Below are 288,358 nucleotides of genomic sequence, written 5' to 3' on the forward strand. Positions count from 1 at the left end.
CATAAGTTGAGCAATTTATGATCGCATCCTGAACATTTTGGTCATGTTATATAATTTTAAATCTTGTTTAAATCCTATGGAGCATGTTGATTTTTAAAACTGTTTTAGGGGCGCCTGGGTGGCTCAGTTGGTTAAGCGACTGCCTTCAGCTCAGGTCATGATCTCAGGGTCCTGGGATCGAGCCCCGCATCGGGCTCCCTGCTCAGCGGGAAGCCTGCTTCTCCCTCTGACCCTCCCCCTGCTTGTGTTCCCTCTCTCGCTGTCTCTCTCCGTCAATTAAATAAATAAATAAAATCTTTAAAAAAAAAAAAACTGTTTTAGCAGGCAATTAAAATGGTTAAGTTCAGGGACGCCTGGGTGGCTCAGTTGTTAAGCGTCTGCCTTCGGCTCAGGTCATGATCTCAAGGTCCTGGGATCGAGCCCCACATCGAGCTCCCTGCTCTGCCGGAAGCCTGCTTCTCCCTCTCCCACTCCCCCTGCTTGTGTTCCCTCTCTCACTGTGTCTCTGTCAAATAAATAAAATCTTAAAAAAAAAAAAAAGGGTTAAGTTCAGTCTTCAAGTTTCTATCCAGCTTCTCTGGGTTATGTTATGGTTTCAGTTTAGTTATGAAAGCCCTTGCCATGGTATTCAAATTTGTCCTGCCTTCATGTCACCCAGTGGCCAGACTGGAACTGGGCGGTGATCTATCAGTTTTCAAAGCCTTTGATATACCGTTTATGATCAGATCTATACAGGAGCAGCTCAGTGGTATTTATATAAACCTTTATGGGATCACTTTCTTCACCTCTCTCCTTCCCATAATCTTGCTGACAACTTCTGGTTTGGGGGGGCCCAATTCTTGGGTTCTCTGGCTAAAAAGCCAAGGCTTTAGTTTGTCCACCTGCAGCAGGCTGCCTGTGACTATCTGTCCCTCTGTGGCCAAATGGGTAGACGACAAAAAGGGAAAAGAGCAATAGGAATAGCCACAATGCTCTTCACTCTTGGGACCACATTCCTCAGGTCAAAAAGGGGGTCTCCCTCCTGCACCTACTAGAGTGTTAGGCATCTCTCCGGCCACCACAACTGTTACAGGACTGCCTAGGGCAGCCACCACAACTGTTAAAGGACTGCCTAGGGCAGAACACACACAAAAAGCAAAGCAATACAAAAACAGAACAGGGATTTTCCCTACTCTCTCTGACTCAAAGAAGCCGGCTCCCTTTCCTTCTCCGCAGCCCAGAAAAAGACCTCTCTTGAAGTCTTTTTGTCTGCACTTAGTGTGCAGTTACCAGCTTCTGGCAGCTTTTCAGACCACCCCAAGGGATAACCAAAGGAAAACAACAACAACAACAAAAAAACGGAATCACAGTTGTTTCAGTGGTATTTTGAGTTATGGTTCCCTTCTTCAATTCACCTGCTAACATTTATTTTTCAAAGTCCTCAGCTGTTCCATGCATTCTGCCCAAGGTTTAGTAAACACAAGAGACAGCAGAGTGTGCTTGTTCTATCTTGAGAGAAACCAAAATGCTCTTGCACTCATTCACCATTAGTTAATAAATTTTGCAACCAAACTTCCTCCCCTAAAAGAAACCCTCTAGTATTTTTTCAAAGTCATAGTATGAAAGAATGCAGTTATTTAATACACCAGCTAAATGATGGGGCGCCTGGGTAGCTCAGTCATTAAGCGTCTGCCTTCGGCTCAGTGTCCTGGGATCGAGCCCCGCATCGGGCTCCCTGCTCAGCGGCAAGCCTGCTTCTCCCTCTCCCACTCCCTCTGCTTGTGTTCCCTCTTTTGCTGTCTGTCAAATAAATGAAAATAAAATCTTAAAAAAAAAAAACCAAACAAACCCACATAGCTAAATGATCAACCAAAAAGACCACCTTAGGAGAGCCAACAGGCTCAGAAAAATAATAAATCAAGGGGCAAGATGTGAGAGAAAACTAAAAAAGCCAATACAATGCTATATATGTATATAAAGAGAAAGGTGAAAAATTAACACCAGAAACAGCTGAGAATTTCAGCAAGTTATTTTATCACATTTCTTCCAGGAAAATAAGCCTCCTTTTGTAAATAAAGCTTTATTGGATCTTAGTCACACACAGATCATGGTTAGTATCCCCCCAAAATAGGATGCTCTTTACTAGTAATAGTACATGGATTAAGTATTAGGTCACCATGCCAGAAAGCAAAACATTAATGGTATATTATATTTGAAGTTTTTTTTTCTTAAGAATCTGTGGTTTAATAAAAACAGAACAAGTTGGAGCATCTACAAGGGAAAAGACACAAGTAAAATGACAGACTTCTAGGTCATCTGATTCAACAAAACCCAAAATGGACAATGGACTACATTTTTTAAATGTTGTATGTAAAAAGAAATGCCATAGGTCAAATGACCTTCAACAAAAGTGCCAAGACTACAAAATTGGGGGAGGGAGCCATCAAACAGTGCTGGGAAAACTGGGTGTCCACACAAAAGAATGAAGTTGGATCCTCACTTTACACCATCTACAAAAATTCATTAATAATAGGTTAAAGACCAAAATTAAGACCTAAACTACAAAAGTTCTAGAGAACATAGGGGTAAGCTTCAGGACACTGGGTCTGGCAATGCTTTTGTGATATGACACAAAAAGCACAGCCAACAAAGGTAAAAGACAGATGGAGCTACATCAAATCTTAACTTTTGCACATCATAGGAAAGTACTCAACAGGAGAAAATACTTGCAAAATCATATAGGTGATAAAAGGTAAATATCCAGATTATGTAAGGAACTTCCCCAAGGGCAAAACCAAATAACCCAACGGGGCACCTGGCTGGCTCAGTCAGTGGAGTGTGGGACTCTTCAAATGGGGTTGTGAGTTCGAGTCCCACATTGGGTACAGAGAACACTTAAAAAAAAAAAAAAGTAACTAAATAAATTAGCCCAATTAAAAAACTGACAAAAGGATTTGAATAGACAGTTCTCCAAAAAGATAAACTGCCAACAAGCATATGCAAAGATGCTCAACATCACTAGTAAGAGAAATGCCAATCAAAACCATGAAATAACACCTCCCATCCATTAGCATGTCTACTCTAAGTTAAAAAAAAAAAAAAGGAGAACAAGTTTTGGCAAAGATGTGGCGAAATTTTAACATTTGTGCATCATTGCTGTAATGGTATAGCCATTACAGAGAACAGTATGGAAGTTCCTCAAAACCTTAAAGACAGAATTACCATATGACCAATCCAGCAATCCCACTTCTGGGTATATATCCAAAAGAATTCAAAACAAGGTCTGGAGGAGGTATTTGCACACCCATGTTTGTTGTTGTTCACAACTGTCAGGAGATGGAAGCAACTTAAATGTCCATCAAAGGATTACTAAATAAAATGTGATATATACATACAACATGGATGAATCTTGAGGACCTTATGCTATGTGAAATAAGCCAGTTATGGAAGAACAAATACTGTATGATTCCATTTATGAGGTACTATGAAGTTTCTAAAGTAGCCAAAATCCTAAAGGAAGATGTTTGCCAAGGACTCAGGAAGAGGAAAGGGGAAATGAACGGGTATAGTTTCAGTTTTGAAGAAAAAGTTCTAGACATCAACAGTGTGACTATACTTACAACACTACCCACTTAAATTAAGTCACAATTTTACAAATAAATGTCTGAGGGAACAGAATGCTGCTGGCAGGTGGAGGAAACCTGCCAGAGCAGAGTATCACTCTCATCACCCGATGAGTTGGATCCTAACCTCAGATCCATTAGGTCAGACATGCAGCAAATGGCGCCTAGAAATTTGCATTTGAAAGTCCTCCATGCGAATAAAAACTGGGTTCAGGGTTACCTAGTAATTTACCCAAAAGTCACACTAATCTGTTTTAGAGACTTTCCCCTTACCATACTACATTCAGGCCTCTACACCTTACCCAAGTGTATTAGTCTTTGGGTCAACACCATCCTAAGATAGGAGATCACTTTTTTTTTTTTAAAGATTTTATTTATTTATTTGGCAGAGAAAGACACAGCGAGAGAGGGAACACAAGCAGGGGGAGTGGGAGAAGCAGGCTTCCCGCCAAGCAGGGAGCCGGATTGCGGGGCTCGATCCCAGGACCCTGGGATCATGACCTGAGCCGAAGGCAGACGCTTAACGACTGAACCACCCAGGCGCCCCAGGAGATCACTTTTTAAAAAAAATATTTTATTTATTTGACAGAGACATAGCGAGAGCAGGAACACAAGCAGGGGGAGCGGGAGAGGGAGAAGCAGGTTTCCTGAGCCCCATGTGGGGCTCGATCCCAGAACCCTGGGATCATGACCCGAGCCGAAGGCAGACGCTTAACGACTGAGCCACCCAGGAGATCATTCTTTAGCGAAGCCTAGACTGACCAGAAATTCTGGGTATCTTCCCTGAATTAGGGCAGTTAGTTCAAATAACCAGAAAAATAAAAGGCTTCTTCCCCTTTTGTTCAAAGAAATCAACTGAAAATACACTAATTTTAATCACAATGAGTATAATTACTGCTACATTCAGTTATTACTTTCAATGCATACTTCTTTATAAAGAGTGCTTCAGGGATAGCAGTTCAAACTTTTCTGAAACTTCTGTGAAGAATGTAACGAGAAGCTTAATTCAATATGAAGCTTTTCTACTACAAACATTTACACTAAAAGGTTTTGGCAATGGGTTGTAAACCTCTTCAATGTAAAATCACTGATACTGCAATACTGTGCAATGATGTGGTTAAGACAGACAGGAGTTCTGGGAAAGTTAATGTTGAGATGTGATTTACAATCTTTGCAACTGCCCCCAATCCTTTACTAAAAATTAAATTTTATCTTACAAAATTGGAAGGAGAAAAATAGAACATCCCACTAGTCCTAAATGCCTTCAACATGAACACTGTAGATCCTAGTTTTTATGGTTTCACATTAACCGTGCAAAAATAATACACCTCTAACCTTCCCATAGTTAATATTTTATTCTCTTCATGTCCACTACAATTTCCCATCTGAACCCACCTCATTACTAGGAAAAATAGCTCAGGGTTATAAACTCAAAAGCAAAAATCTTTCTTCTCAGCAAAATTTCTTATTTTCTAACAGACTTCCTCCCCATAGCTGCCATTTCCTTAACATAAAAGGCTTTTGTTTGGTCCAGCAACCCTAAGACCTTTTAATATATGATCACTGATTTCTGTTCAGATCCTTTCGAGATCTGAAAAACTAGTGGAGAAACTGCAGGTTAAACCTAATATACCACCCCTTTTACATTTCAAATTCAAGTAATGTGTGAATTAGGTCTGTTTTAGAACATATCATCTATTCCTTTTTTCTAATGTACACACTGGACTGCAACTTTTCTTCAACATATTGTTAACCAGTATTCTTCAATCTGAGCCACACAAAGATATTCCATTTTTAAAATTTATTTTTATTTTTTAGTGCCCGATGTGGGCTCGATCTCACAACCCAAGAACAAAAAGGGGTGTCTGGGTGGCTTGGTCAGTTAAGCGACTGACTCCCAGTCTAACTGACTCCCAGTCGATTTCAGCTCAGGTCATGATCTCAGGGTTGTGAGATCTGGCCTGCCTGCTTAATACTCTCTCCCCCCCCAGGGCGCCTGGGTGGTTCAGTGAGTTAAAGTGTCTGACTTCTGCTCCCGTTGCGGTCTCGGAGTCCTGGGGAATCAAACCCTGAGTTGGGCTCCGCACTTGGTGGGGAGTTGGCTTGTCCCTCACCCTCTTACCCAAATAAATAAAATCTTAAAAACAAAAACTCTCCCTCTGTCCCTCCTGCCCCCTCTCGTACTCTCTCAAAACAACAAAAACTATATAATGTACCCTTTGTCTCCCTCAAGTAAAAAGATTCTGTGTTCTGTAATTTGTTCAGACTACAGGTGAGGTAAATTCTTCTAACTGGCCTACAGGAGAGTGGGGAAATGCTTAACAGCGAAGTTCCAGATTGACTTGGAGTTAAAGCTTGGAAAGATGAGCCAATTTTGCTTCAAGTGCACTGTATTCCCTCATACTGTATTAAAAATAAAATTCCAGATGGAATGCAGATCTAAATATGAAAAGCAAAATGAAATTTGGGAGGAAAAAAAGAACATCTTCATTAATCTAAAATGAGCAAAGATATCTTAAATTGGATGCAAAGCTGCTAACCAGAGGCAGCTGGCTGGCTCAGTTGGTAGAGCATCATGAGACTCTTGATCAAGTTCAAGCCCCATGTTGCCTGTATAGGTTACTTAAACAAAAACAAAAAACAAAACAAAAAAACAACCTGCTAACCATTAAAGGGAAAATATTGGTAAGCTGGACTACATTAAAACTATGCACTTCTGGGGCGCCTGGGTGGCTCAATTCGTTAAGCCTCTGCCTTCAGCTCTCAGGTCATGATCCCTGGGTCCTAGGATCGAGCCCCATGTTAGGCTCTCTGCTCAGCGGTGAGTCTGCTCCATCTCTGCAGTGTCCCCCCTACCCCCCATGCTCTCTTCTCTCTCTCAAATAAGTAAAATCTTTCTCTTTTTAAAGATTTTATTTATTTGACAGAGAGAGAGAGATCACAAGCAGGCAGGCAGAGGGAGAGGGAGAGGGAGAGGGAGAAGCAGGCTCCCTGCTGAGCACGGAGCTCGATCCCAGGATGCTGGGATCATGACCTGAGGCGCAGGCAGACGCTTAACCGACTGAGCCACCCAGGCGCCCCTCAAATAAATAAAATCTTAAAAAACAAAAAAACAAAAACACCCCAAAACACAAAACTTACGCACTTCTGCTTCTAAAGCTATTACTAATAGAACGAAAGGGGAAGCCACTGAGGGTGCACGGTATCTGTAATACACATATTAGAATTCATCCACAATATATAAAGAACTCCTACAAACTGAAAAGGCATTCCAAAATAGGCATTTCACAAAAGATACCCAAAAGGTGAATTAAGACATGAAAGGATGCTCAACTCCATTAGTCCGAAGGGAAGTACATACTTTTATACACCCACAATAGCTAAAATTAAAAAGATAATACCAAGTGTTGGATGAAGATATGGAGCAACTAACACCCTCATGCTGGACATATGCACACCTTATGATTTAACAATTCTACTCCTAGATGTTTATTAACAGAAAAGCATACTGTTCACTAAATGACATATTAGTGTTCATAGCAATATATTTGTAATAGCAAACTGTAATCTACTCAAATACCCATTAACAATAGAATGAAAAATTGTGTACACTGACACAAAACGTCAAACATAAGGCTGACCAAAAGAGGCCTTATGTAATGATTCACACTAAATGATTCCATGTTATTTAAAGCTCAAAAACAGGGAAAACTAATCTAGAGTGGTCAGAAGTTGGGAGGAGAGGGTAGGATAGTAACTGGAAAAAAGTACAAGGGGGCATTTTCCCTTAACAACTTTTTTAATGTCTAGCATCTATAGCAAGGCCCTCTTAGGACATTTGTGCCTTCTCACAGTTAATCCTTTCCATGACCTTAGGTTATTATCTGTTTTTTAAACAGTGTAATTTATTTACTTGTTTATTTTAATCCAGTCTGTTAATGTCCTCTATGACTTTAGTTGCATTTTAATAGAATTACTGAGTGGGGGTGTGGAGGCAAGGACTTTCTGGCTTTTATATTTTTATCATTAAATATTCATAAATTATTTAATGATAAAAATATAATGATGCTATCTAAAACTCTCTACTCAAATAAAAATACATCGAATTGCTAGGACACCCTTTAACATGTAGTCTTTTACACTACAATCTTGACAATTTCTTCCCCAGGCTTGTTTGCTTAAAAAAAGGAGAAAAGGAGGGGCGCCTGGGTGTCCCAGCAGGTTAAACGTCTGCCTTCAGCTTAGATCATGATCTTGGGTCCTGGGATTGAACCCCACGTCCCGCTCCTTGCTCAGCCCAGAGTCCACTTCTCCCTCTGCCCTCCCTGCTCAAGCTCTCTCTGGCTTGCTCTCTCTCAAGTAAATAAAATCTGAAAAAAGGGGGTGTGGTCTTTAAAGACAAACAAAACAACTCCCCCCAGAAGATGATATAATAGAGTGGTTACTGTGTGTCAGTTTCTTAAATACTGTACATATATTAACCCACTTAATCCTCACAATGACCCTATGAAGGTATGTACACTATTGTCTTCATTTTAGAGATGAGGAAATATCAAACAGCTAGCTACTGAATGCTGTCTGAATTCAAATTTAGATATTCCAAGGCAATGTACTTACTTAACCATTTCATGATGGATTACTCTTCTAGATTATAATCCTCCTCTGGAGCCCCTAACACCCAACTCCTCAAAAGACCAGAAGCCAATGATCCTTCTGGCCAGGCCACTGATTTTAGATGATTTACCTAGCATCTACTATTTTTCACGTATTTTTACCTCCTAGTTAATAACCTAACCTGTGCATCCTTGCTTGACAGGTCACAGAGAAAAGTTCCTACCAAGGTTGCCAATGGACTTCAGCTAAATGGAAGATTTTTCAGTTCTTCCTTGCTCTACCTCCAACAGCTGAAATGTGATATAAACTCTCAAAATAGTGCTTTAACTAATGTTTAATGTCTATAAAACGCTGTGGCACTACTAACGAACAAAATTGAATATTCTGTCCTTGAAGGTTTAACTTTTGCCATCATTTTAAGAGCCACACCAAGGGAGCAAAACAATTTCAGCAGCCGAAAATACAAAGGAAAAGTAGTGCTCAGACATTTAAAGCAAGCAAGCTACCCTTTATGAGCCTTTCTCCCCCTCTTTGACTCAGGAAACTCAACGAGGAAAGCCCAAGCTTAAATTCTGGTATTTTTGCCTAAGAACTTGGAGGGAGGAAAAACCCTCTTTCCTTTATTAAGAATGTGTGCTTACAAATAAAGCTTCCAAACATTTAAAGAGCAAGAACAGAACAATTTGTTATCCACCTTATACGACTCACCCACTAGTTCCTCACTGACAGGATTTTTCTAACATTATCTAATCACAATGGTTTCATCAGACGCATACCACCACCACCACCACCACCACCACCACGGAGTTTTCCCCTTTGTGAAATGGAGGAAATACTAAGCTTCCCCGTATTTGTAAGTAACTGCTTCCTATAGTATAAAATGTTTAAAGCTCAGCCTGGCACGTAGTAAAAGGCTACCTTAGACATCTTAAGTGTCGCACAAAGCTTTAAAAATGAGACCTGTCACATTTTAGCTAACACGACGCTTTCCAGCAGAAGAATCCTTCAAGATAGATATACTGCCTTAAAAGTCCCGGCAGCACGTGTCCGCCTGGATTCCCTTCTCCAGTTGCTTTTTGTCAGGGACGGCAGCGAGCGCAGCCTACATTCCTGAAACGCCCATTGGCCCACACCCTGGGGCCAGGCTCTCTGTCGGGCCCCGGAGCTCATTGGTCGTCGCCTCAATGAGGCAGCCGCGCCGGTTCCTCCGCCGCACCGCCACACTCGCCGCACTTGTGCGCCGAAAAGCAAGGGGCGGCTAGCGGTGTGAGCGCCGCGGAGAAAGGCCCAGCACCTTCGCAACCGCCTGCGCTTTTGCGCTTAGTTTTCCCCAAACCACAAGACCTCTCCTTTTCTGCCCGATCAGCCCAGCCCTCTCGCGTGACTGCCCGGGGTGGGAAGCTGGGGCCCCAGATTCCTTTGCAGGCTTAGGCACTAAAGGTATTATGTCCTGGCTCGGACGGGCCTCTAGCCCGTAAATGCAGTCAAACCTTCCAGCACCCCGCACCTCGCCCGGAACCCGCCGACGCGGTAACAGGTTTCACTCCCAAGGTCAAAAGTCTCGGGGGGCAAGCCAAGGTGGGCTCCGCGGCCGTCTCCCGGGGCCGCCCCGAAAAGGATTTGGTGCAGAGCACGTTAAGGCGGCGGTGGGGCCCAGCCACTGCGACACTGCTCCCGCCCAATCCCCGCCGCCCGGGCGCCACATGCTGCCAGCGCGGACCGCGGGCGGGAGGCCTGCGCGCCAGACCCTCCGTCCGAGACCGGGAGAGCCCCCTCCTCTCGCAGCACGCGGAGAGGAGCCCGGCTTCAGACTCGCTCCCTCCCTCCCCGCTCTCCGAGACGGGCACGCCCAAATTAGCGCCTGACTAAGCCTGTCGAGCCACACCTGCCGGGAGGCAGCCCGCGCGGCCCCAAAACGTCCCCACCCGGGGCCCCGGACCGCCAACTCCGGAGGGGAAAGTCGGACGGCGCGGGCCCACAAACCACCCCCAGTGGCGCCGCCCGCCGCCCCGCACGCCGCGCGGGAGACGTTACCTGAGCACGCGGCGCGCCGGCCTCCTCCCCTCCCCCCGGGCAGCGCCCGGCCCAGCAACGGCGGCGGGAGGAGCCGGCTCGCGCCCCGCGTGGACGCGGCCGCTTCCCCCCCTCCCCCAGCACCGGGGCCCCCTCCACGGCCACCGAAACGAGCCCAGCCCGGAGACCTGCCCCCACCTGAAGGCTGCGAGAACCCGGCCCCCGCCCGTGGCTGATGCCTTCGAAGCGGCGACAGCCCCCAGCACCCACCTGGGGATGGTGCGAAGATCTCCAGATCCTTGGTTTGCGTCGGGCTGCTGCCTGGAGAACCAAACCTCCAGCAGCTTCTCGGTCCCTTCGAAAAAATGTGCAGCTTCCATCACCGTGAGACTAGCGAACAACCAACAACCACAGAAAATCAACTAAATTAAATCTCTTCTCCCGCCGCTGCCGCCGCCGCTGCGGATTGTTCCAGCTGTGTTACTAAAGTTCAGGTTCCTTTTTTTGCTATAATTTTATATTAACTTTTTTTTTAAAAAAAAGGATTAATAAAATTTTCCCGGCTTTTTTTTTTTGTGAGCGAAAGTTGAACGTGAGTCTGTTGGAAATAGAGGCAGATACAGTTCAGTCTCTTGTAGTCCGCTGTTTCCCCGTTAAAGAGAGTAGAGCGAGCGCTAGCTAATGTCGCCGGCCATACTGTGGAAGCGAGGGCGCTGCGTGAGCACCGCATTTATATACCCCATCTACCCCGAAAGGCCAGGAAGTGACGCAGCATCCCGCCCCTGAGGCTCATTGCTGCGGCCGCCTGTCAATCAGCAGCCGCCGAGTTGCGGATGGCTGGCGGCCCGCCTGCCGGGAGCGCGGGGAGCTGCCCGCCGTGCTGCGGTTCGGCTTCGAGCTGTTCCCTGGGCGGGAGACGGCGCTGTGTGGTCCGGCTGGGGATTAGGGACCTGGGGTCGAATGCGGAATGGGTGGGGAGAACGGGAAAGGAGTGAGGAAAGGCTGTGCCGCGCTGCGTTAAACAACTGATTAGCAGAGAACATGGGTGGATCCTTAGGAAGGGTTGGCGGGGTTCGGCGGGGGCGGTGGCCACTGCTGGGATGGCGTGGTGGTTTTGATCCTGTGCAGTTCACCGCGATTGCTGAGGTACTTGGCCGTTCTCTGAAGTGCGTTTCCCCAAGGCGAAAGAAGCCACGCATTAAAACTCAACACTTGTCCGTGACGCACATGTTGCTAAAGGTCGGATTAGAAGGCGCTTTAATTCGGCTCGTGCCTTAGCTGATGTGCGAGTAAACGCAGTTCTCGACCCGTTTACACAATAGCCAGAAGCGTTGTCTCCCTATTTAAAAGAGAAAAGCAACGTGGCGCCCAGCCTTGGAGGGCTCCGTCTCTACCTACCTCCCACCATGTGGCTCGCCAAGCCTTGGAGTTGGCCGAGTGCAGCAGCGGCCGTGAAAACACTGGCAATTCCGTCCTCGATTAGGTCAACTGGTGGGAATTTATTTTGCAAAACTATTTGTAGACACTGGTTTATTAAATATAATCTGAAATTGTTTGATAATTTTTTTCTTTGAATGTTCTCAAACTAATGAACTAGTTGAAAGCCCCCCCCCAATTTACAGTGATATCATCTCACGTGCTTCAGAAGAATTTGGAAATTCATATAACAGGCATTCTGACATATCACTAGTGGTGATTTAAAGAACCATGAATTTAAAAAAAATAACCATAAATTTAATACCTAAGTGATCAATGTGAACTGTAAAATAGTTGGCAAGTCGCAGTTTTCAAACAGTGGCAAAATTGTGGTAACAAAGTTACGACTTTTACTCGGGAATATGGGAGGAAAAAAACCCAGCCTGACATAAAAATTACCATTGTCACGGGTGCCTGGGTGGCTCAGTTGGTTAAGCGACTGCCTTCAGCTCAGGTCATGATCCTGGAGTCCCGGGATCGAGTCCCGCATCGGGCTCCCTGCTCAGCAGGTAGTCTGCTTCTCCCTCTGACCCTCTTCCCTCTCGTGCTCTCTATCTCTCATTCTCTCCTTCTCTCGAATGAATAAATAAAATCTTTAAAAAAAAAATTACCATTGTCACAACACAAGACTTTTTTCCCTGTCATCCATAGAGAAAGACTTCCCTCAACCGAAAGTGAAATGAGATAATGTTTTAAGCGTGAAAAACCTAGTGAAAAAGACGTGGTTTGAATTTGCACTCTAGATTCCCTCCAGGGTAGTATTTGTCTTACAAGAACGTGAATTTGTTCACATTTCTCCATGAAACCTGTTGAAAGAAGGTATGTTGTGTGGTAGGTACATAGACTACTCTTGCCATTTTTTAAAAAGCATCCAACTCAAACTGGGAATTGGGACAAAAGATAAATGTTGCTTATTTTATGATAACAATTCAAAGAGAATGTGGCGGTTATACTTGGAATAAAGATAAAAGAAGTATTTACGTGTTTTACAAGCTATTCAATTATTTGATGGCTGCTTATTGAAATGAAGAATCTGTCTACTAAACCACCTCAAACGCTAATTGTGGTGTAAACATAATTTGGCTTATAATTGCTTATAATTAGTTGCTTTTCAATTACTATTATGCTTTTTCTCAATGCAATTTAAGTTAATATAAAAGTGCCAAGAATCTTGGCAAGGTAAGTCCTTGTTAATTTGATAGAGGATAATTTAAACAGTGTCTACCAATTGGATTGGTCCTTTGTAAAATATATTATTTTTCTTACGCATCATTACCCCCTTGAGGCTCAAAGACCCTTGTACTAATTACTAAGTTGGTCAGTTAATCTCATTTGAATATTTTGCTAAACTTAATATGTCCAAAACATATCTTTGGCTCCCTCAGATGATTTACCACAGAGCAAACCTGAGTGAATTTTTTATTTTATTTATTTTTAAAGATTTTATTTATTTGACACAGAGAGAGACAGCGTGAGAGGGAACACAAGCAGGGGGAGTGGGAGAGGGAGAAGGAAGCTTCCCATGGAGCAGGGAGCCCGATGCGGGGCTCAGCCCCAGGACTCTGGGATCATGACCTGAGCTGAAGGCAGACGGTTAACGACTGAGCCGCCCAGGAGCCCTGCCTGAGTGATTTTTTTAAACATAAATCCAATTATGACACTTCCCTTAATATTTAAAAATCCTCCACTGGTTTCACCTTACACTTAAAAGCAAAATTCTTTACCTTAGCCTTCAAACCTTTACATGATGTGGTCCTCAACTAATTTTTCTCTAAGCCCATCTCCATTGTTCACTCCCTATGCCCTAGGCATACTGACTTTTCTCTTTTTAGGTCCTTTTCATTTGTCTCAAATGCTCTTTCTCCACTTTGTATAGCTTTTTCATTCTTTTCACTTAGCTCTTAGCCTAAATGTCACTGCCTCTGAGAGGTCACCTGTAGTAGTAAGGCATAGGCTAAACTAAGATAACAAGGAGACCCCCAAATACAGTAACTCAAGGAAAAGGTTGAAGTTTATTTCTCTTTCACATAACATCCAGAGGCAAGGAGGTGGTAAAGGGTGAGTGGGCAGCTCTGCTTTGGGAGATCATACAGGGACCCTGGTTCCTTCTCGCCTGTTCTTACCACAGGATACAATCTTCATTCACATGATTAAAGCTCATCCACATCTGTCTATATTCCAGCCTGGAAAAAAAGAAAAAAGAGAAAATGCAGAAAAAACAATTTTCTTATGAAAATAAGACCTGGAAATTGCAATATCAGTTCTGCTCACTTAGTCACATGTTTACACCTAGCTGCAAGGGAGGCTGGAAAATATGGTTCCTACTTGGGTAGTTAGTTGCCTGGTCAAAACTTGGCCGATTCTATTACTTAAGAGGAAACAGGGAGAGAGTGGATGTGGGGGCCATTCTCCAGGCCTACCACACCTTTCCTTACTTTCTAATCTGCAGTAGCCAAGTAGATACTCCCTAACACACCATTCTGCTTTAATTCTCTGCATAATTCTTACTGTTCTCTTGTATTTACTTATTTGTTGATTGTCAGGTCTCTGTTGGATTTTAAGCTATGTAAAAGCTTGTTTGTCTTTGCTTAAAACTGTATAGCATTGCCCCAAAAAAGTATTTGGCACAATGTATTCAATCAGTATTAGCTGAAACATGAATTTTTTTTTTTTTAAAGATTTTATTTATTTATTTGAGAGAGAGAGAGAGCACATGAGAGGGGGGAGGGTCAGAGGGAGAAGCAGACTCCCCGCCAAGCAGGGAGCCCGATGCGGGACTCGATCCAGGGACCCCAGGATCATGACCTGAGCCGAAGGCAGTCGCTTAACTGACTGAGCCACCCAGGCGCCCTGAAACATGAATTTTTAAGTGCCCTCCTGATAGATCCTGCTCTTTCAAACTAATCTTATCTCCCAGCATGCCCTCAAAGCCCCTCCCCCAATTCTTCACACTATAAAAATCTTATTCAATTTCCAATACTAGCCATAATTCCACATAACATTCTCTAGGACAATACTCTAGCACACACTGACTATATTATCTCTTGGTACATGGTAAATTACACAAACTTAGTTGCTTAAAACAGTACACATTTATTATCTCACTATTTGTGTGGGTCAGGAGTTTGCACATGGCTTAGCTGAGTCCTCTGTATCAGGGTCTCTCTCAAGACCACAATCAAGATACTGGCCTGTGCTGCAGTCCCATCTGAAGGTTTGACTAGGAAAGGAGCTGTTTCCTCATTCCCATGGTTGTTGGCAGAATTCAGTTCCTTACAAGCTACTAGACTGAGGGCCTTAGTTCCTTGCCATAGGTCCTTTGCCATATCTTGCTTCATCAAACCCAGAAACAGAGTATGCTAGTAAGCCAGAAGTTACAATCTAATATAACATAATTACGGAGTGGCATCCCATCAGCTTTGCACCATTATCATATTCTATTGGTTAAGAAAATTGGAATAACGTCACAAGTTCTACCCACACTGAAGGGGGTGGATTCCATTAGGGTGTGAATACTGGGAGTCAGGGATCATTGAGGGCCAGTTTAGAACCTACCTATCATCACGTTCAGAAGCATTTATTAATTTTTTAAAAAGATTTACTTATTTTTTTGAGGGGGGAAGGGGTGGAGGGAAAGGGAGAGAGAAACCTAAGCCAATTCCACACTGAGCGCGGAGCCCAACATGGGGCTCAGTCTCACGACCCTGAGATCATGACCTGAGCAGAAACTGAGAGTTGGAGGCCCAACTGACTGTGCCACCCAGCTGCCCCTCCAGGAGCATTTATAATTAAGACCACACAATTTACCATTTAATAGCTTCATTGTTGGTTTAATATGCCAACTAAACTGGCATATCCATATCTTCTATTTTGATATCCCAATCTCAAAACCAGGCACATATGTAAGTTTTCATAAACTTTTGGAACAAATTTAATGTGATTGGGGGGTGTGCTAGAGCTGGCTTCTTCTTGTTTGCAAGAGCCACTTGTTAAGTTTTCAGAACTTTTAGGAGCCAATTGACACAGGTGGGTTGAATTGGCCACAGTGGGAGCATTTACTTCAAGGAAATTGGTAAACTCTACAATTAGGGTTCTCCATACCTTCTAAGATTCAGTTGTAAAACATTGACCAGTATACCACTGGTGGTCCCAAATCTGTCACATTCATGGTGTTGAAAACATCATTTTCTCTAACATAAATGTGAGTTCCACCACCCAAGGCTATTGTGGGATTATAAGTGATAAAAGTGGCTTGGAAACTGCAGAACCTTATACAAGCTAAGACATGGCATTATCATTGCAAAGTACAGCAACAAAAGTACTGAGGAATACCTGATGTGTTCTACATTAAATTGTGAAACAAAAGTGCCCAGATATAATCTGTCCCCAAAACTGTTGACTTCATCGGTATGACTAATGTGAAAAAGAGAAGATATGCCAAAAGTGAAAATGCAGTTTTCTTTGGAATGATCCCCCTTACTGTTTTGTGTTGTATTTCAATTTATCAGACATAGGGGAAGGACAAGTAACATAAGAAAGTGAAACTAGTAAGAGAGAATAAGAATCTCAGAATATAGCAAATTTAGTGACGGTATTTCCTAGGCTGAATTAAATATTTAGCCACAGATATAAACTTAAAAATAAGAACAGATTGACAATGACCTTAATGGAAATGGGCAAAGCCATTTATAAACAATATAATGTCCATTGTCCTGGCAAAATATGCTAACAATTTTCTTGTTTTCATCAATAATTAAATATTCAGTAAGCAAAGAATTTGTAATGTGCTGTTAGCAAATTTCATGTGGTTCATAAACACTTTGTTTTAGTTTTTAAATATTTAAGCAGATAGCCTCTTCAAAGGTTTTTTAATTTTTTCTTTGCGACTTTTTTTTTACTGTTTTTGAGCTCTACTTTTGTATTTTCTTTTTTTTTTTTAAAGATGTTTTTTATTTATTCGACAGAGAGAGACACAGCGAGAGAGGGAACACAAGCAGAGGGAGTGGGAGAGGGAGAAGCAGGCTTCCCGCTGAGCAGGGAGCCCGATGCAGGGGCTCGATCCCAGGACCCCGGGATCATGACCTGAGCCGAAGGCAGACGCTCAACGACTGAGCCACCCAGGCGCCCCATGTATTTTCTTTTTCTGTTATGACCTCAACTTGTACTCATTCTGTCATCTAAAGGATTAAATATTTTCAGATACTTCAAAAAGCTATTTTTCAAAATGTATAATTATGTTAAAATTAAAGACAATACAGGGGCGCCTGGGTGGCTCAGTTGTTAAGCGTCTGCCTTCAGCTCAGGTCATGATCCCAGGGACCTGGGATCGGGCCCACATCGGGCTCCCTGCTCCGCAGGAAGCCTGCTTCTCCCTCTCCCACTCCCCCTGCTTGTGTTCCCTCTCTCACTGTCAAATAAGTAAATAAAATCTTAAAAAAAAAGACAATACATTTTTGAATTATAATTAACAATTTACAATTATAAAGTAAATTTATTATTATTTTTTATTTTTTAAAGATTTTATTTATTTATTTGACAGAGAGAGAGTAGAAGCAGGTGGAGCGGCAGGCAGAGGAAGAGTTGGAGAAGCAGGCTCCCTGATCCTAGGACCCTGAGATCATCACCGGAGCCAAAGGCAAACACTTAACCAACCGAGGCACCCAGGTGCCCCTAAGGGTAAGTTTTTAAATTTAATTTTTACAAATTTATGAAACATTAAATATTTTTATTAAAATTAAACTATTTGCCATTCTTGTATAACATGTCCATTTTGCTACTAATGTAAAGAGTCTGTATCACATTTCACGTATATTATGCCCATACCTACCTACACATAAATTATTTTTTTTAAAGTAGGCTCCACACCCAACACAGGGCTTGAACTCAAAACCCTGAGATCCAGACCTGAGATCCAGAGTTGGATGCTCTATTGACTGAGCCACCCAGGTGCCCCTACATAAATTTAAGAACAATATAAAAGTGTTCAGTATTGAAAATTTTCCTTAGCCATCATGTTCAACTGTTTGAATTTTCACCCTAATTTGCGAGTATCTCTGGTGTCCTGAGAGAAGCAAGAAAATGGATACTTCGTACCAGGAAAAGATACTTCATGAGGCCCAAAGCTATTGCATTCACAAAAAGGAAGAATTTGACAGTTATTTTGTCTCTTATCAGTTTCTGCTATTCAAATTCTCCCCACATTCCAAAGGTCTTACTTCTATGTCAACAGCACCATAAACCATAAAACTTCATGGCATTTGTATTCAGTTGCCTTTTGCATAGTGAACATAGGGCGAGAGATATGGAAAAGTATTTCCCTGGGGTCTAATTGGTGTTATTTCCAGAAGTGGAAATGTTTAAGTTTAAACACCTTAAGCTTAAGATGTTTAAGTTTATGAGTCACACTATGCCAACGATGTGCCTTGAATTTCAAGTGACAGGGGTACTCATATGTTATTTAATAAGTGCTTTTTGGGTGTATATCTGTGACATGCAAAGGCAGGGTCCTTCTTGCTGGGTCTAAGGTACTGGTTTCAGAGTTCACTGTAGCCTCTAACAGCTTTTTATACCTGTGGCTTAAAGCCCCAACTCCCCACCTCTTTCCTAGTCCTTCTATGCCACTGGTAGATTAAGTTTTCTTAGAAGTTTTTAATCTCTTGGGTCCCACCAGCCATTCTTTTTGTTGTTGTTGTTAAAGATTTTATTTATTTATTTGACAGAGAAAGACAGTGAGAGAGGGAACACAAGCAGGGGGAGTGGGAGAGGGAGAAGCAGGCTTTCTGCTGAGCAGGGAGCCTGATGTGGGGCTTGGTCCCAGGAATCTGGGATCATGACCTGAGCCCAAGGCAGACGCTTAATGACTGAGCCACCCAGGCGCCCCCCACCAGCCATTCTATCTCAAAAAATCTGTCAGATTGAAATAAAAAAGCCCTGGGTGCCTGGGTGACTCAGATGGTAGAACATGCAACTCTTGATCTCCGGTTGTAAATTTGAGCCCCATATTGGTGTAGAGATTATTGAAATAAAAAAGCCCGCATTCACTGAGGGAAAATATTTCAGAAATTCAGTTATTGTATCTATTGCTTACAGTAAATTTTTAAGTCAAGTTCTTTTGAATTTTCAATTTTAAGTTCTAAGGGAAGATTAGCCCCATTCTCTCCCTCTCAGGTCAAACATCTACTTTCAGAAAGCAACTCAAAACTTCTCAGAGTTTGGAGATTCATACTCTGTAGAAGCTGAATACCTCTAAGTCAAAGAACTCTATCTGTATACTCACATTTCAGGCTCACTTCAAGAGGAGAAAAACCTCAAGGTGCCTGGGTGCCTCTGTTGGTTGAGTATCCAACTCTTGATTTTGGCTCAGGTCTCAGGGTACTGGGATCCAGTGCTAGGCAAGGAGGCTGCTTAAGATTCTCTCTCTTTGCCCTGCCCTCCCACCTGGTGCATGGTGCTCTCTCTAAAAAAAAACAAAAACCCCGAAAAACACACCCTCAACTTGGTCTTTCTATGGTGAAGCCCACAAGTTCAGAAGCCAAGAGTTTACAATCTCTTTTGTAGTGCTTAAATAGTTACAGCCAAGTATCAGATATTCAAAGAAAACCTTCAACATTTAGAGAGAAATCAAAGTAAATAGGAAAGAGAGGAAACCAGAGGAAACAGAAATAATGTAGGCAGTAGAAGTAAACTTCTAAGAAAAAAGACCATAATTATACACCATGGGGATAGGAGAAATTATTCTATCCATAAAAACAAAATTATTCTATCCAAAAACATTGTGGATGTGAGTATTCATACTACATAAATTTATGTATGTAGTATGAATACTACATAAATAAGAAATGTTCAAAGAACAAAAGAGAGTGCTTGAAAATTAAAAATAGGATAGCTGACAAAAAAAAAAAAAAGGAGGAGATAAATTTGAGGAAATCTCTGGGGCACCTGCGTGGCTCAGTGGATTAAGTGTCTGACTCTTGATCTCAGCCAGGTCTTGATCTCAAAGTTGTGAGTTCAAGCCTCACACTGGGCTCCACGCCTAGTGTGGAACCTACTTAAAAAATAAAAATAGGGTACCTGGGTGGCTCAGTTGGTTAAGCGACTGCCTTCGGCTCAGGTCATGATCCTGGAGTCCTGGGATCGAGTCCCGCATCGGGCTCCCTGCTCATCAGGGAGTCTGCTTCTCCCTCTGACCCTCCTCCCTCTCGTGCTCTCTCTCTCATTCTCTCTCTCTCAAATAAATAAATAAAAATAAAAATAAAAAAATAATAGTTAAGAAATCTCTGAGAGCGGCACCTGGGTGGCTCAGTCGGTTAAGCATCGGCCTTTGGCTCCGGTCATGATCCCAGGGTCCTGGGATCAAGCCCCGCAACACACTCCCTGCTCAGCGGGGAGCCTGCTTCTCCCTCTCCCTCTGCCCGCTCATGCTCTCTCTCACTCACTCTCTCTCTCAAATAAGTAAAATCTTTTTAAAAAATAAAAAGAAGTGTTTAAGTTTTTTTCATGGCTTATTCTCTTGTACTCTCCTTATTTGGGAAAGATAATAACTGGAAGAATTGGAGCAATAATCTTTCACTATAAATGTTATCTCTCTTAGGATATCTTCATTTGGAGCTGAAGAATAAAAGCTTTTCTGGCACCTGGAAACAGGGTTTAGTTGGTCATTCAAAGCTTCCACTCACTCTGGAAGCTAGAGAGGTAGGTAGGAACCAAGAACCTTTCATACACCCCATTTTTTAAAAGATTTTATTTTTAAGTAATCTCCACACCCAACATGGGGCTCAAACTCACAACCCAGAGATCAAGAGCCACATGATCCACTAACTGAACCAGCCAGGTGCTCTCCCTTCCCATTTTTAATAGAACAAACTATATCTGCCACAAACCGAAAGCCTACCTTGTTTTGTAATAAGAATATGCTGATAGGATTTGACATTTCTACCATCCATAGCCTGAACTCCCAAGCTGAAAGAAACTTAAAAACGGCCAACAAAGTCCAACTTCAACCTATACGGTATCTGGTAACTTGAGATACTATTTGTTTCCCTCTCACCCCAATCCCCTTCTCAGAGAATCTGCCCAACCCACAGTCCCTGGAAGGGGCAGCCCTACTTCCATTAGACCCTGTCTCCTGAACTGTGGCTGATTGGACGAGGGGAGAACACCTAACCCAGTCAGGTTCTTTTGCTTGATTATTTGAACCCAGAGACCTAGACATTGAGTCAGTAACTCTGTGGAGGAAACTAGAGCTATAAGATCAGGTAGGCTAAAGAGTGGCAGTCATTTTTTTGCTGTATACATGCAAATAAACTGAGAAATCTGGTCCTCAGAGATATGCCATAACCTGGATGTGCCAAAGGAAGCGGAAATCCTACAGCTCTAGAGAAAGATAGAGAAAGGAATGGTCTGACAAGTTGGACTATTTCTATATTTGTGTTGGGAACCATGAGATTTCTCCTCTGGGACTTCTCTCTCTTTTTTAAAAGATTTATCTATTTACTCTAGAGAGAGAGAGAGAGAACATGCGCACGTGCAGAGGGAGAAGGATAGAATCTCAAGCCGACTCTGCACCGAGTGTGGAGCCCAATGCTTGACTCAATCCCATGACCCTGAGATCATGACCAGAGCTGAAACCAAGAATCAGAAGCTCAACCCACTGAGCCACCCAGGAGCCCCTCCTCTCTGGAACTTCTAATTACCTCCTTTTTACTTGAGTTAATTTGGATAGCTTTCTTTTACTTGTAACCAAAGAATCCCTGACTGAATAGTTTTTAAAAGTTCATTTTTGGCACCCATGACTCTATCTTTTCATACCTCTCTAAACATCTGGATTCTACAGGTCCTCTGTAATTTGTTTTAAGTTATTTGGGAACACAGAAATATCCAAGGAAAGACATTCCCCCCCCCCTTTTTTTAAGATTTTATTTATTTGAGAGAAAGAGAGAGCATGAGCAGCAAGGAGGGGCAGAGGGAGAGGGACAAGCAGACTCCCTGCTGAGCAGGGAGTCCAATGTGGGGCTCGATTCCAGGACCCTGGGATCATGACCTGAGCAGAAAGTAGACACTTAACCGACTGAGCCACCCAGGTGCCCCAAGAAAAGACATTTCCTTGCAATGTCCTACAGAAGGGATGCCTGGGTCTTTTAGTTACAGGAATTCAGAGGTGCTTAAAGGATCATCCCTTTAAGACTCAGCCTGCTCTTCAGCAGTTCTGATAGATGTTGGAAGAAACCAGAGGATGAACCTGATGAATAATCTACATAATTTGATGCCATTTATTAACTTAGAATTATATCAAACTATAATTTGTGAGTCAAAGTTACAAGATTTGTTATGGTTTATTGTTGTTTCAGTACTCTTTTGTAAAATAAAGCTATTACATCTTGGTTGCAAGATTCCTAACCATCAGTTTTTCTATAGATTTATTTTTTTATTTTTTTAAAGAGTGGGAACAGAGGAGGAAGGAGAAAGAGAATTCCAAGCAAACTGTGTGCTGAGTGAGGAGCCCAACTCAGGGCTCAATTTCACGACCCTAAGATCATGACATGAGTTGAAATCAAGAGTTGGATGCTCAACCAACTGAGCCACCCAGGCACCCCCATTTTTTTTTTACAGATTTAATACATACAGTTACAATACTTTAAGTGTACATGGACATTTTTAGAAATTTTTCCTTTATTTCCTTAAATCTCAGGATTCTTAAAAATCTGAAAAAAGAGGAATTTTGCAAAAAACATGAATTTGATTGAAGTACCAACCTAGATAGACTTTATCTGCTAGAGAGCCAAGATTCTAAAGTAATGGAGAATTTGAAATGAAGAAAGTTATTGTTTAAAAGCATAACTTTAAGGGGTGCCTGCGTGGCTCAGGTGGTTGGGTGTCTGACTCTTGATTTCAGCTTAGGTCATGATCTCAGGGTCGCAAAACTGAGCCCTGCCTCAGGCTCCACGCTCAGCACAGAGTCTGCTTGGAATTCTCTCTTGCTCCCCCTCCTTGTGAGCACAGGCGCATTTGCTCTCTCTGTCGCTCTAAAATAAATAAATAAATAAATAAATAAATAAATAAATAAATAAATAAAATCTTTTTTTAAAAAAGATTTTATTTATTTATCTTACAGAGACACAGCGAGAGAGGGAACACAAGCAGGGGGAGTGGGAGAGGGAGAAACAGGCTTCCTGCAGAGCAGGGAGCCCGATGTGGGGCTTGATCCCAGAACCCCGGGATCATGACCCGAGCCGAAGGCAGATGCCTAACAACTGAGCCATCCAGGAGCCCCTAAATAGATATCTTTTAAAAATAAAATAAAAGTGTACCTTTAATACATTCAGTAAATTAAAGTCTATAAACAAGATAAAACTCTCCTTTGTACACTGACATAATTAATGGCCTGATAATGCTTTGCTGGACAATAATACTTTCAGGTCCTCACCATCAGATGTTGAAAACACTGTCCCACATGACAGTCAAATTCATGCTCTTGCTCTCTCTCTCTCTCTCTCATTCTCAAATAAATAAAATCTTCAAAAAATGTAAAGTTACATTTTTTGTGGAGTTTTTTCTTGGTCCCTTGTTGAAACTTTATTTTAACAAATACAGTATTGAGATCTCTATTTGAGAAAGTCTCTGCTGAGTAATTGTCAAAATAGAGAATTTTTAGCTATGTACTCAGAGAATGTGGAGAGAACCTCCCCAGGTAAATATTTGTAAACATACCTAATCTTCACATTATTAACAGAGCCAGTTTAGTATTATTCAAAATCCACAATTGTAGGGGTACCTGGGTAGCTCAGTCAGTTAAGCATCCAGCTCTTGGTTTCAGCTTAGGTTGTGATCTCAAGGTCCTGGGACTGAGCCCCGTGTCAGACTCTGCGCTGAGTGCAGAGTCTGCTTGAGATTCTCTCTCCCCCTGCCCCTCCTACTTGTGCGCGAGCTCTCTCTCTCAAATAAATAAATAAATCTTTAAAAAGAAGAAAACCAAAATCCACAATTGTAGTTTTCAACTTAGCAAAATTTTGTTGTCTGCTATGTACTTAGCACTATGTGAAAGCATAAGATGAGGACCCTTCAAAGGACCATACATAAAATACATGAAACTAGGAATTTATACATCTCAGTGTAAATTCAACTAATGAATTTCAGTCCATAGAATGAAAGAATTACAAAAATTTGAAGTAGGAGAAATCATACTGTTAAGAAGAGTAGGTAACTTTTTGTATAGCCAAACATCAGATAATTATGGGTACTCTGGTATCTGGTCATATCACAAAGTACGCATTTTTTTTCTTTTTTACAAAGTATGCACTTTTATTTATTTATTTTTATTTTTATTTTATTTTTTAAAGATTTTATTTATTTGTCAGAGAGAGAGCACAAGCAGGGGGAGTGGCAGGCAGAGGGAGAAGCAGGCTCCCTGCTTAGTGGGACTTATGTGGGACTCAATCCCAGGACCCTGGGATCATGACCTGAGCTGAAGGCAGATGCTTAACCAACTGAGCCACCCAGGAGTCCCCAAAGTATGCAGTTTTAAAGTAGAGTCCTCTTTAAATGACTTTCAAATTCTCAGATACTAAAAACCATACATTTATTTATAAGTCAGTCACAGTGTTTATAATCATTAAATCCTTATGAAAGTAAGGTGGACCAAAAATGAAAATCATCATTACCGTGGATGAAAGAAAATAAATTGTTTCTACCCTTGGGTAATTAAAAATTAAAATATCTTATGAGTTTAACTATGTATGACAAGTTAATTTTTATCTACTTTGAATAGTGAAGTCACAGTACTGTTTGTTTCATATCTAAATGAAATGTGAAAGTTTTCCATTCATTTTGATATTTCTATAACCTATTTCATACCTAGTATTACTTGCACTAAGCCTTAAAAAGAAAATAACCTTTTTGTTGCTTATAAGCTTAGTTTTCCTTAAGACTATTCCTAAGAAAAACAATATTTAAAGAATTAATCATTTCACTTTATTACTTTTATTAATTTTCCATTGCGTATTTTAAAGCTTAATTTTTTTAAAGAAAGCAATTATGTGAACAAAGTATTACAGTACTTATAGCTTAGTTTTGTGCAAATAGGCTGGTTTGATGTGTACACTTCAGCCACTTAGAATTATAATTACATTGAAGGAGAATTTACTTTGTGCACTCACATTATACTTCCGCCCAAGGAATTACATAGAAAGAAGTGATTCCTTTCTCCTTTGTACTCATTTATTTTCCTTTTCGTGCACCTTGCTGACCTACATAAAAGTTAGTTGCAGCTTGTTTAAATTCAGTCTCTGGTGTGAAGTTGTGTATTGCTTAACTGTAACCCAAAGTGTGAGAATGGGAGTGTCGGTGTTTCTCAACAGCAGTGTCTTTAGCAATTAAGGTGTGGCATCACTAGAACTGCTGAACCCCATTCCAGTCAAACGCGCTTCTGTTCTGCATCTTCCATTGTGGAGTAAACTTTCTAATATATAGATTCTAATTTTTAAATAAAGAAAAAAAAGAGCTAGAAAAAAAAAAGAACAAATATCACCATCCAAAACCAAGACTCATCCATAGTGTCTGAAAATTCCTGGACATAAAGAATTGGTCACTGGATTTTCTTTCATCCCTGCCAAGTTCTGCCTCCTCTGAGTAGGTTCCCCAACAGGAGATGAGAGAGGGTGGCAGGGAAATGTTGCTAAGTAACAAATGGCGTACAGTTGTGCAGTGGGCCTATCAGATGGCACAACCTTGAGCTTTGTGCTGGCTTACAACCATTCTGCAATATAATAAAAGAGCTGCAATATTATGTAGATACGGAGGCAAAATAGAGAGTTCCTAACCTCAGTTGTTAGTCCAGAAAGTCAGGTAGTTGAAAAATGACATGGTTACTTATACCTATGAATTTTTCTTGTTAGTCTTATTTTTTTCCCAGAACACTTTTATGTTTAGTCATCATTTTTATGTATTCATGAATTAATTAACTAATTAATCCAATCATTCATTCATTCAACAACTATTCACTGAGTACCTATTATGACATTTTGCTAGGTCTTAGCTATTGAAATTGAGACTCTTATAATAATATTGTGTTTCCATAAGCAGTTTGTTATAAAAATGAACAAGAATAGAGATCAAAATCAGCAATTCCTTCAATCAGTTATTATTGTTGCATTTTATTTTTGAGGTAATGTTAGAATTCGAGCCTTTATTTGATAGGCCTATGAGTTAGAAAACAGTTATTTCCCAACTGTTAAAGGAGGTGAGGAGAAAGTCTAAACATGAATAGCTACATAATACACATTAGAAAATCCATTAGGTTATAGAAGAATTTACCAGGGTTCCCTTTTAAAGAGCAGCTTTCAGTTGACTTTAATCAATTTATATATATTTTAAAGTTTTATTTATTTAAGTAATCTCTACACCCCGTGTGGGGCTCAAAGTCACGACCCCAAAATCAACAGATGCATGCTCTTTCGACTGGGCCAGCCAGGTGTCCCAATTTAGACACATTTTAAAGGGGTGCCTGGGTGGCTCCATTGGTTCAGCCTCCGACTCTTGGTTTTGGCTCAGGTTGTGAGATCATGCCCCCTGTTGAGCTCTACACTCAGTGGGGAGTCTGATGGAGATTCTTTCTCTTCCTCTGCCCACCTTCCACCCCTCTCTCTCTAAAATAAATAAATAAATCTTAAAAAAAAAAAAAAAGCCGGGGCACCTGGGTGGCTTGGTTGGTTAAGTGTCTGCCTTCAGCTCAGGTCATGATCTTGGGGTCCTAGGATTGAGCCCTGCATCAGGCTCCCTGCTCAGCGGGGGGTCTGCTTCTCTCTCTCCCTCTGCCCCTCCCTCCTGTTCATGCGTTCATGCACACTCTCTCTAATAAATAAGTAAAATCTTAAAAAAAAAAAAAGCAGCACATTGGATTGCCTGGCTCACTCATTTGGAAGAGCACATGACTCTTGATCTGAGGGTCCTGAGTTTGAGTCAAACTTGTGTGTAGAGATTATTTTTAAAAAGGGTGTAGGGGCACCTGGGTGGCAAAGTCCACTGAGCGTCCAACTCTTGGTTTCAGCTCAGGTTATGATCTCAAGGTTGTGGGATCAAGCCCCTCATCAGGCTCTGGGCTGAGTGTGGAGTCTGTGTGGGATTCTCTCTTTCTCCCTCTGCCCCTCCCACTTGTGCTCTCTCTCACTCTAAAATAAATAAATAATTTTTTTAAAAAAAAGGAGTGTAGAGTATAGAGCTCACATGCACACAAAAGCACATTACTGTCTAAAGTGAGCTGTACCTGCTACTCATTTTTGCATATTCAGCCCCTATTCTTTGTCTAGTGTAACTTTCCTTTTTTTTTTTCCCCTGGCAGACTTAATATGCCTAAAATATATGAATAATGCTAACATTTATTGACTGCTTAATTTATACAACCTGGAGTCATGTTAAATACTACATGCTTTGTCTCACTTAGGTTTTAGGAAGTAGATACTGTTTTTTTTTTTTTAGAGATTTTATTTATTTATTTGACAGAGAGAGACAGTGAGAGCAGGAACACAAGCAGAGGGAGTGGGAGAGGGAGAAACAGGCTTTCCACTGAGCAGGGAGCCCGATGTGGGACTTGATCCCAGGACCCTGGGATCATGACCTGAGCCGAAGGCAGACGCTTAACGGCTGAGCCACCCAGGCGCCCCGTAGATACTGTTATCTCCACTTTACAAATAGTAAAACTAAGGTTAGTTATGTTCATTGCAGCATTATTTACAATAGCTAAGATATGGAAGCAACCTAAGTGTCCATCAATAGATGAATGGATAAAGAAGATATGGTATCTACACACAATGGAATATTACTCAGCTTTAAAAAAGAATGAAATATGGAGATTTGCAACAACGTGAATGGATCTTGGGTATAATGCTAAGTGAAATAGAGAAAGACAAATACCATACAATTTCACTTATATGTGGAACTTAAGAAAGAAGACAAATATACAAGGAAAAAAAGAGACAGACCAAAAAGAAAAAAGAAAAACCAGACTCTTCACTATAAAGAACAAACTGGTGGTTGCCAAAGGGGAGGCCAGTGGGGGGATGGATGAAATAGGTGATGGGAATTAAGAGTACACTTACTATGATGAGCTCTGAGTAATGTATAGAATTCGTGAATCACTATATTGTATTGTATTGTAATATAGCACTGTATGTTAATTATGCTGGAGTTAAAATTTTAAAAAATTTCTACCAAATACAAAAAAAAAAAAAGAATGAAATTTTGCCATTTGTGACAACATGAATGGACCTAGAGGGTATTATGCTAAGTGAAATAAGTCAGACAGAGAAAGACAAATATCATATGATTTCACTTGTATATGGAATCTAAAAAAACAGAACAGAAGCAGATTCATAAATACAGAGAACAGACTCATGGTTGTCAAAGGGGCAAGGGGTGGAGCGGATGGGTGAAATAGGTGAAGGGATTAAGAAGTACAAACTTTCAGTTATGAAATAAGTTGCAGGGATATAAAGTACAGCATAGGGAATATAGTGGATAATATTGTAAGAATTACATATGGTGACAGTAAGAAGACTTATTGTGGTGGTCATTTTGTAATGTATATAAATGTTGACTCAATATGTTGTACACCTAAAACTAATACAATATTGCATATCAACTGTACTTCACTGAAAAAAGGGAGAGGATATGTGGACAGAGACACACAAGGAGAACACCATGTGAAGATTAAAGCAGAAATTGGGGTGGTGCTTCTACAAGCCAAAGAATGCAAAAGATTGCCAGCAAATTATCAAAAGTTAGGAAAGAGGCATGGAACAGATTCTTCCTCACAGCCCTAAGAAGGAACAGACCCTACTGATGTTTCGATTCCAGACTTATAGCCTCCAGGACTGAGACAATAAATTTCTGTTGTTTATAAAGAAGTCATTAAATAAATAAACAAAATAAAACTAAGGTTAATTAAAAAAAAAAAAGGACAGGGGGCGCCTGTCTGGCTCAGTCAGTAGAGCATGCCAGGTTTTATCTTGGGGTTGTGAGTTCAAGCCCCACATAGGGCATAGAGCTAAAAAAAAAAAAAAGGTTCAGTAAGTTGGCCAAAGTCATACAGACATTGAACTACAGAACCAAATCTGGACACTCTGTCTCCAGAACCCTCCTCATTAATTGCTATGCTCTACAACTTCCCATGAGCTTCAGTTGTATTCATCTGATAAAAATTTCATATGATACAACAAAATGCCTCTAACACTTAAAAATGTTGAACTAGAGAACTACAGTTTATTAAATGTAGTTTGGCTTTTCTCATTTATTGGGAATAAAATCCACCAATATACACAACACAATAATCACAGAAAAGTGCTTAAAAATCTCAAAACCTTTTATAGCATTTAGAAACAAAACACCTAAAATTATAAAAATAAAGTACATTACTTTTTAAGGGAAAAATTCATGAATTCGTGTTATCAGGACTTAAAAGCAAGTTTGTTTTTATTTACTTGTGATGCCATAATGAAGTTTAATTTCAGTCCATATTTTATATACTTTGTCCTAAAAACAGAAACATGTTAAAGATTTTTTTAAATCAACAAACTATGCTTTTTTTTTTTAAGATTTTATTTATTTGAGAGAGAGAGAGAGAGAGAGAGAAACAGCATGAGAGGGGAGAGGGTCAGAGGGAGAAGCAGGCTCCCCACTGAGCCGGGAGCCCGATGCAGGGTTTGATCCCAAGACCCTGGGAACAGGACCTGAGCTGAAGGCAGATGCTTAACCGACTGAGCCACCCAGGCACCCTTAACATAATGAATTTAAAGTAAATGAGGGCGCCTGGGTGGCTCAGTTGGTTGAGCGACTGCCTTCGGCTCAGGTCATGATCTTGGAGTCCCGGGATCGAGTACCGCATTGGGCTCCCTGCTCAGCGGGGAGTCTGCCTTTCCCTCTGACCCTCTTCCCTCTCGTGCTCTCTCTCATTCTCTCTCTCAAGTAAATAAATAAAATCTTTAAAAAAAAATAAAGTAAATGAAACAGCATATGTCTCTTGTGAAATGGGAAATGTTTCCTTTTCTGTGAAGAAGATTTCACTAGGCTAACAATCTCTTTCACTCTCCCCTATGCCTCCCAGCGAAGGCAAATGATTTGCTGAATTGGAGGGAAGAAACTGGGTTTCTGTATCTCACTCACTTCTTCATTCTCCTGATAGCTGGCAGCCTCCATGAGCATCCAAGTATTGTCATATGGGAGAAGGGGCCAGTCTCTTCAAGTGAAGCCTCTGGTTTTGCAGCATTACCTGTTGACCAGATAGACAAATCTGCCTACTTTTGGAGTTCAGTATTAGGAAGCTCACATGCCCACAAATGTAAGCCATATTCTCTGATATATGCTTTTAGTATTAATAAAGAATATCCTGGGGTGCCTGGGTGGCTCAATCAGTTAAGCGTCTGACTCTTGATTTTGACTCAGGTCATGATCTCAGGGTCCTCGAGCCCCATGTCGGGCTCACACTGGGCATGAAGCCTGCTTAAGATTCTCTCTCTCCCCTCCTGGTGCTGCTTGTGTGTTCATTGGGTGCGGACCTGGTACCTCTTTTGTGAAGCAGCAGCTGAGGAGACTCCGGTGCTCACCGTGGCCAATGAAAAGCCCAAGGAAGGAGTCAATACAGAGAACAATGATCATAATAATTTGAAGGTGGCGGGGCAGGATGGTTCTGTGGTGCAGTTTAAGATTAAGAGGCATACACCACTTAGTAAACTAATGAAAGCCTATTGTGAACCACAGGGTTTGTCAATGAGGCAGATCAGATTCCGATTTGATGGGCAGCCAATCAATGAAACAGACACACCTGCACAGTTGGAAATGGAGGATGAAGATACAATTGATATATTCCAGCAGCAGACAGGAGATGTCTACTAAAAAGGGAACCTGCTACTTTACTTCAGAACTCTGTTCCTCCAGACCAAGAAGACATTCTGAATTAGAAACCTGCAATTTGGTTCCACCACATCCTGACACTACAGTATAGTTCTCTCTATTCTTTCATTTTCCCCTTCCCCATTCCTTTATTGTACATGAAGTAACTGTGTATGTGCACAAGCATATTGCATTTTTTTAAACTAAATGGCCAATGGTATGTTTTGATCGACATCAAATGGAGATGGGATGGGGGAAAATACTGCTTCTGTGAAAATACACCCTCTCTCCATTAGTGGCATGCTCAATCAGCTCTTATCTTTATATTCCAGTAAGATATTTTGCTCTCACTGTTTAACAAAAAAAAGAACATAAAAATCCTTGCTACCTTGTTTGATTGGATAATTGTAATGTTTTTCATTTATCATTGTTAAAACCAAGGACAATTTTATAACTTTTTTGTACATAGCTGTTACATGTAGGGCAATCTGTCTTTAAGTAGGGATAAATTACTCTAAAAGAAAAGAATCCTAGATAGTTTTCCCTTCAAGTCAAGCGTCTTGTTGTTTAAATAAACTTCTTATTTATTTTATTTTTTTAAAGATTTTATTTATTTATTTGACAGAGAGAGAGACAGCGAGAGATGGAACACAAGCATGGGGAGTGGGAGAGGGAGAAGCAGGCTTACCGCGGAGCAGGGAGCCCGATGCGGGGCTTGATTCCAGGATCCTGGGATCACGACCTGAGCCGAAGGCAGACACTTAACAACTGAGCCACCCATGCGCCCCCCTCATATACCTACTCTTATCTCTTAATTAGTTCAGAACTCAGGGGGAAGAGGAAAAAAAACAAACATGTTGTTCGTTTCCCTTAAACATGAACATGTGTGTGATTGATATTAAACAGTACTTTAAAATGAACCAACTTTTTTTAAACTAACTTTTTTTAAAAGATTTAAAAAAAAGATTTTTTAAAAAAAGAGATAACAGAGAGAGAGAACGCACACGCACAAGCAGGCGGAGCAGCAAGCAGAGGGAGAGGAAGAAGCAGGCTCGCTGCTGAGCAAAGAGCCCGACTCGGGGCTTCATCCCAGGACCCAGGGATCATGACCTGAGCCGAAAGCAGATGCTTAACCGACTGAGCTACCCAGGCGCCCCTGAACTAACATTATTTTTAATAATAGCTCTAAAGATATATATATGTATTTTATTTTTATATGTTTATATATAAATTTTATATATGTATATTTTATATATAAATTTATATATTATATTATGTATATTTTTTACATATATTTTTCAAGTAATCTCTACACTGAACATGGGGCTCGAATTCACAACCGCAAGACCATGAGTTCCATGTTCTAGACTGAACCAACCAGGAGCCCCTAAAAATATTTTGTATTTAAAATCAGCTCTTCTGCTGTGAATTGTAAGACTAATGAATCACAGAGCTGTACCCCTGAAACAAGTAATACATTATATGTTAATAAAATAAATAAATAAAATAGGGGCGCCTGGGTGGCTCAGTTGGTTATGCGGCTGCCTTAGGCTCGGGTCATGATCCCAGAGTCCCGGGATCGAGCCCCCTGTCGGGTGCCCTGCTCAGCAGAGAGCCTGCTTCTTCCTCTGCTCCTCACCTCACTAGCTTTCTTGCTTGCTCTCTTGCACTCTATCAAATAAAGAAATAAAATCGTAAATAAATAAATAAATAAAATAAAATCAGCTCTTCATCACAGACCATATTAAATTGTGAAGTAACTGGACAAAGTTCCAAGGAGTGTTAAGATTACATATTTCTGAGAAAGGGACCATCAAAAAAGTTGAACATAAATCTTAAACAAAGCTAAGGGCCAGTAAGATCCAGAAGTCCCTTTTCTCTATACAAGGCTTTCCCAAACATCCCTAGCACCTGGGCCATTTGTCAAATCTGCAGATTATCTATCAGGTCTCTCCCCTGGACATCTTGATTCATTGAGCCTTGATTGGGGCCCAGGAATCTCTGCTGCTAACTTTCTCCTAGGTAAGTTTTCCCATTAGGGAAACTGGGAAAAACATTGCCTTTTACCAGAAATAATGATGCTAACATATTTTGATTTATAGCTGTGCATAAAAATATAGAATGATTTATTCCTAATCTTGGTCCCTATAATTCTGCCTTAGAAATGTGCTCAAGGGACCCCTGGGTGGCTCAGCCGTTAAGCGTCTGCCTTCGGCTCCGGTCATGATTCCGGGGTCCTGGGATCAAGCCCCGTGTTGGGCTCCCTGCTCAGCAGGGGAGCCTGCTTCTCCCTCTCCCACTCCCCCTGCTTGTGTTCCCTCTCTCCTTGTATCTCTGTCAAATAAATAAATAAAATCTTAAGAAAAAAAAAAGAAATGTGCTCAAAAAGTATGTATTTACATTTGAATATACATTAAAAAATTTTGGAAAATATACACCAAATGGTTAACAGTGGCTACTTCTGGGGAATGAGATTGGGGGTATCCAATCTGGATTTTGATTTTTTGAAATATTATACAACTTTTTATTAGTTGAATTGTATTATAATATGTTACTTATGTATTTCAAAACTACTTAGGGAAAAAACTACTTAGGAATATTTAAAAAATTAATCACAAATAGAACTAAAATCAGGATGTCTTCTTTCCAAATAATAACAACTGCTCAGTCTAGGTTTCAGTCAACTAATCAAGCCAACTGATAGAGCCATCTCAGCTACTCCAGTTTGAACACTAAATTCAGGATCTCAAGTCAGTTATATTGATAACTTGTGCCCAATTTGGTATTATATTCTTCTTTGCTCTAACACTCTTAGAGTCCATTCCCACAAGCTTCCCAGCTTCCTATTAATACAGACTTGCATGGTTTTGCAATGATTTTGGTATGTAAAGCTGTATCTTCTTGGAACAGAAATGCAGCTTTCCCCTGGGGGTACCCTGGAAAGTCAACTGGTTTCTGGAGGCAGGAAGGTGAATCTTCAGGAAAGTAGGCATCCTCTACTAAGGTCACAGCCTTAGGCAAGGTTTTATAGAGTCTTTTAACAAGGGAAATTGGTTTCCTCAGGTAGAGAAGGAGGTTCTGTTTTTACTTGCAAGAGAGGTTCAGGGGAATTTGTGTACAAGATTCTCAGCTTTGCCTTAGTCCATCCAAATATCTCCAACTCAGGTCTTGTTTCCCTCTTTCCCAACTAATATCCTACTCTTAACATAAGACTTGGTGAGGGGGTACCTGGTTGGCTCAATTGGAAGAGCATGTGAGGGGCGCCTGGGTGGCTCAGTTGGTTAAGCGACTGCATTCGGCTCAGGTCATGATCCTGGAGTCCCAGGATCGAGTCCCAGGATCGAGTCCCAGGATCGAGTCCCAGGATCGAGTCCCACATCGAGTCCCGCATTGGCCTCCCTGCTCAGCAGTGAGTCTGCTTCTCCCTCAGACCCTCCCCCCTCTCATGCTCTCTCTATCTCATTCTCTCTCTCAAATAAATAAATAAAATCTTTAAAAAAAAAAAAAGGAAGAGCATGTGACTCCTGATCTCTTGATCTTGGGGTCATGAGTTTGAGCCCCACATTGGGTGTAGAGATTACTTCAATAAATAAAACTTAAAAAAAAAAAAGTCTTGGTGAAGTTGTGTGTTCTGCTGTAATTCTGTCAGCTGCAAAATTAAATTGGGGCCTTGTCTACCAGGCACTTGCAAGAGATCATTTATTTTTATTTTATTTTTATTTTTTTAAAAGATTTTATTTATTCATTTGACAGAGAGAGACACAGCGAGAGAGGGAACACAGCAGAGGGAGGGGGAGAGGGAGAAGCAGGCTTCCCGTGGAGCAGGGAGCCCGAAGCGGGGCTCGATCCCAGGACCCCGGGGTCATGACCTGAGCCGAAGGCAGACTCTTAACGACTGAGCCACCCAGGCGCCCCGAGATCATGTTTTTTTAAGGTTATAGAATTTCTGTGGTTCTCTACCTATTTCTTGAGCTCAGAACCAATGTCCTGATATTTTCTTATTTTTACTGAATATTCTTTTACTCACTAGTATAACTAGAAGGAATCTCACCTCTCAGTTCTTGTGGCCATCTTTATCATCATACTAGACTAGCCAGTACTTGAATTCTCAGAGCCTTGCCCTATTCAGACCCTCCATCTCAAACAGATCACATTTTAAGAAATTACGTCATCCCATGGTGTAATGGTTAGTTTCATGTGTTAACTAAGCTAGGCTATAGTAGCTAGCAATTCAATCAAACACTAATCCAGGGATTTTGTAGGTGGGATGGAGATTAAATTCACAGTTGTTGACATTAAGTAAAGGAGATTACCCTCCATTATTATTATTGACTGGATAATTATTCTCATCCAATCAGTTGAATGCCTTTAAGAGCAAAGTACGGGGCACTTGGGTGGCTCATTCAGTTAAGCGGTTAAGCATCTGCCTTAGGCTCAGGTCATGATCCCAGGGTCTGGGGATTGAGCCCCATGTTGTCCTCAGGCTCCCTGCTCAGCGGGGGTCTGCTTCTGTCTCTCCCTCTGCCCCTCCCTGCCACTCGTGCTAGGTCTCTCACTTTCTCTCTCTCAAATAAATAAATAAATAATCTTAAAGAAAACAAAAACAAAGTACGTGAGGAAGAAATTCCACTGAATGGACGTCAGCTTCAGTTTCTGCCTGAATTTCTACCCAGAGGGCCTGCCTGTGCTATAGATTTCAGACTTGATTAGTCAGTCCCCACAACTGCTTAAGGTAACAATTCCTTGAAATATACATATTTGTATATGTACTAGATATATATATATATACATTAGATTCTGTTTCTCTGATACTTGAGAACCCTGATACACATGCCATTTCAAAGCTAGCTACATAATTTGTTCAGCCCACTGCAAAATAAAAATGTAGAGACCCTTATTCAAAAAGCAGGAAACAGGGGCGCCTGGGTGGCTTAGTTGGTTAAGCGTCTGCCTTCGGCTCAGGTCACAATCCTAGGGTCCTGGGATTGAGCCCCACATCAGGCTCCCTGCTTGGCGGGGAGCTTGCTTCTCCCTCTCCCACTCCCCCCGTTCGTGTTCCCTCTCTTGCTATGTCTCTGTCAAATAAATAAATAAAATCTTAAAAAAAAAAAGGCAGGAAACAGGGGCACCTGGGTGGCTCAGTTGGTTAAGCATCTGACTCTGATTTAGGTTCAGGTCATGATCTCAGGGTTGTGAGATCGAGCCCTGCGGCGGGCCTGTCCTGGGAGTCTCTTAATAGTCTCTCTCTCCCTCTGCCTCTACCTACTCCCCCTCCTCAAAATAAAAAATAAAATACAATAAAAAATGTGGAACGGGGATTCTTTAAAAAAAGTAATGAAAAGCAGGAAACAAACAAAAAAGCAGGAAACAAGTACCATACTAAAACATAAAACTTTTTCCTTTAAAAATATTTTATTATTTATAAAACACATGGAGGCAATGATACATGAGTTAACAAAACAAACTTACTAATTACAAAAATGTATTTTTGTTGTCATATTGTAAATAAATAATACCTTAATATGATATCTTGATTGATCATAAGATTTTTCTGGCTTGCTTGCCTGCAAATTCATTTGTTAGGTCATCAAAATTTATACTTTTAGCAACTTCATTTTTAATCAGTATAATTGAAAGTAACATCAGTTGGTTTTGGCAAATGCCAGATTGCAAATAATTTTTGATAATTTTAAATTTCAAGAAGGATCTTTCTGCTGATGCAACTGTTACTGGAGCTATTAAGAGTATTTCATATATTTGAGTATTTGACAACATTGGGGTAATTTTCTGATAACTTAAATTGAAAATATAACATATAACTTATGTTATAAATATTTTATATATATATTTATTTACATATATATTTAGGCTCTATGCCCAGTGAGGGGCTTGAACAACTCCAAGATCAAGAGCCGCATGCTCCACCGACAGAGTCAGCCAGGCACCCATGAAAGGTATATTTTAATTCACCTAAAGCTAATGATTTACACGAAATAATTTTTCTTTTTTTTTAAGATTTTATTTTTATTTACTTGACAGAGAGAGACACAGCGAGAGAGGGAACACAGGCAGGGCGAGTGGGAGAGGGAGAAGGGAGAAGCAGGCTCTCCGCCGAGCAGAGAGCCCGAGGCGGGGCTCGATCCCGGGACCCTGGGATCATGACCTGAGCTGAAGGCAGACGCTTAACGACTGAGCCACCCAGGCGCCCCACAGATAATTTTTCTAAAGAGATTTAAGGGGCACCTGGTTGGCTCTGTCAGAAGAGCACGTGACTCTTGATCTTGAGGTTGAGACTTTGCGCCCCACATTAGGTGTAGTGATTTTTTTCAGTTTTTTATTTATATTTTTAGGTAATCTCTATACCCAACATGGGGCTTGAACTCACAACCCCGAGATTTAGAGTTGCAGGCTCTTCTGACTGAACCAGCCGGGTGGCCAGGTGTAGTGATTATTAAAAAAAATAAATAAACTTAAAAAAAAGATTTAATTCTACATATATGTCAGCTTCTTGTAAGCCTGAATTTAATTGTAAATGTAAATTTATGCAATGGCATTTTAATGTTTCTTCTGACATTTCCAGTAATTTGTAACGGTCATACAAGAAATTTAAAGTGAATTTGTGATTTGTATATAATTCAAGATGGCTGTTTATGCATTCTGTTATGGCGTATTCAATTAAAAGGAAAAAATTAATTTTCAAATTCTCTTCCTTCTCAATTTGCTCACCTACAGTTTCATAAGAAAATAGCGTTCTTTTCCATTACATGTGACAATCTTTAAATTATTTGTAAAAACCATGAATACTTGCTTTGCAATACTGTCATTTTCAAACTTCTGGAATTTAAACTCAAGAATTTTGACAACTCTCTGAAATGATTTATTACAATATCCACATGCACACTTTCATTTTATAATAATTTGTTGACAGTGTCCTTTGCCAGAGTGCTGGCAGTTCCTGTCTGGGGACTCAGGCCAGAGAATTAGTGTTTGTGCCGATGCCGCCACCTCTACTGCTTGTGTTGCCACTGCCATCATCACCAACACCAGGCTGGACCCAGACCCTGGTCCAGGCAAAGACGGGTGCAGCTCTGGGCTGCCAGGTCAACTGTTCAATACCCAGGCTATCTCCTGTGCCCATGGGTCTGAACCCTTGTCTGTATGGGCTGCCTCCTTCCCTCCCAGTGTATTTCGGTTGCTCACAAGAATGCTTCATTGCCCTGTTGAGGTTCACTTACAAAACACAAGTTCAGGGGCGCCTGGGTGGCTCAGATGGTTGAGCGTCTGCCTTCGGCTCAGGTCATGATCTCCAGGTCCTGGGATCGAGCCCCGCATCATGCTCCCTGCTCAGCGGAGAGCCTGCTTCTCCCTCTCCCTCTCCCACTCCCCCTGCCTCTGCGCTCTCTCCCTCTCTCAAAGGAATAAAGCCTCTCCCCCTGCTTGTGCTCTCTCTCTAAGGAATAAATAAAATCTTTAAAAAACAACAACAAAACAAAACACAAGTTCAAAGATAAAATTAAGTATGATGCCTTTCTTATGTGAGGCCCATGAACCCATGAAGCAGTTCTGCATGGATTATCAGTATCCTAATTTCACTTCATTTATGCTGTACTAGGTGAGCAACCCAATCCCCAAATTACCTTCTTGAGAGTCTGTTTACTATGTAAGGAAAATATGGTCAGTGCCTGTGAAGACCGGGTCTTCCAGGGAGTAGCTGTCAAGAAGGAATTAGGAATGTGATAGATTTATTGGGGGGCAATGTTTGTGAAAGATAAATGGAGGGGGATCAGTGGTAGAGAGGGAAAACCTTCACATTCAGTGATTCTGTGAGAACTCGGGTAGCTTTAATATAGATATTATAAAAATGTTAAACTAAATTTTAAAAAACCTTGCTTAGAGAAAATCAAAATTAGATTTTCAAACTTTTTAATTTCAGAAAAACTTCAGGCATAAACAGTCATGTTTCAAAGTAAATTTATAAAATCCAATTTCAGAACTCATAAAACTTTAAAAAAACATCTGAGGTTCAAATCTAGAAACAGATGAATAACTTAGGAATTTAAAAAATGCCTCTTTGTATTTTGTAGAGCTATTTTCAAAAGGCCATGATAACAAAACTTACCTTGTTATTCACAGGCTGAATGAATTGAAAGGTTTAATAGGTAAGTATAATTCATTTTAGATATGTTCACTTTATTTATTTTATTATTATTTTTTAAAGATTTTATTTATTTATTTGACAGAGAGAGTTAGTGAGAGCAGAAACAAGCAGGGGGAGTGCGAGAGGGAGAAGCAGCCTTCCCGTGGAGCAGGGAGCCCGACTTGACTAAAAGCTCATGGTTCCTTCATACATTATCTATGAGAACTGTCTGAGGTCTCAGTTCTTCCAGGAAGGATTTTCTCTTGCTTATACAGATGGTTCCCTGATTTTTTTTTTTAAGATTTTATTTATTTATTTGACAGAGAGAGACACACACAGAGAGAGGGAACACAAGCAGGGGGAGTGGGAGAGGGAGAAGCAGTCCTCCTGTGGAGCAGGGAGCCTGATGCGGGGCTTGATCCCAGGACCCTGGGATCATGACCTGAACCCAAGACAGACGCTTAACGACTGAGCCACCCAGGTGCCCCCAGGTGGTCCCTGACTTAATGATGGTTCAACTTAGGATTTTTTTTTTACTTTTCACTGTCAGTTTATTAAAAGCAATATGCATTCAGCAGAAACTGTACTTTGAATTTTGGTCTTTTCCCTGGCTAGCCCTATGTGGTGCATACTCTCTCGTGATGCTGGACAGTGGCACTGAGCTGCAGCTCCCACTCAGCTACCCAATCACACAGGTAAGCAACCAATACACGTAAAACCGTTCTGGGGGCGACTGGCTGGCTCAGTTGGTTGAGCATGACACTCTTGATCTCAGGGTCACAAGTTTGAGCACCACGTTGGAGGGGAGTAGATTGTACTTTAAATAAAAACATAAAAATTAAAAAAATTAAAACCAGGTATGCCTGGGTAGCTCAGTCAGTTAAGTGTCTGCCTTCAGCTCAGGTCCTGATCTCAGGGTCCTGGGATCAAGTCCTGCATCGGGCTCCTTGCTCAGTGGGGAGCCTGCTTCTCCCTCTGCCTGCCACTCCCCCTGCTTGTGCTCGCTGTCTCTGACAAATAAATAAAATATTTAAACAACAACAAAAACCTAAAACCATTCTGTACCCATATAACCACGGTTTTTCACTTTCAGTATTCAATAAATTACATGAGATATTCAACATTCATTATAAAATGGGCTTTGTATTAGTTATTTTGCCCAACTATTGGGTAATTAAAGAGCCTGAGCATGTTTAGAGTTGGCTGGTTAGGTAGGTGTATTAAATGCATTTTCAACTTACAATATTTTCAATTTGCAGTGGGTATATTGGGACATAATCCATCATAAATTGAGACCTGTACTAGCTTTCTAGGGGTATGACCAACTTAGGACCAATTTAAAATATATTTTCAGCATAAGGTTTTTTCCTTTCCTCTTTCTTTCCCTCCTCCCCTCCTCCCCTCCTTCCTTCCTTCCTTCCTTCCTTTTTAATGAGCTCTACATCTAATGTGGGGCTTAAACTCATGACCCCAAGATCAAGAGTCACGTGCTCTACCAAGAGTCAGCCAGGCACCCCTAAGCATAAGGTGTTTGGTGGAACCACCTACACCTGAAGAACTGTGAAAGATTTGAGATTTTACTCTGCCATAGTTAGCCTGCCATAATTGCATGGCTTTTTTATTTTTAATTGCATGGATTTTGGCAGAAGACAGTGTACACTACTCTTGGGTCAGAGACCAAAGACTGGTTATTACTCAAGCAATAGCAATAGCCAGAGTGTTAGTATTTGTGTTGGCTCCCCAAGGCCCAATTCCCATAGGCAACAAAAGCAGGCCAGGTGACATCTGTATATGCAGTGGGTTGCATTATAGGAAAGGAACCCTGAACTTACAGAACATGCATTATTTTATTTTATTATTTTATTTTTTATTTTTTTAAAGATTAAAAAATTTTTATTTATTTGACAGAGAGAGACAGCGAGAGAGGGAACACAAGCAGGGGGAGTGGGAGTGGGACAGGGAGAAGCAGGCTTCCCGTGGAGCAGGGAGCCCGATGCGGAGCTCGATCCCAGGACTCTGGGATCATGACCTGAGCCAAAGGCAGACGCTTAACGACTGAGCCACCCAGGCGCCCCTTTTATTTTTTTAAAAGATTTTATTTATTTGCCAGAGAGTGAGCGAGCAAGCGAGAGAGCGAGAGAGAGAGCGGGAGTATAAGCAGAGGGGGCAGCAGGCAGAGGGAGAAGCAGTCTCCCTGATGAGCAAGGAGCCCTTCTTGGGACTCAATCCCAGGACTCCGGGATCATGACCCAAGCCGAAGGCAGACGCTTAACTGACTGAGCCACCCAGGCATCCCAGAACATGCATATTCTATAATGGGCAGTAAGCATGCCTACCTTTTTCTCCAGAGGTGGACTTCCTGGCTATCTTTTAAGGCTGTACACAAAGCTGCCTCTGGGCTAGAGGGAGACACCATCAGTATCTTCCAAGATTGCTCACTACATAAACCGTTGAAAAGATAGTCTGGAACAAAGACAATCAGTGCCTCTGCTCACAAGATGTGCAGAAACTTGAGCAACTCATGAAGAATTGTCTTCTAACAATAGATAATTTGAATTGGGCCATGAACCCATGCTTGTGTTTGGCAAATTATTAGGGTAGCTTTATCCCTCCAACTATTTAGAGCCCAGGTAAGTTTCTTGCTGTCCTCTGGTGTAGGTTTGATGAAAGTGTAGACCTTTGTTCTAGTTTATGTATGAGTATATGTGTGTGGGTTAAGGATCTCCTATTAGACTCCCTACCTTGGCTGGAATCTTGGTTTTGTGTCTTGTCCCTACACCCTTCATAGTCATTACAACTCTAGTCCAAGCTCACTAGAGTTCAGAAAACACCCCCTAGCCCCCTAAAATCTTCCTTTTGTGCTCGTATCTCTCCAGATTCCTGCTTTCTTTTGATTTTTGGCCTCCGGTTATTCCTTAAATTTTTAGTATCTCAGAAATGTATTTCAAAAGATTTTTTTGTTTTGTTTTGTTGAGAAGTATTATTATTTTTATACGAGAGGGCTATTCTGTGTCTCTAATCTCCTATACTGCCATGGTGGCTGAAATGCAGAGGTAATCATAATTGGAGCTTAGGGTCGTGAGTCACCTGAATGAAAGCGGAATTCATCCAGAAGGGTGGCAGGTTTGAAAGAATATCCTTGTTTGAAAATACCAAGATGCATGTGTTAGGAAGAATGAATGATAAAAATACTGATTTTCTTAGAAAGCTCTTTGAAATAAAAACATATCTTAATAAAAAAAAGAATATACTTAACCCATATGATTAGGAAATGGAGTGTTTTAGTTAACTGGGTTTTCCCCCAGTTATCTAAAGAAACACCTGCTTGGGGGGTTATACCCACGTAAGGCTGCCATATACAGGAAGCAAAGCCTCAGGATTCTCTAAGTTGTATATAGTCACAGCACAGTTGTACTGATTATTTTGTTGGCAACTTTAGAAATATTGTAGGTATTCAATTTCATAGCTTTGATATAGTAACTACTTGGATCACTCCAGAGTTAATAGACACTGAAAACTTGCTACTCAAAGTGTAGCCCATGATCAACATCAGCATTAGCACCACCTGGGTGCAGTTAGAAATGAAGATTCCTAGGCCCCTCTCCAGCCCTACTGACTCAGAATCTGCATTTTAACAAAGTTCCCAGGTGGTTCCTTTGTGCATTAATGCTTTGTATTCTTTAAAGGTTTATTTGTTTATTTGAGAGAGAGAGAGATTGGGAGAGAGAGAAAGAGAGAGAGAGAGAGAACACTTGCAGAGGGGCAGAGGGAGAGAAGCGGACTCACCGTTGAGTGCAGAGCCTGATGCAGGGCTGGGTCCCACAGCCCTGACATCATGACCCAAGCCAAAATCAAGAGTTGGATGCTTAACCAACTGAGGAACCCAGGTGCCCCTGTGCATTAATGTTTGAGAAGCACTACCTTAGAAAAATGTTTTGAAGAAGGTACAGTTGTTGCTGATGACTCCAGCAGTCATAAAATTTGGAGGCAGTGTAATACAATGTAGAAAGCATGGTTTTAAGAATCAGAACCTGAGGTCCGCTCCTGAATAACAGTATGAACCTCAACAAATCACTTAACATTTCTAAATATAGGATCTGGAGTGCATGGGTGGCTCAGTAATTAAAATTACATATTTAAAATGATCTGACTTTTGTAAATTGTTTTTCTAAAGGCAAATGTGTGTGTTTGTGTACACACCACAAATGTATGAAGATGTCAGAAAGGAAATGCACTGGGGCACCTGGGTGGCTCAGTCATTAGGCATCTGCCTCCAGCTCAGGTCATGAACCCAGGGTCCTGGGATCGAGCCTCCATCGGGCTCCCTGCTTCGTGGGAAGTCTGCTTCTTCCTCTCCCACTCCCTCTGCTTGTGTTCCCTCTCTCACTGTGTCTCTCTCTGTCAAATAAATAAATAAAATCTTTAAAAAAATGTAGGATCTTATTTCACAAGATTGTTAAAGGAATAAAAAGAGATAATGTAAAGAGTGCCTATGATAGCACCTGTCACATAGTAGGTATGCAGTAATAGTTTATTTTCTTTCCTTTTTCATGTCTTGCCTAGAAAGAATAACTTTTCCCTCTATCATTCAAGTGTGTAGAAAATAGTTTTTATAAATCATAAGAAATGTCAGTTATTAAAACAATTACATTCATGAATAGGTAAGATATAAATGATAAAAGTTTCCATAAATCATGAAATACGGTTTATAAGAGATACATACAAAAATATTTAAATTAAAACAAAGTGAAAAAAAAAAACAAATGAAAATCATTGGACGTTGAATAGGAAAAATACCTACCACACAGCCTATCAGTTACTCCAGGCAAGTTTGAAATGTAACGCTGAGCTTCCTAATCACCATAGGAAAGAGGAAAACTCAGTAGATTACATAAGGAAATTATTCCAGAGACAATTTCCTTGGCATTAAGGTCCAATAATGCATGAGTCCTTGTCCAAGGAGCGTCAAACAATTTAACGGGATATATTTTAATGGTACAACTGGAAAGTAGCTGTTAAGATAATGAAAACATGACTTTTAAGGGGTCTCTGGTTCTTTATACTTGAAGACTAAAGATAGAATCTAAACAGAATTTTTTCTTCTTCTTTAATTACTAAAAACCAGCAGAGGCTGGAAGAAAATTTCTTAATAAGCTCTCTAGAAATGGATTATCTATAATTCTTGGAAAACTTAATTTACACAATCAGAGGAATATTTTATATATCAGTTATAGGTATGGTAAAACATCACGCAGAATTTTCTAACCTGTATAGGAGGCATATAGACAGATGGAAGAAAGTATTCTTTTTTCCCTACCAATAGGGACCAACTCTTTTTTAGCCTATAAATATTAACTTGCTCTTTCCACTAGATTAAGTCCCAGTAAAATAAATGAAGGTATATATATTAAAACAAAACAAAACTTAAGCCAGTTGATGTCTTGTGTTTTATAATGATTTTTTTTAAAGTAAGCTCTATGCTCAGTGTGGGGTTTGAACTCATGACTCTGAGATCAAGAGTCACATGCTCTACTGACCAAGCCAGGCAGGTGCCCCTATAATGATTTTAAAATAAAAATAGCATAGAACTCCTATTAATTTCTTAATAGTTTGAAACAAAAAAAAATGCATGATCAGAAATATTTGGGAGATGTCCTAAATGAAGAATATTTTGGCAAGTTTTTTATAATCTATTGTGTTGTTTTTAATATTTTTAAAATTTCTGGGTTTTTTTACTCTGTGATATAAATGGGCATCCCTTCCTATTAATACAAACTATATCTATACCATTCTTTTAAATGGCTGCAGCAAAATTCACTGAAGGGATATACTATTACTTATTTAACCAATGTTTAAACTATTTTTATTTTTTTATCATAAAAACCATAGTCATATTCATCTTTGTATATATCTCTTTACACACTTGCTTGGGATTACTTTTGTCCCCCCTTTCCTGGATTACTTTCTTAAGAGTTCTCAAAAGTGGAATTGTTAGGTTAAAGGCGATATATATTTAAATTTTTAAATTCATATTGCCAAACTGCATTCAAAAAAGATGACATCAGGGCGCCTGGGTGGCTCAGTCGTTAAGCATCTGCCTTCAGCTCAGGTCATGATCCCTGGTTCCTGGGATCGAGTCCCACATCGGGCTCCCTGCTCAGCGGGGAGCTTGCTTCTCCCTCTCCCATTCCCCCTGCTTGTGTTTCTGCTCTCGCTATCTCTCTCTGTCAAATAAATAAATAAAATCTTAAAAAAAAAAAAGATTACATCAGTTTACCTTCCCACTGAGAATGTATAACATTGTCCAATTTCCCCATCTTTAGTGAAAAGCAGCAATCATTATATATTGGCAAATCAGAGAGGTGAAAAGTGATTCAGGAATTATTTTAGATTATGCTCTCAAAAGAAAGGGAGTTAGGGAATTAGTATGGAGTAGAGGGAAAAGTTAAGTCAGGTTATCACCTCAGTTGGAGACTAGCTTCATTCAGCCTTATCCCAAAGGGACCTCTGGTATATATGATGTGCGCCACAAAGGTACTGCCCTGAGGCAAGAAGACCAACCGTGAGCTGCCTCTGGGAGGGGGTAACCACCTTCTTAGGTGAAACAGTTCCCTTTGTGAAGGGCAGTTCTCTAGACTAGAGAATGGACAGCTGTGAACTTTTAGGTGCCAACACTCATAGCAGTTCTGGGATGGGTGTACCTTCCTGCAGGGAATATTGATGGGTATCGTAGTCAAGTAATCGAGTAGTGTCCTCGTTAATTCATGTCCACCCAGAACCTCAGAATGTGACCTTATTTGAAAATAGGTTCTTTGTAGATGTAATTAGCTAAGGTGAGGTTGATAGGAGTCAGGACACAGTACCCCAAAATATGGCCCTTGGCATACTGAATATTTTAAGCTGAAGGAGTTTGAGAAAACAGCAGAAGCAGTAAAGTCATGCCGACCACCTCTTCTCATTCCCTGAAAGAGATCATAAAACACTCATGTGAGAGGTGGCCTCCCTACATCCCAGGGGAAAGGAGCATCCTTATATCTGAAGGAAAACAAAGGGACCCTAAGAAGAATATGAACAAGACAGGCCTTGCTAAGTTTCCCCAGGTTTACTATATTTATTCTCTTTAACTTATCATATTCCTCCACAACTGTCTACTCTTCATCAGATCTAGCATAAAAATCTTAGGTCTGTTTCTATGAGTCTTCATTTCCTTATGAAATTCTCCCATGTCACGTAAAAGTTATTTTCAGACCCAGCTAGGGACCCTAAGAGGGTCCAGGAAAACTTTTTCCTCCCCTACAAATTCATGCTAGATTACAGTGGGCCCTAAATCCAATGGCTTGTGTCCTTATAAAAAGAGGAGAGCACATAGAGACACCCCAGAGAAGGCCACGTGCAGGTGGGAGCAGAGATTGGAGTTATGCTGCCATAAGCCAAGGAATGCCTGGGGCCACCAGAAGGTGGAAGAAACCTCTGTGGGAACAAGGCCCTACTGATATCCTGATTTTAGACTTTTAGCCTCCAGATCTGTGAGAGAATAAATTTCTGTTGCTTTAAGCCAACCAGTATGTGATATTTTGTTATAGCAGCCCTTGGGAACTTATGAAGTAGGGCACTAGCTATTTACCAAGCAGTTCTTAAAGTATGGTCCATGGACTCCTGGGCATCCCTAATGCCCTTTCTAGGAGTCTACAAGGTGAAAACTATTTTCATAGTAATATTAAGACTTTATTTGCCTTTGTTTTTTAACTGTGTTGATGTTTCAATAATGGTGCAAGAGCAATCAATGGTGGGTAATATTGCTGGTGTCTCAACATATATGAGATAATGGTACCAAACTGCACTAGCAGTTGTCGTATTCTTCACTGTCATACTCACAATAAAGAAAATGCCAGTCTGTATAGGAATGTCCTTGATGAAGCATAAAAATTATTAGCTTTATTAAATCTTGACCCTAGAGTACATATCTGTTTAATATTTTGTGTGACAAGTGCTTTGTCTGACAAAGCACTTCTGCTGCATATTGAAGTACAATGGTTGTCTTGAGGAAAACACTTGTGTAATCACTGGAACTGTAAGCTAAAGTAGCCACCTTTTCCCACAGACTATCATTTCTAAAAAACTATGATTATTGGGCGCCTGGGTGGCTCAGTTGGTTAAGCAACTGCCTCCGGCTCAGGTCGTGATCCTGGAGTCCTGGGATTGAGTCCCACATCGGGCTCCCTGCTCAGCAGGTAGTCTGCTTCTCCCTCTGACCCTCTTCCCTCTCATGCTCTCTGTCTCTCGTTCTCTCTCTCAAATAAATAAAATCTTAAAAAAAATAAAATAAAAAATAAATTCTTAAAAAAAAACTATGATTATTCAGATTTGGGTATTTGGCATTTTCTTAGAGATGAATGTAGCAGGGGTGCCTGGCTAGTTCAGTCAGTAGAACATGTGACTCTTGATCTCAGAGTTGTAGGTTTGAGTTCCACATTGGGTATAGAGATTACTTAAAAATTAAAAAAAATATTTAAAGAAAAAAAGGAAATGAATGAAGTGACACTGTTACTTCAAGGAAAAGAGTTGATGGTATTTGTTACCAATGATAACAGTTGAGTTTTCAAGCAAAAATTAGTATTTTGAAAAACTTATCTGACACTGTGAGAGTTTCCTGATGAGATCCATGGTGATATTAGCAAATATGATTTTTATGATCACGGAATGTGTCAACATTTGTCAGATCTGCATAACTCTGGAAAACATTTTCCAAATGACGAATGTGTGATGTTACAAATTAATGTGTGAGAAAAAGATACATTCAAGTTCAAGATAGACCAATGTTGACTTTTTAGATAATAGAATATGAAAACCTCATTGCTATTGGTTTCAGATTTTACACTGTAATCATCTTTAATAAACTGCCACTTGTTGGGGTACCTGGGTGGCTTAGTCGGTTAAGCATCTATCTGCCTTTGGCTCAGGTCATGATCCCAGGGTCCTGGGATCGAGCCCCACATCGGGCTCCCTGCTCTGTGGGAAGCCTGCCTCTCCCTCTGCCCCTCCCCCCTGCTTGTACATGCACTCTCTCTCAAATAAATAAAATCTTAAAAAAAAATCACTTAAGTTTTGATATAGTATGAGTATAATACCCACATAATTATCTGAAAAGTCTGTTAAGATACCCCTTTTTTATTTTTATTTTTTTAAGGGGGGGAGGGGCAGAGTGAGAGAGAGAATCTCAAGCAGGCTCCATGATCAGTGCAGAGCCTGTTGTGGAGCTCGATACCACAACCCCGAGATCATGACTTGAGCCTAAATCAAGAATCGGATGCTTAACCAACTGATTCATCCAGGCACCCCACATCTCTCCTTTTTTTAAAAAAATATCTGTGTGATGCTAGATTTTCTTCATAGCAAAACATAATAAAACATAACCAAGGGGCGCCTGAGTGGCTCAGTCGTTAAATGTCTGCCTTTGGCTCAGGTCATGATCCCAGGGTCCTGGGATCGAGCCCCACATCGGGCTCCCTGCTCAGCGGGAAGCCTGCTTCTCCCTCTCCCACTCCCCCTGCTTGTGTTCCCTCTCTCGCTGTCTCTCTCTCTGTCAAATAAATAAATAAAATCTTAAAAAAACCTCCAACCTATTGTAATAGAATGAATGCAAAAGCAGAGATGGAAATCTACCTGTATTCTGTAATCCAAATATAGAGGTTTACAATGACATTCTTTTCACTAATTTTATTTTTGTTTTGGGAAAGTTATTTTTCATATAAATGTGCTAGTATATTTATTATTGTTATGTTTAAATAAAAACTACTTAAAAATTATTAGTGTCTATTTCTAATACACTATTTATAAAAATAACCCACATATATAAAAGTTTTTGGGGTCCTCAATTTTTAAGAGGGTTAAAGAGTACAGAGTCCAAAGAGTTTAAGAGTAGTTAGTGTACTATGAGTTTTGTTTTAAAAATCAACTTTAGGGACAACTGGGTGGCTCAGTCAGTTAAGCAGCTGCCTTCGGCTCAGGTCATGATCCTAGGGTCCTGGGATTGAGTCCCACATTGGGTTCCTTGCTCAGTGTGGAGCCTGCTTCTCCCTCTGCCTGCCACCCCCCTGTTTGTGCTCTCTCTCTCTCTGACAAATAAATAAAATCTTTAAAAAAAAAAATCAACTTTAATGAAAATTTTACAAAAAGTATATAGTTATATAGACTAAACACTACTTATCAAACAATAATAATAAAGTCAATGAGAAGATATTAAACTCAACTATTTCTGAGAATATTTAATCAGGTACATTCTTTCTCATGATCTACTTCACTGACAGTGGTTCCTACCTTCAATTTCAGTTTAGTTCTTTTATTTTTTTTTTTTGAGAGAGAGCATGTGTGCAAGCACAAGTGGCAGGGGGGAGGTGGGGGACAGGGGGAGAGGGAGGGAGAGGGAGAGAGAGAGAATCCCAGGCAGACTTCACACCCAGCGTGGAACCTGAAGCTGGGCTCGATCTCACAACCCCGAGATCATGACCCAAGCCGAAATCAAGAGTCAGATGCTCAACCAACTGAGCCACCCAGGTGCCCCCTCAGTTTAATTTATTCTTAAAATTAGGCCACTCAGGGCGTCTGGGTGGCTCAGTCAGTTGAGTGCCAGATTTTTGGTTTTGGCTCAGGTTGTGATCTCATGGGTCATGGGATCGAGTCTCATGTCCAGCTCCATGTTCAATGGGGAGTCTGCTTGGAGATTCTCTCCCTCTGTCCCTCCCCTCCTAAAATAAATAAATAAATCTTAAAAAAAATAAAATTAGGCTATCTGAAGCACTCTTTTTTTCCTCATGGATGAAATCATCTTTAATTTCTCTAGATGTATTTGAATCCTTAAAACTAGTTCTATATCCCTTGATAATGGAGAAGGCTACACATTTGTGGGGACAGAAAATACATGGTAAATCTCTGTTCCTTCCTTTCAATTTTGCTATAAATCTAGAACCGCTCTAAAAAATAAAGTCTATTAAAAACATAAAAACAAAACAAAGAAACAAAAAGCTGACTGCTACATCCCCAATTCTGTTGCATGTTCACTTGGTTACTGTAGATGGTTAAGTCATATAAAAGAAGGATAAACTCTTTGGATACCTGAAGCATTCTTTTATTTAACAAATTACTAAGTGTGTATGGAATACTATAAACTGCTAGGCATTGGTTATTTATTGGTAAGCAAAATAGACATAGCCTTTGCCCTTGTACCATGATTCTTGCTTCTGGTTAAAGGTGGGGGTGGTGAACATGTTTACTTCCTGTCTTTTTTTTTCCTTCCTGTCCCTCTTATGACATCACTGAAATAGAGATTCGGAAGCACAAAGAGGAATAAAGTAGTAGTGACGAGACCAGAGAACGAGCTTTTAAAACATTTCTTTCTTTCTTTTTTTTAAGATTTCTTTGTAAGTGATCTCTATATCCAAGGTGGGGCTTGAACTTACAACCGTGAGATCAAGAGTTGCATACTCCACTGCCTGAGCCAGCCAGGCGCCCCTAAAACTTTTTTTTTTTGAAGATTTTATTTATTTATTTGACACAGAGAGAGATAGCGAGAGCAGAAACACAAGCAGAGGGAGTGGGAGAGGGAGAAGCAGGCCTTCTGCCGAGCAGGGAGCGAGACGTGGGGCTCGATCCCAGGACCCTGGGATCATGACCTGAGCTGAAGGCAGACGCCCAACGACTGAGCCACCCAGGAGCCCCCCCAAAACATTTTTTTTTTTAGATTTTATTTATTTATTTGAGAGAGAGAGAATGAGAGATAGAGAGCACTGGAGGGAAGAGGGTCAGAGGGAGAAGCAGACTCCCCGCCGAGCAGGGAGCCTGATGTGGGACTCGATCCCAGGACTGCAGGATCATGACCTGAGCTGAAGGCAGTCACTTAACCAACTGAGCCACCCAGGCGCGCCCCCCCCAAAACATTTCTATGAGACTATCCTGACACATGGAATGAGGAAGCTACAGGCCTCATCTACGAGGCTGGAGAGATGCAGGTGGTCTGCCACAAACCTCTAAGTGTTGGGGCTGCTGGAGTTGGCATACAAGGAAATACAGCAATAGACGTTAGAGTTCGGATGTTAATTGAAGAATTGCATATAGAACAGTTGACATTCCTTTATCTGCTCCATTCTTCATAAGGGCAAAGTACTGTCAAAACAAAGGCATCAGACATTTAGCACCAAGCCAAAAACAGGAGTGCTGTTCTCTGAGAGAAGGGAAATGCCAAGGCCCCTAATATACGTATTAGCTCCTCAGAGGATAGAGAAAGAAAGAACTGATTAAAAGGCATTAAGAATCAATGTAAGATGAGCACCTGGCTGGCTCAATCAGAAGAGCCTGCAACTCTTGATCTCAGGGTTGTGAGTTTGAGCCCCACATTGGGCCTACAGATTAATTTAAACAATTAATCTAAGAGGCCCAACATGAGAGTTAATGAGAGTCCTCAAAAGGGTGCAAAAGGAGTGGTGATGTGACGATAGTGAAGAGGGGAAAGGAAAATCAAAGAGAAAATAAAAGAGCAAAATGAATTCAAAATACCCATACCCAGACACATCCTGAAAGATTCTATCTTCATGATTAAAGAATAGATCCTGGGGGCACCTGGCTGGCTCAGTCAGTCGAGCATGCGACTGTTGATCTCAGGGTTGTAAGTTCGAGCCGCACATTGGTTGTAGAGATTATTTAGAAATAAAATCTTTTTTGGGGTGTGGCGCCTGGGTTCAGTTAGTTGGGTGTCCCTTGATTTCAGCTCAGGCCATGATCTCAGGGTCATGGGATCAGCAGTGTAAGGCTCCATGCCCAGCAGGCTGTCTGCTTGAAGATTCTCTTCCTCTCCCTCTCACTCAGCTCTTGCCTGCTCACGTGCTCTCTCTCAAATATATAAATCTTAAAAAAAATTTTTTTTTTTTAAGTAGGAAGGTAAAACAGATTTCTCTTTTTTTAGAGTTTGTTTGTTTGTTTGTTTGTTTATCAGAGAGAGAGAGAGCACAGGAAAGGGGAGCGGCAGGCAGAGGGAGAAGCAGGCTCCCTGCCAAGCAAGGAGCTCGATGCAGGACTCAATCCCAGGACCCTGGGATCATGAACACAGCCGAGGGCAGATGCCCAACTGACTGAGCCACCCAGGCATCCCAAAACAGATTTTTAATACAATTGAACAACTGATTGTTAGAAAATAGTGGGGGTATGCCTTTAGAGTTCTGAGGGAATTTCATTTTTAACTTGGAATTGTACATTCAGCCAAAAAATAATCAAACAGTTTATAGTTTGGAAAGCAACCAATCTAATCTTTGCTCACTGAGGAGCTCACAGCCTGTCTGGGAAGAAAGTCAGGTAAACATGATATGCTTGAGATAAGAAAGTATAAAGAGGTCTCACAGGTGTTACCAACATGGAGAGGGGCACCCAACCTAGTTTGGGGAGGCCAGAGAAGACTTCTTGAAGATGATCCTGAGTTGAGCCTTGAACCATGAGAAAACAACTTTGTAAATTTCTTCAATAAATTTCCCTGACCTAGAGTAGACTGTGGTAAGATAAACTTTATCTCCATATTCAAACTTGACTTCTACATAGCTTATAACTGGTCATGACTAAGGGTATAAGCATTAACAAATCATCATGATTTGCTCACTCCTTCTATCACATATGCACTGAACCTGATTTGCAAGATGTGCAGCTCAGTTCTCCTCATGACTAATCCATTGGAAGTGAGGCACACTTACCTTTCCTTCTGACTTGAACAAATGGTTGAAACCATCACTTTTTTCTTTCACTGTGGTTCTCTACCTGTGTCAAATGCACTCAGTTTTTTAATGTTTAGGCCAAACATTTCAAATTCCTTATTGGCATGTGATTTAGGCCTTATTAATTTCTGTGTGATTATCATTTATTTGTTTTTTGCTTAGATCCCAGGGCAGACTATATTCAGATGTCAGAGAATGATTTGTGCTGTACTGGGGCTAAGAAGTTTAAAGAATGAAAAGATAGCCATCAAAGTCATATTTGTGACTTCCTATTTCTTTTTCTCTCTGTTTTCCTGAAAACATAGTAAGCCAAAAAGACAAATAAGGTACGTATGAAGTCTTGCTCCTACTTGGGATTTTTTTCTTTTTTGAATGAAAAAAAAAATGTCCCAGCTCTCTTTGAGATAAGCATCAGCTGAATAGACCTACTTCATTGTTATTTTGTAGAACACTGTAGTTACTATATGTTTGAAAAATCCTATATTTTCCCATACTTGAGCTACTAAAAAATGATAAGAAGAACAAGAAGATCTTGTAATGTTTACAAGGCTACTTTTTTTTTTTTTTTAAAGTAGGCTCCATGCCCAACATGGGGCTTGAACTCACCCTGAGATCCTGAGATCAAGAGTTGCATGCTCTATCGACTGAGCTAGCTAGGCACTCCTACAAGGCCAATTTTTAAAGATCAGATTCATTCACTGTGACATGTTTTTGTTATCAGAGCAGAGAAACACGGCGAAAAGATGGAGAGGGAGTGTTTTAATAACATTCTTGTAGTTAGACTCTCCTTTATTTTTTATTTTTGTTTATTTATATTTTAAAGATTTTATTTGAGAGAGAGAGAGAGCATTTGAGAGAGAGAAAGAGAGCACGGGCTTACACAAGCAAGGAGAGGGGCAGAGGGAGAAGCAGGCTCCCTGACATGGGGCTATATTCCAGGACCTTGGGATCATGACCTCAGCCTAAATCAGGAGCCAGACGCTTAACCGACTGAGCTACCCAGGTGCCCCTAGACTCTCCTTAATGAAAAGAAAAATGTAAGTAAGAAAGCCCACTTTGGGGATGCCAAAAATTCCCTCTTATTCCTACTGAATGTTGTATGGGATGAGGGAAAAGATCTTTTTTTTCAGGATGGCCCCTCCTTCAGTGACAGTCAAAACTGAGCACAGTTCCTGGTTGAATAGTGTTTCCCCCAAATTCATGCCTACCTAGAACTTGAGAGTATGATGTTACTTAGAAATAAAATTTTGTAGATGGTATGAAAGTTACAATGAGGTTCTAACTTGTAAAATGAGGATTAGGGTGGGGCCTAAATCCAATATGACTGATGTCCTTTTAAGAGGGGAATTTGGACACAGACACAAAAGGAAGATGGTCATGTGAAGACAGAGGCAGAGACTAGAGTTATGTTGCCACAAGCCAAGGAAAGCCAAGGACGGCCAAGGACTACTGACAACCACCAAACAAGGAGGGAGGCATGCAGCAGATTCTCCCAGAATGAACCAACCTTGCTATACCTTGATTCCAGAATTCCAGAATTGCACCCCAGACCATCCTTATTATATGAAGCTTTGTTATCAGACTTTTAATCAATTTTAAATAGTCTGAATATGCCTCCCAGAAGAGTTACAGGTATTTACATGGCAATTAATACTCTGAAATCTGATTGGCCAGAAAACTGTTGCTGTTTGAGTGGAAAAGCAAAGGCAAGAAGGCCTCTTTAACATACTAGGACAATGAACATCACGGGGCGCCTGGGTGGCTCATTCATCAAGCGTCTGCCTTCGGCTCAGGTCATGATCCCGGGGTCCTGGGATTGAGCCCCACAATGGGCTCCCTGCCAGGCGGGAAGCCTGCTTCTCCCTCTCCCACTCCCAGTGCTTGTGTTCCATCTCTCTCTGTGTCTCTCTCTGTCAAATAAATAAAATCTTAAAAAAAAAAAACAACATACTAGGACAATGAACATCTCAATGGCTGTGGCAATGCTACAATCTCTGTATTTCATAAGCCCTATGATTCTTCCATGCACTGAAAAAGCAGAAAGAGATGACTGATATCAACCAAATATGAAGAAAAATAAAGTAGAGGTAGTAATTTTAACATACACAAAGTAGAGTTTAAGACACAGACGATGGAATGTCTCAGAATCATTTGATCTTGATAAACAGCCCTGTTAATACTTGACAGTATCATCCTCTAGTGTCATAGAAACCTGGGGTTAAATCCTATCACTAACTGTAACTAACATTCCATAATTTATCTTCCTAGAGCCTCTGGTTTTTTTATTTGCAAAATGGAGATAATACATATCTTCCTCATAGAATGGTCGTAAGCTAATTTATGTAAAATGCCTAGGATTCAATAAATGTTAGCTTTCATTCTCACTCTGCTTACTTGTCAAAAAAAAATATGCCAAAACCATCATTCCTTCTTCAAGCCCCCTGCTCAAGCCCCATTGCTTTTTTTCCTCTGCATTTGATCGCGCTTCCCATGTTATATAGAAGTTAGTACTTTTATTATAAGGAGGCTAGGAATCTCTCAGTTCTTCAATTCCCTTTCCTTCATGGAGGCCTAGTCTTACCCTCCCCACTCACCTTCTGAAGATTTCTCCCTTTTCGTGTGAAGCTACCTCTGTTTGGATTTTGTCCCCTAGAAGCTCCATATTTTACCCCCAATATTTCCTATGTTTTCACTTTTCTTTCTCCACCAGTTCTTTCCTTTCAGTATATGAAAAGCTTCTTCCTCCTATTAAAAACAAACTAATAACAAAACCAAACTCTGAACTTCTCTTGACTATGTAGGTTCAACTCTTATCTTTCTCCATTCTTAGCCAAGCTCCTACTGTTTTTTTCAAGATTTATGTATTTGAGAGAGAGAGTATGTGCGCATGCACACACACACACACACACACACAGAGGCACAAACGGCGGGAGGGGCAGAGGGAGAGAGAATCTCAAGCAGACTTCTCACCAAGCAGGGAATCCGACGTGGGGCTCCAGATGGGGCTCAATCTCACAACACAGAGCATGACCTGAGCCAAAATCAAGAGTCAGCCACTTAACTGACTGAGCCCTCCAGGTGCCCATACTTTTTTTTTCATTTAAATTATTTAATATTCACCTTTTGAAAAGGCAACATTTTATGAATCAAAATTCAAAAAGGCATACAGTACAAATTCTCCCTCCTATCCCTGATTCTCAAGCCATTTACCTTCCCTGAGCAAATGGTTTCCTGTGGTCTTTCTATGCATATACAAGCAAATACGTATTTTTCCTTTTGTATGAAAATTTTAGCATATGGCAGACACTCTTCTGATTCTTGCTTTTTTTCAGTTAAAAATATATCTTGGAGGTCTTTTCATATCAGTGCCTAAACAATTTCCTCATTGTTAAAGTGTTCTCAAAAGCAGATGCCAAGATGGGATTAGACATGCAAGAGACTTACTGGAGGAAATGCCTGTGAGGGAGAAAAAGGAGAGAGCTCGAGACAATCAGATAGTGATGCTGATCTGAGCCCCATGAAGGAGGGGTGGGGGGAATTAGGAGGGTTGGGGTGGTTCGTGACTCAGACTGCAACATAGTTCTAAGAAAGTTTCAGACAGGCTTAAACCTGGGGATTCCTTAAAACAAAGTCACACATCAGAGAAATCCTGCATCCTGCAGGAATGGACCTGCCTGAACATCCTGCTATGCTCAGTCATCTGCTGGGAGCAGTCCATGGGGAGTGTGGCCTCATTGCAAATGCAGTGGTAGATTCAGGGCTTAGCAGATGGAGCCTCCCTGCAAGGGAAGAGATCTGAGAGGAATAGTTCATAGCCTTCATATTATTTTTAGGGCTGCATAATAATCCACTGATGGATGTGCCATACTTTATTTATCCATTCTGGGAGGTCCATCACAGCATCTACCACAAGGAGTGGTACTACTATGTATTTTTGTGTGTGTGTGTGTGAACTACTATGTAATTTTGATAGATGCTGCCAAGATCAAAATCTAATGTATATATTTTGTGAATGTGTAATTCCACTAGCAATGTAGAAGACTATTTCCTCATATCCTCAGTAACACAGGGTGTGCTAAAACTTTATTTTTTTAGTTAACCTTTTCATAATCTATATTTGGTTTTTTACTTACACATTTTCCCACTTTTCATTTACTCCCAAGTACATACTCATTAAGCCCTGGCTCTGTAATTTACTAGCTGTCTCAGTTTGTTCATTGTAAAATAAGAATAATAAATCAACAAACCTAATAGGGATATTTTGAGGATAAAATGAATGCAAAACTCCATAGTTAAAAACAGCAACCAACCAAAAAATATTCTCCACGCTCTACACTGATGATTTTCAAATCTATACATTTAGGCCAGACTTCTCGTTGGCAGGTAAAAATATTCATCTGTTTACTTGTTCTTTCTTTCTTTCTTTCTTTCTTTATTTAAGATTTTATTTATTTGACAGAGACAGAGAGAGACACCGAGAGAGGGAACACAAGCAGGGGAGTGGGAGAGGAAGAAACAGGCCTTTTGTTGAGCAGGGAGCCTGACGTAGGGCTCAATCCCAGGACCCTGGGACCATGACCCGAGCCGAAGGCAGAGGCTCAACCGACTGAGCCACGCAGGCGCCCTGTTCTTTTGTTTCTTAAAATTTTAATTTAAATTCAACTTACTTGTTATTTTTTTATTTTTAAAGATTTTATTTATTTTGACAGAGGGAGAGAGAGACAGCAAGAGAGGGAACACAAGCAGGGGGAGTGGGAGAGGGAGAAGCAGGCCTCCCTCTAAGCAGGGAGCCCGATGCAGGGCTTGATCCCAGGACCTTGGGATCATGACCTGAGCCAAAGGCAGAGCTTAACGACTGAGCCACCCAGGCGCCCCTTACTTGTTATTTCTATCTTGATGCCCCCACAAGCACTTGAGATTGAACGTGCTCTAGCCCCCCCCACAAGCACTTCAGATTCAACGTGCTCTAGCCAAACTTATCATTTTTCTCTTAAAAACTGCTCTTATTCCATTATTTACCTTATTGTTAAAGTCAAAACCCTGGAAGACATTTTGGATTATTCTCTCTCCCTTAAACCCACATTTAATTAATCACTAGGTTCTGTTGAATTTGATTCATAAATAATTCTGGTATCTGTCTTTTTCTCATGATCAGCACTGTCACTCTTATGGTTCAGATGCCTGTATTTTTTTTAATTTTTTAAAAGATTTTATTTATTTATTAGAGAGAGAGAGAAAGTACAAGCAGCGGGAGCGGTAGGCAGAGGGAGAAGCAGGCTCCCTGCTGAGCAAGGAGCTTGATGTGGGACTCAATCCCAGGACCCTGGGATCATGATTTTTTTTTAAAGATTTATTTTTATTTATTTGACAGAGAGAGACACAGCGAGAGAGGGAACACAAGCATGGGGAGTGGGAGAAGGAGAAGCAGGCTTACCGCGGAGCAGGGAGCCTGATGCGGGGCCCGATCCCAGGACCCTGGGATCATGACCTGAGCTGAAGGCAGACGCTAACCGACTGAGCCACCCGGGAGCCCCTAGATCCCTGTATTTTATAAGTATTAAGGCAATAGCTGCTGCTGCTGCTGCTTCTTTTTTTAAATAGGCTTCACCATGGGGCTTGAACTCAAGACCCTAAAATCAAGAGTCACATGCTCTACCAACTTGGGGAGCCAGCCAGGTGCCCTAAGGCAATAGCTTTTTTACTGTTCCCACCTTCTTCCAATCTATCCTGAACACTGCTGTCAGGAGTTTTTGAATACACAGCACTGATTATAATACTTCTTAGCTCAAGAGTCTTTAATAAGCTGGACCATTTCCTTACACCACACACAGAATTTAGACTCAAAATGGTTGAAAGACCTAAATGTGAGACAGGAGTCCATCAACATCCTAAAGGAGAACACAGGCAGCAACCTCTTCAACCTCAGCGGCAGCAACTTCTTCCTAGAAACTTTGCCAAAGGCAAGGGAAGCAAGGGCAAAAAAGAACTATTGGGACCTCATCAAGATAAAAAGCTTTTGCACAGCAAAAGAAACAGTCAACAAAACCAAAAGACAACCGACAGAATGGGAAAAGATATTTGCAAATGACATCAGATAAAGGGCTAGTATCCAAAATCTATAAAGAACTTCTTAAACTCAACACCCAAAGAACAAATGATCCAATCAAGAAATGGGCAGAAGACATGAACAGACATTTTTCCAAAGAAGACATCCAAATGGCCAACAGACACATGAAAAAGTGCTCAACATCGCTCGGCATCAGGGAAATCCAAATCAAAACCTCAATGAGATATCACTTCACACCAGTCAGAATGGCTAAAATTAACAAGTCAGGAAACGACAGATGGTGGCAGGGATGTGGAGAAAGGAGAACCCTCCTACACTGTTGGTGGGAATGCAAGCTGGAGCAGCCACTCTGGAAAACAGTATGGGGGTTCTTCAAAAAGTTGAAAATAGAGCTGCCCTATGACCCGGAAATTGCACTACTGGTATTTACCCCAGAGATACAAATGTAGCGATCCAAAGGGGTATGTGCACCCCGATGTTTATAGCAGCAATGTCCACGATAGCCAAACTATGGAAAGAGCCAAGATGTCCATCGACAGATGAATGGATAAAGAAAATGTGGTATATATATATATATATATATATATATACATATATACAATGGAATATTATGCAGCCATCAAAAAAGAATGAAATCTTGCCATTTGCAACGACGTGGATGGAATTGGAGGGTATTATGCTGAGCAAAGTAAGTCAATCAGAGAAAGACATGTATCATATGACCTCACTGATATGAGGAATTCTTAATCTCAGGAAACAAACTGAGGGTTGCTGGAGTGGTGGGGGGTGGGAGGGATGGGGTGGCTGGGTGATAGACATTGGGGAGGGTATGTGCTATGATAAGCACTGTGAATTGTGCAAGACTGTTGAATCACAGATCTGTACCTTTGAAACAAATAATACAATATATGTTAAAAAAAAAGAAAAAGAAGATAGCAGGAGGGGAAGAATGAAGGGTGGGAAATCGGAGTGGGAGACGAATCATGAGAGACAATGGACTCTGAAAAACAAACTGAAGGTTCTAGAGGGGAGGGTGGTGGGGGGATGGGTTAGCCTGGTGATGGGTATAAAGAGGGCATGTTCTGCGTGGAGCACTGGGTACACAAACAATGAATCATGGAACACTACATCAAAAACTAATGATGTAATGTATGGTGATTAACATAACATAATAAAAAAATTTTTATCTAAAGTCTTTAATGGCTTCTGATTGCCAATAAAATGATGAAATTTAAAACTTTTACCTGACATATATATAGTGCTCTTCATAATCTGACCTCTGCTTATCTAACCTCTTTTTAGATATCCCCTTTCCCTGCTTTAATCTGTAACATTCAAACTAGTTGCATTTCTCAGATTATATCATGTTCTCTCATGATATATGTATTTGCCATCCTGCCTTAAATAATTTCCTGCTACTTGTCTACTTGCCCTTCACATAAGGTTCTCTAAATTTTGGCTCAAACTGACCTCCCTTGTGAAGCCTAGCCTGACTCCTCTAAAAGTCTTACTATTCTACCATTGCTCTTTGTTCCCACACAGTTTATTTTTAATTTGCCTGCATGTTTATTTCTTCAATAGGTTTTAGTTCCCCCGATGGAAAAAGACCAATTTTCATCTGGTATCTTCAGCACTTATCACGGCTCCTGGAAATAAGAGAAACTCAGATACTTTTTGATTGATTTCAAGATCTGAGAAAGTTTCCCAAGAAATTTACTCTTGTAGTAAATAAATGATCTTCACCCCTCCCCCCCCCCAAGTTTTCCGGGTTTCTTCCAAAACCTAGCAGGCAGCTCACTACCAACTTTCCTTGCCACTTTATTTTTTTAAAGCAAGACTTTTTTTTTTTTTTAAGATTTTATTTATTTATTTGTCAGAGAGAGAGGCAGGCAGAGGGAGAAGCAGGCTCCCTGCCGAGCAAGGAGCCCCATGCGGGACTCAATCCCAGGCCCCTGGGATCATGACCTGAGTTGAAGGCAGATGCTTAACGACTGAGCCACCCAGGCACCCTCCTTACCACTTTAGATACGACTGACCATTTCTTCCTTTGTGCTCCCACTAAATGTAGTATATTAGTCCTATCCTAACAGCAATCATGTTTAAGATTGTATCCCAATTATCTGACACATTAAACACACAATAATTAAATGAATCAGTGTTCACCTTGATTCAGGAGACTTTCTTCAACATTCTAGGAGAATGTCACCATTATGCATAGACTGTAACAAATCTTTTACAGTTCAAACCTGATGATTGTTTTTAAAATGATGCATCCCGGGGCGCCTGGGTGGCTCAGTTGGTTAGGCGACTGCCTTCGGCTCAGGTCATGATCCTGGAGTCCCGGATTGAGTCCCACATTGGGCTCCCCGCTCAGCGGGGAGTCTGCTTCTCCCTCTGACCCTCTTCCCTCTCGTGCTGTCTCTCTCTCTCTTCTCAAATAAATAAAATCTTAAAAAAAAAATAAAATGATGCATCCCCCTGGCACTTTAACTGTCCTTAGACAGATGGCCAAAGCTTGGCTGTGGGAACCGCATATGGTAGGAGGAGACCATGACTAGAGCGCGAGGAAAAGGAAGATTGGCAGCTAGGGCTCAGAAGTTCTCCTCAGACCTAAGCTAGGACTAGGAAACTGCTGATGGTTCAGCTTTTGAAATACGGTTTTCGCATCCTAAAGAAAAAAGATTAACCTATCAGAAACAACCGAGCACACCCAATTATCAATCAAGAGCGGGAAAGGAGCCAAAGCCTGGGGATACCCACGCACCAACGAGGACGTCATTCTCTAGTCTCAGCCAATGGACGGTTGGACGGGGGAGAGGGCGGGGTAACAGGCGGACCAATTGCCACAAAAAACAAACAATCTGCAGTACAACTGCCCTAACCACAGCGCTCGCCTCTCAAAACGCTGGAACAAACTCCTGAGCAAACCACTTGTCAAATACTTTCCACTCTCCTTCTCTCCCGGGAGCAGTTATAGTGGAGTACCTTCCTCACACCAGAACAAGGGCCTTCTTTCCACCAGCTCCCACAGACTCGCAGAAAGAATACGGCAACTTTGAGCTTTCTACCTTCACAGGAACTGGCAGTCCGGCGCTACCTGAGGGGGAGGGGCGGCCCCAGTGCGCAGGCGTGCACGCCTTGTGGGGGCGGGCCTGTGGCGGCCCAAAGCATCCTGGGTGCTGTATTTCTTTTGCTGGCAAAACTCAGCCACTCCTGTAGCCTTCGGAACTACATTTCCCAGGAGCCTCCGCGACTCCGGGGTGGGCGGGATGGTTCGTTAATGAGCTCGAGGAAGCCGCGGAGCTGCCCACCAGGTTCCAAAACAAGGAAATGAAGGGGGGAGGCGGGACTGGGGCTGCCTGCGGGAGTCGCCGCCGCCGCCGCCGCGGAGGAGGAGGAGGTGGTGGAGGAGGTGGCTGCCGCGGCCGCCGAGGAGTCCCTTGCTGAAGGCGGACCGCGGGGCGGCGGGTGGCGCGCGCGCGCCCGAGAGGCGGCTGTTGGAGAAGTGGAGCGGCGGTCGCGGGGGGAGGAGGAGGAGGGACTGAGCGGCGGCGGCCCCCGCGTCCCGGTGCCTCTATGGGGAAAGCAGACAATGGATTATGATTTCAAGGCGAAGCTGGCGGCGGAGCGGGAGCGGGTGGAGGATTTGTTTGAGTACGAAGGGTGCAAAGTGGGACGCGGCACCTACGGGCACGTCTACAAGGCGAGGCGGAAAGATGGGTAAGAGCAGGGGCGGGGGGAGTAGGCTCGCTTGGGTCCTCGCCCAGCCCGCGACCGCGCGGGATGGGTGGGTCGGAGCCGGGTCGGGCCGTTCCCGAGTGGCGAGGCGGAGGTGGTCGCGGGGCCGTGTCCCAGCACGGACTGAGGGACGCGGGTGCTGCCCGCCGCCTGCGCGGCCCCGTCGCGCCCCTCGAACTCCCGCGGCGCAGCCCAGTCGGGGGGCGTCGGTCCCGTCCCAGAGGGCGCCTTCCGCGTGCATGGAGCTGGCGGCGGGACTCGAGTTGGGACCTCGGTTGGAGGTGGAGTTTGTGGGGTCTGGCCTCTTGGGGAGACGCGGAGGGATGAGAGAGCTTTGCCGAGGAGTTGCCGCTCCGGCCCTGGGCTGGTGACGGTCGTTGTGGAACTTCCAATCGGCTGAGCGCCTCCCGGGGGCGGCGGTTTGAAACCTAGCCGAGGAGCCGGTCGCGCGGCCGAGTGCTGGGGTCCTAGCCAGCCTCACGGGTCTGACCCGCCGGGCACCTCTGCCCTTGGCGCCAGCCAGCCCATTCGCTCCTCAGCGCAGTCCCCCGTCCCAGTCTATACCTGGTGATTTCTGGATTCCTCCTCATTCGCCCCCGATTGCGCTTTTTCACATTCTGAATTCCGCACCTTACCTCGAATGTAGGACCTCCTGGGAAACTAACCGCGTTTTACCCGCAGAACTTCAGAGTTCGTCTAGTTCTCTGGTAACTCATTTCCCCCCACCTTGGATATTCTGATGTTCTGCACTCCGTCCCCTGGCTAAATGACTGCGTGCTGGGCTTTATCGAGCACCTAGATTATCCAGAACGGAATGTGAAGTGACAGAGATCTGGGCCTGAATCTTTGTTTTCCTGGGAGTTGAGGGAGAGCCGTAGTAACCTCTTAGGATGCCTTTATTGATTGTTCTCTTAGGAGAAGGCGAGCTGGATAAAGTATTGAGAACGCCTGTGCTTCGTCCTGTAGGGTAGACGATCTCGTACCGTAGGACAGGTGGAACCAGCTCCCTGCCTGTGAGGGGTAGGTTTAAACCAATCGCTTCTTCACCGCCCATCCTGGCAGAAATTCTCCTCCCCCAGAGTTAGGAGCCCAGGAACGTCTATCTACCTGTCCCGCTTAGATTTCAAAGACTTAGATTTCAAAAACTATATGAAAGAGAGTCTTTAGGGTCGTAACGGAACATTTTTGAATAAAGTGAGTATCAGCCAAAATGACATTAGTAAGATTTGAAGTGTTGCCTATCGTTCTGCGCACTCTGTTGTAATTGATATAATTGATTTATGAACTCTAGGACGAAAGTAGTTGGAGTGTGTGTGCTTATTTAGTACAGAGAACGAGAAAGCACAGCTTTACAAATTGTTTTATCGTAAAGTATCATGGAAATCACCAGGTACTATACACGTGTAAAGGATTGTTACTGAAAGTAATTTTTGTCTTATAACTGAACAGGCCCCATGGTATTCAGTTGTAAACTTTTCTCATAATTCTTTCAGTTAATTGCCAGGTGTCCTTGAATTAATATCTTGGAATGTGAGGTACTATAATTAACTTGTATTTTGTTTTTGGAATATTAACTTTCCTTGTTTTACTGGTGTCCCTGTAGTAATCTTATCAGATATACTTGGGGAGAGGATATCTAGTTTTCCTATTTGGACATTGGCATTACAAAACAAATTACATGTGGTGTTTTTCATACTCCTCATGCTAACTTTATAATATACTTGATCTGGAATTTCTAAAATGTATTTTTATTTTTGTTAAAATAGCTTCCTTTCAGTAGGCAACTTTTGAGAAAAATTGGAAATTCTGCTTTTGAATTGTATTTCATTAGCACGGGCTATAACAAAAAACAGATAATTTAATTCCTGCTTCTAATTGTTCTTTTTGAATATTTTCCCTTCTAATAAAGTTCTTGATTCGACTACACTTTCTTCTTGAGTGAAATTTGTTTGATTAGAATTAATAAAGTTTCTTTAATAGAATAAGATCAGTTTGTGTATTTTCAAAATATACTTTTTAAACTTGTAGGATCTGAAAGCATTAGTTGTTATCACTGAATTGTAAGAAAAATCATTATAAAGGTAGGTTTTCTTGGACGAAGGGTTTGGTTGAGATTTGAGGCTTTACAGTAAACACATCTCTTGTGGGTTGGTAGGATTAGTTTTATGTTCATTGATACCAGCGATTTGAAAGAATAGAAGGTTTTTAGTGATGGTTCTAAACTCTGATGCAGATTTGCATAGTAAAGGATTTTACACTCTGATCATGGTCAATTACAGTTTAGCTCTTTACAGAATTTATTTTGGTTAATTCAGAAAAAATGTATAATGCTATTTTAGGGAGCAAGAAAAAAGTCACATGGGTTCGTTAAAGAGAAATTATTCTGATGTATATAACATAGTATATAACCAAAAAATCATTTAGGTCTTTTGGAGAAACACTGGAAGAAGTAATGTAACACAAAACATCACTAGAAAAGCCTCTGCTTGTAGTTTAATACTACAGTTTAAAAAACCTTAGAATATTTTCATTGAAATAGGACTTTAACTTAGACTATGTTAATTACACTACATAAATTTGTAACGGTAGAAGTGAAAGATTACCTTTGGGTTTTTCACTTTTAATAAAAATGTTACTTTTTCTTTTTGTTTTGAAGGAAGAGAATCTTTTGACCCAACCATCCTTTTTAAATAAACTCAGGCTTAAAAGTTATTCTTGAGAAACAAGTTCAGAATATTTCTAGATTTTTTAGTATGAGCAAGAATTTGTAATAGTTTTTCTCTTAACAGTAACAAGTCACATATAACGGTTTATGGTTACAAATTTCAAGACCATATTTCTTAAATTTGAAAAACTTTGTTTTGATTGATAAAGGAATATTGTTAAAAATTTCTTTTGTCAATAAGAGGTTCAAACAAACTTGATTCCATAGGATAGTGTTATGTCTGAAAACTGTTGTACCCAACAATAGTACTATTCAACTTTGCAGACATTCATTTAGTCTTTGAAACACTCTAATCAAAGAATGCTCCTTTTTGGAGATGTCTGAAAGATACTCGTTAATTGAAAGTGAAATGGCTGACTGACAACAGTTTCAGTTTTGCCTTAGGGTTTCAGATGAGTAGTTGGTGACTATATATCTTAATGTATAAAGTTACAGATGAGCAATTGGTGTCTGCATGTCTGCTAATGTAGGTCACGAAATCCTTCACAAATGTAGTTAGGTACATGTGGATACATATAGGTAAATAATAGGCATGGTCATAACAGCCTGGTTTTGATAGATTTTTCATATTTGGTTTGTAGTTAAAATATATATTTGCAATTTTTTTGAGATCTACGAAGATTAAAGATGATGTATCAGTAGGATCATAGCATTTTAGAAAGCTATCAAGAGTTTTAAGATCATTTAGTCTCATTTCTTTACAAATGAGAAAACCAGAGCTGTTAGAGGTTGTCATGACCATAGTCTCACAGCAAAGACAAGCCTCACAGCAAATTGCAAGACAGTAATCCAGCTCTCGTGACTGAGTTACTGCATTTTCTAATGTGTTTTCCTTCTTTAATACCATATGAGGCAAAACAAAAAAGGTCATGTTGCCTCCAGTTTATTGTATAAACTTTTTCCATGTAAAGGATACATCTATACCAACAAATACAGAAAAGGGAAAATATCACATGGACATTTAAAAGAAGTAGAAGTGCAGGCCTGTAGTTCTCTTTATCTGGTTTCTCTGCATTCTCACTGTCTTACTTTTGTCCACCATCTTTGATTTGTACAGTAGCTTAATTGGTTTCTGCTGTTAGGTTAGTCTTTCCTCATGATAGTCCAAGATCCAAGTTGCCTGGGGTCATTTTTCTACAAAATAAAATCACTCATGTCACATCTTGGAAAACTGTGCAGTCTCTCTGGCTCATACAATCACATCCAATCTTAATTCCTTACTTTGGCATGTAAAGCCATTTGCATTCGGATCCTAAAGTCTTTCGTCTTTACAGCCTTTGTGCTTGCCACCAACTCCCTCCTTTTTTCCAGGGTGTTCAAGCCATGCTTCTGTAGCACTGAACTCATATTTTCTAGGACTTGGTAAGTCCTTTTCATTTCTATTTTTTTTCTATAGTCGAAGTAGAATGGTGTTGCTCTGCTACTCCCTGCCTTTTCTCCTCACTCCCAAAAACTTGGCAAACTCCTGCTCATCCTTAATACCTAATTCAAATAGCTTTGCTTCTAGAAGCCTTCTCTTATTCACCAAGTATGTTCATTAGCTGTGATTCTGTCCTTCTTTGTTCTTAGGCGTGTAATATCACTATAGGTAGTAACCCGCAGGGCTTGATCTCACGACTTTGAGATCATGACCTGAGCCGAAATCTCAAGAGTTGGAAGCTTAACTAATTGAACCACCCCAGGTGCCCATTCTGTGCTTTTACTAGCAATTTTATAGAGGCGCTTAGAAAATGTTAGCATTCAAGCATACTTTAGGAAGTTTATTGATATTACGGGTTTATGTTAATAATTTAGTATCTTTAGCACTTAGTAAATCAAATGGTCATTGGTTTATGTTTAATTGGTTCTTCATTTATGCAGTGCAAGCTTTCAGAACTTTATTTTTGAAGGTCAAGGGAAATAAATGCTCTTTTCAATGAAATTTGATTGTTTAGAGCAATAGCCGACAAACTTTTTCCACAAAAGAGACAGGTACTAAATATTTTGGGCTTTGTGAGCCATACCATATATGTTATAATTACTTGAATCTGCTGTTGTAGTGCAAAAGTATCCACAAATAATATATAAATGAATATAAATTAGAATGGCCGTGTTCCAATAGAACTTTATGTACAAAAACAGGTGGTGAACTGGCTTTGGTCTGTAGGCTGTAGTTTGCCCTGCTTAGTTTACCAACCCTTAGTCTAGAGCAGTGATGCCCAATAGAACTTCATGCAATGATGAAAATGCATCTGTGCTTTACAGTATAGTAGCCACTAGCCAGATGTGGCTCAAGGAATGTGACGACTGTGACTGAGAAACTGGCTAGTTGCTGTGATACTGGACTGGGAAGGTTTAGTTTTTGGAATTAGTGGCTTAGCAACACATAATTTTCAAATCCATGAAGTGACTTTTTTTTTTTTAAACTCTACACCCAACATGGGGCTCAAATTCACTACCCCAAGATCAAGAGTTGCATGCTCCACCGACTGAGCCAGCCAGGTGCCCCTGAGGTGACCATTTAATAAAAATGTGTATATGAGGGTGTGGACAAATGAAATAGGAAAGCTCATGTCTTTCAAGTTGTAGGAGGGATTTTGAGGCTGAAACATTTTGATGATGCAAACTGATGCTTAAACTGAAAAACTGTCAATTTGTGAATGCAGTCAAGATCACCTTTTCAAAAAAGTATTTTATTAAAAAAAAGCATGTGTTCAGTAAGTAGTAAGTGCTTGTGCATAAAAAGATGTACAATGTAATATATAAGCCTTCCCTTTCCCCACCCCTTTCCCTTTCTACAGGCACCCATTCTTGGTTTTCCATTTTAGAGAGATTTTCTTGGGGTGTGTGTGTTTAATATAGTTTACATTTCTCTATTTTTAAACAAATATAATTTGAAGATCATTACATAACTGATATGCAGAGATGCCTAGTTCTTCTAAATAGTTTTACTGTATTCCATTGTATTGACTTACATAATTTACTTAACCATCCCTCTTGATGGATATTTAGGCTGTTTCCAGTCTTTTGCTAGTACTAATACTACAGTGAATAAATATCCTAGTAGGTACAGTTTTTGTGCATATTACTGTAGCTAATTAAAATTTCTGTAAGCTATTTACTTTTGGAAGTACTGGCTTGAAATGATTTGCTAACATGGTGATATATGAGATATAAATCTCTGAGGACTGGAGACAAGGAGGCTGACGATAAGGAAAATAAATGTTTAAGGCTTTAAGAATATGTAATATATAAAGATGAGTTTTAAGTCACTAGTTTGCTAAAGGAAATACAGGTTACTATTTTAGCAGCATGGGAAAGGCATGTCTCCGATTTTTATGTAGGAAAAAAGCAGGCCTCTGGAAAGGTTTTTTTTTGATGTAATGGATCTCAATATTGATGAATCAAGGATTTTTACTTTTGTGTATTATATGTTTGGACTGAATATGCTGGATAAAAATATGTGATATTAAACTGTGTGCTTGTTTTGCAAAATGCTCACGTAGCATAGTGAAATTTAGACATCAGTGTAGAAGACTTGAAGGCAATATATTACAATTTTAAATCTTCTTGGTGGTAAATGATGAGAGTAAGGCTATTTGGTTAATTTTTTTTTTTAAAGATAAGCCTGTTCATTATCTTGTGATGTTGGTATTGTATAATGTTGGTGCTGCCTTTGGATCCCAAAACAAAGGGACAAGATTTTTTTTCCCCAGAGAGCATTTTAATGTTTTGAATTATTAACATGACTGTTTCTTTAAAAACAGGTAGTTTTTAAGGTCTAGAACCATGAAGAAGTAGCCAACAAAGCTATTTGAAGATTTTGTCCATTTATAAATAGCTGAGAGTTGAACACTTCCTGTAATAGGCCTTTTGAGCTCACATTGTGCAGGATAAAAGAGAGTCTCAAGAGAGGAGACAGGATGTAATTCAGGATACAAGTGTGCAGCAGTAGTTTTTTATTGAGGGTTTGAATTCTTATCCAAAAGTAAGTGATGGATCAAAGAGAAGTAAAAACCTGTAAAGTCCTCAAATAATTGGTATCCTTATAAAATATCTTTAATTTCTAATATAATGAGTCTTTCTAAAGGAGAAACACACCCTCCTTATAGAGAGGCTTTAAACCTGTTGTGTGTTTTCTTTTCTTTTTTTAAGATTTTTTATTCATTTATATGAGAGGCAGAGAGAGGGAACACGAGCAGGGCAGAGGGAGAGGGATAAGCAGACTCCTGGCTGAGCAGAGAGCCCGACTCGGGGCTCAGTCCCACGACTCTGGGATCATGACCTGAGCTGAAGGCAGACGCTTAACTGACTGAGCCATCCAAGTGCCCCTGCTGTGTGTTTTCTATCGAAAAATATTATTTCAGTGAGATTTTGTGGTTGATGATCTCAGTTACCAAGGAAAACGTGATTAGGAAATGGATTTAATTTTGTTTTGTACTGTGACCACAGACCAAAACCATGTCGTGGCAAACTGTTTTGTAGATACTTATATTTGGACAGAAAGGTGAATCCAAGGCTGCTGGAAAAATAAGGTAAAACTTTTGCCTTACAGGTGGTTAGTTTGCCTTACAGGTTAGTTGCATCTTTCTGTAGGGAAGTTATAATTTTCTTTATGATTGTTAAATAAGCTCACCTATGAAAGTACCAAGTGGTCTGAGGCACAAAGTATGTTGCTTTTTACAAAAGTTAGTTTCCTTTTTCTCTTTCCCTTTTTGCAGTGTAATTATTATAATTGCATTTTAAGAGTGACTTAAAACACTGAGTGAATCCTATTGCTTTGTTAGGTGCAAATTTAAAAAAAAAAGTGACCTTCCTTTTTTCTGAAAAATTATATGTAATTTGAACTTGTGTAACTTAGAAAACCAGAGTTCTGTTAACTAATTTCTCAGCAGTTTTTGATCTTTATAATATATTCGTGTCAAAGTGGAAATATTTTTATTTTTATGCTATTAAAATTTATTAAATAATAGTTGTACCTGATTCAAACAAACTCCAACAGTACAACTTATATAAAATGAAAAGTAAAAGCCTTCCTTCTTATTGTCCACTCTTAAGCTTCCTCATTTCTCAGAGGTAACCAATGTTAATTATTTCTGTTTTAAGTTTTGCTGGTGCTTACCACTATGACTTTAATAAGCATGTAATTCTGTTTCTGTTTCTGTTTCTTTTTATTTTATTTACTTATTTATTTTTTCTGTTTCTTTTTAAAAAATATTTGTTTGAGAGAGAGAGAGTGCGAGTGCACATGAGTGGAGCAGGGGGAGGGACAAAGGGAGAGGAAGAGGGAGAGGGACAAGCAGACTTCTGGCTGAGCTTGATCCCAGGACCCTGAGATCATGACTTGAGCTGAAGGTCGGGTGCTTAACCAACTGATCCACCCAGGCACCACTATAATAATAATAATTCTGCAAATGCAAATAATTCTGTTTCTTGATTTATGAACTTTAGATGTTTTTTGTTTTTCCATGAGAAAAGCTTTTTTCAATTTTGTGAAATCTCATTACTTCCTGTTTTCCCCTTTCCCATCTCAACGTTCAAATTTATTGCCTTTGTTACTTTAAATTTTTTATGGTGAATACTTTTATGACTTTAGATCATAAATTTCTTTTTCTTGATTTGTTAGTTTAGATATTATTTGTGGTCTTCCTGATATGAATATTAAGGAAAGTAATATATTTGTCTTACTTTTTCTCCATCTGCCAATAAAGTATAATTTTTATAGCATCCTGCTTTTTGTCTATGAGTTGATTTTAAAAAGGGAACACTGAAAACCATGTAACAGCCTTAAAATATTGTGATTATGAAATTATTTATTGTGGGATGAATTAGTATATTAAGACCCATGGAGAAGGAAAACTAGTCTTGTGCATTAAGTAATTGCTGCTTAAAACAGTCTTCCAGGTATTAAGGCCTAATGGGTTTTTTTAGGTTATTTTGCCCTTTCTTCAAATATTCTGCATCTTACTTAGCTAATAGCGTTTCTTTATATCTTATGTGTGATTTTTCTTGGATTCCTCATTTTGGTTCAGTTGAGGACATCTTTTTGAGTAGCTTTTTCATATAGGATGTGTACATATTCCGAGTTCTTGTGTGTCTGTTAATGTGTTTTATATTCATACTTGATTAATAGTTTGGCTGAATATATAATTCTATAGTAAGAATAATTTTTGTCTCAGAACCCAAAACTGTTACTTTATTTCTTCTGGGATTTCTTGTTGCTCATGGGAGTTTCTTTGTTGGAAACTTGCTTTATCCTCTCTGGAATCTCAGGATTTTTCACTTTATCTAGGCATTCTAAAATTTCACCAAAGCCTGTGTAGAAAATGTAGGTCTTTTTTTTTTTTTTAAATTTATGTGGTTTTGTTTCCATGTCTTTTAACAAAGTATTTTTTTAATAGATAACCTATGCATATAATTTGAACTTTAAAGGTAAAACGTGATATTTAGTCTAGTTGCATTCCTTCTGCCTCGTTCCCTACACCTTCACTCCCCTTTTCCAGTCTTGCCAGTTTCATATGAATATTATAGTAGCCTTTTTCTTTTGTCTTTGGTTTAGGGCAATTTTTATTTCTTGTTATTTATTTGATTAATTTTTCTTCTCCCTCTGTTGCCTTTCTTGTTCTCTTCTTCAGATATGCATATTAACAAATGTTGACCTTTTAGGCTCTATCTTTCATGTTTCTTAAACTCATTTTCAAAAATTACAACTCTTTTTTCTTTCTACATTCTGAAAGATTTCCTTTATTTAATCTTCTAGATTACCAATTTGGTCTTTCGTGGGGGTCGCTATTTTATTACAGCATGAGTCGGACTGCCTGAGTTTAAGAGGACATTGGTTTAATAAAGTAAATAAATTCCCTATTAATATTTAGATTGTTTCTAGTGTTTCTTAAGTAATTTTTTTGTATGTACCATGTGCTGTTTTTAGCTTTTCCTTCTTAATATTTTTCTTATAATCTGAGTGCTAGACCAAGATAATGGAAACATTTCTGTTTTAAAGATTTTATTTATTTATTTGACAGAGACACAGTGAGAGAGGGAACACAAGCAGGGGAAGTGGGAGAGGGAGAAGCAGGCTTCCTGCGGAGCAGGGAGCCCGATGCGGGGCTCCATCCCAGGACCCTGGGATCATGACCTGAGCCGAAGGCAGACTCTTAACTGACTGAGCCACCCAGGAGCCCCTTCTCTGTTTTTTTTTAATGCTTTTTTTTTTTTTAAAGATTTTATTTATATTTGAAATAAAGTGAGAGAGAGAGCATGAGCAGGGGGACAGTGGGAGAGGGAGAAGCAGGCTCCCCACTGAGCAGGGAGCCCGATGTGGGGTCGATCCCAGGACCCTGGGACCACAACCTGAACTGAAGGCAGATGCTTAACCGTCAGCCACCCAGGCCCCCCTAAATGCTTATTTATTTATTTATTTATTTGCTAGAGAGAGAGAGAGAGCACACAAGCAGGGGGAGTGGCAGGCTAAGAGGAAGAGGGAGAAGCAGGCTCCCCATGAGCAGGGAGCCCTATGTGGGGCTCCATCCCAGGACCCTGGGATCATGACCTGAGCCAAAGGCAACCACTTAACCAACTGAGCCACCCACGTGCCCTTCTGTTTTCACATATATAGAAATTATATTGGTTTTCCTGCCACTTTACTATAATAGTAAATACTAATATAATAGTAAATTCTCAACAACATCCATTTATTCACATATTCATTCATCAACCTGTCTCTATCCAAATTTCCATCATTCATCCTCCATCTGCCTATCTTCTATCTGTCTATTATCTCTTTTCATTGTCTTCATTTTCCTGGTATCCATTCACTTATCCCTTGTTTACTATTTATCATTTGATTCCTTTCCTTGAGCCAAGAATTGTGCCATAGGTACTGAGTATACAAGGATAGTCCCAGACTGCAAAAACTGAGACTGGAGGTAAAACAACAAATTGCTATTGTGATTGTCTACAGGAAGAAAAATAGGGTTGAGAGGAAGACTTTTTGAAAAAAGTGTATGTATACTCTTGCATTATTTGAAAAATATCTACATATTTATTTTGCTGTATTTATATTACCTATTTAAAAATGATAAAACATTAAACTGTAGAGTATATATAACTTAAGGGAAAAAGACAAAATGCCTTTATTTTTAATTTTTTAAAAATTTATTTATTCTTTTTAAGTATGCTCCATGCCCAATGTGGGGTTTGAACTCATGACCCTGAGATCAAGAATTGCTTGTTCCACTGACTGAGCCAGCCAGGTGCCCTTATTTTTTATTAAAAACGTTTATTTATTTATTTTTAAAGTAAACTCTATACCCCATGAGGGCTCGAACTCATGACCCCAAGGTCAAGAGTTGCATGCTCTACCGACTGTGCCAGCCAGGCATAAAAAAAGGCAGAAATCTTTAAAAAAATAAAATAGCTTTTATTATCTTATAAAAATCAATGTGTTAACAAAAAGACCAATATGTATTTATTAAAGAAAAGTTAAGAATTATAGAAACATAAAAAAACATAAATCACTTATAATAAGACCACTCAGAGATAAGCATTGATAATATTTTCATATATTCTACTGGTGTTTTTTTTTCCCCCAGTTCTACTGACACAGTATTTACATACAGTACTGAATAAGTTTGAGGTGTATCTCATAGGGGCAACTGGCTGCCTCAGTTGGAAGAGAGGGCAAATTTCTTTTTCTTTTTATTAACATATAATGTATTATTTGTTTCAGGGGTACAGGTCTGTGATTCATCAGTCTTACACAATTCACAGCGCTCACCAAAGCACATACCCTGCCCATTGTCCATCACCCAGCCACCCCATCCCTCCCACCCCCCTCCACTCCAGCAACCCTCAGTTTGTTTCCTCAGATTAAGAGTCTCTTATGGTTTGTCTCCCTCTCTGGTTTCGTCTTGTTTCATTTTTTCCCTCCCTTCCCCTATGATCCTCTGCCTTGTTTCTCAAATTGCACATATCAGTGAGATCATATGATAATTGTCTTTCTCTGATTGACTTACTTTGCTTAGCATAATACCCTCTAGTTCCATGGAGAGGGTAACTTTTGATCTTGGGGTCATGAGTTTGAGCCCCCCATTGAGTATAGAGATTACTTAAATAAATAAAACATTAAAAAAATAAGGTGTATAGCATAATGGTTTGATTTATATTTTTTGTGAAATGATTTACCACAATAGGCTTAGTTGATACTCTCATAAAGATAGAATAAAAATCGTGATTGGTAAACATAAAGTTCATCATTTAAAAATTATAAAATTCAGTGATTTTTTTTTTAAAGATTTTATTTATTTATTTGACACATAGAGATAGTGAGAGAGGGCACAAGCGGGGGAGCTGCAGGGAGAGGGAGAGAGAGAAGCAGGCTCCGCTGAGCAAGGAGCCCGATGCGGGGCTTGATCCCAGCACCCTGGGATCATGACCTGTGCTGAAGGCAGAAGCTTAACTGACGGAGCCACCCAGGCACCCCAAATTCAGTGAGTTTTAGGACATTTGTAGCATTGTGCAACCACTACCATTACTTAGTTCCTTACTAAAGAACTTAAGATAGTTCTAGAACATTTTTGTTATAGCAAAAGGAAATCCATACCTGTTAAGCAATCACTCTGATTTCCCCTCCGCTGGATCCTGGCAACCACTAACTGCTTTCTGCTATGGATTTTACCTATTGTGGATATTTCATGTAAATGGAATCATATACTATGTGCCTTTTTGTGGCCTGCTTCTTTCACTTAGCATAATGTTGTTTTTGTTTTTAAGATTTACTTATTTATTATTAGAGAGTGAGAAAGAGAGTGTGCACACTCGGGGAGGGGCAGAGGGAGAGAATCTCCAGCAGACTCCCTGCTGAGCGGATTCAGTCACAGGACACAGGGCTCGAGCCCACAACCCTGAGATCATGACTGAGCTGAAATCAAGAGTTGGACGCTTAAGTGACTGAGCCACCCAAGTACCCCTAGCATATTTTCAAGGTCCGTCCATATGTAATGAATATCAGTACTTCAGTACTTTTTATGGCTGAATAATATTCTATTGTATGGATGTACCACATTTTGTTTATCTATTCATTCACTCAGAAATTTAGGTTGTTTCCACTTTTTGGCTATCGTGAGTAATGCTCTTAAGAAAATTTGTGGACAAGTTTTGTTTTAACATGTTTTCAGTTCTCTTGGAGTGTAATTGCTGGGTCATATGATAATTCTATATTTAACTTTTTGAGGAATTGCCAAATGTTTTCTGAAGTAGCTGTCCCATTTTATATTCCCATCTACAGTATATAAGAGTTCTGATTTCTTTACATCTTCACTGACACTTGCTATTTTCTGTTTTTGTTTGTTTGTTTTAATATAGCCATTCTAGCGGGTGTAAAGTGGTTTTCTCATTCTGGGTTTCTCTCTCCCCACTCCCAGTTTTATTGAGATATAATTGACATATAACATTGTATTAATTTAAGTTGTACAGCATAATGATTTGATATATGTATATGTTGTGAAATGATAATCATAATAAGTTTAGTTAATATCCACTACTTCATAGTTACAAATTTTTTTCATGTGATGAGAACTTTTAAGATTCACTCTTTTAGCAGCTGTCAAATATATAGTACAGTATTAACTATAGTCATCATGCTGTACGTGACATCCCTACAACTTATTTATCTTATAATTGAAAATTTATACCTTTTGACTACTTTTAACTCTCCTCTCTTCCTTGCCACTCCCATAACCACCAATATGTTCTCTGTTTCTATTTTAGTTTTTAAAGACTCCACATATAAGTGAGATGATAAAGTATTTGCCTTTCTCTGACTTATTTTACTTGGTATGATACCCTCAAGGTCCATTCGTATTGTCACAAATGGGAGGAGTCTTTCCTTTTTTATGGTTGAATAAAATTCCATTGTACTTATATACCACATTTTCTTTAACCATTTATCTACCAATGGACACTTAACGTTGTTTCCATGTCTTAGCTATGTAAATAATGCTGCAATATTTAGTAATTCATTTTTGAGATAGTGATTCATTTCCTTTGGCTATATACCAATAAGTGGAATTGCTGGATCATATGGTTCTATTTTTACCTTTTTGAGGAACCTCCATACCAGAATTGTTAGGTATCTATTTTGACCTAGAGGTGTCATGAACAAGGTAGTAAGATACCAAGATTGTTTTAAGTTTGGGATCCTCTTAAGATGTGAAGAATGGGGCGCCTGGGTGGCTCAGTTGTTAAGTGTCTGCCTTTGGCTCAGGTCATGATCCCAGGGTCCTGAGAATGAGCCCTGCATTGGGCTCCTTGCTCAGCAGGAAGCCTGCTTCTCCCTCTCCTGCTCCCCCTGCTTGTGTTCCTGCTCTCACTATCTCTCTCTCTCTCACTCTCTCAAATAAATAAATAAAATATTAAAAAAAAAGATGTGAAGAATGTTTATCCATATTATGAAATTTCTTTTGAAAACTTGATTTATAATGGATGTCTATATTTTCCTATCATGTGGATTTGTAATGCTTTAGTTAACCCTTTCTAATTATTGAACATTTAAGTTCTTTCCAGTATTTTGATAATACAAATAACATTAGTAGATGTTTTTGTATGTAAATTTTGGTCCATATATTTGATTCTTTCTTACAATAGTCTTATAAAGAAATTTACTGTGTCAAAGTATATTAATTGTTTTAAGGCTCTTAATGTATATTTCCTAATTGCTTTTCATATGTAGTTTCATTCACCACCACAGACAGTATATATGTGCCCGTCTTATCGCATCTTCAGTAGCTTTAAATATTCTTTTTTTTTAATCATTTTATTTTTTTCATCATGATAAGTGTACTCTTTAATCTCCATCCTCTATTTCCCCTGTCCTCCCACCTACCTCCCCTCTGGTAACCATCCGTTGTTCCCTGCAGTTAAGAATCTATTTCAGTAAGTGATGGGAATTAAGAAGGTGATGAGCACTGGAATTGTTGAATCACTACATTGTACACCTGAAACTAATATAACACTGTATGTTAACTAACTGGAATGTAAATAAAAACTTAAAAAAAGTCTGTTTCTTGGTTTGTCTCTCTTTTTTCTTTGCTTGTTGTTTTGTTTCTTAAATTCCACATATGAGTAAGTTCATATGGTATTCATCTTTCTCTGACCAAATTATTTTGTGTAACGTTGTACTCTAGCTCTATCCATGTTGCTGCAAATGGCAAGAGTTCATTCTTTTTTATGGCTGAATAATATTACATTGTGTGTGTTTGTGTGTGTGTGTGTGTGTGTGTGTGTGTGTGTGTGTATGCCACATCTTTATCCATTTATCTTTTTTTTTTTTGAGATTTATTTATTTATTTGACAGACACAGCGAGAGAGGGAACACAAGCAGGGGGAGTGGGAGAGGGAGAAGCAGGCTTCCCGCGGAGCAGGGAGCCCGATGTGGGGCTCGATCCCAGGACCCTGGGGTCGTGACCTGAGCCGAAGGCAGGTGCTTAACTGACTGAGCCACCCAGGCGCCCCTATCCATTTATCTATTGATGGACATGAGTTGTTTCCATTGTTTGGCTATTGTAAATAATGCTGCAATAAACATAGGGTTGCATGTATCCCTTTGAATTAGTGTTTTTATATTTTTTGGGGTAAATACACAGTAGTGTGATCACTGGATTGTAGGGTGATTCTATTTTTAATTTTTTGAGGAATCTCCATATTGTTTTACATAGTAGCTGCACCAGTTTGCATTCCCCCCAACAGTGCATGAAGGTTCCTTTTTCTCCACATCCTTACCAACACTTGTTGTTACTTGTGTTTTTGTTCTTAGTCATTCTGCCAGATGTGAGGTGTTATCTCATTGTAGTTTTGATTTGCATTTCCCTGATGATAAGTGATATTGAAAATCTTTTTGTGTGTCTGTTGCCCATCTCTATGTCTTTGTAGAAATGTCTATTCATGTCTCTGCCCATTTCTTAATTGGATTATTTGTTTTTTGGGTATTGAGTATGTCAGTTCTTGATATACTTTGGATACTAACCCTATTTTGGATATGTCACTTGCAGATATCTTCTCCCATTCAGTGGGTTGTCTTTTAGTTTTGTTGATTGGTTCCTTTGCTGTGTAGGAAATTTTTATTTTGATATAGTCCCAATAGTTTATTTTTGCTTTTATTTTTCTTACCTTAGGAGACAGACCTAGAAGAATGTTGCTATGGCTAATGTCAGATAAATTACTACCTGTGTTCTCTTCAAGGATTTTTATGGTTTCATGTCTCACATTCATTCTTTTGCATGTTGCTGTCCAGTTTTCCCAACACCATTTGTTGAAGAGACTATCTTTTTCCATTATACAGTTCCTCCTTTGTTGAAGATTAATTGATTATTCTTATTTTTGTAGCTCCTTCAAGTGAAGGTTATGTTGTTTCTTTGATTTTTCTTGCTTTTTGAAGTAGGTATGTGTTGCTGTAAACTACCCTCTTAGAACCACTTGTTGTATCCCAAAGATTTTAGACTGTTGTGTTTTCATTTTTATTTGTTTCCCTATCATTTTTTATTTCTTCTTTGATTTCTTGGTTGACCCATTCATTGTTTAGTAGCATGTTATTTAACTTCCATGTTATTTGTGTTTTTTTCCAGATTTTTTTCTTGTGGTTGATCTCTAGTTTCATAGCATTGTGGTCAGGAGAGATGCATGGTATGACTTTGATTTTTAAAAATTTGTTGAGACTTGTTTTGCGGCCTAATACGTGATCTATTCTGGAGAATGTTGCATGTGCACTTAAAAAGAATGTGTATTCTGCTGTTTTAGGATGGAATGTTCTGAATATGTCTGTTAAATCTATCTGATGCAGTGTGTCATTCAAAACCACTGTTTCCTTGTGCTTGCTTTGGCAGCATAAGTACAAAGCCATTGTTTCCTTGTTGATTTTCTGTTTTGGATGATCTTTTCATTGCTGTAAGTGGGGTGTTAATGTCACCTGCTATTATTGTATTATTATGGATTATTTCATTTATGTTTGTTATTAACTGTTTTAAGTATTTGGTTGCTCCCATGTTGGGGGCATAAATATTTACAATTGTTATATCCCTCTTGTTGTATTGTCCCCTTTAGTATTATATAGTGTCCTTTGTTTCTTGTTACAGTCTTCATTTTAAAGTCTATTTTGTCCAGTATTAATGTTGCTACCCTGGCCTTCTTTTGAAATCTACTTGCATAATAAATGTTTCTCCATCCCCTCACTTTCAATCTGCAGGTGTCTTTCAGTGTGAAATGAGTCTCTTGTAGGCAGCATATAGCTAGGTCTTGCTTTTTTATCCATTCCCTCACCCTATGTCTTTTGATTGGAGTGTTTAGTCCATTTACAGAGTAATTATTGATAGAAATGTGTTGCCATTTTGTTACTGTTTTGTGGTTGTTTCTATAGATTTTCTCTGGTTCTTCTCTTGCTCTCTTTCGTAGTTTATTGGCTTTCCTTGGTGATAGACTTGAATTCCTCTCTCTTTATTCTTTGCATGTCTATTACTGGTTTTTGATTTGTGGTTACCATTAGGTTTGTATATAACATCTTCTGCATTTAGCAGTCTATATTAAGCTGATGTTTGCTTAAATTTAAACCCATTCTTTACTCCTTCCCCCATCATGTTTTAGGTATATGGTGCTGTATCTTATATACTTTTTTTTGTTGTTGTTGTTTTAAGTAAACTCTGTGCCCAGCATGGGGCTTGAACAAATGATCCCAAGATCAAGAGTCATATGCTCTACTAACTGAGCCAACCAGGTGCCCCTTATGTCCTTTTATTTTATGAATCCCTCCACTAATTTTACAGAAATATTTATTTTTACTGCTTTTGTGTTTTTTACTTTTCATACTCTCACTTGTGGGCATTCCTTTCCACTCAAAGAGTCCCCTTTAATGTGTCTTGTAGGGATGGTTTAGTGGTCATAAACTCCTTTAGTTTTTGTTTATCTGAGAAGCTCTTTATCTTTCCTTCTGTTCTGAATGATAGCCTTGGTGGATAGAGTATGTTTGGCTGCAGATTTTCCCCTTTCAGCACTTTGAATATATCATGCCATTCTCTTCTGGCCTGCAAAGTTTCTGCTGAAAAATCTGCTAGTTGCTTTATGTGGTTTCCCTTTTATGTAACTGTCTTCTCTTGCTGGTTTTTAAAAAAATATTTGTTTGTTTGTTTATTTATTTATTTATTTATGAGAGAAAGCGAGAGAGCAGGGGGTTGGGGAGAGGCAGAGAGAGTCCCAGGCAGATGAACACAGAGCCTGATGCTGGCCTCGATCTCATGATCCAAGACCACAACTGGAGCCAAAAGCAAGAGTCAGATGCTCAGGCGACTGTGCCACCCAGGCACCCCTTTCTCTTGCTGCTTTAAAAAATTTTGTCTATTGCTACTTTTTGCCATTTTAAGTACTATATGTCTTGGTGTGGACTTCCTTGGGTTGAATTTTTGGGTGATCTCTGTGCCTCCTGAATCTGGATATCTGTTTCCTTCCCCCGATTAGGGAAGTTTTGAGCTATTATTTCTTCAAATAAATTTTCTGCCCCCTTTTCTGTCTCTTCTTCTGAGATCCCAGTAATGTAAATGTTTATGCTTGATGGAGTACTCAGTTCCTTATGACTACTCTCGATTTGCATAATTTTCTCTCCTGTCCTTTGTCCAGCTTGGTTACATTCCATTACTCTGTTCATCTAGCCTGCTATTCCATCGAGTGTATTTATATTTTTATTTTTTATTTTTATTTTTCAAGATTTTATTTATTTTTTTGACAGAGAGAGAGCAGGGGAAGTGGCAGGCAGAAGGAGAGGGAGAAGCAGGCTTCCTGCTGAGCAGGGAGCCGGATGTGGGGCTCGATCCCAGGACCCCAGGATCGTGACCTGAGCCAAAGGCAGTCGCTTAACCAACTGAGCTACCCAGGCGCCCCTCAAGTGTATTTTTAATTTCATATATTGTGTTCTTTATCTGTGGTTTGTTCTGTTCTTATCTCTGTAAAAGGATCTCACCGATGTCCTCCACTCCACACACACAGGTATCTTTGTGATTGTTACTTTAAATTCTCTATCAGGCATATTACTTCTGTCTGTTTCACTCTGGTCTCTTGTTGTGGTTTGGTTCTGTCGTTTCATTTGGGAAATATTTTTCTGTCTTCTCATTTTGTCTGACTTTCTGTGTCTGTTTCTGTGTGTTAGGAAAGTTAGCTACTTTTCTTGCTTTAAATGATAATAGCCTTATGAGGAAGAGGTCCTATAGTGCCCTTCAATGCAGTGTCCCCTGTTCCCCAGGGCCTGGTGCTTCAGGGAGGGTCTCCTATATGTGTTGCATGTGCTTTGCTGTTGAGTCTTGGACTCTTTTCCCTTCAGTTCAGTTGTCTGCAGAGGCTCTCTTTGCCTACTGTGGGCAGTGTTTGGTCCCCAGCATGAGTGGGGTATATTTTAACAAGGTGTGTGGTAGTGTGCTGGTGAAAGGATACCTGCCCCCACCAGAACTGAGGTCCTACAACAGGTGGTGGTCAGGAGAGGTGGTGTTGGCAGAATTGGTGGTTTTCTGGGGGTGGGGCCTGCAGCACCTTTTGTAAGGGGCACATGCCTGGGAAGGGTGGATCCGCTAAAGTGCAGGGGGCCAGGGCTTGGTGTAAGCAAGTTAAGTAGTGAGTGTCTGCACTGTGCCGGTTCCACAGGTGGCTGTTTATGCTGTGGGGTGGGGGAGGGAAATGGCACCTGCCAGCTCCTTTTTTCCTGGAGGAGACTCCCTGTGATCCCTATCTCTCTAGGCATGCTCTTGAGATGAGCAAATCACTGTCCCTCCTGTCTGCCCCTGGCAGTTTTCAAATTGCTGGTTTTATACTGTATCTGCATGGGTTGTTTGTCTGCTGTCTCTTTACGGGTGGGGACCCTGCTTCCTAATATCATCCAGGCTCTGTGAGAGTGGAGTCCACAGGTTTTAAAATTCCAGTCTTTAAGTTCTACTGTTGTAAGAACTAATGAAATTCAGCCCCTCTCACTTTCAAAGGCAAATATGGAGATTTGTCCTCCTCATTAGTGTGAAAGTCTGTTTCCCCTCCTCCATGTCACCAGCTCCCTCCTTCCAAGGATGACCAACGTCTATTTTGCTCCCGGACTGTGTCTTCGCTCTTCCTATGTTCTTTGATGTGTCCTCTTCCCTAACTTTAGTTGTGGAGTTTGTTCTGCCAGTTTTTCAGTTGTTTTCAGTGTTATCTAGTTGTATCTGTGGGACCAGGGGAGCTTAGGGTCCTCCTACTCTACCATCTTCCCACCCAACTCAAATACTTTTCATGCTTTGAATTTTCATTATCACAATTTGATAGGTGCAATCATTTCTGTCTTAGCCTGATAGGAATTAGAGCTATTTTCTCTATACTTCTCCTGAAGCTCAGATAAAGGTCTGGCCAGCTTTACAATTTACATCTCTCTTTAGCTTCTTAGGTATTGTAGTTCATGTTCTGTGTCACCAGTGTTTACCCAATTTATAGTTAATATTTTTGGCTTATGAAAAAGAATTTTTTTACCTTGGAAAACTATGTATTTATGTAATCTTAGCATCCACATTTTTCCTACTTGTGTGTTGAAGAAAATTACATGTTGTGTTTTACATATAGAAATTCTCAAAAGCATTTAAAAAAAATTTCAAACTGCTGGTAAGTGGAACAGATCTAGCTGTCCTTTAAATTCTGGAAAGAACACATGCTAAGGTATGTTTTTGTGTCAGTTGTAGCTTCATGTGACAGAAAAACCCATTGATAATGGACTTAAGTAAGGGGTTTATTTTCCTCTTGTATCAAAAAGTCCAGAGTTGGAGAGTGCTGTGCTGGTGCAGCTAGCCAAAAATATTACCAGAGATCCACCTTCTTCCCTCTGTTTTGTGGTTTTTGTACATATGGTCAAATGATTTTTGTACCTCCAAGTATTGATTCCAGGTTCTAGGCAGAAAGCAGGGGAAGAGGCAAAGGCTGAAAGACAAAAGAGGCTGTGCCAACCAAGTGGTAAGCAAGTGCCTTCTCTGGTGTAATGAGGAAGGCAGAGGAAAAGCAGTCTGTGAATGGCTTTTGGGGAAACTAGTTAATAATAATCTGTGACACATTGTGGAACAAAGTTCACTTTGAGGTGGTGAAGGAGGAAGGAACCTTTGAATTAATTTTAAACTGTTAAAAAACAAAATTCAACCAAATAAATTTTAAAGATCTTATTGGCTCTATTTAACAACTCATGAATCGGGCTGCATCCAGTCCAGCAGGTAGAAAGGAGCTCTGAGGAGCTGTACAAAAATGAAAGACTTCTATAGGCCAAATGGAGAGGGAACAAGAAAGTTCTAGTAGACAAAAAAGCAGATTGGTTTTGGCAAGGTTACTTTCCTTTAGAGCATGGCAGGAGTCTGTCAGGTAGATTATCTCTAACTAATGCTGATTAGGAGATTCTTGATTTGTTCAAGTTTCCATTTCTGGGAGAGCCTAAACTAATTAAATAGAGCTAGGTTGGGTGATATGAGGCTTAGCATAAGTGATTCCATTTTGGGCCTGTTGTCTTGTTTAGCTATCATCCAAGTGCTTAGTGATAAATTCAATTTGTGAACTGTTACTGTTTTCCACACTGTATAAAGATTTTCCATAATTAACCACAACAAATTTTGTAGACCCTCAAGTCCATATAAAGGTTTAAAATTTAGATGGATAAAGATGGGCTTTTAAGTAGAGCCATATGATATGGGAACTTTTTATACATACGGTAGGTACACACGAGAGAATTTTGGGACTTGAGAACAGAATTTAGTCAAGTTAAATTTTACATGTGATCTTTGCTCTAGGCCAACTAACTAAGCTTCTTTGTTTAGTTAATTGGGGTTGTAAATTCAGTACTTTTATCAGAAAAACATTTTCCATTACAAAGGCATTTGAATAAACAAAATACTTTTGGGTCCACATGATTTAAATAAAGCTTATTCCTTCTTAAAGAACTATTTGAATGTCATTTCTCCCTGAGGGCTTTTTGCTTCTGATTCTCAATAAATATACATATAAATGAAAAGCACAACTGTGGTATCAGGAAACCTTGGAACTGGAACCCCTCAAATCTGAGCTAGTACTCTCCAGCTTCGGAATTTTGGTAATAACTCTGAACCTTAATTTCCCCACCTGTTAAAATTTGTATGACGATAAATTACTGTCTCATGTGGTTGCTGTGAGGAGTAATTAAACCATAATGTAGGGGCGCCTGGGTGGCTCAGTCGTTAAGCTTCTGCCTTCGGCTCAGGTCATGATCCCAGGGTCCTGGGATCGAGCCCCGCATCGGGCTCCCAGCTCCGCGGGAAGCCTGCTTCTCCCTCTCCCACTCCCCCTGCTTGTGTTCCCTCTCTCGCTGTGTCTCTCTCTGTCAAATAAATTTAAAAATCTTAAAAAAAAAAAAATGTATAAAAGTCCCCAGCAAAGTATTGGTTTATTTATTCTCCAAATATATTAAGGGGGTTTCCATGGTAAATTTCCCTAAAGATTAAATTAGCAAATAAAAAAGTGTAGGTACTGAGTAAAAATTATAGTCACCTTAGTTTTGAGAGTAAGGATTAATCTTCTTAGGGTCAGTAGGAAGCTAGAATTTTTTGCCCATTTACATGAATTGTTATAAAATGAATGTTACAGGAATTGTTATAAAAAACTTTATTGTATTAGGAAAGAAAAATCTGTAACAGGCTATTTTACTTTAAGCCTTCAAAATAAAACAGATGAAAGAGGAGACCCTTATATTTTATTAAATTAAAAATTTTTATTTTTTTAAAAGATTTAATTTATTTGAGAGAGAGCGAGCACTAGCAGGAGGAGCAGAGGGAGAGGGACAAGCAGACTCCATGCTGAGCGTGGACCCCGATGCAAAGCTCGATCCCATGACCCTGAGATCATGACCTGAACCGAAATCAAGAGTTTGACACTCAACTGACTGAGCCACCCAGGTGCCCCAGATTAAAAATTTTTATTATAAATAGAATATGTTTAAGAAAAGTTAGAAAGTAAAGATAAGCACACACACATACAAATTATAACTATGAGATTATGGATGTGTTGACTAACTTTACCATGGCAATCATTTCCCAATACATACATGAATCATCACATTGTGTACTTGAAACTTATACAGTGTTATATGTCAGTTATATCTAAAAGCTGGAAACAAATTAAGATAAGCAAAGAAAAGTAAAATAATTCATAGATGAACACTATGAATGGTATGGTGTACATTTTTCTATATGTTTTCAAGAATCATTGTATTCTACATGATTTTTGATAACCTGAATTTTCCATTAAAAATATTTAATGGATATTTTTTCCACTTCATTTAATGTTCTTTTCCAGCAGTGGTTTTCTTTTTTTTTTTTGCCTGGGTGGCTCAGTTGGTTAGGCGACTGCCTTTGGCTCAAGTCATGATCCTGGAGTCCCGGGATCAAGTCCCGCATCGGGCTTCCTGCTTGGCAGGGAGTCTGCTTCTCCCTCTGACCCTCTTCCCTCTCGTGCTTTCTATCTCTCATTCTCTCTCATTCAAATAAATAAATAAAATCTTTTATTGAATGAGAGAGGGAGAGAGAGCGAGAACAAGCAGGGGGAGCAGCAGAAGGAGAGGGAGAAGCAGACTCCCTGCTCAGCAGGGCTCAATCCCAGGACCGTGGGACCATGACCTGAGCTGAAGGCAGATGCATAATGACTGAGCCACCCAGGCACCCCAGCGATGGTTTTCTTTTAAAGAAAATCTGTACCATTTACATGTACAACTCTTCCATCAATAATATCGTTAATTAAATGCAGTTATTCTTGAGGGTATGGGTAAAAAGTCTGCTTTCTGATCTTCCTTCCCCAGAAAATCACTGTCTTTATTTTTAGGGACCATAGTCCACTGTATGGAGGTACCATTATTTGTTTACCGAGTTACTCGATTGATTGATGGTTATGTTGTTTGTAACTTTTTATTGTTATAAAAAGCACTGTGATCAACAGATATTTAGTTAAAATTTTGGTTTTCTGAGGGGGGAATTTTCTAAAGTGAAAAATAAAAGTGAAAAGGAGAGAATACATAAATCAAAATGTGCTAAACTATTTGACTTTAAAATGGAGACCACCATTAGGAAACATCAAAGTGAACTGGTGTTTCCTAGTATTACTATATTGATCTGAATAAAGTAGGGGTTTTAAGGATTTATATAATTTAATTAAAAACTTAAAATATTTCTTCCTGGTGTGCCTGGGTAGCTCAGTTGGTAGAGCGACTGACTCTTGGTTTTGGTTTGGGTCATGATTTCTGGGTTTGGGGGATCAAGTTCTGCATTGGTTCTACAGTCAGCATGGAGTTTGCTTGGGATTCTTTCTCTCCTTCTCCCTCAACCCCTCTACCTGCTCACTCATGCTCTCTCTCTCTAAATAAATAAAATCTTAAAAAAAAAATTTTCTGATGTACTTATAGGTAGAAATAAAAACACAACATAAGTGTTTATAGAACTTCGTGGAATCCTATATCTTGTTCAAATCACTTGCCTTAGAACAAGTCCAGAAATATTAATGCCTCCCTTAAGATCACATGGTATATTTCAGTATCTGGTATATTTCTGTCATTTTCTGATTCCTACCCAACATTCTTACCTGTAAGAAGTATAATATAAAGGTAATGAGAACGGTTTGGAGCTATGGATCATCCATAATCTTTAATGAAGAGACTGGATGAAGGCAAATTAATTATCATTTGTTGGGATGCACTTTTCTCTAAACTTTCTAAGATACTGATTGATAAGTACTGCCATTTTCATCAGTGAAATATTTATTCATGTCCACCTTGGCAGAGGCTTTTTTTTTTTTGACAATTTAGTGGTTTTAGTATGTTCAGAGTTGTGTAATCATTACCCCTATCTAATTTTAGAACATTTCATCATTCCAAAAGAAACCCTGTACCCATTAGCAGTCAGTCTCTATTTCCCCATTCTCCTAGCTCCTGGCAACACTATTTTACTTTCTGTCTGTATGGATTTGTCTATTCTGGACATTTCATAAAAATGAAATCCTACTATATGTGGTTTGTGTCTGGCTCTTGCACTTAGCATAGTATTTTCAAAGTTCACCCATGTTGTACAATGTGTGAATATAGTTGACCCTTGAACAATGCTGGGGTTAGGTACACCAACCCTCATGTAGTTGAAAATCCACATATAACTTTTGATTCCTTCAAGACTTAACCACTAATAGCCTACTGTTGACCAGTAGCTGTACTGATAATATAAACAGTCGGTTAGCACATATTTTATATGTTTTATATACAGTACTCTTTTTTTTTTAAAGATTTTATTTATTTGTCAGAGAAGTGAGCACATGCAGGAGGAGTGGCAGGCAGAGGGAGAGGAAGAAGCAGGCTCCCCATGGAGCAGGGAGCCCGATGCGGAGCTTGATCCCAGGACCCCGAGATTATGACCTGAGCCAAAGGCAGACACTTACCCAACTGAGCCACCCAGGTGTCCCTGTATACAATATTCATATAATAAGGTAGAGAAAAGAAAATGTTATTAAGAAAACCATAAAGAGAATACATTTTCAGTACTATATGTATATTCACTGAAAAAAAATTGCATATAAACAGACCCATGTAGTTCAAACCTGTGTTCAAGGTCAACTGCATATCCTTCTTTTATTTTTTTATTTTAAATTTTTATTTTTATTTAAAAAAAGACATTTATTTTAGAGAGGGGGGAGGGGCAGAGGGAAAGGGAGAGAGAGTCTAAAGCAGACTCCCCAACTGAGTGCAGAGTTTGACTTGGGGCTCGGTCTCACAACCCTGAGATCGTGAGCTGAGCTGAAATCAAGAGTTGGATGCTTAACCAGCTGAGCCACCCAGGTGCTGCTTGTCTGTTTTTTTTATTTTAGCCATCTTAGTTGGTGTGAACTGGCATTTCATTGTGGTTTTGATTTGTATTTTCCTAATAACTAATGATGTTGAATATCCTCTCGTGCTTTTTGGCCATTTGTGTATATTCTTTGGAGAGATGTCTATTCAAGTCCTTTGCCCATATTTTCATTGGGTTTTCTTTTTATTCTTTTTGTTGTTCGTTGTAAGAGTTCTTTATATGTTCTGGATATTAGGATCTTATGTGACTTATGATTTGCAAATATTTTCTCTTCATTTTGTGGATTGCTTTTTCACTTTCTCCATGGTGTCCTTTGAAGCATAAAAGTTTTTAATTTTGATAATGTCCAGTTTATGTCCTTTGGTGTTGCTTACAGTGGGAAACTGTTGATTGATCTAAGCTTGCAAATATTTACTCCTTTGTTCTAAGGGTTTTGTGGTTTCAGTTCTTACCTTTAGGTCTGGCAGTGTTTTCTTTTTTTCAGTGATGGGGACATGTGACAGGGTTCCAGCCTTTTAGGACTTAGAGTGTATTTGGCTAAATTAGACATATATGGCGTAACTAGCAACACCATTCACTCATTTATTTGGCACTGACTGAATAACCCTATGTAGGAATTAGTAGTATAAGAATAAAAACCATAGTTCCTTTCCTTACCATCTAGAGAAAAAATAAAATAGATTACAGTACAGGGCTATGAATCGTTTTATATAGGTATGCACAGAATACTGTGTGGGTAACTAGGAGGGACACTGAACTGACCCATGAGTGTGTGGGTGCTTGGGAAACCTTTCCAGTATAGGGAAATCCCATGATAATTGAATTTTGAAGGCCAAATAGTGAGCCAGAGAGAGAAGTGGTTTTTAGTTTAGTAAGATGAGTGGTAAATACATAGTATAGAGGTGAAAGAAGTAATAAACTCAGAGATCTGGAGGAGGTTTCAGTTCTTGTTTGAGCCTGATAAATTCTAAATGTGTATAAAAAGTTTTTTATGCCTTGGGAGGAACTGGAAAGGATTAGAAAAAATCTGTAAATGGGGATGGTGTCTTTTACTTATGAGTTGTGAGGATTAAAGAAGATGATGCTTTTATACTATAAGAAATATATGTGTTAATCCTGTTACCATTAATTTTTTAACATGAAATTTTGATAATCATTGGTTTTTTTAGTATCTTTTTATTTCTGGGGTGTCATGAAGTCCTTAAGAACAAATTGTTCTGAATTTTTTTTTCTTCTGAATTTCTTAAATATACACTGCATATTATAAACAAGGAAATGGTTATGCATGTTATTAATAAGGAAATGGTGATTATTGAGCTGTAAAGAGCAAATATTTTGAATTGACTATGGTTTTTAAAATAGTTATAAAAGCTATACAATCTGCAAAAATAATTAGTAAGGAAAGTATAAGGGAGAAAGTAAGAAATATTCAAAATCCCACCATTACATGATAATTAATATTTTGGTGCATTTCCTTCCTTTTTTTTTTTAAGATTTTATTTATTTATTTGACAGAGATAGCGAGAGTAGGAACACAAGCAGGGGGAGTGGGAGAGGGAGAAGCAGGCTTCCCGCGGAGCAGGGAGCCCAATGCGGGGCTCCATCCCAGGACCCTGAGATCATGACCTGAGCTGAAGGCAGACGCTTAACAACTGAGCCACCCAGGTGCCCCAGTGCGTTTCCTTTCTGACATCTTTTCATCCATTTGTGGTGTGTACACAAACACACACATATCCCGTTAGGAAAACAATTTACAAAAGTCAGATCATTTTAAATATGTAATTTTCATCTTTTTTTAAAAGATTTTATTTTATTCTTTTAGATTTTTTATTTTTTATTTTTATTTATTTGACAGAGAGACAGCGAGAGAGGGAACACAAGCAGGGGGAGTGTGAGAGGGAGAGTGCATTTCCTTCCTTTTTTTTTTAAGATTTTATTTATTTATTTGACAGAGAGAGATAGTGAGAGTAGGAACACAAGCAGGGGGAGTGGGAGAGGGAGAAGCAGGCTTCCCGCGGAGTAGGGAGCCCAATGTGGGGCTCCATCCCGGGACCCTGGGATCATGACCTGAGCTGAAGGCAGACGCTTAAAGACTGAGCCACCCAGATGCCCCAAAGATTTTATTTTTAAGTAATCTCTACATCCAGCGTTGGGCTTGAACTCAGAACCCCAAGATCAAGAGTCATATGCTCTACTGACTGAGCCAGCCAGGTGCCCCAATTTTATTTTTTAATCTAAATGCTTTATGAGGTTAAATGTGTTAGCAAATATAGATCTATATAATCATCTTGTTTTATTGTATTCCATTGTCTGGCAATATTTTAATATGATTAATTCTCTATTGATGAATATTTAAGTGGCTTGTAGTTTTTTTACTAAATAATGCATAGTATATTTGCCCACTTGTCTGATTATCCCTTTAGAATAAATAATTAGAAGCAGAATTGTTGGATCACAGCGTATGCCTGTTTCAAATTTAGGAACATATCGCCATACTCTTTTTCCAAGTAGGTTGAGCCAATTCTTGTATTCATCTTTTGGGTATTTCACATTCATTTCCTTTGTGCTTTTTTCAATGGGCAATGTGTATGGCAATTAATATTGGGCTTTGAAGTTGTATTATCTGGATTCATAATCCCATCTCTACCACTTTGTAGTTGTTTGACTTGGGCAAATTAACTGCATCTTAGATTTCTCATCTGTAAAGTGGGGATAATGGCAGCAGTTACCTCGTAGGGTTGTTGTGAGGACCGCATGACATGTGAAGTGCTTGCAACAGGGTCTAGCAGATAACAAGCACTGCTATCACTAGTGGTCTTCTCACACTTGCATATTTCTATAGGATAAATCCCTACTAGGGTAGCTGTGTTTGAAAATAGAGATCACCGAATTACTGGTTTAAAAAGTTGTTCCTTTTGCACTAAAACCTGCATAATAATTCTTTGCAGTATCATATCAGTATTATGATTGTGTCACGCTCTCTGTCTCAATGATCTGTTTCTGTATTCATCTGTTTTCTTGAGAAATCAAAAAACTCATGCATAAAATTGTATGTATTTCCAACTTTTGATTATAAAAAATCTCAAACATACAGGGTATTTTAAAGACTTGGTTCTATTATGATCACCTGTATATCCACTGTCTAGACCAGGAGTTAGCAATTTTTTTTTTCTGTAAAGGGCCAAGTGTTTTCTGTATTTCTGTACAGGGCGAGTAAATATTTTAGATTTTGGAGGCCATATAGTCTCTGTCACAACTTCTCAATTCTGTAGTTGTAGTGAGTAAGCAGCCATAGACAGCTGGTGAATGAATGGACATGCAGTGTTCAACAGAACTTTATTTACAAGAACAGGCACAGCTGGATTTGGCCTGGGCTGTAGTTTGCCATCCCCAGATCCAGATTAAATAGTTAACAGATTGCTATGTTTGCTTTCTCTGTAAATGTGTTTATGTATTTCTGAACCACTTCAAAGTTAAGTTGAAATCATCATGGCATGATCATTGTGTGCCTGGCTTCAGAACTTGGCCTTTAACCTGATGGAGACATAGAGTAATGGATTCCAAATGAAATAGATTCTAATATTTCGCCAAATGGAAATAGCAATTTTTTTTTTCCTGATAGTAAAAGGAACACATACTTGTTGTAAAATGCAGACAATTAATATAAAATGTAGGCATTCAGGAGAGCTCTCCACTGCCAACAGTTAGGTGTGTAGCCTCACAGTGGGGAATTTCATGATGAGTTTTGTACTGGTGTGGATGGTGGAGAAGGACCAGAGGTGTGAGAGTGGAAGTATGAGGCTCGTAGGTCCAGGTGAGAAATGATGAGGACCTGTTTCTTAGTAGCAGCTATGAGAGTAGACAAAGGGCAAGACTGGGGTAACAGTTCAAGGGCTATTTAGGAGATAGATGGGATTCTGACTAGTTGGATGAATGGGCTGAAGGATCCCCCAGTGAAGTGGCCAGGATGGTAGTTGAATGGATTTTCCAGAACTTGGGACCAAATTGTGGGGTCATTTGAAGGGGGCATAAAAGGAAAAATAGTTTTGCCAATGGCAGAATTCGAGTGGAAAGTGTGTCCTTTGTTCTTATTTTTATCCTGTGTTTCCAGGCTTATTTAGAAGGGGAGGGTAAAAATAAGAATTCAATTCTATTTTGACAGATAAGAGCTATTATATATTATATCATGCCCTTTTCTCTTACTAATTGTTCCGCTCTTGAATTAGTTAAGGTTAGCAGCTTCTGTTTTGGTGTGTAACTGTAGCCTAACTTTTACATTTCACAAAGTTCTTGTTGCAGTCTTTACATTTTTATTCTGAGGAACTGGGATTGGAGTGGGGTAAAGGGGGCACTTGGGCAAGTTATTGGCAGAGGTTCTTTGACTCTGAATTAAGGGCTGTTTAGGTGTCTGACTCTGAGTAGGATCTTGCTTTCACCAGATTCTGCTATGTTTCTCATCACTGGAAACAAGGCTGTAGAATTTATGGTGTGAAACTTTGGCTCATTGTCATCTTCACAGTAATGCAGTGTTAGCATAGACTCGGAGTTCTGGGACACAGTGAAGGATCTTCAGTATCCAGTTAATTAAAAGATGATTGGTTGGTTAATGGCGGGTGGGGGGGTTTATGGAGCTAAGGCATTCATTCCCGGGTGAGAAAGACTTAGGTCACTAATGCTAACTTCTCTTGCTTTTTCAGGTAGGATTAAACATGGCACTCTATACCCTTTAATATTTTAACATGCATCTCCTAAAAATAAGCACATTTTCCTGCATAACCATAATACCATTATTACAGCTAAGAACATTATAATTTTGTTCTTTTTAATAGAACTGTATAATGTAGCACAAAAAGTATGAAAATCCTTAGATTTGCTCTTCAACTTTGTAACCTATTGAACTGTCTTTATCCCTGTTACTCTTTACCTGTCTTTTTCTTTAAAAAATTTTTTTTTTTTTTTAAGATTTTATTTGTTCATGAAAGACAGAGAGAGAGAAAGAGGCAGAGGAAGAAGGAGGCTCCCCGCGGAGCAGGGAGCTTGATGTGGGGCTTGATCCCAGGACTCTGGGATCACAACCTGAGCCAAAGGCATCAAAAACTAATGATGGTGGGTGGATGGGTTAGCCTGGTGATAGGTATTAAAGAGGGCACGTATTGAATGGAGCACTGGGTGTTATACGCAAACAATGAATCATGGAACACTACATCAAAAACTAATGATGTCATGTATGGTGGGTGATTAACATAACAAAATAAAATTAAAAAAACCCAAAAAACTAATGATGTACTGTATGGGGACTAACATACATAATAAAATAAAATAAAATAAAATTATTTTCTCGCTTTAAAAAAAAAAACACAACAAAAACCAAAGGCAGACACTTAACCAAAAGAGCCACCTAGGTGCCCCCGTATCTTTTTCTTTAGGTGGAAATCTCTATTGGGTAGCGCTGTTTGCTGCTTTCATTTGACCCAATTACACAATCAAATGAAAGGAATATTTTGATTTTTTTTTCCATGTGTTTGGTTTGTATTTTTAAAAACTGGGTTTTGTTTCTGTGTTTTATATGATTTGAAAGAGAATTACATGTAACTTATAATCCAAAGAAGAGTTTACATGGTCTCTAATTTCCATTTGATTGTTGGTACTTGTTATGTGGTAGAAGAAACTGAAGGAATGCAAAGCCAATTATGTGCTTTTAAAAAAGTGGCCAACTTTGGAATTTTCATACTAAAAGGAGGAGGGAAAGTAATATGGATATTCCCATTGTTTTCAAGTTTCACTTTATTATGCTTTTATTTGATAAGAAAATTTATAATGCTTCAGATAAAGGTCTTGTACTCTGAAAAATTATGCTGCAAATTTATCCAGGGTCCTTGCTTTATTTTTCTGTACTCCTCCATTCCCCTCCCAGATTTAGTACTCTGCATTGTCTTCCTCCCATATCATCTCCTAGGCCATGGATACAAAGCATCATCTTATTTTATCCTTTTAAAAACATCAGTTTCCTTGATTAGAAGGAAGGAATTTAGTGTCTTGGTCTAGCTGTGGGACTGTAGGCTACAGTTAGGAATAGTGTGTGCAAAATGAGGTAAATGAGAGTTTATTCTTCTTAGATTACAGACCTAATCATAACTACCAGTATGAGGCAGTTTGACTAGTAGGAACAGACTCAAAATTATTGTTACATCTCTATTCTACACAGAAGAAGCAAAATGTATAAAATTATGATAAAAAGAAACACAATAGCAAGTAATTCAGGACAGCTAGTGTAAGCACTTGGGATGGAGGTTGGAAATATGTTTGGTTCTATCAGTTGTACTATTTATTTATTTATTTATTTATTTTTTAATTAAGTAGGCTCCATGCCTGGCATGGGGCTTGAACTCACAACCCTGAGATCAGGAGTTGTGTGCTCTACTGACTGAGCCAGCCAGGTGCTCTTTAAAGTCAGTTTTTTTCCTCATTATTTCCTTGCACCCAACCAAAATGTTGTAAAGAGTGATGAAGCATATTAAAGCTTAGTTAACTGGTGAATTATTTATTGATAACTTTCTCTTGGTTCCTATATTTTATGTTTATATCCAAGAATTTAAGAGCTAGTATGTAATGGACAACAGTTGTTAGAGATAGACATTTCTGAGTTCAGATCCTAGCTGTTTAACTTTCACAGATCATGTACTACTTAGCCTTTAAAATGAGGCGAAGAACTATCTCACAGAACTTTTATGAAGCTTAGTTGAAATTATGTATGTTTGGAACCTGGTACAGTGCTGCATAGTAGGCACTAAAAGACACTGGCTCCTTCTGTCGTACCTAAAAACAAACTTCAGTTTATAAAAAAATGGAAAATTAAAGTCTCTCTTCTAAAAATAAAAAAAAAACAACTCTAAAGGCCATCTCCTTTAAGCCTTGTCATTGTGTGGAGATGAGGATAGAGGCACTCATAGTTTCTTGGGGCTTTTTCTCTTTCAAAGAACTCATTATTCTGTTTTGTAACTGCCTAGTATAATGCTTGGCACATAAATATTTCTCAATATGTTAGAGGGATGTCTTGCAAAGAGAGAAAATGTTCTCTATTGCTTTTTTCTCTTGAACACCTCACAAGTTGTTTACTTATATAGATTTACTTATCCACTCAAGATACTTGGCTTGTTTTGGAAGAGAAATGATATTTTATATTTAGGAAATTAAGTACAATGTTACTGACTGGCTAAAAATCCTGATGTCTTCTGATATATTCCATGATATCAGAATTTTTGTGATTTGAAATGAAGGCAACAGTGTGCTTTTAAATGTTTGAGGATAGGCAACCCTCTTGGATCCCCTCCCTCTTCAGGAGCTTTGTATTATTGCTCAATAAACTTTACTGTCACTCAATAAACTTTGCTTTGCTGCACCAAAAAAAAAAAAAAAGTTTGAGGATATGAAATTTTTGAAGGGCTTAAGAATGACTGTTTCTCTGAACTTCATTCATTTACCCCACATTTACTTAATACTTCTGTGTTCTCTAGACCCTGTGTTAAAGACTATGGAAAGCCAAAGAATTACTGATGGTTTCTGCCCTCAGGGACTTTTACTTAAGTGACAAAGGCAGATAAGAAAACCAACGTTACATTATAATTGAAAAATACTATAGGACCTGCACAGAAAAGGTGAACATAGAAGAGGAAGACTGTCTATTCATATTTGGTGCGTGAAAGTGTTGTCTGTGCCTGTGTCAATGGCAGGTGCAGCAGGCAAACTCTTTGGAAGAGCTGAGATTTGAAGGACAGGTGGAGAAAGGTTCTGGAAAAGGACATTGCAAGCAGCTCGTGCAAAGGCAGGGTGGTATGAGAAGCCTATAAGTTGTTCTTTGTATGATGAAGCTGGGATCATCAGGGACTGGGTTCCTTCTGTTTGCTTCACTGTCCTTTGGCATTGCTTCTATTACCTTGCAGTCCAAAATCACTACTATAGTGCTCTCCATCATGTCCCAGTAAACGGACACCCTCCCAGCTAAGTGAGTTCCCTTGAAGTAGCTTTTCTGGAAGTCACATTCATGACTTCCACTTCCAGCTCATTGACTAATCATAGCAGCTGGGAAGGCTGGAAAGGGTGCACTTTTACCTGGGGGAATGCCATCCAGAATAAAGCCAGGGTCTGTTACTGAGGAGAAAAGAGAGAATGGGTATGTAGACAGCCAGCGGTGTCTGCCACAAAGAGGATTGAGAATGGAGGTGGGGAGACCAATTTAGTACAACAGTTAAGTAGTAACACTTGCAGTGTCTTAAAGAAGAGATTTCATCGATAATCTTGAAATGCAAGAATGTGTTTGGTTACTAAGTAGAGAAGCTATTCTGCTGGGAAAACTACAGGATTGAAGCCATTATTTTGATAACATTCTGTTCAAGTTTCTGGGAGCAAAAATTATGCTTTAATTATTTTAACCCTTGAGTTAAATTCTTTCCAACTAAGCTTTTCATAAAATTAAATATTTTGTTGCTAAAGAGGATTAACGCTGATAAGGATGGCATGAATAGGAATTACATTAAAAAAACTATATAGCATGACTTTTTCAACTGGGTAATAATACACATTGAAAGGGGATTTACAATGTATTTTTTCTGGGAGAGGAAATAATGAATGATTTTATTTTTCTTCTTTTTACTTCTCTTTAAACTTTATACACTTAGCACATATTACTTTTTAAAAAATGGGGTAGGGGTGCCTGGGTTGCGCAGTTGGTTAAGTGACTCTTGGTTTCAGCTTAGGTCGTGATCTCAGGGTCATGATTTGAGCCCCTTGTGGGGCTCTGCACTCAGTGGGGAGTCTGCTTGAGATTCTCCTCCTCAGGTGGAGGGGCAGGGCGAGAGGGAGAGAGAATCTTAAGCACATTCTGTGCTGAGTATGGAGCCCAGTGTGGAGCTCAATCTCATGACCCTGAGGTCACGACCTGAGCTGAAATTAAGAGTCTGATGCTTAACTGACTCCACCACTCAGGTGCCCCCATCTTAATCATTTTTATTTTTTATTTTAATTTTTTAAAAGATTTTATTTATTTATTTGACAGAGAGAGACAGAGAAAGAGAGGGAACACAAGCAGGGGGAGTGGGAGAGGGAGAAGCAGGCTTCCCGCAGAGCAGGGAGCCCAACGTTCAGGATGCTGGGATCATGACCTGAGCTGAAGGCAGACACTTAACGACTGAGCCACCCCGGCACCCCCATCTTAATCATTTTTAAGTGTATGGTAGCATTAAGTACATTCATATTTTTGTGTGCCATCACCACCATCCATCCACAAAACTCTTTCATCTTGCAAAACTGAAACCCTGTACCTTTAAAGAATAACTCATTTCTCCCCTTCCCCCAGCCTCTGGCAACCACCATCCTACTTTCTATGTTTATGGATTTGCCTACTACTACAGGTTCCTCAGTAGAAGTAGGATAACACAGTATTTGTCCTTTTGTGACTTACTTATTTCATCTAGCATATTCTTAAGGTTGATCTATGTTTTTAGTATGTGTCAGAAAAAAAATTGAAGATCTAATTGGCTTTATTAAATGATTCATGAATCAGGCAGCATCCCATCTAGCAAGTAGAGAGTTACTCTAAGGAGTAGAACAAAATGGAAGGTTTTTATAGGAAAGAGTGTGGGGCAAGAAAGTTATAAGCAAAAGAGAAGAAAGAAAAAAAAAGAAGAAAGGACAGTTTCAGGCAAGATCACGTGCTCTGAAGGGAATGGGCTGAGGGTCTTATTATACAGATTACCTCATCTTCCTTTGGGGGATAGAGAAAGCCCATGGCACATATTACCTCATTGGTGATGATTAGAAAATTTTTAATTGACCAGTTAAGACACTGGAGATTGAGGGGCGCCTGGGTGGTCCAGTTGGTTAAGCATCCGACTTTAACTCAGGTCATGATCTCAGGGTCCTGGGATCGAGCCCCTTGTTGGGCTCTGTGCTCAGCGTGGAGTCGGCCTGTCCCGCTCCCTCTGCCCTCCTCTTGCTCTCCTCTCTCTCTCTCCCAAATAAATAAATAAAATCTTAAAAAAAAAAAAAAAAAGACATTGGAGGTCGAGACTACAGTTAGATCTGGTATTAAGCCCTGGTTTACTGACTTGGGGCCTTAAACTAAGTGATGCCATTTGGGGCCTGTGATTTTCTTTTTCTTTCCTTTTTTTTTTTTTAAGATTTGTTTATTTATTTTAGAGAGAGCGCTAGAGAGTGAGAGGGTGTATGCACATGTGTGAGGAAGGGGAAAGGGACAGAGGGAGAAAAATCCTCAAGCAAACTCCCTGCTAAGCACAGAACCTGACACAGGGCTCAATCTCACGACTCAGATCATGACCTGAGCCAAAATCAAGAGTCAGCTGCTTACCTAACTGAGCCACCCAGGTGCCCCCCTGTGATTTTTTAACAATTACCCCCTGGCGATCAGGCACTTGGTTTAACTGAGAGATGTGCTCAAAATTTAAGGCATTAGCACCACTCTCAGCTACTGCCCTGGAAAGTTCCCACAGTTGTTACCATTTCTTTGTGCGGCATCCATAGGTCATGATGTTTTTTTCTAATCTCTGATATTCACAAGTAACAAGTTAAGGTTTGCAATTTTTAAGTCAGTCATTCTCTTTGTTTGCTTGGTGGTTAGTGGCTGCAAACAGTCATTTAATTTAAAGCTTTTGTGACAATACAGTTTGCCAGGGAGATTATTATGATTACTGTAAACAGGATAATTTCCAATGTTTGGAGTGCGTTTTGGAGCCATGGTCCCCAAGACTCAAACAAGTCAAAATCATATAGGTCAAAGAAAGACCCACTGAAGGAGTCACCTTTTATAGACAAGTGGCCTGCTCAGTGATCTTAGTGGTTAAGTTTCAACTTCCCCAGAAATGTTAATCCTGCTGTAACTGGTGGTGTTGGCTGTAACACAAACACCTCCTTGCTTGGCTAAAAGATAATCAAGAGCTATCCTATTATCAAGAACAACTTTGGCTAGAAAGTCTAAGGATCTTTTTTGGGGCAGCTATTGCTTTAGCAGCAGTTTTTGCAATAATTTTAAGAATTAGGGAGAAGTTCTTGATAATAACTTCATTACATTTATCCCTAACCAGGGAAATAGGGACCTGTCAAAGCAGTGGATCCTGAATCATGAGTATCTCCTGCTAGGTCCTTTTTAAATCAACAGTGTAAGTTGAGGGGACCCTACCAGTGAGATGTCTCATTTTGCTTGTAAAAAAATGAGGGGCACAGTTAGATTTTCTCCTAGCCTGATATAAAAGATTGCTCTACTTTCCAGAAGTTACTCCCCTAGCAATGGCCTGGGAGATAAAGATGAGGGCGTTATCTTTCCAGGCCAATGCCAGAGGAAAGGAAAGGAAAAGGAGAAAGTTTCATGTTTAGTTAACTAAAGTATGAAGTCTTGATTCATTGTCTTGGCTGGAAACAGTCTAACTTGATGTCAACTACTGCTCTTCCTCGTCAAATTGATTTGGGGGTCTCCAGTGTCTGTACAGTAGCAGGTGTCTAGTGGAGCCTTCTGTGAGATGTGTATCCAAGGTTCAATGCCTTTTAATTTTGCAGCAGTGTCAGTGGTCAGGAGCATTTGGTAAGATCCTTTGCAATGAGGTTTGAGGGCTGCCATCCCCTGAGGATGTTTCTGGAATACCCAATCACCAGGCTCTAGACTGTGACCAACAGGATCCTTTGAATTGGGATCTGGGATGGCTTCTTAACCTGTTGATAATAGGCTTGAGCGTGAGACATTAGAGACTTATAGTAGTTGGTCATATACCTGAAGTAACAAGGGATTAGCAGAAGGTGGTATGCCAGTAGACATTGATCTGTTGGTGATTTTCTTGTGTGGAATAAATTCGTTTCCCAAAGGGGATACTGGGAACAGTCAGTAAGGTCAAAAGCAATAGCTTAGCCAGGGAAGTCCAGTAGTTGTAGCAAGTTTAGAAGTTTTAAGTTTGAGGGTCCCATTAGTTCTTTCAGCCTTGCCTGATGATTGAGGGTGATAAGGGCAATGATAATTCCAAGAAGTTTGCAAGTGCTTCATTAAGGCTTGTGTGATTTGCCCAGTGAAGTGGGTGCGTCCATCACTGGAGATTACAGGAGCTATGCCCCAAGTATACCACAATTTGTTTATCCATTCATCTGTCAGTGGAGACTTGGGTGGCTTCCACTTTTTGGCTGTTATGAATAATGCTGCTATGAACATGGGCATATAAATGTCTTTTTGAGAATCCCTGCTTTGAATCCTTTTGGCTATATACCCCGAAGTGGAATTGCTGGATAATATGGTAATTCTATTAATTTTTTGAGGAACTGCCATACTGTTTACTATTGCAGCTGCACCATTTTACATTCTCACCAACAGTACACAGGGGTTCCAATTTCTTTACATCCTCACCAACACTTATTTCCGTCCTTTAAAAAAAATTGATAGTAACCATCTTAATGGGCATGTGGTAGTATCTCATTGTGTTGAATTTTTTTAAGCTTATAAAATGTTTATAAGAGTGAGTTATATAATCACATGGCAGCAATTTAATTAATTAATCAATTTATTTTTAAAGATTTATTTATTTATTTTAGAGAGAGAGAGAGCAGGGGGAGGGACAGAGGGAGAGGGAGATAAGCAGACTCCCAGCTGAGCGGGGAGCCTGACGTGGGGCTCGATCCACAGACCCTGAGATCATGAACTGAGCCGAATCAAGGGTCAGATGCTTAACCAACTGAGCCACCCAGGTGTCCCTATTTATTTATTTTTAAGTAGGCTCCACACCCAACATGGGGCTTGAACTCACAACCCTGAGATCGAGAGTTGCATGCTCCACTGACTGAGCCAGCCAGGCGCCCCACATGGCAGCAATTTAAAAACAATGGAACAAAAATCACTCCCCAACTCAGTCTTGCTACTCTAACACCAATATTATTTTAATGTTATTTGGCTATGTATGACCATATATATATTTTACTCATGACTGGGCTCATAAGCATTTCCCATTTTTTAACATATTTTGTACAACAATCATTTGAATTTTAATTTTCCAGGAAAATGTTGCAAATGCTGAAGGATCCATATAGCATGATTGACTACATTGAATTCATTTGAACATCTATGAATAAATTGAATATTATTGTGTGGTTTCTTACATAGAGATAAGTGCCTGGTTTGTATGATTTTAATTCCATAGACTGGATGATACAGTGATGAAGAGTGTGGCTCTCGAAGTCATGTGTTTGAATTGTACATCTGCTGCTTCTGGCTGTGTGTGTTTAAGCAAGTTTCTTAAGGTCTTGTGTCTCAGTTTTTTTATTTGTGAAATGAGGGTAATATCTCAGAGTTATGAAGACCGAATGACCTCATACCTGTGGAGCTCTTAGAGTTGTACCTGGCACATCATACATTCCATAGGAGACTTTGCTGCCATTATTGTTTTATCGGGTGGAATTTTATCTGTTTGGTTTTTAGAAATATATGCAACATGCAGGTAGTTCCTGTGTCTCACATCCTGTCAGTTAGTTTAGACTGTCCCAAGTGGCACTTTAGAGGAGGGTGCAGTCTATAAGATTGCTTTGGGATTTAGGGGAAGATAAATCTGAGGCAGATAGTGCTGGGCAAAATGCTAAATTAGTAATATGATACAACCCCCTCCTGGGGATGGTGACCTTTCTGGCTGCAATTTAGCCCTGACAGCTACTCTAGGCTCTTCTGGCCAGCTCAGTCTTTTTTGCTTTGGGCTTCCTTCCTCATCCATTTCCCCAAATTCCTTGGATTGGCACTCTGCATTCCCTCTATATGACCACTTTTTTTTTTTTTTAAAGATTTTATTTATTTGAGAGAGAGAGCAAGAGCAAGCACAGGCAGGGGGAGCAGCAGAGAGAGAGGGAGAAGCAGGTTCTCCACTGAGCAGGGAGCCCGATGTGGGGCTCGATCCCAGGACCCTGGGATCATGACCTGAGCCGAAGGCAGATGCTTAACCGACTGAGCCACCCAGGTGGCCCTATATGACCACTTTTATTGTTAATTTAAGTCAAATGCACTGATTTAAATTCTTACAAAATATAGCATTCTGTGATTTTTAAAATCTTACTTCTTTTGATATTCAGTGTAAATCTGTGAGATGGTGAAGGAGGCCTCATTGAACAACTCTGGTTGCACTAAGAAATTAACTGAGCTGCCTTATGTTGCAAAGCAACAGAATGATTTATCTGGAACTTGAACTCAAGCCACCTGACTTTAGGGCCTATGTTTTGTAATACTATGTTTCTTTCTTGACATACCATGTTTTAAGACAGTGCTTTGTTTCTTCTTTCCTAATTATTTGATGACATTTTTAAGGTTTTCTAAATATTACATAAAGATAACATACGCCCCTCTTTTAAATTTAATAGCTTGTAAAATTTATCTGATTCCTGTTCCCATACCCGAGCTGCATTTTGCAGTCTTTTATCCCTGTTGTTTGAAAAGAATGAGATGAAATCTGAGTTCTAAATATTTTACCTGATTACATACTTAATTTTTTACATGGATGTTTTCTGAAAAGCTTTTCATGTTTCGTGCTTATATTTATTTTATAATATTGGAACAAGGAAGATTTGCCCCTTACTGCCTAGCATATGTAGTACCTTGCTCATTTCAAAATTACTGTCAGACTTGGCATTAGAATATCTTTTCGGTTCTACTTTTCCCTTTTTCCTCTACCTTGTCCTCTTCCAGGTCTGTTTCTAATTGTTTTTCTTGTATATCCCCAACAATCTCATGTCCTAAGAAGGAATTTACCTTGAGCTATAGGGTCTATCACACTCCATTTTGTGAAGAATATTTTTCTACTTAATTTCTTTTATATTCCTTATGTGTGTATTGGCTCTTTACATAATTTTATTATTTATTTATTTTTAAGTAAGTTCTGTGCCCAACATGGGCTTGAACTCATCACCCTGAGATCAAGAGTCACATGCTCTACTGACTGAGCCAGCCAGGTGCCCCATCTCTCACATAATTTTAAAAATTAAATTGTTACTTTGACTACATATGAATTCATACTTTGTTTCTCTTTTAGTATTTCAGAGAGTATAAATCACTTTTGGTGAGAGTATATATTAATTAAGGCTCCACTTCTGCTTTTTTTCACGTAATTAGCTACATAATATATAATGAACTCTGAATATTATCAATATATTGTTGATGTGATCACTGTCAAATCTAAAATCCGATTTCCTTGACAGATATTTAGACTTGTCATAGGCATTTGGCATTTTATGTTTTGGGCAGTGTAACTTTAAATCTACATAAACTTCTCTGCCTTTTGCCTCTGCTGTGTTCATAGATACCAGGAGGGCTTCGTGTATGGACCTCAAGCGTTGGAGGTAGCAGACTTTTCAGCAGAAGGTAAAGCAGAGTGTTGCCTTCTGGTGTCATTGTGTGTGTGTGCTGGGGTGGGTATGTGACCGGTGAGAACTCTTCACAAATGTCATCAGAAATAATTTATAATGATACATTAAATAATTCACAGAATTTAAGGCCAACTTGTATAATTTTATTCAGTATTATTAAAATCCATACCAAATAGAAAACTTTAGATAGAACTAAAGACTAAATGTGACCCTCTGCTGTTAACAGAACAGTAGGGGTGATTAAGAAAAGAGAGCATTAGCATAATGTGTAGTATCTACTGTCTAGCTTTCTCAGACCTAGCTTCATGATGATTTCTTCCTGGGAAGTTGTCCAAGTCATTATTCATCTGTTGTATTCTTCCCTGCTGCTCCTTTACTGAAAGATTGCTTCACAATAGAGGCAGCCTAGTCCATGACTCATGACTAGAGGATAGACATTCTTGCTGTAGGTCCCATGTGCCAAAAATGTTAGTTTCCAGTATGTTAATTACCTCTCTTTTCAGAATGTGTTAATATGCTCTTCTCTCAAGTTAGTTCTTGTTTCAGTAGAGAAACAAACACATCCCACATATTTGTAAAATATGTTTTTATAGAGACCTTCTTAATGAGTTACTTTTTAAGAAAATAATGTGACACACCTTTCCTGGGTAATGCTTCTTTGATTTTTTTTTTAAATAGAAACATTTTGCCTTATATGTGCCAGATATTATAGCTACCACTTTCCGTGACCTTGTAAAACCATTTATGAACTTTCTTCAGATGATACTTGTAGAGAGGTTTTTTTGTTGTTGTTTGTTTGTTTTGTTTAAAGATCTATAGCCGCTAACAAAATGTATTCTTAGACATAAAGTTCATAATGTGGCTAGTTTTTAGAGAGAAATCTGAATGGGAATTAGAGGAATGGTTTCCTTATGTCTTCTGGAAATTTTATTTGTAGTGGCTGCACATTATACCTTATACGCGGGTTGTATACCTTATGCAAAGTCAACATAGTATATATATATTAGGGTGATATATATTTATTGAATTTCTGTTCTGTGCCCAACACAGACTCCATCTTAAAATCAACCGAGTTTAACTGTTTCTTTCACTTCCTCCTCTTCAGAGAAGTTTCTTTTATTAACTGGGAGATAGTTAATGAGAAGATAGATGACTTTCAGACTGTTTATTGTGGTTAGCTGCAATGTTACCTCTTAGGTCCTTTCTCCTTTCTTTTACTCTTTTCAGTGGCCAGTTGGAGGGTATTATCTATTTACCAGTATATTGGAAGTAATTTCTTGAAGGCCTGCTCATGCTTCATTTTCAGGCTACTTGGCTCTACAGCCTTATATTTGCTTAACTATTCTGAGTGTGGTATATTTTGTTACCAATTGAGAATCTCAATAGATTATTCTAAGCACTAGTATAAAAGATATAAAGTTCTGCTTCTATCAAAGCAGAGAAAGACTCCTCCCCAGGTCCTCATCCCCCAGTTTCTGTGAGAAAGATGTGATGAAACGGATGGCTCTTAATGTATTTTTTCAAAAATAATTGACTATTTTTTAGAGCAGTTTTAGGTTTACAGAAAAACTGAGTGGAAAGTACGGAGAGTAAGTCCCCTTACTGCCTCCCCTTCCTATAATTAATATCTTGCTTTAGTGTGGTACATTTGCTGTAATTGATGAGCCAGTATTGTTATATCATTATTAATTAAAATCCACACTTTACCTTAAAGTTCACTCTTTTCGTTGTAGATACTCTATGGGTTTGACAAATGTACAATCACATGTATTCACCAATATGATATCATACAGAATAATTTTCTTGCCCTGAACATATCCTGTGCTCCACCCATTTATCCCTGGCTCCTTTCCTTTGAGCCCCTGACAACCACTGATCTTTTCCTGTCTCTATAATTTTACCTTTTCCAGAATGGCATAGTTGTAATCACACACCATGTAGCCTGAGATTAGCTTCTTTCATTTAGTAATAAGCATTTTAGCTTCCTTCATGCCTTTCCATGGCTTGATAGTTCATTTCTTTTTAGTGCTGAATAACATATTGTCTGGATATACCATAGTCTATTTATCCATTCACCTACTGAAGGATATCTTGATTGCTTCCAAGTTTTGGCAATTATGAATAAAGCTGCTATAAACATTCATGTGCCGATTTCTGTGTGGATATAATTTTCAGTTCATGTGGGTAAATACCAAGGAGTGTAATTGTTGGATCATATGATAAGAGAGTGTTTGGTTTTGTAAGAAACTGCCAAACTCTTCCAAAGTGGCTATATCATTTTGCACTTCGGCCAACAATAAATGAGCTTTACTGTCGCTTCGTATCCTTGTCAGCATTTGATCTTCTGGATTTTAGCCATTCTAATAGGTGTATAGTGGTATCTCATTCTGTGTTTTTTTTTTTTTTAAGATTTTATTTATTTATTTGACAGACACAGTGAGAGAGGGAACACAAGCAGGGGGAGGGGGTAAGGGAGAAGCAGGCTTCCTGACGAGCAGGGAGCCCGATGTGGGGCTCGATCCTAGGACCCTGGGATCATGACCTGAGGAGAAGGCAGACGCTTAACGACTGAGCCACCCAGGCGCCCTTCATTTTGTGTTTTAATCTGCAACCGTCTAATGACATGTGATGTTGACCAGCTTTTCATATGCTTATTTGTCATCTGCATATCTTCTTTGCTGAGATGTCTTTTGCCCATTTTAAAATGGGGTTATTTGTTCTCTTATTGTTGAGGGTTTTTTTGGTTTGTTTGTTTTTGTTTTTTAAGTAGGCTCCATGCCCAATGCAGAGCTTGAACTCAGGACCCTGAGATCAAGACCTGAGCTGAGATCAAGAGTCAGACACTTAACCAACTGAGCCACCCAGGTGCCCCTCATTGTTGTTAATAATATTAAATTGTATATTTTAAATACCAGTCCTTTAACAGACACATATTTTGCAAATATTTTCTCCCAATCTGTGGCCTGTCTTCTTAGTCTCTTAAGTGTCTTTTGCAGAGCAGAAGTTTTAATTTTTAGTCAAAAGTCATCTCCAAACTCAAGGTCGTCTAGATTTTCTCTTCCATTATCTTATAGGAGTTTTATTGGTTTGTATTTTACATTTAGATCTATGTTCCATTTTGAATTAATTAATTAATTTTTTGAAGGGTGCAAGGTCTGTGTCTAGATTAATTTTTTTGCATGTGGATGTCCATTAGTTCAAGCACCATTTGTTGAAAGACTTTTTTTTTCTCTAATGTTATCCTTTGTTGCTTTGTCAAAGATTATTTGACTGTACTTATGTGGGTCTATTTTTGGGTTCTCTATTCCATTCTATTAATCTATTGGCCTATTCTTTTGTGAATGTTACCCTATCTTGATTACTATAGCTTTAGAGTAAATCTATATAGTAAATCGGTAATGTCAGTCTTCTGCTATCTTCTTCTTCTTCAATATTGTGTTGGATATTCTGGGTCCTTTGCTTTTCCATGTCAACTTGAGAGACATTTTGTCAATACCCACAAAATAACTGGCTGAGATTTTGATTGGGATTTTGTTGAATCCATAGATCACATTGGGAAACACAGACACCTTGTCAGTATTGGGTCTTCTTAGGCACATGCAAGGAATATCTCTTCCTTTATTTAGATCTTTTTTGATTTCTCTCCTCAGTTTTCCTTGTATAGATCTTGTACATGTTTTGTTAGATTTATACCTAAGTATTTCATTTTTTTGGGTGCTAATGTAAATGTTATTGTGTTTTTAATTTAAATTCCAACTTTTCATTGCTGGTATATAAGAAAGTAATTGACTTTTGTTTATTAACCTTGTATCCTGCAACCTTGCTATAATCATTTATTTGTCCCAGGAGTTTTTTTTTTTTAATTTTTTTTTAAGATTTTATTTATTTATTTATTTGAGAGAGAGAGAGCATGAAGGGGGGAGGGTCAGAGCGAGAAGCAGACTCCCTGCCGAGCAGGGAGCCGGATGTGGGACTCGATCTCGGGACTCCAGGATCATGACCTGAGCTGAAGGCAGTCGCTTAACCAACTGAGCCACCCAGGCGCCCAGTCCCAGGAGTTTTTTGTTGATTCTTTAGGATTTTCTCCCAAGGCAATGATATCATCTGTGAACAAAGAGTTTTATTTCTTTCTTCTCAATCTGTATACTTTTTATTTCCTTATCTTACTGTATTAGCTAGGACTTCCAGTGTGATATTGAATAGGAGTGCCTTGTTCCTAATCTTAGCAGGAAAACCATCTAGTTTCTCTTCATGAAGTATGAGAATCTCGAAAGATTATCCCAGTCAGTAGTATAAGAGATGTAATGTACTATTCATATTAGGTCATAGGAGACCTCCTTCCCCTCATTGAAATTTCTATAAGAAAGTTAGGATTAGGGGTGCTCAGATGATTAAATGTCTACCCAGGGTCCTGGGATTGAGGCCCGCAGTGGGGGTCCCTGCTCAGCAGGGAGTCTGCTTTTCCCTCTGCCTCTTCCCCATTGCTAATGCTCTCTCTCTCCTTCTCTCTCAAGTGAATAAATAAAATCTTAAGAAAAAAAAAGAAAGATAGGATTAAATTGATGGTTATAAAAGTATTTTAAATCATGGGATTCAGGTAGTTTTTCATATAATGCCTTATATTTAGAAACCGCGCATATTACTCAGTTCCTCCATTCTCTTGTCAACTTCCAAAGAACAAAGATTTTACCTCAATATATTATTATAACACTTGTAGGGTTCAATAGGCACTACAATAGGCAAAACAGTTTGTTGAATGAAAAACTTAATTCTAGACTCTTATGTAAACCTCCATTAGAAAGGAGATAGAAAAGGGAGATAACCAATAACATCAGTCCTCTAATCAATTAATCCATGAAATATTTGATTGTTAGTTGCTAGGTATTGTGATGGCTACAAAGATACACATGATAATGACACCTTGTTTCAGAAAACTTATTATCCATATAGGAAATGTTAATTTCAAATGTTATGTTCCATTTTTGCTGATATTTGCCAAAAACTCATATTCCTGTGTCACTTCCTATGCACTCTTTTTTGGGGGTGAGGGGGAGAAGGAGAGAGATAATCCTTTTTTTTTTCTTTCAAGATTTATTTATTTTAGAGAGGTATCAGGGAAGGGCCAGAGAGAGTCTCAGGCAGACTCTGCTCTGAGTGCAGAGCCTGACCTGGGACTTGATTTCACAACCCTGAGATCATGGCTCTGAGATCACGACCCGAGCGGAAACCAAGATTCAGACGCTTAACCAACTGCACCACCCAGGTGCGCCCAGAAACAATCTTAAGCAGGCTCCACACCCAGGATCTCACAACCCTGAGATCATGACCTGAACCAAAATCAAGAATTGGATACTTAACAGACTGAGCCACCCAGGTGCCCCCCTTCCCAAGCATTCTAATTGAAATGTCTATTCATGGACAGCTTAAGTATTATTCTAAGAAAAGTTTACAATTTTGATGCAAGAACTGACAATTATTGAGCTTATAGCTGGACACAGTGCTAGGCACCTTACATATGTGATATCAATTATCTTCAAAACAGTTGTGCAATGTTGTTACTATTCTCAATTTACAGATGCAAAAACTGGTAACCTGAGGGTATAAGCAACTTATTAACTGTGTGACTTAGTGTAACAGGTGTATAATTCCGTATCCCATGCTTTCTAAGTCATACATTATGGAAAAGTACCATACAAAGTGGTATGTGATGAATGTCATATGTATAATACAGAATTGTGCTTGGTGAATGCAGAGAAGAGAGCTTTGACCTTAGACTAAAGAGTTACAAAATTTCTGGAAAGCTTGGTCTAATGGATAGGAATAATAAGGGGAGAGAGAGATCAGGGAGATTCATCACCATGGTAAAGACAGAGGGTAAAAAATAGGAAGTATTTTGTGATTTGACAATATAATATAAAAATATAAGAAAAATTCCTGCTGTAGTAGTAAAATGCAATAGAACAAATTTTGTCTTCTATTTTTTTTAAAGGTTAGATTGATTGATTGATTGATTGATTGATTTAGAGCACGCTGAATGCAGAGCCTGGTGGTGGTTTGATCCGATGACCTGAACTGAAATCAAGACATTTAACCGTCTGAACCACAGGCACCCCTGTCTTTTATTTTAAATGAGAACTCCTATCCTCTATTTTTCTCTTAAAATCATTTCAACTGGATTTGCTTATTAGGTTTTGAGTATGAGAGAGTAGATCACAGAACATAACTCCCATGTCATCAGTCCCTAACCTTATCTTAGAGCAATCACTGTAGCAAGTGCAGAGAGAGCAAAAGCCAGGGAGAAATGGAAGATCAAAGGAATCTTAAATTTTAAATCTCTCTCTCAAATAAATCTTAAAAACAAAAAAAAGGTCCAGTTCCTTTAATGTGGCTTACTTCTTCTACTTGATCTGGCCCCGCCTCCTTCTTCAGCTTCATCTTGCTTTCCTCTATTCTCAATCAGCCTTACTGAACTTCAAATTCCATAGTACTCTTTTGCATGTGGTACATGCTGTTCCCTTTTTTCAGAAGGAGAATAAAAAGAGATGAAGCTGTAGTGATTAAAAGCATAGACTCTGAAGACAGACTTCCTAAATCCAGGCAAATCCTGATCTGCCACTTACCTAGCTGTGTGATCTAGAGTGAGTTACTTAACCTCTTTGCTTTCAGTGTCTTCATCTATATGATGGAATGGCAATAGTATCTGCTTCACAGTATAATGTGAGGATTAAACAAGTTAGTATCAGTGAGGCTTTTAAAGTGGTGCCTGCCTCATCCTAAGGACTATATAAATGTAGCTATTATTATAATTCTTATTATAAATATGCTGTGCTATTGAATGGTATTAAATTTTGTTTTAAAGATGATTCAAGGATAACAGGAAAAATATGTTGTTTCCCCATAAATTAGGAGTTAATTGGCTGGTTCTTATAATTGGTATTTATCTTTTTTCTTGGGTGAGCAGCAGCTTTATATTCCTAACTTCTTCTTCTTCTTTTTTTTTTTTTAAAGATTTTATATGTCTGTTTGAAAGCAAGAGAGCACAAGGGGGGGGGCAGCAGAGGCAGAGGGAGAAGCAGACTCCCCGCTGAGCAGGGAGCCCGATGTGGGACTCGATCCCAGGGCCCCGGGATCATGTCCCGAGCCGAAGGCAGACGCTTAACCGACTGAGCCACCCAGGCATGCATATTCCTAACTTCTTGTTTTTTAGCTTTTTAGTGACTAAAATTTGGCCTTAAGTTGACATTCTCATGAAATGGATCAGTTGACAACATTGTTTACCTGAATTTTTATACAAACTAATTCAGGTAAACCTCCATGGAAACTTTTATTTTATTTTATTTTAATTTTAAAAAGATTTTATTTATTTATTTTATTAGAGAGTACATGAGTGGGAGGAGGGGCAGAGGGGGAGAGAGAGAGAGAGAATCCCAAGCCGACTTCCCACTGAGCGCAGAGCCCGATGCAGGGCTCAATCTCACGACCCTGGCATGACAGCTGAAACCAGGAGTCAGATGCTAAGCCAACTGAGCTACCCAGGCACCCCCTCCATGGCAACCTTTAAAAGAAAATTAATTCTTAATAACTAATACCTGACTTTTTACTTTATGATTTATGTGCCGTGTTAATTAAAGTTTCAAGTAAAGTCCTTCAAAGGATTTCACTTTTTTCTTTCAAGTGTATTTCAGAGATTGTGGATTATAATGGTTCAAATGGTTTGGGATCTAGCAAGGATACTTACTATATTATTAAATAGACTCTCCTAAAGGAAAAACTCTTGTTTCTCTCTATTCACAATTCTACTTACTTAAACCCAACACTTCCCAGAATGCTTCTGATACCAGATGTGTGACTATTTTCTCTACTGACAAATTCTTCAACACCAACGGAGTATTCTACAATTTAATCAGTTATGACACCAACTGCTTGAAGTTGGTGCAGACTCCACAGACTAAGGGCTCAGTCTCAGAAGACTGCCCTCAGCTTCAGACCCCCATAGAAAGTGGTGGGTTCCCAAGTCACCTACAACTTCTGTCCAACTCAACTACAAATTGGAGGTTCCTGTGACACCCTCTGCAAGTTCAATCATTTGCTAGAATGGCTCACAGAACTCAGGAAAACAGTTTAATTATTAGATTACTGGTTTATTACAAAGGATATATTATAGAATACAGATGAACAACCAGGTGAAGAATATATAGGGCTAGATCTGTGTCTGGAAGGTCTGGAGCACAGGAGCTTTTGTCCTCATGGAGTTTTGGGGTATGCCACCCTCCTGGCAAGTATATGTATTTTTGTTCATCCATCTAGAGCTCTTAGAACTCTGTATTTCAGAGCGGAGGCTTCATTATGCAGGCATGATTGTTTAAATTGTTAACAATTGATTTTCAACCTCCAGCCCCCTTCTTAGGGATCTGGGTGAGGTTGAGGGGTGGGGTGAAAGTTCTCATTACCTAGTTTTCCCCCTATCGCCCAGCCCCCATCCAGTGGTTACCTAGAGGTTTTCTAAACATCACCTCATTAACATAAACTCGGGTCTGGTTGAAAGGGACTTGTTATGAATAACAAAAGAGTTTCTTTCACTTTTATCCTTCTGGAGATATTCCAGGAACAAAAACCAAATATTATAATAATAGATGCTTCTGTGCTCTAAACACTTAGGAAATTACAAGGGTTTTAGGAGATGTGAGCCAGGAACCTTGGAAGAAGACCAAAATATATATTTCTTATTCTATCACAATATCACATTTTCTATTATCACAGTAGTTAAGGTCAGCCAGGAAAACATGGAATACCTAAATTTTATCAAAAGAAGATTCCTCAGTGATCTAGGTTTGACAGAAATTTAAGTCATATGGGTGAAAAACTGATATATATATATATATATATATTTTTTTTTTTTTTTTTAAAGATTTTATTTATCTGACAGAGAGACACAGCAAGAGAGGGAACACAAGCAGGGGGAGTGGCAGAGGGAGAAGTAGGCTTCTCGCTGATCAGGGAGGCCAATGTGGGGCTCAATCCCAGGACCCAGGGACCATGACCTGAGCCGAAGGCAGACGCTTAATGACTGAGCCACCCAGGCGCCCCAAGAAAAAATACTTTTTAAAGAAGATTTTCTATGTGCTGAAAATATTTTTTAAGTTTATCAAGACTAATAAATATGTTTATTTCAACGCAACAAATGTTTAATTTCTACTATTTGCAAGGCACTTTGTTAGCTCCTAAAGAATATAGAGAAATGAGTACGATAGTCTCCTTCCTCATTTGGGAATTGGGAAATAAGACATGAGTCAATTCTAAGTAATTCTAATAACAAAGTAGAGTATGTTACAGACCTTGAGAGAGTTTGAGCAAAGTGCATGTTCTACTGGTCCACGCTCTTGCAAAACATCAGTAGCTGCCAAATATGACCAGCTTTCCTCTATTCCCTCCTGTTTGACTTTGCTTCTATGCTTTTGCCCAGCTATGTTTTAATACTTGTCTTTTGGCTTCCATATACAACTTCGTTATTTTTCTTTTAACTTTCTAATTGCACCTATTATTTTCCTCCTCAGTTTTGTTTTATTAAGAAAAGTTTTGTAAAAGCAAAGAAGTTTAGGGATTCCTGTTGGTTAAGCGTCTGCCTTTGGCCCAGGTCATGATCCCAGGGTCCTGGGATTGAGTCCCACATCGGGCTCCCTGCTCAGTGGGGAGTCTGCTTCTCCCTCTCCCTCTGCTTGCCACTCCCCTGCTTGTGCTCGCTTGCTCTCTCCCTCTGACAAATAAATAAAAAATAAAAAAAAAAACCCAAAAGTTTAAACTGTATAACAAGGAACATCCACATACCCTCCACCTAGATTTCAGTTTTGTTACCATTTTTCTGTATTGCTTTATCTCTCACTTTGTATGTTTGTGTGTGTGTGTGTGTGTGTGTGTGTGTGTGTCTTTTGTTGCTGTTGAACCATTTGAAATAAATTGCCAGTGTCATGACACGAGACCCCCAAATACTTGAACCTGTATCTCCTGAGAATGAGGATATTCTGCATAGCCATCATAAATTATCCTCTACTTAAGAAAATTAATAAAATAAAAATTAAAAAATAAAATTAACATGATAAATTGTCAGTTTATAAATTAAATTTTCACTGGTGTCCCACAAATAAACCTTGTTAGCTTTTTTTTTTTTTAAAGTAGGCTCTGTGTCCAGTATGGAGCCCAACGCAGGGCTTGAACTCACAACCCTGAGATCAAGACCTGAGCTGAGATCAAGAGTCAGATGCTTAACTGGCTGAGCCACCCAGATGCCCTGACTTTTTAGTTGTTTTTATTTGAACAACAGTCTAGTCAGGATTTTCATGCACACTGTTAGTTGTTACATGTCTTGAATAGACTCCCACCCCCCAGGTCTACCTTTTTTTTTTTTTCTTTTTAGGAGCCAGGCCAATTTTCTTGTAGAGTGTCTCACATCTAGATTTGCCTGTCAAGGTCTTTTGAAAGTTTCTCTTCCTGTAGCCTGTTGGAGGGTGGCATTAATTAGAGGAGGGCTTACCAGCCCCAGTGGCGTGGATGCTGTGAATGGGTTATGGGTCCTTTTTTTTTTTTATAATTTTTTTAGAGTACATCATTATATGGGTCCTATTTTTAATCCTCTAACTTTTCTTTTTTTTTTTTTTAAGATTTATTTATTTATTTGAGAGAGAGAGTATTAGTGGGAGGGTTAGAGGGAAAGAGAATCTCAAGTAGACTCTGCCCTGAGCGTGGAGTCCTACACGGAGCTTGATTCCATGATCATGAGGTCATGACCTGAGCTGAAACCAAGAGTTGGACGCTTAACCGACTGCACCATGCAGGCACCCCTAATCCTCTAAGTTCTTTGGCCATCAGTGGATTTTGGGGCCCTGGAAGCCTATGAGTCCCTTCACCTCTGCTGTGAGCATGGTTAGTTTCCCTGGTAGGTTGGTGCCATGATATGAAAGAGCAGTGGCTACCATCTTCAGCTCTTTTTTCTTCCGAGCACTTTCTCTTGTGATCCCATTTACTTCTGTGGTTTTAACAGTTGCTGGGATAGTGATGTTTTCTTTTCCAAATTCTGTTTCTGTTAATACCTTTTTTTCATCTTCTTCTGGCTATCTAGTAGCCACTTCAAAATCACCATGTCCAAAATGAATTTATTCTCTACTTGTGAACTGGCTCATTGTCAGTATTATTTGTGGGGAAGGGGAGGGTGTAGAAGGTACAGTGTAAATGGGCTTTACTTTCACTGAGACAACACTCTGGCTAGAAACCTCTGTCATCTTTAGCTCCCTCTCTGGCTGCTCAGCTCTCTCTCATATACATAGATGTGCATACACATTTATGCATCAAGTATTTCTTTAATGCCTTCAGTGTGCCTATATATATTTGGCTATGGTAGATGGGTCTATCTCTGGAATGCCTCTTGCATACATTCTTTCCATTCTTAACTATATTTACTCTGATTTTGTCCTTATCAACCCTTTCCAGAACTTTTACACTATTTGCCCAACCTCTGGTTTTAAATCCTCTGATCCATCCTGCACACTGTCTGCTTGTTGGGAGTATCTGTTTGCTCATATGTTTCTCTTGCTTAAAAACTTCTGATGGGGGCGCCTGGGTGGCTCAGTTGGTTAAGCGACTGCCTTTGGCTCAGGTCATGATCCTGGAGTCCCGGGATCAAGTCCCACATCAGGCTCCCTGCTCGGCGGGGAGCCTGCTTCTCCCTCTGACCCTCCCCCCTCTCATGCTCTCTCTCTCTCATTCTCTCTCTCAAATAAATAAATAAAATCTTTAAAAAGAAAAAACTTCTGATGGTTTCTCATTCATTATACAGGAAAAAGGCCAACTTATTAGCATACCATAAAGACTATGCTAATTCTACTTTGCTCTTTTTGTGCTATTTCATCTCATGTTCCAGTTATATAAGTCTTCTGCTAATATCTTGAATATAGCATAGATTTTAATCTTTAGACTTTGTCCATACATTTCTGGTGTCCATAAGGCCCTGCCCTTCTTTTTTGCTTAATGGAATCCTATTCACCTCTGAAGGTCCACTCAGATGTTCCCTTTGAAACTTACCTGATAGCCTTCTGTCTATCCCTTTCACCAGAACCAAAGCCTTTGCATTCTTTATCTGATGTACTTTTCATATACATCTGCTGTCATGCTTATCAGATTGTGTCCCTTGCTGGTGTGCCTCTCAGTGTGAAGGTTCACAAGGGAAAGGATCATCTTGTTCTTCCTGCTGTTCCTGGAGCCCAACACAAGGCCTGACACACAGCACATGCTTAGTAAAATATTACCAAAAGGACAGTGTGGCATTCTTGCTATATTACCCTCTGTAGCAAGCAAATCTGATTTGAGATTCAAGAATGCTCCTAGGAAGATAATATTTTATATTAACAATTTGGTTTATATAAAATATTTGCTAATGATTGCTTTCTGTGTAATACAGTCCTGAATTATTTGTTTTAAACTTAAAACTTTGATGCCTTATGTCTTGAAGTATTACTGCAGATATATTTGTTTTAATTTTTTTTTTTAAAGATTTTATTTATTTGACAGAGAGAGACACAGCGAGAGAGGGAACACAAGCAGGGGGAGTGGGAGAGGGAGAAGCAGGCTTCCCACAGAGCAGGGAGCCCGACGCGGGGCTCGATCCCAGGACCCTGGGGTCATGACCTGAGCCAAAGGCAGATGCTTAATGACTAAGCCACCCAGGCGCCCATATGTTTGTTTTGATTAAAGTAACTTCTGAGCAGTACAAATTTGCCATGATAGGAGTTTCTGAAATTTTATCATTTTAGAGCCTTTGAATTAGTAAATGTTTATTTGAATTGGAATTCTGAATGAAGGACATAGTATAACATGAAAGATTATTTTCCAGAGAAAGAGGTACATTGATCAGTTTTTAAGAAAACCTGAATAAAGGCACTCTTTCTAAAGAATGAAGACAAAACGATAAACTCTTGTCAAATTTCCATCTTGCAAGGGAATCCTGAACTTCAGTAAGGAGACCATTACTGTATTTTGGTGATGTTTAGAGAATGAGTAGATGAAATGTTTGATAGATGAAGACATAAAGAGGGTGCTAGTACTATTTGGAATTTTTTTATTAATAAGGGGAATACAAGATAGAGTAACTTGTATTACAGGTTTTTAATATTTCAGAATTATTTTAAAAGTCTGTTATCATTTAAACAAAAAAAATTCCTGATAATTAAAAATATTATGGTGTTGAACTGTTTATGAGTGAAATGGTGTGGTTTCTGGGTTTTGTTTCAAAATAATCAAGAGGGGGGTAGGCAGTGGAAATAAGACTGGCCATGTGTTGATGATTGTTGAAGCTGTGTGACAGATATGTAGAATATCACTGTATTTTTTTGTTCAGTTTTGGAAAATTTCATGATAAAAAATTTAAAAATATTATGGTATTATATAATAAAGGAAAGAGTTCCCAAATAAAGAATTGTTACTATTAGGCTGGCTGAACACTGCGTTCATGATACTGAATAACTCAGAATGATACCAGCGTGAAACTAAGTGATGTTTTTTGGTTTTTGTTTTTACAAATTTTTTATTCCATAGGAGGAAGTCTCTTAATCTGTTAAGCCCAATCATCACATTAAAAGAAAGGGATAGGATACTGATTTATGTACACATTCTTGAAGAAAAGTTTGTTGGTAAGAACTCAGGTGTCATATTGTTTGAAGAATGTCTTACTGATAACACTTAACTATAAAAACTTGTAATATTGTACCATCTTGGATACTATATGTCTGATGATTTCATTACTTGAATTCTACTCTTAAGGTTTGGAAAAGGAAATTTGACAAATTTATAGAATAGTTTGTCTTCTTAAGGGATGTGAGAGAGAATTGTTCAGAAATTTTTCTGCCTTTTGTCTTTTCTTCCTTCTCTGTCTCTCCCCCTACCCCCCTCAGCTCTCTTTTGAACTTCTCAGATATTTTCATTTTTGGTTGGAGGTTTTCTTTCTATTGAAAAGAATCATTTACGAGCTGAAGGGCCTCCTGCGATCTGCCCAGGTCTTGTTCTTTGTGGTTTCATCCTTCCCATCAGCAAGCTCAGAACCTCAGACTTCTCCTTGATTCAGCCTTCTTGATCTTCACTATTTGTTAACTTGGTCCTGCCAATTCCCTTTTTAGAATGACTGTCATAAGTGTTCCTTCTTTTCTCCAGTCTTACTGTTACCACTCTGTTACGGAGAATGTTGGACTTGGAACTGGAAGATCTTGTCTCAGCTCTGCTTCCGGCTGCTTGCCTAGCTTCTTCATCTTTAAAATTAGGAGGGCTTAACAGGGTCATCTTATACCCGTTTTGGAGCTAACATTCTATTATACGAATCCAGGTCCTTACCTGCTCACACTTACATTGCAGTTACCTCCTCATTGTTTTTCATACCTCTAATTCAGTCCTTCCTAATGAGATTAATCTTCATACGTAACTTTCATTGCCTGTAGAGTAAAATCTTATATTTCCTGGTCTCCATTTATTCACGCCATCATCTCTCTGGTTGGTGGTGTTCTCATTTACACAATTGGACAAAGTGGAGACTCCATCCATCTTCAGAGTCTTCCTTTCTTTCACCTACAGAATCAAATTGTTTACTAAATTCTGTCAGTTCTGACTCAGAAATGTCTTTTGAATCCATATTTGTTCTCTTCTGCCACTGTTCTAATCTAGTTCTTCATCTTCTCTTATCTGGACTTTTGACGCAAACTACCAAATATTTGCTCTGCCACCAGTTTCTAGTTACCACAGTTATCTTTCTGAGCTAAGATCTGTTAACTACCTTTTCTGTTCTAAAAACCTTTTGCTCCACACTGTTGACATATGAAACACAAGCTTTTTTGCAGGACTCGCAGGGTCCCTTCCCTTTACTTTTCTAACCTTGTCTCTTGCTCCTTGTCATCCTGCCCCAGCTTCAAGCCATACTGAACAGTAGCACTTTCCAGAATATGCCTCTGTTATTTTTCTCATGCTGTACTTCTGCCTGCAATTCTCTGACCCCTTCATCCCTTCTCTGCTTGAACTCCTCCCTTTATTAAAGGCATCACTCATGGAGTTATCTTCCCTGAAGCTCTGAAAGAAACATTAGTCTCCTCCTCTCTGTGTCTGTTATGCATACATCCTGGGTTTAGTGGGAATCATATCAGAGTTATTTGTTTATATTACCCACTCATCCAGCATCTCTTTCCAGGTGGATTGTGAACTCCATGATATCTAGGGTAGTCAGTCTCTAATTTTGTTCATCCTCAGAGTTTGGCACAGTGCTGGGACATACAATATTTACTCAGTAGTTTTTTTTGGTTGATGTAAAATAAAATAGTAAGCCTCTTCTGTTTTCCTTATAAACAATAAGAAAAGGATTTTTACCCTACTAGTTTGAAGACTAAAATTTTTTTAAAGATTTATTTATTTATCTTAGAGAAAGAGTGAATGAGCAGGGGAAGGGGCATAGGGAGAGGAAGAGAAAAAGAAGCTTCAGGCAGACTTCCCAGCGTGGAGAGCCCCACGCAGGGCTTGATCCCAGGACGCTCAGATCATAACCTGAGCCAGAATCAAGAGTCAGACACTCATTGGACTGAGCCACCCAGGTGCCCCATGAAGATTAAAATTTTTATCTCAGCCTTGCTTGAGCTTGAATTTCCTCATCTTATCTTGAAAGATGCTTCTAATTTTTTTGTCTGTCATAGATCCTTAGGACCAAAGATGGCCCAGGGCTGATCTGGACACTTGGTAGTAGTATTGATAGGAGTCAAAAAAGCCATGGGCCTAATTATGATGATAACAGATGGGGTTTTGGCCTATAGTTGTACATACAGGCTACCGAATGGTGCTTCACCTTGCTAAAAGTGACTAGAGGCTGGTCACCAAGTTTGGACATTATTGAAAGGCATAAGACTATCTTTTTCATTAAACCAGTTCCTAATATTTTATTCAAGAGATGTTCCTGAACTTGCTTCTTTAAGCTTGAGAAATTCTTTCCTGAATTACATTTAGATTCTAACACTGATACTGGTTTTCTGCCTGGGATCAAGCTTTCATTTTAAGGCAGCAATTTCTACAATTTGTACAAATATGTGTTCTTATATTTTCTACTATCTATAGGATTGCTTGCATCACGAGTTTTCCAGAACATAGTGTCTCAGATGGAAAATTTAATAGAATTGCAGTCTCTTCCAAATTTATTTTTCTATTTTGTTATTACATAATGTTCTTGTTGAATAATTTTTTTTCTTTGTCACTGCTGAGAGTGAAGCCCACATGGTTTTGATATACATTACAGCCGTATTCATGTGAAATATCTTTGAGTTAAAAAAATTACATATTAAATATATCCATGTTTATGCTACAAATTTATGTATTTTTGATTCTCCTGGATTTATTTAGTAACCTCCTTTGATTATTATCAATATGCAGTTGCTCTAACCATAGTATCTAATAATGCACTAAAATTTAGAAAGCAGTTTCTCTGAAGGCTTTGGAATTGCTTTGTCTGTCTTTATTACAGTAAATAATAAAGTATTTTTATTTAGAAGTTAAAGTAATTTAGAAATAAGATTATTTTAAGAAAGAACAAGCTGCCTCTAAAAGCCAGACTATCATAGCAGTGTAGGTAGGGCAGGTTTACCTGCTTTTCAGCTTTGTCATGTAAAAGAACAAATTATTCCTTTATGATACTTAATGTTATGTGTGCCTGAGACACCTAAGCTGTGGGGTATGAATTGTCACTACCACTTAGAGAAAGTTCCCAAGAGGGGCAGCACTGCCATAGGTTGAGAGCAACAAAGCCTCTCTGCCCCACCTGCTAATCATTGAAATATTTGTGGGCATTGTGGGAAAGGACATATCTGTAGTTTCCATAACTAAGGTGTTGGCATCTGACCAAAGACTGGCACTAAGATAGTGCAGTGGTGAAAGTGAGTCCCATGTGCCCTCTGGGATCTGCCACTTCTTCATATGGTGAACCTCAGAGGTGCCACATTATCACTCATCGTCTGACAGTTAATATACAAGAGACATGGTCATGAGATATCCACTTTCTTTCATTTTCAATTTCAAAGCTGCAGATAAACCTTAAGTTTGCAGATCTTTGAGTATTTTGCTAATTTAGCAGATGGAAGTTATATTTAAACTTATTAAGTGAAATAATTACTGGGTTTGTTCCTAGATCCCATCCATATAATTCAGAGTAAAGGCCTATGCATCAGTTTATTCTGCTTTCAAATTCTTTTGACAGCCTGGATGTGAAATTCAAAAGTCATTAATGTGATGTGTTAATTTTGCACTTTTTGACTTACTGCAAAAAAAAAAAAAATCTTATAGTTTCCATAGCAACAATAACCTATCCAGATTGTGTAATATTCTTTACAGTATTAAAAATAAAACCATGCAATTACATGAGCTTCTGGAGCACTTCATTTAGGGGAACTGGGGATTGAAATATTTCTGTTTTAAAAAATTATGATTTCATTGAAAAATTTCCAGAAAGCTTATATAATTTTGTTTTAATAAATTTAACAAATTTCTTAAAAATTTAGCAATAGTACTTGGTAGTTAAATTAATCATTAAATGTGAAATTTGCATCGTGAGCATTGTGTTAAACATCTCAGGCCTAAGTGCTCTCACACACATGTTCACACATACATTTAAGGTGGGGGGGGGGACATTTGGCTTTCATTACATTCAGTCACCTGCTGTTTGTACCTCTTAATGGCTTCTGGGTGTTCTGAAAAAAGTCTAGCTTTATGTTTAGAGGAAACAAGATAGAGAAAAGGGAAAAAGTGATCACTTAAGCTTTCCCTAGTTTTGACTTTGCTTTTTGAAACATGTCTAAGATAATACTTTGAAGATACTAAGGATTATTTTAGTAGGTGACTATTTTCAGGGTGTCAAATTATTTTGGCTTTTCTCTTTTTCCCTCTAATTCTAATTTAAAAGACAATATAATATAATATCAGCACTAAAGTTAATTAACATAAGTTCCTACGTCTTAACACTAATTTTCATTTTTTTATCATCTTCAGCATATGTCTGGATGTATGTATATTTTTATATGGTGTAATTTGTGTATTCTCTCACTAATATATAGTAAATATTTTCCATTTTCTGATGATGGTCATGAATATCATTTTAATAATTGCATAACAGTCTATATCCTTTTGATACATCTGGTGTGTTTTCTTTTTGTCAAAATGCTGCTTAATTATTTCCTGAATGCCATATATTGGAAGAAAAATGGATATAATTTTCAAACTGATTGTGGGAGAAAAGTAACTATAATTCACTTATTTGCCCAAACCATAGATGATCGTGAAAATCTTCAAAAGGCATGTAAAACGTTTTAAAATAACAAATAACCTCTTAAACTGCTTTATTTGCGGGTCACCTGGGTGGCTCATTCAGTTAGGTGTCAAACTCTTGATTTCAGCTCAGGTCTTGATCTCAGGATCTCAGGGTCTCGAGTTCAAGCCCAGTGTTGGGCTCCATGCTATGTGTGGAGCCTACTTACAAAACTGCTTTATCTGCTAGTAAACACAGAATGGGGAAGATGAGGAATAGGTAAGTAGGACAGATGTGGCACCATTTAGGTGCTGTCATTTGAGAAAACCATCATGACATGATGCAAGTTTGCTGAGGTTCCAATATAATCAAAAGACAAAACTCATAGGGTGTGGATGATACTCCTCTTATCAGAACAACCCATAATATGAACCACATTTCTGACATTTTGCTATGTCCGGTTCTGGTGTCAGTACCCTGAGGATACTGTGTTGTGATACTATTTTTTTTTTAAGATTTTATTTATTTATTAGAGAGAGAGAGAGAGCGCATAAGTTGGGGAGAGAGGCAGGGGCAGAGGGAGAGGGAGAAGCGGGCTCTCCGCTAAGCAGGGAGCCCAATGCGGGGTTTAATCCCAGGACCCTGGTGGGATCATGACCTGAGCTGAAGGCAGACACTTAATGACTGAGCCACCCAGACGCCCCTTGTGTGATACTATTTTTTAATGGACTGTATCACCATTATTGAACTGATGTCTTCCCTTGGTTGAGCACCCTGGTAATTACTGGGATTTCCCAGAATTCCTAACCCTGCCTACATTATTTGGAAAATTCACTGTACCTACTAGGTTTTTCCTAGAGTTCTTGAGAATGAGATGAGTTGGTGGCTAGAGTTTTAAAGACTTTCCAAGGCTTTTGGTTGAGGTCTTGAGGCTTTTGAATGTCCCCTATCCTAGGTCAGAAGTAGGGTATCCCAATGGGTTGACATATTTCTAGAGCCCATCCCTCCTATTAAGTGGTTCTTTTATACTATGAAATTACTTTAAACAAATATAGAAGTTTACATCTGTCATTTATTTTTGTAGTTAATGTTTATAACAAAGTGCTTTCATAGATTACAGATAATTAAGACAGGAGTAGAATTATCTTGCAATATGCTTGAGTTTATATTTATGCTTGTTTACTTTTTGAAAGTAGTGCTGTGTTTAGTATCCTGTTTCAATTTTGAATTTTGTGTTTTGGCTCTGTCTACTGTTTTCATTGTAACATGAATTTTTTTTGGTATTTCATATTTCTGTAGTTGTAATATTATCAGAAGCAGTAAGCAATGCATGCATAGTGAGTGTTTATATATCACTGAGAGACTAGTGTATTTTTATTGTTTTTGTAGTTATGATTTTGAATCTGAAAATAATGTTTAGAAAAAATAATATTTTTTTGTTTGTATACAGAAAAGATGAAAAGGAATATGCATTGAAGCAAATTGAAGGCACAGGAATATCCATGTCGGCTTGTAGAGAGATTGCAGTAAGTGGATATCAATATGTTACTTATTTTGTTATTGATATTGGATGATGAGTGATATTAAAATGAAATAGTTTCATATGTATTCCATGCATAATTATTTCAAAGAGGTCGATTGGTTTAATATTTTATATAAGATGAGAAAAGCTGCATAAACTTTTTAATTACTTGAAAGTCATCTTTAAATATTCTCAGTGATATTTAGGATTTATAATCTTAGGAATACTGAACTACATGATGATTTAATTAAATTATGAATTAATATAATTCATTATTAATATAAATCAGTATAACTAATCAAGAATTATATTGATAGTTAATCAGTATAATTGATTGATATATTGATAATTAATATAATTCATTATTAATACAATTCATTGTTAAAGTAATAATTTGATTAATGTTTATTTTTCTTGTAATCTTAGGACTGATATATGTCTACAGAGAAAGGGGTGATACTAGATATTAGATATTATGCATATTAAATATTTTTTCTGAAATACATGTTTTAGTACTAGGTTTTACTAGTTGCTAGAAAAATAGGGCTATCATTATAATAATAGGATAAATCCTTAAAGAAAGATCATTTCTTTTTTTTTTTGTCTTTATATGACATACTTGTGCATTTAAGAAATGATCGTCTATAAGAATACCTAACATTTACTGAATGTTTACTAGGTACCAGGCTTACTAAGTGCTTTCAAGAATTAATTAATTTACTTTTCACAACAATCATATGAAATAAGTATTTTTAATATCCCCACTTAACATATCAGTAAACAGAGGCAAAGCCATAATTATGGCTTAGAAGGCTTACCATTATATTACCTTTAGTTCAGTTTCTTATTTTAGTTCTTTAGTTTCTTCTTGGGGCTTTATCATGATATCACATCAGTTAGGGATTTCTGTCTCTAAATTGTTAAATATATATATTGTCTATATCCATTAGGTATTTCCATTTCTAACTTGGTAACTGTACACATATTGCACACAGTTCCATGTTTCTGCCTCACCCACATGGAAGTACTCCATCACCGCTCAAAGAAAATGTGTGGTTCAAAGAACACAGGAGCAGGAAATCTGTAGACCTGAGTGTCTGTTGGCCTGAGTGGCTAATTAGCCATGAGTACCATTTTCTTTATTTGTGAAATAAGGGAACTATAAGGTCTCTTCTAGTCACAAGTTCTTTGCTTTCAGAATGGGAACTTCTCCCTAGACTGTGCACACTTTAAGGGGCAGAAACTTTGTCTTTTTATCCCCAGTTCCTAGCATAGTGCCTGGAACATAGCAGGTGGTCCATAAATGTTTGTTGAATTAATAAATGAATAAACAGAACAAAAAAATTCTACTAGCAGTCCATGATCCTAAGTTTACTTTAGAATATAAATATATTGTTTAAAAACTCCAGTTTGGCAGTTTTCTATTAATTATAAAGTGGTATTTGTAATGCCTTGCCAGAATAAGAATTTTGGTAAGTGATTTTAATTCCCTAAAATTCTTAAACATATTATCTCAACCAATATGAATATGGTGTACAATTTTGCTATTATAGAGTACCATCGTTTAGTATAGCATTAATTCACTTTCTATGAGTTAATTGGGAAAAAACTTGATATTTAAGTTATTAATTATTAGGAAAGGAAAACCCAGTTGTAGATGTTGTTTTTGAAATAGAGACTTCTCTATGATGAGGAATCCATGTGTTCCCTTTTCTCTACATCCTCACTAGCATTTGTTATCTCTTGTCTTTTTGATGATAGTCATTACAGGTATGAAGTGATATCTCATTGTGGTTTTGATTTGCGTTTCCTTGATGATTAGTGATGTTGAGCTCCTTTTATGTACCTGTTGACCATTTGTTTGTTGTCTTTGGAAAAATGTCTATTCAGTTCCTCTGCCTATTTTTTAATTGGATTTTTTTTTTTTACTATTGAGTTGTATGAATTTCTGATATATTTTGGCTATTCTTGTTTTTTCTTTTAAAATATTTTATTTATTTGAGAGAGAGAGAGCAAGCATGAGTGGGGGAGTGGGAGGGGTAGAGGGAGCAGCAGACTCCCCGCTGAGCAGGGAGCCCAATGAGGGACTTGATCCCAGGACCCTGGGATCATTACCCGAGCAGAAGGCAGATGATTAACTGACTGAGCCACCCAGGTGCCCCTATATTTTGGATATTAACCTTTTATCAAATATATGGCTTGCAAATATTTTCTCCCATTCTGTAAGTTGCCTTTTCATTTTGCTGATTGTTTATTTTGCTGTGCAGAAGCTGGAAAAACATGACCCATCCACAGTCTTCATCTTTTTATTGAAAATTTGCTTAATAGACCTTTAGGAAGTATGCAGTTTCTGGATTGAATAGTATTTTATCACTACCTGAATGACCTAACCCCAGTGTGATAGTGATTTTGACATAAGTTGAACATGGACGTTATTATGTAGTGGCTAAGTGCATATATACTTCTTTGTACCTTATAAGCCTGCTAACACAATTTTGTAATTATTGCTTTATGTAGTTGTCTTTCAGATCATATACAAGGAAAATAAGTTACAAACAAAAATACATTTATGCTCTTTTTTTTTAACCCATGTTTTTACCTTTACCAGTGCCCTTTATTTTTTGTGTAGATGAATTACTGTCTATAGTCCTTTCATTTTAACTGAAGGTCTCCCTTTAGTATATTTTTATTATTTATTTATTTATTTATTTTAAAATTAAGATTTTATTTATTTATTTGACAGAGAGAGACACAGTGAGAGAGGGAACACAAGCAGGGGGAGTGGGAGAGGGAGAAGCAGGCTTCCCACTGAGCAGGGAGCCCGATGCGGGGCTCGATCCCAGGACCCTGGGATCATGACCTGAGCCGAAGGCAGACGCTTAACCGACTGAGCCACCTAGGCGCCCTAGTATATTTTTATAAAACAGATCTGTTAGTGATGAATTATCTCAGTTTTTGTATTTGAGAATGTCTTACTTGCTTCTTTGTTTTTCTTTCCTCACCTGGTTCTCCTTTGATTTCATAGGATAGTTTTGCTGGATATGGAATTATTTACAGTGTTTTTTTTTCATCACTTTGACTTTGTTAATCCACTGCCTTCTGGCCTCCCTGGTTTCTGATGAGAAGTCAGTTGTTAAATTTATGAGAATCTCATGTATACAAGGAGTTTTTTTCCTACGACTTTCAATATTCTCTTTTTGTCTTTCTCTTTTGACAGTTTGACTATATGTGTGTAAGTGTGGATCCTATTTGGAATTTGTTGAGTTCTTGGATGTATAGGTTAATGTTTTTCATCAAATTTGGAAAATATTCAGCCATCATTTCTTCAAATATTGCTTCAGCCCCTTTCTTTCTCTCCTTTCTCCTGAGACTCACATCATGCACATGTTTATAGGCTTGCTGGTGTCCCATAGGTCTCAGAGGCTCTTCTTATTTTTCCTAATTATTTTTTTTCCTATTTGTTGCAGACAGGATACTTTAAATTGCCTACCTTCAAGGTTGCTGATTCTTTGTTCTGCCAACTTGGGATATGCTGCTGAAATTTTCATTTTAGTTGTACTTTTCAATTCCAAAATTACTATATGTTTCTTTTAATAGACCTTATTTTTTAGAGCAGTTTTAAGTTTACAGCAAAATTGAGTAGAAAGTCTAGAGATTTGCCATATATTCCCTACTCCACACATGCATAGCCTACTTCATTATCAACATCCCCCACCAGAGTGGTACAATTGTTACAATTGATGAACCTATGTTGATACCCCAAATCCATAGTTTACATTAGGTTTCACTATTGGTATTGTATATTCTGTGGGTTTGGATAAATGTTTAATGACATGTATCTACCATTATTGTACCATACAAAATATTTCCACTGCCTTAAAAATCCTTTATGCTCTGGCTATTTATCCTATATACCCTCCCACCCTGCCTTGGTCCCTGACAACCATTGATCCTTTTACTGTTTCCATAGTTTTGTCTTTTCCAGAATGGCCTATAGTTGGAATCATACAGCATGTGGCCTTTTCAGATTGGCTTCTTTCACTTAGTAATGGACATTTCAGATTCCTCTATGTCTTTTATGGCTTGATAGCCCATTTCTTTTTAGCACTAAATAGTATTCCATTGTCTGGGTGTACTATAGTGTGTTTATCTATTCATCTACTGAAGTACATCTTTGTTGCTTTCAAGTTTTGGCAAGTATGAATAAAGCTGCTGTAAACTGTGTGCAGGCTTTTTGTGGACATAACTTTTAGCTCTTTGGGGTAAACACCAAGGAGTATAATTGCTGGATTGTATGGTCAAAGTATGTGTACTTTGGAAGAAACCATCAAACTGTCTTCCAAAGTGGCTATACCATTTTGTATTCCCACCAGCAATGAATGAAAAGTTCCTGTTGTTCTACATCCTTGCTAGCATCTATTGTCAGTATTCTGGATATTAGCTGTTCTAAGTATCTTATTGCTGTTTAATTTGGGACTCTGGTTTAGCCTTCATAGCCTGCTTAAGAAATTAGAGCCTTTTTTATCTATTTCCTGGACATGTCCACAGTTTTGCACATGGGCATAGTTACAGTCTTTTTTTTTTTTTTTCTTTTTCCTAGTTACACTCTTTCCTACCTGGTTCCATTTATAGAAAATTCTGGAATATGCAAACTAATCTATGGTAGTAGGTAGTAGATCAGTGACTGTTTGAGGATGGCAATGGAAATGGAAATATTGCATAGGAGTATGAGGAGTCTTTGGAGATGATGTAAGTCTTCATCATATTGATTGTCATGATGGTTTCATGGGTGTGTAGCTATATCAAAACTCATAAATGGTATGCTTTAAATTTGTGCAGTTTATTGCACATCAATTATATCTCAGTAAATTTGGAAGAAAATAAAGCTGTATGGGTTTATTAGTGGACAAAAGGTCTGTAAATGAAGAATTTCTAAAAAATCAGTGGATCATAGCAAAGCTGGAGGGGTAGACCTTTAATAGGAAATGGAAAAGCTAGTTTATCCTCTGAAACTGCAGTGAGAGAATAAATGTTGCTGTCAACATATGTCCATTTGCTAGGGGGATGATGAGGTAGTTACATTCTTGTGTGCCTCTTTTTTGTGGGTGTGGTGTTAAGTGATGAGCATTTGAGGTAACTGATGAAGGATATGTGAAAATTTGCTGATCAAAGATAAGATTATAGAAGCATTGTAGTCCACCTAAAGTAGGAGATGAGTCATGGGACCAGTCTGCATGATTGTATGGTTCTCTTCCTTCACAGCCCAGTGTGAGAAGCAGAATTGGATTTTTCTGTTTGATGTGGTAGAAGGACAGAGAGTGTAAGATGGGTGAGGGTTGGAGAGGTGAAGAGGGACTGGACTGATAGATCCAGGAGAATGTAGACAACACCATAAGTTAAAGAGTACATAGAGCTTGTTCTCTTTTTTCTTCTCTATCCCATGATATATCTAACTCCTAGTATTTTCTAGTTCACATAGTCTCACCTAGGTAAGAGGCTTTTGATATGGAGAACGCTAGGAACATTTCCCTCTTCACTCCAAAATGGTGGGACTGTTGTCCATAAAAGAACTGAGAGCAGGGTTGGAGGATGAGAAAAGAAGTCAAAGAACTTGCAGCCATGGAAAGAACTTGGAAGAATTTGTACAGAATGGGAAGAAGTTTAAGAACTAAAATGTGTTATTAGCTCAAGTCTCATTAATAAAGAATGTCATATCAAATTTAAATTTCATTTGAACCTTTTTTATGTCTTTGTATGGTGCTTTCCAGTTTACAATATGCCATAGTAGGTAGTAATTCTGGGTGATGAACATATCAGGGACATGTGAACATTAGCTTGAGGTTACAGGGAAGTTCTAATATAAAGTTGATTACCTTTGGGACCTATGTAATCATAAGGTTGCTGGATTAGAAATGTGGTAAGTGGTGCGCCTGGGTGGCTCAGTCAGTTAAACATCTGACTCTTGGTTTTGGTTCAGGTCATGATCTCAGGGTCATGAGATTGAGCACCAAGTTGGGATCTGTGTTCAGTGCAGAGTCTGCTAGAGATTCTTCCCCCTTCTCCTTCCGCCTCCCCCCCGTCCCACCCCCCCACCCCCGTTCATGGATCATGTGCATGTGCTCTCTCTCAAATAAACAAAATCTTAAAAAAAAATGTGGTAAATGTCATTAATTCAAATCTCATTCATTTCCTTCCTGATTATGAAATTCAGATATGTTTGTTACAGAATTCTCAGGCAGGGGGCAACTGGCTGGCTCAGTCAAAGGGGCATGTGACTCTTGATCTCCAGTCCTGAGTTTGAGCCCTGAATTGGGTGTAGAGATTACTTAAATAAATAAGTAAATAAACTTAAAAAAATAAAAATAAAAATTCTTAGTATGGAAAAAGGATGTTAAAAGCATCTGTTATGCTAATTTAGAAATAATCATTATTAACATCTTGTGTATAGTCTTCTAGACTTTCTTCTTTGCAAAAATACAGATTTTTTCCCATAAGAGTGGAGATTCCATTGTTTTTTTATAAAATGTAATTTTAGCTGGAGTGATACAAAGGTAAATTTCAACTATCAAAATAAGTTGGTGGAACATTTATTAATCATGTTAGGTTCTGTGGGCTGTAAGAAAGATTTAAAAATATAACCCCTGAGGGGACACCTTGATGGCTTAGTTGGTAGAGTCTGTGACTCTTGATCTCAGGGTTGTGAGTTCGAGCCCCATGTAGGGTGTAGAGATTACTTAAAAATAAAATCTTAAAAAAAAATATCTCTAGGGGCGCCTGGGTAGTCTGTTGTTTAGGTATCTGCCTTCAGCTCAGGTCATGATCCCAGGGTCCTGGATCGAGTCCCACATGGGGCTCCCTGCTCGGCGGGGAGCCTGCTTCTCCCTCTGCTGCACACCCTGCTCGTGCACTCTCTCTCTCTCTCTCTCAAATAAATAAATAAATAAAATCTTTAAAAAAAAATCTCTATCTCTATCTATCTATCTATCTATCTATCTATCTATCTATCTATCTACCTACCTACCTACCTACCTACCTACCTACTGCCTAACCTACCTACCTATCTATCTACCTACCTACCTACCTATCTATAACTCCTGAGTACTCTTCAAAAAATAGAGATGTTCCCAAAGAAAGTGAAGACAGACTGAAAGGAAAATTAGTCAGGGAAGTGGGGCAGAGGCATAGGCTGAGGAGGGAAGAGAAATAGGGAAACCTGACTTTCTGTTATACTTGTTATCTTCCTGACTGCTGGTTTTCATTTGCCACTTCCTCATTCACCTCTGTACAGTTTTGTCCAGATTCTATGTAACTGCCAGCACCCTGGTGTTGATGCTTCCATGGTGATGGGTGACAGGTGGGATCAGCTGTAATGTACTGTCTGTCCCTTGCAGTTTTTCCACATAGGACAGAGCAGGCGGGGTGGAGTGGTAGTTAAGACTTGCCGCCATTTCTTCACCTCTCTTGCCACTATGGTCGTGTAACAGGCCACTATGTAAACTTCAGTAGAATCCCTGGAACTTTCCCCTGTCATCAAGGAATAAGTTTTTGCTTTTTTAAATATATGAAATGCAATTGATAAAATGTACGTTTGCTGTGGATTCCTTGAGAAGAACTTTAAAATGTCTATGAGGAGGGGAGGGGGTGCACTGGGTGTTATACGCAAACAATGAATCATGGAACACTCCATCAAAAACTAATGATGTAATGTATGGTGATTACCATAAGAAAAAAAATCTAAAAATAAAAAAAATGTTTATGAGGAAGGCTCTAATTCTTACTACTATATTTCTTTTTAGCAACCTTAAAACTATTTTGTTAAAGTTTCATGTATTAATTATATCCTCTCAATTGCTTTTATGGTGCAGAGAATACAAATTTTTCTTTAAATATATGTCCAACTTTATAGAAGTATAGATTTGTGGAAATAGATGTGTAATTCAGGTATTTTACCATTTCTATGGAGGAGACAAAATCAAAGTACAGTATTAAATTTTTTGTGAAAACCACTAAGGGTAGGAAAGTTTTTTTTTTTCCAGTAGACTTTTAAATGATTATTTAATAATTATTTTTATATAATGATAATTATATAAAAAGTTTGGCATGATTTTGGGAGATTAGAACTAAATAAATTATGCATGAAATTGCCTTTGAGCAAAATCTGTTCTTTGGTGTGGTCCTTGTGTTCTCCTTAGAAATGAACAAAAGTTTACTTTTGGGACTGAAGACAGCATAGATTTTTTTCCTCTTTAAAATGTGTTTTTTTTTCTTGCATTGATTAGATAGTGATAGTTCTTACTTTTCTCACATATATAATATATTTAGGTTTCTTGGCAAAATAAATGTATTCTTGGTGGCTCTTATAATGAAAAATAGAATCTTGTATGAGTTGGGGATGGGGTTTGGGATTATTTTAGGATGAATCTGAGAAATGGATACGGTGTCAGTTCATAGGGAAGAACCATGCTATAGCACTTTTCATTTCCTTTCAGAGCTGAGAAGGTGGAAGGGGCAGGTAAGCGGAGTCACAAGCAGATTCTTCAGTCTTGTGGTGGGTCTCTCTGCCTTACTATATATGTTAGGTCACGAGTCTTATAATTTATTATTGTGTGTGTGTGTCTGTGTGTGTGTGTGTGTGTGCTTCTATTTCAAGCCACTTTGTTTCTTCTGAGAAGACTAACTAATAAATCTTTGTATTCTCAGAAGCTGATTTATATACCTGTTGTTTCTAGTGGTAGAAAAGAGGTGGGTCATCTGTAGGTTTCTGAGATTTTTTATAAAGGTGACTAAGGTGAGAAGGAACAGTTTGGGAAGAGATAATATTGGTTTTGTTCACCACTTTTTTATGTGTGTGTGTGTGTGTGTGTGTGATGGTGAGGGAAGATGGATTGGTGTGGTAATATGAGTCATATATGTAACTGAAAACTGCCCCACTTTTCCCTCTTCCCAATGTCTAGGAGAACAGACTAGTTGGTTGGAAGCAGTGCCTTTAGGGGCCTGTGGTTTCTGTAGCTCCTTTCTCTCCGTGAAGAATGGGTAGGTAACTGGAAGAGTTGGCTTTCTGCTGTATCAGTATCCTCCCTACCAAATAAATCAGTTATTTCCATTCTAAAAATATAAAATGATTAATTTCATATTCCTACTCTAATTAGATTAGATTTAATTGGCTATCCCCTATTTTTAGTGTTGTTTATTTTTCTCTTAAATAATACTGAAGCAAAATTATACTAGTGATATTATGCAGAGTAAAGGACTGAAAATAAATATGATAGTGGTATGCAAAGGGCTTATCTTAGAGCCTGAGTGTAAATGCACAGTAAATGGTTTTTATTACTATTATTATTATTATTGATAATAACAACTTTTTCCTATTTAAACTCTAATCAAAGAAAATATAATTTTTAGTTGAAATTGTTTTCACTGTGGTCAAAGTAAATTTTTTTAAGAATCTATGCATTTAATTGTTAAAGATTATTATTATAGAAAATACTGAACTATAAAATTTAACTTAAATTTGGTAATTATAGATTCAGAATAAGAGATTGAAGTGGGGAGGGGCGCCTGGGTGGCTCAGTCATGAAGTGTCTGCCTTTGGCTGGGGTCATGATCCTGGGGTCCTGGGATCGAGCCCCGTGTGGGGCTCTGTGCTCAGCGGAAAGCCTGCTTCTCTCTCTCTCACTCCCCCTGCTTGTGTTCCCTCTCTCACTGTGTCTCTCTCTGTCAAATAAATAAATAAAATCTTAAAAAAAAAAGAGATTGAAGTGGGGAAACTTCAAAAACTTTTTGAAAATACGCCGTTGGTTTCAGATTGTAAAGTGAGAGAGACTATGGACTTTGGATTCAGATAGACTTGGAGTCGTGTCTAGACTTCACCATTACTACTGTATGTCTTGGGCAAGTTGCTCTTACTACAAGGACCCTTTTTCTAGGTAGCTATAGAAATGAAGCTATTTTAATTAATTAATTATATTGAAGTATAATCGGGATTTAAAAATGAAAGCTTTTTTAATGGGGGATCGGGTTATATCTTGATTTGCTTCTAGGGCTGTCATTTCCAAGGAAGTAGACCATGCGGCAGTCCACAGGATGCTCAGATTTCTCAGATTTTCTGATCCTCTGAGCCTCTTGCTAATGTTCCAGGCCATTCTCAGCTCTATCTTGGAACCAGAATATCAGCTAAACCACACGAAATCTTTTGACAAGGTGCTTTTTTCCAGATATATTCAAGAATCTTAAAAGTTCTTAGGAGGAAGGAGTTGCCTGTGAGAGCAGGGGCTGACCCTAGCATAAATTTTAGTGGTGCACACTAAATGTGCATCTAAGCTGTTGGGTTAAAATATGGCTAATTTCTAATTATATTTCTAGTTCATCCTTCAGACTACTTATTCTGATTTATTTGGATTTGGAATTAAACATCCAATCTCTTTTTTCTTTTTTGGCCTAATAAAAATTATTCATTCTATAACCAACTATCAAAGTATCTGATTTCTGTGAACCTTCGTTTCTTCATATCTAAAATAGGATTAATGGTACCTACTATCACAGAATTGTGGTAAGGATAAGTTAAAGCACATAAACATTTTAGTTCATAATCAGGTCTCAGTGAAGGTTAGGTTTCCTCCTTTCTTTTAAGTTGAATTTGTTAATGTGATGGAAAAGTAGGTTTTAGTGGCCTTAGCTTTGATCCGTAATAATAAACAGGGGGCCAGTAAATACACTTTTAAAAAATTCAGTTACTTCATTGTGGTCTGTGAATGCTGGATTATATTTAAAACATACTTTTGGCAGCAGATACAATTTTGCCCCCACGCTTGATCACTACTCTTTGTAACATAGTGTTGCTTGCTGAGAGAATACAGAACAGTTTTTTTTTTGGAAGATGGATGTCTTTATTTTATTTATTTAAAAAAAGATTTATTTATTTATTTAGTTGAGAGAGAGAGTGTGTGAGCAGGGGGAGTGGCAGAGGGAGAGAATCTCAAGCAGACCCTGCACTGAGTGCAGAGCCCAACGTGGGGCTCAATCCCATGACCCCAAGACCATGACTTGAGCCAAAACCAGGAGTCAGAGGCTCAAACAACTGAGCCATCCAGGTGCCCCTGTAAGTCTTTATTTTTAAGCCAGTTGTTTGAAATGCCTTATGCTTCAGGGAACACTGATGTAAGTCATGCCCAGGTTACCAGTCTACCGCACCAAAACCTATTTAGCCTATAGGTAACTGAGTTAATGGTACTCTAGTACTGCAGTACCTGAGAACTACTTATCACATTGTTTTGATGGAGAAACATGTTCATAATTAAAATCTTGTATGTTAGGCTATATCTTGCCTTGTCATAGTTTTCTAAAAGGAAACAGGCTCTTCACATCCAGGTCACTGGCTGGGGGTCTGAGATGTTAGAAACTAGAGTAGGGATTGGGGAAGATTAGGCATAGTGTCAGAGGTTAGGGGGCTTTACAGCAATCAGAAGAAGGGATAGAAATTGTATTATCCAAGCAGTGAAGATCAGGAACTAGGATTTTGCCTGGGAGGAATAAAGGAGGGAGGGGATAATGAGGGAGCTGAGAAGGCTGGGGACCTGGGAGGCAGCTGGTGGGGTTTCAGGAAGTAACCAGGTAAAATGAGGAATGGAGGTACTTGGTCAGTCAGTAGCTGTCTTGAGTCAGTAGAGAGAGCTAGTGAACAGGGTAATCTAAAGTGATAGGGATCAGAAACAGGGAAAGCCCATAATTAGGGTTTTGATACAATAACATGTGATAGCAAAGAATTTCGCATAATTAGGCAAAGCAATTTAGTTACTTTGAGTACCAGTGGATTATCATAATGACATAGTCTCATATTATTATTCTGTTACTTTGGCTTTGTATCTCTTTTTCTGGTGACATAAGCTCTTCACATTTTTAATTTAGGTCTTTGACTTAAATAACTATCAGAATGGTGCAAAGTCAAGATGAAGTAGAACTTTAACAGGTACAAACTAGAGTTAACAGACTGCATTTTGAAAGGATGAAGATTATTCAAAAGCAGATAATTCTATTTTTTTAAAGATTTATTTATTTCTTTTAGAGAGAGCGCGAGAGAGTGTGTGCAAGTGGGGGAGGGGAAGAGCAGAAGCAGAGGGAGAGGGAATCTTCAAGCAGACTCCCTGCTGAGCATGGAGCCTACCATGGGGCTCCATCCCAGAACCCTGAGATCATGACCTGAGCTGAAATCAAGAGTCAGCCATTCAATTGACTGAGCCACCGAGGCACCCCCAGATAATTCTGTATTATTATAAAAGGCAGTATATAATGGGAATGGGATAAACTGATAAAACATAAATGTTGGTTTACAAGCTTCTGAACATACTCAGCAGCTCAGTAATTTCAAAGTTTGATAAGGCTACTTAGAAGAAATTCATTCTAATTGATTGGAATTTCTACAGTTTGTAGATTTTACGTTATTATTAGACAATATAGCATTCAAATAGTTGAAAGTAAATTAGCATTTGAAACAGAATAACTACCAGAGGATTAAAATTTACCCAAAATAATGCTAGGTATTCTTCATAGTAAAAGTATATCAAGAAAAGAAAAAGATACTTGAAAATCTTATTTGTAGAGTAGTAAATAACTAAGGTTTGAGTTTAGACTGCTTTGTCACCTTTTTTTCTCTATAAGTTCTAATTAAAAAAAGTTTTTTTTGCCTTCCAGATTGTCTGCCTTTCTGCTAAGTGTGCTGTACCATCTTGTATTAAAATAATCTGATTAAGAAACCTAATTTTATTTGTGGTTTTGGCCTTTGTATGTTGCCAGCATGGTATATGGTGTTCATTTTAATTCATTCCCCCTCAGAAAGAATTCTTAAAGTTAGGTTTTTGTTTTTGTTTTTGCTTTTTTTTAAGTAAGCTCCATGCTGGTCATGGAGCCCAACACAGGGCTTAAAACTCACAACCCTGAGATCGACACCTGAGCTGAGATCAAGAGTTAGACGCTCAAACAACTGAGCCACCCGGCTGCCCCTAAAGTTAGGTATTTTTAATCCAATAGAAAAAGAGTCTTCAAGAATTAAATATGAACTTAAAAAAAAAGTGAAACATTATTGGCCAATAAATAAAAAAGATGCTCAATTATGTTGTCAGAGAAATAAAAACTAAAACCACAATAAGATACACTTTTTGCCTACCAGATTGATAATAGTATCCAGTATTTGCAATGATTTGGAATACTAGAACTGTCATATAGTGCTAGTAGAATTGTAAATTATTATATTACAACACTGAGGAAAACAATTTGTTAATCTAGTAAAGTTAAGATGCACATGCCTTATTACCCAGTAACTTCATTCCTAGATGTAGATGCTGTAGCAGTGCTTCTCAGCCCCAGTTGACCTAATTAATTCCCCTTTATAAGCTTTTATTGTATAGTTCTATTTACTACCTTGAACTGAAATTCATAGATGATATAACCTGTTTTCATGCATACCTAAAAAATGATGATAATCCTTTATTATAAAAAAAGCAAAAGAAAGTAATTTATTTATTTATTTATTTATTTTTTATTTAAAGATTTTTATTTATTTATTTATTTGAGACAGAATGAGAGAGAGAGAGCACATGAGAGGGGGGAGGGTCAGAGGGAGAAGCAGACTCTCCACCAAGCAGGGAGCCCGATGCGGGACTCGATCCAGGGACTCCTGGATCATGACCTGAGCCAAAGGCAGTCGCCCAACCAACTGAGCCACCCAGGCGCCCAAAAGAAAGTAATTTATAATGAAATAACATATTTAAATACATAAGAATTAGGCTTTTTTTTTTTTTTTTAAAGAGAAGGAATAGGGGGAGTGACAAAGGGAGAGAGAAAGAATCTTAAAGCAGGCCCCACACCCGGCACAGAGCCTGACACAGGGCTCAATCTCACAACCCTGAGATCATGACCTAAGTCGGAATCAAAAGTCGGATGCTTAACCCACTGAGCCACCCAGGCGCTGCAGAATCAGCCATTTTTATTATGATATCTAAATGCTAATCAGATCCTAGCTGCCTATCTAATTGTGAAACATGGAATTGGGGTGATGCAGTGTGTGGTTTTGGGTACCTTTGAATTAGCGCTGTTTTTTGTGTTGTGCGAAATGTATACTGTGGTATATATAAATTAACTTGTGGGCTTCACAATTCCATAGGAGATTCTGAAAAGGAGTTCTAATTGTTCCCCAGATTCTTACCTTGAATCTGGAATGTAAGAGTGAAGCTCATTAGCATGTTAGACAATATTTTTATCTTGTCATTTGATTTTTCATTTCACTTCCTTTTTCTCCTATTGTTTATCCTATTTGCTGTTTCTTTTTATCTCTGCCTTATTTCTTATGTGTTTTCTTTTTTTCTACCCTTTGCCAATACTAGATGTTTCACAACTGTAGCCACAAAGACTATCCTTGTTTTATCTGTTTTTCTTCTTATCTGGGACTGTCTTCCTTTCTGTTCAGTTATGCGAGGTTTGTAGGTTCATACTCAGAATTTTCCCAGAGGCATAAGGAAATCCTTTATTATATAAACGATTGCTCAGTTAAGTTGTTAATAATTTGAAGCGCTTTTTTGAAAACAAAAGTTAACAAGCCATTGGACTTTTTGAAATTGAGATTCTCATTGTTGTGGGTTTTTTTGTTGTTCATATATTAGCATTTTAAAGGTATTTTTAGTATAGATTCACTCTGCCTTCATAATTTTTAGGTCAGGGATTGTGTCTGATGTATTCACTCTTGAATTTTTGGAATCTGTCTAGTACAGTGCTTGGAACAAAGTGGGCTATCAATAAATTATTGAATAAAAGCAACACTTTGAATTTGTTACATTAACAGTATTAACAGTTGTGTTTGTTCTGAAGTTTTCCCAGTAGTAGAAGATTTTAAATTTTCTGCTTAAGCTAATTATTATTTGAAATATAAAATTAAACTTTGTGGACTCTTTGTATTATCTAAAATTTGGGATCCTTTCTGATTCTCCTTCCCCTAACCATGTGTGACTTAATGGATAAGTGATAGAAATAATATGTATATGAATAATTATTTAAATAAGTTGATTTTTCATGAAATATTTGAGTGTTATAATCCAGGAAGAAGAAATGAACAAAATTTTTCCTATTCCCTTAAAAAGTTTATAGTTTTGGAGGACACAGATAAGAAAACACAGATTTCAACACAATGTAATCAGTGCTATGACAGTTAAGCACAATGCTGGAAGAACACATAGCCCGTACGTGGGAGTCTGGGAGGGCTCTATAGGGATTTTGTGGTAGTATAAGTCTGAAGGACACTTCAGAGCTGGCTGGGTAAAGAAGGGAAGTAGTGGGAAGAGTATTTGGCCTAAGGAAACAACAGGTAGGAAGGCCCAGAAGTGAGAGACAGTGAGCCTGGATGCCCTTAATTTTATGAACAACTATGGAGAAGTACACCATTTTAATTCTCTTAAGCCTACCAAATTATTAGTTACTGTAAGAGCATTACATAAATTTCTATTGTGTTAAGCAACTGAAATTTTTGGGTTTAATTACTACAGTAGCTCGGTCACCTTCAGTAATGTATGAATCATAAAGTTTCTATCCAAAGTGGAAACAAAAAATTTGTGTTCAGGATAATTTTTTAAAGTAAACAATAGATGAACTAAAAAGGATCATCTGAGTATAAGAAGATAGAGAGGGAACATGGAGATGGACGGTTGTAAGTGAACTATACTTCTATCTATTATACGAGAAAACCAATAATGTTTAAAGTTTTTTTTTTTTAAGATTTTATTTATTTATTTGACAGAGAGAGCGAGAGTGAGCACACAAGCAAGGGCGAGCAGCAGAGGGAGAGAGAGAAGCAGGCTTCCCACCGAGCAGGGAGCCTGATGTGGGGCTCCATCCCAGGACCCTGGGGCCATGACCTAAACTGAAGGCAGACGCTTGACCAACTGAGCCACCCAGGCATTCCCAGTAATGTTTAAAGTTAAGTCAAGAATTGTGATAAAAACACTTAGAGTTAGGAAATAATCAGGAGAACCCAAACCAGAAAAAGTTAAAAGTAGTTGTATATAGGGAAGGGGAGGGATGATCAGAGGATTGTTTGATTATAATCTCTGCTATGTTGTTTTGTTTTTGAACACTATAAATATATTATTTTGATTAAAAAATTAGATTAAAAGTTACTATACGTCCACTAGAATGTCTAAAATTAAGAAGAGTGATCAGTGTTGGTGAGGATATGGAATAACTGGCACTGGTGAAAGTGTAAAATGGTATAGCCACTTTGGTAAAAACCTTGGCAGTTTCTGATGAATTTATACATAGACCTATTGTGTGACCCATTAATTCCATCTGTAGGTGTATATATCCAAGAACAATTAATGCATACGAGCATAGGACACTTGTAGAAGAATGTTCATAAAAGCTTTATTCATAATAGCCCCAAATAGGAAACAATTCAAATGTCCATCAATAGGAGAATAATAAACAATTTATGGTATATCTATAGGAAAGATGACTACTCAACTCTAAAAAAGAAAACTGATAGAGTAACATAGATGAATGTCAGAAATGTTAAGTTGGATAAAAGAAGCCAGACTCAAAAGAATACATATGGGTATGATCTCATTTATATGAAATTCAGGAATGACAGAAATATCTATTATGATAGAAATCAGAATTGTGATTGCATGGAGTTGGGGGGAAGGGTTGGGTAGGAAGGGGCACATGGGAATTTTATGGAGTGATGGAAGTATTCTCTGTCTTCATCTGGTTGATGGTTAAATAGATGTATATGTTTGTCAGAATTCAAGCCGATCACTTAAGACTTGTGTATTTTACTGTATGTAAATTTTACTTCAATAAAAATACTAGTAGTATAAAAAATGCAAAATAAAGACTAGAGAGTTTGTGCATTAAGGGAACAAAAGTCTAATATGGTTGAGTTGAGAGGAATAGTTGGGGGTAGGAATGTTATGTTGGGCTGGGGCCATCTTGAATGACTTTGTAAATTACTAAGGCTTATCCTAAGAATATCAGGAAGCCATTGAAGGTTTTTAAGAGACAGTATTAAATTCGATTTTAAAACCATCCTTGCCTTCTCAGTGGATTGGAGAGGGGCAAGGATGGATGTAGAAGACCTGTTGAGAAGCTTTTGCTGAAGCCAAAATGAAAGATGATAGTGGTTTGTATTGGAACGTAATAAAGGGGTTGGAGGAAGTAGACATTTAGTGATGGGGAATGCAAGAGAGGACAAGGCTGACCACAACATTTGTCTCTTGATCAGCTAGGTGGATGATGGCATGATATACTGAGCAAAAGAGCAGAGGTAGGCAAGAGGTGGGGAGGTTAGGGGAAGTTGGTGACCTGAATTTCACAGATTTGATTGCTTAGTTTTGGGAAAGATACAGAAAATAATATAGTAATATAATTAGGAATATAATAAGACTAAAATTTCAAGGAATTATTATGGTCTCAATTATTATATATTTCTTTCTGCTGAAGCTGTTCATTATCCCTTCTCTTTTCTCTTTATGAAGACATAGATGATTTGCCGTTCACAGTCTATATAAAATACAACTACTGAACAAAGGATAGTTTATACAAGTAGAGGAAGTTGGGTGGTTTTATTCAAGAGAATAGTTTTCCATGTAACTCTCCATATTTAATTTTAATAGTCAACCATATAGTATTGAAGCAATCAGACTCCTTCAGGGGAGGGACTGCATGGGCCCAGTGCTATTACATTCTTTTCTAAAATTGAGATATAATTCACATACCATAAAACTCATCATTTTAAAGTGTACAATTCATTGATTTTTAGTATATTCACACAGTTATGCAACCATCACTACTATCTAATTCCAGGACATTTTCATTACCCCATAAAGAAACCCTGTACCCCCACAGTAGTAGTCATTCCCCCCCACCATTGCCCTCAGCCCCTGGCAACCACTAATCTACTTTCTATCTTTATGGATTTGCCTGTATTCTTTCTATATTATCCTATCTCCATTATTATCAGAGCCCATCATTCTATAGTCCAGAAATTTTCAAACTTTATGGGCCTACATATCACCTGTTCAAAGACAGCAATCTATGACATGGTTCTCTCCCTTACGGAACTCATGCTGATCATATGCTGGTTGGGGAGACAAGACAGTTTTTTTTTTTTTTTTAAGATTTTATTTATTTATTTCAGACAGGAAGAGAGTGAGAGAGAGCGCATGGCGGGGGGGGGGGTGGGTTGGCAGAGGGAGAGGGAGAAGCAGACACCCTGCTGAGCAGGGCGTCTGACGCGGGGCTCCATCCCAGGAGGGACGATGACCTGAGCCAAAGGCAGATGCTCAACCAAGCCACCCAGTCACCCCACAAGACACATTTTTGAATATAATTAGTGCTACAAGGTTTTGAATGAATACATTCTGAAAGAATAGTAGAGTAAGTGGAGTGATGCCACTTTGGACATGGTATTCTCAAAGTTTCATAGATAATATTAGTATTAGATTAGTATTAATCACAACTCAGCCAAGAATCTTTTATATCTAAGTTGACTTGTATAATGTGTTTTGAGATCCCTCATGAAAAATTGTCTTATATAACATAATTCTATCTTATATGGTTCCACCTTTCCTACTTATTGAAAAGTTCATATTATTTAAACTCAGTATTATATTGTTGACCTGTTCAGATGTGCCATGTAGTAGTGGCTATCCTTTCTAGCTTGATATTTTAGGGAAAAAATGGCATCCAGTTTAATTTATGTGAGAGTACCTTGTAAACTTTATGGTTTTATGCTAATGCAAAGTATTATTGTTATTAACCCTTCCATATATTCCATGCTACTCTTTAGAATCTAGAAGTAAATATTCTTTGTTCTGTAGCAAAAAGATCACCATCAGTGGACTTTTTTCCTCCTAAGTCTTTGTCTTAGGGGTCTGAGGAGCTTCATTCTCTGTAGGCAAGGGATATTTTGGAATTATAGTGTTCTTTCCTTCCCACTTAATTATGGTGTGTTTGCTATAAACAAAAGTATAGTTCTTGGGGTACCTGGGTGGCTCAGTCAGTTAAGTGTCTGCCTTTGGCTCAGGTCATGATCCCAGGGTCCTGGGATCGAGTCCCACATCAGGCTCCCTGCTCAGCGGGGAGTCTGCTTCTCCCTCTCCCTGTGCTGCTCCCCCTGCTTGTGCTCTCTGTCAAATAAATAAATAAATAAATAAAATCTTAAAAAAAAACCCATAGTTCTTTATTAACATAGATAAAATAAACTTAATCCAGTAGTTTAAAACATTTTTCTCAATTACCCAGTAAAGATAAGATTTAAGGGAAAACCCCACTTAAGTATCTATAATTAGGTAGGGAATATTTTCAGGCCATACCTGTTATCAGTTATTACTTAATCAATTCCCCCTGCCTCATTTTCTCCAGGCTTGAGTTGTGAGAACACTTATACTTTGATTCTGAGGGCTTTCCAGAATTATGAATGGGGGATGGCCCTTTAATAGTTTCCACTCACATCTGAGTCCTTTCCTTCTTTAACTCTTGGAAGAAGGACCTGATTATAGCTGTTGACTCAAGACACCTGGGATTATTAGGCTTTCTCTAACAGTCTCCTATTATCTCCTAAAGTGTCTCCTGATACTTTCCCTACAAGTACAGAAAGAAAAAGGCATATGAAACTCTGTTGCAGCATGATTAATAATGGTTTTATTATTGGGTGCTCTTTTCAGTATTGGTTGAAATATTAGGGTACTCTTCCCCCCTTTTTTTCCTTAGTTTTTCTTTACTTCATTGTTCTTTGAAGCTACTGGTGTTTTAAAATGATATTAAAATATTGTTCCCATAGCAACATCTTACCGATTTCTTATGGCAAGCACTGCATTTTTCACAAGTTGGGTTGAAAAAGAGAAATGCTTTCAGGAAGAGTTTATTTATAAAATCAAGCCAACAGAACATAACTTGTTTATTTTTAAGAAAGCATTTTTAAGCAGACTGTAACAGAGGATTTTACACATCGAGGTAATGTGAGCTTCCCAGTGAATTTCTTGCTTATGTAAAAGTTCATTTTTGAATTTGTATTAAATTGACATTTTCCCCTCATAATAAGATTTGAACAGCTTAAATAAAAATGGAAATCCTGCCAAATTTCACTTAAATCATTTGTAAGTTCTGCTTAAATGCAATACCTGTACACAGAAGTTTGTAGGCTGCTTATAAGACTGTTAGAGCAGGGCACCTAGGTGGCTCAGTCTGTTAAGTGCCTGCCTTTGGCTCAGGTCATGCTTCTGGGGTCAGGTCATGTCCCAGAATCCTGGGATCGAGCCCCGCATTGGACTCCTTGCTCAGCAAGGGGGAGCCTACTTCTCCCTCTCCCTCTCCTGCTTCCCCTGCTTGTGCTCTCTTTCTCTCTCTGTCAAATAAATAAATAAAATCTTAAAAAAAAAAAAGAGCAAAGAGCAATGCTCATAATACTCTTGTAATGATTTTCCAACCTCTTAGGCTGCGTGGTGGATTTTGTTCAGGATCTGTTCCTCTGATTTCTTTTCTTTTTTGCTTTTTGTTTTTGTGGGTTTTTTTGGTCTACTCATTTGTAAAATCAGTGTCAAGTAATTTTAAATCTTTCTACATTTAAATTTTATAAGTTGTATCATCCATTTTAAGCTGCTTCTTACTATCTGTTGGCTTTTAGTAAATACTCAGGTTCATCTTAGAATTTAATTCATTATTTTTTCAAGGAGGTTTAGGGAAGACATTATATTTATAACAAATTATTAAACCATATTTTCCTCTTCTGTTTACTTTAGTTTTCTTCTTTTTAAAAGTTTTTATTTAAATTCCCATTAGTTAGCATGCAATGTAATGTTAGTTTCAGGTATACAATATAGTGATTCAACAATTCCATATATCAGCTGGTGCTCATCACAGCAAGTGCACTCCCTAATCCCCATCCCATCTATAACCCATCCTCTCCCCCCCAACCCCCCCCCCGTAACCATCATTTTTTTCTCCACAGTTAAGAGTCTGTTTCTTGGTTTGTCTTTCTCTTTTTTTCTTTTGCTCATTTGTTTTGTTTGTTAAATTCCACATATGAGTGAAATCATATGGTATTTGTCTTTCTCTGACTTATTTCATTTAGCATAATAATCTCTAATTACTTTAGTTTTCTTACTCTGAATTTGGTTTAATTCCTATTAACTCAGACTTTCTGTCTTTTTCACACTTCCAAAAGCATATGTTCTAGTTTGGCTAGCATGCTCTTTCCTTTCCATTCTCTTGCTGGAATTTTTGAAGGCTATGTATCCATAAGAAATCCTTTGAAGTTGCCATAGTTTATATTTTTTGGAGTTATATATATATTTATGGTGGTGGTATTTAATGTACTTTAATTACTGGTTCATTCAGTAAATTCCAGATGTGGAGATATAATAGTGAAAAAAATACCGACATTAATAATTCTGTCCCAGGGCACCCGGGTGGCTCAGTCGTTAAGCGTCTGCTTTCGGCTCAGGTCATGATCCCTGCGTCTTGGGATCGAGTCCCACGTCAGGCTCCCTGCTCGGCGGGAAGCCTGCTTCTCCCTCTCCCACTCCCCCTGCTTGTGTTCTCTCTCTCACTGTCTTCCTCTCTGTCAAAAAATAAATAAAATCTTTAAAAAAAAAATTCTGTCCCAATGGAGCTTACAGAGTGGATATCAGCTGAAGATTTAACTATTTTTTAAACATTTTAAAATTTAAATTCAATTAATTAACATATAATGTATTATTGGTTTCAGAGGTATAGGCCTGTGATTCATCAGTCTTATTTAATACCCAGTGCTCATTACATCACATGCCCTCCTTAATGTCCATCACCCAGTTACCCCATCCCTCCACTCCCCACCCAAGACTTAACTATTTTGAATGCTTTTGGGAACACCCTTTGCATTTGTTCATTTGGCTCTTTTCATCTCTATATTCATAGTGCCAGTTTGAAAGACCCCACTGGCTGATACCTTCTCCATTTCTGTATAATTTAGAATTCTGGGTGACTTTGTATATTTCATTTTCCAGCTAGATGTCTATATATTAATACTTTCTGGTTGTTGCACTATAGTTTCAGTTATATTTAATTTAGGCACAGAAAACAAAACTTAATCTTACCTAGGTATATATCTTCTCTAATGTATTTTTTTTGTAATAGCTCAAGATTTACCCAGCTGGATTACCAAATCTTGTTAATTTTTCTTTCAAAAAGTTTTTCATCTTTAGCTTTTCTATTTTTATTTTCATCGCTTTTGTCTAAGCCATCTTTGTGCCTAAACTTTAGCAACAGTATTCTCTCTCTCCTTGCCTCTCCTGGCCCAAACATAGCCACCAGATTGGTCTTCTTAAACTATAGATGTGATCTTGGGAGTTCCCTGCTCCACAGTGTTTCTAGCTAGAACAAGAACCATACACTAAGATTTGGGGAGGGTAGGGATGGTGGGCAACCCAACCTTGGTGTCCCTGGGGATCAGCAGGGCAGTGGTAAGTCATGCTTTTTCACTCCTCACCAGGTTATGTACGTTTGTTGATATATATGTTTTTTTCTTCATTTTTATTTCCAGACTATAGAAGAGATAAAAAGAATCTTCTGAATAATCATGCTAGACAGTTTATTTCAGATCCAGTTTCTGTTGCCTTGAGTCCTTGTTTGCACTTTAGTAAGATTTCATCTACTTTGTTGCATTTATAATGGCTGGTTTGGGTTATTCTCCTTTAAAACTAGTTTGTTCAGATGTTTGTATGTTTTCCAGGCTCTTAGCTTGTGCAGTAAATGATCATTATCAATTGTAGACTACATACAGAAGACATATTAGGTATTGTTGGACTGTGTTAATCATTCTTTCTAAATAGTGGGAAGAGAATATTCTTCTAATTCTCACAAAGGAAAGGAAATCACAGTTTAGATAAGCAGTTTATCTAGCCTATGAGCCTGTTCATAACATTTCTGTGGGACTTAAGAGTTAAAGTATAAAAGAACTTTAATATATTTGTGAAAATCAGGGGTGGTTAGTACAAGTTCGATTTATTTATTTAAAAGTTTTGATGGTAGACAAAGAGAAAGCCCAGGTATAATTTTATCACATTTTCCCCAGTCTTTCATAGATAAGAAGACTCACTTTGTTTAGGTTAAAAAACATGCAAGTTTAGAAATGAGATTAACTTTTTCCCCTCTGAGATCCAGTTAGGATTGTTGCCTAATACCTATTACAAAACTTAGTAGCATAAAACACACTTTTTATTATGCATGTAGATTCTGTGAGTTGGGAACTCCAAAAGGGCACACTGGGGATAGTTTTCTCAGCTCTTATGATGATGCGTGTTGCAGTTGGGAAAACCTGAAGGTTGCGATCAACTGTTAGGGGATGGAATAATTTGGATAATTATTTCATAATTTGAAGGTTTGTCACCACCATCTCTGGCATCGGGGCTGGGAAGACTTGAAGAGTCTAGGACCATTGACCAGAGTGCCTGTACATGTGGTCTTGCTTCTGTGCAACATGGTGGTTTCAGCATAGATCCAATTGAAGTGTTAATGTGAATGAGGAGAAAGTTGGATTGTTTTGTTTTTTAATAAAGCCTCACAAGCTATGTATGTCACATTTGCTGCATTTTGTTGGTTATAAATATGTGCATATGCACACCCAGATAGACTTCACCTCATGCTGGGAGGGTGGCAAATTCTAGAAAAGCATTTGGTACCGGAGATACTATTATGGCCATCTTTGGAAAATACATCCTGCCGCAATAGTCAAGTCCAATATTTGCTAATATTTTTTCATTTCAAATGCATGTTTATAATGACTTTAGAGTTAAAAGATCAAGAATTCTTTACCTGTGTACGTGAAGGGAGTTCAGGACTTTAGGAGTCTATGAACTGAAGGTTCACAAAAAAAAGGTTTTAAAAAGTATCTATTACTTTGACAATTGGCTGTTTCAAAACATTTTTCATCCCCCTTAAAGTCAAAATTGCTTAGGTGTTTTTTTCTTTCTCTTTAAACTGGTGTGGTGGACCACTGGTGTATCTAGTTAGATTATGTTCAGTTTTCATTGTTGCTGCATGTGGAGACAATGTCAGTTTCCCATTGATAAGAATCAATGAAAACCAGGGGCACCTGGGTGGCTCAGTTGGTTAAGCCACTGACTGCCTTCGGCTCAGGTTGTGATCCCGGGGTCCTGGGATTGAGCCCTGCATCCTCCCTGCTCAGCAGGGGGCCTGCTTCTCCCTTTCCCTCTGCCGCTCCCACTGCTTGTGCTCTCCTGCTCTCTCTCTCTGTCAAATAAATGAAATCTTAAAAAAAAAAAATCAATGAAAACTGGGGGCACCTGGGTGGCTCAGTCAGTTAAACGTCTGCCTTCAGCTCAGGTCGCAATCCCAGGAGGGTTCTGGGATCGGACTCCCTGCTCGGCTGGGAGTCTGCTTGCCCCTCTCCTCCCCGCTCGTGCTCTCTCTTGCTATCTCTCTCAAATAAATAAAATATATTTAAAAAAAGAATCAATGAAAATTTACCATGCTCTCTGTATTGATACAGAGGCTACATAAGAATTAAAAAGACAAGGAAGGAAAAAAAGAGACAAGAAAAAGAAAGTAGAACAAAACTGTGTCCTTTGATCTTATTCTAAAGACTGTGCAGAGATACAAAGTCTTGCTTTTTCTCTGGCAAGATTCTTGCTGATGGAAGCCTGAAGCCAACAGAGCTGAAGAAGCCTCTATGTCTGCCCAGCCAGAAAACATACTGGATAGTGTGAATTCTTTTTTGACAAGAAGGTGGCTTTTTTGAAAAGGCTTGAACCTTACCGAAATTTGGATTTGCCCCAGCACCAAAAAGCCTTATCTTATAAAATCTGGTAAGCGAAAGTAGTGATGTGATTGGAGAGGCCTTAGTGAAGCTCTCTGAACTCCTGATGGTTTGTGACCAGGAGCCAAACCCTGAAGGCCTCTTTTAGATGACATTCTTCTAGAATGGTTGATGTTTTTTCCTTGTTTTCTCTCAAATCAAGGTTTTAAAGGAATTGGCAGTTAGCCATTTTCTTTGAGCATGTAACCAAGTGAAATTCTGATGTTTCCTTAGTAAAGATAGTTCCTCTTTTGTGCCCTTTAAGAGCGTGCTGACGCCATTAAGATTCTTGTTTTGTGAACCCATTTTGGACACTGGAAAGACCATTGAGAGAGAAAACAGTGAAAAGTGGCTTGCCATCAAAACTGATGGCATACCTGGTAATACATCTGGTTTTGCTGTTTTGATGAAGAAGGAAGCTCCATAGGTCTCTATGAATCATTGCTTTTACATTGGCATCAAAGACTCTGCCAAAGATCATGAAAGAAGTCTTGTCCGATGTCTTGAAAGTCACACTTTATCCCAATCAGGGCCTTGAATTACTGCCTTGTCTAGAGCTTCTCTTGCGAGATGGGAGTGGAATATAAGGTTGTTTTCTATTGCAGAGAAGTTCATTGATTCTCCAAAGAATAAGTCTCAAACCACTGGGGAATTCTGATTCCATTTGCTGTTACATTAACTTTGTGAATCAGAGTTTCCAGAACACTTGTAGCAATCTATTGGATTGTTAAAACCACTGGCATGTTAAAAACCATTCTGCTTATTATTTTAGCTCTTTATTCAAGAGAAACGCTAGCATTCTTCTAATTGAAATTTATTTTTGTGGAATTAATTTTAATTTTTTCTTTTAAGTTTAATATCCTTTCCTTTCTAATCTAAGCATCCTTTTTAAGTTTGGAGAGTTTACTCTGTTTACATTAATGTGTTTATTCATGTATTTTGCTTTATTTCTAATTTTCGTGTTTTCTATGTCTCATGCTTTGATTTTTTTTTTTCCCCCCTTCTTTTCTGGCTCCTAAAGTATTGGTTGAGTTTCCTTTATTTCCCTTTTTTCTAAACTTCTGGTTTGAAAATCACATTTTTTTCTAATTTAGCAATTATTCTAATATTTTTACATGCATATTTGACTTAAATTCTCAAATTTACCCCATTTCCTCCAAGTGGTAGGACTTCAAATCTCTTTAACTCAGCTTACTCTCTCCTGTTACTTTTATTATTTTTGTTCTACCTTGATTTTAGTTAACCTCCCCTCTCCCCACCCCCAACTTTGTATATTTTAGGTTTCTTTATAGTCAAGACTTATTTAGATTTACTTATTATTATTATTATATTATGATTCTTTTTTGCATACGCTCCTTATTGGGGTATATTTCTAGTGGTTCTTTCAGCAAGGGCTTGTTTAACCAGTTTTTTTTTTTGTCTTTGGCTGAAAATGTCTGTCTTGCCCTCACTTTTGAAATATCATTAGGTAGATATAGAATTAAATATTAGTTTTTTTCAGCACTTTGAAGATTTCTCCATGGTCCCCTGGCCCTGATTCCTCCTGATGTCATGTCTGCGTCGGCATAATGGTCTCGCCTTTCTGGGTAATCCGTTTTCTCTCTGATTTTAAGGTTTTCCCTTTGCCTTTGACGTGTTCTGCATACTGCACAATGCAAGGACCAGGATATACAGCAAACTTCTTTACTGCTTCCCCAGCCAGAGGATAGAGTTTGTGGTCCTTTTTTCACTGATTTCTTACTGTAACACCTCCTGGGCTCAGGGTTCTGTGGAGGGGCTTGTCCCAGTACCCCAGTCTTAGATACTGAAGATGTCGTCTTCCATTTTCCAGTGGGGATTTAGGACCTCAGCTCCTAGGGCCTGTATCCAGGTTGCAAATCTCCGTGGGCTTTATACATCATTTTATTCTTTTGGCTCTGATTCGATTTTTCTCTTTGTTCCTGGCACCTGGGAATCTTCTTTTTTGTCTTTTTGGATTCTCCATTTAACATGTGTTTAAGAGTAGGAAACAAAAAAATGAGAGTCTTGAAAACAGGAGATTTACTTTTCTACCTCAGGAGATTTCCAGAGTGCTATTCTTTTTTTTTTTTTTTTTTAAGATTTTATTTATTTATTTGACAGAGAGAGACACAGCAAGAGAGGGAACACAAGCGGTGGGGAGTGGGAGAGGGAGAAGCAGGCTTCCTGCTGAGCAGGGAGCCTGATGCGGGTCTTGATCCCAGGACCCTGGGACCATGACCTGAGCCAAAGGCAGATGCTTAACCGACTGAGCCACCCAGGCACGCTTCCAGAGTGCTGTTCTTAATGTTAGTTGAAGTGTTTAATAATGTCCAGAGCTCTGAGTTCTTATTGACTGATTGACTGACTGCTTTATTTGACCAAGAAATTAAAAGTGACATTTTGTTATATACACAGCCCCTGTGGACTGATACCCTTGAGCTCCTGTTTCCTGTTTAACCTGAGTCTATCAAAGCCTGCAACCACCCTAGGCATGACTAACGATCTTGGAAGATTTTTTAAAAATACTTCTTTAAATGAATCTTTCTATAGAAAGGCTCTTTGCCATAATCTAAGGTAGTGGTTTTCAGAGTATGGTTCCTAGATCCTCAGTACCAGCATTATGTGCGATTATGTAGTATACATTGTTCCCTTGTAGATATTAGATATTCTTCTTTGTCATGCGTTTTTTAAAAAAAAGATTTTATTTATTTATTAGAGAGACAGAGGATAGCAAGAGAGAGCGCAAGCAGGGAGGAAAGGGAGAAGCAGGCTCCCCGCTGAGGGCTCTATCCCAGGACACTGGAATCATGACCTGAGCCAAAGGCAAACACTCAACTGAGTGAGCCACCCAGGTGCTCCTGTCATGCTTTTTAAATTAAAGTTTGATAAAATATTTGGATTGGCACTTTGTTTTTGTTTTTTTAAAGATTTTATTTATTTATTTGACAGAGAGAGAGAGAGCCAGAGCAGGAACACAACAAGCAGGGGGAGTGGGAGAGGGAGAAGCAGGCTTCCTGCAGAGCAGGGAGCTCAATGTGGGGCTCAATCCCAGGACCCTGGGATCATGATCTGAGCCGAAGGCAGACGCTTAATGACTGAGCCACCCAGGCGCTCTGGCACTTTGTTCTTAATTTAATTTATTTAATTAATCTCTACACCCAACGTGGGGTTCAAACTCATGACCCCAAGATCAAGAGTTGCATGTTCTTCTGACTGAGCCAGCCAGGTGCCCCAAAGTTTGATAAAACGTTTGAACTAATAGGTGGTCCAGTGATGGGTACTTTTTATAAATAAAGTATGAATTTTATGGCTTGATTTTTTTTTTTATACAGAGAGTACTTATTAATTCTGTGGTATAAATCATGTTAAATACTCTGATAAAAATGATACATATGTTGGTATATCTATGATTTCCTTATACTTGAGCATTCTTTATTTAAAAAAAAGTTTTTAAAAGTTGAGTGTTAGATGTGGAATGAAGGAAGTGTTTTATATCTGTAAATTAATTGCCTTATCTTTTTTTCATAATCTGCCCACCCCAAAGCTCAGAAAAGTCACAGTATTATTATGTAACTCCTTTTAATGATCCCCATGGATTTAAAACACAATTGGCATTGTTACACTTCCTTCCACAGAGAAAATGTATGCTTTTTAAATAAATGTAATATGCTTTTGTTCATGAAGAATGTCATTGAGTAGTGCCAACTATTTTAGGATACTAAAATAAAAATATTTACAATCCAAAAATACTTTAAGATTATTCTTAGAAAGATGTTCCATTGTTTTTAGTCTATTACTTAATCTTATAAAAGTGCTGTGAAAGGGGAGGAGATGGCCGTCCCAGCAGTGTCCAGGCTGTCCCGGCAGCTCAGCCAGTAAGGGGTAGGTAGAGCTGAGGTTCGAACCCACACAGTCACATAGAAGATGGAGTTGGACGGAAAATTCGTGCTCTTTATACTACATATCAACACTATGCTTTGCATATCATGACACCTTGCAACTTAGGTGCGATGCTTAAGTATGACTGTGGTCAGGCTGTTTTCCAAGTTTGTGCGGCCACCTGTTCAGGTATATGGTATCAAAGGTCGCTATGCCACTGCTCTTTATTCTGCTGCATCTAAACAGAATAAACTGGAACAAGTAGAGAAAGAATTGTTGAGAGTAGCGCAAATCTTGAAGGAACCCAAAATGGCTGCTTCCATTATGAATCCCTATATAAAGCATTCCGTGAAAGTGAAAAGCCATGACATGAGCACAAAAGAGAGGTTCTTTCCTCTCACATCCAACCTGATCAATTTGCTTGCTGAGAATGGTCGCTTGGACAATACCCCTGGAGTCATTTCTGCCTTTTTGACCATGATGAGCATCCACTGTGGAGAAGTACTGTGCACAGTGACCACTGCATCTCCTTTAGATGAAGCCACTCTTCCTGAATTAAAAACGGTCCTGAAGAGCTTCCTAAGTAAAGGCCAAGTCTTGAAATTGGAAGTTAAGACTGACCCATCAATCATGGGTGGAATGATTGTCCGTATTGGAGAGAGATACGCTGATATGTCTGCGAAAACCAAGATTCAGAAGCTCAGCAGGGCCATGCGGGAAGTTTTCTGAAAGTGTTGATTTTCTGTCAGTGAAAATTCCTAAACTTGGAGCAACAATAAAATGCTTCCTAAACAGAAAAAAAAAGTGCTATGAAAAGCAAACTACATGACATTTCAGAGGTCAGAGATTTGATTAGATCATTTAAATAAAGTTTTTGCCAAGGAACTGAACACATGAAATGAGTGGTAGCATCCTTGTGAAGATTTTCAATACTCATGAGACTTATAATTAAGTACTTTATTTTTTTTAAAATACTTTATTTGAGAGAGAGAGAGAGAGCACAAGCAGCGGGGAGGGCAGAGGGAGAGGGAGAAGCAGACTCCCCGCTGAGCAGGGAGCCCAACGTGGGACTCGATCCCAGGACCCTGGGATCACAACCCGAGCCGAAGGCAGACTCTTAACTGACTGAGGCGCCCTAATTGAGTACTTTAAACAAAGCCCACACTGTGCCTTGTATATAGGAGTGTTCAGAAAATGTTGGCTGAGTTTAAATGACCAAGTTAATCTTGACCTGTTAACCTAGTAGCATAATGTTCTCTTTTTCACTTAGTAAGCTACTCTTAGATACATTAGATATTGTGAACTGGCCCTCAGTGCCCTAGAAGGTAATTGTAAGATGTAAACATGGAGGACAGTGAAGAAAATATTAAATATTAGAGGAAAATATTAAGTCTTAGAGGAAAATATCCTACTAAGTATTGATAAAACCAGTCTATAGACATGAAGTTTTTTTTTTTTAAGATTTTATTTATTTATTTGACAGAGAGGGACACAGTGAGAGAGGGAACACAAGCAGGGGGAGTGGGAGAGGGAGAAGCAGGCTTCCCACGGAGCAGGGAGCCCGATGCGGGGCTCGATCCCAGGACCCTGGGATCATGACGTGAGCTGAAGGCAGACGCTTAACGACTGAGCCACCCAGGCGCCCCTAGACATGAAGAATTAAAGAAAAGATAGTTGTTTAATAGATTTAAAGATGAATATTCACCAACAAAAGACGATCTAATTTAAAAAGGGACAAAGGACTTGAATAGACATTTCTCCCAGGAAGGTATTCAGATAGCCAATAAGCACATGAATAGATTTTCAACATCATTAGTTATTAAGGAACTTAAAACCCACAGTGAGATACCACTTCTCATCCATTAGAATGGCAATAATAATAATAATAAAAGGAAAATATCAACTGTTGATGATAATGTGGAGAATTTGAACCCTCATACATTGCTGGTAGAAATGTAAAATAATGTAGATGCTGTGAAAAATATTTTTGTGGTTCTTCAATAAGTTAGACATAGAACTCCCATCTGACCCAGCAACTCTGCTCCTAGGTAAATACCCAAGAGAACTGAAAACAGGTGCACAAATGTTTATAGTAGCACTATTCGTAATAGCCAAAAAAGAGAAACAACCCAGATGTCTATCAGCTGATAAGTGGATAACCAAATGTGGTATATCCATACCATAGAATATTATTCAGCCATAAAAAAGTGAAGTACTGACACGTGGTACAATATAAATGAACCTTAATGATATTAAGTGAAAGAAGCCAGATACACAAAGCCACATATTGTATGATTTCATTTACTTGAAATGATCAGAATAGGTCAGTCTGTGGAGACAGTTAGGAGATTAATGGTTGCCAGGGGCTGGGATGAGCAAGGAATGAGGAGTAGCTGCTCAGTGGGTATGGGGTTTCTTTTTGGGATGATGAAAATTTTCCGGAATTAGACAGTGGTGCTGGTTGTACAACATTATGAATGTTCTGGAAGTCACTGAACTTCCAGTACATTTAAATAAACTTTAAAATGGTAAAGTTTATATTATAGGAATTTTAGCTCAGTAAAAAAGAATATTCAGTGTGATTATAATTCTCAGTGAGATATTAAAGTAAGAATTTTAAAATCAAAGGAAACTTTATTTCAACAGTTATTTTGTGCTTATAAAAATTACACGTTTCATGAAAATATGTATGAAGTCAAATAAATATTCTTTAGAGCAGGTTTCAAAACAAGGTATGTGTGTTTTGGGCATCATTCAGTGGGATTTTGCCAGGTAGAATAAAGCACTAGGAGGCAGTCTCATGCTGGGTACTGTGATTAGTACATTGCTTTTTTTTTTTTTAATTTAAAAAAATTTTTATTTATTTGACAGAGAGACAGCGAAGGAAGGAACACAAGCAGGGGGCGTGGGAGAGGGAGAAGCAGGCTTCCTGCTGAGCAGGGAGCCGGACTCAGGACTCGATCCCAGGACCCTGGGATTATGACCTGAGCTGAAGGCAGACACTTAACAACTGAGCCACCCAGGCGCCCCTAGTACGTTGCTTTTTAACTGGCTGGCCCTCTTTGTAGTCATGAGCAGTGTCTTTCAACTGTTTGCACTTTCCTTGCCATCTTCTCCTAGATCTGCTTGACTGCTTGCTGTTGTGAGCTTCATGCATGCCTTTCTGACATGAAACTATGTACTGCTCAATTAGCATTAATAGGGTCTCTATCGTTAACTAACCTACTCCTTCACTGACACTGTTTCCAGCCACTTTGGATAAACACCTGGTTTATCTTGCTTCCCCATGGTCCTGTTCAGTTATCTAGATCCTTTTATGTTTCAGCATTCTCACTTCTTCGACCTTGCCAAGGAAACCTGGACAGCAAGGACCCCAAAGACAGGAATAGGGGGAGGGGTGAATGAGAGCTAATGAAACAAAGGCCCTGTCTTCTTTGTGAAATCTGTTAGAAGAGGAACTGTCCATAGATGTGAGCAGTATGGTTCTATATAGACCTGCTATTTCCAGAAATCAAACATTATTTAATGTTTGTTGTACAGCTTATCTAGTAAATTTGTGTTTTTATTCAATGTAGAACATATAGGCTGTCTTGAGAGTAGTTATTTCTTTCCCAAAATATATTGCACAGAATACTAGTCCCTGGTAATATTACTAGAAGCTCTGCTTTGGAAGGGGGAGGATCCCATGGTCAAATATATTTTGAAAATGCTGCTTAATCCCCTCTTGGAAGTCCATAGCACACTGTAGCCTTTAAGGTCTCTGAAACATAGTCAAGAAACTTGTTTGACTTAGCATTTCCGAACTTACTTGAGCCCAGAACTTTTGGTTGGGGGGAAAGAGACAGCATAGCTATTAATATCTTACATAATAATATCAGTTGGGAAGACATTGTCTTAGAGCATTGTAAATTTCTACAACTGCAGCTTAAAAAAAAAGTAGCTGTATTTATTTACTTATTTATTTAAGTTCCAGTTAGTTAACATATACTGTTCTATTATTTTTTTTTTTTTTTAGTTTTTATTTTAATTCCAAAAAGTAGCTACTTTTACCGGCTAGTACCAAAAACTACCTGTACTTCATATGTTCTATGTAGTATACATCATATGTATATAGTTAACCTATAAATTCTCTATCAAGATAGACCTCATTTTTTCCCCTTTCCTTACAAGTATCAGATTGTTGTCTTTCAATGATTTTCTTGTTCTTTCTTCCTTAATCATATCAAAATATTCCTTTGAAAGGGTAACTAAAGCACTTAGGACATTCCCAGTTTTAAATAAGTCAACAGCTCTGTTAAAGCTGTAGTACATATATTTGTTGAGCCTGTTATAAAATTTCAGACTCGTCTAATTCAAACACCCTTTGAAATCCAAGTCATGTTTTCATTTACTAAGGATTTTTGAGACAGGCCCTTTCTTAAAAAAGTAATTAGCCTTGGATGTAGAAGGTATAATTAATAAATAAGCACAATTCATTACTTTGTTAATTCTTCTCTACCAAAAAGAGCTGGCACTCAGTGTTTATCCTTTATTAACATACAAATATGTAGACACTGAAATTATGTATCATAGTATATTCCTATGAAATACATAGTAGGTACCATTTTTTCTCTTTTAGGTGTAATTAGTGTAGTATTTTAGCTTTAAAAAGTTTTAGCCTTTTCATGTACTTGAATTTCTTTTCTCTATAATATGCCTCTCATTACATTGTCTTTCTTGTTTTTGAGAACTTTATAGTTTATAATGGATATCGCTAATATTCATCAATAATCTGTGAGGCTCTCTTATTATAGATGGGATAAGATTAGATTGTTGTGGCTTGCCCCAATTTTTGTTGTTTCTTTAGGCACAGTGTTTGAATCTAATGGGGAAATAAAGCCTCCGGCATTGTGGCTTGGATTCCTCTTGTGTGTTTTAGGGGTATATTATATTTCCATTTAGATCTCCTGCTCTGTCTTCTGACTGATGATGACCCAGGTTTCTGTTCAGAGTTGTTTCTGGGTGGTTGGCTCCTGATCCCGTACAAGTCAGCCCTGTCGGGCAGTGATAGAACATGGTCTTTCAGAGATCCACCCAGATGAAGTAAAAATGACTCGCAGGTGAGTTCCTGATGAACCAGAACAGATCTTCTCTCGCAAGACCGTCTTGGCATTGCGACAAAGCATGAAGTGAAAGCTTTTTGTTTTTGTTTGAGTTGGCTTTAAGACTAATTTTAATGTTGTTTGCTTAGAAATTAATGTTCTTCTCTTGTATTTGCTTTTTCTAGTCACAGGCAGCCTTTCTTCTCAAATGGTGTCGTGTACTTTGCATTGTTAGATGTGATCTACTGGCTCTTATGGCAAAATATTTTCAGTTCTGTACATATTTTGTTGTTTGAATTAGAGGGAGTTTGAGAATGAAATTAGAATTGCTACTGTAATCTTTTTTTTTTTTTTTTGTGATGATGAATTCCTGAAGTCAATATCCTATTTGTCTGTTTGGAAAAATAGTAACCCATAATGATACACAGATATATATCCCTAGCAAACAGGTGATTTATCCACTGGAAGTTTTATCTTTAATACTGTTTTTGGTCAGATTCTACTCTCCTATATATATTTTGATGGTATATAAAAATTTAGAGAATAAAATAGCTTCTTAAAAAAGGCTTTCTATGGAGTGTCTGGGTGGCTGAGTCGGTTAAACATCTGCCTCCTGCTCAGGTCTTGATCCTGGGGTTCTGGGATTGAGCTCCAGTGGCTGCCTTCCTGGTCAGCGGGGAGTCTGCTTTGCCCCCGCCCCCCACTCATGCTCTCTCTCCCTCTCAAATAAATAAATAAACTCTTTAAAAAAGGCTTTCTAGCATGATCGTGAGCGAGAACTGGGAATTTCAGTTCTTGTTTTTTAGTCTTTGCTCTTCCATTCTGTAATTACATGTGGGCTGGTATTTATTTTCTTATGTAAAAAATTGGAAAATACCTCCTTCTTTTCTACCTCAAAGAAATTGCATTGCCATGAATAAAGATCCCATGTAAAGTCTAGTTGCTATTTATGTAGTAAATTTGGGACAATCTACTATTTCTTGCTTAATGTATTCTGACACTTTACCAAGGCAAACCTTTTCTAGGTACTTATTTCTTATATTTTTTTATTTTGTTTTTTTAAAACATTTTTAAAATGTAAATTCAGTTAACATATAGTATATTATTAACTTCGGAGGTAGAGTTCAGTGATTCATCAGTCTTATTTAATACCCTGTGCTCATTACATCACTAGGTACTTATTTCAGAGGATTCTAAATGGAAAGGTAAAGAGAGATAGTTGAGGTATCAAGTTGTTATCTAAAACTGTTTTAATATCTATAAACTTTAAAAGCTTTAACTTCTGAGTCCATGGTGGTGATTATTTTTTATTTTCACCCTCTTACCAATTTCCTTTTGAAACAACCCAAATGGTAGAATGCAAAAAAATTTATATCACCTTTGGAAACCTAATGGAGAGTCTTATTCCCACTGTCATCCTATTGAAGAGCTGTGGTAGGAAACAGTAAAGGTAAGGTGAGGGTATATGTCAGCCTGCCAGTTGCCAGCCAGCCCATTCAGGAGAAATTGGCTAAGGAGGTTGATCAGAAAGCCTGCCTCTCCATGTAAACCTCGTAGCACGTGCAGGCTGGGAGCTAGGGCTGGAGACAAAAATGGGACCAGTGTTGTCAGTAGGTAAAATCTGTATCCTACCCTGGGTGGAGCTGCAGGAGGGAGCTGACTCTCCAGTGTATATCCGGTGTGCCTCAGCTGTGGGGTCAGTAGATGTCACGGTGGAGGGGGTCCTTATTAGTAAGTGAATATAGAGGAGTTTCCTACCCCTACCAGCTTCAGGCTGAATGGGGAGGCTGTGCACTATTTGAGAATTCAACTGTGATCTGCACGATCTCGTACAGTGTAGGCCAGTGCTGTCCAGTAGAACTCTCTGCAGTTAGGGAAATATCTGTGCTGTCCAGTGTGTGGCCACCAGTCACACATCTTTGGAGCCCTTCAAATGTGGCTAAGAACTGAATAACTACCAAAAGCCTTAAAAAGGGCTTTCCTATTTTGGTTATTTTTCTCTTAAGGAGTTGATAGACAAAAGCTATTCATTACAGCATTGTTTTTAATATTAAGAAGCATATGTAATATCAGAGTAACATAAATGTACTGGTTAAAGCAGTCTGTTTCATTCCCAGACAGTGGGATAGTATGCAGCCATTGAAATGCTGATGTAGATAGACATTTATGGACAGAAAAGTTTTTTCCAGTATGTTAAGTGAAAGGAGATTGGTTACAAAACCATGTGGTTAGTGTGTTCCCATATCTTTGTGTAAATATTTGAAGATATTGTATGTGTGTATGTAAACACATACATAGATAAATAGGATCTGGAATTTAGGCATCAAAAGATTTATCTTTTTTTTTTTTTTTTAAAGATTTTATTTATTTGACAGAGAGAGACACAGTGAGAGAGGGAACACGAGCAGGGGAGTGGGAGAGGGAGAAGCAGGCTTCCCACTGAGCAGGGAGCCCAATGCAGGGCTCGATCCCAGGACCCCGGGATCATGACCTGAGCCGAAGGCAGATGTTTAACGACTGAGCCACCCAGGCGCCCCCAAAAGATTTATCTTAATCCTCGTTCTGCCATTCGCTTTGTGCAAGTTACTTAACCTCTCAGCTTCTTCAGTTTTTCCACTGTAAAAGAGGGATTAAAAATAGCACCTATCTCATTGGGTTGTTTTAAAGATTAAATGAAATAACATGGCAGAATTGCTTAGCAGGATGCTTGTATTATCCTGTGATAAAATCATATAAAGCATCAGCTTTTTCGTGGTCATGGTGATTATTATTGTATCATATGTGTATGTGCGTAGGAGAAAGCTTAGGAGTACATAAAAAGTACTTGAAGTTGTCTGGTAGGATTGCAGGTGACCTGTATTTTCTTCTTTGTGCTTTTCTATGTTTTCGGATTCTGGTATTGCATTTGGGCGTATATTACTTCTATAATTTAAAAATGTTTAAAACTTCTGGGGTGCCTGGGTGGCTCAGTCGGTTAAGCATCTGCCTTCTGCCTTCAGCTCAGGTCATGATTCCAGGGCTCTCTGCTCATCGGGGAGCCTGATTTTCCCTCTCCCTCTGCCTGCAGCTCTGCTTACTTGTGCTCTCTCTCTCTCTCTCTCTCAAATAAATAAAATCTTAAAGAAAAAAAACAAAAAAACTTTCTGTGTGCCTAAGTAATTAACAAATGATAATACCAGTTAAGCAAAAATGACTCGTGGTAAGTGGATGAAAGATTTATGATACAGATTTATAATATGGATTTCATCACTCTCTTTAGAGACGTACAACTATTTTTGTGATTATAGAAAATCTGTAAAATTAAGGCCATTGGAAATGTAGTAGTGTAATCGAAACACATTCCTAAATGTAGAGTTAGAGTTTTAATCACGTTTACATCTGGGAAGATTAAGACAAGTTATGTTTTAACTTGTATCTTTCATAATCTGGGCAAAAACAGTACATTTATCTCTATTTGGAAATGGTTTTGTTTGTGATTGCTTATTTCTGGGGTTCAGTTGCTCTAAGGGTGTTGTAGATGGTTGGCAAAGCTGTAGACATCTAGGTAGAGTGTTGCTTTGGTGGAGAGCATTGAATTTTGTATTTCCAAAATTGTTGGCCACAATCTTTTATATTTCACTTTGCTTAGAATTTACTTGTGTCAGGTTCTGTTCTAGGGTCTGGGGAATGAGATGAACGAGAAAAGTGGCAGTCTTTCCAGGTAGGCAATCAAACAACCAGAATAGTCAGATGTTAAAGGTGGGTATGATAAAAGTAAGTGGGTTCAGTAGGGTACCAGTGGAGAAGTGGTCAATTATATTTTGAGTGAGGGTGGATGGTGGGCAGAGAAAGGGGGGCTATAAAGGAAAGGCCAGGATGTGTGGAGCTGGGTCTTGAAGGTGAGTGTCTCAGTATTTGCAGGTTGGGGTCAAGGCCTTTCTGGCAGTGAACCAGCTGTGGTTTGAGGCAGCATGGGGTATTGGGCAGCCTGAAAGTGGGTTGGTGTGGCTTGAGGTAGAATACAAGCCAGAGGCCAGCCAGTGAGAAAGCTGGAGAATCAGGTCAAGGAACTCTAGTGTTGATGTTTTCAGAAATAGGTTTAGGATAAGAGAAACTGCTGACCATTTTTTTATTTGATCAGATCTTTTAAAAAATGCTCACTTTTTTTTTTAAGATTTTATTTATTTATTTGACAGAGAGAGACACAGCGAGAGAGGGAACACAAGCAGGGGGAGTGGGAGAGGGAGAAGCAGGCTTCCCGCGGAGCAGGGAGCCCGATGTGTGGCTCGATCCCAGGACCCTGGGACCATGACCTGACCCGAAGGCAGACGCTTAACGACTGAGCCACCACCCAGGCACCCCCAAAATGCTCACATTTAATAGATGCCATAGATTTAGATTTGAGGTGTTCTGAACCATGGAAGTTTTATGTGAGATCATGGTTTTTCTTTCTTTTTCTTTTTTTTCCCTTTTCCTCTTTTTCTTTTTTAAAACGATATGGGTCTTACCATATCACTAAATTGACAACTGAAACTATGTTGGTATTTCCTGATTTAAGAATAGCCTTCCTGAGTTCTTTCAGTTCCTTCTTCCTTCCCTATTCCCTAGTTCCTCCTTCTTACCGCTGCACCTGGACCAAGCTCTGACTCCCACAAAGCCTTGTTGCCCCTGCTATAGGGACATCTTTAAAGAATTTGTGAGTTAGAAGTAAAGGAAGGGAGGAAGCTGGGGAAAGACCTGTAGTGGTTCAGTAGCTTATTTTGCCATACTCGCTCACTTATAAGGAGGCTATTCTGTTCTGGATCATAATCCTATGTTGCTTGATTTGTTTTTTTACTACTCACTAAAACAAAATTTCAGATCTTTAACCAATTAGATATTCATTTGGGCCAAAGTTAGCAAATAATTCTGGGAAGGGTCTTATATGAAGTCTGGGCAGATGTTTACTTTTTCTTCCTGCCCTGTGGATTCTTCTCTCTCCATATTTAAAAAATATTGAAGACTCTCCTACCACACAAAGCAAAACAGTATAAAACCACCTCTCTGAGACCTTAGTGCCCCTGTTCATAGCTTGGCAGTTCATCCTCACCACTAACTATTAAGGGCAGCCTAACATTTGTTGCAATCTGACTTTGTTTCCACTTTCAGTTTAGTTAAAAAAAAAATTATTGAGTGCCCACCAAAAAACCAGCGTTGTTCTCCATGCAGTAAATAACAGTGAACAAGACAGCTGTGATACTTTTCCTTTGGAAGTATCAGTGGAGAAAACTGTTCTTTCTAAGCTCCCTAAATACCTCCAATAGATGTTGACAAATCTATTAGACACTTCTCTCAACACTTGAAATCTTCTATTCTCCCTTCTGAGCAGAAGGGAAACCCTCTGGTTTTTATACCAATATCCTCTCTCCTGGGAGAAGAAGGCTTTTCCTCTGAGTACACATTCTGAGTCTTTGTGTCATCCTCTTTCTCTTAAATGTTTCTTTTTCAGACTCTTAAATGTTTTTATTTCAGGGACTCCTGGGTGGCTCAGTCGGTTAAGCGTCTGCCTTTCGCTCAGGTCATGATCCCAGGGTCCTGGGATTGAGTCCCTGTTGAGCATGGAACCTCCTTCTCCCTCTCCCTCTGCCCCTCCCCCTGCTCATGCTCTCTCTCTCTCTCTCTCTCTCTGTCAAATAAATAAAATCTTTAAAAAAAAAGTTTTTATTTCCCAAAAGTGCCCTTCTACTAATTGCCCTTCTCACCTTTGCATGCAAAATACTTCTGGGGCCATCTTATCCCTGTGCTGATGACACTTCAGTTTTTTGTCTCCAATTGCACATTCTCTCCCAAGTTCCAGATCCACATATCCAAGACTGCTATCAAGGTGCCCCACGAACATCTAAAACTCAATCATGTTTGATAGTAAAATCAACATTTCTCCCAACTTCAAAGCTGTAATGCTTTTCCTTGTCTCTAAATTGTACAGCTATCGGGGCACCTGGGTGGCTCATTCGGTTAAGCATCTGCCTCCAGCTCAGGTCCTGGGATAGAGCCCACATCGGGCTCCCTGCTAAGCAGGGAGTCTGCTTCTTCCTCTTCAGCTTCCCTTGCTTGTGCACGCTCTCTCTCTGTCAAATAAATAAAGAAAAATCTTAAAAAAGAAATCAAAGAAATAGCACCATCTTTTTTTTTTTTTTAAAGATTTTATTTATTTATTTGACAGAGAGAAATAGTGAGAGCAGGAACACAAGCAGGTGGAGTGGGAGAGGGAGAAGCAGGCTTCCCGCCAAGCAGGGAGCCCGATGCGGGGCTCGATCCCAGGACCCTGGGATCGTGACCTGAGCCGAAGGCAGATGCTTAATGACTGAGCCACCCAGGTGCCCTGAAATCGCACCACTATCTATTCAGTGGTTTGTACCATCCTGGATCATTTGCCCTTAACATATCATATTAATTCTGCCCAGCCCTCTTTTTATTGACTTCCCTTTTATCCTTATCGCCATTGTTCATGTCCAGTAATATCTTCCCTCCCTGTCTCTCCTCAACCTTTTAAAAAATTTAAATTCCACTAATTGACATATAATGTATTATTAGTTTCAGGGGGTACAGGTCAGTGATTCATCAGTCTTATGTAACACCCAGTGCTCATTACATCATATGCCCTCCTTAATATCCATCACCCTGTAATCCCATCCCCCACCCCCCTCCCTTCCTGCAACCCTCAGTTTGTTTCCTATGATTAAGAGTCTCTTATGGTTTGTCTCCCTCTCTGATTCCATCTTTTTTTATTTTTCCCTCTCTTCCCCTATGATCCTCTGTTTTGTTTCTTAAATTCCACATATGACTGAGATCATATGATAATTGTTTTTCTCTGACTGACTTATTTCACTAAGCATAATACTGCTAGTTCCATCCACGTCATTGCAAATGGCAAGATTTCACTTTTTTCATGGCTGAGTATTATTCTACCTATCTCTTTTTTAAAGATTTATTGGACTCACTGCTTCCAAAATTAGTTTTGGCCTATGATCCCACACTCCTGGGACGTATATGGATTACTAGAATCTATTTAGTCATGGAACCCATAACCTGAACAACTTTTGACTTCTAGGTTATATGAGAACTTAAAAATATAACTAAAAGGATTTATTGATGTTTACTATATTCATCGTATGGAATGACCGTATAGTTTAACAAAGAGTTAACACGTGCTCGCTTCGGCAGCACATACACTAAAAACAAAGAGTTAACATAAGTATATAACTATATATAAAAGTTTGAGGATATGTATAAAAAAGGTAGATAATATAAGTCATCATATGTTAAATTTGAAATGAGTGGTATATATAATTGCCATAGGGATTTAGAAGAATGAGAGATCATTAATAGTAAAGCCCTTCATGAATGGAAGAGAACAAAGGAAGCAAAAAGCCAGCAAGTGTTAGTGGAGAATGGGGCCTGGCTGAAAGGGAGAAAAAGATGGAAGGAGTAAAGATACATGAAATTAAAATTTGTCAAATTAAAAACAAGTTTTCTATGGATGCACTGACTGCACAATGGATAGGGTTTAGTTGCCATGATAGTGAAAAAAAGTCTTTTGATTTCATTCTGTAGTTCTTCATTTTTACTTAATTTATGGTGACTAAACTATGTTCCTAATCCTGGCTAATCATTTTTTAGTTGTTTATCTACCCTTATCAAACAGGTGATTGGGCAATAGATTGTGTTTGTAACCAGAATAAACACATCCTTTGACACCAAAAAGAACCTCAAATACATGCCTTCATGAATATCTTTTGTATATATATTCGAGCTATGTGGTCTTCTGTTAATATTCTGAAATTCTCAGATAGCCTAGCATTTTTAAAAAGTCAGTTATTTTGGTGATTTCTTAAAAGATAAACCATCTTAACCAAACTTTTTAATTTCGATCTTATCAATTCCAGAGATTATTAATGTTTATAACTTAAAATGTAGGGATATTCCCAATAAATGTATGTAGATTCATTTTTTAAAAATTCACTCATTTAAAAAAAATTCATTCAAGTCTTCATGTACATCGTCTAGGTGTCTTATTAATACATCTCTTGAGATTTTTCAGAAATTATGTCTTTTCTTCATTACCATTTCAACTATTAGTATTTTTTTCAAGTTGGTCATACTAAGAATTGACATATAAAAACTCAGCTTAATATAAGATGATTCTTGGCTTTGGAATGTAAATGATAATGGTCATTAAGATTTTTCCTGACTCAGTAGTATTAACATATAATATCCAAGAGCAGTGGTTTTCAAGCTCTTTTTGACTGTGATCTGCTCTTGCTTTGGCTCTCTCTTACTTATAACCTATGAGGTACACAGTGTTTTCAATTATTTTCTCCTCTAGTCCCAATTGAGTGATTTCCCCTGATAGATGAGAAATGCTGGTTGCAACTCACTAAACTGATTTTGTAATCCATTAATGGGTTATAAGCTGCAGTTTTGTTTTTTTTTTAAGATTTTATTTATTTTTTTGACAGAGACACAGCAAAAGAGGGAACACAAGCAGGGGGAGTGGGAGAGGGAGAAGCAGGCTTCCTGCCGAGCAGGGAGCCCGATGCAGGGCTCGATCCCGGGACCCTGGGATCATGACCTGAGCCAAAGGCAGACGCTTAACAACTGAGCCACCCAGGCGCCCCTATAAGCTGCAGTTTGAAACACTGTATCTTAGAGTAGATTTTTACAAAAATTAACTTAAAAAATGCAGAGCAGTATGAGGTAGCAAATTCAAATTATGCATAATTTGTTCCTTCAGGTAACTCCTGTTGACATTTCAGAAATATTGGAGAAATATAGCATAATCGGAATTCAAAAAATATTGAAAGATTTAAAATGAAAAATTTTAAACCTCTTTTTCAGCCTGGTGCTTCTATACAAAAGTAGTTATATATGTGCTAATATAGACATAAAAATACAATGACTTCTTTTGGCCTTTCCAATGTATTTTTATGTGTTTATTGGCACATACATATCTTCTATTTTTAAAAGATTTTATTCATTTTGTTTTATTTTTTTTAAAGATTTTATTTATTTCTTTTTGCAAGAGAGCGAGAGAGGGAACACAGGCAGGGGGAGTGGGAGAGGGAGAAGCAGGCTTCCCGCCGACCAGGGAGCCCGATGCGGGGCTTGATCCCAGGACCCTGGGATCATGACCTGAGCCGAAGGCAGATGCTTAATGACTGAGCCACCCAGGCACCCTTTATTCATTTATTTTAGAGAAACTGAATGTGCATGTGAGTGGGGAGGGGCAGAGACGGAAGGAGAGGGTCAAGCAGCTTTTGCCTTGAGCACAGAGCCTAACAGGGAGCCGATCCCACAACCCCAAGATCAGACCTGAGGTTAAACCAAGAGTCTGATGTACAACCCACAACTGAGCCACCTAGGCGTCCCTGTATCTTTTAAAAGTACCTAAAGATGTTATATATTCTGTTCCCTCTATATTACTTAACATTTTATCTTGGTACTCTTTCCATACCAACAATTCAGATCTAATTCTTACTGCATTCTTTTTATTGGCTATATAATATTTCCACCATAGGGATGGGCCTTTGATTTATTCAGCCAGTTTCCTATTGATACCATTTAGATACCTTTTTTTTTTTAAAGATTTTATTTATTTATTTATTTGACAGAGAGAGAGAGAGAGAGAGAGAGTGAGAGAGGGAACATAAGCAGGGGGAGTGGGAGAGGGAGAAGCAGGCTTCCCGTGGAGGAGGGAGCCTGATGCAGGGCTGGATCCCCAGGACCCTGGGATCATGACCCAAACCGAAGGCAGATACCCAACGACTGAGCCACCCAGGAGCTCCCCATTTAGATACTCTTAAGCTGTAAAATTTTTCCCTATCTCATAGATGAAAGATATCTCCATTGCTTCAGTTTGCATTCTTATATTGTGAGAGTCATATTTTCATATAATTTTTTACTATTTTAGTTAGTATTTCCTTTTGTGAAATGTCTATTTACATTCTCTGCCCATTGTTTTATTGATGTGGTTTTCTTTTTTTTAAAGATTTTATTTACTTATTTGACAGAGAGATAGAGAGCACAAGTAGGCAGAGCGGCAGGCAGAGGGAGAGGGAGAAGCAGGCTTCCCGCCGAGCAGGGAGCCCAACACGGGGCTCAGGACCCCAGGATCATGACCTGAGCTGAAGGCAGCCAGCTTAACAACTGAGCCACCCAGGTGCCCCGAAGTGGTTTTTTTTCTTAATGATATTTGTAAGCCCTATAAATCAAGCAAATTAGCCCTTTAATGGTAATGTCTTACAATTTGGTGATGTTTTCCACGTTTGTTGTTAGCCTTTTGACTTTGTTTAGGATATATTTTCTGAACAAGACAGTTTTGTTGTCAGATTTATTAACCTTTCCCTGTGAATTTTATTTAAAAGGAGCTTCTCCTTTTGGCAGATGTTTGTTTGTTTTCAGTGTGACCAGAACTTATGTTGGAGAATTACATTTCAAAGAGGAGAGTCTAGTGAGATTTGACATTTTATATGTATTTTTCAAGCAGCTGAATGAAGACATTTCAAAGCTCCAAGATTATTCAAGGAAAGCTTACTTTAAAGTTGATGTCCTTTTTTGCATCTGTGCTCTGCTAAACATAATATTATTGAAAGTTATAGTATTTTGAATTATCTTTCATTAGTATAATGTAGTAATTGCCAGGGTTTTTTTTCCCTAATTGTTTTAACATATCTTCATAAAAGTCACATATGTCACAATGTAGCTCCTTTAAAAAAGTAAAGTTAGGGGCGCCTGGGTGGCTCAGTTGTTAAGCATCTGTCTTCGGCTCAGGTCATGGTCCCAGGATCCTGGGATCAAGCCCCTTGTTGGGCTCCCTGCTCAGTGTGAAGCCTGCTTCTCCCTCTCCAATTCCACACTGCTTGTGTTCCCTCTCTCACTGTGTTTCTTTGTCAAATAAATAAAATCTTAAAAAAAAAAGTAAAAATACTCAGTAGAAATATTTAGGATTTATTAATTCTAGTAGATGTTTAATATAAAAGAAGTCATTTATTTCATTGTGGAAACTCACCCCCCTCTGTGTTTGCTTATAATGCCTACAAAGGTTTTTTAGCAGAGTAGGAAGGAAGTAGATTTTTTGTTTAATGGAAACAATACAGTAGACATTTCCTGGATTGCATTTTGGTCAGATCATTTAGTAGCTTTACTTATTACTACTGTTTAAATTCCTGTGAGGTCTTCGGGAGCTATAAATGATTAATGTATTTGAGCCTTGACTTCGCTGTGTTTATCTTCTCTGGAAGCATAGTGATGTGAAATACGTTGAGTTACTGGTATTGGTATTTTAGCTATTAATAATTAATCAAAACCTTTAGCTATAAATTGTAAATGTTAGTGCAATTTCTTGTAGTTGTATGGGATGGGTGTCTGACCACTGATAATGTCAGTCATTCTGAAAGGCAGAACATCCAACATGGATGAAACAAGTTCCTTCAGAAAGCAAAACCCTCACCCTCTCCCTAAAGATCCTTAGCCGGAACCATCTAGATGGCGGGCAGGGAGGGAGTGGGTAGACTTTCAGGGCTACTTGGTTGCCTGCTTTTATTAAAGAAAATATAAACCATATATTTTAGAAGTATAAGCTATAAGGGTATGGGTTAGGTGTGAACCCAGATAGCTTGAGAGTGCACTGAAATAAAAGTAAGGTTTATTATGGCCATTTAGAATAAAATTACTACTTTTTTTTTTTTAAAGATTTTATTTATTTGACAGAGAGAGAGAGAGACAGTGAGAGAGGGAACACAAGCAGGGGGAAGTGGGAGAGGGAGAAGCAGGCTTCCCGCCAAGCAGGGAGCCCAATGTGGGGCTCGATCCCAGGACCCTGGGATATGACTTGAGCCGAAGGCAGACGCTCAATGCCTGAGCCACGCAGGTGCCCCTAAACAACTCCTTTCTAAAAAAATAAGTAGGCATTAATCAGACAAAGAGGGTAGGGAAGATCTTTCCAGGCAAAGACAGGGGCCCATGTGTAAAAGGTGAGAATTCATGAGTGATATTTAAAAGGCAGGGTGTGTAGCACTTGTTCAGTGCCTGAACACCGATTGATGATAGGTTTTGAGCTTACCTTGGTAATTAGGAAATAGTGTAATTGCAGGAATAGTGGGCACACTAAGAGGGAGAGGTGGGCAAGTGATGTTCAGTCTTGGATCTGTGGATTTTGAGGTACAGAGGGATTCATGTGGATGTAGATATGCATAGTTGGAAACTGACGTCAGAGTTTAGGGGCAAGGTTAGAGCTAGAGCCAGAGATTTGTGATTCTCCATAAAAGTAGTAGCTAAACCTCAGACACATGAGTAAGATGTCGAGAGGGACTGCAGAATAGAGAAAGAAAAGAGGACTAGAGACAGAATTATGGAGAGTAAGACAATACTTTTTTTTTTTTTAAGCAAGGATCTAATTAAGGAGTTTTAAATTAGATTTTTTTTTCCTTCCTCATTTTACTTCTAGGACAAAAACAAGGATAGATGAGAAGAAAATAAACATTTGTTAGAAGTTTATTTATTGAAACCCCAAGGCTCTAAAACAATGTCCAGAGTCAAAGACAAATTTCATTTCAATAATTGTGAAGGTAGGGAAGATTTTCAACCAGGAGCATTGAAACAAGAAAAGATTTTCTGATTACCACTCATTGACTCAGAAAGCCCTTGAGAATTCCGGTTCCTTAGGTTTTACTTTGTAAACTCTTTATTTTGATTTGCATTGGTTTTGTTTTTCATATTTAAGCTTTGTATATTCAGAGTGCTTATAAAACACTCACAGTTAGGGACGCCTGGGTGGCTCCATCGGTTAAGCATCTGCCTTTGACTTAGGTCATGATCCCAGTGTCCTGGGATCGAGCTCTGCATCAGGCTCCCTCTGCCGGCCACTCCCCCTCCTTGTGCTCTCTCACTTTCTCTGTCAAATAAATAAATCTTTTTAAAAAACACTCATAGTTTAAAAAGAACATATCAGCTCTCATGGTTGAGGGGATATTTATTTATTTATTACAGGTCTCATTTCGTTTCAAGTATCTATCAAGTACCTGTAGTACTTGAGGGAGAAAAGGAAACCAGATTGCTACAAAATGGAAAGGAAAGTAACTTTCCTATAGCCATGGTATTATTATAGATTGTACCAGGGGAGTTTCAGGAATTTGGTAAGGAAATGCTATGGCGTTCCCCATCGCAGCACACCCCCCCCCTTTTTTTTTAAGAATTTACTTATTTATTTGAAAGAGAGAGAGCACAACCAGGGGGAGGGGCAGTGGGAGAGGGAGAAGCAGACTCCCCGCTGAACAGGGAGCGGGGCTCGATCTCAGGACCCTGGGATCGTGACCTGAGCCAAAGGCAGATGCTTAGCTGACTGAGCCACCCAGGCACCCCAGCAGCACATCTCCCTTTAACAGGTTCTCCAACTGTCCAGAGTGGTTGGTCTCTTCCACTCAGGTATGTGGGCAATAATAGCTATTATTCATCAAGAACTTACAGTATGCCAGGCATTCTGCATATATTATGTCATTTAGTCCACATCCCATTCTTGTTAATAAGAGTTAATTAATAAGAGTAATAACTATAATTTATCAAGCACTTAATATGTCCTATGCATTGTGTTACATAGTCAGTGTACTTATATTCATTTAATTCTTACAGACCCTGTGTTTGTGTTTGGCAGTAGATATTCATTATTCCATGAGGCCCAGAGGGGTTTTGAAATCAACTTGCTGTATATCATGCAGCTAGTAAGTCAGGACTCAAACTCAGATCTGGGAATTCTAAAATCCTTACTTTTTGCATTATGCGTGCTGCTTCACTGTTGCCTCTCCTCTGGGGCAGTCGGAGCATTGACCTCCCTGAAGCATATGACGGGTACCTAAGCAGTGTCTCTAAAGTAAAATAAAGCAAAATAATTGAGGGCCACCTTGAACCAGAGCTGGGTTACTGTTTTATAGACCCCTTTTCAGAGTATGAGTGCCACCTGCTGGGGGGTTATAATGTATCTATGTGCTTGCAAAGACCAGCTTCCCAAAGGGCTGCTGTCACAGATGTGGAAGTGGCAGATTTCAAAAATGCTAATTCTTAGCTTGCAGTTTAGAAATACTGCAGCATTTTGGAATTAGCTGAGTCCCCTCTTTGCCATAAAATAAACTGCTTCATTTATCTTCCTTTTGTGTGTGTGGGGGGTGGGTGGGGGGTCATACACTTAAAAAAATGATACAACTTAGTGCTTCCTAAAGTAAAGCCATTTTCACCATGGGAAAGATTGATAGTCAGGTGAATCCTACAGTTACTTTCAACAGATCAAATAAGAATAGAAAACTGAGGGTGTCTGGGTGGCTCACTTGGTTAAGTGTCCGATTCTTGATTTCAGTTCAGGTTATGATCTCAGGGTCGTGAGTTCAAGCCCTGCATCAGACTCTGCACTGAGTGTGGAGCCTGCTTAAGATTCTCTCTCTCTCTCCGCCTGCCTCTCCCCCACCTCTCTCAAAAAAAAAAAAAAAAAGAATAGAAAATTGAATTTACTTTGAGATAAATGAGTCATTGAAGTATAAGAGGACCCTTTCCATTCAGATACTCTAAAAGAGGAATCTGGAACCCATGGGGGGCATCAGAGACTTGGAGAACAGAAAGAGGGGGTAAGAGGGGAAGAAAGATGTGTGTATAAAAATTAGAATGGGTTCTGTAATCGGTAGTCTAGCCCAAGCCTCCCCAAAGTGAGTCAGGATCCTAAATAGTGCCTTCGAGAAAAAAGATTAGGATTATAACTTTGAATTATTATATGTTTAGGATAGTGAAAAGTAGATACTCTTTATGGTCACTTATATGCCCTTGAAGATCCGGTAAAATCTTGGGATGTTCATTGCACATTCTTCATTAGGCTCCTTTGATGAGTATCTGCACAGGAGATGTTATCATTTAGTGTGGGATTTTCACAGGAAAATCACATTATACTTAACTGTTGTTTAGATATGATTAAAGCGTATCTATAGTTGCATGATGTCATGTTGAACAAATATTTGTGTGACAAGAGATTCAAGTCCATTGGTAAAATCTGATATTGCCAAGAATGAAGGAAAGTAAGGACAAGCTCAACCGTCTCCTTCTTTCCTTGAGTCCCTTTTCAGATCAATCATGTAAGGAACTGTGATAGTTTGATAGTATCTTATCTTAGCAGGAGATACCTTTCTGGAGAGAAAGAACTGTCTTTTGGTGTGTGTGTGTGTGTGTACATGTGTGAGTTTTTAAACAATAAGAGTAAGTTTTTAAATTATAAGAGCTCATTATAGAAAACTTGTAAAATAGAAAAATAGAACTAAAAAATCACACCTAATCCTGCCACCCAAGGATAACTATATTAATGTTTTGATGTATTTCCTATTTTATAGACATTTACTATTTTGCAGCTTTTTATATTACATCACAATATTATAAGTCTTTTCTCATGTATTTAAAAACTCTTGGCATATGTGCATGAGGCTACAATATGTGGATATACCGTAATTCACTTATCAGCGAATATTTCTTATTATCGGACATTTATATTTGCTGTTTTTGTTCATTTGTTTCTTCAGTAAATGGTGGTAGAGAAATTTCTTTCTTTTCGTTTGTCTGCTTCAGTAAATTGGGGTAGAGAATACACTTTTGTGTGGCATTTGTTTAGGGTCTAGCATTGTGTTAGTAAACTAGCCTTGAAAGTAACCAACCAGTGACTCATCTCTGTTTTGTTCCTCAGGTGTGTCCCCCCGGGCTCCCTTTTCCTGTGTGCATTTTCTTCAGAATTTTGTAGTGCTTATTTCATTCATAGCCCTTTCAGGAAACACCCTCGCAGCGCCCTTTCCCGTTTCAGGTTCTGGTAGTGTGGGTGCTAGTTGAGAGAACTCTTCCTTTTTAAGCTTAAAATAGATGTAGCTTGCAGAAAGTCAGTATCTTTAGAAAAACTATTTTAGACGTAGTCTATTCAGTTTATTAAAAACAAAATCGTTCAAAACACCTTTTGGAAGGATACCAAAGTTTTATAATATTCCAAACTCTTTACTGGTTTGTTTTGTAAGAACTAGATAAGTTCAGTAGATTTAATTCTTTTAACAAATATTTATGGAGTGCTTACCATGTGCCAGGCACCATTTTAAGCATGGGGGATATAAAACCAGCAACAACTTTGCCTTCATGGAGCTTATGTGTTAATGGAGAGAAACAGACACTAAACAAGATAAAATAAATAAACAATACCTGGGTCCCCAATTCCTTAAATGAAGCTTTGGGAACCAGATGTGTTTTAGATTCAAAAATTTTAAAAAGATTTTAGAAAGATAATATGGTGTATATATTATGTCACCTAACACCCAGGGAAGCAGTAATCAAACCTATTAATATTCTTCAGTATCGAAGTATGATCATTCACACTTGGATGAATAAAGACTAAAACAGCTTCATGTTAGTGCAAGTGAGAGATTTCTGCAAAATGAGTATCAAAGGATAATTTTCAAAAAAGATAAAATTATGATGTGATACAAATATAAAATGAACACATTTTGAAGATTTTATTTAACTTATTAAATGAAGGAACCCAGTAGATGGTATAGCCCATTCAAAGGAGAATCCTTAGAACAGACATATTTATCAATTAGGAATATTAAAATGATGGGCAAATTGAGGCAAAACTCACCTCTTCCATCACGGGAGAGGGAAGTCAGTGAACCTCTTCTGGACAGGACAGTTTGCACGTGTATAGACAAGAATTAGCCTGCATTGTTTTCAGTTATCTATAATGTACAGAGTTGAAGATAGCTTCCATAGAATTAGAATCTGATAACCTGAAAGGATGTGCCCTTGACAGTGCATTTTTTTTTCCACTGAAGTTAAATTATTTTTTTCCTACATGAGTTCCTAGAAAGCTTTGTTTTCTGAGCTCTTCAGAATTAGACATAAGGGATATAGAGGCATAATACATTTGACAGTGATAGTGCTTTGCAGAAAAATAAAGGTGCAGAGGGAGGTTACAATTTCAAATAGAGGAGCCAGGAAAGACTGGCTGAGAAGGTGATATTGTGAGTAGAGTTAAAGTAGATGAAGTTGTTTACCTGAGTAACTGGAATGATGAAGTTGCTATGAACTGAGCCGGAGGAAGAGCAGTTGAGGTAGAGGGCAGGGGAGATGGAGATCACCCCTTTAGTTTGGGCCCTTAGACATTCAAGTAGAGATGTTGATGCAATTGGATACACATCGCTGGAGTTCAGGGAAGATGTGAGGGCTAAAGATGAACATTGGGGAGTTCATGCATGTCGGTGACATTTAAAGCCCTCAAACTAGGTGAGATCACTAAAAACAGGGCTTCTTCTATGGGCCAGGCTCTGCGTTAGTCCCTGGGGATACAGGGATAAATTAAAAATTGTTCTCAAGGTTTAATGGGGGCAGTTATAAACAGTTAAAGCAGTATAAAAATATACTAATATAAATACACATAAAGTACAGATGATTCCGTGAAGTCAAATCTGAGAGTCATCTTAAACACCATCACCTTCAAACTTCCTTGTTCGGTGACCTGACCATGAGACATGCACAGAAGATAGTCAAAGTGTGGGACCTTTAATATCAGCTGGCTTTTCCACTAACCCCCTCTGCCCAGCAAACTTCCAGTGATATTAGAGAGCCTTGCTGGTGACACTATGCATGGCTTACAAGGCTCCCTATTATTTGGCGTTTGTCTTATCCCTTGCTTTACTTGAATGAATATAAAGACTGTAACAGCTTCATGTTAGTACAAGTGAGATATTTCTGCAAAACAAGTATCAAAGAATAACTGTACACTTAAAAATGGTTAAAATGGTAAACTTATGTATATTTTACCACAATAAAAAAAAAATAGAACCTAGAAAGGAAAAGACCTAGAAATACATTGTTGCTGTAATAAAGAAAAAGAAAGATTTCTAGCTACTAAAATTGTATACTGATATTGGAGAGAATTTCTAGGATAGATTGTATTGAAAACAAGTTAAGTGCTATCTTTTGAGTAAATAAGGACAGATGAAAATATATAGTCATATTTGCTTTTATTTGCATAAAGAAACACTGGAAGGATTAACTAATAAAAGTTGTTAGTTCTAGCAGGTAAGGAGGACTAAGGTCACCAGGGGCAGGCGTGGTAATGAGACATCTCAATGTATAATATCCTTGTATGTACTTTTGATTTTTGGACCATGTAAATGTATTACCTATTCAAAATAATGTTTAAACATGGGAGTTAAAGTGGTTTCATTATAGAGGGCTCATCAATTTGTAGCCACAGAAAACAACTTTTTAGAGATACTGATTGAAATATTGCTACACGTGATGTCCCCTCCCCCAGACAAGTCAGAGACTGGTTTAGATGAAGAAGTGAGTTTCACCTCCCTTTCACTGCAGGCAACAAAGAGAACGTATTTTGGGTAGAGATTTAATAAAGCCACACTCTCTAAGTTCATTAATACCAAGAGTCAGAAAGAGAGGGTGACAAGACATTGCATCTGCAGTGAGGCCTCTTACCAGGGTCCAAGTGCTTGAAGGTTGACCATGGCAAATAGGGTCATTAAATATATTAAGCTACTGAGTCTGGGAGCCTTAACCATTCAAAAACAGGAAACCTGTCTGGATATAGCTCTGCATCCCTCCCCCCCACTTTCTCTGATTCAGTCACTAATTAGGAGCGTATTATGTCTAACATTTGCATCTGAAGCAAGAAGCAGGATTGTTTCACCTTTCTTAGGCAGTGGGAGCAGGGAGAGCGGCCGATAGCTGAGCACCCACCTAGTGGCCCCCCTCCTGCCTTCCCCACCAAGGGAGTAGGACTATTATATCTTCCCTGGATGTTTCTTTCCAGCTCTCCTTTCCCACCTACATCCAGTAGGAAATGTGGAGAGAACCCTGAGGCCGACTGTAAAGTAGAAGGCTGTCTCGGGACAGCCCAGCACATCCTAACTCTTGCTTCTTAGCTGTGTCCCAGGGCATGTGGGTTGAGGGAGAACCCAGCGAGTCATATCCCGGAACCATGCCCAGATTATAGCTGGTAGAGCGCCACCTTCCAGCAAGGTGGTCAAAGTGCAGGTCAAGAGAAAGAGCTGAAGTACAGAGCCAAAACGAGAGAATTGAAGGACTGGGAAACAACATTGAAAGTAGTGAAGAATTCGGCAACTGTGAAGAAATTTATAAAAGTTCCAGAGATGGAATTCACACGATTTTTTTTTATAGGATTCCAGCACAGGCACTGAAGGTATACTTTACTCATTTAAAGTTATTAGGAAAAAATAACAATAAAGTTATTAGAATGGGGAAGCAGTTCATTTTTCTCTTGCCTCATTGATCAATTTGTAGGTCTGTCTTGCCCGTTAAACTGTAGGAATTGAAGACAAGGACTTTAGCCATAGTGGACAAAGCATGGACTTTGGAACTGGGCAGAGCTCTTTAAATCCAGACCGCTTCTCTTTCTAGGTGTTTGGTTTTGGTCAAGTTATTTTTATAACACTGGACTTCAGTTTCCATGTGCATCATAGGGTTGTTATAAGGATTAAGTGAGAGAAAAACATGTATATATGATCATCCTATACACAGAAAGTAATCAGTAGAAATTTTGTTCCCTCTTCCTTTTTGTATCTCCCACAGAGTTTTACGTTTAAAATACGTTCAAAATATCAAATTGAGCATGTTAGTGTTAAATTTGAACCCTGATTAAGGACTACCTGAGGCAGGCATGTTTATGAGCCTTTCCCCTCGAACAGCGAAAGTTGTTGCTAAATAATTTATTAAGCAGCTGCCTGTTATGTGCCAAGTGCTAAGATTTCACTTGTGGATCTGGTTTATCTTCTTATGATTTCCTTCTTACTATCAGGGTCCAGCTTCTACTCTGTGAGGGCCTGTTCCTTATTCTCTATTTATGGGACCTCTTCTCCACACCAATTTTTTTTTTTTTTTTAATCAGTGGGTATGAGAGGCATTACTTATACTCACTGTTTTTCTAAAAAATCTCAACCACGTGCTTTAGGCATGGATAAGTGTGGGGACTGTTAAATCTCTTTCCTTTTTTTGTCAAATATTTACTGAGCACCTCCTGTGCTAGGGTAGAAAAAAACAGAATGAATACGTGATTCCTGCTCCCCAATGGTAAAAAAAAAATAAGCACCCTCCGAATTATATTTAATTACTTCGTGATACAATATTTACTTTTGTTTACCATTTTACATTTTACTGTTTAAAATGATCCCATTTTGAAAACACTCACATACATGTGGAAAAAGAATTTGGAAGGATATCCACCAAGATGGCGCAGAGCTTATCTCAGAGTAGGGGTATTTTTTTTTCTTTTATTTTGCTTATCTGGATTGTCTAAATTTTCAAAAATTTCACCAGAAAATGCATCATTTCCCCCTGCTTGCGAACAGGAGAGTGACCCCTCTCTTCCTCTTGCATTCAGCTTTTGCGAGAATTGAAGCACCCTAACGTGATCGCCTTGCAGAAGGTGTTCCTTTCTCACAGTGACAGGAAGGTGTGGCTGCTCTTTGATTATGCAGAACATGATTTGTGGGTAAGTCTAAACTCGCTTTATTTTTAGGACTCTTTCCTCTAGGTACAGAGAAACAGATGTATATATGCACTGCACGTAAAGGAAAACTTGCTTTGTTGACCAGACTTTAAAATAAATATTAAATGCAAATGCAGATTTAAAAGAACTCGAGCAATAAACACTGTCATATACTGAGAAGATGGTATTTGTAACATTCAGAAATTTCACTTCAGAAAGTGTTAATGTGTGTGAGATTGTAATTTTATGCAAATCATCAATGACAGTTTACTGATAATGTGTAGTGAAAATTGCTTTCCTTTGTGGTACACAAAGTAGTTCAAATTTCACCAGTTACATACTTGTGAATAATTTCCCTTTCTAAGTTAAGGTCAGTCTCTTGCAGCAATTTTCCAATTAAAACTGACTCCACCAAATGGAAGTACATATATAGTTTTACAAATATTAGCCAAAAATTCTAATTCCAAATTTTTTAAGTTAGAAATCAGGGTATTTAAACATTTTATCCAAGGAGTTGCTAAAAGTACAAAAATTCAAACTTGGCAGTAAGTCCAAATTTTTGATAGTTAAGTTTTGACTAAACATAGTTGGGTGTGTCATCTATATATACGGCACATCTGTTTAGGAGTAACTTTAACAGACTTATAGGTCTTGAAGGAACTTTCAGAATTTATGCTATTATAGCATATTGACAAGAATGTCCAATGAATTTTTCTCATGGATATTCATAAAAATTATGTTTTTCCCATTTCTCTGTATCCTTTATATTTCTGCCAAGGTTTATTTGATAACATGTGCACTTCACTTTGAACATGAGTGATGTGATGAAAGAACATGTAGTGCATTGGACTAGTCAGGTCCTGTAGAACTGTGTTGTTTGTAACATGGTGGCCCCTAGCTGCATGTGCCCATTGAGCACTTGAAGTGTAGCTGGTCTAAATTGAGATGCACCGTAAATATAAGATACACACTGACTTTTGAAGACTTAGTAGGAAAAAAATGTAAAATACCTCATTAAGATGTTTTATATTATATGTTGAAATGATAATATTTTGAATATATTGGGTTAATTAAAATAGAGTATATCAATTTTACCTGTTTCTTTTTTTTCTTTTGATGTGGCTGTAAAAAGTTGAAAGTTATATATATGTAGCTCTTACTATATTTTTTTGGGGGGGGGACACTGCTGCTACAGTATAAACCCTAATTTTCTATTAGTTCTTTAAATAAAGTACATATTGTTGAACAGTTTATAAAAAAGCAAGAAAGCTATGTAAATAGCTTAAAATTTTTCCCTACCATTTGGCCATTTTAAAGTTAGTAGAGCAATGTTAACAGTGTTGTTTAATAGGGGTTTAAATGGCCTTTAATACCCTTATGTCATGTTTTGCATAGGGGTAAGGTGGAGATGGAGGTGCAGGTTTGGGGTTCAGGTAGCATTTCTTCCCTATCATGATAATGTTTTCATGACCTACAAAATAACATGTGGACATAAAAATTTGAATATGTTGATGTAGTTATATTTATTTCAATGGGATTGAATTCCCCAATTTTCTCTCCCTCCTCCCTTCTAGTGATTTCCTATTTAATATTAACTACTAGGAATGTATCTTAATTTCATTCTGTGCCAAAACAAGGTAGAACTTTCCAATAATTCAAATGTACACATAGTCAGTGACATTACACAAGTGCTCTAAGTGCTAACTTTTTATAGTATCGTAAAGATATAGGGGCGCATGGCTGGCTCAGTTGGTAGAGCATGCGACTCTTGATCTCAGGGTTGTGAGTTCCAGCCCCATGTATGGCATGGAGTTTCCTTAAAAAACAAAACAAAACAAAACAAAAAAAACAGTAAAGATTTACAGGGTCTTTTTCTCTTTTTTTTTAGTCTTTCATTCTGTCAATAGAAAATACAACTAGTACTATTTTTATGCAGGCTTTTAAACATCAATGCTTTTTACCTTTCAGTCTTATTTAATGAAAATCTTAATGGTTTCAATAAATCTAGTCATTATACCCTCAGTAACATTGTCACGTTCACTGTCAATATAGGTTCCATTTGGTTGACCTTATTATTCAAATTATTTTTCTTTGCGTCATTATTGGCCTTTAATAAGTAATTTTTAAATATAGGGAGTTTATTGCAGATTTGTGTTTTATTGATATAGATATTAGCAAATACTATATATAATTTAGTATGTTTTATTTTTTTTAATTTTTAGCATATTATTAAGTTTCACCGTGCATCAAAAGCAAATAAAAAGCCCATGCAGTTGCCAAGATCTATGGTTAAATCATTACTTTACCAGATTCTTGATGGTATCCATTACCTCCATGCAAATTGGGTGCTTCACAGAGATCTGGTAAGTATGTTTCTTTTAAATTGATCAATATGATTTTTTACCTTCTTAAAAAATACCTTTTCCTCTTAGTGCAATTATTATAAACATTAATTGTAGAAAATTTTGAAAACACATATAAGCAAAAGGGAAGGAAATAAAATCACCCATAAGCCTACAATTAAAAGATTAACATTATTAACATTTTGTGTATGTTCTTCCATTATATTTATGCATAGCTATAAAATGTCAGTGTGGTTTTCAGTGAATGGCATAATCTTGATGGAATAGTCATATGTGAAATAAGTACCTTTTAATCCATTTTGTTTTTCGTATTATTGCTCGTTAGTAAAAACATTAATAATTAAAGATTGAGTTCTCATTGTTTTTTTTCCTTAAGAGCTAGGTTGAAATAATGACATTGCATCCAGTAAATAGAATGTTGTTATCAATATTATCAATAAATGTTGTTATCAGTATTATCAACAAATCAAATGTTTGATTATACTTTTTTTCAGTACACATGTAACAAGCATTTATTAACGTCAAATTCTAGTTATCTTTGCATTATTGTCATGTTAGTTTATGTTGATGAGATCTTTTTGGTTTGTTTGTGAGAAAACATGGCTACTGGATAGTTGTAAAACCCATGAGTTTATAATTGGAAATTTTATTCCCCAACTCTCCTCGAAAAAGTGGTTTCATGATCATTATTTCTTAGGCTTTTGGAGATTCTAGGGATATGGTAGGGATAAATCTAGGTTGACTTGGTTTTACTAATTGAGGAGAAGTATTTGTTATAGAAAGCGATGAATACACAAGGACATTAGTTAGTACCCCTTGCTGTCTGACTTGACCATCTCTTGCTGTGATGCTGAAGTTAAATTGGACCCAAATGACAGTGACCACAAAGATGGACTTACCCTTTCAATAGATGCATGTCACCTCATAATTTTGAACTGTTCTCAAAGACTTGCACCTATCCACTTTACTACTAACCATGAATCAGCACATTTTTACGTGGGTACATGAGGTCGTTCCAGTTCAAAACCTTCTTCATAAATGGTTTTAGATATTAATTTGCTATGTACTTAGTATAACCGATGTGAGTTATTTTTGAGTTCATGATCATGTTTGAATCATCGATCAGAATCTTTTATTGAAGATTAATTTCAACTCTTCTCTTTTTTCACAAAATTATATATTTTATTCTGAAAGCATAGATTAACAGATTTTATTTCTGATCTTGTCACCTGAGTATCCACCTGTGCTAAAACTCAGATTTTCTCCTAGTTGGTTTGCTGCTGCTTTAGTGTCTATTTTAGTTATGGCATCACCCTCCTCTCAGCCTAGAAAGTTCTTTTACCCCTTGTGGACCCTTGCACTGTACATGTAGACATTGCCTAGTCTTGTCAGTTTCAACTCTAAAATCTCTCCTGCATTTGTCCATTTCCATCCCCGGTGCCTCATTCCTAGTTCAGGCCTTTATTGTCTCTTTCTTGAAGGATGGTGCTAGCCTCTCAACTTGTCTCCTTGCAAACAGTCTCTTTCCCTTCCATTCACTTTGGACCTTCTGAATAATTACACAGCTCCTGTTCAAGAACTTTGAGATAGTTCCTCTTTGCTTATAGACTAAAGCTCTAGTTCCTTATTGGGCTTTCAAGGTCCTAACAGATATAGCTCCAACTGCCTTTAGAATTTGTCTTTATCCCTACAATCTTTCATTTACACTGTACCATTAAACTATTGATTGCTCCCTGTGTCGTCCTGAGATTTCTTGCCTCAGTGGCCTTTATTACCCCATCTCTTCATATTCAAATACTGCCTGTCTTTGAGGACTTGCACAAATGTTAAAACTTATCCTCGTACCCATTCCTACTGGGAAATAATCCCTCCTTCATGCTCTTGCTGTCGTACGTCTTTACTTCCCTTATGACACTTACCTGTTAGTATTATAGCACTGTATGTAGCTGCCTTAGAACATCTTCTAGACCACATACTTTCTGAGAGAGCAGCGTCTATGATTCATTTTGGCACACTAGTAGTACCTGAGTACACAACAGGTACTGGATAAATATTTCCTCAGTGAGTGAATATGAGTAAGAATACTGATTATTATGGGATGCTTTTGGATCAAGTAACGTATTTACACATTTCAACACACTGCCTGCAAGAAACATTCATTATTACCTCGTATGTTTAAAGCATGAGGGATGGGGACAGCATAGATATGACTGCATGGAAGCCCTTCTCCTCGGGACTTTACTCTGAGAGAAGAAATATGCTATGGACACAAGCAATTACGCTGTAAGCCGCATGAGAAAGAATGTGATCGTGCCCATGTGACAGGAACAGACTAAATGCTACTCAAGGTTAGAAGAGGTTACGAGGGGCGAGGGGAGAAGGGAAAGCCACTTGAGCTAGACGATGAAGGATAAGTAGAATTGAAATAGAGGTTTGAGGAAGTGAAGCTTGACTTTGGCATCTTAGACCACTTGGCTATACTGACATCCTAAGGAGAGGTTTGAGAGAGGAGGTAACCTGAGGAAGTGTTGGATGTAAAAACTTCTGAGGTGAGAAAGCTCTTGAATTATCCCAGAAAGAGTATGGATTTCTGTCTGATTCCACTATGGATAAGCTAGTGGTAGTACGTGGTTAAGACTAGAAAGATATCGGGGCTCCTGGGTGGCTCAGTCGTTAAGCGTCTGCCTTGGGCTCAGGTCATGATCCCAGGGTCCTGGGATTGAGTCCCACATCGGGCTCTCTGCTCAGGGGGAAGCTTGCTTCTCCCTCTCCCACTCCCCCTGCCTGTGTTCTCTCTCTCGCTGTGTTTCTCTCTGTCAAAGAAATAAAAAAAAAAAAAAAAAAAGACTAGAAAGATATTGGTTAGAGCCTGATCAAGGAAGCCCAAGATATCAGGCTAGGGAGTTTGTTTGTTCTTTTTTTTTTTTTTAAAGGTTTATTTATTTATTTATTTGACAGAGAGAGAGAGAGAGAGAGAGAGAGTACAAGCAGGGGGAGAGGGAGAAGCAGACTCCCCACCGAGCTGGGAGCCCGATGCGGGACTCGATTCAAGGACCCTGGGGTCATGACCTGAGCCGAAGGCAGACCCTTAACTGACTGAGCCAACCCAGGCACCTCAGGTGTTTGTTTGTTCTTAAGTACTAAAAGTTTGTGAGCAACAGGGGTGCCTGGCTGGCTCAGTGGGTAGTGCACACAACTCTTGACGTCAGGGTTGCAAGTTCAAGCCTCACATGTGGTGTAGTTTACTTAAAAAAAAAAAAAAGGAGCAAGAGAAGGAACATTTTTTGCCGGAATGAAAATTTTTCTCCCGCTAAAGAAGCCACTATTGATTATTATTACCTCATCCATAGCATGAACACAGTGTTGAAAAAAATATATTCTGCATGTGGTTCTGACCTTATATAGCACATTCATAATTTACTCACATTCACTGAATGCCTCTACTCTTCAAGTAAGTAACTAATAATATTTGAAACTTTGAACCAGTAGGAATCCACCCTGGGACAGCCTGCTCAGTTCTTACCGCAGATCATGAATCCTGATAGCTGGACCATATTGTCATGGTTCTGCCAAAGTATTTTCAGGAGTAGAAGATTTAAACTATATGTTTACTTTAGATGTATTCTGTAGTCAGTATAGAAATATAAAGTATATCAAATATGAATGTGGTGTTAAAATATGGGGACATTTGAAAAATTATTTTTTTGTGTGTGAGCTTAATAGAGTTGCGATTTTAGTCAGGATTGGTTTTTTTTTTAATGCTTCATTTCCTATTGCTATAAGAAATTTGGCTTTATACTGTTTGTTGGTCACAGTTCTTTCAGAGTATGTACCATTTCTAAATTTTCATTTGACGTGAGAAACCTGCAAGATCCATATAATTAAAGGCATTAGAGTAAACATAAATTTGCAGTGTAATAGTCTGATTTAAAAAGTAAATCAAAATTCAGTGTTTTGGACTCTACAAACAGGCATTATATCATCAAAGGAGTTGGGGTTTTTCATTGTGATTGATTACATATCTGGGATAAGTATTAGTTATGTCATTTGAATCCCAGAATTTAAAACAGAAATAGAGAATTTAAATAAAGTCACTAAAAAGATTACTTATATTAAGGAATTGCTTTAAAAGGAAAGGAGAAGAGGAGCTAAATATATTCATCTTGGCTGAGAGACAGCGAAGTAGAGACATGAGTCTATAAATATTTGGAACTTGTAAACACACGGGAAAAAAGATGTATTTTAATTTTACAGCAGGATATAGCTAAGAGTAAGAAGATGAAATCTAGGATGACTCACTTTTATGTGATTACTCTTCTGGAGGCTGGAAGGGTACCAAGATAGAATTTATCTCTTTTTCAAAATTGTGAGCTTCGGGGGAGCAAGGATCATATCTTACTAGTTTTTGTATTCCTGGTGTTGGTATACTGTTTGTGTTTTAAGTTACTTAAATTGAATTTCAGCAAAGCATCTGGCAATTGCCTATTGTTCTTTAGCAAAGGTAGAGAAATACTGGCTAAATGATAGTGTTGCTAAGATTTATGGCTCCTTAGTTACTCAGTATTGCTGCTGGATCAGTGGCATCAACTGAAGTATAAGTTAAACTATCTCTGTCACTTTCATATTTCAGTACCTAACACATGACAAATGCTGGGTCTTTATCAATGAAAGATCTGAGTAAACGCTCCAGGGCACTGACCTGCCCTGTCTTTTAAAAAATATTTGTGGGGGTCCCATCCTAAAACTCTAACTTCGGGTTTGAATGGTAATTATTATTCACAATAGTGGGTGAATTTGTACTCTTTTGAAGTCTATGGGCACAAATAACTGTATCGTCTACAAACATGGTACATGGAAATTTTGTGAGAGCTGGTTGAGGGAGAAAATAATTTTGTATCCAGTAATCTTTTGAGTTTTGTTATTAGTTAACATCTACTAAACATTTTAAGATTGTCAAAAATCACTTCTGTCACAGACCTAAAGACTTACTTATTCTATTAGAGGTTAATAGTAATAATAATAATAATAAACTTGCCAATACTTAGAGTCAGATATATTTCAGTTGATTAAAGAAAATGGTGTAATAGATATTCTAGCTACAGAGAAATGTGTAATATATGACTCTGGATACTTTGTCATACTAACTGATAGAGAGCTATATAGTTTTGGTTTGTTATTTTTTTCCTTAGGACACCAGCTTGTTCAGGCAGAATACTTACTTGATTTTCAACAGCATTCTAGGTTGTTTACGACCTGTTGACTGTGTATGTTTTAAGTCTGTATGACAGACTTACTGCTGTATGACAAATTGCCCCCAAACTTAGTGGCTTTAAAGATATTTATACATTTATCATCTCACAGGTTCTATGGGTCAGGAATCTTGTGGCTTATCTGGATCCTCTGTTTCAGAGTCTCCTTAAAAGACTGCAGTCATCTCAAGTCTTGACTAGGAAGCATCTTGTTCACGTGGTTGTCGGCAGGATTCATTTCCTCGTGAGCTGATAGGTGGAGGCTTCCTTCCCTTGGTTCTTTGCCACATGGGCTTTTGGACAGAGCGTCTTACAACATGGCAGTTTTCTTCACCAGAGTGAGCCAACAAGAAGGCGAGAGAGTGTGTGTTAGCAAGATGGAAGTCACAGTGTTCCGTTAGTGAATCATGGAAGTGACATCCCATTACCATTGCTGTCTCCTGTTCCCTAGAAGTCGTTTGTGCAGCCCACACTCAGGGGGAGTGATTACACAAGGGTGTGTTTGCTAGGGGTGGGGATATTGGACACCATGTCCGAAGCTGCCTACCACAAACTCTAAAAGGCTTTCCTATGATATTTGGATCCTGTTATTGTTCTGTTTATTTAGTGGAAACATAAAGTGCAAGTAGTCCCTTCTTTCATATATCATTTTTTTCCATGTTGAAAAGTTGCTTGGGTGGCAAGAGTTTGGGGATAGTTCTGGTTCTGAAGAGCTAAAAAATATTATAATGTACCAGTTATCCCTTCCCTTTTGCAAACATTCTTCAGTGATTTATTTCCAGAATTCAGTATGTGTTCCTTACATTTCCCCTCCTCTACTGTCCCGTCCATTCCTTTCCCCATTATTGAACCACAGGTTTAATCTGTTTAAATGTAGAGGATATGTTCAATTGAGATCCAGGATTTTTCTTCACTTTGAACGTACCTAGAGATCCACCTTTGTGACACGTCTGAGGCCTATGCTTATCACTACTACTTTCTTATTTCTATTTTTCATGCATTTGTGTCAAACGAAGGCAAAAATGCAAAGAAAAACTTAACCTTCCCACTACCAAAAATTGGTAGTGCTGCTGAGTTGTAAAAGGTAGCTGACAAGCGATGAAGGGACACCATGTGGAAGCATGAAATATTATAGTCCTTTAAGAGAGAGCATTTGAAGGCGCTTTAGGAACGTTGCTGTATAAAAGACCGATATATGAAAGTCAGAGATGGCCTCTGTCTCCACTCGGTTGGAGTAGAAGCACTGTACTGTTAATCTTTGTGAAAGGTTGATTAAAATAAGTCCTTCGTGGTTGGAGAATCTTCTAGAAATCTCTGTGTGCGGCACAGCTTCTCTTCATACCTTGTCTGACAAGGAGATACATCAAGTCTTTAAGTTTGTCTATGCTAAACAGGGCCTGACAAGGTGAATGTGTTACACCACAATGAACCCTTTAAAATCTGACTGCAGCCATCATGCTGGCATTTTGAAGAACTTTAGTAATATTTTAGAGTTTAGCCTTGCTTAGTTCTTATGAAATGGGAGCTTTGAGATCTTAGACTTAAAAAAGAAATTATTTCTAAAATAACATCATTTTTAAAAAAATTTTTTTATTAACATATAATGTATTATTTGTTTCAGAGGTACAGGTCTGTGATTCATCAGTCTTACACAATTCACAGCGCTCACCATAGCACATACCCTCCCCAATGTCTGTCACCCAGCCACCCCATCCCTCCCACCCCCCCACCACTCCAGCAACCCTCAGTTTGTTTCCTGAGATTGAGAATTCCTCATAACAGTGAGATCATATGATACTTGTCTTTCTCTAATTGACTTATTTTCTTAGCATAATACTCTCTAGTTCCATCCACGTTGTTGCAAATGGCAAGATTTCATTTTTTGATGGCTGCATAATATTCCATTGTGTGTGTGTGTGTGTGTGTGTGTGTGTGTGTGTGTGTGTGTATACCACATAAGATAGCTAATCTTGATCCGTGAGCCCCAGCTTACTCATTTATGAAATGGGAATAAGGATAGGTACTTTGTACGGTTGTTGGTCTCCCAGTCTTAGCTCCAGAGTTCCTGAATTCCTCCTAATTTCCCTTCTGTAGAAGCTTCTGGATCCCATCAGCAGTCCAAAGATGCCCTTTCTTTTAACTGCCTTCTTCCCCAGAATTCGTTTAGCCTGAAACTCTAGCCCTTTCTGCTTTACAAAGTAGAGCCCTATTAGGAATATGTGAACGTGCTTCTTGGTGTTTTTTTTTTTTAAAGTAGACTGTGTTTCATCATATTTATATTTAAACATTGCTAATGTTTTTTGCCAAGTCTTCATATTTAAAAATGAGTTAAAAAAAGTTGCTTAAGTGAAATCAAAATGAATAAGTGCCTCAAATAACTTACTTTTCATTCTAATAATCATGCTAATTGAATGACTTTCTATTTATTATTTTTTATTCGATTTATTAAGTTAACAGTCTACTTAAAGAATTATGGCAGAAAGTAGTATTTATTTTATTATGACTTAATCATCATAATTTCTTTTAGAATGCAGAGCTAGCAATGAAAAAGGAAAATGTGGCTTGGCTCTTTTCTAACTTGCAATTTTAGGTGACTTTGGATGATTGCAGATCTTGTCATGCTGATGAATCAAACTGGGGTTCCTGCTGGTAACTTTTGGTCCCTTACTAGTTCCTTAGGGCTGGGTCCTCGAGAGTCTGTGGCTCAGCAGTTCATGTCTGCAGCCTAAAGGCCTTTGATGGTAGTGATGTCACCCCTGTGCAGGGACTTCTACTCCACTTGTACATAAGAAGGCCTTGTGGAGATGAGGCGAGATAATGTTTCTTAAGATGCTCTGGGTACTGTGACACATACCTTAAAATGTGAGAAGGTATTGTTGAGGTGTTTTCTAGATATGGGCTGTGATTTTTTTTTTTTTTTTAAGAGTGTGTGAGTGGGATGGGGGCAGAGGGAGAGAGAGAGAGAATCTTAAGCAGGTTCCACACCCAGCATGGAGCCAGATGTGGGGCTTGATCTTACGACCCTGAGATCATGACCTGAGCTGAAATCAAGAGTTGGACGTCTGACTGACTGAGCCACCCAAGTGCCCCTGGCTGTGATTTTTTTTTTTTTTTTTTTGGCATGACAGGTTTTCATCATGCACATCCATAACCCAGTCACAGGAACTTTCTACAGAGTCCTCCACATCTGTGGGTGTGAGCTGGAGTGTAATGCTGCACCATCTCTTCCATAGACAGGTGATACACACTAAGAATCACACTTCTAAGAGGACCCACTTCAAAGGCTAAGAGACCTCTTAAGGTTCAGCTCAGGGATAGGGCTCTTGTGATGATCCCTGACTTAAGCGGAAAGTTTTAGTAGCCTGTACTGACAAACACGTGTATCTAGAAGGTGGTTTGCCAAACTAACTCCAAAGTCACTGAGAGACGAAAGTCAAGATATATTCCACAGTGGTAGGAATGGCAGGGACTGGTTAAGAATCAAGGGCTACAGATAGGAGTCCCAGCACTTTGAGACCTGTGTTTAAAACTGAAGAATCATTTCAGGCATACTAGTTTATTAAATTAGTGTTATTGAGGTAGAATTCACATATAATAACATGTATCCATTTTAGTTAGAAATTGCTCAGTTTGGACAAATGTACATATGAGGGTAATCACTACCACAGGCATCCTATGTGACTAGCACTCTAGGGTGATTCAGGATCCCTCATAGAGAATGACGGTGTCTTAATCAAGAGGGGATCTGACATGCATGGACTGGTTATTTATTTCATTGGGAGACTGCATATGATGATCATATTCTCAACTAAGCACTCATCTGAGTAGAAGCCTTCTAGAGGTGAGGGCCATAAATCAATTAAATGTTGTGCATTTTCCAGGTGCGCTTTTGTTCTCATAACCCTGGCCTGTGGTGCATTTCTGAGAGACTTGAGTTCTAATCCTGCCTGGGCCTGCCACTGTTGGGGGGACAGTGAACTTGGGTAAGGTTGTAGGTCTTTCACCTTCGTGTCTTCATGAGTCAAAAGAGAGGGCTCAGTTTCATAATTTCTACCTCTGACCTTTTTTTTTCCCCCAAACCAAAGGTCTCCCATATTTATTGCTGAACCAACAGAGAACAATCATCCCCCCCCCCCATAAAACATGTTATTGTTCAGGTAGGCGTGATGTTTACAGAGTGATGGGATACGAGCACGTGACCTCCATGCAGCGTAAACATGCGCGCTGTCTCATGCACCATCCCTTAGAGACCCAGTTTGGCTCTTCTCTCAAGTCTCCTCTTGGAGCTGCACCTGATTTTATCGCCAGTTTTCATCCAAATGCACTGGGGGAATGGGAGGATTCTGCTTTTGCTTCTGGCCGGGAATCGCTTGATGCTGAAAGTCTTGTGAGAAGAAATGGCCAGGAACAGTCAACGGCACACACCATGGTGGAGGAGAAAAGGAGAGAGGAGCTCTGCCTCTGACATTCTTAATTTCTCATGATAATAAGACTGAATTACTTGATTTAAATATGAATGTCACAAATGTACATAGAAAACTACTTCCTACCAGCATGGCTACTCTGAGGACAGATTGTACTCGTTAATGAGTAAGATAGAATCTGAATGTCTTTGTTGCATTAGTCCTGGCTTTGCCATCAGTGTCAGATTTATCTTGATTACACTCTTAGTGACCTTGCAGTTAGTTAGGTAAGTAGTCTTCTAGATACCTGTGTTTGACTTGCATTAAGCTTTTTATAATGGCTGCTTTTTATTGGTTCTTGTTAGAGAAAAGAAAACCTTATCTCTGCTGTCCAGGCCTATAACCACTCCTAAAAGGCAAAAACAAAGAAGTGCATTGTTAACTGTTGTGCATTGCTGGGTTGGCAGGCATTGTTTACTATGAACACCAACGTTTGATTAACAGAGGTTATTCAGATTAACCTATTATAGATACCTCCAGACCATTTTAAGGTAAAATGAAATGAATCACAGCATTTAATACTGTAGACGGCTCCTGAGTTACAAATAGCCTGTATCTAGTTGTAGATAAATAATTTTGAACTGGGAAGGCATTTTTGCTTAGAAAAGCAACTTAAACAGTGGTTAGGTTCTCTGAACACAAAGGCCCACTTCACCCAAAATATAGCTAAAGTGTGACACTTAAAGAACTATGGACCCTAATTGTCATTTTATTTTTTTTTAAGATTGTATTTATTTATTTGACTGAGAGAGAGCTTGAACACAAGCAGGGGGAGTGGCAGGCAGAGGGAGGGGGAGAAGCAGGCTCCCTGCTGAGCAGGGAGCCCAACGCGTGGCTTGATCCCAGCACCCTGGGATCATGACCTGAGCCAAAAGCAGATGCTTAATGGACTGAACCACCCAGGTGAGCTATGCTGGGCACCAGGACTACACAGATAAATAAAATACAACCCCTTCCCTCAATGAATGCATGCTGGGGAAGGTACACAAATGGATCGTTATATAACAACAAGTTTAAAAAAGACATTATGGGAGCACCTGGGTGGCTCAGTTGGTTAAGCATCTGCCTTTGGCTCAGGTCATGATCCCAGGGTCCTGGGATCGAGCCCTGCGTCCTGCTTCTTCCTCTCTCTCTACCCCTCCCCCCTCCACTTGTGTTGTCTCTCTCTCTCAAATAAATAAAATCTTAAAAAAAAGAAGACATTATGAGGTATAGTCAGGGATCCGCTATGCATAAAGTACTGAGCACAGGAGGACATCTGACCAGTTGCGATGGGGGCTGTCTGAGAGGACTCACACTTAGCTGAATCTAAAGGACGAGTAGAAATTTATACGATGAAAGGGGAAGAGGCGGGGCAGCATCCAGGCAGAGGAGACAGCCGGAGTAAGAGCATATGGGGTAAGAAACTGCAAGCATGTTGGTATCACTGGAACGAAGCAAGAAGTAGTGAATGATGAAGCGGAAGAGAAAAGTAAGGACCCAACCATGGTGATTCTTCGCCATCGTGTTCAGAAGCGTGGACTTTTCCTGTGGCCAGTTGGAGCTGAGCTGGTCAGGTTTTTGTTTAAGAGAGACCACTCAGACACTCCACAGGGATATGGAGAATTGGTTTGAGGGTGCAGGGATAGCAGCTTTATCAGGCTGTTGTAATCAGGTGGTGGAGAAGTGATGAAAACTTGGCAGAGGTAATCAAGATAGACAGGAGGGGAAAGAGTATCTAAATGCTTAGGAAGTAAGATAATCAGATCTGAGGATTCGGTTTGAAGGATAAAGGACAGGGTGTTCAGACTTCTGCTTTTGTTGACTGAGAAGGGAATACCAGAAAAAGAGACAGTGAGAATTGAGTTTGAACAAGTGGAGATGATTGTGGGGACAGCCAGCGCACCGCTGACATAACTCTAAGCATATAGAAGTTTAGAGACCTACGGTTATAGATTTGAGCGTCAGTAGCATATGGGTGGTTGCTGAAACTCCAGAATAAACTAAAATCATGATTTTTTTTTAAAAACCTCTACAGGTTTTCCCCACTATCCGAAAGCAGAGCGTTCCTATGAAATCTTTTATAGGCTGAAATGGAGTAAAGAAGTGATAACCATTAATTTATACGGAAAAGTTTTTGAGCTTTCCTAGACCCCAAAAATAACCTCTGTCAGGCTTTTCTGATGCCTTAGGACACATCTTGCTAACAGATGCACACAGTCAATCCAGAGAAAGCCCAGATGCTCATAGTCGAGGGCTATGGCGGGTCGATGCTGAGTGTGTTCCGGGGGAAGGAGCTTGGTGGGCCAGTCTCCCTGCTCGGGACCCATTGCCTCTGTAAGGGCTGCTGTGCAGCAAAAGCTGAACGCAATTTTCGCTTCTCACCTTTTTTTGTAAACGTGAAATCTTCTTCATATTTCTTTCAATTAGAAAAAGCAGGTATTAATGCAGGTCTTTTGTAAAAGTAAAGGGGTGTAACTGAACTTTTGGAAAGCAGGGGAGACCCGTATTCAGAAGTGAGCTTGGCATATTTTGGGTTAAGCACTGACTCTAGTTTCTGGCAACTTCTTTTATTTTTTTTTTCCTTAAAGATTTTATTTTTAAGTAATCTCCACACCAGTATGGGGCTCGAACCCACAACCCCACGATCAAGAGTCGCATGCTCCACCGACTGAGCCAGCCAGGTGCCCTGCAACTTCTTTTAAAAAAGTTGAAAACTTGCCTACCAAAGGACCATGATTACTAACCATTGACATTTTTATTCATTCTTCCAATAAGTATTTATTAAATACTGTGTCCCTGGATTTCAGCTGATACAGAAAGTGGTGACAGAAGTATCTTCCTTGCCCTTTGGGAGGTTCCAATCATGATGACCAGATTCTCCATATTTTTTTTTTTAAAGATTTTATTTATTTATTTGAGAGAGAGAGAATGACAGATAGAAAGCACGAGAGGGAAGAGGGTCAGAGGGAGAAGCAGACTCCCCGCTGAGCAGGAAGCCCGATGTGGGACTCGATCCCGGGACTCCAGGATCATGACCTGAGCCGAAGGCAGTCGCTTAACCAACTGAGCCACCCAGGCGCCCAGATTCTCCATATTTTTGAATCCTTTACTATCAAGGAGGTTATTTTAAGGCATAAACAGTTATGATAAACTGATGGTCTTAGCAAATGACTCTTGTGTTTGCTGAGGAAAAAAAAGCACACATATCTCACTCATAGTTCTTGCGCAGTTACAACACAAATCTTTTTTGTTTAAGGTCAACAATGGAGAACAGTATAAAGAAAGGAACATAAACGGAGGGTTTTCTCCTGAGAATGTACTTCCGTATCAAATGTGAGGAGGGTTGTGCCATTACTATATTTAAGTAAAGGAATAGTTGTAGCTAGCTATTAATATTAGACTAGCACTATTCATTGTTCAGAAATGAGTCCGATGGATATTCTGATTGGTTTTGTCCATATTATTCAGGATTGTAGACAGTTGTGTTTGTGTTTTCCTGTCTTCTTTATTGGTGTTGATAAGAGTAATCTTGTGGCTTCATATTTTTGTTCCAAATGTCCGGGGGTGAGGAGTGCAAAGGAAATGTAGTAAAGGATAATTGTGTATCTTCAGAGTGTTCTTTTATGAGGTGCCAATTAACTAAAATAAATTTAACCCTGTGGGGGGGGAAAATTGATTCCATAGAAGGAAAAAGCAAATCTGAAGTACACGCAAAGCATCATGAATGTAACTTCAAGAATTAGCTAAATTTGGGGCGCCTGGGTGGCTCAATCGTTAAGTGTCTGCCTTCGGCTCAGGTCATGATCCCAGGGTCCTGGGATCGAGCCCCGCATTGGGCTCCCTGCTCAGCGGGATGCCTGCTTCTCCGTCTCCCACTCCCCCTGCTTGTGTTCCCTCTCTCACTGTCTGTCTGTCAAATAAATAAATAAAATCTTAAAAAAAAAAAGAATTAGCTAAATTTTGCTAAGATACAGATATTTCAAGAATAGTTTGTAAGTAATCATATTGTTTATTACATGATTTCCCTGACTTTTGCCTTTCAAAAGCAATTTAACCAAAATGAACCCTGCAGCCTTGGTTTGTCTGTCCGATTTTATTGCTGATAACTTAAATGCGAGGCATCCAGCGCCTGCCATCTCTGCTGTTTCTATGGTAACAGAAGTGTGCAAACCCAGCAGTATCACTTTCTTTCACAGCTGGCATTTTGTGTTCTCAGTAAGAGGAGTTTTAGTAAAGCATAGTCCGTGCTAATTGGGATGTAAGTAGGTCAGAACAATTTTGGTGCCCTCTCTTCGTTTTTTCAGGTGTGGGTGTGTGTGCATGAGCTGCAGTTGCCTTAATTTTTTTTTTTAAAGCATATACTTCCACTTAAAGTAATCACTGTTAAAGTTAGTTTTTTGAAAACTAAGCATAATATCTGTAAATATGACTTGGTTTAGAATCTTGAGGATCAGGTGGAGTTCTGAGACTTGCCCCAGACCTATAGGCCCTTGAGTATTTCCGTTTAAGGGAAAGGAAATGATTGATATAATAATGCTTTGAAAATGTAAATGCATTTTAATGGTGCTTAGAACATTTGTTTTGTTGTTATCATTGTTATTTTGAAACATCACATATCTTGTGACCTGGACATTTATTTACTTGTTCTGGGCGGGGGGACATGTAATCCCAGCTAAGGGGTGTGTATTTAAAAATGACTTCCTGTGCAATTCTAGATCTTAACTTGACTACAGGAGCCCTTCTCTGTGGATACTGTCCAAGCCCTGGGTTCCTATCTTAGGTTGTACAAAAGAGCTTATAGCCACTGCTCCCCAAACCACGTCACTGCCTCTGCCCTCAACTCAGGCTCTACAGGGGGACCCCACACTTAGAGCTTCCATAGGCTTCAAGTATCTTAGATAAAAGGTATTCCTTACAAACTTCAGTACCAGCTAGAATCCTCTTTTCTCTCTCTCCCTCTGTAACCTCATTCCGTTGTGGTGTTCATATTCTGTTTCTACAGAGCATGACTGCAGAAACTTCTGAGAGTTAGCTAACAGTGATCTGAGACCAGCTTCCTGCTTTTCTCCCATTCAAAGGCTCATAGTCTATTTTCATTTCTTATGTGAAGCAACTGTGCTCCCATGTCACATACTTTTGTGTTTTTATCTTACAGATTTATTTTGAAAGGGTTTAAGCTCAAAATTTAGGAATTACAAATAATGTAGCAAGGAGTATGTAAGGTGGTTTATTTGATAATTTTTAAGAATTGTTTTTTAAATTTTATTAATTTAAGTAACTTTATACCCAACATAGGGCTCAAACTCATGACCCCAAGATCAAGAGTTGCATGCGCATCTGACTGAGCCAGGCAGGCGCCTCAAGAATTGTTATATCCCAGAGAGTCTATTCTCACTAAGATCTTTAATAGTATCTCTAATTCTGCCCTTACCTTCTTTCTACTTATTTGGGTCTCATTTACTGTGTCTGGCTTCTGTAAATGGACAGAAGTTGCCTCTTCCCATCTTTCATTCTGTTGCACCTAAAGGCCACCTCATCCTTTTTAAGGTCTCTTAGCTTCTAGAATCCTATGCTGTTTTCTTACTGTGGCTGCTCCTTCATAGGGTGTTTCATTAGGCTCATTTTCTTCTAAACACCTTTTATTTCTCTCAGCGTTATTTATTTTTTATTAAAAAATACTATTTCTCTAATGAGAAACCATACCAAAAAATACAAAGTCAAACATTATAGAAATATATAATGTTGTACAAAATGATAGTCTCTCCATATCCTTCTATCAGAGATTCGGCAAAAATGACAAAATCCATCTCGTATAACCTATAAAAATTATGGGTAAGACAGAAAGATAATATATAATAAAATGATGCTAATCTAGTCATGTAAAACCTAGTCTTTCCAAGTTCCTACATCATTCTGTGTGATTGATGGCCCCCCGCCAGCTTTACTTTACCTCTCCACTGCTTCTCCTGTACCACCTCTCTTCCTGTCTCATTGACTCCAGCCACATTGACCTTTTCGCTCCTTGTCCAGTTAACCAGCCTGCTAGCTCACCATGGCTTCTCCTCATTGCTCTACACCATGGCCTTGCCCTTCTGCAAATCTTTCGGGAGCCCTCACCCTACTCTCAGAGCGCAGGCCAGACAGTGCTCAAGAACTTACCCAATTCTGGTACTCAAATGACTTGTGCCCAAAGCAGAACCATTGGGAACAGCAAGTAAGCCCTCTGTTGACTTTCCTTCTGTGGTGTCAACAGCGCCTTATTCTGTGCTTCCTGATGCCGACTGTTCTCCCTAGCAAGTTTCAGCTCACCAGGCGAGCTCCTGCCTCAAACCTTTCAGCTTCCCCTTCCCTTTGCCTAGACTGCTCTTCCCTTTGATTCCAGCAGCTTATTTCTTTACTTTATTCAGGTCTTATCCCAAAAGTTACCTTCTCAAAAGGAGGCATTCTCTGAGCAATTTAAAATAGTGCTTATTACTGTTGAAAATGACACCCTCCCAGCAATGCGTATCCCCATGCCTCGCTTTGTTGTTGTTGTTGTTGTTTTAAGATTTTATTTATTTGACAGAGAGACAGCGAGAGAGGGAGCACAAGCAGGGGGAGTGGGAGAGGGAGAAACAGGCTTCCCACCCAGCAGGGAGCCCGATGCGGGGCTCGATCCCAGGACCCTGGGATCATGACCTGAGCCGAAGGCAGACGCTTAACCGACTGAGCCACCCAGGCGCCCCCCCCCGCTTTGTTTTTTGTCTTTATTATCATCATCTTAATATATGATATGTACAAAAGAGTATTTGGAAAATTATGTACTGTACAAAGCATAACAGTCCAGAGCCTGTCACTTATCCCAGTAACTGGAACATTACTGATAGCTTGCTTCTATTTATGCTTCCTGCCCTCCATCCCATTGTCCTGCCTCCTCAAGAAGTAACAAATATTCCTAAATTTTGAATCCATTATTCACTCCTTTTAAAAAATAGGTTTATCACATTTGTTTGTGTGCCTAAACAGTATATTCTTTAGCTTTGCTTGATTTTAAGGTTTATGAAAATGGCATTCTGCTGTATATAGTCTTCTAAACTTGCTTTTTTTACTCAACATAATGCTTCTAAGATTCAAACTTTTTTTTTACCTTTATTAGTAACTCCAAAATTTTCACTGCTATTTTAAAATTCATTGTGTGATTCTACCAAAATTAATTTCTCCATTTTTCTGTTAGCTAGGAATTTGGGTTGTGTCCACAGATTTTTTTTGTATTACAACCTATGCTACTATGAACATTCTCTGGTGTGTCTAAAAATGGAATTACTGAGTCAAAGGGTATGTAATTGTTCAGGTTTGCAAGATGATGCCAAATTGTTTTCCAAAGAAGTTGTACCAAGTTATTCTCTTACCAACAGTGTATTGGAATTCCCCCTGACCTGCTTCCTACTCAACAGTTCTTAACTTTTAACCAATATACTAGGTGTAAAATGGTATCTCACTGTGATTTTTAATTGCATTTCCCCCATTATTGATGAGGTTGAGCATCTACATATGCTTGGTGGTTAAATGTTTCTTCTTTTGTCAAATGCCTGTTTGGACATTTTACCCATTTTTCTCTTAGGTTGTTTTTATATTGATTTGTGGGAGTTCTTTATTCTGGATACAAAGTCTTCGTTACTGATGTATATTGCAAATACTTCTGCTGGTTTGTGCTTTGTCTTTTTATTTTCTTTATTTTTGATGATTGAAAGTTATTTTTAATAATAGCCAGATTTATCAGTCTTTTCTTTTCTGATTTTTTTAAATCTTGTTTAAGAAATTCTTTCCTACCTGAGAGTCAGAAATACATTCTCTACATTCTCCCTACCCCCCACCCCCAGTTTTAAAGGTTTGCATGTTTAAATCCTTAATCTGCCTGAAATTGTGTGTATGGTATGAGGTGAGCATTCATTTTATTTTATTTTTTTTCTCATTTGGATGACCTGTTGTGCCAACACCATTTAGTGAATGGTTCCTCTTTTCTCCACTGACCTGAAGTTCCTCTTCTCCCAGTATCATGGGTCTTTCTGGGCTCTCCATTCTATTCCATTGATCCATTTGTCTCTCTCTGTAACAGTATCACACTGTCTTAATTACTATGGCTTTAAAATAAATTGTGATGTCCTGTTTTGAGTCAGATGCATCTCCTCATCCCCTACCCTTAGCACTTCATGAGTATCTTGGCCATCTTTAGGTCTTTGCTCTTCCATGTACATTTTATTTTATTTTATTTTATTTTCCACATACATTTTAAAATCAGCAGGTTTACATGCACACACACACACAAAACTTTGATGGAAGTTTGATTGAAGTTGCATTGAATTTATAGATAAGTATGAGGAAAATTGGTATCTTTATATATAGAGTCCTCTTATCTATCAACATGGCCCCTTAATTTATTTAGGACTTAGTAACTGTCATAATGTATTTATTATTAGGTGCCTTAATAGTTTTTTTTTTATTGCTATGGAAATGCTGCCTTTGAAAAATTTTATTACCTACTTTTTTTTTTTTGCTGTTATGTAGAAATACGGTTGACTTTTTCATATTTTTCGGTTAGGCAAACATCCTACGAAACTCTTTCACTATTGCTAATAATTTGTCTGTAAATACTTTGGGTTTTTATGTAAATAATTACATCATCTGCAATGAACAATAATTTTGTTTCCGCCTTTCCAATCCATATCCCTTTAATTATTGTTTTATAGCACTAGACTTAACAGTGCCATGTTGATTTTAGAAGTGGTAATGGTGGGTATCCCTGCATTAGTTCTGATACTTTTTTTAAAGATTTTATTTATTTATTTGAGTGAGAGAGTCAGAGATAGTGACAGAGAGCACAAGCGGGGAGGAGAGGGAGAGGCAGGCTCCGCTTAGGGAGCCCGATGTGGGGCTCAATCCTAGGACCCTGGGATCATGACCTGAGCCAAAGGCGGACGCTTAACCGACTGAGCCACCCAGGCGCCGCATTAGTCCTGATTTTAAAGGGACTGCTTCCCATGTTACTTCTTAGTTTTTGATACATACCCATTATCAGTTTAAGGAGGTACTTTTCTAGTCTGACTTGCTGAGAGATTTTATCATAGAATGGCTGTTAAGTTGTATCCGCTGCTTTTTCAGTCTCTATCAACATAATTATGTCATCTTTCTTTTTTAATATGTTAATATGGTGATGGACATATATAGGCTTTCTCATGTTAAGCCATCCTGGAATTCCTGTTAATGGCTTTTGACTTAATAATAATTTTGTTTAATATTTTTGCATCTATATTCATGAGTATTTTTGTATCTATATTCATGAGGTTGGCCTGAAATTTTTCTTTCTCATACTTTGGGTTTGCTACCAAGATTATACTGGCCTTCTAGAATGTATTGGGAGCATTCCCTCTTTTTCTATTCTCTGCAAGTGTTTGAATAAGATTGAAGTCTGTTCATTGAAAATTTGGAGAACTTGCTTTTGTGATGATTTGAGGTCCAGTGTTTTCTTGGTAGGAAGATTTTTAACTTTCAATTTATTTAGCACATATTGGTTTCTTAAGCTTTTCTAATTCATTTTGAGTCAATTTGTTGGTTACATTTTCTTGACTTTGTCTATTTTGTATACATTTTTAAATTAATCAATATAAAGTTCTTTGTGGGGTTCTTTTATCCTTTTAACCTGTTTTTATGGTCATTCTTGTAATTTGTAATGTTTATTTGTACCTTCTCTTCTCTTGGAGTAGTTGTCCTAGAGGCTTCATAAATACTGTCCCATTCATAGATTTCTGCCCTTACCGTTATCTTTTTACTTCTACTTTCTTTTGGTTTATTTTGGTGCTTTTCATAACCTGCTTAATATTCCAAAAAGCAGTTTGTCTGTCTTTCCTTACTAGATTTGAAAGCTCTTTGAAGTCAAGAGCTTCAAGTTTTATTTTTCTTTCTTTCCAGAAAGTCTGCAGTACAGTGTTTTATCTATAATGGATCATTGATAAATTGTTGTCAAACTTGAACCCTTGCAGGTCTGGGTTTCGTCTAATGCTATTTTCTCTTTTGGCTGTGATAAACTAATTTTGTCTCCTGTCTTCTTCAGTCATCATACTCCAGTGACAATGACTTTCAAATCCAAATCTTCCTATTTCCATTCCCCTGGCTAGTGGGACTTGGGCATCTCACATTATTCCCCCTTCCTAACCAGGACCTCTCATAACTTTTTCATAATAAAGATACCATCATTCTTCCAGTTACAGAAACTCAAAACCTTGTTGAAATTTTTATCACCCTTTGTCTTAGTCTTCTGACTTCCAACTAGTCACAGAGTCCTGTTAATTTCTCCTTCACAGGGTTACTCAGCTCCATACCATCCCCTCTTTCAGTGGAGAAGACCTTGGACAGAGCCTAGTTCTGCTACTGCCCCCTCTCCTATCATCTCACGGCCTGTCATATAAAGGTCAGATGACTTCACCTGGCATTTAAGACTATCCTGAGTCTAGGTGCACTTTACTACCCCCAACATGAGTCCTCTGGTTTCTGTCCAGAGTTCTGTCTAGGTTACTGTCTCCTAAGCCTAGCTCATTCATAGCCTTTTTCACCTCCTGTTGTTCTGTTGCCCTTCTACTCCACCATGCTAGTTCCTGTTCATTTTTCAGGATCTGGATAATGGACACCACCCTTGCCCTCACATCCAATGAATATTTCCCTCAACAGTGGAAACTCTGGTTAATCACTTCCTCCTTTGAACTGTTTTTTTCTTTTTAAAGGCTTACTGTTTTCATCGAAACTTCAAAAAGAGCCAGCAAATTGGAAGGGATCTAAAAGTAATCTGGTTTAACCTCTAACCCAAGACCTCGCTCCTCTCTGTAACTCATAAATGGCATTAGCTTTTAAGATACAAAGCTCCTGTTTTTTATTTCTATTTATATAATGAGCATCTGGAGGTTAGGAATTTGGTTCATCAGGCGCTTGTGCTTCCTCTTTATTGTTAATATGTTTTTTGCCCCTAGAAGATGCTAAAAATATATTCATTGATTGAATAAATGAATCGTAAATTTTCTCCCTAGATAGTTTACAGAGGAGACTGATTTGCCCAAAAGCCTGTTTCCACAGTTCCTCTGTTTCTAAATATCTACAAATGAGGATGACTAAAAAAACAGCAGATACATTTGCAGCTTATTCTTTTCTTTATATAGCTCTGTATTAGCCTTGGTTTTTATTTTCCTACATCTTGAAATTCTATTTGGAGTTAGTTTCTCTCTCTTTCTTTTCTTTCTTTTCTTTCTTTTCTTTCTTTCTTTCTTTCTTTCTTTCTTTCTTTCTTTCTTTCTTTCTGTCTGTCTTTCTTCTTTCTTTCTGTCTTTCTGTCTTTCTGTCTTTCTGTCTTTCTTTCTTTCTTTCTTTCTTTCTTTCTTTCTTTCTTTCTTTCTTTCTGTCTTTCTGTCTTTCTGTCTTTCTTTCTGTCTTTGTTTCTTTCTGTCTTTGTTTCTTTCTTTCTTTCTGTCTGTCTGTCTGTCTTTCTTTCTTTCTTTCTTTCTTTCACAGAGAGAGACACAGCAAGAGAGGGAACACAAGCTGAGGGAGTGGGAGAGGGAGAAGCAGGCTTCCTGCGGAGCAGGGAGCCCAATGCAGGGCTCGATCCCAGGACCCTGGGATCGTGACCTGAGCCAAAGGCAGAGGCTTAATGACTGAGCCACCCATGTGCCCCCTATTTGGAATTTCTCACTTTTGCGTGAACTATAGCTGAAAATGCATGTGGATTTTAATGGAGTCTGTTGAATGTTGATCATGTTTTCCTATAGTAGTTTAGACATATTGAGCAAGGAATATTCCATTTGATTCATTTAAATGGAGGCAATGATGTTGTGGTTGGAAATTTAACATAAAAATTTTCAACCCCAAAAACTCTTTGTTGTGGGCAGCAAGTGGACAGTTTATAATATGTGCAGGTTTTAAAAAAAATTATTATTACTTGTTACTTCTGTGGGGTAAACAAAAATGATAGCTTCAATTTCTTTATAATTACTTGTATGATATAATTTTGAAAATGTTTTCACAGCAAAGATGTTTATAGGAGTTTAGTGCTAACTTCAAGTATGTCAAATGCTCTTATATAGAAGGTGCTTAATATTCTCTTATGGTTTTGATGCAAATACAGAAGTGATATTTTCATATTTTAAGAACTTCTTTCCATTTTAGAGCATGTCAAAAGAATAAACATAGTAATTTGAATGCTCTATTTTTATTTCTAGAAACCAGCAAATATCCTAGTAATGGGAGAAGGTCCTGAAAGGGGGAGAGTCAAAATAGGTAGGTAATTATTTCTAAAATAATTTATTAAGAAACTGAAGTGACTGCAAAGGTGGTATCCCCTTTTTAAGACTCTTAAGTAGCTAATTTTCAAATGACTTCCTCATCATATTTTTAGGAAATATATTGGGGAGTGTAGATAGATAGTTTATAAAACTCCTTAGGTTTATTCCCGAAAGAAGGTTCTGTGATTCTAAACTGAGGCAAGCCAGCCCAAAAACTTTATTCCCATACCGTACCCAAGCATGTACTTATGCCATGATTACTGTCCTACACAGTTACCCTAAACATAATCTGCTAAGTCTTGCTTTTATCTCTGCTTCACCAATGTTCTTTCCCTGAATGCCTCTCTCCCACCTGACCTAATACACACATCTTCCCGGATACCTGTCCCCCGCCCCCTGCATGCCTATGCCAGGTACCAACATATTTTTTCCAAATGAATACATGTTTATAGACTCTCTTACTTGGTAGTCTTAGGTTAAGGCACCAGCAGGAATCCTATCTGTATATTAAAATTTCCTTTGCAACCCTGAAGGTTGTTCTAAAAGAAATTGGCATCATCTATACCCATGGCATATTGGGGAAGAAAATGAGCTAAAGAAATGCTTTATTGTCATTTTTTGTAGTAGAAATTACATTTGTTAAATGTTTGATGGTTTTTAGAAGGATTTTAAAAGAAATTTTGTTTCATCAACCTGCTTTCTTTGCTGTTAGAATATATCATACTAAGGGTGATGCAAAATTGTGCTAACTTGACCAGCTACCCATCCGTTCTGTCCTACTACGACTGAGCCTGCCTCCTGCCTGGTTTTCTCCTTCTTCAATTAGTTTGCTAGCCCAGTTCCGGAAGAAGCTGTTTTAAACCATCTTCCCGTCTTTAAACCTCTACGCTGAGTTTACTGAGATTCAGAGCCCTAAAAAAATATTGTTGATGGTTTCTAAGAACCAGGTAGCTGCATTCCTTGCTTCCCTCTTCCCACCCCCTTTCCAACACTCCTCACTTGCTCCTGTTTTACGCTCACACATTTTCTTGTAGGCAGTTGAGGTCCTACCTTTTGCTAGACATTGGTGACAGGGAAATGGTAGTGATGGGTAGCCCTCCCTGTGAGGGACAGTGACAGAGACAGTTCAGTGTCCCAGTGGTAAATGCCATCACACATTTCCTCACTTCCTTTACTCGAGCACCATGCCCGGTGGGATGTGAGCAAGGAGGCTTTAGAGAGGTTGCAACTTACGCAGCTGCTCCGAGGGAGGACTTGAGTTCCCCGTCCGGAGTCTCTTTCCCTACAAGTGTTGCTGCCCAGCCATATCAAAGCCGTCTGCTGTACCCTCACCGACCACTTTCTGTCAGCACAGCGCTGCCTTTGAGAGGGTCTACGACCAAGAGTGACTCTCCCCTCCTGAGTCCAGTCTGGTGCCCGTCCCACCCCCAGCTTCTAAATATCTTCCTGCTGGGAGGGGAAGAATGAAGGGGGGGAAATCGGAGTGGGAGATGAATCATGAGAGACTATGGACTCTGAGAAACAAACTGAGGGTTCTAGAGGGGAGGGGGGGTCAGGGGATGGGTTAGCCCGGTGATGGGTATATTAAAGAGGGCACATACTGCATGGAGCGCTGGGTGTTATATGCAAACAATGAAACATGGAACACTACATCAAAAACTAATGATGTACTGTATGGTGACTAACATAACAATAAAAAATTAAAAAAACACAGAAAAACAAAAAATAAATATCTTCCTGCTGTACTTAAGCTCTCACACTGCTGTGTCTCCACTCTCCGCTTCCCGGGTTTCTCCTCTTCACCTTTCAACATTCATAACCCTCTTCCGAATTCTAGAATAAATCTTCTCATATCCATTGTGTTTTCTTTACCATGTGTTCATCCCCCCCCCCCCCTTGTTCCTCTACTTCTAGAACACACAGTGTTCACCCACGGGTTCCACCCACCCTCATTTGTTAGAATCTGTCCTCTAATTCCATCCCTCTATGGAAATTGCTCTCCCAACAGTCAGTCACCTATGACCTCCGTCTCAGCAGAGCCAGTGGCCCATAGTTAGTCACCGTTTTCCTTTATTGCCTTAGTCATTCCTTCCTCTGACCAGTCTGACTTCAGGACTGTCTTTTCCCTTATATGGCATCACAGAATTCTATTTTTCTATTTACCACTTTTGCTCTTTCTTCTGCATTTTATTCATTATTGGCTTTTACTCCTATTAGCCTTTTGTTTCAAGATCTCCTAGGCACTGGCTTGGGGCATGGCCTCCCTCTATAATTCTTTCTTTCTTTCTTTTTTTTTAAAGATTGTATTGATTTATTTGACAGAGAGAGACACAGCGAGAGAGGGAACACAAGCAGGGGGAGTGGGAGAGGGAGAAGCAGACTTCCCACTGAGCAGGGAGCCTGATGCGGGGCTCGATCCCAGGACCCTGGGATCATGACCTTAGCCGAAGGCAGACGCTTAACGACTGACCCACCCAGGCGCCCCTCTATAATTTTTCCTTTAAGGAACTGATAAGTCGTGGCCTTAAAATCATGGATTCTATAAAAATCATATTACGATCTGAATCTCAGATTCTCTTTTCTCACCCTAGCTGAAATCTTTACTTTTATTTGTTGCTGGCAACCTCTCCTCCATTGTTTCAAACCAAATCCCTCATCACCATCCCATGCTCTCCCTTGTTTGTACCAGTCATCACGTTTATCCTGGTCACCCACACTTACTTTCTTCTCACCACTCCCAGATATCTCTAGTACCCTCAGCATAAATTCTGTATTCCGGCCAGGCCCGTTCGTTGCCCTCCTGTTAAGAGTTTTAGGATTGGGGGACCAGCCTCCTGAATAAAACTCAAATTCCTTTCCAATGGGGGGAAAAAAAAGTTTTAGGATTGTAATTCTATCCAAGATTAGGGGCAAAATCAGGGTTAAAATAAGCAATAAGCAATACCAATAGTCTAGTGAAACAATCTAGTTTTTAAAATTGCTTTTGAATTTTGTTTTAATAGCACATCACTTTTTAAAAATTAGTAATGCTTGGATGCCTATGCTTAACACTTTAATACAGTCCTTTTTTGAGTGAAAAGAAAAGCGCAAATGGAAAATGCATCGTGACTTTGCTGCACCTGAGCCTCCTCCCCTGCCCCAGCAGCCTAAAGACTTCAGGCCTTCCCTGAAGTGCTTGCTTGTCCCATTTACTGTTCACAGTGATTCACCCTTCAGAACTACAGCTCAAGTCCCATGTTCAATTTAGTTCAGTGCTACAGAGGTTTACCAAACACTGTTCCAGTTAAAGCCAGGAAGGAGACATAAGCCCTCCCCTCAAAGGACGTCGAGTCTAGTAGAAGCCACTGGCAACTCTCCTTTAGCCTTACAGCCCAGCCCTTACCCTTTTTTGTTTTTATCTACTTCGTGTATTTTGTCACCTCCCCTTTGTGTAAGTTCCTTGGTGGTAGACACTGCCTTTTTCTGCTTGTCTCTGTCCTTTGATACTATCTAATTAGCACTCCCACCAGGATTTTATTACTGCAGTCCATTGAATCGAACAATTTCACTCATATCTAATTTTAGGAAAACAACTGTTAGTAATTAAGCTAGTTACCTTACGTCTGAAGTACTGATTATTTGAGGAAGGATTTGAAACTCCTTTAAAATTCAAACAATAGACAGGAATTATTTTTAAGAATGTTTATTGTTTCCTTTGGACTTGATTTTGACTTGATGTCATCTGACAGTGAATAGATGAGGCTTATATAAAACTAAGAAGGTAGAGAATAAGGGGAGAAATACTGGCTTTAGCTTTTACTTAAAAATAACATGCTTTTCAATGGGTGAAACAGCATTGCATCATATTACTTTGCCTTTTACTCATCATATTACTTAACAATCAGCATCTATTAAATACATAAAACAGTGCTTTGAAGTAGGCATAGTATTGGTAGAATGATTTTGAATGTTTTTGTTTGCTCTAGGGAAATTTAGTTAAGAAAGAGTAAGCATACACAGGCTTCCTTGGATAGCTTTATTTTTTATGACCTGTGTTCTCCAAAGCATTCTCAGAAAATCTTGTAAATTATTCAAGCTCCAAAGAAACAAAAATCGCTGTAAATTAAAATTTTAATGTATATTATATCATAGCATGTTAATTTTAGATTAAATAATTCTCTAGAGTTGAAACCTTAGTTACTATTACATAATGTACATTATCCCTTATACAATCAAAATATACTGTGTATATCATATATTTCAAGTTATAGAGGGTTTTCATTCTCGCGATTTTATCTTTGTGACATGGGAGTATCTCTATTGGATGTTAGATCAATGATTCAGAATATAGCTGCTAAATTATAACATGGTTTGTTTGAATACTGGCATTTTTCCTTCCTATCCCTATGACCTTGGGCAAGTCATTTAGCTGCCATGGGCTTTACATTCTTCATCTCAGAGGTGGGGAACAAAATACTTACTAAACCAGCATTCATATGAGGATTAGATGAAATGATAGATGATATATGTGAAAATCATCTGTAAACTCTAAAGTGCTTGATAGATAAAAGGCATTTGTTATTTATGAAATCTTAAGAAAATTAGATAGTCTCCGGGAACTTATTATAGTAATAACTATTCTTTTTACTACTCGCATACACCTCTAAGATTTAAATCACTTAGCTTTGGTATAGACCTTTGTTAAATCATGAAATATAACAAATTATAATAAATAATCTCTTACATGTCCTTGGAAGCATGTTTATGATGTGCTGGTAATTATACAACAGTGACTCTCTGGGGTGACAAAGCTCCAATTTGTAGCATTTGCTGTTTATCATGATGCAGATATTCCCTAGTCATAGCCAATTTCAAGTCATCAACATGACATCACTGAACCCAGAATTGGGAAGAAATGTGTACAGATTGGCTCTCATGTGTCCATGAGCCAAGTTCAGCTCACACCAAAGTAAGATGTATCAGTTTTTAGATGCATAGGCATACAGAGGCCATAATTAATCATGGAAACTTTTAGACTATTCAATTTTGTACACATTTAAGATTATTACAATGTTTCTGAAAGCCAGGGGTCGGAAGTCAGACCTGGATTCTAATTATGACCTGTGTTTACTAGCTCTATGACCTTGGGCAAGTCAATATCTTTAAGCCTCAGTTTCTTTATCAGTAAAATAGGCACAGTAATAATATCTACCTCAGAAGGGGGAATCTGGTGCCTGGTGCAGACCCCTGGTTGAAAAGGGAGGAAAAGGATTGCTTTATAAGGCTAGTGGCTATTGTCATCAACCTTGCATGGTTCTAGTAGCATGCCAAACTGAGCTATATATTAATTTATTTCATTTTTTTTTTTTTAGCTGACATGGGTTTTGCCAGATTATTCAATTCTCCTCTAAAGCCACTGGCAGATTTGGATCCAGTAGTTGTGACTTTTTGGTATCGGGCTCCCGAACTTCTGCTTGGTGCAAGGCATTATACAAAGGCCATTGGTAAGTTAGTCTAAAATGATTTACTGTCATAGCATCGAATTATCATAAATACCAAATGGTATAATAATAATGAAGCTGCTTTGTAAAAACCACTTTTATATCTCTTTGTAAAAGTCCTATTGTCTTCTATATTCCTAGATATTATATTCTGGTAGATCAGGATTTTTCACTTTATAGGATAATATGGTTTTTTAAAAAGAAGAAAGCATTTTCTTTTAGGGAATCGAGTTATCAGATCCCGTTGAGTTGCTATGGAAATGATAATGTGCAAATTTTATTTTGCACTTACCTACCATCGATCAGAAGACCTGGAGAGAGGTTTAGAATTGTTTTTTCCACAAAAAGAACAACAGAAAGCAGGCAGAGTGTGGTGTGGAAGAGAGCCCCTTCTATCTGGGGAAAAGTCGGTCAGTCAGTCCTTTCCTCTACCAGAAATAATGTGACTACTTTCTGTCTCCTGCCATTACTGTTATCAGGATGGCGGTTTCTCCATCACAGTAGGAAATAGGGCCTGGGTGGATTAGCTGTTCCAAACACACCCTCTGCAGGATTTCAAGTCTGCTCCTGAACGGAGACAGCAGAGACTTTGCTACCTGATCACTCCAGTGTCCACGGAGGGCCCAGCTATGAATTGGGGCGGTCAGGAAGAGAGAGCTCTCCTCAAACCATGAGATTTCTTTAACTGAGGTAAAAAGGATAGAGAAGGGTAGATAGCCCTGTCACTGTGATGAGCTAGTTCTCTAAGGTACCGAAATCTGCCAGGTGTATTTCTTGAAATTTTCCTTTTGTTGAATTTTCCATTTACTGGTATTAGACTAATATCGTTGTTGTTTTTTTTTTTTTTACTACATTTAGCTGCTTTGGTTAAGTTCTATTGAATAAAGGCACTACAAGTATAAAATTATTAAAAATAGATGAGCACAAGACTTTCTCTGTTAAATTTATTAAAAAAAAAACCTGATGGCATGCAAAGAACTACAAAGGTAGTTCCTACGTTTGAAAAGATTAGACCACTAATTAACCTATTTGTGGGTAAAAGGAGAAAAAAAGATTAAACCATAGTGATGTCCTCGTTCATCAGGAGATCTGATTTCTGCAAAACTCTGACACCTAGCATACATTTATACTTTGTCCAAGGATTGAGATGCCAGGACAGTGCTGGAATCTTGTAATACTTTATAAGTATTGCTGAAAGATTTTGTTAAATTCGTGAAGAAGCCTATGAGTGTTTGACAGTAGGGCAGTGGGAGACCAACCCTCGACCCTTCTGCTAGCAGCTGAGCCCAGAGTAAGGCCCCATTCAGAGGCTGCCAAGGCCAGGCTACTGGCATCAGGCCAGACCATGGCAGCTGTGTGGAGGCGGCAGAAAGGAGACTACACAAGCAGACGGAAGGAATGGAGTGCTCTCAGAATGAGGGGTTAAAATCAGAGCCTGACCCTACTTACATTCCAGTGAGTGATTTTTACTGAGGAGCTGTATCTTTGCAACTTTTAGAATTGTCTGTTTGTTCTATTAGATCTCTCAGTTGAGAACAGTAAAGTCTCTTAGACAGTGTCAGAGGACACCAGGGGATAGGAAGAGACTGAAAATGCGCCAGAGAAAGGGTCTGTTAGCTGGGAAGTAACAGGCGGTGCCTCAGAGCAGAATTGATGACGAGATAACCCCCCCACAGGATAGCGAATAGAGGATGTGGTAACAGTAGAAATCCACATGCGCTGGGCTCCTACCAAGCTCCATACAGTCTATATCTAGAAGGGAGGTGTCCAGTAAGAAAAGGCACATTCAGCCAAAACCTTCCGTTGAACTAAATGACTCCCTACCAAAGTCTGTCCCACTCTCAGAGATTCTTACAGAGCAAATCCATGGTAGTAAGTCCCATTTTTGATATGTGCTATTTATATGATTCTGTGTATATGGTCCACACACTTTGACAGCCCAGACTTTGAGAAGCGCAGTTCTGTGATTGTTTCCTGATTAACTATTCTACTATTGAAATAAAACTAGATGTTTTTGGGGGAAATAAAGATAATTGGGTATGAATTGGAAATCAACTATGTTTCCTATTGCCTCAGGGCAAGGACAACTGAAATTGAATTTAAACCAGTTTGCAACTTACAGATAAAGATAAAAATATAATCACTAATTTCCAATTTTAGTCAAGTTGCAATTATCCATTCTGGATACAGATTAGGAAAAAAGACACAGAAAAAGAATCCCCAAATCAGTTATTTTTAGGCTTCAGATATATTCATAGCAAACATTATAAATAAAATACGTACACATTCACTCGTTCTTACTCTCCTCCATACCTGGTTCATGTCAGAAATGAGTATTATTTCTATTCAGAGCATATAAAAGAAGAGTTTGATGATTTGGTGTCAGTGAAGTTTTATGGAGTAACATTTAGAGGGGGAGAGGAGTGACAGCGTTTGTGTGTGTGTGTGTGTGTGTGTGTGTGTGTGTGTATGTGTGTGTGTAGAGGGAGGGAGGGAGAAACAAGTCATTGACAGAGGAATGAGAGCTGAGAAATAGTATAGATACAAGAGCCAGATGACCCTTTAAAATTAGAGGCTAATATGAGGCAAGAAACCGCAGAACTTAACATTACCTGCTACACTGAGGTTCCTTCTCTTAGCGGTTCTCAGGGGAATCTAGATCCTGCCTTCTGTCCTTTAAATGGAAGGCAAACCAGGAACTGGCATGACCAGGAACATGCAGTACCAGCCCCAGTTGACTGCATAGTAGAGGCAGCCAGCAGGAAGAGAGATGGGACTGTGTCAGAGGCAAGAGTGACAACAACATGATGTGGGAGAGAGAAAAGAATTTAAAAGTAGACACTGAAGAGTATTATTACTCTATTCTTTCATGATGGATGTTTATGATGACCCTTCTGAGTCATTAAGAAAGATTATATTTTATAGCCTCTTAAGATGGCAGGTAATGGTGTAATAAAAAATGATTATTGAAGGGATATGTTTCCATTATCCAGAAGACTACATTATGTGAAAGGAAGCCACTCCTGAATGGAGTCAGCTATGTAAGATATTACTCTATGTTTTTTTTTTTCATTTGTCAGTTTGTTTTATGAAATAGCATACCAGTGTCAATTCTAGCTAGTGGATATAATTAGACTTTTTTCTTATTTAGCTTGTCTACAGAATGTGATTCCCACATTTAGTAGGCTACTAAACACTGCTTTTCTATACTATACTGTGGTCTGTGCATTATTTTTTTTTCTTTAGATTTTTATTTATTTATTTGACAGAGAGAGAGATAGTGAGAGCAGGAACACAAGCAGGGGGAGTGGAAGAGGGAGAAGCAGGCTCCCCGCCGAGCAGGGAGCCCGCCGTGGGGCTCAGTCCCAGGACCCCGGGATCATGACCTCAGCCGAAGGCAGACGCTTAACAACTGAGCCACCCAGGCGCCCCCAGTGCATTATTTTTTTTTAAACTATTAAATAGCATTTATTTAAGGGGGCAAGTGTGAATATATATCTTACAAAAATTAATTCACCTGTACATTTGGCAAAACGTGAATATAATATTATAGTCAGAATTGAAATTACAGTTTTTCAACGTGTAAAATCCAAATAGAATAATCTATAACTGGTGATTTAAAATAGTTAATAAAACTTTAACTTTTGTCTTGGAGTGTTGGAGGGTTGGAGCAGCTTAATCCAAGTGAACATATTCAAATAACAACGAGCTCTACGGGTGTCATGCTGTACCTGTAGATACTTGTATTTATCAGCTTCTAGACCTTACAATTTGTTGAAAAAATGGAAGTTGGTAGTCTTGCATGCAAAAGTTGAGTTTTTCCAAATCATTTTATGTGGTCTATACTGTCTATACTCACAAATCAGAAATTATGCTCTATCATTATGCATTTGATTGCTTTAAAGGAGTGTATCCCTATTACCTGATGATGGTATTGTTTTAGTCTATCAGGTCATGAGTGTTTAACCCTGCATTAGATTATAATTGAATGCTTCAGTGACTACATTATTAATAGTGGTTAGAAAGGCTTTTGCCTAAATGTAAATTCATTGCTTGCTAAATTGAGTTTCCCAACTGTATCTTCATTAGGAAATTTATAAGTAAATGTTTTTTATTTGGCATTTAATCTGTTATGTGATGATACGACTATTGCATGTCATATATATATATATTTTCTTAATATAGTTGTCAGACTTTGTATATTCCATCACTGAAAAGTAATTTTATGTGTAGGTTGTGATTATACACAGGAATTATAACCCAAGAACTATAATAAATGTGTATTAAAACTTGTTTTTCTTCCTTCATAGATATATGGGCAATAGGTTGCATATTCGCTGAATTGTTGACTTCAGAACCTATTTTTCACTGTCGTCAGGAAGATATAAAAACAAGCAATCCCTTTCATCATGATCAACTAGATCGGATATTTAGTGTCATGGGGTTTCCTGCAGGTAATTTATTTTTCTTTCCAGAATAATATTGGAGTCATATTTCAAAATACTTCCTTTTCAAAAGCATATTTTGAGTATTTTATGTATATTTTTAAGCTAACATAAGTAGATTTTTTTATATAAGTAACCTTATTTTCTATAACAATATTCGATATTTTTTTGTAAGATAAAGATTGGGAAGATATTAGAAAGATGCCAGAATACCCCACACTTCAGAAAGACTTTAGAAGAACAACGTAAGTAATTTCATATTAAATATAAGTAGTAACTTCAATGGGAATATTTAAATTAACCCTTTTAAAAGCCAGATATAGATTAGTATTTAAACCAGAAATTTAGATTTTAATATATTAATTATGCTTCTGACTTAAAGACGATATCCCAGATGTTGGTAACATACATGTGAGGCTTAGGCTGTAGTATTTTACAAACTTTTAAGAATTTTAAGGGTCAATATAGTGTTTGAACGTCTCTCCTATTTTAGCATGATGAGGGCTGAGTTCAAGGCTGCGACTGTGATTTTATCTTTATCTGAATAATGACTAGTGACCGAAATGCTGGGTTAGGCAACCAGGAAGGATAGCAGAAGGGTGAATGCATGGCCCAGAAGCTGAGTAAACCACACTGGTGGTACACTGAACAGAAATGAAAGAATAAAGGTGACAGCGTGAGAGGAGTTTGTTATAAATGCACACGCCTAGAGGAAAAAAGGCAAAAGAGGTTCTCTTTCGGGCAACTTAACAGGAAACTTTCAGGACAGGATGGCTTGTAGGAACAAAAGCAGACATGATAAAGAGAAGTAGGAAATGGCACTCAGTCATTCTTGGCCCCTCTTGTACACAGTCCCTGGTGGAGTGTTTTTCTTCTGTCTCCTAAAGATAACACTCATATTGCTCCAGGTTCTGTCTTGGGCTCTCTTCTCACTCTGGACATTTTCCCTGGGCAGTTTCTCTGATTTTATTGGCGACAATTTACCAGTGATTATGCTGATAACTCCCAGTTTATGCATCCGAGTAGGATCTCTTTTCCAAGTTTCAGACCCACTTGTCTAATTGCCTTATGGAATCCCAACCTGAATGTTCCATAAATACTTCCAGTTTCATGTCCAAAATTGAACTCATCATCTACCCTCCCACACTCTCCTCCCGCTGTATTTCCTATCTTAGGAAATGACTCCATGATTCACCCAGTTGTTCAAGCCCAAGACCTGAGATATCCCTGATCCTTCTCTTATCCCATTCTCTCCCATTTTACCTTGCGGGGTCCAAACGGTTAGTAAGTCTAGTCAGTTCTTTGTATTTCTCTCCATCTATTCTGCCACTTTTACAATCCAGACCACCATCTCTCACTTAGGATCCTGCAGTGGCCTTCCAAGTGGTGTTTCTACCTCCAGTCTTTATTCCAGCTCACTGTCTATACTGCAATTATTGCCAAAAGCAAATTGGATCATCTTGGTTTCCTAGTTGCTCTTAAATCACCACTGCTCTCAATTCTTTAGGATGGCTTATAGAGCTTTGGCTTATACATCAACAAATTCATCTACTAAGCCACTGTCCGCTTTGTATTCTATAGTCTGGACATCATGAATTTCTTTAAGAATCTGAAAAACCCAGAGCTTTTTTTGACCTCTGGGTTTTTATATATGCTGTTCCTTCAGTCTAGGATGAACTTTCCTCCCAGTCATTTTAACTCTTCAGATTAACTCCTATTTTTCCTTTCTGCTTATCCTTTAGGTCTTGGCTTAGGCATCACTTGCCTGCGGAGGTCTCCCTTGACCTTCTAGGTCTGAGTTAGGTCCTCCCCCTCGGTTCTAGCATAGCATCCTTGCTGCTTCTCTCCGCACTGATGACTTTGCACTACAGTTTGCTTTTGAATGCTTATCTGCCTTTCCCTCTAGATAGTATGGGTTATATCTACTCTCTACACCATTATATGTATCCCCAGGGCCTGGTACATAGTACATGCTCATTAGGTACTTGTCAAATGGGTATTAATGAAAGTGGTACAAGTAATTGAAGCTAATAGTGTAAAAGATAGAGAAAATTAATGTAAGCACTTAACATTTATCTTAGTGTTTAAAGACCAAAGGAAAATTTTCACATAAAATGATACTGTTTACAGTAACCAGAAATGAAAGGAGAGAAGTTTTAGAAGATAAAAGAAATTCAGTTGGAAAAGTAATAGGAAAAGCTCAGTGATAAGAGCCCATATGTCTTATGGAAATGGTTATACCCCTGTGAAAGCAGGCTACTGATACATAAGATGAAAGGACTGTATTAAAAATTAGCTAAATCTAATGGAGTACATACAAGTCACTAACGTAAAATATAATTAAAAATTTCAGAAAACATGATTTGAAATGACGTAAAAGGCAAAATAACTTGCTTTCATTGTATCAGATGAAAAGGACCAAAAAAATTACTCTTTAGTGAATTGGGAAGGATAGTGAATAGAAGTTTCTGTAATCTTCCCAGAGCTCTTACTAGCTCAGTAGAAGGCAAGGTGAAAGTAGAATTGAAAGGAAGTCTCTAACTTGACTTTAAAATTGAATGTTCCAATAAGCATGGTCCGATATTATGATAGAAATAAATAACTTAGAATCTGGAGTTAACCCAAGAAATCAGTTGATTTAACATGAAGACCAAAGACATATATGTAGACAAACTCCATTTCTATATAAACTTTAAAATTTCTTCCCATTAACAAACTTAGTGGCTACCTTGCTAATAAAAATGTTCCTGGTATTGGAAAAGATGTAAAAAATTTTTTTTTCTTTAAGGTTTTATTTTTAAGCAATCTCTATACCCATCTGTGGAGCTTGAACTTAATAACCCTGAGATCAAAAGTCACGTGCTCTACCGACTGAGCCAGCCAGGCACTCTGAGGAAATTTTAAATGAATACACATGTTAAAGATTTTTAAAATGAACATATCTAGGGTTGGCAAGGGTACAATAAAATGGGCACTCTCCCTTGTATGCGACTGCTGAGCACAATGTTTCTCAAACTTTAATGTACATACAAATCACCTGGAGACCTCGTTAAAAGTGGAGGCTCTCGGGGGCCCATACTGCTGAGCTGAGGGCCAGCTTTTTGTAGCAAGGTTCTAGAGCACATAAAAATGGCTTTGAAATGTACATATCCTTTGACCTAATAAATCCAAAAATTTATCCTATGGAAGCAATCAGAGCAGCCACAAATGGCTTGCTACGTCCTTACTATGTGTCAGACGTGGTGCTAAGCCCTGACCCACATTTTCTCATATGGTCCTCACAACAACTCTGTAAAATAGGTATGATTATAATCCTCAGTTTCCAGAGGAGGAACCTAAGGCTTTCATAGGGGTTAACAAACTACCCAAGATCACACAGCTGGTAAATGCCAGGAGTCAGGGTCTAGAAGGGGTCCCTAATTCTCACCTGCTGTGCAGCATTGTCTCCCTACCGTGCGGATCAGATTAACCTACAAGGACCCATATTTCTTAACTATGGTGAAACAAACAACATCAGTAACAGTAGGAATATACAACCACTGCAAATTAGTAGTTTAGGTAGCGTTAGACAAGGAAAAATGTTTATGAAACATTATTATTATTAAGTGAAAAGAGGTAGGACAGTTTGTATAGTATGATCCCAATTTTATAAAAACAAAACAAAAACCCCTCTGTGTTCGTATCATACATAGATACATAGCAAAAATGCCAAAGGAAAAAGCAAAATCTCAACAGTGTTTGGGTGCTTTGTTTTTTTTTTAATCACTGAATGGCTGGACTCTGAGTGATTTCAGTTTTCTTCTCTATACTTTTCTGTATTTTCTAAATTTTCTACCATAAACATATATATTACTTATTTTTTGGCCTTTTTAATGTGAAATGTTTCATATATAGGAAAGAACATACAATGAAAACACGATACATAGTCTTTTTAGGATAATAAAACGAATACTCCTCTACTCACCCCTCAACATAAGAAATAGAACATTACTAAGATTACTGAAGTGCTCTGTGTACCCTGCCTTCCTGTTCATGTCCCTCCCAATGGGTCAACATGGTTCTGAATTTGTATTTATCATTCCACATTTTTTATTCTGGTTTTGCTACAGATGTATGTATCTCTAAGTGGATTATTGTTTCAGTTTAATATGTCTTTGAACTTTTTATAGTCTGCTTTTATTTGCTTTTATTCCCCACTCAACCTCTATATTTATTTTTACTATTGTGTAACTTTCCATTCTGTGAATATATAACAATGTAGCCATTCTTTAACTGTTAGACATTTGTGTTGCTGTTTTTTTCACTACAGAAATGCTGCTAAGAACATTCTTGTTCAGGTATCCTGTGATATACATGCACAAAGGAATCTCTTAGAGTACCTACCTAGGAAAGGAATTGCTAGATTTTAGGTTGTTCACATTTTCAACTCTAATGGTTAATGTATAATTGTCTTCCAAAGCTGTTGTAACAATAGAAACTCTTGCGCAGGGTGTTTAACAGTTCCTCCTTCTTCACACATTTGCCAGTATTCGGTTATGTGTTCTTTTATTAAGCAGAAAAAACAATGGCCTAAACATGTATCTTATAGGAAAATCAATCTGGGAGCTTTCCATTAAAAAATACAGATTGTGTAAACTGTACTTCAGTGAGAAACATTTTATGGGAAAAAAAATGTGTGAGTGTTCCCAGTGATGTGTGATTGTCATGTCCTCTTGCAGGTACGCCAACAGTAGCCTCATAAAGTACATGGAGAAACACAAGGTCAAACCTGACAGCAAAGTGTTCCTCCTGGTAGGTGCCTCTCCCAGACGGGGACGTCGGATCTGTGGCACAGGCCACCTTGTCCCGTTCACCGTGGAATTGCCCTAGCTATTCCTCCTCTTCAGAAAGAAAAGAAATTGGTGGATGCTGAGGCAAAATGAAATATTTTTCTTTTGAGATGTCACCCTTGACTTCTAGACTTAATTTTTTCCAATGATTTATCAGCAGGGAAAAAAAGTTACACTTTTAAAGGGCTTTAACGCTAATGATTTCTGCCAATTTCACATCAATGTGTGTAGTGTACTAATAGCATGGTGAGCTCTACAAAATGACATTGATACTAATCCTGCTAGACATTTATACAAAAGTCAAAACATTGATTTATAAGCAATCTTTCCACGTGCTATCAGTTTCTCATGTGTTACTCTAGCTTCAGAAACTCCTTACTATGGATCCAACCAAGAGAATTACCTCGGAGCAGGCTCTGCAGGATCCCTATTTTCAGGAGGACCCCTTGCCAACATTAGAGTATGTATCCTACATTTTCTGTATCCTTTGCTCCAGGTTGAAGGTGTCAGATGGTGGCTGAAAGTAAGAGAAGCACTTTACTGCAGTGTTACTGAAGTTCTCCATTAATACTCCCTTGGAGAAAAAGTACTCAAGAAATGGCCTGTATTGTGAAACAGGCAAAGCTATAGTGAGGTGTGAATGAAACAAGTATTTTAGGAATGACCGTTATTCAGTACTACAGAAAAAAACTAAAGCTGAGAACAGGTGGGACTTTTAGATCAGTCAGCCAGATGAGTTTATACAATTAGCATAAAACTTAGACAACAAATTTTTTTTTTTTTTTTTTTGGAGAGGGAGAGAGGAGGGTGAGGGGCAGAGGGAGAGAGAGAATGTTAAGTAGGCTCCATGCCCAGCATTGTTGGAACCCAATGCAGGGCTCAATCTCCTGTCCCTGAGGTCATGACCCGAGCCGAAATGAACAGTTGGATGCTTAACTGACTGCACCACCCAGGCGTACCACAAATTCTTTTCTTATTTGCTTGAAGTAAGTTGTCTTGGGAGGCATCCAGCAAATATTAGCTATAGATGAAGAGTGGGAAATAAGTTAAGAAAAAAAAGTGGAATTTTAAGTTAACATTTAAGGTCAATGATATTGTAGATTTTAGGTCATGATGTATATTCTTTTTTTTTTTTTTTATAATTTTGTAGTGTGTTTGCTGGTTGCCAGATTCCATACCCCAAACGAGAATTCCTTAATGAAGATGAACCTGAAGAGAAAGGTGACAAGGTATAAGCTACACGGTACACTTCACTTCCAGAGAGTAAGGGAGGCGAAAAGAGAATTTAGGGAAGTATAATTTACTGATTCCTACGTATTTAACTGCCTTTAATTATGTATTGACATGACTGCAGATGTACTTTGCAATTTGAAATATAATAAGTTTACAGAAAAATGAACTTCTGATTTCTTTTAGAGCCCATTTTATTCCAGGATTCTTTTTTTTTTTATATATATATATATAATAAATATATATATATAAATATAATAAAATATATATAAATAAAAAAAGATTTTTATTTATTTTATATTTTTATATATATATAATTTTTATATATATATAAAATTTTATATATATATAATATATATATATAAATATATATATATTATATATATATAAAATTTTATATATATATAATTTTTATATATATATAAAATATATATAAAATATATATTTTATTTATTTATTTATTTGAGAGAGAAACAGCATGAGAGGGGAGAGGGTCAGAGGGAGAAGTAGGCTCCCCGCTGAGCTGGGAGCCCAATGTGGGACTCAATTCCAGGACTCCGGGATCATGACCTGAGCCGAAGACAGATGCTTGACGACTGAGCCACCCAGGCGCCCCATTCCAGGATTCTTAATTGTTGCATTTTGTTTGTTCGGTGTCAACACCATCACTTTATAGCAGACTGCTTTCAAAGCATCTTTCTCTTCTTTGCTTGTAATTGGATATATCAGGCCCTGCCAGTATTCCTCTACTTTTCCAAACTCATGATGGAGACCAGTACTGCTGGGTCCATGCGTGCAGAACTACTTCCTGGGTGCCGCATGCTCTCCAGTGGGGTGTCTGCGACTGGGGTGGAGGATGACTGCGCAATCTTAAATGAATCTCAGAGAATGAAACCTGTTCAGGACTCAGTACCCTGACCTTTGGGGGTGCTGTAGTCACTGCTGTGTCCCACCTAGGTCGCTCTCCAGCTTGGTCGCAGTCGCGTGTGCATATCCAGTAATCGAAGTAATGTTCTGTTACAAAGGAAAAGAAAAAGAAAGCACTGGCCTGTTAATGTAGTTTCATACCGAGTTTGCCTTTTTCTTTTTCTTCCAAGAATCAGCAGCAGCAGCAGAACCAACATCAGCAGCCCACAGCGCCCCCGCAGCAGGCGGCGGCCCCCGCGCAGGCTCCCCCGCCGCAGCAGAACAGCACCCAGACCAACGGGACTGCCGGCGGGACGGGGGCCGGCGCCGGGGCTGCGGGGGCCGGCCTGCAGCACAGTCAGGACTCGGGCCTCAATCAGGTGCCTCCGAACAAGAAGCCCCGCCTGGGGCCCTCGGGCGCAAACTCGGGCGGGCCTGTTATGCCGTCAGATTATCAGGTACGCCCTCGCTTTTGTTCTTGCTAGCGGCCATACGTTTTATGAAATGGGAAGTAGGATTTTTTTTTTTTTTTTAAAGAATGAAAGAGCGAGAGCTAGAACAGGAGCAGCGGGGAGGGGCAGAGGGAGCAGAAGAAGCAGACGCCAGGCTGAGCGGGGAGCCCCACTAGGGGCTCGATCCCAGGAACCCAGAATCGTGATCTGAGCTGAAGGCTGACGCTCAACCGACTGAGCCACCCAGGCGCCCCAGAAATCAATTTTATAATAGAGCCTTTTAGACTTAAGTAGTACTTGACTCTAAAGTTTGTACAAATGGTACAATCCTATTTCTAGGTCATTATATGAAAATGAAGGTTTTGGTCATATTTCATGTAATTGCAAAACATTTCATTTCTTGTTTTTCCGGACTTCCTGAGGAGGGAAGGTGAGGCAGGCATCTCCCTCCTCAAAGAAGATTTCTCATATTACCCTTCCAGCTGCCTGTCAGCTTTGGGTCAGAAAAAGATAACAGATAAGCAACTGAAAGAGAGCGGAGCGGCAGCTTATTTTGGACAAAATAAGCTGCATACTTGAGAAAGATTTGCTGTCACCCAGAGGAAATAGTCAGTAGCCATGTAAACATAGAAAGGGAATAAGCTTGAGACTTTTCAGAAATCACCGTTAAATCTCACTGGAAGTATTTGTGAGACTAGAAAATACTTTTTATTATTAAGATAAAAAAAAACCCTACAATTGTGTGGTATCTGTCTAAATGTGGTGTCTCTCTTGATGGGCTGGGGGCTCCCCGAGTGTGGGGCGGGGATGGGCGGAAGCTGGTGCTCCAGGCCTTGAAAGGGTAACAAAGGAGATAGAAGTTCCCTGAATACGGTGCAAGAGAGCGGCGGGCAGGACCGCGGAGGAGAGGCCGTGTGCCAGGAGGCTGTGGGCGGGGGCTGTAGTTAAAGCGGGAAGGTGAGGAGGTATGATGACTACGGAATTCTCCCTTTTTTGGTGACTGTGCCTGGTTGTAAGTAGCCCGTTGGTCAGCTAGGGCCTATGGATATCTTGAGGTGGGTCCCCTGAGGGGGCTGTGTTCAGCAGCCAGGGGGTCGCTGTGGGCCCTTTTGCCTTGATCAAGTTTCATTGCTCAAGCCTATTGTCTACAAGCGGCCTCTGCAGGTTGTACTACTAATTTGGGAAACTAAAGGGAAAAAAAGTCTAAGGATTGTTAGTATTTGGGGAGAGAGAGGTAAAAATACCTGTGAAAACCATAGGGAATACTGCAAACAAAACCCCACAAAACCCTCATTTTCTTTCTTTCTTCCTTTTTTTTAAACCCTCATTTTCAAGGAAAGTAACCAGCTAAGATCTAAGAAAGGGGGGGAACACCCTTAAAACTTGTAGATATAGATCTTCAGGGTGCTGGTGGAAGAGGAGCAAGACGATGGAGATAATAGAAAACAAAACCACAGGCAAGGGAGTCATAAACTCACTGATGAGGAACGGGAATCAAGAGAAACATTAACGAGAAAGACATAATAAGTAGCTGCCTCAACTGGCTTTACATTTTGAATATATCTGCAGACGAATGTGTTTTCACACAACCTCTTCTCTGAAAACTTCCTTTAGAAGAGTCCCTGCAAGCAGAGGAGTACACAGTAGCACTTCCACTGGTTCTGCTGGCTAAAAAACAAAATTCCACAGAGTAAATTTGAAGATCGAATTGGCTTTTTTAAATGATCTGTGAATTGGGCAGCATCCCATCTAGCAAGCAGAGGGGAGCTCCCAGGAGTTGTGCAAAATGGAAGGTTTTTATAGGAAGGAGGGCAGGGCAAGAAAGTTATTAGCAAAAGAGAAGAAAAGATCATTCCTGGCTGGGTCACTTTCCCTTAGGGGGAAAGAGCAGGGGTCTGATTGTGCGTATTACCTCATCTTCCTTTGGGGGAATGGAAAGGGCCCAGGTGGCAGACTCTTTGGCAACCGTCAGAAAATTTCCTGACTGACCTGGTAAACTACATTTCTGGGGAAAGTTGAAACTGCAGTTAGATTAGGTATTAAGCTCTGGTTTGGTGACTTGGCCTAAGTGACACCATTTGGTGCCTGTGGTTTTCTTCTCTAAACTAAATAACAAATAATAAAATTCAAATAATGTTCAGCGTATCTATGGAATGGGTAGATATTTCAGCTACTTAGTTGTAGAGATCAGTATGATGTGGGGGTGGGAGAACCCCATCGCACCTACCTGCGACTCACATTTCAACATGTTTGTTCTTTGTCTAGTCTGGAGGAACTTTCATGCTGAATTTAATCTGCAAAAGTAAAATAATCATAGCCAGTGTAACAGTTGTAGGTCATGTGAGTGGCAAGAATATGTTTTTCATAATTAACTTAAAAATAAAACATGTGAATTTGGAAGCCTGAAAGGCTTCTTACACTAACACATCTAGTGTCATGAGCACGCCATGAAGGCACAAACACAGTTGCGTCTTGCCACAGTGTTGGCTTTATTCAGTCATAAAGCAAGATTAACATTATAAAGCAGGTGCAGGGTTCCAAACTCAGTGACTTTTCACCACATGATTAACTTGGCTCCTTACCTGGCACACAGAGCAGAACACAGCCAAGTCACCAACAAACGAGGTAGCATAAGGGGTAGGAAGTTATCGAACTAAATGAGAAGTCAGTCTGTGGGCGCAGAGCTGAGATAAGGCCTCGGTCTGGTCCCGGTCAGTTCTCGGCACTTCGTGCTTCGGATGTTCAAGCAGCGAAGGGTCTCAGTTCTGTTCAGAGATCAGTCGGGCAGAGCCTTCGGCTACAGGTGCCTTTTTGAAGTGGTCGGACATAGAAGGGTCAGTGTCTGAGGAGTGGGACAATTTGCTGCAAAAATTCTCCCTTTTTAAAGGGATTTAATCAGTCTTGGGCCCCTGCCAACCCCCTCTCTGTCTGCTGATAATCAGTTCTGAGGTGTCATCCACTGGTGCTGGTCTCGGCAATATCTGGGAGTTACAGTCCCCTTAGCTGCTGTGTCATTGCTCGACACAGGCCCCTGCTTGACACGAGTGACTCCATCTTACTCTCTGCAACTAGCCAGAGTTCTGTAATGGGGAAGGAACTAAGCAGAGCTGTTTTTCACTGAGACTATCTTATGGCCCTGCTGTCTTAGACCAGATGTTGCAAGTTTGGTTTGGCAGCCTTTGCACACTGAGTCGGGGGCACCCTGCTGATTTGTCCTTCCTTAAACCCCCGGTGCCACCTCAAGGTCATTTACATTTTTTACTCCAAGTAATGGTTTTATTAGTAAGATCTTTCCCACTTTGCTCACGGGAAAAACCAGCCTTCCAAGCTTAGCCAAAGACACTGGTTCCAGCTATGCTTATCTCTAACGAGGCACCATGTTCTTATTCTATAGATGATTTTTTGAACATATTTTTAATATTTGCCCCATATTTGTACCATGAAGATGAATGTTTCATTTAAGGTAATAAAAAAAAAAAACATTGAACTGAAATACATTTGCCTGTGCTTTCTCTTGAGGGCATTTTCATGTATAAACATTTTTTTTCATTCTAAATGTTACCTGAGGTTTATACAACGCACTTACTGCCCCCTCACCCTGCCCACCCTGCCTTGCTTTGTCGTGTGGGAGCCTCCACCTCTGAAAATTCTCTTCTCTAGAAATGACTTCTTAATCATCGCTTTGTTATTTATAATGAGGAAATTAACAGCACATCCGTATACATTATGAATACCACTAATTCAGTGCCAAATTGAGCATTCTTTTTTGCAAATCTCAGTTACACAAAGAACAACTAAGCAGAGTTAGTCAGTATCAAGAGTAGGGGGCCAGCCTACATTTCCCTTCTGCCTTTCTTTGCCGCTGTGGCTTATGCCCCCAAAGAAATCCAGCCAAACTTCATGCCTGCCAAAACATGTTGTCACAGTGGTGGCAGGCCGTGGTTCCAAGTACGCAAAATGTATTAACGAGCTTACATCAGCTGTCCGCTACCGTCACTCTGAACCAGGAGCCTCTGAAAATGGTTCCTGCGCCCCGTCCTGTCGTGATGAACACCCTCAGCCGTTCTCTCCCTCCCCCAGTGATTCCCTTTCGCCCTTTCCTTCCCCCAGCACTCCAGTTCGCGCCTGAATTACCAAAGCAGTGTTCAGGGATCCTCTCAGTCCCAGAGCACACTCGGCTACTCGTCCTCCTCCCAGCAGAGCGCACAGTACCACCCGTCTCACCAGGGCCACCGCTACTGACCGCCGCAGCCCAGAGCACAGACTCCAGCAATATGATGTCCGCATTGAAAAGAACCAAAAAATGCAAACAATGATGCCGTTTAAAACTCATCCACTTAGGAGGAAGACTCCATCCTGAGCATTTTGCAGGACTGACTGATGTCTCTTCTTTATGGGCCTAAAGAAGATTTTTGTGAAGTTTCCCCAACACCCTTTCCCTGCATGTGTTCCATTGTGACTTTGATCCAGAGTCTGATCTAATCCCAGCACTTAACTTCTGTAACCTTCAGCATTTTTTGGAAGGATTTCCTGGTGCACCTTTCTCATGCTGTAGCAATCACTATGATTTATCTTTTCAAAGCTCTTTTAATAGGATTTTAATGTTTTAGACACAGGACTCCAGTGGTGTATAGTTTTATACTTCATGAACTGATCTAGCAACACAGGTAAAAATGCACCTTTTAAAGCACTACGTTGTTTTCACAGAATATGACTGTTTTGCTCATGGAAGTCTTAAGCAGAAATTGTTACTGTCCCAAAGTACTTTACTATTACGTTTTTATTTATCTAGTTTCAGGGAAGGTCTAAAAAAAGACAAATGGTGGGACAGAGGGAACTTACAACCAAAAACAGCCTAGATCTTTGCAGTTACTCTGCTTTATGCTACGGAGAACCGAAGTATGTGCCAGTTTTTATATGATCAGTCATTCACATGGAACGTAGTTCCCAGAATCACCTTGCTCTGAAGAGTATTCAGTACTTAGGAATTCTCGTTTTAACCTTCGTGTAGCTAAGTCTACCTTAAAAAGTGTTTCAAGAGCTTTGATGAACTGCAGCCCTCTGGTGCCCCACACCAGAAAGCAGAAGAGAGTATTAACTGCACTAGGGTTTCTTTAAGGAGTAATGTTGATCAAAGGATGTGTTACTTACCTTTGAAGGAAAAGCTTTTAGTGTGTATTGTATATAAAGTTGGCTTCTCTAAAGAACTGTTGGTTTCTTCACGTTGGGGTTAGCTTGAGTAACTTTCTTACATAATCAAGAGTACTCAAATAGAAGCCTGCAAATTAATTTGGAAATTAATCTGCTTTTAAAATAAAGAGCAGCATTCTGCATTCATATTTGCATTAGACATAGAGTGACTATTTTTAAAGCATGTTAAAAATTTAGGTTTTATTCATGTTTCAAGTATGTATTATGTATGCATAATTTTGCTGTTGTTACTGAAACTTAGTTCTATCAAGAATCTTTTCATTGCACTGAATGCTTTCTTTGCCCCTAGGAGAAAAGTTAATAATTGTGCCTAAAAAACTATGGGCAGGTAGTATACACGACTATACTAGATAAAGTGCATATTTGCATTTCCACGATCTATGAATTAGAGGCTGAGTTCTTTCTTAGCCGGTGAAAGGAGCCCCTCACTCCCCAGAATCACAGGAAATGTAAAGACTTAGACCTCCCATTGTAGTGTAAGGGCAAGAAATTTGTGTTCTTCTGAATGCTGCCAGCAGCACCAGCCTTGTTTTAAATGTTTTCTTGAGCTAGAAGAAATAGCTGATTGTTGTATATGCAAGTTATATGCATTTTTTTAAAACTATTCTTTGTGAACTTATCTACCTGGTTATGATACTCTGGGTCCATACACAAGCAAAATAAGATTTTAGACAGAAGCCAGTATACATTTTGCACTATTAATGTGATACTGTAGCCAGCAAGGACCTTACTGATCTCAGCATAATAATGCTTATTAATAATAAAAGCTATATAGTGACACTCATGAACATCGAAGATGAAACAGTCGGCATTGCTCCGTTGGAAGGAATTTCTGATCGTCTCAATGGTAATTCACCCCTTCCGTTTTTTTTTTTTTTAATGGGTAATTAATAGCCCTTTGCATAACGTAGCTACCTGTATAAAGTTCTATCCTGTGCCCTGAAGCCTCACTGTCCGGAGTTATGGGTCATCAGATGCTCCCTGCACCCTCACCACGTGCCCAGTGCCAGGCTGGCCGGAAGACTCAAAGGGCAAGACACACTTCCTGTCCTTAAGGAGCTTAGGATCCATTCCATTGACCGTAAGTTCTCCTGGGATGAGAGGAGTGGCTTATAAGAGTATGAAGGTCCTTTTGTTTACTTCTAAACTCACTTGGATAGACTTACTATTCCAAATTCTGCCGTGTGAGAAACAGTGTTATCCAGAGGTTTCTATCTACCTTAGAGAAAGCCAGTGATTAACTATCACAACAGGCATTAGTGTGGATCTGAAATGTTCACAGCAGCCTTCAGCAACAGTTGGGTGACCCTGATAAGCAGAACGCACTCCTTAAGTGGTTGTGGAAAATTACAATGAAAACAGAAGCTCTGTTGCTGCCCTTGGGGGGCACTTACATTTAATAAAAGGGAAGCTCACCTATGTGCATAGACCAAAATACCATGCCCCTGAATACTTTATAAGCAACTTTGATACGCTATTTTTGTGATATGTGCTTATATAATCACAGAACTACCCTGCTTTCCTTGCAGATAGCTAATGTTATTGGCAGAACTGATAGAGAAACCATGAGGGGATTTCATCCGTTTTTCCTAGTCCACAGTGTTCTCCAGGATACAGCCAGATATCCCCATTATTCTGGTCACTGTGCTGGTACTGGCCCTTTTCTTCTTGTTCTTGCCTCGGAGTTGGGGATGCCCAGTTGGGCCCAGCACCCTTGAAATAATTTTGGCTCATGATTCCCTTTTCCCTGTGAAGGGGAACAAAGCCTTTAACCTTCTTTTGGACCCTAAACTGTGGGACCTTGAGGGAGATCTGTGAAGCTTTTTGAGGTTAAACTTTACCTTTGTGGTCCCCAGATGACCTCATTCCTCTCTGAAAACATATTACTGTCTTGTTCCCTGAGAATGCAGGAAGGGCCCCCACCCCCCTCAGCCCATGAGAACACCCAAACCAAGGGAGGTTATTTGAAAGGAAGGAAGGAATACAAGTGAATGTTCTCTACCCTCCATATTACAAATCAGTTTTTGAATTAGCTTTCTGGTGAGGTGTGTGTTTGGGAAAAGGGATTCTAGAGTTTCAGGGGAGCTGAGCTCAAGGGGAAGGTAGCCTGGTGGCAGGGCTGTTACTATGAGGCTGAAGCAATCCTTGTGATAAAAGTAGATCGTGTAGTAACTTATGAAAACCAAGGGCATGTATATTTTTATATCTGTGTGGTTTTAAAACTTTAGTACTTCGAACTTTGGCCTTCTGCACTACTCTTTCACTCTTCTAAACCTAATTTACATTGAAGAATGGAAAGGGACGACGTTTACCTACATGTTCACTGCCTCACTCCTGGTGAAGCAACTGCTGGGTGTATACCTCTGAAATGATGCTGTTTTCTCTGCTCAAGGGAAAAGGAAACATCGTCGGACAGTAAGATTTGCAGCTTAATCTGCTTTGAATAAAATGATGTGGCAGAAACTATACAATGAAGGAAGAATTCTATGAAAATTGCAAATCCTGAACTCTCTGGTGATATCTTTCTAGGGAGTGGAGAAAGGCAATAAAATAGCAGTTAACCTAAAGGAGGCTCGAAGGATTCAAGTATAAGTAATATTTTATATCAAACATAGCAGTTTAGGCCCCCATCATCTTCAAGAGTAGTCACAGATATCATATAAAGCAATGTTCATTGTTTTAGGATTTTTAAAAAAATGTGTTGTACCTAAGGCCATACCTACTCTTCTATGCTATCACTGCAAAGGAGTGATATGTATGTATTATATGAAAAAAACCCTTAATGCACTGTTATCTCCTAAATATTTAGTAAATTAATACTATTTAATTTTTTTAAAGATTTGTCTGTGTAGACACTAAAAGTATTACACAAAATCTGGACTGAAGATGTCCTTTTTAACAACAATTTAAAGTACTTTTTATATATGTTATGTAGTATATCCTTTCTAAACTGCCTAGTTTGTAATTCCCATAATTCCTATTTGTGGAGTGTACCTGTCTTTGTCTCTTCTTTCAGCCATTTTCTGCACGCACCCCTCTTTCTATGATGATAGAGATGACCGTGTATGCTTCCCACACTCTGGCGCAAGGTGTGCGCTCAGAGCCGGCTGCCCCTCAGCAAGGCACGCTCCGTGGGGGGTAGGAGAGCAGCCACTTTGGAGCCTGAGTGTTTCCCCGCCTTTGAGTTGTCCTGACATTCTTCTTGAAGTGACTGTTAAAACTAAAATAAATTACATTGCATTTATTTTATATTCTTGGTTGTAATAAAATTTAATTGACTTTGTTTCTCTGTGGATTTTTTTAAGTCTAGAAAAACTCCTGTTAAAGTTTTAGTGTCAAAATTTTACCTGCATGCCTAGAAGCTTTTCAGATGACACTTGTCCTGCAGGGATGCAAAGTCTCCCTGCGAGTTGCAATATGCTGTTTTATTCAGGATGCTTCTGATGTCACAAAACCACAGACAGCGCTGCTTACATATACCTCGGAGGCAAAATGACAGTTTTAAAAACGTTTCTCGGGAAAACATCCTTTCTATAAGAAAATGAAGATTAGAATGATATTTTAGAAAAAAACAAATAGGCAGCATTTTGTGGGTAGAGTGGCATTGGGTTCTTCTCCTTTTACCTGGCTGTCCGTTAATAACTTACTTGATGAACCTAATGTGGTTACCCCAATGGTCAAGGCCATCATGGAGTGAACTGAAGAATGTTTAAGTGGCACAAACACAAAACTTCCATTTCTATTTAAAATAGATACTGCGCACGTCCAGTTGCTTCACAGCTTGGCACGGACTGTATGTATATTCAATACGGTGCTATTTGGAGGGTAGAGCCTCCCTTGGAAAACTATTCTTTGACCATAGCTGCTTTTCTGACCAGCCACCTGGATAAGAGAATGTGGAAGACGGTACAAACCTCTTACTGCTCCTGGGAAAAACACTTTGAAAGGATGGGTCCATGTCCTTGGCCGACTGTAAGTTCTTTGGGGACAGCCCCCGGGTTTTATTCCTCCTGCATTCCCAGCACCTGTCATGATACCCAACACAGAACAGGCAATTAATAGAGCAAGTCATTAGCATCATTTTTTTTAACCTTGGCATAGAATTCCTGGATCATATTAAATGGTGGGCATTTTAAAACCTCAAATAGCATCATTTTATCTTGCAGGCAGTGCAAAGCCAGCTTGGACCAGCGAAACACAAGCCTAACAGGAACATTTGTTCATTTGTTTTAAATGAGAGAATATAATATAAGGGAAAGGGATGAAAATACTGACTTAAAACATTAAGATGTATTAAGTACATTCTGCTTTTTCAGGCTTTTTCTGCTGCTTAGATTTTTTCAGAAAGTACTGCTGAATTTTTTCACATAAAGGTGCTATTATGAACTGAATGTTGTGTCCCTTCAAAATTCTTATGTTGAAGCCCTTATCCCCAGTGTGGCTGTATTTGGAGATAAGGCCTTTATCAAAGTAATTATAGTTAAATGAAGTCATAAGGATAAGACTGTGATGTGGGGGGGAGGATAGAACCTTGATATAGTCATACTAATTTCCTTGCAAGAAGAGAGACCAGAGAGCTCTCTTCCCTCTCCTTTTTACCTTGCGCCCCCCTCCCCCACTTTCTCTCCTCTCTCCCCACAGCCTTTTCTCCCTACCATGTGAGGACACAGCAAGAGGGCTGTCACTGGCAAGCCAGGAAGACAGCCTTCACCAGAAGCCAAACCCTGCCAGACCTTGATCTCAGACTTCCCAGCCTCCAGAACTGTGAGCAAATGAATTTCTGTTGTTGAGGTCACCCAGTCTGTGGTATTTTGTCATAGCAACTCATGCAGACTAATACAGATTTTGGTACCAAGAAATGGGGTACTAAGAAATACAGATTTGGTACCAAGAAATACCACCCAGTCTGTGGTATTTTGTCATAGCAACTCATGCAGACTAATACAGATTTTGGTACCAAGAAATGGGGTACCAAGAAATGGGGTAACAAGTACCTAAGTGTGGCATCAGCTTTGGAACTGTGGGTGGGGGGGAGGCTGGAGGAGTCCCAGGTGCATGCTAGAAATGAGAAATTTTAGAGGCAATTTGGCTGAGCTTAGAAAGAAGAGGAGAGCTGGAGAGAAAGCTTCCATCTTCTTAGAGAACACATCAATAATCATGAACAGAATGATGGTAGAAATATATGGACATAAAGGCCATTCTGGTGAAGTCTCAGATGGAAATGAAGAACAGGTAATTGGAAACTGGAGAAAAGGCAATTCTTGTTACAAAGTTGCAAAGAACATGGCTGAATTGTTCTCTAGTGTTTAATGGAAGGTAGAAATTTTGAGGGGTGAAATTTCATTTTGTAATTATCTGTATATAGAAATACAATTGTTTTTTGCATATTGCCTTTATATCCTGCAACATTGCCAAATTCACTGTTCTAATATGAGAGGTTTCCCCTAGATTTTCTACATACACAATCATGTCATCTGTGAATAAAGACAGTTTTACTTCCTCCTTTCCGATTTAAATAACTTTTTATTTTTCTTGCCTAAATGCATGGGATAGCAGATCCAATACAATGTTGAATGGAACTGGTATGAGTGAACACCTTATAACGTTCTCAGTCTTAGAAAGTATTCTATATTTCACCTATAGGTATGATGTTAGATGAACGTTTCTCATAGATGCCCTAAATCAAATGGAGGAAGTTTCTTTCCACTTCTATTTTGACAAGAGTTTTAATCACAAACAGGTGCTGCATTTTGTTAAATACCTTTCCTGCGTATGAGATGATTATATGATTTTTCTTCTTTATGCTGTTAATAGGATGAATTACACTAAAAAATATTTTTGGCCAAGGGTGCCTGGCTGGCTCAGTCGGAAGAGCATGTAACTCTTGATCTTGGGGTTGTGAGTTTGAGCCCCATGTTGGGTGTAGAGATTACTTAAATAAACTTAAAAAAATTTTTTGGGGGCTTAGCACAACACAAATTTATGATCTCACATTTTCTGTGGGTCAGGAGTGTGGTCATGTGTTGACTGGGTCCTCTGCTCGGAGTCTCACCAGATCTCAAGGTGGAAACTGGGACTTCAAGCTCATCTAAGGTTTGGAGTTCTCTTCTAAGATCACTAGTTTTTGGCAGAATTCAGCTCCTGTGGTTGTAGGGTTTGTCTGCTACCGGGAGAGGGCCATCCTTAGCTCCTAGAGACTGTACTTTGCCATGTGGCCTTTTCAACAACATGGTAGTTGGCTTCTTCAAGGCTGCCAGGGAAATTCCTCTTTAGTCTGTTACGGTGGAATTTTATATAATATAACGTAATCACCGATGTGACTATTCCATCATATTTGCAAGTTCTGCTCAAGTGAGGGGAATTGTGTAGGGTGTGTATCGGGGGCTACACTGACTGATTTTGGGATGTTAAAACAACCTTGCATTCCTGGGATCAACACAAAGAGAAGGCGATGTGAAGATGGAAGCAGAGACTGGAGTGATGCAGCCACAAGCCAAGGAATGCTGTCAGTCACCAGAAGCTAGAGGAGGCAAGGATGAATTCTCCTTTGGCCTCTGGAGAGAATGTGGTCTTGCCATCACTGATTTCCGACTTCTGGCCTCTGGAACTGAGAACAAGTTTCTGTTGTTTTAAGCCCCTAAGTTTGTGGTAATTTGTTACAACAAGCATAGGAAACTAATACAGATTTTGGTCATGGTGTGTTACCATTTTTCTAATTTGCTAGGTTTGATTTGAAACTGCTTAAAACAAAGTGGAACAAAATCAAAATGGCTGCACTTAATGCTTCAGCAAAGCTTGATTTTAAACTAAGTAACCTCAGGTGCTTGGGTGGCACAGTTGGTTAAGCATCCTACTCTTGGTTTCAGCTCAGGTCATGGTCTCAGGATCATGATCTCAGGTTTGAGATTGAGCCCCGAGTGGGGCTCCGTGCTCAGCGGTCAGTCTGCTTGAAAGATTCTGCTCCTACCCCCACTCGTGCGCTCTTTCTGTTTCTCTCTCTAAAATAAATGCATAAATCTTTAAGTAACCTTTTCCCTCTCTTCACCAAACCTTCCCTCCCGCCTTAGCCTTTTGTTTTGGGAACCTGATACTATCCTGAAGACATGGCAAAGGAGGCTGGCGGCACGTACACAATTCCTGCCAAAACTGGCTAGATCCTGTATTTCCCTATAAAACTCCCAGCCTCTTCCTCTGGGTGGGTTTGCAGTTTTGAAGGCAGCCTCCTTCGCCTGGCAAAGCAATAAAGCTATTGTTCCTCTTTATACCCAAACTCTGTCTTTGCGTTACATATTTTGGCTCCGGAGCAGGGAGGTCGGTTTTTGACAACAGATTTGCTAATATTTTGTTAAGAATTTTTGTATCCATATTCATGAAGGATATTGGTCTATAATTTTCTTGTGATGTCCTTGTCAAGTTTAGTGTCAAGGTTATGCAGGACTCATAAAATGATTTGGGAAATGTTTTATCTTCTTCTGTTTTCTGAGAGAGTTTGTGCAATACTTGTATTATTTCTTCCTTAAGCAGTTTGGTAGAAGACACCAGGGAGGACTTCTGGAGTTTTCTTTATGAGAAACATTTTAATTATAAGTTGGATTACTTTAAAGGTTATAGAGCTATACAGATTTTCTATTCTTGAGTGAAGAATATTTTATTAAGTTATATTTTTAAGTGAATTTATTTCATCTAGGTTGTAATATAAATGTTTCTCTGGAGATATATACTTAGACATGGAATTGTCCAATCAAAAAGAATGAGCATTTTAAATTATGAAAACATTTATTGAGGGGTGCCCGGGTGGCTCAGTCGGCTAAGTGTCTGCCTTTGGCTGAGGTCTTGATCTCAGGGTCCTGGAATAGAGCCCCACGTCAGGCTCTCTGCTCAGATGGGAGTCTGCTTTTCCCTCTCTCTCTGCCGCTCCCCCCTGCTTGTGCATGTGTGCACTTGTGTGCGCTCTCTCTCAAATAAAATCTTTAAAAAACATTTATTGAACTAACATTTAGTGAGCACTTCCCATGTGCACTTTACATTTATTAACTCTTAATTCTCACAACAACTGGATGAGGTAGACACTATTTTTTGTCCCCATTTTTTTTAAAGATTTTATTTTTAAGTAATGTCTACACCCAAGGGGGGGGCTTGAACGCACAACCCCAAGATCAACAGTTGCACTCTCCACTGACTGAGCCAGCTAGGTACCCTGTTGTCCCCATTTTTAATAAGTGAAAAACAAAACTGAGAGAGGTTAAGTAACTTGTATATGTCACACAACTGATAAGATTAGAGCCAAATTCCCAACCATTTATACCAGTAGTTAAAGTGTATTCCCTAGACCAGCCTTATTAGCACCATGTGGGAACTTGTTAGAAATGCAAATTCTCCGACTCTCCCCGATACTGCTGAATCAGAAACTCTGGGGGTGGGGCCCAGCAATTTGTGTTTTAATGAGTCTCCAGGTGATTCTGATGTATGCTAAAGTTTGAGAACCCCAGACTTGTGCCATAATCTTCTTACATATACTCCCAAATTACCTTCTAAAAAGGCTGGATTAATTTACTTTCACCAGTAGTATATGAGAGTGCCCATGTCCCTTAGCCTTACCAAAATTCACTATGAGCAATCTTTAAATTATGTACCAATCTGATAGGCAAAGAATAGTGTCTTGCCCCCCTTTTTTTAAGGAAAAAAAAAGATTGATTTATTTGAGAGAGAGAGAGCATAGAGGGAGGGGCAGAGGGAGATAATCCTCAAGCAGACTCCCCACTGAGTGTGCAGCCTAAGGCAGGGCTCCATCCCAGGACACTGAGCTCATGACCTGAGCCGAAATCAAGAGTCAGACGCTTAACCGACTGAGCCACCCAGGTGCTCCTGTCTGGTTCCTTTAAAAAAATATTTTGGGGGCACCTGGGTGGCTCAGTTGTTAAGCGACTGCCTTTGGCTCAAGTTGTGATCCCATGGTCCTGGGATTGAGCCCCGCATCGGGCTCCCTGCTCAGTGGTAAGACTGCTTCTCCCTCTCCCACTCCCCCTGCTTGTGTTCCCTCTCTCGCTGTCTCTCTCTGTCAAATAAATAAATAAAAAATCTTAAAAAAAAAAAAAATATATATATATATATATTTGGTTCTCCTTTTAGTGAGAGTCAGTTTCTGTCCCCTTTCCTGCCCTGCTTGGGCCTCCCCTCTTTTGCATGGCCTTTGACTCCATTGACCTTCCTTTTTTGGGGGTGGGTTCTCAGTTCTAACCCTTCTAACCTTGCCAGGCAACCATGTGGTACTTGAGTGCTAAATTAATCTCATTCTTTAGGAGTGGGGAGAAGAAAATAGGTTATTTTATATAAATATAAAAATCTTTTTTTGTTTCCTGAGCATGAAATATAGAGTCTTCTTCAGCTTTTGTTAATGACAATCCTTTTCTAAAATGTGTATTTTCCTTGAAATTCTGTGTACCTCTTGGCATTGTGGTGCCAGTGTACTGAATATCAATGAGGACAATAAGTGTAGGAGCAGAGAGATTCATAGTCACCCCAAGTGATAGCTTCAGAAGTGTTTGGGGTAACCTAATCCCTGATCTTGACATTTTGGGGGGAGGGAGTACCTTTCTCATGTCCAAGAACAGAAGAACCTTGATTGACCAAAGGTCCCCATAATTTGATTTCATGATGTTTCCCATTATATTTTCAACACATTGCAGAAAAGACCCCATAAAAATTGAGCTGGTTAAATATCACAGGGCTAGGGCATCTGCTTGGCTCATTTGGTAGAGCATGGGACTCTTGATCTTGGAGTCGTGAGTTTGAACCTCATGTTGGGCATAAAGATTACTTAAAAAAAAAAATCACTGGGTTAATTTCCACTTATAGTCTCTAATAATTATTGAGTTGTGATATTCACCTCCACATCAGTCGTATCAACATGACATGACAGAAGGAACATGGGTTTTGGAGACAAATTTAGGCTTGAAACCCAGAACTTCTATTTCTGAGCTATGTGGCCTTGGATAAGTCACTGAACCTCTCTGATCTTACATTATTGTCTATAAAATGCAAAAAATAGCTCCCACCTCATAGAGTTTAAGGATTAAATGATTTAATATGAGTTGTACCTGGAAGAATGCCTGCCCCATAGTAGGTGCTCAGTAAATGTGGATTCCATTGGTTTTCTCCTCGCCTCTGAAATTTCTATGTGCTTGAATGTGTTTCTAGTATAAATAGGAAGTTTGCTATCCTTTATTTCCTTTATTTGATGAACTCTCTTTGTACAGAGAATGACATCCATATCTGCACAGATTATTGGTCCGGCGTTTGAGTGCCGAAGACCCCACCCATTGTGCCAAGGAGCACTCTTCTAAGCAGGGGGCTATGTAACAAGCATCTGGGTTCATTCTTTGAGGAAACACTATAAAAATATGAGGGGCTCTTTCACTGTGTTCTGTTGGTATTACCCATCACCTTTTCTCTTGCTTTCCCACAGTTCCCTACAGTATGCACCTGAAACTCATATTACACTCTATGTTAACTACCTGGAATTGAAATGAAAACTTCATGGGCACCTGGGTGGCTCAGTCAGTTGAGTTGCTGGCTCTTGGTTTTGGTTCAGGTCATGATCTTGGGGTCCTGGGATCAAGCCCTGCGACCTGCTCTGTGCTCAGTGGGGAGTCTGCTTGAGGATTCTCTCTCTCTCCCTCAGCCCCTCCCCCTGCTTACGTGTATGCTCTCTCTCTAAAATAAATAAATACATCCTAAAAAAAGAAAAAAAAGAAAAACTTTTTAAAAAGATAATAAATGCGTTAGATAATGTTTCCATACCATCTATAGCTATGGTTACACCAATGAGAGCGACTATCTTTTCCAGACGTGAAATTGCAACATGAAGCAGAAGCCACCCACAAAGTCTAGGTCCAAAGAGAACATGTTCCTCCAGTTCCTCACTGTGGTTCTCATAAGTTACCATCTGTACTTCCAACTCCTGAGTCATCACATCTCACGAAGACACGGTCCAGAGATTTGCAAAACCCCTCCGGCTACCAATACTTTTGTATCATTCATTGGAGAAAGATCACCAGGAATAAAAATAGCTCTTGAGTTTTGCTTTTTAGCCCTTTTAGGCTGAGTTTGGAAGGTCTGTGCCGCTCAAGGGACAGGAGGGAAGAGAGAAAGAGCTCCTCTCTCTGTACATAGACAACATGAGGGGTCCCCCTGAGAAGAGCAGCCCTTAGCAGGTGAGACTCCCAGTCTAGGAGACTCGGAGACTCCAGTCTGCTGGAGAGTGCCGTGGAGGAAAGGCCTGCTGGAGTTGGAGCAGTCTGAGCCCAAACGCCATACCAATAAAACAGTTCCCTTCCAGAAAGCCATCATCATCCAAACTGAGCAGGGCATAGGCTACGGGGCCAAAGGAAAGAGAAGGTCCAAATGAAAATAGGGGATGGAGCAGAGGGGATGGGTCCAGAAAATCCAGAGGCATTTTCCCCCTAAGGTATTTGCAGAAATGTATTAAGCTCTTTTAATCATGAGCATTTCAATTCTACATATGTATCTAAAAACCTTTTCAAAAATCACTTTTTTTATTTTTCCAGTGGCTTAAAAAATCCCACACACTTTTTTCCATATAAACAAGGAATAGATTTATGTTTGCTTCCCCATCCATACTATGAACAAAGAGCTTAGCATTGATTATAATATATGTGTGTACATAGTTTTCACATATAATTACTTATTTGTAATTCATAAGAACTTTCATATGAAAATGATTCAAAGAACTACAGGTTAAGTGGAGGCTTCCAACAACTAAATCATGTGAAAAAATCTTGTACAATTTGTTGTAACACGTTCTTTATTTCCAGTGAGGATTGGACAAAGGAAAATAAGTTTTCAGGCAGAAACTCAGGGTGTGTCTCATGTAGTCTTAATTAATATTCTCTGGTGACTTCTCTGGTGAAGTTGTCCTGCATCATTTAGCTATCCTGGTATCATTTTAACATTTGGACTTGTATCTTGACACCAACTAAATAGTGCACTTGTTTTTTGTTGTTGTTTTGTTTTTTTAAAGATTTATTCATTTATTTCAGAGGGAGAGAGAGCACGAGCGGGAGGGGCAGAGGGGGAGAGAGAATTTCGAGCAGAATCCGTGCTGAGCTCAAAGCTCCACGTGGGGCTCTATCTCACAACCATGAGATCATGACATGAACGGAAACCAAGAGTCAGATGCTTAACTGACTGAGCCACCCAGGTGCCCTGATAGTGTACTTGTTAAAGCAAGGACCATGCTTCTGGTTTTGTTCACCTTTGAAATTCCCAGGGCCTTACACATATAATGAACATTCAATTGCATTTGTAAATGAGCTATACAGAAGATTCAGGTTGAGTATATGGAGCAACTTCCTAAGTTGAAACTGTTCTAATTGGTTAGTGAACCTAGGCAAGGCCGTATACCCTCATTTTGGAAACTATTAACCATTATATTGCCCTTGGAGTGGGTTACGTACCATGTGACTTGGATAGTCTCTTTGGATTTTTCCTGTCCCTGTGTTCTGTGGGAAAACAAATAATAGAAAGGCTGGACATCTTATCTGGAGCTTACCCTGGCCAACAGAATTAACTTTTGTTTGCTCCAAAGGCTAAGTAATGAAAACAATAGATCTAGAATCTAGATCTTTACACCAGATCTAGTTTCAGCAAACAAGTTGGTCTCTAGCCTACCGCGGCCACCACACCCTTTCTAATTTGGAGAAGGGAACAAATGAATTCTGCAACATTTTTAAGGTCTTTTAAAAAAGTAGCAAAACATTCTAAAATAAAACTGTCTAAAATTTTCTTATAAACGCATTGTTTATATATAAACACATAAACTTGTTAACATAAAACTTATTAACACCTAAATCCAACTTAAAATGTTATAAAAGCTGAACAAAGATCTAATAGCCAACCCAGTGTCTCGCAAACAGATGTTTCATGAAACACTAGTTCTGTTGGATTGTTCACAGGTTTTCACAATAAAAAGTTTACACACATCTGGAAAATTCTGGGTTTAACATGAAGTACAGGTTTTCTCAGAGCCTTTAATATGCAGATGGTATTGTGAGTTCCCAGGGAGATGATCTAGTGCACCCTTTTCCACACTTAATTGACCAACGAACTCCTATTTCTTGCACCTCCAAAGAATGCTCTGTGGAAACTAATTTAGAAATCCCTGGTTGTGGCAGACAATGTTGTTGCCTCCTCCATGGCCTTTCCCTGCTTCCTCCTTATTGTCAGAAGCCCTATTTGTTTACTCTGTTCAGAGTGGCTTTCTCCTTCCATGGAGGTTGGGCCTCTCCTCAGCTCCAGAAGATGAATTGTGATTGGACCAAACCCAACACATTGGTCTCATTCCCTTTGCTAAGCCACTGGTTCAAGCATGGTCATGTAATGCAATCCTGGCCAATAAAATTTGAGGGAAAACTTTCAGGGAGGGTTTTTAGGAGGATTTGTTTTAAGCTTAAAAAGATAACCAAGACACCAACATTCCATTTTCTATTTCTGGACTTCTAAATATGAGTGAGCTGTGGCAGCCATCTCAAGACCATGAAGGGAGCCAGCCTTGGAGGTCGCACAGAAATACCAAGGATCACTGAAAAGAAAAATGGAAAGAGCCTGTAGTCTTGAGAACTGCATTGAATCACCCATTTTACCAGCCTTAGAACTGCCCTCCCTCTGGAGTTCTCTTCTGGGACATTATAAATAGTCCTTACGTTAAACATCAGTTTCTTTTTTCTTTTTTTTTTTTTTTAATATTTGTACTCAAAATCATCCACATATGGGGTTCTCACCAGTCAGAGCCTTAATACCATTGGCACAAGTATAGAACATTCAAAGCATTGTTCTGGAAATGTTAATTTTTTTTGAAATATTAATTGTTAAAAGGCAGTAGCTTATTACAAACTGAGTGTCTACTACCATTATTACCAGGATCTGTAACCTTTATATTTAAATGAATGACTCTAATATTACCATTTTCAGTGACTCTAAATTAGAAAATGAAACATGTATTCCTTCACAGCAGGGGCAGGCTAAGATGATAAACAATCATCAAAGTACTGTAACAGTGAAATCCCTAACTCACCACAAGCCCTGGGGCTGGAGCTGTACATAGGAAGCAGGACGCACACAGCACTGTGTCTCGCTGTGGGTTGCCCAGCGTATGCTGCACGTTGTCAGGGCAAAGACTGTTCTCTCCTTTGCATCGAGTTCTCCCTGTGTGCAAAGCTTGGGCAAGGTCCCATCCCCTTCCTCCAAATCCTACTCCCATCACAGTCCTGCTGAAGTCCCATCCGCGAGGAACCTCCCAGTTACTCCAGCCTCCACTAAACAGCCTTTTGGAAGGGTTCTTCCTAACCAGTCTGAACCATTCACTTTGGCATTTAATTGAAATACCCTACATTTTCTCTTATTCCTTTGTGTTTTGTCTAGGCCACCTATTGGATGAAAGGAGTGGAGGGAAGGTGGGCATGATAAGAGTATTGTCCAGGTCAGTGGCTCAACTTGTCCAGTTCAACAAACCCATTTTATAAGAAATGCCTTTTCTTTTTTTTTTTGAGATTTTTCTTTCTTTAGTTATTTACTTAGAGTGCGTGTGAGCGGGGGTGGGGTATGGGGGGGAAGAGGGCAAGAGAGAGAGAGAATCTCAAGGAGACTCCACTGAACGTGGGGCTGGATCTTGCGACCTTGAGATCATGACCTGAGCCGAAATCAAGAGTATAGCGCTTAACCGAGAGAGCCACCCAGGCGCTCCTATAAGAAATACTTTTGTAGGGGCGCCTGGGTGGCTCAGTCGTTGAGCGTCTGACTTCGGATTGGGTCATGATCCCAGGGTCCTGGGATCGAGCCCCGCATCGGGCTCCCTGCTCAGCAGGAAGTCTGCTTCTCCCTCTCCCACTGCCCCCCACTTGTGTACCCTCTCTTGCTGTCTCTCTCTGTCAAATAAATAAATAAAATCTTAAAAAAAAAAAAGAAAAATATTTTTGTAACACCCCTTTACCTAGCGTGAAATTCATAGATAAGGCAACTGGCCTATACATATAACTTTAAAATACAGTTGACCCTTGGACAACATGGGGCTTGGGGGCACCAACCCCCCAGTTGAAAATCCTGTATAACCTTTGACTCTTTTAAAACTTAACCACTAATAGCCTACTGTTGACTGGCAGCTTTACCAATAATATACACAGTCGATTCAGATGAATGGATAAAGAAGATGTGGTATATATCTATATGTGTGTGTGTATACACACACACACACACACACACACAATGGAATATTATTCAGCCACCAAATAAATGAAATCTTGCCATTTGCAATGACGTGGATAGAACTAGAGGGTGTTATGCTAAGTGAAATAAATCAGTCAGAGAAAGACAATTATATGATGCCACTCATATGTGGAATTTAAGAAACAAAACAGAGGATCATAAGAGAAGAGAGGAAAAAATAAAATAAGATGAAACCAGAATGGGAGACAAACCATAAAAGACTCTTAATCATAGGAAACAAACTGAGGGTTGCTGGAGGGGAGGGGGTGGGGGATGGGGTAACTGGGTGATGGACATTGGGGAGGGCACGTGATGTAATGAGCACTGGGTATTATATAAGGCTGATGAATCACAGACCTGTACCTCCCAAACCAATAATACATTATATGTTAATTAAAAAATAAAAAATATGCAGTCAATTAACATATGCTTTGTAGGTTATATGTATCATATACTGTATTCTTATGATTGAGCTACAGAAAACAAAATGTTATTAAGAAAATCATAAGGAAGGGGCGCCTGGGTGGCTCAGTCATTAAGCGTCTGCTTTTGGCTCAGGTCATGATCCCAGGGTCCTGGGATCGAGCCCCACATCGGGCTCCCTGCTCTGCGGGGAGCCTGCTTCTCCTTCTCACTTTGCCTGCCGCTCCCCCTGGTTGTACTCTCTCTCTCTCTCTCCCTCCCTCTCTGTCAAATAAATAAAAAATCTTAAAAAAAAAAGAAAGAAAATTATAAGGAAGAGAAAATACATTTGCAGTTCTGTACTGCATTAAAAAAATCTGCATGTAAGTGGCCCATGTTGTTCAAGGTCAACCGTTTATGAATTCAATGCTCTAGGTGTAGTATAAATGAGAAGACAAGGAAAAGGAACTTATGATAAAGTGATATATATATATATCAATATGTAAATGTTTGTCACGACGGCAGGGGAAGCCACAGTGAATACTGAGAAATGCATACTGATGTAATGTGTCGTATTGGTGGCTCAAATGCCACAAGCCGTGGTGCCATTAGTGGTGGGACTTTCTGAAATGATAAATGAATGATAAACAATCTAAAGGATAAAAAAAAAAGTACAACTTACCTTGATTTATGTGGTAGTCTCATTCCTAGCAATTCAGTGTATATCAAAACTATGCAAAAATACTTTTTGTATATATATAAGGTAAGTTTGGTTCTAGGTTCAAATAAGTATAAACAAAATTTTCACCTGGGCAGCTGGCTGGTTCAGTTGGTTAAGCATCTGACTCTTGATTTCAGCTCAGGTCATGATCTCAAGGTTGTGAGATTGAGCCCCACCTTGGGTCCTGTGCTGCTTAAGATTCTCTCCCTCTCCCCCTCCCGCCTGTACCACCCCCACTCCCTGCTTATGCACTCTCTCTTAAAAAAAAAATTCACCTAATGAATGACTGAGAGGATATTCAAAAGTTGCAATGGATGCAGGACAATTCTTCATTGTGGGGCACAGTCCTGCCCATTTTAGTGTGCTCAGCAACTCTGGCCCTCACCCACTGCAGGCCAGCAGTATCCTCCAATCATTAGATTACCCCCAAAGTCCCCACAAATTTCTAAAAAGACCTCTGGGGGAACTGGTTCTAATGACATCCACTGAGCTAAACCAAGGCCAGTGGGGATTGGGATTACTACTAGACAATCCAGAACCTGACCCTCAGCTTTAAAGGCCCTAAGAACGGGAGGTGAATTCCAAAATGTCAGTTTACTAGTCCACTGCCAGAGTTCTGAAGGGCGTGCTGTGGATGAGCCATAGGACACAGCGAGTTCTCAGCTGGGGGTGGAGGGTGGTCCGCTTCACCAGCAGATGTATTCATTTGTTCCATTTACCAGATGAGCTCCCATCTATACTTCTGTTGGAGCAAAGGGCTCCTCAGTTTCAAGAAGTAAATGTTATATATGTTTTGACAGTTTTGTCCAGATTTATATTTTCTGTGAGAGGAAGTGTTGACCTCCTCACTCTGTCATGCCATAAATGAATGTCCCTTTGGTTCTTTTTAGTAGTTTCTACTTTTATATCGAGACTCTATATATTTCAGTCTTTGTCATCATAGTTTCCATTAATTTTTTGAACATATTTATAATAGCTGTTTTGAAGTCTTTGCTTAATATAATTTCTGGGCCCAAGCAGAGTCCATGAGCTCTCCTGGTCACTCAACTCTGAATCTCGCATCTCAATATTCAATCAGCACATTCACCTCCTGTGGTCATAATTTTATGGAAAACCATGAGAAATCCCTGTCCAATGACAGAAACTTCTCAGGTTATGGACTTGCTTATGAGTTCCCACCCTCCTCTGGGCTTAGAACAGCTAAGCATAGAGGGCTATAGGGGAAGAAAGAAGTATGAACTAGGGCTGGGTGGCTTGGCTCAGAGGTCATGGCCTTCTGGAAGAACTGGAATGACAGGCATCACCAAAGAGAGTGTCCTTCGCTGGCACATCCTTCTTGTAGATGACCCAAGAGAAAGGGTACAGGGAGCCTGGACACAGAATCTGGGAAGTGGAAGATGAGAAGATTCTCTGGTTTTAAGCTCAAGATACTGATTAATATGATCCATTTGTACTCAAAACACTTGTGACACCAAACGTGGGGGTTTTCTACACCAAGAATTCTTCAATTCTCTGTAGACACCAACTGGATGTCTAATAATTTAATTCAATTCGGATACTAATTACCTGGATTTAGTGAAGACCCCACAGTTTAAGGGCTCAGTGAGATTCTTTTTTTTTTTTTTTAAAGATTTTATTTATTTATTTGACAGAAAGACACAGCGAGAGAGGGAACACAAGCAGGGGGAGTGGGAGAGGGAGAAGAAGGCTTCCCGCCGAGCAGGGAGCCCGATGTGAGATTCTGTCTGCTGTGTGATTCTGTCTGCTTTGTCTTTATCAGCCTCAACCTCTCTTTTCCTATTCCTTTATGGCTGACCTACCCCTATCTCCATCTGGTGACAGCAGAAGCTTCTGGGAGCTACTTGTGACTCTGTCCTCTTTGATCCAATGACAGTTTAACCCTCAGGGAGTGTACTTGAGCTCCCAGGTACAGACAAACCCTCCCTCCCATCTGGATGGTGAGCCCTGATGGGGGCACAACACAGCTTTGGGTCTGGCAGACCTGGCTCAGCTCCTCCTGACCAGTTGTGTGTGTGGTCTTGGGTGGAGCTATTTCTCTCCAGAGCCTAGTTAGTGTACTAAACTGGGAATAAAGATCATAACACGTCACAGAGCTAACACGATGATAAAATGAGATAAGGTATAGATAGCATCTGGCTAAGATATTATTGATAAGCTTTATTGTCTTTTCCTGTCTCTTCATTGTAGGGACTATGTTTCCTGTGTAATTCCTGGAGTATCTAGACCCAGCTGCTGCTCAGTAGATATTGTTGGGGGAATTACCTGTGGCTGCTCTCTCTGCACTTTTTGTTGGTGATCATCACACTATGCTCAGTGCGGTCTTAGGGCTTCTGAGGAGATGCCCAAGGGCCCAGGTGGGCAGGGCAGGTGAGACTCAATAAAGGTGGAAAGCAGAGGAAGGAGCAGTTTGGTTCCATGACCACCCTCACGTTAGCCCTGCTGGTTTATGTATTATTAGTTTGGGAACAATATTTTCTTTTTTTTAAAGAATGGATTCTGTGATTTAAAGTTTGAAGGGTGCCTGGGTGGCTCAGTTGGTTCAGGGTTTGACTTTGGCTCAGGTCATGATCTCAGGGTCCTGAGATCGAGCACCCAGTTGAGCTCCCTGCTCACACAGAAGTCTACTTGTCTCCCTCTCTCTCTGGCCCTCCTCCTGCTCATGCTCTTTCCCTCTCTCGAATAAATAAATAAATCTTAAAAAAAAAAAATAGGGCGCCTGAGTGGCTCAGTTGGTTAAGTGTCTGCCTTTGGCTCAGGTCGTGATCCCGGGGTCCTGGGATCGAGTCCCACATCAGGCTCCCTGCTCTGCAGGGAACCTACCTTTCTCTCTCTCTCTCTCTCTCTCTCTGTCTCTCATGAATAAATAAATAAAGTCTTAACAAAAAATAAAAAATAAACTTTGAAAATAACTGCCTTAAGCTTTGAATAGCTTAGAGGAGGAATTTAATTTTGTGAATGACTCAAAGGTTTACATCTTCATTCTCCAAAATGTTTGTCACTATAAATTAAATAAAGAATTCAATAGCCATATTTCAAGTACTCAGTAGCCACATGTGGCTAGTGCCTACCATTTTGGACAATACAAATATGAATATTTCCTTCATTGCAGAAAGTTCTGTTAGACAGCATTGATCTATATTTTATATTATTTAAATTATTGGACTTAATTGAGAGTGACTGTGGACTCTGTGCTATAATATGTTTATAGGCTTAAAGGGAAAGTTGAGTTGCCCACAGATGTAGGTTTGGGTCCTGATATTAACTTGCCATGTGGCCTACTGGACTGGCTTCATGTTTCCTCATCTGTACCAGGGAGGTGTGGGCCACATCAGAGGTTTCTATCTATTTTATCTGCAAGGTCCCTTTGTTACTTTGTTCCCTTGGACCCACACCCATGTTTAAAATAAACTGCTTTATTAGGTAATAATTGGCTTACTCTCCCACTTTTGTTAACTGACACTATTTATAACTACCAGCAAAAACCTCTGATCAGCATAAGATTACCAGAATCCGTATATTGAGGTGAAGCAATTCCAGCCCAGAACTTAGAAATGAGACATTGTGGTAAGCTTTGCCTTGTCTCTGGTAATTGTACAATGTTCATGTGGTGTTTTTCAAATATTGAAATTATCTTATTAATTGCCCCTCCCTGTCCCTGTCACTACTTCTCCTACTCCTAAGGTTTAAGGGGTCCTGGTTAGAAGTCACCTGACTACGTGGTCATTTACAATTTCTTTTGAGTTTTTAAAGTGATCCTAGGTCAAAGGAGGTAAAGATTCTCAAAGTTCAATTTGGGAATTCAGAAAAGCAACCAAAAGAAGACAACTTATCAAATGCATAAATGAAACTAAAAATCTAGAATAGACTTTTCAGTATAGAAAACAGAATGTGCAGTGTGATTGTATTTTGAAAATATATATTGGGTGGGACATCTGGCTATGGCAGAGTGAAAAGGCTGACAAATTCTCACCCTAAAAAATAAAATATAAAACTGAGCAAAATGGCAAAAACAATTTCAGGGTTTGGGAAATCAAACAAAGGGAAAGAACAAATTGAGAAGCATTTAGTCATGAGAAGCTGCCAACCTTTTATGTTAAAATGATGAGAGTCTGTGGCCTTTATGGGCTCCCTTCCCTGTGCCTCCAGCACATCTAGCCTGGTAATTTTACCAGCACCATACTGGCTGTGAAAACCAGCAGCCTCACTGTCAGAGGGGGGTAGATTTGATTTGGAATGAAAGGTGAAAACCCCCAACCAGCAGTGTTGTCAGTAAAAGCAGCAAACTCAGTAGGATTTAAAAAGGAAACCTCGCAGTGCTACTAGCCTGAGATTGCAGTCCTGGTTGGCGCGAGTGGCTGACCAGTCAGACATTCAATGGGGAGATCCTAGAAATAAAGCCATGTAAGCTCTCCGTGCATCCCTAGTTGACTAAGACACTGCATATTACAGGGAACAGTCAAGAAAGCCTGGAAGAAAGTACAAGTGAGGCAGACTTGAAAACTGACTGACCTTTGAATGCATTCCTCAACCCACACACAGATCCATCAACAGACGACGGATCTTATAGGCTTAAGGTATTTGAGCATAACCTCTGCCCAGTCATCAGCTGACCACGAAACTATGCAGACACAGGGACAATGCTTTGGGAGCTAGGCTGAAAATTAAACATAAGAATTAAAAACAAAAAACTGAGCAGAAACATTCATGGCCACACACTGCAGGAGACACAGATTCCAAAGATTAAGTCCAGACAAGTTAATAAAAACAACATAACCACCTCAGAAAAAGAAATTAGAGTCCAAAGTTGCTATAGAATATTTTCTAAAATGTCAAATTTTCAAGAAAAATGATGAGACATGAGAAGAAACAAGAAATCTGATTCATACTCTAAAAAAATGTGACCCATACTCAAAACAAAACAACAGAAACTTTCTGAGTAGGCCCAGAAGCTAGATTTAGCAGAAAAAAATGTCAAAATAGCTATTATAAATATGTTTAAAGAACTAGAGAAAACTATACTTAAGAATTAAAGAACAGTTCAGTGATAATGACTTGACAAGTAGAGAATCACAACAAAGAAGTAGACATTATAAAAAAGAACCTAATGGGAATTTTGAGTTGAAATATATAAAAACAGAAATTTAAAAATCTACTAGAAGAGGTCACAGAAGAAAAAAATCAGTGAACTTGAATACAGTTCATGAGAAATTATTCAGTTTGAGGAACAGCAAGTAAAAATACTAGAGAAAAGTAAACAGAGCCTCAGAGACTGGTGAGATAGCATCAGGCTAACAACATACATGTAAGTGGTGTCCCAGAAGGCTAAAAGAGAAAGTGGCAGAAAAATTTCATGACATAATGACTGAAAAATTCTCAAATTTGGTGAAAGCAGTAATCTACAGACCCAGAAGCTCAACAAACTCCAAGCAGAATAAAAAGAGATCCAGAATAAATAAAAAGGGAATCGTTAGAGATTCCAATACCCACCTTTTGATAACTGACAGAATAACTGGACAGAAAATAAGGGTAGATGAGTCTTAAAAACTCTAACAACAGCAGAATACACATCCTTTTATATTTCTTAAAGATTTATTTTTTTATTTTTATTTTTTTAAAAGATTTTATTTATTTGACACACAGAGAGAGGGGGAGAGAGAGCACAAGCAGGGGGAGCAGCAGAGGGAGAGGGAGAAGCAGGCTTCCCGCTGAGCAGGGAGCCCGATGCGGGGCTCGATCCCAGCACCCTGGGATCATGACCTGAGCTGAAGGCAGACTCTTAATGACTGAGCCACCCAGTCGCCCTCTTAAAGATTTATTTTTTAAGTAATCTTTATACCCAAATGGGGCTTGAACTTATAACCCTAAAATCAAGAGTCACATGCTCTACTGACTGAGCCAGCCAGGTACCCCAGAATATATGTCCTTTTAGACTGCACATGAAGTATTCTCCAGGATAGATCATATACTAGGTCCTACAACAAAGCTAAGTAAATTTAAAATGACTGAAATTATTCAAAAGATGTTCTCTGACCACAATGGAGTTAAATTAAAGATCATCAGCAGTAAGAAACTTGCGAACTCTCCAAGTATTTGGATGTTTAATAATGTACTTCTAAATAACCCACGCACAAAAGAAGAAATCAAGAGGGAAATCTCAGGGGGGCCTGGGTGGCTCAGTCTGTTAAGCATCCAACTCTTGATTTCAGCTCAGGTCTCAATCTCGGGGTCATGAATTCAAGGCCTGAGTTGGGCTCCATGCTGAGCATAGAACCTACTTAAAAAACAAAAAACAAAAACCAGGAGGGGCACCTGGGTGGCTTTGTCGGTTAAGTGTCTGACTCTTGATTTTGACTCAGGTCATGATCTCAAGAGTTGTGAAATCAAGCCCCACTCAGGCTCCATGCTCAGGGTGGAGTCTGCTTGAGATTCTCTCCCTCTCCTTCTGCCCCTCCCTGATCTCTCTCTCTCTCTAAGATAAATAAATATTTTTTTAAAAAAGGAAATTTCAAAACATAATGAATTTAAAATAAACAAAACACAACATATTAAAATTTATGAACTGCAGCTAAAGCAGTGGTTGGGAGGAAGTCATAACACTAAATACTTCTACTAAAAAAGAAGAAATATTAGGGCACCTGGGTGGTGCAGTTGGGTTAAGCATCTGACTCTTGATTTTAGCTCGGGTTGTAATCTCAGGGTCATGGGATCGAGCCCTGAGTTGGGCTCACACTCAGCGCTGAGTCTGCTTGAGATTCTCTCTCCCTATCCCTCTGCCCCTCCCCACCATGCTCACTTGCATGCACTCTCTCTCTAAAATAAATAAAATAAATCTTTAAAAAAGAAACATTACAAACCAATTACCTCAGTGTTCATCTTAAGAAATTATAAAAGAAGAACAAATGAAACCTTAAGTAAGCAGAAGAAAGGAAAAAATAAAGATTAATGAAGGAATCAATAAAATAAAAAAAGAAAAGTAATACAGAAAATCAATCCAATTAAACCAAAACTATGTACTTTGAAAAGATTTAAAAAAATAAACCTTTAATTAGAGTGAACAATTAAAAAAAAGAGGTAAGACACAAATTATCAAAAATAGCAATGAAAGGGGATATCACTACCAATCTGGTAAGATGAAAGTACTTCTTTTAAAGATTTTATTTTTAAATTTTATTTATTATTTTATTTTAAGTTTATTTATTTTAAGTAACCGCTCCACATGGGGCTTGAACTCACAACCCTGAGATCAAGGATCATGTACCCTACGGACTGAGTCAGCCAGGTGCCCCTGATAAAATGAAAGGATTTTATAGGAATATCATGAAAAGACACAAATTACCCAAACTGACTCAAGAAGAAAGAGAAATTCTGTATAAATCTATAACAGGTAAAGAAATCGAATATATAGTTTAAAACTTTCAATAAAATAAACTCTAGGTCTAAATATTTTCACTGGCAAATTCTACTAACATTTAAGGAATAATACCAATTCTATACCACCTTTTCCAGAATACAGAAGAGGAGGAAACACATTCCAACTCAATTTATTAGGGAAGCATTTCCCTGATACCAAAACCAGACAAAATATCACACACACACACACACACACAAAACTACAGACCCAAATTCCTCATGAACACACAAGCAAAAATCCTTAACAAAAAATAGCAAATCACATCCAGCAATATGAATAAAAAGGTAACACATCAGGACCTAGACAGGTTCATTTTGGCCATCCAAATTATGAATAATGACTATCTCTGGATCCTGGGATTATGGGCAGTTTGTTTTCCCCTAAATTTCTAATAATGAACATGGCTTACTTCCTCAACAAGAATTTGAATATTATTATTTAAAAGACATACAAAGAATTTTCTTGCAGTATTTTCTGGAGTAAATAGAGAGTAGAAGAAATACTAATTGGGGTGAAAGATTCACAAAGACAAAACACTTCTCACTTTCTACAAAGTAAAAGCTAAAATGAAAGCATGGAACGAAGAAATAGGAACCAGTAAATGTGACCAGATGCCCGCTCCTCTTTCCCGAAAACCAGCAGGGGTCAGGCAGAGTCCTCAGCGGAAACCAGGGGCTTCTCAGACCTCCAGCCCTTCAGAGGAACCACTTTCCATGCATGACGGGGGCGTTTGCACATGGGTATGAATCAAGGTGCTTATCTCCACTTTGAAGAAAATGTGAATCATCAAAATGGCAGTTTTTTTAAATGGCACGACACTTGCAGAGAAGAGAAATTGCTAAGTATTAATTCATCCCCTGTTCTTAGCAGGGACCTTGAACGTTATAAATAGACACTTGGTCTCGCACCAAAACCGAAGGAGGTTATTGAGCGTTTGGGTAGTGTCTGTGGGGGAGAGGCCAGGACTGGTCTACCTCTGAAAGCACCGGGAGGGATTTTAAATTTTATTTTATTTCATATCTTACTTTACGTTTTGGTTTGCAGTTTGGAGACGGAAATGACAGTTGATAAATAGAAGAGTTTCTCTCCTTAGCAGTCTCCTATCTTCTCTGAAACTCTGGCTCGCAGCTCAGGTGCCACAAATTCTCGCTCCTCACTTTGGACCAGAGCGGGTTCATTTATTTTTATTATTATTTAAAGATTTTTATTTATTTGAGAGAGAGCGAGAGCCAGTGAGAGAATCAGGCTCCCCGCGCGGGGGGCCTGATGTGGGACTCGATCCCAGGATCGTGGGATCATGACCCGGGCGGAAGGCAGAGGCTTAACCGACGGAGCCACCCAGGCGCCCCCGGAGCAGAGCGGGCTCATTCAGAGACTAACTGTTGAGACAGTTGAGGCCGATCTCGGAGCTGGTGCCGATGCCGGGAGGAGCAGGGTGCCGGCTTGGGCGAGCCCGGGCCTGCGACGTGTGGGGTCCCTCTCCACCTGGGCCTCAAACGCCTCCCCACCTGTTTGACAATAAACCTCCTTTAACAAAAAAGCATTTCCTCATCTGTCCAGAGTGCGAATAGCTGTAGAAGAGGACAACCGTGCGCCGGCATTCAAACTGACAACGCAAAGTGATACGGGGCCCCTTGAGAGAACCAAGCGCGGAGAGTTCCAGGTCCCGCAAGGGGGCTTCCTACAGGATCGGGTCCACACTTGGAAGCCATCTGTCCACCAGACCTAAAAACGGCCTCTGTATTCTTGTCAAAGAACAACTCTGGGTCCTCGGGCTCTGGGCTAAATAACAGATACCCAGGAATTCTATGCCGCGACACGGCGGACTTCTCGCAAACGACCAAAGTGCCGCTCTCATTCAGAGCGCACACCTAACGCCACGACGAGAAGCCCCACACGCACAGTACATCCCTCACTGAAAGTGAGGAGGTGCTGGCTCTGATGTACTGGGGGGAGCGGTAGTCGGAGGGCCTCGGCTGCTGGCGCCCCAGGTTCTGACCGGCACAGCGGGGGCTGGAGGGTGGCTGATGGGCAAGAGGCTGCGAGACGAACTGAGAGTGAGAGCAGCCCATGTACAGGATGAGTCAGAGGCATGAGGGGCCTGGGGCTGGGGGCAAGTGTGCCCGGCTCCTAGAGCGGCCGGGGACAGGCAGAGGAGGCTGCAGGGGCCCACTGAGGGCAGGGTGTGTGTGGCAACAGTTTCCTCTGAGGCTGACTGCTGGTGACATCTTGACTCCCTTGAGGCGGCCGACCCGTCCCTCTGTCCTCTCGCGCAAACCCTAAACACCACCTCCGCTCCGCTTCACCGCAGAATCTGCTCTGCCGGCGTCTGGCCGCGGCCAGGACGCACAGGAGGAATTTGAGCAGAAACCCCTCAGGTTTGAAGGTCAAGCCTTCCTATTCCCGCCTGTGACGCACGGCCCAGAGTCGCTGTGGACAGGCCATCGACTGGGCTGTGGCTTTCCTCTCCTTCCCGTGTCCCTGGTCTTGCACACGTTTCTGCTTCCTTGGGCTCTGCAAGCCTATTGCTCTACTGGGCATCTGAGCCTCCATCGTTGGGCACCTGCCCCAAATTTTATTGAAAGGCAAAGTAGGTGGTGCTTAAGCAGGTAGGCTCTGGGCCAGGCTGCCATTCACCGTGCAAATTACTCAAGCACTTTCTGCCTTAGTTTTCCCTCTATGTAAAGGGGAATAATAATACAGCCTGTTTTTGGAGGGTTGTTGGAAGAGTTGAAAGAATAAGTACATACCGGGCACTCGTGAATGCCTGGCATTTGGCACAAAGGTTGGCTCTTGGCTCATTTACTTATTCACTCAACACCTTTTTTTAAGATTTTTTTTTTTTTTTAATTTATTTGACAGAGAGCGAGCGAGAGAACGAACATGAGCAGGGGGAATAGGGGAGAAGGAGAAGCAGGCTTCCCACTGAGCAGGGAGCCCGATGCGGGGCCTGATCCCAGGACCCCGGGATCATGACCTGTGCCGAAGGCAGACGCTTAATGACTGAGCCACACAGGCGCCCCCCCCAACACCTTTATATTGTGTACCCACTTGCCATGAACTGCCTTAGGTGATGGAGATACAATCATGAGGCAAAGAAGCACTGTCCTTGCCTTCAGGAAGCTTTTAGTCTATGTGAAGTGTCTTTAGACTTTAATCAAATAATTACACTGTAAACAGTTGTACTTGTTACAAACTTTTTTTGTGTAGTAGTATTGTAAATGTAAATAAGGAGAGACGGAGCTGCAAGGGGCGGTATGTGTAGTGTGAAGAGGGTATAATGAGGACTCTCACCTGGGCTGGGGTGGCACGTCTGGCGAAGGCTGACAGGCAGGACAGTTCCTTGCTCCCACCTTTTCACTTAGCATTCCACCGGCTACTCCTTGGACTGGGTGGTTCTTGAAAAGGAGCCAAAGGAGCCAGTTCTCCTCTTGAACCAAATCAGTGCTCAGGGGTTAAAGCAGGACACTGTACATACATTAACCTCTGTGGAGTGTGTTGGGAAAGCACGACTGAGATCTTCACGTCTCGTCCACCAGCCGTGGGATGTGGGACACAGTGTCAGATTCCCCTGGGCCTCAACTAACCAGCCCTGGAGCTACATAACCACCATAAACCCTACTCCCAGAGGTCTGTGTGAGCCCCGGCACCAGGGAAGACCCCTGACTTCCACCTCGGGCAGGGGGAGGCTTGTTCGGTGAGTCTTGTCCAGTTACAGGGAGTAGCTCAGACTCTTTCAGAGCCAAAGCGACAAGTGACAACAGAGGTGCCGAGAAGGTAAAAATCCAATGACTACAGTAGAAGACATACTTAAAACGGTTCAGCCTCAAGTCTCAAAGATATGGCTCGATATCTTGGGGAGAATGCACAAGAAAGTGGTACCCGTGGTGACGTGTAGAGAGTGGGATTAAAATGAGATTTATTTTTCCTTGTATTCTTTCATATTTTTAAAATTTTGTGCTGTGTATCTATATAAAATATACATAACTTATAATTGACATTAAGCAAATGGTGAGATTGAAGACAGAACTTTTTTTTAAGATTTTATTTATTTGACAGAAAGAGATAGCAGGAACAGAACACAAGCAGGGGGAGTGGGAGAGGGAGAAGCAGGCTCCCCGCTGAACGAGGAGCCCGATGTGGGGCTTGATCCCAGGACCCTGGGATCGTGACCTGAGCCGAAGGCAGATGCTTAAAGACTGAGCCACCCAGGCGCCCCAAGACAGAACATTGTTAAAAGCCACATAATCGGATGTAAAATATAAGATGTGATGGAGATTTTTTTTGTCTTTGACGAAACTATGGATTTTGTCCTTTGGTGACTTTACTGGAGGAAGTGACAGCAGCAGAACATGTAGGAATTAATTTTTACCCTTTCTTTCAACAAATACCTGCCATGTGCCAGGCACTCACTGTTCTAGACACTGTTCTAGAATGATGAACCAAAGAGGACTCCCCATCATCCCCCAAATTTCCTTTCCTCAAGGAGTTTAAATTTGAGGGCACCTGAGTTCCAGTCCTGGCTATATTACACATTAGCTGTTGGACTTTAGAGTCTTTAGGCTTCTATATTCCCATCTTTAAAATAGGGGCTGTACAAGATCTTCAAGCAGATTTAACCATCTATTCTGACTCTAAAAGGTCAACGGCACATAGTAGACAAGCTAGGCACTGTATTCTTTCTCTATGGTTTTGTAACAAATTACAATAAATTTAGTGCCTTACGACAACACAGATGTATGTTCTTACAATCTGGAGGTCAGAAATCTGACATGGGTTCCCACTGGGCTAAAATCAAAGGTTTGGCAGGTCTGCCTTCCTTTCTGGATATTTTATGGGAGAATTTCTTTTCTTGCTTCTTCCAGCTTCGAGGGGCCATCCACATTCCTTCCTCCATCTTTGAAGCCAGCAGCAGCAGGTCAAGTTCTCATCCTGCATCATTCTGACCTCCTCTTCCACACTGAAGGACCCTGGTGATTAATTGGGTCCATCCAAATAATCCAGAAAAGTCTCCCCATCTTAAGGTCAGCGGATTGGCAATCTTAATTCTATCTGTAATCTTAATTCCCTTTTGCCATGTAATAGAACGTATTCACAGATGCTGGAGATGAGGTCATGGACATCTTTGGGGAAGGGGGGCATTATTCGGCCTGATATAGATGTTTAACGAACAACATGAACCCACAGTTCTCTGACTTTTGAATTTCACAAACTGTTTAGACAAACAAGCTGTTTTGGTTATCTATTTCTGTGTACCAAATCACTCCCAAACTTAGTGGTTGAAAGCAACAAAAATCATTTATTGTCCTCACAAATCTGCCATTTGGGCAACATTGGTGGAATTCATCTCTGGCCCATGTGGTATCAGTTGTGGTAGGTCAGTTGGAGCTCAAGAATCCTCTTCCAAAAGAGCTCACTCAATGTCTGGCAAGTTGGAGATGGCTATCAGTGAGGAGCTCATCCAGTATTGGCCAGGGGCCTTGCTTCCTTTCTATATAGGCTTCTCCTCATGGCTTCTGGGGCATTCTAATAGCATGGCAGTTGGGTTCCAAGAGTAAGGGTTCCAGAAGGCCTAGGAGGAAGCTGCAAGGCTTCCTATGATCTAGTTGCAGAAGATCTCGACTGGTAGATCTCGACTGGTATGTCCCCTATATTTTCTCAGCCAAGTAAGTCAATAAGGCCAGCCCAGATTCAAGGGGAGACAAATTAGACGCCCCTCTCAATGGGAGAAGTGCCAAAGAATTTGTGACCATCTTTAAGCTACTACACACACCAACAAAAACACACAAACAGAAGGGAAGACTAACATAGTATTGCCATAGTTTCTTTTGATAAACAGGAATATTAAAAAACAAAGCCAAAAAATGTTATCATCTATTACATTATCCCATCTATTTCTGAAATAATAAGCCCTTTTTTTTCCTACAAAAAGTAGAAAGGATATCGTCCCAGAACGAATGGTAGTTCTCCAAAACTGAACAAACTGAGCTTCATTAAAAATACACTATGCTATACTGGTTTTTCTCCTTTTAAGCCAGGTAAAAAACTCAGTCACGGGTAGGGTCTCCAGATGGACCAGCAGGCATTAGGCATGAATGACTCTGGGGTTCAGACCAGCAGCCTGCTTCTACCTCCTCGGCCCGGGTTGCAGCTAGACTCTCCAGAACCCCATGTCGTGCTGGCTCTGGGGACTCACTGCCCTACTCTATTCCCGGGAGTAGGGAGCTGCCAATGGGCCCAAAGGTGGGAGGACCTGCCTGTTGTCTAGGATTTGCCTTGGGGTGGCAAGGATGGGGCTTTTTTCTGGCAGCTGTCAGGCTCTCCGGCCACAATTTGAGCTCCTTTCCCTGTGGCTTTGGCTTTGGGGGCTGGGCTATTCTGACTCTGCAGGCCTGGACGAGGTCCTGATACCTCTGGCCTGAGGCAATGGGAAGCGTGCCCAAGACCACTGCCATCACCCCGTCCGAGCTTACCAGGATCCCTGGGGGAGGCTTTTCCGTGCCAGCTTCCACCCACCTTAAAATTCTGGCCCCTCTTGTGGACTCTGGAGCCTCTAGTTCCACAATGGAAACGTTTTACTCGATCAGCAAGGGACCTTTCTGTGGTCCTCTGTGACCAAGAATGCAGAGACCTCTAAGCCAAGCCAGCTCTGTGTTTCTAGGCCTTGCATACCTCAGCCAGACCCGGGAGGTAGTAATGAATAAGATGGTTCTTAAAAGGATGACCGAGGTTTTTACCTGTAGAAGGCAATTACCTGCGCTTAGTCAGCTACTTGGGTGGTTGAGGATTGATTTCTTAAGTGTTTCTGAGCGACACAGAGAAGTGGAGAACCGTAGAGTCAGGGAGACTCAAACCCTCCAGATTACGTACTCCTCCGAGGCCTCAGCAGTTCAGGGAAGCAGAGGCCTTCTCCCCTTGCATTTCACAAACGTCAAAGTGGGATCTTCCCAAAATTCTTGATGCGGAGGGAGGAGCCAGTGTATACTGTTCACCCTCCTCCTTTTAGGTCAAATGTCTCCTCTCAGAGAAACGGCCTCGCCCCGGACTTCTGTGAATGAAAGGTGTTTTATCAGAGTGAAAGGGCCAACTAGAAGCCGGGGTCATCCTCTCTTCACGCGGTCTTGTGTTCAATGGTCAGCATGATGACCGGGAGAGAGCACGTCCCCTCGGTGTTCCCCCTGACGCGGGCCATCAGGGAGCGGGGTTGGAGGGGTCACCCCACCTAGTGATGCATCTAAGAAGCAGGTCAGCCCAGTACAGGCCGGCACAGAGCCCTCTGTTTGCAATTAGCACAAAGAGCCAATTCACCAGCTCACAAAGCTCGTCCTCCATAATAGTCCTAATTAGAAACATCATACATAGGAGGGAAACAATTTACACCGACTCCAACATGAGCTCATGGCAACAGAGTTGTTTGTTTTTCAGCCCTGGGGCTATAGACACACATGGCTCAAAAAATAATGCCTATGTATTTTAAAGACTGAGATTTTCAGACACTCCAGAAGAATGTGGCAGCAGCAAGATGCTGTGCCAAAGCAGCCTCAGTTATGACTCCCGCCCACCCCCACCCGTCCCCGCCCCATTTTACTTCCTCTGCTGTCCGTCTTAGGGAGTGTCAGGGTTTTGTCAGTAGCTTAATATTTCACAAAATAATTTGCAACCGGTTCTTTCTTCTTTGTTCTCGCGTAACCTTGAAATTTAAGCGTCTTTCCGTCTGCTTTCGGTCCTTTTCCACCAGTCGGACCCTGATGATGTTTCCCTTGCTTAAGGGAGCAGAAATCAGCATGCATTTCTGTTTAGCAGTCCTGGTGCCTGGAGCAAGAAGCAAGTAAGCGTGCTGAGCGCTGGCTGCAGTTACCCCACGGTTGCTAGGGGAGCCAGAGAGGGCCGACAAAGAGCATAAACCCCAGTGTCTCCCGACACTTTGCCATCAACACTCCGAGGCTGGCTCCTCATTTGGAGCAGGGGTGGTTTTTGGGGGTTTGCTGTTTTTTATTTATTTATTTTTCCTTCTCTCTCTACGGTCTCTCCGTCTGGTGCAGTGGAGAGTAATTCTCCATGTCAGCTCTGGGAGATGCCCAGCGGACGTCGTCTAGAGTCCCACCTGCACTACAGCACCACCTTCCTGCCTCTTCCTTTTTTCTGCCTCCGGCTCCTTGTTCCCCGGCTCCCACAGTAGCTTCTGGGTAAGTGTGTGGTCGGTGGGTCCACTCGCTGGCCGCGAGTCCGGGCTCTCGTTCTGTGATCTGGGGCCACTTCAACTCTCTGAACCTGTTTCCTCCTCTGTAAGACAAGAGAGGCTTGATCCCCTCCTCATGGTATTGTTTTGAACATTAAATGAGATACTGCATCGAAGAGCCTAGTACAAAGTACTATGGCGTCCGATAAACATCCTTTATCTTGTCATTAATAGTCTCATGGCTTTCTAGATTTTCTTGGTGATCGGTCCTCCCTGAAACTGTGACCACGGAGGATGGCAGCAGGGCCAGAGTACACATAGTAGATGTTCAGGAAATGCCATATGCTGAGTACCTTTTTCAGTTAATACCCAAAACTACGCTGAACATGCCGAACTGATGTTTGGAAAACACATCAGGACCTCCTCAGGTTTTGTTGGTTTTAAGAAGGCCAGGTTAGTATTTTGCTGCCCTAAGGAAGAGGTGAAGATCAGTCAATGGACAGAATGCCACTCCAGCCCAGCTGTCCCCTGCTCCCTTCTCCTCGCCCTGTGGATTGAGATAAAAAGTCCCCCGAGACCCCACCTCATGCTGTAGGGGCCATGTGGGGGTATTAAGTAGCACCCATTAAATTGCCTTAAGGACAGTGTTCGAAATAGTTCTTCCTTCAGTTGGATATAAGATGTATTTTGCCACGAGGCTCTTCCTGATGACCCACTTTTACTTCCCCACTTTTATCTATGTGAAAATTCTCCACTTGCAGACTTTGCTTAATTTAATGCTCCCTGAAAATTTACACGTTCACCAAAGAAATGAAAAGAATGACCACAGTGTGTACAGAGGGGTGTTTTCTGACTGCTACAAAACTGCTTCATTATGCACACAGCTGTGTTTCCCTGGGTGCACCTTGCCCTGGCCCCGCCTCCTCCTCCGGGAGCCTGGCCTGCTGGAGGGGGGGGGGCATTGGCCGCAGAGGTGTAGGAAAAGGGATCAGGAAGTGCAACTGAGTGGCGCAGACCATTGCCCCAGCCCTGAACCACGGGGCAATCACAAGTAACTCCAAATCCTAACACAGCACTCACAGCACAAAGACAAGTTCCGTTCCTTTGTGCTGCCCAGAGCCTTTGCCAGCTCTCAGGTCACGTTGCCCGGAACCATGTGCTTCTGCACTGAAAGGCCCCATTGTGCTGACTAGTCAACAAGGCAAAGCAAAGTTTGCCCCCTGCATCAAAACCTGGACCGTCCCTGACTTTTTACGTGCTGAGAAGTGTGTGCTTAGTATTGTATTAAAGTAAACGGGGAGGGGCAGTTCCTAAAGCAAAGAAAAATAGATACTTATCTGCTCAGTATCTCGGATTGGAGGCTTTTGAAATGACCTGAGAAATGGGCTTATTGCTTTCATTGCTTCCTTCCTTCCTCCTCCTTCTCTTCTCTGGCATTCATCCTCCTCTCCAAAGCTTCCTTTCACAGTGACCCCAGGTTTCTGTTGGGAATTTTCACCCCACTGCATGGATAAACAAACAAAACAGACTGTTATAAGTGCACTGAAAACATGGACAAAAAGACTTAGAAAAGTTTCTGACACAGAAACCCAGTTGGGTGTGAAGTTATTCTTGCAGGGAAACAACAAAGTGAGCTGAACATATATACAGCATCATTAAGAGCTGCCTGTTCAGACATGGGCATCCAAGCGCAAAACCAAGATCTTTGCCCTGCTTGGGTGCACCAGTGAACCTGTCTAGTCCCAGTTTCCTTGTCTATACAATGATGCATTTGCTCAGAGGATCTTGGGAAGTCTCTGGGGTATGAGCTCAAATTCCAGTTCTACTGTCTGCCTCTTCCTGGTTCTGAGATTCCACAATATCCTTCTAGAAGACCGACATGGTAGAGGATGGAGGGAAGGAATAAAAGCCTCTTCATTAATGCAGAAATTGAGGTAAGGGGTCAATGTCAGTGAAGGCACTAAACATGGCAAATGTTGAAATGAGGAGGACAGTGACAGCAACTGACTCTTACTCTTTGACACACAGGACTCTCGATTTGAAGTTCCTCAAGCTCCTTCTTTTCTCCTGGGAGCTCATTTCTTTCCTAACAACTTTCATCTGAAGTCAGGGGAACTGGCCCAGTTCAGGGCCTGCCACAAACTCAAGCAGGCCCTTTCCCTGCCTCAGTTTCTTCACTGGTGAATGGGAGATATGGAGTTAGCTGATTTCTAAAGCCCATCGAAGGGCTAACATTCAGATTCCGGAAATTCCAGGAAATGCACACTCAAACTAGCATTCTGACGAGTGAAAAACCAGAAAAATAATTGAACCAATGATTTTCAGACATTGGACCACCAGCAGTGCACGACACTGATTCCTGGAAAAGTGGAAACAAAGGAAGCGAATCCTGTGATCGTCCCCAGCTGACTACCTTCAGAGAATTTCCAGGCCATAGTGCAGGGAAAGGGAATATGGGTGGGGCCCAGCAGTATCCCTGAATAGAGGAGATGGAGCTGGGATCCCAGGGAGACCAGTGAAGCTAGAATTCACAGAACAAAATACTGGAGAGGAGGGAACTGTACCCAGAGGACACTGTGGAGTTCTACAGAGCATCCTCTTCAAGTCTTCAGCTGAGTGCCGATCAGCACATGGCATGTGAGGGAACTCCATGAGACCAGGGAAAGAAGCATAAGGATTAGAAGGAATAATCCCTAGAGCCCACCTAGGACAGGGAAGAGTTCCTATCCCCACCAGCCAGAGTTGAGTACTTTGTAATTCATGGGGCATTGAGGAGAGTACTCAGAAGGGTATTGTCTCAGGAATGGGCCTAATTAGCCTGAGACTAAAGGCTGCCCTGGTCCTTCCTGACGAGGCTTAACAGCAAGCCTTGAAAGGACCAAACTATTTCCAAGTAACTTAACCGTGTCCCAGAACAACACCCAATAATATCTTAAAAATAAAAGAATATCCAGCACTCAATAGAGTGAAAATCAAGCAAGAGAAACATGAGAATATTCTACCAAGGCACAGGATAATCAAATTGCTCAAAACCGGTGAAAAAGAGAGAATCTTAAAAGTAGAGAAAAAAAAGTTATGTTATGAACAGAACACAGGTAAGGATGAAAGCAGAGTTCTTGTTAGAAGTAAAGCAAGTTGCAAGACAAAGGAATAATAATCTTTGAGGGTCTGAAAGAAAAAATTGTCAAGCTAGAATTCTATACCCAGCAAAAATATCTCTCAAAAAAATGAATGCAAAAGGAAGATTTTTAGACACACAAAACCTGAAGGAATTGATCACCAGCAAACCTATACTGGAAGGAATGTTAAAGAAAGTCCTTCAGGCAGAAGGAAAAAGAAACAGGATAAAATTCTTCCTCTACACAAAGGGATGGAGAACTCTGGAAATGGAACTTCATTTAAACATGTAACAAGCTCTTAGGTGGGACTCTTTCTGTTGACCTGGTACCAGGACCCAAGAGTGAGAAAAGAAAATTGCTCAATACTCAAGTCAACATTCATAGGAGCCAGAGAACCAAGGATTCCTAAGAGGAGACAGATGTGGCCCTGTTACCACCAACCACCATCTTCTCTGTAACAAGATGAGGAAAGAGAGAAGTCAATCTAAGAGTCATTGGAGTATAGGGGGTATGAGGAGAGGCAATTCCTCTCCTTCTTGTGGGGATGAGAATGGAGATAGCTGTATGTTCTCTCCACTAAGGGTGTTCTGAGAAAATCATTAATAAAGATTGGGGTAGAAAGTAGTTCTCCAGTTGGACAACTGAGTAAGAAAAGGATTTGCTGATTCACCAGTATGTCATTAGGAGCAGAGAAGAATCTTGGAGAAAGAAGAGAGAAGGCACAAAAAGCGGTTGCAAGGAGAAGCTGGAACACACCCAGTTTGCCAAGGCTAGGGAATGAGTTCTCTGTGGTTCATGTGCATGTTACTTAGAAAGTAGTTGGATTTGTTCTATTTACATTCCAAGATAGTTCTCTCCTACTCCCCAGGGAGCTTGAGCTCAAAGAGTCTGTAGGTATACATTCAGTGATGGGAGCTGAAAAGCATGGAAGGGTTGAACCTGATTTACCATATCCCTGCCCAGCGAGTCCCTCTGAAGAACTCACATGTATCCCCTAGGAAGCAAGTGTTTGGGTGTCCACCTCACAGAGGGCATCAACAGTCAGTCTAGGTCTGCCAGTGAAGTAGCCACCACTGCTAGGCTATAGCAGTGGTCTGTTTGTATAAGACGCTTGCCCTCTCCCTGCTCTAACTCTTAGCCCAACACACTAGAGGAACTTGACCTGGAAGGAGAAAGTAGGGGTAGAAGTGGCCCAGAATTCGCCTTCAGTCAATCAGGGTCCAGTTGCACAGGATGAGGGAGGTGAGAACGTGAGAACAGAACTGAGTTTGGAATGAATGTTTTAAATTCTACTGAGGTTTAGGGTGCCTGGGTGGCTCAGTTGTTAAGCGTCTGCCTTTGGCTCAGGTCATGATCCCAGGGTCCTGGGATCGAGCCCCGCATTGGGCTCCCTGCTCTGTGGGAAGCCTGCTTCTCCCTCTCCCACTCCCCCTGCTTGTGTTCCCTCTCTCGCTGTGTCTCTCTCTGTCAAATAAATAAATAAAATCTTTAAAAAATAAAAAATAAAGTCTATTGAAAACAACTGGAAAATTATGGATCTGCTGAAGATGCCATTGAAACATCTACTACACAATGGAGAAAGTAGACTTAGTATAGTACATTTGGGAAGAGTATTTAAGAAAAATAAAAAGCTTTAATGTATTGAAAAAACAAAACAAAACAAAACAAAAAACCCCAAAACTGTCTTCCCCCCAAAGGCACAATACCTTTGTGAAGACTTTTCATCTTGGTGCTCTGGTTCCCAGCAGAGAGTGAGGTGCTAATGAGGCCAGAAAGGGGCCATGAGACCATTCACCCTCTCTACCCTGCTCCTGGGGAACTCCCAGCATGCCTGGCCCTTGGACTGGTGCCTTTTCTCTGCAGCTGGCTGTTTAGTGCATGGCCTGTCTGCCTGGAAGGAAAACAGGAGAGAGAGACCTGGTCCAGCAAGGAAAGACCTCATATGCCATGTGTCCCTTTTCAGCAGAGGGGTGGTTTCTGAGTCCAAGCCCAGCTTCGGGACCATCCATCTCTAGGCTCTGGCAGCTGTGGTCCCAGTTAGTCCCACTGGAGAAGCGAAGGTAATGCCTCTGCCTGAGGATAGGGTGGGTAACTGGCTCTCCTGGGAAGAGCCCTTCCCACCAGGTGACTAGCAGCTGAGCTCCACCCCAGTTGAAGCCTCGACACTTAAGTTATTTTATCCCCTTTTTACTCTGCAAGTAATACGCATTCTTAGTTGAATAAATGAGAACATACAGGTAAGTGAAGAGAAGAAGAGGTGGAGGAACAGAAGGCTGGACCTCAGAGAACGCTGGAGAAACCGCTCTTGTCCTTTCTTCCTTCTGTTTACCTGCTTCATCTACTGCTTTGTCTAGGCTTCCTCTTACCTCTTCGCTTTCATCCTTTAATTTCTTCGTCCTTTGCCCCTTCTGCCATTTCAACTCTGGATTATTCCCCCGCGCTCAAATCCCATTCTGCCGCGGGGCTTTGAACCTTCTCTCCGTTGCTCCGCCTGCCTTTGCGCTACTTCCTAACTGCAGCGTCATGATAACGCGGCGGCCGTGGGCTCTGCTTCGCACCCTCCTGGATTTGCCTGCCTACTGCGGGGAAGAGAGAGTGTGGTTCCCACAGTTCCCTAGGGACTCTCTCACCGGATTGGTTTAGGTCACATGCTCATCTCTGAACCAATGACTGGCCAGAGAATACGATGTTTTGATTGGCTACCTCTGGGCCACTTTCCAAGCCCTGGAGCTGGGGGGGCAAAGCCTCGTCCAGCCCACAGGTGCTAAAAGGGCCAGAGAGAGGTGGGTCCTCACCTGACAATCGGGCTCTGTTCTGGGAATAATATCCTGGAAATCTCTATCTCAGGAAAATATGGAAAGCTCCTTGTATAGAGCAGAAGAAATATGACAAAATAGATTATGGGAAGATTTTGCTTTTGAGTGTAGTAAGTGCCGGAGTCATACTGGAGGTGTGATTAAATTAAATAAATCATATTAAATGGGCACAAATCCGAAGGGCATACCTTAGTTTATTTAATACTACAGGGTTTTTTTCTTTTTTTTTTCCTTTTCTTCAAAGAAAAAACCCTCGTGTCTTCTAAACAAAAGAGGATTCTAAATGAAGGATAATCTACTTCGTTTCCAACCAAACTCACAGTGTTAAAAATAATTTCACTATTAAGGAGCACTCTTTCAATGCCAGGTCCTGCCCTACACTCTGGACATGTTATTTTTAATCCTATTAGGACTCTGCAGAGTAACTTAATCATCTCATTTCAGGGATGAGGAAACTGAGGGCGAGGGAGCGTGAATAATTTTCCCAGAGCAATACAACTAGTAGCTCCCACTACAGGATTCAAGCCCAGGTTGTATAGCCAGAGTATCTTTCTCCGTTAAGAAAATACCCCATTCCCTAAACTTGTGTTTGGTTGAGCTTCAGAGGGATTTTTGCGCTCAGAGTGCTTTTGCAGCTTCAGAAGCCAAAGCTTCAGTTGCTTCTGAACATCTCAAAGGCCACAGGGACAGAAATAGCACCACATGGACAAGGGACTTAAAAGAAGAATCTAAAATTTCAGATATTGTATAGACCAAAAAGATGCACGACTTGGGTCTTTTAATATGGATTAAAGGATGCCACACCTCGGTTTTCCAAAAGAACTCTTTCCTTTTGGTGTGCCTGGACTGGTGAAGTGTACGTGGGCTTCGTAGAAGCATTCTGATGCCATCTCTTGGTCAGACCAAGGGCTTGGGAACTGAAATGCACAAGAAGGGAGCACCCAGGGGAGCACATTACAGCCTTTTCTCTTTGTACCTCCTCTTATTTCTGTGGGTTGGTTTTCTTTTAATTTTTGCATCACATCTCTAATGTTATTTGGCTTCCCGAAACTCTCAGTCACAAGATTTCAGGGTTGCAGTGATAGTTTCTGTTACCATCTTATCTGCTCCCAGAGTCCCCTTTCTGTTACAGAAATTCAGAGCAGGAAAGTTGATGCTTTTCCTGACAGGTGAGTCGCCAAGAAAATGTTTGAGTCCTCAAAAGGTGATGGTTTCACTCCAAGCTGGTGAATTCCACGAGCAAACAAAGCTCTGTTTGTAACCCTGTCTGATAAGAATAATCTGGGATGTGTTTTCTGTTCGGTACAGGAAATAAGAGGCGAGTGATCCTACTTGGCGGAATTTGGCAGTTCTTCTCTTTAGTCAGTATCTCTTATTTTGTTACTCATATTTTAACAGAAAGAAAAGAAGCCTCTTAGAACACCATGAAACCCATATTTTGAATGGGGTAAGGTAAGGAAGGAAGTGTGGGATGTGTCCAGAGGACAGACCATTCATCTGTGTGGCTGGAGCGAAGGAGATGTGGTGGTCAGAAGGAGGTCAGGGCCAGTTTTCAGGGAGGGCACTGAAGGGTCAGCTGAGGAGTTTAGGCTTTATTTTCAAAGCAATGGGAGCTACCAAGGGCTTTTGGTGAGGTGGATCAGAACTGTGTTTCAGGGAGAACAATTTATTAATATGTGAAATAGAATAGAATATAGAGAGAGTGGAGACAGGGAGGCCCGGGAGAGGTCCACGAGAGTCTGCCGGGCAGAAGCAGGAAGGCAGGCATTAGCATCTGGAGAGTGTCAGGATGGAAAAGATGGCACGGGGGCGGGGGAGAGCTACTGTAAAGACAGAAGTTACAGGATCAGAGTTTGCATTTGGATATGGAAGGCAAAGACGGTGCCAAGATTTCTGCAGAGGGAAGACGGTAGTGCCATGTACAGAGGTGGGGGGAACACAGAGGAAGCCTGTCATGAGCTATGAAGGCACACACACGAGTTGTGTCTTTCCACGATGTCAGCTTTATTCAATCATAGAGCAAAGTTAAATAACAATTCTAAAGTAGGTTCAGGATTCCAAACTCAATGACAATTCACCATGGGATTAAATTTGGCTTCTTACACAGCACCCAGAACAGGACAGAAGACACGCCACAGAGCAAACAAGATCAGAAGGGTGAAGGACGTGAACGAACCAAACTCGAAGTCAGTCTGGGCGCACAGTTGAGATAAGGCCTCAGGTCTGGTCTGGGTCAGTTCTTAGCGCTTCCTTCTTCTGATGTTCCAGCAGGGAAGGCTCTCGGTTCTGTTGGGATACCCATCAGACAGAGCCTCCAGTGCAGTTGCCTTTTTTAAGTGGTCAGACATAGAGGGGTCAGGTCTGAAGAGTCTGACCATTTGCTGCCTAAATCCTCCTCTTCCTAAAGGGATTGAATCAGTTTTGGGTCTCTGCGGACTCCTCTGGTTCTGCTCGTTATCAGTTCTGGGGCATCAGCTGACATTGATCCTGGCGATATCTCTTAGCTGCAGTACCTTAACTGCTTGTGTCATTGCCTAACACAGGTCCCTGCTTGACCCAGGCTCCTGCTTGACACGAGAGACTCCATTTTGCTCTCTACAAAGCACAAGTTTAAAAGAAGAGACCGTGAGACCCCTTTTGGACATACTAAGTTTGGGGTGTCGAAGGGATATGTAAGTGGGGTTGCTTAGAAGGCAACTGTATGTGTGCACCTACAACTCAGAGGCTTAAACTATTAGCTAAGTTTTTATTTTATTTTATTTTTATTTTTTTAAGATTTATTTATTTATTTGAAAAGAGAGAGAGTGTTGGGGGGAGGGGGAAGAGAAAGAGACTCCCTGCTGAGCACAGAGCCTGACATGGGGCTCATCTCATGCCCCGAGATCATGATCTGAGCCTAAATCAAGAGTCGGAAGCTTAACCGACTGAGCTACCCAGGTGCGCCATTAAACTATTAGCTAAGCTTTTAGCCCATGTCACCTACACTGAGTGGTTGGTTGGAGCCATAACACTGGATGAGAATATGAGAGGTTCCCAAAGGAGCAATAAAAACTAAGGGGAACTGGGCAGGTCCTTGAAGAATACTGATTTAGGGAATGGGAGGAAGGGGTTAGAGAAATAGTCCAACCAGAAAAGAACAGGGGTCCTGGAAGCTGAGGGAAGACTTTTAAGAAGGGTGTGGTTGGCAATATCCAGTTTGGTAAAGGGGCAGAGAAAGTTGAAGATGGGAGCTGCTGACCTTTGAGAGAATGCTTATAGGACACTGGCGAGGGTTGAAACCAAATTACAAAACATTGAAAAGTAAGTGGTTGGGACACCTGGGGTGGCTCAGTCGTTAAGTGTCTGCCTTCGGCTCAGGTCATCATCCCAGGGTCCTGGGATGGAGCCCCGCCTCAGGCTCCCTGCTCCACGAGATGCCTGCTTCTCCCTCTCCCACTCCCCCTGCTTGTGTTCCCTCTCTCACTGTCTCTCTCTCTGTCAAATAAATAAATGAGATCTTAAAAAAAAAGTAAGTGGTTATAATTATTGCCACTGAATTGCATATTTATTTTTAAAAGATTTTATTTCTTTATTCGACAGAGAAAGAGAGAGAGACAGAGCACAAGTGGGGTGAAGGGGGGCAGCAGGGAGAAGGAGAAGCAGGCTTCCCGCTGAGCAAGGAGCCCAATTCGGGACTCGATCCCAGGACCCTGGGAGCATGACCTGAGCCAAAGGGAGATGCTTAACCAACTGAACCACCCAGATGCCCCTGAATTGTACATTTAAAAATGATTAAAATGGCAAACTTTATGTCACCTTTTACCACAAAAAAAGTAAGTGGGAGAAAAATGTAAACATTGAAAAAAATCTTCTCTTTCCATAAGTGGCCTGAGGTGATCTCTGAAAATGGCTCTCTATTCACTTGACCCAGAAAACCCTACAAAATCATGCACATCAAGAGGTTCAAATCTTCATGTTCACTTTAAGAACACACGTGAAACTGCCCAGGCCATCAAGTGTATGCAGATCCAAAAAGCCACTGAGTCTCTGAAGGACATCACTTTGCAAAACGTGTATGTGCCATTTCGTCATGACAATGGTGGAGTTGGTAGGTGTGCCCGGGCCAAACACTGGGGTTGGAAAAAGGGTCGGTGGCCCAAATAGAGGGCTGAATTTTTACTGCACATGCTTAAAAACACAGAGAGTAATGCTGAACTTAAGGGGCTAGATGTAGAGTCCCTGGTCGTCGAGTACATCCAACAAAGCCCGCAAGGTGAGGCATAGAACTTAAGAGGGCTCGTGGCTCATGGTTGGATTAACTTGTACGTGAGCTCTCCCTGCCGCATGGAGCTGATCCTGACTGAACAAGAGCAGACCGTTCCTAAACCAGAAGAGGAGGTTGCTGAGAAGAAAAAGATATCCCAGAAGAAAACGAAGAAACAAAAACCTTAGGGCCTGGGAGTAAATTCTGCATAAATAGATGCAAATAAAAGTAAAAAAAAAAAAAAAAGTCATACTATTCTCTATACTTCTCTCTATGCTTGAAATAAACTGATTTAAAAAGTAAGTAGGAAAAAATTAAGTGGTAACTCAGAAATGGAGGTAACAAATACAGATTACTTTTTAGAGAGATTGGTAGCTGAATGTGGGAACAAAAGGAAGGAAGACACAGCTTGAAAGGGTAACAGGATAGAAAGAATTTATTTTTCTTTTGATGAGGCAACTTGACCATGTTTCTGGATTGAGTGTAGGATCCAAAGGCAGGGGGAAAATGAAGGTGGGGGGTATAGAGTGGGTTGAATGGTGGCACCCAAAAAGATACGTCCACATCTTAACCCCTGGAACTGGGAATGTGACCTTATTTGGAAAGAGGGTCTTTCTAGATGTAATTAAAGGACCCTGCGATAAGATCATCTGGATTCTCCAGTGGGCTGGAAATCCAATGCCAAGTACCTTTGCAAGAGACTCAGGAGAAGACAAAGAAAGAATAGGAGGAGGCCATATGAAGGTAATGACAGAGATGGGAGGGATGCAGCCACAAGCCAGGGATGCCTAGTGTCACCAGAAGCTGGAAGGGGCAAAGAAGGAATCTTCCCCAAAGCCCCTGGAGGGAGCAGGGCCCTGCCAATACCTCGATTTGATGTCTGCCCTCCAGAACTATGAGAGAATACGTTTCCATTGTTTTAAGCCACCACGTTTGTGGGCATTTGTCCCGCAGCCTTGGAAACGAATGTGGGTGCAGGTGGGGGTATTCTGTCACAGGTTGAGGTCCTGAAACAGACCTGGGGCTGTATCCTGGGCATCTAGTGTTCTGTGCCCAGCCCAGGGCCAGCACAAACGGGTGCTTGGTTATTAATTTAGACATTTTGGCTTCAAATAAACAGAAATTGTAGGATTTCATTCACAGACAATTTGCCTTTGCCTTCATTCTTTCCTCTTTCCCACTCAATTTTAAAGAAAATCAACAAAGATTTCAGTAAAGAGGGCTTTCTCTTTCACTTTTACTTTATGTCTTTGAAGGTACGGCTGTGGAGCCACGTGAGCACCAGAGGGCTCTAGGGGAGATCTTCCCTGCGAGATCGCACCTTGTGCTCATCACAGGCCAGGTGATGGGGAGTCTGTGCCCGAGTGGGGCAGCAGGTGGCGAAGGGAAAAGCTCCGCGGAGGCCTGGAGATGGGCCTGCCCCTCACAGCTGGGATGCACAGTAGTTGCTGATTTCAACCATGCCCATCCTTCCAAATTCCAGTGCCGGTGGGCATTCCTGGGGGCCAAGCTCCCCAGGGATAGAGATTTCTGTCTTCCCACCCAAGCGTCATCCTAAGGGAGATGGGGAGATGGGTGTGGGCCAGGATCCCCCTCCAGGCCAGAGCTCGGGTACTATTTTGAGGCCTGAAGGAGGTGGGGTGGGCCTGACATGCTGCCCCCTCCCCCACCAGAGCTTGCCTGCTCCCCACATCTCCTGGAAGTTTTGCATTGGGAACTTTCAAAGTTTGAGGAGAGGACCTCAGTGGCAGAGCTGGGGAGTGTCCTCTGGCAGTTGCCTCAGATTTCTTGGGGTGACAGCGACGGGGGGGGCCACAGACATGACTGCTGGGTTGGGTGGCCCTCGGGGATAGCACAGCTCTGACAGGGTCCTCCACCACCAGTGCCGTCATTCCCCAGCCTCTCTCGTGGTCACAGTGTACCCTCCCCCCCCCCCCCCCTGCTGCAGCAAGGCACCATCTCCTCTTTTCTCTCACTTGGGGCATCTCTCTCCTTTCCTTCTCATTCCTGTTTGTTCAGGTGCCCCTATCTGGAAACTCTGGTCTTTGTGCCCCCTGGTCTGACCACTGCGTGCTCAGCTGTCCAGGTCTTAGAGCCTGCCCACGGCATGAACAGCATGTTGCAGGCTCCTCGGCCACCACCCTGTGCTCTCTGTAACTTGGTCCCATGACAGCTCCTGGTCTCTGCCCAAACCTCCCACTTGGGCTACATTGGGCTATTGTTTCCTTAACACGTGGCTCTGTGTTCTTGCTCATCATGTTACCTCCACCTGGAAAGGTATCGCCACTGATCTAATCAGGCATTTCCTTTGAGACCCAGCTTTCCTACTTTCTCCACGAAGCCCTTTCCACTTCGGTGGTCCACAGTGCCTTCTCTTTCCTGTGGAAGTTTCTGATTCAGTAGTACTATCCCCTGTTCCTACTCACTTTTCATCTGGCACTGATCATTTTCATGGATGTATGTACGCTCTCATCCTCTCCTTCACACATTTGTTCAGAAACAAATATACCACGTACCAACTATATGCCAGGCATTTGAATATAACAATGAGTAAAACCTAGTCCCTGCCTTCTAGGAGCTTTGGCTATGGTGTGTGTGCTGGGTGTCTCCCCCCGGCTCTTCCACATCCATCCGCTGCCCTGCTTATGCCTGAGAGGCTGACCTGTGTGGCGCCATCTACAGGCCCCCTAATCCCCCTCCTCCCTAACCCCCCCCTGCTTCCGGTGGGCTCTGCCGGTGGAGATCCCCTGCAGGAGAGCAGAGCTCTGAGCTGGAGGGGTCTTGCTCCGCCCGGCTCCTTGCTGTGGAGTTGCCCTGGTAGGCAGTGTTGCTGGTTTTTCTCTCTGGATCTAGTAACGGTGGGTTGCCTTTAATCCTCGGGCAAGGGGTGGTAACTGTGCCCACTGTCATTAGCCCCACGCCATTGCATCATCCATCCCTGTGGCTTCTGCACGCCCCACCCATACCTCTGTGGGTGGTCCCTGCAGTCCGTGTCCTCCAGGTGTTTGCACCCTGACCTATCCGGGTGCAAAGCCTTTCCCAAGGGGAAGCTGGAAGGCAGAAGCTCACAGTCTGGGAACAGGAGAGACTACCGCATAGTGTAAGCTCTGCACATCAGAGTCTCACGCACAGAGTGGATGCCCAATAACCTCTTTTACTTATATGTTTATAAAGGAAATGTACTCTTTCCAACTTAACTCATATCCCACTCTACTTCCCATATGGAGCATTTCATCATGGCGAGACTACCAAAATAATTAAAAAATTTAAAAAGCATGCTTTGCTGAGGAGCTTCTGGCTAAGAGCTCTGAATGTGTGCCCCAAGGGCTCCAGGGCAGGACTCCAGCTGGGTGGTGTAAGACTTGCTGTCCTCACGTAGGTGGCAGTTGCTAGAACGGGGACTGTTTCGTTTCATTAACAGAGCAAAGCATGCTGTCAGCAGGCAGCGATAGGCACGGGACAAGATGCAACCAAATCTGACTCCGAAACATCCTGCCCTAGCTTCAAGCACACTTCCCCTGTAGGGGTTTTCCAGGAGCAGGATGGTAATCAGACAAGGAGAGCCCCCTGGAAGAGGAATTCTGCTGAAGTCCAGCTAACATGTTCTGGACATTCAGCTGCCCCAAAACTGCCCCAAACACTGTTTGCTACGAAGCGGAGTTCAGGATCCAGCCGGACCGTCTTGGACTTCACCCACGAGTTTAGTTTTTGAAGTGTCTATGGGATTGCCCATGTATCTCTAGGGTGAGTGCAAGAGCCAGATCCCAAAGCATCGTATCGTCCGTGGATGCTTTAACACCCTGCTTAAGGAGAATTTAATAGAAAGAAAAGACTGTTCAGCCGGAGGAGATGTATCTAAGACGCAAACTTTTCTTAAACCCCACTAATGTACGACCTCAACCCACAACTGGATTCAATTACTGCGTGGAAAGAAAGGCATTTTCTCATAAAGCTGCTCTGTTTCCATGCCTGGCTGCGAGCTGGGTCAGTCATGACAAAGACAAGCCTGTGTGTTGTTTTTGGTTGTTTTTCTTTTCAAGCTCTTCCACTGGTACGGCCAGGCCCCAAGCCGTTTGGATCAGTGCTGTGGGGGCCAGCTTACTTGTTTTGGCTTTCAGCCTCTTTGTCCAGCATTGATGACAGAAGAGCAAGCCAGTGTCCTGCGTGACGGGAGGAACGGCCGGGCTGTACGGCATGATTCCGTGGTTGCACGGTGCTGTGTGCCCCTGAGGAACAGCACTTGGGAGGAAGGTCAACATTCCACGGAGGGAGAGCAGAAGAGATTGTAGGGGACTTGTGAGGGGACTTGCATACGTAGGTCTGGGTGTATCTGTTCTCAAATATTAATAATTATAGCTGCCAGATAAAGTGCTCCCTTGTGGGCTCTGGGCTACCTGGTCTGCAGGGCTTTACCGTGAATTTACGTAATCCTCCCAACAATCCTCTGAAGCAGGTACCGCAATTATCCCCACTTTCAGGTGGGAAAACCGAGGCACAGAGAGGTGATGTAATTTGCCCCAGCTGACACAATCAGTAAGTCGCTCCGAGCCGAGGCTCTTGTTCACTGCATTGTCCCAGAGTATGCTGCAGAAATTTTACAACCACAAGTGGCATTTATTTAACCACTAAACATATTCATTGTTCATTATTCTTAAATCATTCTTACAGTATTCTCAATTCATGATTTTCCTTGACACAACTAAAGGATCTATTTGTATTGTTAGATATGCATTTTAAATAATAGGACTGGGAGACCCGTTTGGTCCAGCCTGCCTCAGGTAGACTAGAAATGATTCATAAGGAAAGCCAGTGGGCTTTCACAGAAGCTCTTGCACACAGGGAGGCTAAGAACCAGCTCACTCAGCTGTCTGATCAGGAGCCCAGGCTCCCGGCACGGGCTTGGCTCTCTGATAGGAAAATCCAGGCCTTCTGATCTGGAATGAACATAGGCGGAGCCATCAGCTTAATTCCTTGTGAAAGTTGCCAATTTGTTGCCTTTCACATCCTGATTTACCCCTCATTACTTGCTCTGCAATAATGGACCCAGCCCCTATTCGCGGTTCTGCTTTGCCAGCTAGTGTGGTGTACAGTTCTGTCAGTAGAGTGTCCTAGCGGGGTGCTGTGAGAGGCTGGGCCTTCTCTGTCGGGTTCCGGCGGGCTTGCCTTGACAGGCTCCGGTGGCATGCACGGCTCTTTCTGCCCTGCCAGCTGGCCGACAGCTGTGGGACCTTCCCGGGGGCAGCTCCCCTGGCCCCTCCCTGTGAACAATTTCTGCTAGAGCCCCCACAGGAGGTTCACAACGGAGTGCCAAAAGTGGCCCGTCTCCCGTTGGATGGGTCCCCTGGCATCCCATTGGAGAGCTTTGTTGTGATTTCTGGGGCATGGTATCTCAATGGATGGCTTCCTCAGTACTCAAGACAGCAGGCTCTGGAAAGTCCCACCCATGCAGCCCCTTATGAACTCTTCTGAGCACCATGGCTGTACCCTCTCCAATGAAGTCTAGATCTCAGTCTTAGAAGGAGGTGGCCTCTTCCTGAAAGTTCTATCTCAGCCATAAGGGCGATAGCCCTCCTCTGTGTCTGTGATTACTGTTTTCTTTAGAGCAGTCTTTACTTCTTACTAGCCAATCTCTTGTTACTCCAATTCCCTGTTAATAATTCTTTTTTTTATTAAAGATTTTATTTATTTATTTACTTGACAGAGAGAGACACAGCGAGAGAGGGAACACAAGCAGGGGGAGTGGGAGAGGGCGAAGCAGGCTTCCTGCTGAGCAGGGAGCAGGATGTGGGGCTCGATCCCAGGACCCTGGGATCATGACCTGAGCCGAAGGCAGACACTTAACAACTGAGCCACCCAGGTGCCCCTAATAATTCTTTATAGTTAACTTCCCTTGTAGAAATTACTGTGTGGTTTCTGTCTCCTGTTTAGACTCTAATATATTTACCATATTTTTTTTAGTCTGTCATTTGAAATAAAGATGTATCTCTTCTATGAAAAAACATGTAAAAATTCATGGAAGCAATGGAAACAACATAAAAACACTTTCACCACAAATTTACTAGTAAGTAACAAACTTACTAATAAGTTAGAAAACTCCGTATCTTTTTTTAATTCTTAGCTCTCTATCTGCATGACTAATTGTGACCCTGGTGCATAACTGAGTCTGTGATCTATGTTTATCAGTTTGACATTAGTTTACATAAGCAACTGGATGCAATCCCATAATCCACATGGAGCCAGAGTCCACACAGGCTTGCATTTATCATCAGCCATGGCAAGATCATATTCCATTTTTTTCAGATGCTAAAGTTTGCTTAGCTGGTTCCTAATTGGTGGATGCTTGGGTTGGTTCCTGCTTTTCCATATTACAAAAACTAAGGCTTAAAATATCTTTGTTGAAGTTGTGTCAACCCCAGCTAAGTTTTTCTCTTGTCTCCCCCTTTCTCCTCTCTTAACAGCTGGGCTTACACTCTTCCCCACTGGTAGACAAGAGATTATAGGGAAAGGAATGAGAAATACAGGGAGAACGTCTGCCCAAGAGAGATGATGGAACTTTTTATTGCAGTACAGTGTTCAAGAAGCAACAGGCTGTACTCTGGAGGTACCTCTTGCCCAGAATAGAGTGGGTCTCAGAGGTAGGGGACAACAATTGGTTGGACGGGATGGGGGAACTAAGTATTGGGAAGAAAGTCATTCCAGAGCCCAGGACTGTCTTTTCTTGAGTCTCATATTGTAACTTGTGACTAATGCATTAGTCATACTGAACACGTGGAAACTGCACAATATATACTAGAAAAACATTTTAGTTCTCAAGAATAGCCTCAAAATCAGACAATGCTTGAAGTAATTGAGAGTGGGAAGCACATTGTGATTACTGCTCTCTGACATTTTAAACCACCAATAACTCAATTGTTTCCTGAATTCCCAGGGAGTCAGGGAACACCAAAAACCCTCTTTGTCATTCAGCTAAGTAAATGTTAAAGTCCTGCTTAAATCTTTTTTTTTCCTTTTTTCACAAAAAAGCATTCCTGGTATGATGCCCAGAAAGAGGCTTAAGCATAGCACCCTTCATATTGTTCATTTTTTTGTTCACATATCATGTTTATCTAAGCATTATTTATTCCACACTCATTCTTGTTTTTTTTTTTTTTAAAGATCCACCTATTTATTTTGAGAGAGTGAGAATGAGAGAGAGAGAGTACATGAGAGCTGGGAGGGTCAGAGGGAGAAGCAGGCCTTCCGCCGAGCAGGGAGCCCGATGTGGGACTCGATGCTGGGACTCCAGGATCATGACCTGAGCCGAAGGCAGCCGCCCAACCAACTGAGCCACCCAGGCGCCCCCCCCCCCCACTCATTCTTAAAAACAGCTTTTGCAGCACATGCAATTCTAGGTTCTTTTCTCTTATCACTTTGAAGATATTATTCTACCTGATTTCTGGTTTCCGTTTCTGTTGACACCTTTATAGGTCTATGCTGACAACCTAACTGTTTCTCTGTCGGTCATCTGCCTTTTTTTACTGCTTGTTGCCTTTAAGATCTTCTTTTTGAGGTTAGCATTCTGCAGTGTTACTATGATGTATCTTAGTGCAGATTTTATTTATTTTTCTTAATCCTGCATGGTCTCTGTTGTGCTCCTCTATCTGTGGATTCATATCACTCATCAGTGCTGGAGCTTCTCATTCATTATCTCTTTGAATAATGCCTTTCACCTGTTCTCCCTAGTCTTTTCTGGGACTCTTATGATCAGCATATTAGAACTTCTCATTCCATCTTCCATGTCTTCATCCCTCTTTCATGTATTCCTGTCTCTGTGTGCTGTATTCTGGGTAATTTCTTCACACACACTAGTTCACTGATTCTCTTTTCAACTGTGTCTTAGGTACTGTTTACTCCAGCCATTGAGTTGTTAATTTCAACAATTATATTTTTTATTAAAAAATGTTTTACTTAGCTCTTTTCCAAATCTGCCTGGTCATATTTCATATGCAGTATTTAAAAATTTACATTGGATAATTGCAGTACCAAAGTCTTGAAAGTATGAATTTGTGCTTTCTGCTTTCCCTTACCTATTGTGGCTTATTTTCTTGCTGTTTGGTGATGTTTGATTCTGAACTCATTTTGCTTGATCTGTGGGAGTGCTGAGGGCCTAAATCAGAGTTATTTACCCAAAAGAGGTTTTCATTTGCTTCCTCCAGGACTGAGACAACTGATCTAGCCCCTTCAAGGGTCAGAGTTTAAAGCAGGACTTGAGTTTGGCTTTTGCACCTTCAATGCGCCCAGGACTCAGTGTTTGATTTGGTCCTGTACTGACCTTAACACCTCTGATTGGCTTTCAGCTCGATGCTCATTTCTTTGGACTCTGGAGGGTTCCTTTGCTATCTGCAAGCCCACATTAAAAATGACATTGTGTTTGGTGCCCGGGTGGCTCAGTCGTTAAGCGTCTGCCTCCGGCTGAGGTCATGATCCCAGGGTCCTGGGATCGAGCCCCATGTCGGGCTCCCTGCTCGGCAGGAAGCCTGCTTCTCCCTCTCCCACTTCCCCCGCTTGTGTTCCTGCTCTCGCTGTCTCTCTGTCAAATAAATAAATGAAATCTAAAAAAAAAAAAAAAAATGACATTGTGTTTAGGATCTAAGAGAATTGTAGCAGGAGGGCCTTCAGAGGATCGGCTCTGCCATGATACTGGGAATAGGTATCATGTGTTCATAATATTCAGGTCATATGGACACTGAAGCAAGATATACACATGCAGAAGCAAACACAGCCTGCACATCAACATTTTAAGATAAAATAAGGATATGAGAGAGAGAACATTTAAAAGCCCTCTCTGTCCCTCTTCATACACATGCGTGTGTGTGTGTGTGTGTGTATACATACATCACATTTTTATAATAGAAAAGTTAGAGATTATTTTATAATAGAAAAGAGCTGATACCCAAAGTAGGTATAATACTTCCTCTAAGGGACTGAAGCTGGTATTCAGGATGGAGTAAACAGCATTAACGGAGGCGCCAAGAGGGAATAAGTAAGGCCTTATCTTTGAGTCTCTGTTTATAAACCAGGCCTCGCCTCACTGTTATTTTATTCCTCTGGTTTCATAATTATAAGACTTAGCTAGTAATTTTTCATATGAATATCCCTTTTAAAAGTCCCCTGTAATTTCCTTATTTACAAGATGGGTGCTCATTAGAGTCCTCCTGGTCTTATCAGGTGGCTTTCAAACATGGACAACAAAAGAATGAACCATGTCATTTACTCTCCTTGATGATTTCGTAGTTCAGGGTCCTGAAATCAAATGATACCTCAAAGACACGCACCTTGTTTCCTACTTCTGTGTGCAAAGTTAACTTTTCTTCCTTACAATATGCACTTACTGAGGAGAGTTTTGAGAGGACTGGTTTTTGGTTTTTAATACTGAGATTCCCTCTGACACGTATATGCCTTCCCCTTGGTATGGCAAGTCCGTTTGGCTCAGCCTCCATCCAGATCTGTGGTGCTGCACTAAACTTTGTCATTTTCTCTAGTCTTCAAAACAAGATGATCCAAAGCAGGGCCTACTTATGGGTTGGAAATTAATTGTAGAAAATCTGGGCTCTGAACAAAAACCACATTTGAAAGAGTATGTCTTTTCTTTTATTGGCTTTTGCTCTAAAAAGCAAAGGCTGAAAAACAGCTGTTAGCTGTTTATACAGTATTTTTGATTTAAGTGTTAGACAATAGCCGTTTTCTTCTCCACTTAGAATGACACATTTTTTTCTCGGGCCATTTAAGTCCTCTCTCCGTGTGGCCGCAAGTATTGGTATGCACCTCCTCCCTCTCCCTAGGTTTCTGGAGGAGATTAAGGATTCTTTCTTTCTTTCTTTCTTTCTTTCTTTCTTTCTTTCTTTCTTTCTTTCTTTCTTTCTTTCCTTCCTTCCTTCCTTCCTTCCTTCCTTCCTTCCTTCCTTCCTTCCTTCCTTCCTTCTTTCTTTCTTCTTTCTTCCTTCTTTCTTTTTTTCTTTTTTTCTTTCTTTCTTTCTTTCTTTCTTTCTTTCTTTCTTTCTTTCTTTCTTTCTTTCTTTCTCTCTCTCTCTCTCTCTCTCTCCCTCCCTCCCTCCCTCCCTCCCTCCCTCCCTCCCTTCCTTCCTTCCTTTCTTCAGTTTCTGTTTTTTCATCTTGAAGTCAGACCTTGGCTTCTCAGAATAGATGGCTGAGTTTCATACCAGGTCAGAGATCTGCAGGTTACCTTTTGGGCCAATTTGACACAGGTATTCATACAAGACACTCTAGAGGAAGTTTCTATAGGTGCAAAGTATCTATAGGTTTGTGGCTAGATCACATGAACCCAATTTGATATGTACTGAGTTGTCATTTATTCTTGAGCCCTGAACACTGATGGTTGGTTTCCTCCATTTGGAATTCAGACGGTAATTCTTGGCAATCCCCACTTCCTCAGACATGCTCTAAGGACAACAAACTTCATCATCGCCCTTACGGTGCAGAGCAGAGCAAGATCAGCAGGACTCACGGAAGCCTTGTAGATGGGTAGGGAGCACTTCCTAACCTGCTAAAACGACCCAGCCAGAACGTTTTCTTGCATTCTCATCTCATGTGTTACCATGGCAATTATTTAAGACAATGGTAACAGCACCAAGTTACATGTTATTTCAGGTTTTCCTGATATCAGGCATTCAGAGGCTGCCTAAAAAACATTGAGCCTCTTCATTTATCAGTTTATCACACCATGAGCCAGGCAACCTCTAAACCAGTTTTTAGAACTTGGGGATTCTTACAAGGTGACATCTGAGAAGCATTAAGAGCTTGTTGAAATAAAGATGTAGCTGCATGAAAAGCAATTTTTGTACCTTTCACTAGGACCCTGGGTATTTGCAAATGTATCGTGATAATGCCACCTCCAACCCCCTAAAAACACCCTAGAGGTAGTCCTCAATCTTATTTTTTGGTGACACAGGAAAAACCATTTTTGCTCTTATTTAATAAGGAAAACACATTATCATTTTAAAATTAAATTAAATTATTTTTAGTTTAATTCCAGTATAGTTAACATACAGTGTTATATTAGTTTCAGGGGTACAGTATAGTGATTCAACAGTTCTATACATTACTCATGCTCCTCATGATAAGTGTGCTCTTAATCTCCATCACCTATTTCCCCCATCCCACCACCCACTTCCCTTCTGGTAACCACCAGTTTGTTCTCTATATTAAAGAGTCTGTTTTCTTGCTTGTCTTTTTTGTTTGTTTGTTTTGTTTCTTAAATTCCACATATGAGTGAAACCACATATGGTATTTGCCTTTCTCTGACTTATTTCACTTAGCATTATACCCTCTAGAGCATGTCATTGCAAATGGCAAGATTTCATTCTTTTTTTATGTCTGAATAATATTCCATTGTATATATATATATATACCACCTTTTCTTTATCCATTCATCTATCATTGGATACTTGGGCTGCTTCTGTAAATTGGCTATTGTAAATAATGCTGCAATAAGCATAGGGGTGCATATATCTTTTTGAATTAGTGTTTTCATATTCTTTGGGTAAATACCCAGTAGTGGAATTACTGGATCATATAGTAATTCTATCTTTAATTTTTTGAGGAAGCTCCATACCATTTTCCACAGTGGCTGCACCAGTTTGCATTCCCACTGATAGTGTACAAGGTTCCTTCTTCTCCACATTCTCACCAACACTTGTTTTTCTTGTGTTTTTGATTTTAGTCATTCTGATGGGTGTGAGGTGATAGCTCATCATGGTTTTGATTTGTATTTCCCTGATGATGAGTGATGTTCAGCATGTGTGTCTGTTGGCCATCTGTGTGTCTTCTTTGGAGAAATGTCTGTTCATGTCTTCTGCCCATTTTTAATTGGATGATTTGCTTTTTTGGTGTTGAGTTGTATAAGTCCTTTATATGTTTTGGAAACTAGCCCTTTATCAGATATGTTATTTGCAAATATCTTCTCCTATTCAGTAAGTTGTCTTTTCATTTTGTTGATTGTTTCCTTTGCTGTACAGAAACTTTTATTTTGTTGCAGTCCCAACAGTTTATTTTTGCTTTCTTTCCCTTGCCATAGGAGATGTATCTAGGAAATGCTGATTTTTTTTCAACAAAAATGGCTGCTGTCAGAGAAATTACTACTTGTGCTCTCTTCTAGGATTTTTATTGTTTCAGGTCTCACATTTAGGTCTCTAATTCGTTTTGAGTTAATTTTTGTGTATAGTGTAAGAAAGTGGTCCAGTTTCATTCTTTTGCATGTAGCTGTCCACATTTTTTTTCCTTTAGAATAATTGGTCCAAATTAGATGATTAGAAAAACAGCTCCCTTGGGTGCAACTTAAAACACTAGGTTTGTATGACATTATTTCAAGAACAGGTTTTGTGGTAAAATAATCTCTTCCTTTGGGAGATATAAATTTTGGCCTATGAAAGACAGAAATCCTGTAGTGAAGAAAACCTTGTGGAACTACATTTTCACAGGACATCTCTTAACCTCTCTTAGTATATTCATTGGGAAGAAGTGGTCCTGAAGTCTGTCTTGAAATTCATGTCATCAGCATCCTTACATTCTGCTCAGCAGCCCAGGACTAGGAACCACTGGGGATCCTACTTTCGATCACCCTCTCTTATTACTGCCAGCTCTCTACTTTCCTTACCAACTCCCTTTGTTTATGGGGCAGAGCCCAAATTGGGAGCCAGTGCCCAATAATAAGGCCAGTCCAACTCCTAGTGACTGACTTACTCAGAGCCTTGACTTAAGAGGGAAGGAGTCCTGATGGTTGAAAAGAACTGGCGTCTTCTCCGTGGTTGCCCTCACCTGCCCTCTTGCCTACAGGAAACTGTTTCTCTTTTGTGGTACATCTGCTTGCATTATTAATTATTGTGTGGCTCATCTGCCACTTTGTGCTAGGTGGTGGGTCAGTGTGGGTGGGCAGAGCCATAACTTGTGGGGAAGAGAAGGATGTAGAACCACAGCTACTCTTACAGAAAGGGGCAGGCATTTCCAAAATATAGGGCTAAGGATATTTATCCTCAGCCATGTCAAGGCCAGCCCACATGAAGTCGAAGTCGACATGGGGAATAACAGCCACAAAGAAACACGTGTGACTTTGCAAAGGGCTAAAAGTAGACGGTGACTCAGGCCACTGCACCACACCACCTAGGTGTCAGCTTCCTGAGTGTGGAAACATCCATCTCAGCCCGGAGATCAGAAACCTTTGTCAAATAGTGTACCAAGGTTCTGTGCCCTCTTCCTCTGGGTGTCTGGCCGCAGGGTAGGGAGAGCAGAGGGGCAAGGAGGAGGAGGAGAGAACTGGCGTGTTCGGGCCAGTCATTCCCTTGAGCAGAGGCCAGTGAGACTTTTCAAGAGAGCGGGATTTCCATTTGCCAGTGAAATCCATCTGTGTATGTATCACTTTCACCATGCCATGTCACAGACTGCATAGTGTTGGGTCACAGGTTTACCTGGTTACATTCATGACCCTAGCCACTGTACATGGACAGCCTTTGCAAGGAGGAAATAAAAAGTTAGAAACGGGTTGCATTACAATCAGTTTCATAGCTGAGCAAGTTATGCCTGATAGGGCTTTCAGCTATTTTGTTACCAATCTGCCCCCAGGAACAAGATAAGGCTGATAAAATGTTTATGGGCTAGTAAATTTTTTCTACTAATTTGCAAGGCTATAATAAAACCCATGAACTTGATGGCCTGCAGGAAACATAACAAGAACTGGGAATGTACAGTAATTTGGAGCTAGAAGGCCTCTTAAGGCCCTACAGGAAATGACTCCAGGCAAAGAGATGAATCACTCTTTTAAATAGAGAAGAATGATGCTAAGTTTGTACTTAACCAGTTATAGCCTGAGAAAAGATGTTCCAGAAGGAAGTGGTGGAAATATCCTGCTTTCAATTATTCTTGCTTTAAAGAATAAAATTAATTCAAGTATATAAAATCAATCTTCAAACGAAAACAGTTACTGAGGCACAGAGTGTCCTGCTGTGTAATGCTGACGGCTATTTCATACAGTAGCCACAGTCACACTCTGCCCTCTTGTGGCTGAAATATTATTATAATTAGAATTCAGAAGACACTCTGGCCTATTTTAGTTATTCATCAGATTTGTTTCGGGGAAAGTTTATTCAAGGGAAAAGATGGTTTGCAGAAAAGCATCATTGCTGGGGTGCCTTACAGCATGTACATTTGAGTGGGGTTATTCTTGCACTCAGGGGAGCAGGAGTCAAAAGGAATCATGATGTTTTCATAGATCAAAGAATTATCCATCACAGAAAGCTGGCATTTTAATTATTTGCTTAATGTTCAAATGCTCTCATTTTTAAACATTTTACAGTTATCCACATCTATAAGTAACAGTAGATTATATACACTATCCTATTTTATCTCAAAACTAGGGAAACTGAGGCTCAGGATATTAAGTATTGTTCAAGTTTACCTAATGAGTAAATGGCAGAGCTGGGATTTGAATTAATCTTTCCCTTATTCCATAAGCCTGCATACTTTCTCCACTGTGCCAAGTTGACTCTCTAGCCAAATATTTCTTGAGTGTTTAATACATGTGAGACACTGCTGCTGGGTGCCTTGAGACTGATAAAGTGTAAGATACTCCTCATTCTTCAGGAACTTATAGCCTAAATAGGGAAATAAAAACATAAATGGATACTCAACAGTGGAAAACTTAAAGCTTTACCTTTAAGATCAGAAACAAGGCAAGGATATCCACTCTTGCCACTTTTATTCACATCATATTAGAATCCCTAGCTGGAGGCATGAAAAAGAAATAAAAGGCATCCAAATTGGGAAGGAAGAAGTAAAACTGTCATTATTTGCAGATGACATAATATTACCTATTAAAAAAAACTGTTAAAACATAAATGAATTCAGTAAAATTGCAGGAAACAATATTAATGTACAGAAATCTGTTGCATTTCTATGTTTTTTTTTTAAGATAATCTTTAGGTAACCTCTATACCCAATGTGGGGCTTGTACTATACAACCCCGAGATCAAGAGTTGCATGCTCTATCAACTGAGGCAGCCACATGCCCTGAAGAAATCTATTGCATTTCTATACACTAATAATGAACTATCAGAAAGAGAAATTAAGAAAACAATTCCATTTACAATTGCATCAATAATAAAATACCTAGGCATAAATTTAACTAAGGAGATGAAAGAGCTGTACTCTGAAAAGAACAAGACATTGATAAAAGAAATTGAAGACAACACAAATGTTCATGGATTGGATGAATATTGTTAAAATGTCCATACTATCCAAAGCAATCTATGTTCAATGCAATCTCTAGCAAAATTCCAATGGCATTTATCAGGGAAAGATAAAATATAATATATAATATAATATAATACATATATAATATAAAATTTGTATAGAACCACAAAAGACCTTGAATAGCCAAAGCTGTCAGAAGAACAAAGCCCAAGGTATCACTGTCCCTGATTTCAAACTATATTAAAAAGGAATAGTAATCAAAATAAGAGGGTACTGGCATGAAAAGAGACACATAGATCAATGGATCAGAACAGGAACCCAGGAGTAGGAGACCTAAATTTCATGTGGTCCCAGGAATTCAGCTAAATGGGGATCAAACCATTCTGGACACCTACGAACTCAACAGGAGATCGAAGAAAAGAATAGCAGCAACTCTGAACAGAAAAGTGACCATTTTCTGGAAGGTAGGACATGTGAAGTGAATCCGAGGCGATATTCAGGAGGATAGACGGCAGGGGGTGGGGTGGGGGGAGCCTCCGTCGGCCGCTTCTGGCAAGTGCTAGAGCCGCAGAGCACAAAATCGGAACTTTTAGAAGCCGGCTCCGCGGAGGGACGTCGCTCCAGTGGCTAAGCGGGGGCTGGAACCCTCGCGGGACAGTGTGGTCTCAGGACCCTCGGGGTCACAGAAAGACCGGGGGTGCCTGACTGCGGCAGAGGTCCCAGGGATCGGAGCGGGGAAGCCGGCTGCAGAGACGGAGCCGAGGCGCGGGCTCTCCACTCGGGGTTGCCATAAACTGTGATCGGCGGCACAGTCGGGCCACTGCTCCTCCAGCAGGAACGCAACAAGCGGCAGATCTGGGGAGACTCCCCTTCCTCCCCCAGGAGGAGTGGCGCGGGAGCGCACCGCAGGGATCTGCTGGGTTTGGAGACTCCACACGGGGTCGGGGGCCAGAGATAGAAACGCTCGGTCCCAGGCCGGGTGAGCACGGAGTGCGGCCGGAGACCAGGGAGAGGGGAGTGACGGACTGCTTTTCTCTGGGGGCACACTGAGGAGCAGGGCCCCGAGTTCTCGGCTCCTCTGGGCGGAGATTGGGAGGCCGCCATTTTCACTCATCCTCCAAAGCTGTACCGAGAGCTTGCAGGGAACAAAAGCTGCCGAGAGCAAACGCGAGCAGATTGCTTAGCCCGGACCGACAAGGGCGGGGCAATTCCGCCTCCGGCAAAGACATTTGGGAACCGCGGCAATAGGCCCCTCCCCCAGAAGATCAGCACGAACAGCCAGCAAGCCAAGACCAAGTTTACCGATCAAGGAGAACGGGAGAACTCCAGCACTAGGGGAATACTGCACATAGAATTCATGGCTTTTTTCCCATGATGCTTTAGTCTTTCAAAGTTAATTTTCTAAATTTTCTGCTTTTTCTTTTTCTATTTTTTTAGTTGAATTTTTCTTTCTTTTTTCAACCAACATCTTATCAATTCCTTTTTAAAAATCTTTTTTATTTTTCACATTTTTACAGTCATATTCTATCCCTTCATTGTATTTAACCTTATTTTTTGTATATATATATATATATAAGTTTTTCTTTCTTTAAAATTTTGGGATACAGTTTCTTCTAACAGACCAAAATATACCCTAAATCTAGTGTATGACTTTGTCCTAGTTTTCCACCTGATCACATTCTCTCTCTCTTTTTAAAAAAATTGTTTTCATTCTTTTTTCAAACAACTTCTTATCAATTTCTTTTTAAAAATCTTTTAAAATTTTCATCTTTACAGTCATAGTCCATCCTTCATTGTATTCAGCCATATTTTTGTATATATATATGTTTTTCTTTCTTTAAAATTTTGGGAGGCAATTTCTTCTTGTTAGAAGACCGAAATACACCCAAAATCTAGTGTGTGGCTCTGTTCTATTCACCAGCCTGATTATATTCTTTTTTTTTTTTCCTTTCTTTTTCCCCCTGTTTCAGGTGCCTTCTGATTTGTTTAGTGTATATTTTTCTGGGGTCGTTGTTACTCTTTTAACATTTTGTTCTCTCATTCATCTATTCTCCTCTGGACAAAATGACAAGATGGAAAAACTCACCTCAAAAAAAAGAACAAGAGGCAGTACCAACTGCCAGGGACCTAATCAATACAGACATTAGGAAGATGTCAGAACTAGAGTTCAGAATGATGATTATAAAGATACTAGCTGGGCTTGAAAAAAGCATAGAAAATACTAAAGAATCCCTTTCTGGAGAAATAAAATAACTAAAATCTAACCAAGTCGAAATCAAAAAGGCTATTAATGAGGGCAATCAAAAATGGAGGCTCTAACTGCTAGGATAAATGAGGCAGAAGAGAGAATTAGTAATATAGAAGACCAAATGATGGAGAATAAAGAAGCTTAGAATAAGAGAGATAAACAACTACTGGATCACGAGGGGAGATTTCGAGAGATTAGTGATACCATAAAGCAAAACAACATTAGAATAATTGGGATCCCAGAAGAAGAAGACAGAGAGAGAGGGGCAGAAGGTATATTGGAGCAAATTACAGCAGAGAACTTCCCTAATTTGGGGAAGGAAACAGGCATCAAAATCCAGGAGGCACAGAGAACCCCCCTCAAAATCAATAAAAGTAGGTCAATACCCTGACATCTAATAGTAAAACTCACAAGTCGCAGAGACAAAGAGAAAATCCTGAAAACAGCTTGGGACAAGAGGTCTGTAACCCACAACAGTAGAAACATTAGATTGGCAGCAGACTTATCCACAGAGACCTGGCAGGCCAGAAAGGACTGGCATGATATAGTCAGAGCACTAAACGAGAAAAATATGCAGCTAAGAATACTATATCCAGATAGGCTGTCATTGAAAATAGAAAGAGAGATAAAAAGCTTCCAGGACAAACAAAAACTAAAAGAATTTGAGAACACCAAACCAGCCCTATGAGAAATATTGAAAGTGGTCCTCTAAGCAAAGAAAGAGCCTAAAAGTAACAGACCAGAAAGGAACAGAGACAATATACGGTAACAGTCACCTTACAGGCAATACAATGGCATTAAATTCATATCTTTCAATAGTTACCCTGAATGTAAATGGGCTAACTGCCCCAATCAAAAGACACAGGGTATCAGATTGGATAATAAACCAAGACCCATTGATATGCTGTCTGCAAGAGACTCATTTCAGACCCAAAGACACCTCCAGATTTAAAGTGAGGGGTGGAAAACCATTTACCATGCTAATGGACATTGAAAGAAAGCTGGGGTGGCAATCCTTATATCAGACAAATTAGATTTTAAACCAAAGACTATAATAAGAGATGAGGAAGGACACTACATCATACTTAAAGGGTCTATGCAACAAGGAGATCTAACAATTGTAAATATCTATGCCCCTAACATAGGAGCAGGCAATTATATAAGCCAATTAATAACAAAATCAAAGAAACACATGGACAATAATACAAAAATAGTAGGTGACTTTAACACCCCCCTCACCGCAATGGACAGATCATCTAAGCAAAAGATCAACAAGGAAATAAAGACTTTAAATGACACACTGGACCAAATGGACTTCACAGATACATTCAGAACATTCCATCCCAAAGCAACAGAATATACATTCTTCTCTAGTGCCCATGGAACATTCTCCAGAATAGATCACATCCTGGGTCAGAAATCAGGTCTCAACCAGTACCAAAAGATTGGGATCATCCCCTGCATATTTTCGGACCACAGTGCTTAGAAACTAGAACTCAGTCACAAGAGGAAAACGGGAAAGAACTTGAGTACATGGAGGCTAAGGAGCATCCTACTAAAGAATGAATGGATCAACCAGGAAATTAAAGAAGAATTTAAAAAATTCATGGAAACAAATGAAAATGAAAACACAACTGTTCAAAATCTTTGGGATGCAGCAAAGGCGGTCCTAAGAGGAAAGTATATAGCAATACAAGCCTTTCTCAAGAAACAAGAAAGGTCTCAAATGCACAACCTAACCCTACACCTAAAGGAGCTGGAGAAAGAACAGCAAATAAAGCCTAAACCCAGCAGGAGTAGAGAAATAATAATCAATACAGATCAGAGCAGAATAAATAAAGATCAGACCAGAAATCAATGAAATAGAAACCAAAAGAACAGTAGAACAGATCAACAAAACTAGGAGATGATTCTTTGAAAGAATTAATAAGATTGATAAACACCTGGCCAGACTTATCAAAAAGAAAAGAGAAAGGACCCAAATAAAAAAATCATGAATGAAAGAGGAGAGATCACAACCAACACCAAAGAAATACAAACAATATAAGAACATATTGTGAGCAACTATATGCCAGTCAATTAGATAATCTGGAAGAAATGGATGCATTCCTAGAGATGTATAAACTACCAAAACTGAACCAGGAAGAAATAGAAAACCTGAACAGACCCATAACCACTAAGGAAATTGAAGCAGTAATCAAAAATCTCCCAACAAACAAGAGCCCAGGGCCAGATGGCTTCCCAGGGGAATTCTACCAAACATTTAAAGAAGAATTAATACCTATTCTTCTGAAACTGTTCCAAAAAATAGAAATGGAAGGAAAACTTCCAAACTCATAAGGCCAGCATTACCTTGATCCCAAAACCAGACAAAGACCCCATCAAAAAGGAGAACTACAGACCAATATCCCTGATGAACATGGATGCAAAAATTCTCACCAAAATACTAGCCAATAGGATCCAACAGTACATTAAAAGGATTATTCACCACGACCAAGTGGGATTTATTCCTGGGCTGCAAGGTTGGTTGGTTCAACATCCACAAATCAATCAATATGATACAATACATTAATAAAAGAAAGAACAAGAACCATATGATCCTCTCAATAGATGCAGAAAAAGCATTTGACAAAGTACAGCATCCTTTCCTGATCAAAACTCTTCATAGTGTAGGAATAAAGTGTACATACCTCAATATCACAAAAGCCATCTATGAAAAACCCACAGTGAATATCATTCTCAATGAGCAAAAACTGAGAGCTTTCCCCCTAAGGTCAGGAACACGGCAGGGATGTCCACTCTCACCACTGCTATTCAACATAGTACTAGAAGTCCTGGCCACAGCAATCAGGCAACAAAAAGAAATAAAAGGCATCCAAATTGGCAAAGAAGTGAAACTCACTTTTTGCAGATGATATGATACTTTATGTAGAAAACCCAAAAGACTCCACCCCAGAACTGCTAGAACTCATACAGGAATTCAGTAAAGTGGCAGGATATAAAATCAATGCACAGAAATCAGTTGCATTTCTATACACTAACAACAAGACAGAAGAAAGAGAAACTGAGGAGTTGATCCCATTTACAATGCACCTAAAATCATAAGACACCTAGGAATAAATCTAACCAAAGAGGCAAAGAATCTGTACTCAGAAAACTATAGAATACTCATGAAAGAAACTGAGGAAGACACAAAGAAATGTTAAAACGTTCCATGCTCATGGATTGGAAGAACAAATATTGTGAAGATGTCTATGCTACCTAGAGCAATCTACACATTCAATGCAATCCCCATCAAAATACCATCCACTTTTCTCAAAGAAATGGAACAAATAATCCTAAAATTTGTATGGAACCAGAAAAGAACCCGAATACCGCCAGAGGAATGTTGAAAAAGAACAGCAAAGCTGGTGGCATCACAATTCCGGACTTCAAGCTTTATTACAAAGCTGTAATCATCAAGACAGTATGATACTGGCACAAAAACAGACATAGAGGGGTACCTGGGTGGCTCAGTCATCAAGTGTCTGCCTTCGGCTCAGGTCATGATCCCAGGGTCCTGGGATTGAGCCCTGCATTGGGCTCCCTGCTCGGGGGGGGAGCCTGCTTCTCCCTCTCCCACTCCCCCTGCTTGTGTTCCCTCTCTTGCTGTGTCTCTCTCTGTCAAATAAATAAATAAAATCTTAAACAAACAAACAAACAAACAAACAAACAAAAACCAGACACATAGAACAATGGAACAGAATAGAGAGCCCAGAAATGGACCCTCAACTCTTAGGTCAACTAATCTTTGATAAAGCAGGAAAGAATGTCCAATGGAAAAAAGACAGTCTCTTCTGTCTTTTGGGAAATGGTGTTGGGAAAATCGGAAAGCCACATGCAGAAGAATGAAACTGGACCATTTCTTTACACACAAAAATAGACTCAAAACGGATGAAAGACCTAAATGTGAGATAGGAATCCATCAAAATCCTTGAGGAGAACACAGGCAGCAACCTCTTTGACCTCAGCCGCAGCAACTTCTTCCTAGAAACATTGCCAAAGGCAAGGGAAGCAAGGGCAAAAATGAACTATTGGGACTTCATCAAGATAAAAATCTTTTGCACAGCAAAGGAAACAGTCAACAAAACCAAAAGACAACCGACAGAATGGGAGAAGATAATTGCAAATGACATATCAGATAAAGGGCTAGTATCCAAAATCTATAAAGAACTTATCAAACTCAACACCCAAAGAACAAATAATCCAACCAAGAAATGGGCAGAAGACATGAACAGACATTTCTACAAAGAAGACATCCAAATGGCCAACAGACACATGAAAAAGTGCTCAACATCACTCGGCATCAGGGAAATCTAAATCAAAACC

The 288,358-nt window shown here is 39.8% G+C and overlaps 3 protein-coding genes and 1 pseudogene across 4 annotated transcripts in view; 3 read left to right on the forward strand and 1 right to left on the reverse strand.

Annotated features, from left to right (window-relative positions):
* AMD1 (adenosylmethionine decarboxylase 1) overlaps positions 1 to 10,923 on the reverse strand; it is a 22,877-nt gene extending 11,954 nt beyond the window's left edge. Inside the window, exon 1 of the mRNA XM_028104175.2 lies at positions 10,500 to 10,923. Coding sequence (XP_027959976.1) covers positions 10,500 to 10,609 — 110 coding nt within the window. The 5' untranslated portion in view covers positions 10,610 to 10,923. The remainder of the gene's footprint in view (positions 1 to 10,499) is intronic.
* A 12,434-nt stretch (positions 10,924 to 23,357) lies between these two features.
* On the forward strand, positions 23,358 to 30,584 carry LOC114209936 (small ubiquitin-related modifier 2 pseudogene; annotated as a pseudogene).
* A 31,357-nt stretch (positions 30,585 to 61,941) lies between these two features.
* Positions 61,942 to 227,594, forward strand: CDK19 (cyclin dependent kinase 19). 2 transcript variants are annotated; one of them, XM_028104150.2, is made up of 14 exons: positions 62,176 to 62,256; positions 103,176 to 103,237; positions 122,994 to 123,069; positions 177,292 to 177,402; positions 179,622 to 179,762; positions 201,696 to 201,753; positions 207,110 to 207,241; positions 211,549 to 211,692; positions 211,859 to 211,928; positions 216,402 to 216,474; positions 216,875 to 216,972; positions 217,663 to 217,741; positions 218,840 to 219,106; positions 223,211 to 227,594. In XM_028104150.2, the coding sequence occupies exons 3-14, from the start codon at positions 123,046 to 123,048 to the stop codon at positions 223,340 to 223,342; spliced, it is 1,329 nt and encodes a 442-aa protein (XP_027959951.1). In that variant the 5' UTR covers positions 62,176 to 62,256; positions 103,176 to 103,237; positions 122,994 to 123,045; the 3' UTR covers positions 223,343 to 227,594. The 2 variants fall into 2 exon arrangements, with proteins under 2 accessions (XP_027959949.1, XP_027959951.1); XM_028104148.2 differs by lacking the exon at positions 103,176 to 103,237 and having other exon boundaries at positions 61,942 to 62,256.
* Positions 149,466 to 152,683, forward strand: LOC114209911 (ATP synthase peripheral stalk subunit OSCP, mitochondrial-like). Its single transcript, XM_088024216.1, has 2 exons — positions 149,466 to 149,483; positions 151,903 to 152,683. Exons 1-2 carry the CDS (start codon positions 149,466 to 149,468, stop codon positions 152,503 to 152,505), a joined length of 621 nt encoding a protein of 206 aa, XP_087880342.1. The 3' UTR covers positions 152,506 to 152,683.
* Positions 227,595 to 288,358: the final 60,764 nt, after the last annotated feature.

This window comes from Eumetopias jubatus, unplaced genomic scaffold (genome assembly GCF_037043125.1).
Source record: "Eumetopias jubatus isolate StellerSeaLion01/CBP00866 unplaced genomic scaffold, mEumJub1_p1.0 scaffold_6, whole genome shotgun sequence".
NCBI classification, from domain to species: Eukaryota; Metazoa; Chordata; class Mammalia; order Carnivora; family Otariidae; genus Eumetopias; species Eumetopias jubatus.

Coding starts and splice junctions, on each gene's coding strand:
- CDK19 (XM_028104148.2), top strand. CDS start 62,129: ATGGATTATGATTTCAAGGCGAAGCTGGCGGCGGAGCGGGAGCGGGTG. Junction 201,754..207,109: donor AAGGGGGAGAGTCAAAATAG/GTAGGTAATTAT, acceptor TTTTTTTTTTAG/CTGACATGGGTTTTGCCAGA. Junction 217,742..218,839: donor CTGAAGAGAAAGGTGACAAG/GTATAAGCTACA, acceptor TTTTCTTCCAAG/AATCAGCAGCAGCAGCAGAA.